Below are 288,358 nucleotides of genomic sequence, written 5' to 3'. Positions count from 1 at the left end.
AAGGCTGTATATAGAGAGTTTTATCTTCGAGTGGGAATTTTCTTTTTTGGCCGCGCATTTGCCAGTAGGTACAGACCCTCTAATTATAAGTCCTACCTTGACAACAAATAAGAATTTTGTTATTTCAGTCGTGAGCACATTTCCGGGCCTGTTGCAGCCTGATACAAAACCACAATGTGTCCATCCCTTGCAAAATTATTATATCCAGTGGGTTGTCGCTGTGAAGCCTCTCTTGGCTGAAGCAAACACTGATAATTTCCTCTCACTTCTTCACTACTCAGAAATTTTGTTGGGATTAGCAAATATATAAGATAACATTGTAAATCCGAGTTTTGGTCTTTTTAGAAGAACTATCCAAAATATAGGACTTGTACTGGGCTCAGTCATTCTGCGTTACCCGCTCTCCAGCCAAACATCCTGAAAATAATATGGTTTGATCCATTGTCACTCTTCTTTGTGCACCCCCTATGCCCACGTGCTCTCGTGAAGCTAGGTTTTATGACTCGGAGAGCTGGTCTGTTTCAGCAGTGCTGTATTCTGGAAGAGAGAAGCCATATGCATCCGGGAACGAACTCATTTTTTTGACTACAGCTCCAATATGTTGAGCGTAGTCTGAGCGTGCTGGCCTGGTGAGAATGAAGACTTAGCCGCATACATCAATTATTAACTGTGTTAGTGTTGGCTAGTCGTTAACTCTTTTCCGCACGAAAATGTCCGAATTAGGGTGTATTAAGAATTTTTTAGATCGTTAGCTCTTGTCACCAGGGTACAACTTCTGAAAACGCCTCATTTTGGTACTTTGACGTTCAAGGTCACGCTAGGCCAAAGCGGGACTTGGTCGATTTCGCTACTGTCTATCTATGTGTCTAAGCGTAGTATACGTCACCTGATCAGCCATGAGTTTGGAGCAAGAGTTTTGAGATTGGTTAATTATGCTGTTATGTCGACTAATTACTAGGCCGAATTACTGCATATTTCATATGTGTAAAGTTCTAGAGCGCCCTTATTAGTGTTCCACGCATATGCCTTTTTCGGCAATCTCTTCTCTCCGGTCCGCCCCTCTAAGAGAGCGGCGCCACCAGTTACCTTTACCTCGGGTAGCATGTTTCGAAGGAGCGGCGGCAGATGGACCGTGTTACATTTCTCCTCTTTTTACGGCGACCATCCTCCGGATGGTGCCCATGGTAGCCACCCTCTGGTTACGCATCCCGATGCTCTCGCATTACCCGCATCCTTTCGAGGTAATCTCGTCTCCTTTCAGGGTAACAACCCTCTCGGTGGTCCCCGTGGCAACCACCCCTCAGGTGCGCCTTTTTACGCATTCGCCATACCCTTCTCCGTCTCCGGTAACCCACCTCCGGACGGCTGCAGTGGTAAGCACTCATCGGTTACGCATTAATCCACTCACTGCATATCTTTCTCCTCCTACGATGAGCAGCCTCCCAGTGGTTCCCATGGCAACGCACCCGCCGGTCCCACCAACTACTGCGACTATTGCTTCTACTACTGCTACAACGACGTGTATTCCAGGAGCAGGCGCCAAACAATGGTCCTGGAAAATTGTTAAATGGACAGGGAACCTTTCTACCACACGGGAGTTCTTCGGAAGATTCGGTTCGATTCCTGCCTCTGTTATTTGATGTCTTCAAGGCCCTGTAGGTGATAGTTTCTATAATGTAGTCTTTATCAAAAATACAGATCCCACTGGTGTTTTCCCTAAGCCGTAAAGGGCTGCTGTTGTAGCGCCTTTGGAACTACTGAGCTCCGCAGAGGTCTACAATACCGTCTCACACAATCGACAGTTTTTAAACGCTTACAACAGAAAGGCGGCTACAGTACACATGATCCAGAAGTGACTCCATGGGCAGCATATTGTTCACAAGGGGAGTACATGAAAACCGCTAGCGACAGGCAAGACATATCGGGTGTGCCCACCGATCGTTGGACTACAGGTTCGCCGCTAGGGCGCGCTGACTGTGCCGAAGGCAACGAACTTCTTTGTTCGCATCTGCTTTTATGACAATGGTATCGGTTTTTTGCCATTTTCCTCTTGTGAATGTACCTTGTGAAAAGCCGGCTTAGTGTTGAGGTTGATAACGAAACTGAAACATTGCACATATCAGCAGAATGGCTGTTAACTTACACACGCCTTAAGTTTTCGCTCGCATGGCAGCGCGGGATTCAAAGATAAACTTGTCCGTAAGTCGGCACAGCATAGCCGTGCTTGCCTGCCACCGTCGAGGCGGCGTATGTAAAGTCCTTCTTTGCACGGGACACATGAAGCTGGGTAAGTGGTAAAGCACATGAACTTGATAAGAACTGAAATTTCAAGGCCTGTCCAAGACATCTTTCAGCCACTAAATGACATGCTCATACGGCACCAGTATCATGCACAAAAAAAGACAACGCACACTCGTCGAAACGCAATGAGTCAAATTTTACAAAGGCAGGCACCAAAAAAATTTCAGATGATCCTGTCTTACCCTTGACATCCAGTTCAAAGATACAGCCTATCTTTCCCAGAAATCGTCCCCTTTCAGCCTATAATAAAGCGATTGTAAGTTTCACGGTGGTGCCAAGAGAGAAGGGATAGCAAATCACGTGGTCCACATTTACGGCCGAGAATTTCGCCCAGCATCGATAGGCAGCGAGCATAGGCCGGTGGACGATGGCGACCGCAAGTCCGCAGTACACACTCGTCGGTTTTTCAACGGATCTGGATTGGAGGCCCCTGCGTTTCGTGCGGCCTATCCCTCCGATCAGAGTGTGCGGCGCTTGCGGACTCGTACGCCCGGTGACCGCCTCTTTTCCCTGCAAGCACATTCTGTGCGAGTCCTGTTACGAGCAGTCCGCCCAGGGCAATGAGCGCGTCTGTCCCCTGGACGGCCGCCGGTGTCGCGAAAGTGACGTGGGCTTGGAAGAGATCACTACCGACGTCCTGTGGGGAACTGAAGTAAGTAAGGAGGAAATTGACCAGTGCTGGCTTCATACGTGTTATTATTAACTGTCAGTATGCACTTTCGAGGCTGTGCACTTGGTACATGGCAACGCTCGCCGAAAGTTAACGGTGCTTTTTTACAGCGACAGCTGTTAGGCGCCCGTCCTTGGCTTTCTCGCCCTCTCCGTCGGCGTAACCGGTGGGTACTAGCGCATCCACCGGTTGCGCCGGTCAACCTGGGTCGCATAAGCCTACGTGTGCTTCTGTTTCGAACAGCTGCCTTCCAGCGCATGGGTGCATCACGTGACCAGTACAGCAGTGCGCCAGGACTATATATCCAAAACTAAACGCCTTAACAGCTATCGCTGATTCTAGCGTAACACAGTCGTAACCGTCCTGTTAGTTTCTTTTTCTCAGGTGTGTTGCCGAAAGGCTGCAGCTTTATGCAGTTTGCGCGGCAGGGATGAAAACAGGAAGGGTTGCAGAGATGGTCTTTTGAGGATGAAAGAGAATTGAATCTAAATTCGTCATTTATATCAGGTTGCCCCTGAGGTTTTTCACCAGAGGTTGGTAAGGACCACCTCTGAGTTTGGTCAGTATAGATGTCATCGCGTAGTGGAAGAGCGGGCGACGAGACGCAAAGCTGTTTGCTTGGTTTGCGTGGTTTTAGAATATGACACATAATTAAGAGCTGGCTCAGGAAGGACTACAGTGCATGTTTAGGCTAAAGCTATGCAGATGAAAGAAATCGGCATCAATTGTAAGCCGTGTAAAAGGAAAATTGTCGAATGCTGAGTACAGAAAATACAATTATGCCACATGGCAAGTTTTCGACCGAAAAAAAAAGGTGCTACAGTTTGGCACAGACGACAAAAAAGCCACAGGAAAGTCTTGCTTTTTCAGCCGACTTTATTCGGCTTTGATCAGAACGTAATATGCAGTAAAAGCGGTAGGCAGCATATTCTTCAGAAGGAGAAGCACAAGAACACAAATTGCTGAATGATCTAACTCACTCGTTTACTCTGAAACGTGTGCACCACCTGCAATGTGTTCCTTTTCTCGTCGAAAGCGTTGCACAAGGAGCAACATTTTCTGTTTTTTTCTGACATCTTAACCCTAGCATTCCCATTATTCAGGTTCTTTACTCACAATTGCTCTATGTCGCTTCACTTCCGCAGAAAATGTTTTTAGGAGAGTCCGTGAGGATATGCACATTTATGGTTGGTTTATGGTTTACGGGGTTGAACGTCCCAAAGCAACTCAGGCTATAAGTCAATGAGGGACGTCGTAGTGAAGGGCTCCAGAAATTTCGTCCACCTAGGGTTCTTTAACGTGCACTGACATTGCAGAGTACACGGGCCCCTAGTATTTTGACTCCTTTGAAATTCGACCGCAGCGGCCGGGATCGAACCCGCGTCTTTTGGGTCAGCAGCCGAGCACCATAGCCGGTGAGCCACCGCGGCAGCGCATAGGCACACTTGGGTGTTGCGAAATGGTATGGTATGGTATATAAGGTTAGACACCCTGAAAGGGGAACATGGGCTAAGAGGGACGCCGTAATGGGACTCCTGTTTAATTTCGAAAGTTTGTCTTTTCTAATGTGCGATGTGGCCGCAGTGTATATCGTCCTATTATTTTCTGGTAATCTCACGCGAGCGACGAGCATTAGTTTGATCAGGGCCCAATGACGGAGCGAATTTTCTGGCTCAGCTAGACTTGCCGAACGCACACGAAGCACAAGCATGTCCAGGCGATTGTCGTCTCCTGGGAGGTCCCTTAGACTGCGCGTAGCCGGTAATTTTTTTTTATTTATTGCAATGCCTTCAGGGCTCGCAAAGCGTTATACATGGGGTGGGTGAAAAAAGAAAAAATACACGTAAAAAGAAACAAGAAAAGGCAAAAAAAGGCAAAAAATCAGGATGCAGATGCTTGTTCGATGACATACTTGGTGATAAGTGGCTTGAAGGATGATGCGTCTTCAATGCATGCGATATGGGGTGGAAGGTGGTTCCACTCAGTCCTAGTCTTCGGTAAGAAAGAATTAAAAAGCACATTCGTTTTAGAGGTTGGGATGGCAACTTCATGCGAATGATCAACACGTGATGATACGTATGATGGTAGAGCAGAAAAAAATATACTGTTTTAGTGTCTCGTTATGAAAGAATATGCTGTGGAAAAGACAGGCGTGATATGTTTCTACGAACTGCGAGATTAGTCAGACTTTGGCTCATTCTTTGGCTTATCGCATTGTTTGGCAACTGCAGGGCAAGCCACGTGTTGTGAAACTCCGAGCAGCACTCTAGGTATCTCTAGCAAATCTGGCAATCCACTTTTTTATATTAGAGAGGCTTAGCATAGATCCACCAGCTAACATAAATAGCTTCCTCGAGGCGCGAGATAAGCATGCACAGATGCCCCTGAGAGGCTCAAACCTGCCACTGCGCAACCGCTTCTGGTTCCGGTGGAAACAGATCGCGGTAGCAGATCGCACAATGCTAACATCTCTTCCTTTATTTTCAGAAGTTTGCTGAGATGGTTGTGACCAACTGTTTTGATAACGAGGGGGGGGGGGGGGGGGGAAATCGAGGAAAAAAATTTAATAGAAAGATGCCTGCGCTCAAACTCCCGTGATATCGGGCATTCGGTGGCGGCGGTCAAACAGTGCGATAAGTGCAAGATGGAGTCGGAGAAGGGGAGGCAGGGTGCTGCGCGTAGGTTCTTTGGAACATCCTAGTAGACGACGCTCGGTGCGGCATCTGCGTTGTGCGCATGCGTCAGATCTCGCCCAGTTGGCAGATCCGCTCCGTCCCAAGAAGTTGATGCGCCGAAGATTCGGCGCATTGATATGACATTACTGAGAAATTGAATAGTGCACATGGTTTTATGTATTTCGCCGCTATTTAAACGCGAATTATAAGCGAAACTTGCGGAACCGGAGCACCCGGGATTGATCCCGGCCGTGCCGGCCGCGTTTCGATGGAGGCGAAACACAAAACGGCCGTGTGCTGCGTGATGTCACTGTAAGTTAAGGATCCCCGGGTGGTCCAAAATTTTTTCGGAGCCTACCGCTACGCCACCTCTTTCCCGGTTTTTTCCTTCACTCCCTCTTTCATCCTTTCCTTTACGGCGTGGTTGAGGTGTGCACCGAAATATGAGACAGTTACTGCGGCAATTCCTCTGCTCAAAAACAGCTACCTTCCGGGTGTTACCCTTGGCAACCACCCACCGATTGAAATTAAAAATTGGTTTTTGAGGAAAAGATATGACGCAGTAACTGTTTCACTTATCTCGGTGGACACCCGGGGTTCTTTTGCTTTCGGCATACCCTCCTCCTACCACCGTAACCGCAACCGGTAGGGGATTCCTCCGCCCACGTCATACCCTCCTCCTTCCATGTAACAACCATCGGAGTGGTTCCCATGTTAACACACTCCGGCTTCTGGTTACGACGACTACCACGACTGCTACTGCTATTACGCGAAACGCATGAACGTGCTCATAACAGGTGTCGCTGTACATCCCTCGCAATAAGAACCCTTACGCTGAAGTTTTCTGCGTCTTACCTGGACGTGTTCGCGTGCTACGATCGAGCTGGCGCTCGCGAATGGTTACATCCTCGCCTCACCTTTAAACCTCCTAGGTCATTTTTAATCATCATCAGCCTGACGACACCCATTGCAGGGCTAAGGCCTCTCCCATGTCTCTCCAAATAACCCATAACCAATCCCTGGTCAATGACTCACGGTTCGTGGGTATGTAGCATATCAATGTGCACAAGGAAAAGCAACACCATGAATTCCTGCGGTAGTTCTAACAATTGGAAAGAAGTGCTCTAACTTTCTCACTGCCACTGTCGCTTCCAGGAGGGGGAGGGGTTGGGGCGATGCAAGCTTCGCTTCACATTCCGAGGGCCCAACGGTTTAACCACAGTGGCGCAGCTGCACCAAAACCATATAAACTATACATGTCAAAACCACATTTCTGCGCACAGCTGCTAACATAGCAGCGCGCATCACTTGATTGTCTGCAATATTTTTCTCAACCTGTATCTTGCTTATATTTGCAAGGGAAGGGAAGCAAAAATGTGACAGTGGCTCAAGCGTTCTATTTCTATTTTCGTTGAATATGTACAAAGTGCATCTGTCGCAAGTCCAACGGCATTGTGCGTGTGCTCCTTCAATGTCCTGCCCTGCGTATCGCTTCCGCCTGTTCCTTCCATGTCAGTTGTGAACGAACCTGAACGCCCACCATAACACGTTGAGTAATAGACGTTTCAACTTATGGCCAAGTTGATCAAGTCGAAAAAAAGGCCCGAAATGCTAGGAAAAAGTGCAAAATGGACATATGCGGTTGTGTGTGTTGTGTCCGTACTATTTAACTGCATGCAATGCCTTTCACTTTCTTTCGCAGGTAAAATGCTGGAACGAACAAGCTGGATGCGAAGCCACGATGGCTGCTTGTGAGCTTAGCGACCATTTCCACAATGACTGTCGCCACCACTCGACATCCTGTCCCAAGTGTTCAGCGTCTGTTCTCTGCATCGACACCCATGCACACCTAATCACCGACTGCAGCGCCGCCGCTTTGTACACATCGCCTTCAAACCAGCGAGGGCCGGACAAAAGCAGCGAAGCCGTGACGTTAGCAACGTGCTTTGAATTGCTGGACCAATGCACGGCTGACATAAAAGCTTGGCTAGCGCAAATTCTCAATTGCCACAGGGTCCACAACCAAACACTGAGCGAAATCCGAAGAGCCGTAGAAACGCTGAACAAAGGAATAAGGGGAGAGCGCGCCGAAACCTCGCGCCGTAGCAACGGCAGTTTCGTGGGAAGTGCAGCTGACATGGCCAGCGGTGTTGAGCCGGAAGTGACGGAGTGCTTCGCCACGCCGAGTATGGCTGAGAGCGGAGTTCCTGATCGGATAAGCACACTCGGAGAAGCACTGAGGCAGGAGTTTAATTCTGCGCTGGCTCCAACTCTAAGCAACGTCCAAGAGAACGCGACGAAAATCGACGTCATGCACTCTGATTTGATCAAACAAAGCCGACTGGTAACTGATCTCCTCGGCCTTGTGATGTCACAAACGTCACTAGAGAGGACAGTTTGCGGATTCACTGTTGAAGGGATCGGCCGTCTTCAGGACACAGCAGCCAGGGACGGAACGGCGGAATATGTGGCTGGCCGCGTCCACCTTCGTGGCTACTGCATGTCTCCCGGCGTGCGCCTGATAGAACACGGAAACACAGAGTCGGTGCATGCTTTTATTCTTATACACAGGGGAGAAATCGACGATTCTCTCGAGTGGCCCTTACGAATGGCTGTCAAGTTCAGTGCCGTACACCCAGACACGGGTGAAGAGCGCGCAGATAACCATGCTCACCCTGCCTGTGAACTTGTTACTTTGCCGGGAGGACTGCAGAACGAGCCCAGACCACGCGCGTCTCCGCCCGCTTTTCTCATGAGCGAGCTTCAGCGTGACGGGTTTGTGAAAGACGACCGCCTTCATTTCAGGTATGAGCTTATTTGTCGAAGGACACTGAGTACCTAAGCGGCCCTTGTGTTTTTTGATGCTTAGTCACGGTGAATAAATTCCAGATAACGCAAAATTTGCTGTCATCTGAAATGAACTGAATGTGTACTTGATGCTACACCTGCCATAGCCTCTCTTTAATTAATGTTTTAATAATTTAACCCGTTATTATGTTTTAGGAAAGATAGTTTTAAAAAAGTGTTGTGTGTTGTCTTGGGTTTAATGGCGCATAAGCAAGTTTTAAAAGTGACAGACGATTATATAAAATGACGTGTGCGTCATCAAAGGGTTTGCCTTCCACTTGGCATCGGTCGCTTTAACAAAGCATGTTTGTATTTGGTTTCGCACACAATCTCTCGCTCCGCTTATGCTGTGCTTTGGAAGGGAGCATGTAGATGGATGCCTTCTGGAGGGTAAATATCGGTGATGAAGGTAGGAGGGTGCGTTGGTGGACTCCTGTCATGGCTTTCCGGTGGGCGGAGTTGAGGTCCAGAACCTAAAGCACTATACCAAATAGAACTATTTAGGAACATTTTAGTCTTGTACACTTCTTTATGAAGAATAGATGTTTTCATCACAAGTTTTTGTTTGTTTCTTAGCGCCCACACATAGCGGTGGTTATGCTGCCGGCCATGTTTGACCTGTGTAGATTTGGTCTTCACGTGACTGCGTTGCATACAGCTGGTTGCCCTTTATCAGCGTCAGTTTCAAGTGTTTGGTTTCTTTTTAATGTGAACGCATTAGAGGGCTCAATTCATGGTCATCTGTCCGCAAAATGCGCCCATCGCAAATGATAATATTATAGAATAAAAAAAAAGAAAAGAAATTCAGGGTTTGCGAGCGAATCGAATCCGCAATGCCGGCGTGCGAGACGATGAGGCTGCCACCCCACTGTGCACTTTTTTTTCAGCATCTACGTCATAAGCGGAATAAAGGCGCGCCTAGGGAATGAACAGTCCTAACTTATCTCCGAAATATTCACTGAAGCCTACATGAGTAATTATGAGCATTTTAATAACATATGTAGCAATCGAGCGAGTGCCAAATTTTCCGTGCTTGGAGTGATTTGCAGAGCCAACATGCGGCACTCACTGAAAACCTTCACCGCAGTGTACGGCGCTGGCCCAGCAGATGGCGCAGGTAACGAACCGCACATAGCCGCACACAGCTTTCGCATTTCCAGACCTAAGGAGACTGAAGTGCACCTCGTAATTTTTGTCCTCGTGCTATGTTCCCGCCGTCTACATATGTGCGCTTATTTTTTGCCTTACGAGCCGCAGTTCCAGTTATAGTTGCTGTCTCCGCTGCCTTTGGAATGACTGGATGCGCTTAGTCAAAGAGCGTACAGAATACTATAGGAAATCATCGAATTGAGGGCCGTGGCGCCAAACTGTTATGGTATAGCCTATTGCAGTCTCTTTGAAACTGCGGTTTGGAGTTTTCACTGGGTGCTTAAAGCAGAAAGATAAGTTCTGCAATGTTTTTGTCGGCGATGTCAGATATGTCTTTCGGAAGAGCGTGTTCCATTGTGAATGTTGTTCAATTCCTTGGACCTGCAATAGGACTGAAGGATTGAGTGCTGCGTTTAGTGTACTAGGAGAAGCAAAGCATGTCAGTTAAGTGCGTTATATATGAAGAAAAAGACGAACGACGTGAACTTGGCAGTGCTTTAATGTATAAATATGTATAAATAATGATCAACAGGTCCTGCGCGGCATTTCGGGAATTAGAACTGCACATGCTTTATATCTACCTAAATGTTGGTGAACGCTTTGAAGAAATGAATAGCCCTTTCTCTTGATAACGGGAAATTAACGTTGCGTTTAATGTGTACGCTGCTTACATCTTAGTGAGCACTGGAAACTGCGAATGAAAATGTTTTTGTACGCACTGAGATTTGTAGATATTTTGTTGCCGTGATATTACTTTTTTATTGCCTTATTGTTGTGTATAAAAGAGAGGTTTGATGGCACGCGTCATGGCCCTCCACCTGTGCAGTCATGATGCTCAGATGCTAGTTCTCTTTGTGCGTTAGGTAGACAGTAGTCTTTCATGACGTCAGCTGTTTCATACCCATCTACCTCTGTAACCTCCTTCAGACAATTTTTGCTTGAACTTTTCGTGCAGGCACAAGCTCACTGTTTTTATTTGCTCACCCACGCACTCTTTCTTTCGCTGTCGAACACTTAATCCTATTATTCTTCCGATGTGCTTAGGTTTTTATTGCAATAGAGAAAATGCCTCTCTTCGATACCTTCTAGAAGGCGTGCCCACTTGCATGACCGGGAAAACCCAGCGATATGCACACCAAGCCGTTTCTTCGTCTTATGTCGTTATGTACAGCTGTGAACTAGTTTATCATACTCTTTGCATGTAGTTTTTAAATCTTATCTCATGTTCTTGTACAGTAACCTTTTGCTGTGTAACTACTTTGAGTTTTGTGTCGTGATTTTCAAACAATAAATGCTGACTGCGGTCTGAAATTCCCACTATTTCTTCTTATTACGTGTGAAGTTGGAGCCGATTGCTCTCGGGGGCACCCACAGAGTGTTTCCTTGAACTATACCAGCTGCTACGATCACCCCTTGAAATCCAGCGCGACAGGTGCGAACAGGACGAATTCAGGGAGACGACCCATCGAGAGCGGGTCACCTAAAAATTTACAGGATGGCACCATCTGTCACTATTTTTTTACTATCTATTTACTAATTCTCTGTGCTATAATTACATATATGTTGCTTATCAACTGTTGCTTAACCAGCTTTTGCATTTCATTTTAATTACCATACAACTTATGAATAACAGTTCGTGCGGACACTTTTGCGGACAACTTCCGTCTGCAAATTCCGTCCACGTCACTCATAGTCAAGAGAGGCTTTCGCCTTAAAAAAGTGTTGCTAAGTCACCAGCTTCTTCTTCTTCTTCTCCTCAAGTAATATGCTGTGCCTTCATTCTTCGTCTTTGTCTTGGGTGTCGCGTTTAACTTCGAGATGTTTAAGCTCTTCTTTTTTTTTCGCCACATGGCACGCATTCTATAACGTACCGTTCAGTTTTTAGTGAGAACACCATTCCGCATGTGGAGGTGAAGCCTCTGAGAGAGTCGCGAAAGGAAAGGAAATACGCATAACTGGCTCCCTGGGTCAATGGACAAAGCAATCGCGTTTTGAGGTACGTGGCGGTACAGTGAGAGATGTGCGCTGTATACATAGGAGTTGGCAACGTTGTGGGAGAGACGCGGGCCTAGACAATACCACCTAGACTAGCTCAAGGCCTCCGCACGCGTCCGTGACGTCACACACAGCAGATGTGCCTGGAAGTCAGCTTCACCCCACGCGGTTTTTCAGGTTGCCCGTCGGGCACCCATTTCTCAAAATACTGCGTGTTTTGTGCCAGCGTAATATTAGTATTTAACGGTTTCTGATTAGAATATGTATTCTTCAGGAACAGGCGAGAACGCGAAATAATCGACGCCTTCGCTATGCATGTTGCTCCAGATAAGCAATGCGTCAGCTCCGCTTCGGTGCTGTTAGGGAGAACTGAATTAAACTACCTAAAGATAAGTAATCTTCGGCTGTTGTAAAGGCACGTGTTGTTCGTTTCTATTCTATTTTATTTCATCCTTCATATCGCTCTTGTCAGTGCGGTGCGGTCTTCCCTCTTCTGCGCATGATTTGACGTTAACATGTGTATATATATTCATGTTTCTTCATAGAATAAACAGTTGCTAGAAAGCGCTTTGTCCTGTTTGTTCGTCCCTTCTCGTATTTTGACAGCGCTTATCATCCCCTTCAAGAATGCATTTCCAACTAGCCCCAGTTGTAGCTCCTTTGACTTTTTTTTAATTCTTCCTAGTCAGTTGTCTTGCATCCATAAAATGATTGCACTATTCACTTCCCACTCATAACCACTTCAGTAAAAATCGAACATTCCCCTATGCTTTCCTTGGTTGCATTGACTGTCAGCTTCCTTCATATGTTATTCTATACTACTTCACGTTGCACGGATGTTTCACAACAAACCAGCAAGATATATAAAAAGATTTGCAACGAATGCAGTGAATAAAGAGTTTATTTAAGCACTTCACACTCACGCACACATACACAAAGAATATAGCTGTCACAAAGTTGTGTGATTTGGTGAGATGCGCACACAAGAATCCAGTACAATTTGTTCAGTGCCATACTGTATGAAACAGGAACAAACATACCCATTTGCATTTACATGTCCATCATACAGAAGGGAAAAAAATTTGGTACACAAGTTACCACTCACTACAGTTCTATCAAATGTTCTATAGCTGCAGTTGCTAAGTATGAAAAGAACATGCACAGATTATAAAATGCCTTAATACAAAGCTATCTTTATAATGTAATCAGGCGTGCAAGAAAGGTCTGCTATCTCAGAAACACTTGCCATTAAACGATAGTCATCAATCCTCAACTCTTTAGAGTTTGCATTTTTCGCTGTCCCTTCGACACTGTTGTGTTGTTTTTCGTTTTGCACAGATTATTTAACAGCGTGTTGGCAGCAGCACTTAAAATATGGTGCATGACTTTTTCTGGCGAATGACCAGAATCACACGTATCAAGGTCTCCAGAATCGTGGGGAATGGTTGACACAAGAGAAACAAGGGCCTCCTTCTGATTTGTAAGAGCCACAAATTTGGATGCATACTGCTCACTCCTCAATTTGTCAAGGACTATTTCTGTATAAAGTACAGCGTTCACTACGACATCTCGTGGAAACTTTAATCCTCCTGTCATGCCTGAAATGAGCAGTGTCATCATGGTCCAAACTGGTGTTACCAGGACGAGATTGTCCTTGCACGACATACACATGAGCTTTTTCAGTGTTGCATGGGCACAGTATCCCGCAACATACGTAACAGCGGGAATCATCGACGATTTTTTTGCTACATCAGCATTGGTCACTGCTATACTGAACTGTGCACAAAATGATTCAACACTTATGACGGAGACCGGTTCTGCAATAATGTCAAGATCAGGCATGTCCAGTACTTTTTGAAGCCTTAGCTTGTTCTCAGATTCACAAATCTGCCTGATCGAGACATGGTATTGGGCTCCGGATAGCTGGCGATACTTCCCGAATCTATCCTCAAGGCAATCTGTTTGAAATTTTCCAAGGAGCACATACCGAAATCCCAGCTGTTCCAGGCAGTATAAAGCGATCTCATACAGAGCGTGGCTCGTGTGGCCAAAAGCCATGTGAGTTTCTTTCGTCAGGTGGCCAGCATCGTGTCTGAGGCTAGCCCAGTAGTCTGGCCACTCTGGTATTTTCCTCAAAAATTCAAGCTGTGGACATGTTGTTGACGCAATCGGAGACTGCATTTCATCACGCAGGCGTTCACCTTTTCTTGGCGTCTTTACATTCACTATTCGCCACCATGTCAAAATGGTGTTTATGAAATCTGCTGTTCCTTTAGCATGTTGTACAGCGGAACATTGCAGTGCAGCTGCTGTCGATTCATTAAAAATTATGAGAGCAAGCTTAACGTTCTGGCGCTCCATAGTTGATGGGTTCAGTGCTTTCAGTGAGTGTGTTGGTGCCAGCTTTAAAAGGTTGTCTTGCTCAGCCTCATGCAGATCACACAAAGATTTAAATGATGCCGTAAGAATAGGTGGCTTTGTGTCATTGCTGCTTGGATCAGGGTAATATATACACTTTCCACTGTCTCTCTGGTTTAGCCAATTGTTCCTAATTCAGTTCAAAAGGTGCACAGGGTCCAAAATGAAAAAGAGTGGACGAGAGGAATCAGCTGGGTGTGTGTAAACTATACTGGCTTTGGGGGGGCTAGCAAAAAATGTCATGGCTTTCCGATTGATAGCATTGTTGTCTGAAACAACAGCTAGTACCTTAAATCCAAGTGACTCAAGGTCAGTAATGAGCTTGTGCAAAAATAGATGCAGTGCTTTTGCATCTATCTGTGCGACTGGCAAAATGTGAACAACATCCTTGTTGCTTGACAAAAGGCTTTGTAGCATGAACGCATATGCTGTTTTAGCCGGATCGAAACTATTGGCTGCGGCACCTGTAACGAAGCCTGCTTTGTACTCAAAATAGGTTTGAAGATGGATCTCATCCATCATTAATGTCACAGTGCGCTCATGCTCGGCCATTGCTTGCAATACAATTTTAGCATAGTTCAAGAAACAAGGATCTTGCTGTTCAAGTGCTGGATTCATGTGATATGACGAACACAGTCGTCGAATAGTGTCTGGGTGCGGCAGCTTAATTTTAAGCGAGCTTCTGATGAACCTGTATGCATGTGGAGAAATGGTATACAGCAGACCTGAAAACACGAGTACATCTGGTGGATATCGAGGCACATTTTTCAAAACAAGCTCGACTTGGCTTCGCACAAATTTCAGTACCTGTAAGTTCCATCCATGATGTTCTTGGAGCTCATAATCCTTGTTCACCTCATCCAGGAGCATTAGCACAGTTGCGAGAAGCTGGTGTTCCTTTTCGCTGCCACTAGCACAACTCTGCAGCTTTTCAACAGACTGCAGCACTTTATCAAGCTCCCTTAAATCCTTCATTTGTGACGGCACACATTCGTCTCCAAGATTGTGGAGACGGGACCCTCCGAGAAACACCTGAACAGACAGGTCGTCTAAAACCACCACTGATGAACGCACTGCGGGAGCTTGGTCGAGGGAGAGCTCCAGGAACAAAACCTTTGCCTGCGTAGTGACCACAGTTCAGAAGTCAGAAGTCTTAAGTTTCGGAAGGGCAGAACACAGCTCCCCAAAACTGCAAATTTTGTTCCTGCGATCTTCTTCCTCTTGAGCAGCAACAGAAAGCTCTATCGCTTTGCGCAGTGACGCTGCCTCGAGTCGGGCCTTCTTTTCTGCAGGAGCTTCTCGCGAAGATGGTGGCTGAGAGAGATATTTCGGGCAGCCGGGAAACACACTCGGGACAGCAGCTGGCTTCAGGCGGACACGCTGCAGCGGAACTTCGATAACGTTTCCAGTGTTCTCGTCCGTGTACGTTGCAAACCTGACGAAGTCACTCGTTTGAAAGTGTTTTTCACACACCTAAAAACAAAGTAAACCACAAGTCCATTAGGTTTAGGCGACAGGCTTACAAAATCCGGCAAGCGAAATAACTGGGAAATAAAATTCCGCAAGCGAAGTAATAAGAAAGTGAAGAAAAAGTCCCCTCTCCGAAGCAAGCCATAAAAAAAATGTCGTGTGAAGCACAAAACCAAGGAAAAGGAGCAGCGCAAAAGCATGCAACCACAAGAGAAGAAAGGAGAAGACACGGCACAAAACGCGAAAACAGCGCTCGTGTCTTGTCCTTTCTTGCGTGGTTGCATGCTTTTGCGCTGCTCCTTTTCCTTGGTTCAAAATGCACTAACTAGGCTAAAAAGAAGTTTTACTGAAGCAAAACGTTTAAGGCAAGCATCCTGAAAAACAGCACCAAAAGCGACGCTTACCACAGTGTGCTTGGTTGGCACAAAATCTTCGCGAGAAATAGCCTTTGTCCATGCTGCCCTTTGCGTCTCGTCGGCAGGAAACTTGTAGACGCGGACACTCGGACCACCCTCATAATTTGATCTGCAGCCTGGGGCGCAGCAGGAGCCAGGCATTTCAGAACTGAGGCTACGCAGGTTCAAACACGCAAACGAAGCCTCTGCAGATGAAAAAGCTTGCACAGTTCTCGAGCTCTTCCGTGAAAACGCGACACATTCACCTCAGCTAGCACCATGACCATGTGCGTACTGGTTGTCTCAGTGTTCCCAACCAACTTAGGATGCGGACTGGCATTAGCTTTCAAGCGCAAGTAGAGTTTGATATTAAACATCTTTAAAGCCGCAGTTGACAGTAAGGATGCAAGGCTTAACACGGCATTTATTTCTGCAATATTTCAAACTATAAACTCGTTAATATAAGCGTGGCAAAAATAAGAAAAGAGCTTTCTTGAGTTTTAATTGAAGCGACCAGAAAATAGCCAAGTTCGAGCCAAGCCAGAATAATTCCAAATCCGATCGAGGGAACAGAATTTTCCCGCTTAGTCAGTTTTCTCCCAGATGGCGCCACATCAACCTGCTGCACGCTGCATCTCTTAGCAGTGACGTAGACGCTTGGCGAAGAGGCCATGCGGGGGCCTTGTAAAGTTATCTAGGTGGTATTGGCCTAGAGCAATAGGTCGCCGGCTTTCATTGGTTTCATTGGCGTTGGCGTTGACAATGTTGTAGACACCGCTCATTTTGATGAAAGAAAAAGCCGCATAACTGGCTTCCTGGGTAACGTTATTAATGCTTCGAGGCACCCCCTTTGCCAAAAGTAACCGAGCCGCAGGGTTTTGCTTCTCAACCGTATAACGGAGCCGTTATGGCACCCCTGAAGACCGAAAAGCGTCGAAAGGTGGGGACAAGAGTTTTCATGACTTTACGCAGATTCAGAGCTTAAGGGCTAACATAAGTGCTTCGCTACGCGGCTAAGAAACAAACCACTGTTGCCCGGTTACTTTTGGAAAAGACTGTACATGGCGGTGGTGTCCACCTGCAAAAAACCGTGCTGTCGTACAATATTCAGTGCTTAGCAATGCTAAACCGCCAGGCATTTTTCTTTTATTTGAATGTGATTCTATAGTTGTCCACTCAATTTGTTGGCGACGTTGGCTCCGCGCCACAGGCCGCCATGTTTTGAATGTATATATGGGTTTCTATACAAGGTACGCAACCAGTGCACATGTGTCTTGTGGTGCGCACAAATAAGCAGTCACTGCATCTACTTCAGCTGATAGGGATGATGAATCCTTGAAAATCAAGAGGGCGGTACCGCATGACGCATCAAACGTTGAACTTCACAACAGTATGAAGGGTGAAGCCAGCGATTTTACAAATTTTGAGATTGGGGTCACCATCGTTTACGTGACTATAATTATGTCGTCTAGACAGGCGGGGAGGCTTACTTTCCGCAAAATCGATGTCTTCAGGCAACTTGTGCCAACGGAGTTAATTAAGATGTCAAAGGCTTGAAATGAAAGGCCCGACATTGAAATCCTTTTGGTAATCTTTTTTTTTTTCAGCAAGCACACGGTTATGAAGAGATCGTCATTTCTTTGTGTTGTACATGCTTTTCGAACACAACGTCTTTGAACCTTTTCCAGTATGACTGCACGTCCGGGCAATTCAAGCTGTGCAGTGCAGCTACGTTGGTACAAAAACAACAAACAGTCCGCACACTTCCTCTTAACTTCCGCTGAAATGCGTATAGCGCAAGTGGGGCGAGAGCTCCACTACGCCATGTTTCGCCAAGCCCTTCGGGTGTTGCAGTTTCACCTTCAACAGGAGGAGCGCCGGAGAAGTGACTGTGACGCCAGACCACGTGACTCGCCGCAGCTTCAGCCGCCACGCCACCGCCCCGACCGCGGTGCACCGACGGCCGCTTCGCCAGATGTGGTCATGTGATAATGCACGTGACTCGTCGTTCGCTTAGGCAAGCGACACCACTCTCGCATGCAGTTTCGCAAGGTGCGGCTGACAGTGCGCCTGAAACGCCTGCGAGGCGTTTCAAGCGTCTAACCAAGCGCAGCTAAGTGCAACGGAGCTTTCGCTATGTCTAACTAGGTTTAGGAGAGTTAGACAGTTGCCAATTTTCCGTAACGTTTCATGGCGGTTTTGTTTTGTTTGTTTCGCTGCAATTTGTAGCTGCTCTCCTTGTCGCAGGCCATGGCGGTCGACGTCACACGTAGTCCCAGCAAGACACGCTCACGATGCCGCTATAAACACTATGCACGCTCATGAAACCCTGGCGGACCTTCTGTGACGACGACGATAGGTTGAGCATGACGACGAGCTTCACAGGCGTCACGCGCGGTTAGGGTTCCTTTTACAGAACGCGGGGCGTCGATGGCCGTCCACACTGATTGCGGCTGTGACAGACAATGCTCCCGAATACCCTATCCTTGCCTTCCGAATGATAGTCCTCTCAGGTATATCTACAGTGGTCAAGTGGAAATTCCATTTCGCAGTGGGATGGGTGGGAGGGGTTCGCTGAAAAGTTACCAAACATAAGCACGGCTTACTCCTCTCGAAACTAAATTTAAAGGGACACTAAAAAGGAATAGTAAGTCAGGCGAGCATGTAAAGACGAACGACATGTACAGGATTGCCTGAAGTGTCAGTGCTCTCCTCGCTGTGTGCATCGTATGGGTGCTTGAAGACGTCAGCCCATTTTTCTTGCCGTTGCTGGGATTTTTTGTGCCACCTGCGAGAACTAACACACACGTCACCGGCTTTGCTAGTAATGGGACTAGTAATGCTCTGGTATTAAAACTAGCCCTGGATCATTCGCCCGCCATTGTGCGAATGAAGGCGGCGTTTGGCCATTGTAAGTTCTATCGGGGAGAAAACTTTGCGGGACGTGGGTTTTTGGAAAAACGTTTATTGTAACTTCACCTCGCTACCAACACTCCAGGTATAGTTACCAGAGGAAGGAACATTAGGCAAATTATACTTAGAGAAAGTAGTGCACTTACATCCGAAAATGTGGTTTTGAGAAAAACGCCAGTAAAGTCTCTAAAATCCTTTTATTCGTCAAAACTTCTCTTGACAGAAGAGCAACCCTAGTGGCTAAAAATTGCACTACGAATGAGACCAAATGTCAAACTCAAACAAGAACTTGTGTTTTGGGGTTAAAAGCATTCAGAGCAATGAATTTTTTCAAGTTTTGCGGTAAACGCGACAACAAAAGTGATCAAAAACGTTCTGCGGTCGACGTGCAGAGTAAAAATGACTAGAAATTATTTTTGAAATTGCGAATGCCCTAGTCTAATACATTCTCTGAATGGTAAAAAAGTTCTCGGGGATGATTGAAAAATTTGAAAGTAAAATTTTTTATTTCCAATCAGCTGTGATATTTAGTTGAAGTTAGAATTGGGTTTCTTTCCGTTGTGTTTATAGTAAGATGCAACTTAAGAAACGGCAGTTGTTGACAACTGGGCCACGGTCCGGCGCGTTCTTTATTACTCCGCTGGACAGTCACAACAGTAAACGGAGTCGGCTTTTTAATGTTCGACTTTATTAAACAAGCCAGGAATCTGAATTCTAGAGCTATCAATTTTTTTCTTGCAACGAGCCTCTTATTTCGGTAATAAGAACAATTTAAAAAACGGACCCCATTTTTGTTCGGGAGGAGTTCTGTGCGACGGTCGTGAATGTGCGCGGAACTTCACTGCAGAATTGAAGGGGCTCTGAAATTCTCCATCTAATGAAGTCACGGTAGGCTTATAGAATGTGAAAGGATGGCGCTTCACGACTATTCTCCACCAAGAAATTTTTGATGCTCTTGTTGCAGTAGCTGAGTTACCTCTAGTCAAAATTTGAATTTAAGCCTCTTCGTGTCTTTCCCTCTTTCCTCACTTTTTTGATGCTGAAAGGTCGGCGCTCCTCCGCCGGCTCCACCGCAGGAGGGGAGCTTACTGACCAGTGGGAACTACGGCGCTCATTGGCCGCGGCCATGGTGGCTCCCTGACATCTGAAAGAATGTAACATATAGCCATCTCTGAACAGAAATACGCCGGAGCTTGTGGTGGAGGAGGGCGCGAGGATGAAAAAGTGGCCGGAAAGGACTCGCCAACTTTCGCGTGCCATTGTGTGCTCTCTGCTGCGCTTAGAAACGCATCAATTACTTGGCCAGGAGTTCACGACAAGGGAATGAAGTGATTAAGTGAGTCTTTGTGCTCTCCTCAGGTGTCTGAGAGCCCCTCCGTCTCTCTGAGGTTTGAATTTACATCCGGCACTGAAAGCTCGGATTACATTACCTAACTGACGTCAGATGTACAAAAGACAAAAAAATATCCTGTGAACAACATGAAAAGGCCGTCGCGGAGCATTCAACGAAGGCACACATGCATTTAGGCATATACGGGGAACGAGGGACTGTGTCACCGCTTGAGGCCCTGTGGTACCAAGAGTAATGCCAAACGGGAATGTATTAAAGGAAATGTCGAAACAATGCATTCTTGTTGACATTCGAAAAAAGCTCCGGAGCCAATCGCATAATTCCAAAATAAAGGTTCTGTACGTGTACGCAGAAGCTGTTGACGGCGGCCCGCATCACTATATAGGCGCGGCCTGATCGGCAGTCGAAATTTGTACGGCATGGAGCAGCTGAAGCAGATGTCCTCCGCGACGCTCCGGCAACACCTTGTCCTGCAACCAGCGGCAGCAAGTTAAAGTCGTACTCGAGCGCTGCAAACCGTGTCTGCCAAACTGGCAGCTGCCTGGTGCTTACCCGCACAAAGCAGTAGTGGCGCACGGCTCCAGGTGGCAGCACACAGCGACCGGCTCAGAGCGGTCTTTTTTCATCAGCAAGCGCTTGCTGCTGCACTCAGGCGGCGCAGCTGCAAACGGTCGCCTGAAGTGTACACACACAAAATTATCTTCAGAGAACAGCATACTTTTGCGACTCGCCTGCTTAATATATCCGGACGGGGGAGTATCTAATTAACAACAAAGAGTAGAGAACGTTAGAAAAGGTGTGGTAAGAGGCAAGGTAAGCGCACGTGCTTTAGCGTACCACATGCATAAATCTAGCAATTTCCTTTAAGGCCGATTCACTGGCCGGAACGTTGGTCCGCGGACTAGGCGTCACGTGACGTCCTGTTTCCGGTCCCTATGGTTCACAATTGGCCAAATATATTAGTAAACTAGCATGACGAACGCCCGCCAGCATGTCTATTGTCGGATGCAACTTGGGAACGCAGCCGCTTTTTCCCGTCGATGGACCCCCTCCATCGAATGGCGTCGGCAGATTCTCATGACCCTGCTAGCATGACAACGCAGGGAGCGGTGCCACAACTCAGAGAGGTGTCTATCCCCGACCATAGAGGGAAGGAATTATCCCCTTTCACCTACAACTCCCTGCTTTGTCACACTAGCAGAGTCATGAGAATCGGCCGACGCCATTGGCTGGAAGGGGGACCTTTGATGGGGAAAAGGTGCATCCTGCAAACACATATGTAGTTCTCCTGGTCTAGCGTAGCTACTTAGTGGCACGGGCCCGGACACTTTATTTTTCGTTCTTTTTATGGTCCCACAATAGTGTTTGTCTAGCGTAGCAAACCAGTTGTGCCTTAGGCTGTGGGGACTGGGCAACATTACTTCTATTTCCTTTTCTCTGCCCACACAATTATGTCTAGCGTTGTAGGGGCTTATTATTTTTCAATCATTTCAGGTTTCCCCAATCTAATATATGTCTAGCGTAAGGACGCTGGACAGTGTTTGCGGAAAGGCGTCGAATCGGACGGATACCTCCCAGACGCCCTCCAGTGTCTCCAGCATTTAAGATACCCAAACAATTGTGTACTTAATCAGGATCTTAACCACACATCACTGACACAAGCAGCAACATTGCGCTAAAGGCTTTCGCCTCACCGCTCTTTAGGTCAATTTCGCTTCCCTTGGCGTAATTGTTTATGGCTGTCCGCGAGTCGCTAACAACGACCCCGCAATCGTGATCAGATATGGCAAGTGCGATGGCTAATTCCACGGCCACTTCGGCCGTGTCGGGACTTTACGCTTGCGGAGTAGATAGGCATTCCGGCAGTGTCGACGGCGTATCTTCGATCGTCTTGATATTCGGCTGCGTCCATGAAGCGCACTTCCCTGGCTTTTCCCTGCACTCTAAGCAGGGCCGCGGCTCTGGCCTGTCTTCTGCCCTCATTATACGTCGGGCGTAAGTTTCGCGGGACTGGAGCGACTTGGATGCGGTCCCTGACGTTGCGCGCGATTATTTCCTTGTAGCTGTGTTGGCGGTGGAAACCGATGCCAAGCCGCTCAAATATGTGTCGTCAAGGTTCGGTGGTCGTCAGTCTTTCTAGTTGCGGTATGTGCTGCGCCTGTGCAGGTTCGTCCAGTTTGTTATGTATTCTCAATTGTAGCAGCAACTCTGTGCTAGTCGGGTCTGGCAGCCCCAGCGCCATCTTGTGTGCCCTACGTATAATCCCGCCCATTTTGTTATTCTCCGCCTTGTACCAATTGTGAAAGGCGGCCGCGTATGTTATGTGACATATGACAGAGGTGTGCACGAGTCGTATCAGGCTCTCCTCCCTCATGCCACTTCTACTGTTGGTGAAACTCTTTAGTAGCCTCATTGCATTGGCAGTCTTGTGTATGAGCTTGTTGACCGTCTCGCCAATTACGCCGTTGGATTTGATTATCACTCCTTCGACATTGATTCTTTTCACGAGATTTAGATGGTTCCACTGTCATTCATGTGTAGCCTGATTTCTTCGTATTCTCTCTTCCGCTTCGCTCCGTTGTGCGGTCGTCCCTTCTGGGTGGCGCGGTACAGCAGGAGCTCCGACTTCTTGGGCGAGCATCGAAGCCCCTTATTTCTCAGGCGTTCTTGCATGACATCTATCGCTTCCTGCAGCGACGATTGGATCTGGCCGTCGCTGCCGCGGTTGACCCAGATCGTGATGTCGTAGCCGTAAATCGTGTGTCGGACTTTTTCGAGTTTTTGGAGTTTGCGCGTGAGGCCCATCCTTACCAGGTTGAAGAGCATTGGCAAAATAACCGATCTCTGCGGGGTGCCGGTGCTTCCCAGTGTTTGCCCCTCGAACCTGGTATACCCCGACATGAAGATCGCCCGTCTGTCGGAGAGAAAGTCTTTCACGTATATAGGCTCTTTCGTCGAGGTTCACCTGCGATATTTGGGCTAGGATCGCCTAATGGGCGACCCTGTCGAATGCGCTCTCGAGGTTGAGTCCGAGGATGGCTTTGGTGAAGCGGATTTTGTCGTCCATGATCTCATGTTTCAGCTGGAGCATGGCGTACTGCATGGAGAGGTCAGGCCGAGACCCGATGACGGTGTGTGGGCAGCCACCCGTCAGTTCGATGTGCGTCCTTACGCGATTGAGAAACGCATAATTCAGTCTTCGCCCACGCATGAGGATAGCGAGACTGGCCTCATGTTCACCAAGCTAGGAGCCTTGCCGGGTTTCGAGATGAGTACCGTCTTCGCGGTCTTCCAATGCTTCGGTACGGAGCCCTCTCTCCATCGTTCGTTGATATTGTCTCTGAGTTTGTCCACAGAGTCGTCGTCCAAATTTCTCAGCGTCTTGTCGGAGACCCCGTCCGGGCCGGGGGCCGACCGACCGTTATTCTCCTCGCTGCAGAAATCTTTAGCTAGCGAAGCGTTGGGCCTCCCTCTGTACGAACCTTGTGTGATGGGGGGCCCCGGTGGAAGATACCTCTGGCACAGTATTTTCGCCACCATTTCTTCGCCCAGTTTCTCGACCTCGGTGTTTAGGAGTGTGGCGAGGCAGTCCCTTTGGTGCGACTTTGTGTTTGTGTTATCTGCGTGAGAACTTAAGCAATTTCTATGTTTGTCCGTTGTGTAACTGTCCGTCGACCGAGCTGCAGAGCTCACCCCACTGCTGTTTGAAGCAGCCGCCGTGCGGGCCCGACGGCTGCGCGCGCGCGGTCACGTGATTGCGGGGGGGGGGGGGGGGGGGGTCACATTTTGCACGATGCTGCCGCAATTTGAACACATGAGCGGCCGCCATCTTGAAATCTCGGACAGACAAGAAAAGTTCGAATGCGACTGGTACGAGCTAACGCTCTTTAAATAAAACTATGGTTTCCAACTCAATTTTACAGATAAGCAGCGTTAATGCTATGCTGTCAACGAGCAAACGGAGCGATGCAGAGCCTGAGAGCTGAGATGTCAGGCTGGCGTATTACTGGGGAGACGTTTCTTTCCTCGCGAATGCGTCATTGCCTTAGCATAACGGTCATTCCAGCTCCTACAGGTGGCGCAGCGGCTGCACGACATGGCGGACGAGGCGGTGATGGCGCCGATGCCATAGCGTGCGTCTCTATAGAAGCAAAGCGGCTTCTTGACGTTGTGGCACCTTTCGTGCGAATTTTAGAGTCTAGAGAAGCAACAATAAATAAATATCGGTTATTAATAAGATGCTATGCTTTAGTTTGGCTGCATTACAGGCTTGAAATAAGTTTTTATCGATATGAGCATGGAATCGCTAGTTCGCAAGAGCCGCAAAAACTCCGTCGGCGTTGAAACTTGAGAACTCAGTATAAGAAAGTGCGACAAACACTTTTAACTGTAACTTTATGCGCGTTCACTTTCTTGTTCTTTTGGCACTCACCCGAAAGCCGGAAAGAAACCAATTTATTGACCCAGACAGTCCGACGCTATATTTCGTGCCTACACGAGTGCGGCCCTTACCTGCATAAATACGGTATGTGTATTGATTCCGTGTTTATCTTATAAGGACACAATTGAAAAGAAAATCAGCAGTTGGAAAAACACTGGCCACGGTGTAATATAACAGCACTTACCAATTTCAGCAGAGATCAAAATCAGCTTTTTAATGTGGGCTGCATCAAAAATGCCAGAAAGATCAAAATCCTTGAACCTACAATTTCGACTCGTGATTGGCTGCTTGTTTAGGTAAACAGAGAAGTTTTACCTGTGTTCTACATTTTCTCACGGAGGAATTCTGTTCGGTGCTCCTGAACGTGGGCGGAGCTTTATTTCAGACTTAATTTATCCGACTTTAGTCCATCTGCAGCGTACGTTGGTCACATATATGCGGTAATAGAAGAGGCAATGTAGCTGTTCTTAGAAGCGGCAGCCTTTGAGCTTCATAATGCAGTTGAAATTAGCGCTCAACATGTGTTTTTGACTAGCGGATGAAAACGCTGTGATGTAGTGAGCAGACGAAAGCTGCCAAGAAGCTTTTGTGGTTATTCATCGACTTTGCTCATTATATCCGAGAAATGAAGGCACAATTGTGAGGCTGTTGCCATTCATATCAATCACGCTGTGGCCAGAAAGCCGTGTTTAGTCTAGACCAGAATGGAGTGCAGCTTGATGAAAAATATTTGTTTGCTGCAAACGTCCGCCTTAAAATATAACCAATATACTTCATATCAGCTCAGAGTATAAGCACTGCACTACTTTCATGCAACTGCAATACGCTACGTTGGTCGCATGAACACAACTCTGAATAGAAATGTATTGACGACACAGTGTCGTGGAAGGGTTAAAATGCGGGCCAGTTGGTTCATAGTAAGTTGAAAAAAATACAGTCATAAAAGACAAGGGGCAAGAGAAGTCGTTGTGGCGTGTACACTCCTTCTCTTATCCATTGTCTTTTGTGACTGGTATTTTTTTCAAGTTACAGTGTCGTGGCTTCAAAAAAGTACGTGGCTGAGAAGTAGACGTGTCATTGGGCTGGAACTCGTTACCAACCGGCAGAATGCACTTAATCACTGCTTTCTGAAATCTTTACGTGTTGGCAGAAGCAACATGTTTGCTGTTTAGAATGTTCGCACATCGTAGCAGAGCAGAATATGGTCATTTTTGACGCGTATCTTACGCTCCAAACCACTGCGATTGCACGCGCCGTGCAGAGCGTTCACCGGCTCGCCGCTTCAGTCAAAGGCCGCGTGGCACAGTCACCGTCTCTGGGAGGAAAGACGCCTTTGGTGCCCTCTAGAAAGCGGATGCTGAGCACCGGTTTCAGAACGGCAGCGATACGCTCGACAAGAGGGTGAGGCGGCAGCCGCGATTATCGCCATGACGATGGACCAAAAAAAAGAAAAAGATAAGAGCGTGCTTCCAAGGGGGGCGTAAAAAGACAGTTCTTCAGGCTGCCTCCGCAGCGAACGTACGAACGTGGGGATCTATGCCTCCTGGAAGTTCACAGTACACTCTGGTCGGGTTCTCCCCGGAGCTCGACTGGAGGCCTTTGAGCTTCGTCAAGCCCATTCCACCCACCAGGTTATGCTCCGCCTGCGGACTGGTGCGCAAGAGGACAGCATGGCTGCCCTGCATGCACGTCTTGTGCGACTCCTGTTACGAACAGAGCGGCCAGGAGGGTCTGCACGTCTGTCCGCTCGACGGCAACGAGTGCCCGGATGAGGACGACGTCGACTGGAAGGACATTCCTGCAGAGCAGCTGCTGAAAAGAGAGGTAGGATTAAATGAAAAAAAAGGAAGTTACTAGGAAATTTGTTGCGGTTGTTTCACCTTTTCTTGTATGCACAGAAGACTGAATAAGTGCACTTGCATCGAGCGGAAACCGTGCATTTACTTAGTGTTTAAACACTTCCCTGGCAGACTGATTTCAGATGTACTGTAACCGTTACGAAGTCTTTACCAGCACAAAATCTGTAAACCAAATGGAATTATGTCACCAGTACTTTCATGCAACTAGAGACATTCCAGACATAATTAATAAAATTGAATTCATCAAAATTTTACCAAGCAAGCTTATTCGTTCTCGGGCCGTGTGGCGGAAGTCGAGTAATTTGCTTCGTACTTCAAAGTATAGGAGGCGTGATACATTTCATCATGACGTCAGTAGTCGCGGAAGGAACAGGGCTATAGAAGTAAACGAATAATAGCAGATTCAGTCTTTCGGATCGTGGCGCCGCCACTGGTCATTCTCCTGCTTCCGTATCAGTCTTACTGGTTCTCGTTGACCCCGCTCTGCACATTCGCGGCAGAGCTTCCGGAGCGCTTTTTACATATATGCTTCTCAAGATTATTCGCTTTCCAACGGGACGAGCGCGGGCGCCTTGTTCTGCGGGCACCTGCGATATGGCGGGCTCTGGTGGGCGCCTGCTGACAACAGTCGCGAGTAAAGATTAGCACTAGTGACGTGCCACAGGAGTGGGAGATAACAACGCTCGGTGCAGCGGTTGCGAACAGGCCGATAACAAAATTGACCGGTGTGTTCGCAAAGTGCGGCGCCCCGCCAGCCGCGCGATGCGATTTTCGCCGCACCGGTGACGTCATTGTGCTAATCTTGTTTACTCGCGACTGTACGTCATAAGACTGCGGCGCTCCAAGGCGCCTTGTATGGACTCCACGACGAGGCGCACTCGGGGCGCTGCCTGCCCGATGAATCGCCTTCTTGTGGTAGCAGCGGGTACACGTCGTTCACCGGCTATCTACGTGGTAAGGAGCTCCGGCTGGAGCCTCGCGTTGCGGCACCCGGGGGTTGGTGGTGCGGAGTGTTTTCTGCAGCTTCCCGTGCAATGCAATGTTTGTGGCTATAAAACTGGGATACGCTCAAAGCGCAGTAAGCACAAATGACAGGAGTAAGGAGTAGGAAAAGGATCCATTCGCTAGGAGCCGCCGTGATTGCTTAGCAGCCAGCGCCACCTAGCGTGCGACAGACTTCTGCAGGTTGGTTCCGCCGTAACAGACTGAGTTGTATAGCGCGAAACTGAAGGCATCGCAAGAGAAAGCGTGCTGATAATAGTTTCCGTAGCACTACTTAGCCCAGAGGGATTAATTCGGTGTTTTTTTCGTGGAAGAAATTCAATATGGGCCTCTAAAGCTATTTTCATTTGCATTAATTATCAGCGCGCTCAAAGTTTACCAGCGATTCATGTAGGCTGTTTTTTACTGGGGGCTGACTGGTATATATGGTTTATGCAGAAATACGTTCCGCAACACAAGCGCATTCCCCGTGTGGCGCTGTTTTATAAAATATTGACTAAATGGTTTTCGGAAGGGGCAGGGGTTCAACAGACCTATAAGGAATTAGTTCCGAATGAAATTTTTCTCCCAGAAACATTCGCACTAATATAGCTATTCCTTAACCTGGAACGTCAGTGTCGCTTTTAAAACAGTGTCGAGCGGTAGTAAGCCAGGTTGATCTCATTTAGTTTCGCATCACCAACAAAAACATTCCTCTTATTCTCAAGTTACGAGTGGGGAATCAATCTGTTATTCATGCATGCAGTCGGCGTTCACAGCTTAATTCCCCGACAAGGGGCAAACGCTAGTGTTTCGTGCAACGTTTGCCGCGGGACGAGTGCGATCGACTAGCGCTGTCAAACCGTCAGTCCAGGTTAAATATCGCATGTGCAATCCTGTGCAGTAGACAATGATGCGGCAGCTCGAATCTTTACGTTTAAAATCGGCAGTCTTAGCAGACTGAGAACGCAGCAGGACCCGCCGCCGCGATCGGATTGCAGCCGTGCGAGCTCGCGCGGCGGCGAGCTTATCCTGCATTAAGTGCGCTGCTTGCCGCGAGTGGCGCTTCCGTCGGTGTCGTGGTTACGCTCGCCCGCTGCCTATTAAAAAAAGCATTGACAGTAGAGAAAGCGTTGGTCAAAGCGTTTCTGTTCTGATGTGGGATAACCACTGATGCGATGGCAGCGATAAATCTGCAGCGATGGCGTAGAGGTAGAACATCCGCCTCGCGTGCAAGAGGACCGGGGTTCAAATCCTGGTGCCGCGCAATTCTCCACCGGGTTTAAAAAAAAAATCCGCGTGTCGATGGAATTGCATAACCAGGCCTGGAGTGCGGCCTTATCTCGGTGACCAGAACCGACAACGCACTCTCTCACCAGAGCAGGATTTGGCCACCATGGTGTAGTACTTGGCCACAACCTTCTATGATCAAACCAATTAACCCTCGGCCCTCAGTCCCCAGCGGCTGCAGAGCAACTGACCACGGCGGCGGTCAGACCTGTGACGCAGCGGAGGGTGCTAAGAATCTCTGGCTCCGGACAGGCCGCCATTGGAATCTGAACCTGGCAACGTTTAACGCTAGAATTTTAGCTAGTGAGGCTAGCCTAGCAGTGCTGTTCGAGGAACTAGCGGGAATTAAATGGGATGTGATAGGGCTTAGCGAAGTTAGGAGGACAGGTGAGGCGTATACAGTACTAAAGGACGGACACATACTGTGCTATGGCGGGTTAAAGGATAGACGAGAACTAGGTGTGGGTTTCCTCATTATTAAGGATATAGCTGGCAACGTAGAGGAGTTCTACAGTATTAACGAGAGGGTAGCAGCAATAGTAATTAGGCTGAATAGGAGGTACAAGCTGAAAGTGGTGCAGGCCTACGCACCCACATCCAGCCATGATGACCAGACCGTTGAAAGCTTCTATGAGGACGTAGAATCAGCAATGAATAGAGTAAAATCGCAGTACACTGTACTGATGGGCGACTTCAATGCGAAAGTGGGCAAGAAGCAGGCTGACGACCACGCGGTAGGTGACTATGGGATAGGCTCTAGAAATAGCAGGGGAGAGTTATTAGTCGAATTCGCGGATAGAAATAATTTACGGATCATGAATACCTTCTTCCGCAAACGAGAAAACAGGAAGTGGACCTGGAAGAGCCCCAATGGTGAGATTAAAAATGAAATCGACTTCATACTATGCGCTAAACCTGGCATCATTCAGGATGTGGCCGTCCTCGAAAGGGTGCGTTGCAGCGACCATAGAATGGTAAGGTCTAGAATTAGCTTAGACTTGAAGAGGGAACGGAAGAAGCTAGCGAAGAAGAAGACCATTAACGAGTTAGCCGTAAGAGGGAAAGCACAGAAGTTTAGAATAGCGCTGCAAAACAGATACTCGGCTTTAACTGAGGAAGATGATCTTGATGTTCATTCAATGCACGATAACCTGACATCAATAATTACGGAGTGCGCAGTGGAAGTAGGCGGTAGGACAGTTCGAAAAGATACCGGGAAGCTATCTCAGGTGACGAAAGATCTGATTAAGAAGCGCCAAAACATGAAGGCATCTAACACTACCGATAGAATAGAACTAACGGAGCTATCAAAGTTAATAACAGGTGACGAAAGATCTGATTAAGAAGCGCCAAAACATGAAGGCATCTAACACTACCGATAGAATAGAACTAACGGAGCTATCAAAGTTAATAAATAAGCGCAAGGTAGCCGACATAAGGAAGTTTAATATGGAGAGAATCGAGCATGCTATAAAGAACGGAGGTAGCCTAAAAACAGTGAAGAGGAAACTAGGCATAGGTAAAAACCAGATGTATGCATTAAGAGACAAACAGGGCAATGTCATTAGCAATATGGATAAGATAGTTAACGTAGCCGAAGAGTTCTACACAGAGCTGTACAGTAGCCAATGTAATCAGAGCGCCAATGAGAAAGACAGCAGTGCACAGCAATGCGTCATCCCGCCAGTAACGAAAGATGAAGTAAAGAAAGCCTTAGAAGCAATGAAAAGGGGAAAAGCAGCTGGGGAGGATCAGGTAACAGCAGATCTGTTGAAGGATGGAGGGGACATCCTGCTAGAAAAACTAGCCACCCTGTATACGCAATGCCTTATGACCTCGACTGTACCAGAAGCTTGGAAGAATGCAAACATTATCTTAATTCATAAGAAGGGAGACGCCAAGGACTTGAAAAATTACAGGCCGATCAGCTTACTATCCGTTGCCTACAAAGTATTTACTAAGGTAATCGCTAATAGAGTCAGGGCAACGTTAGACTTTAATCAACCAAATGATCAGGCAGGCTTTCGTAAAGGATATTCCACAATAGATCATATTCACACTATCAATCAGGTGATAGAGAAATGCGCAGAATATAACCAACCTCTATATATAGCTTTCATTGATTACGAAAAAGCATTCGACTCAGTGGAAACCTCAGCATTCATACAGGCATTGCGTAATCAGGGGGTAGAAGAGCCTTATGTCAAAATACTGGAAGATATATATAGCAACTGCACAGCTACTATAGTCCTACATAAAGTCTGCAATAAAATTCCAATAAGGAACGGCGTCAGGCAAGGAGACACGATATCGCCAATGCTGTTCACCGCATGTTTGCAGGAGGTATTTCGAGGCCTGAATTGGGAACAGTTGGGAATAAGAATAAATGGAGAATACCTAAATAATCTGAGATTTGCTGATGAAATTGCCTTGCTGAGTCACTCAGGAGGTGAACTGCAAATCATGATCAACGAGTTAGACAGGCAGAGCAGATCGATGGGTCTAAAAATTAACATGCAGAAAACCAAGGTAATGTTCAACATTCTAGCAAGGGAACAACAGTTCACAATTGGCAGCGAGAGCCTAGAAATTGTGCCGGAATACGTCTACTTAGGGCAGGTAGTGACAGCTGATCCGGATCATGAGAGGGAGATAACTAGAAGGATAAGAATGGGGTGGAGCGCATATGGCAAATTCTCGCAGATCATGAGTGGCAGTTTACCAATTTCCCTCAAGAGGAAAGTGTACAACAGCATAATCTTACCGGTACTCACCTACGGGGCAGAAACGTGGAGGCTAACGAAAAGAGTTCAGCTTAAGTTAAGGACAACGCAGCGAGCCATGGAAAGAAAAATGATAGGTGTAACGTTAAGAGATCGGAAGCGGGCAGAGTGGGTGAGGGAACAAACACGGGTTAATGACATCCTAGTCGAAATCAAGAGAAAGAAATGGGCTTGGGCAGGGCATGTGATGCGAAGGCAAGATAACCGCTGGTCTTTAAGGGTAACGGAGTGGGTTCCAAGAGAAAGTAAGCGTAGCAGGGGGCGGCAGAAGGTTAGATGGGCGGATGAGATTAAGAAGTTTGCAGGCAAAGGGTGGATGCAGCTGGCAAAGGATAGGGTTAATTGGAGAGACATGGGAGAGGCCTTTGCCCTGCAGTGGGTGTAGTAAGGCTGATGATGATGATGATGATGATGAACCACTGATGAGGATTATCAGGGGTGGGAAACGCACAGTCGTGCTGTGTGGTTCATGGGTCTCTGCGCCGTTTGGCCAGTGCTGCAGCACGCTTGAAGGGAGTGATCTCATGGGCATGTTTCGGCCGCGACCAGCGTGACATATTCTCGCTGCCTACGTAAGCACGAACAGTGACCAATGCCAGCGAAGAAAATGAAGTGGAAACTTGCTGTGCTCTCTTTACGCATTCCGACCACTAGAGTTGCGGACAGAGACTGCCATTTTCGTCCGCATTTGAGCGCAGGTGGTACTTTAAGAAGCGAATTGCAGACTTCACAATCTGATTATGAGGTATAAAACGTTTTGAGCAAAAAAAATGGGGGAAAGGTTTAACCCGGCTAAATCTAAGTTACCGAAGCGAAAGCTTGAAAGGTAAAGCTTGGTTAGACTTGGGTGTTGCCTGCAGTGGTAATGACTGACGTTTAGCCAAGGTTTACGAGGCTTAAGTTTCAAAGCTTTCGCTTTGGTGACTGTCGTTTCCGCAATCTCTGAGACGCAGAAAGTTCACGAGGCGTCTCGCCTGTATCATACATGACGACTGCAGCCGTGAAATTCTCGGGAGCTGTTTCAGACCGTTGGCACCTGCTGAGAGGCATGCGGAGGCTGTCTAGACAGAGCGAGCGCACGGCTCCGGCGTTGCTGCGGTTGAGTCACGTCATTGTTGTCGCGTGGATAGTCCTTGGTTCAAGGTCAAACTCACGCTCACCGCGAGGAGGCTGCGGACGGGAGAAAAAGCTTTCGCTTTTACATGGACAGTGCTTATTGCGACACTTATAGCGGAGTTCTATTTACGGCTCAGCCGGACTCCGAATAATAATAATAAATTAATAAAAAATGAGTTTATTTTCCTCCTTTACAAGGAAAGGAGCAGCCGCGAAAAAGGTGCTCCGGAGAGCAGATTGACGGGGCGACTGCCTCCTTACTCACGGCATTTGGCAGCACAGGATAAATCAACCGATTGAATTATTTGCATCAATAAATAAAAACTGAATGAAATTTAAGCCACTCTTGTCTAAGAGATAGCCTTGTGTTTTAGGAAACGGCCTTAATAATCTAAGTTCGTGCATTGTAAAGATTGTGTTTCCGTATAATATGTGAGCTGTGCTCCAGTAACAGGAACCTCTTATTACAAACTTCCCATTGGAGCAGGCCTAACGGTGTAGTGAATATATTTGCAGTGCGTTGTTATAGTTCGCAACAATTAAGAAGGGGATTACAATGCCCTTATTGTGTCATGCGACTTGAGGCTGTCTGCCAAGCTTCTTCAAAATAAATGTTGTAAAGTACGTTGTGTTTGTCACGTGCACTTGCCAATAGAGAGAAAATCTTCTGCATTTCCGGTTCTGTGCAACGCGAAGAATGACCTGTTTTCATGCTTTGTAACAATGTGAAACCTTGCACGGTGGCGATGAGCGCTGCAGTGGAATGCATTTATAAGGTTTCCAAGCTGCTGCTTGGAAGAGTCACCAGCACTATCAGAGGCAATGCATTCTCTCTGCCCTGAATTATAACCGGTGTTTTCACAACTGCTCTCGGGCTCTTAATCCGAGGTGGAGGCGGCTTTCTTGAGCGGAATTAGTCCAGCAATTATTTCAGTGTGTACTTCAAATTCACATTTGGCTGTCTGTTGGGCAAGCAATTTTCATGCAGCAGTTTTGAGCTCGACATAATTAAATAACACATGCTATGCGACGATACAACTACTGCTCACATATAGGCAGCGGTTTCGACCAGAGGAAATATATCTTTGAAGCGTTTAACTTGGTAATTATAAATTGGTTTGGTTTGGTTTATATGGGTTTAACGTCCCAAAGCGATTCAAGCTATGAGATACGCTGTAGTGAAGGGCTCCGGAAATTTCGGCCACCTGGGGTTCTTTAGCGTGCACTGACATCGCACAGTACACGGGCCTCTAGAATTTCGCCTCCATCGAGATTCGACCGCCGCGTCCGAGTTCGAACCCGCGTCTTTTGGGCCAGCAGCCGAGCGCCATAACCACTCAGCCACCGCGGCGGCTGGTAATTATAAATGATAAAACTCATTACTTCAAACAGAAGTCGCATATCTTCCATGTAAATGTTGTAGAGTGTGCCGAAAAATGGCACCTTCTGCAGTTGATGCGTAAATGTACTTAGCCCGGCTATTTTTCCCCCTAAAGTAGAGCCCACCAGTGTCAAAAATTGTAACGCCACTCACGCTACCTTGTAACACAAGTATGCTAGCGACCTCAAAGAGGTCATGACTGAGCAATCTTGTGTGCACGAAGCCGCAACGGTTAAACGGCAGAGATGCCACGCGGGAAATTAGCAGGCTTAAACGGAATGAGAAAGGCATGCTTAGAATAAACCTGTGCACTTAAAATAAAGAAGCCAGGCAGCGTGAATAACATCGCGTCGCTTTGCTATGGGTGGATACAAATGCCCGGATTCGCCATGTGTGCTCTCTTAAGTGCGTCGAAAAATTAGATTCAAGCAATGAACGTGTTGTTCTTGAAAGCCTCGAACACAGCAGAATAAACACCCGTGATGAACAGTCTGTGTGAACAATCTGCAGCTGTCTAGCGCTATAAAAATACACCAGCGCGGCGAACAAAATAATGATTTGGCTGCGCTGTTGGCTCAATAAGTAGAGCTTTAAAGTCAGATAGCGCTTTCTTGACACCCTAAACTCCGGGATACATGCCAATTTTTTTCGACGAAGTTCGCGTGGCACAAAATACGGAGGCGGACCGATGCCCGTCTGGAGATAGATACAGCGAGGAAGTGGCGTCGCCCCTGCGCGTACCCCTCGACGTGAAAGCAGATAAGATTAGTAAGTGGCCGATAAAAGGGAGTGAGAAGATCTGTCAGAGTAGCAATGATGTCATTTAGATCATTTCGACACCACTTTATTAATCTCAGCAAGTGTGCATAGGTATAAATACTGGGATTTGCGCGCTGGAATGCTTGACGCCGCTTAAGTGCATTGAGAGTCCTGCTCAGCCGCCGATACTAGCGGCGCGGTTCTCTTCGATACCTTTCGCTTGAAGGGCAAAGACGCTGGCATTTAGATCCGAGATCAGGTCGTGTTCTCTCAACCAAGCTACTCTTCATGCTTGATGAAGCGTCTTTTTTCACTACAAAAAAAAAAACATGCCAAAATCACTACGTAGCTTGTCGGCCATGGTGGCCATGTTGCCGGAGGCAATGAAACCGGGAAGTTGGGCTCTCTTCCCTGCTAATGGCCGCGTCAGCCGCCGCCTCCGGTCTCACAGGATGCCGAGGTCGAATATCTGCCGGGTCCGCTCAGGCGGAAGTGGACGTTTTTCTCTGCGTAAAGCGTCGAGAGCATGCCGCCGACCTGCCGCCGTAAAAACTCTATGTATCCCAGGCTTTACAGCCAGTGATATACATGTATCATGGCATTTTTTTTTTGCATCTAAAGATCAATATGTTGATGTTAGATCTTACCTCAGAAACTAGTGATAAGACTCCATCAGCCGCATTGAAAACATATAGTTCAAAGTGACAGTGGGGCTCTGGAGAGGTTGCTGAAGCGTTTGCAGAAATGTCACGACCCGCTTTTGTTGCCCTGTGCTCATTTTGTAATATTTGAATGCACGCTATCCAACACGTCCGTGGAAACACATGGGTGCACAGCTTACAGTGTGCAGTTCTGGGCTTTATGACAGCGAGAAGATGTATTGAGACATGGTATATGGAAAACGTTTTACCCTGAGAATAAAGAGGAAAACCCTTTTCAGGCAGGATGAGTAGGAAAGTGATCAGGTATAGTATTACGTTCCAAACGCTCTCATTGGCCGAAACGCAATCGCCAGAAGGTTTCAAGAGGCGATATTAGGTATTCATGAACTATTCCACATTAATGACTAAGTTGTGATTATAACCGATAAGCAGGCAGCATATATACACGGCACTCAACTCCCCAGAGCACAGCACACTCAACGGCACTATCGCCAAAAATGCCTCGACTGAACTCCCGCGAGCCGCGCTTAGATGACGCGCCATCTTTGTACCCCTATCCTCCGCCTTTTCCATCCCGCAGTCTCCAACCGATCCGCCCAATCTTGCTCGTGGCTGCTAACGTGACTAGACAAAGAATAAACACCTGTCACACCGAGGCCCTTTGACTTAAAAGACTTTGATTTGTAAGATGGACAGAAAAAAGGAAACTATTTCAGGGACATTTTAGACAAAAAAATTAGTTTTAGAGTCGTGAGCACATCAGCGAGAAAGGATAATCGCTGAGGACTCACAGATGCTCTTGTATTTCTCCCATGAATGGTACCTGTTTTTTTTTTCTGCAGGTCAGGTGCTGGAACGAAGAACGTGGGTGCAGTTCTGTGGTGGCCGCCTCTGAGCTCTTCCGGCATTTTCAGCGCGAATGTCGACACCACTCGGTTTCCTGCCCCAAGTGCTCTGCCGGTGTTCTCTGCAGCGACGTGTGCTCTCACCTTAGGTCAGCGTGTGAGACAAAAGGGACGCCTCTTGGAACTGGAACCGAAGTGCCGTCCAACTGCAAGGATGCCACCGCGTTTCTTGCTACTTTCCGGGCAGAACTGGAAAAGCAGGCGGCTGAGAGCAGAAGGCTATTTGAGCGCCTTGTTGCTGATATTGCCATGCATGGCGACACACTAACCGGAGTCTCGCATGCTATAAACACTCTGAAGGAAACTTTAATACAACAACTGGCCGCTGAGACACTGCAGAAACACGACATTCTCACTAAAGGCATGCATGACATCACTGTGTCTACCGAGGAAGTGAAATCGTGTGTCACTACATTAAGTGATGCTATCGTTAACCTTCCAGGGACCATAAACACATTAGAGAGAACAATCAGAAAGGACCTGGATCAGGAGACAAAGGGCATTCGAGATCACCTGTCGCAGATAGCAAATGCCATCAAAGCTGAAGGTAACGAAAATGCACAGATGACAGTGGAGAAAATTAGACAATTCATTGGACATCCTAAACTTCAAGTGGCTCTCACAATTTTCAGTGTAAAAGGAGTCGAACAACTGAAAGAGAAAGCGCTAAAAGAAGGCTGGTCTAGATACGTAAGCGAGAAGGTGTACCTGCGCGGCTACTGCATTTTGCCTGGAGTCTACCTCGAAAAGAAAGGGGAATCTGTGAAACTCTGCGCGAGAATCGTTCTGTGCAAAGGTGACATGGACGACTTTCTCCAGTGGCCTTTCCAGCACAAAGTCTGCCTGAGTGTAGTGCACCCCAAAGATGGCTCCAAACGGGAATATGTGGGAGTGACAGATCATTCTCGCGAACTTTTTCAAAAACCCGCTGAAGCAGAAAACCAGCCTGTGTATTTTGCTAGTCCACTTGACCTCAACGACATAATCACTGGCGGATTCGTGGAAAACGACAACCTTGTGGTCAGGTGGGAGTTGCACCCCTGAGCTGCAATTGTATGAGAATAGGAGACCAAGGGGCGTTCTGAAATGGTGTTTGTGTCTGGAATAAATCGTTCAGAATGTCAGCAAGTTGGTAACCTAAGGACGCTGTCCCACACGTTGCCGGGCGCACGCTTATTTGTGGCAACACGTTGTCAATGCGCAGCTAGCCGAACATGATGCCACCTGGAATGGCTTCACTGGTGCAAGCGAGGACGCCGACATCGGAGAGCCATACACTGACGGAAATAATACGAGGTTGAGACAAATGAAAGGGAGCCAACCCACCCCGCGCAATAATGGTATGGTCCATTATCTGCGAGGCATGCGCGTAGACCACCCTCATTTACTAAACTGAGTCGCAGTTGTGAAGACAAATCCTCTTCAATGATCTCATACACTGGGCTGAACACGGTTGCGTGACATAATGGACGCTACAAGAGTTGAACAACCTGGTGTGTCTTTCTTTGGGGGTAGTGAATTCGACTGTTTCCTCTAAGTTTTGCCGTCGTATTTCAGGCTGGTAGTAGTGCCACCATGATTCGTCCCCGGTCACAATTGCAGACAATAAGCCGTCACCATCATTGTGATACCGTATCAGATGTGTCAAGCCAGCGCCAATCCTCTCGGTCTTCAGGCGGTCAGTCAAACTCTTGAAGCAGAGGCCGTCATTTCTGCCATAAAGGTGCTGCTGTCATTTTTTTTCGATCCTCAGGCGCCGTTACTGATCGAATTTGCTGAACTTGCAGAGACTATCAATCTTTTTAAATTTTGTGAAACGCTGGATCAGCTGCGTGTCGCAGTGAAGAACAAACGACGTGGAAAAATTTACGAATGGGGCCATCACCTTGCTCAACGACAGTGCCCGTCCGCACGTCGCTGATGTGGTTAACACACAAACTGGCAAAGCTCTAGTGGGAACGCTGCGTCATCCGCCATACAGCCCAAACTTTTCGCCTTGCGACCCCCACATTTTCCGCCAATTGAAAAAGCAGCTCACGGGAACCGGATTCGTGCCGGACGATGACGTCAAAGAGTCAGTTACAGACTTTGTGAAGCAGCAACCCAAGGAGTTTTATGAGACAGGAATCCAGGAATCACGCGACTCGTTAGTCAGTGGGACAAATGTCTGAATGCTCATGGAGACTACATTAAAATAATGTTCCTCGTTTTTCATGTATTCGCAATGGCTCACATTCATTTGACTCGCCCTCGTAGTTCGCGAAGTACAAACACTCTCACATTGCCAGGAATTCGCTCACGATGACGAAGAGTCCTACGCATACCATCGGCTGCGATGGGGGCTTCCACCGCGATTAGTTACATAGCAGCGTCCCTAAAGCAGCTTGGGAGAAGCCACGCTGTCGGCGAGGGGTATGTAACTGCTCTGCGGAGCTTTTAAAGAGACGCAGTAGGGTCTACTTGAATAAACACACGAGCATAACAGGTTTGCATTGTGTGAGTTTTCATTTTTGGCTGCAACAAGGGACGTCTACTTAATACGAACCTCGGATACAACAAACGCAATCCGCGCAACAGTCAAGTTCGTTATAAGTGGCCCTAACTTAAATATTTGTCTTTGGGGATATATCGTTTAGAATGTCTGCAAATTCATAATCCATGGTCTTGTTCATGCAGCTCGTCCTTTTTTTGTTTCTACTAGTCGCTGCACGTAGTCACAGTTTTGGCCTTGATTCGCATGAAAAAACAAATTCTCTCTTTGTTTTACGAATTGAAAAAACAGCGCAATCAAAGACGAGACACAAGAGAAGCACAAAACACCAGCGCTGACTAACAACCAAATGGTTTATTGCTACAGGTGAGGCCGCATATAAATGAAATGGCACGAGTAAGAACACAAAATAAGCATGAAAGAAAGATATCGCACTACCACACAACTTGACTAAAAAAAGGGGCACGTCACTGATTAAGATACGCAAGTTCCTTTGATAGTAGATTTATCGATGGGCTGCTGATACAGGTGTTACCAAGCTTTCTCATATGGCAAGCCTCCGAAATGAGCATTGTGGTCTCATCTTTATAACGGGCGATGATAGTGGTCCTATTGAGGTGCGCTCCCTTTGTTGTGCATTTGTGCGTCAACTCGGGCAGTTACTTGTGAAACCAGCAGCGCAGACAAACCGTGCGTGGAGTCAACGCCCCACGTCGGAGCGACCATGCTCAAACAAAAAAACACTGCAGACGGCTTTCTGAAGCTCAAGCAAATAAAATACCCAGTAATTATCAAACATTTCAGTATACACCCCACCGGGATGTGACGTCAACGATGATCGTGCACACCATCATGCTCCCAGATAAAGGCGTCGTGACTCACAGTAGAACGCATCCACCGCCTAACTGCGCATCTTTTTTTTCAGCGGCTTGTAGCTCTAAAGGAAACAAATGACTACAATTCTAAGAAAATGCCACATACTTCAAGCTGCTGCGACGGCTCTTGCCATATTATAAGGCGATTTCAACTTACAATCAAAAAACGTCACTACGTGTAAATTGGTTTCTAGGAAAAGGAAATGGCGTAGTATCTGTCTCACATATCGGCGGACATTTTAACCGTGCCGTAAGGGAATGGATAAAGTAGGGACTAAGAGAAGAAAGGAAGAAAGAAGTGCCGTAGTGGAGGGCTCCGAAATAATTTCGACCACCTGGGGATGTTTAACGTGCACTGACATCGCACAGCACACGGGCGCCTTAGCGTTTCGCCTCCATCGAAACGCAGCCGCCACGGTAATCTCGCATTTCGGTGTTATCACCTTGCCAATAGACCGTGTCACATGAGCACATGGTTGTCCAGCTGGCACCAGAACAATTCGCTTCCGTGTAGATTACCTGAACACATGGTCTGCTCACTTGATAGGTGAACTAAATTAGTGGGCTCGATGGCCGAGCTTGCGCCCCGTGTGCCCTCCGACTATCCAGAGCAGCGCTCATGAATTATTTCCTACGATGTACAAACTTCGCGGCTTTCAGCTGCGTATGACAATGCCTGCTGCTTTGCAGTCTTATATCCACACGTTATTTTTTGCCTGCAAGTACGGGTAGATTGAGGGTCACGCGACGGCCATTGTGGTCGTTTTTTGTATCTCCCTGACCGCATGGTCTTCCTCTACAAGCGCTCTCACGTTGGCGTCATGAGGTGCAAGTTTTCTAGGGTGCAGAGGAATTAGAGTTCTGCATCAGTTCATTGTCCTAATCATCCTCTCGAGCTCACCGTTGGCCTATGTACACACAAAGCCTGACGCGACATTTCGGAAATCATAACCTCAGTGAAAAACACTGAAAATTAGAAGACAAACTGCTGCCTGAAAAAATACCTCTTCACGAACCCCATGCCGTGAAAAGATTCTTTTGAGCTGATTTGCAACGTGGGCAGAGGTGGACGCTTTAAGGCCAGCTACTTCTGGATATCGCGGCAAGTAATCAAAACCAGATAGTCTGCACAAATAATTTCGCGAAGATCAGTGCTGACTTTCTGCCAGCACAGGATCTCCATGCCGGACGCCATTTGCTCCGCAAGGTTTTTTTTGTGCGGTGAACGGCACTCTCAGAAGTGTTTTCTACACAAACTAGAGCTGAGCTTAGTGTTGGCAATAACAGTTACTAGCGGACAAGCCTTCCACGTTTCGTAATGCCTCGGTGACCACCTTGCAAGTGATTCAGGAGTTGGGCCGTTTGGCCCTGCGGTACCACCTTACAGGTGTCTTTCATAGAAGCCACAACCGGGGCGTCTGTAACATGCATGTTGGTGAGTAGCGACTCCACGGGCTCTTGAGCACTTGTGAGCTCGGCGCACCTACGTCAAAGCGTGCGTGCCTTTCGGACTAAGTCCGCGATGAAGAGGAACTTGGTGGTGGAGCCCACGCTGAGTGTTTGAGCCTATAAGGCCCCTCAGCGTAGGGAACAAGCTACGTTGGCTACCGCTTTTTATAGACAGGTACCACTTCCTATTCTCCAGGTCTAACCCCACCGGGGGAATATCAAAGTGTATTTCTGTATGACACTGAGAAAGAGATTCTGGGCAGACTCTGAGAATCCGCCTTTTTCATTTTCCTGTGCTGCCACCTCGCGTACAAGCTGGAAGCTCACTGGTAGGGTACTGCGCGCCCAAACCTGGCGGACTGAGTGCCGCTCCAGAGCACGTTTTGTTGGAATCTGTCGACGATGGCGTGTCCTGGGTAGTACCTGGTACCTGGAGGACTTCTAGGATTGACTGATGGCTGGGTGCGAAGTCCGAGGCAGGCTGCAGTGCCCACCGAATAGCAAATTCTTCAGTATCTCCGATCATCCGGCATGCGGTGCGAACACCAGCTGAGCAAGGGCCACCGCTTCAGAGATGAAGGCTACATTCGGAACATAATGTTCAATGCAATATCCCCGATCAGTGAGGTTGGCGTTTTCCGCTGTATATGCCTGCAATTCATGAAAAATGGATACTACATCGTGCGCGCCGTAGTACAGAAAACGACTGGGGACAACAGTTTCCACAAGCAATCGTTGCGCTCAAGCGCTGAAGAATAGCCACACGAGCTATAAAAGCACAAGCGCACTCGCAACATGGGAGCTCTGCTAGCATTTCACCGTATTTTCCCACAGCACACCGCTGCATAGGTTAAATAAGCATGCGCGTCCATAAAGACGAACGCGAGAGGCGCACATTGATCCTTTCCGGCGATACCACGCAGAGCCCTTCATCATGGATATGACTCGAACACACGCATAACGCACCTTTTTCTTCTGCCTCTTAATACGTGGCACGTACCCACACGGAGGGATTGGCCAGGGTGTAGTGGCACAAACAAGAAAATTTCCATAGGAGATTATGACAAAATTTTAGCACCATGCGTGAATGCTCTCGTAGGTTCTTTTTCGTTGTCCGCTCCATCGCGCGTTGAAAGCGGCTCGCAGCAATTGCCCCTTTGGCCTTCCTGCTTGAGAAAGCAAAAAGCGTCGGAACGAAGTCTGGGTGCCGCGGTGACATTCGAGGTCTTCCTGCCCATTAATAAAACACTTCGTGACAGACTGCACACGCATTTAGCCACAGTACCTCGTCCGTACTTGTCACAAAGTGATTCCCGCACAGTCTTGACGTGCTTGACGGTGCCCAAGGGCTGCCACGATCGTCGAGCCGGCGAACTGCTTTTATCCACGCATCGCGTCGAAGGCTGTACTGGGAAGCGCTCGGAAACCGAAAAAATCCGAGTTTGCTTCCCTTGACATATTGGGCATTGCAGCCGTATGCAACACATTTCGTAGGTATCGCCAAATACGTTGCGCTGAACGCCCGACGGCTGCAGCAACGCACCCCGCGTAGGAAGCCGGTTTGTTTACACTTCCACGGCCGGTCTCGAGTGCAGCGCGCGACACTTCCAATATGTTTCGCGACACCGCCGCCAGGGGATGGGCGCATGCGCAGTCTCGTCGTGAAAAGGCGGATTGGATGTAACAAACGTCCATAAAATTATATTTAAGGGGTAAAAAGGGCAAAAAACACCTAGTTTTAGTCCTGATTTCCAGCACACTCCTTAACTCAATTGAAGAGGAATAAAGGAAGATAAATTTCTGACCCTATATACCGAATCCTAGACAATGTTTAAGTGTGGACGCACTACGTACCTCGATGGAAAGAAACGCGAACAAGCCGGCGCCAACACGCCCGGCTGTTGGAATTTATTTTCATCGCGCTTTTACCTGGATGGTACGAAAAAGTCGTTAGAGTCGTCCTAGAATGTATCATGAACGAGCCTAGGGTCTTTTCGCTATCACCGAAATAAAAGCGCGTTGAAAATAAATTCCAGCAGACATCTTAACTGAATCGAAGAGGAATAAAGGAATATAAATGTCTTACCCTATATACAGAATCTTAGGAAATGTTTAAGTGTGGGCGTAAGGCCAAGGCTCGCAGAGTAGCCGTGGTCTTGAAACGTCTGCAAGTTGTGCCTCGAACGATGCCCCATCGAACGATTGCGACGTTTCACCGTATTGCACAAACTTCGAAGGAGAGCCCCCAGCACACTCCAGGCCATGTCAATCACGAAATAACAAAAAAAAACACGACCCCAAAAACCTAAAGAAACATCGATTTGATACAAGGCAGAAAACGATTGCATCTGACAGTGTTCTCTAAAAAGAAGTTGTAACCTGTGGTAAATTTCGAGAGCCTCTGCGTTCGAGCGACATAAGTCGAGCTTTAAAGAAGTCACGCGCGTGAGGAGGTCGTGCTCTGCAACAAAAATTTGTTTGAGTTCCCGGTCTTGCAATGCGCCAGACATTATTTGTATCCAGCGTTTTCATCGAATATTTGCGACTTTTATTGGAGTATCCAATTTCTTGTCGATGCTATGTGATAATCTTTTCGGGCCTGCTTGTGGAGGGGGATTCGGCTTAGTTCACCTCTATGTGGGACAGTTAGTTCCTACTTATTTTTTCTTGCGCATTTTCCTATCCGATTATTATAATATTCTTGCAGTTTAATTCTATACCCTGTTTCCAAAGTTAGTGGTTTCTTCAAATTTTGCTGAGCGCCCCACTTTACTATGTTTTGTGTAGGAAGTACGTGCATCTGTGAAGTTTTGACAGTTCAGTTTTCTAACGAATACTTGTATTCTGTTTCGCGTAATGGTCTGCACAAAGATTTTATAGCGATGCTCTTTCCGCCCCCATAGTATCGTTCTGTGTACTTTGGCGTCACAGATCACGATGTGTTATAGCGCGTGAGCACACTGCCGCTTCCTATTTGCACGAAAACGTTTTTTTCTATAAATTACTCACCGATGTTCCAGCTCTTCATACGTGGCTCCATAGGAAGAAATGTTTGTACCATCTGTTAACTGTACTCTGTGCAAAATAACCTGAAACCATTGAACACTGTTTTATCGACTGCAAGAATGTGATTTTGTTTCCAGATGTGCTTGTTTTAAATTCGAGCTGTGTACGCTATCTTGTGGCCAATGAATCTGATTACAGACCCTATGACATGTTTTTCTCATTGGATTTCATAGGAAAACGCACATGTTTGACCCCAACGCTAACCTCTTGCTTCATCCAGAAGCCATTTTAGCCGACTTATGTTCCAGCTCAGGGACATTTATGAGCAAAGAGACTTTTTACGTGACTGGTTTACGCTGTTGATACGGTGTCTACTGTTGCCGCCCTTTTAGTCGTGTGTCAGGTTGGTGCAGTGCAGCCACTAGCTGAGTGCTTTGTAAATAATCTGTAAATAGCCGCTTCACTACATACATAACCTTGCATAGTGAATAATGTGTTGGAAGAAAGGGGACATTTTGTGGCATATGCGTTGCGTTTCCGCTTGGCATGCAGAGGGCCTGGATTCAAACCACAATACCGGCGAATTTATTCTTACATTTGAAACTTCTGGAAATATTTCCGTACCGTTTCTGAGGCCTTCCTGTCAATCTTAGGTCAGGGCGCCGTCTTTTCGTTTGAACGAGCTGTGTAGGCTGTCGCGTAAAATAATGCGTCGAAACTCGAGAACGCCAATGCGACAGGCCGCTGACGGGAACCAGACCGCCTTTCCGCCCCGAGCGCGACCAGTACACAGCAAAAAGCCTCAATAGACTAAAGAGTAATGACATCTCCTTTCTCCTTCTCCTATGCTGGCTCTCCTTCTCTCGGATCCTCCCGGGCGCCGACGGAGGCGTCACCTAGGCCGGGGAATGCTAGCAGACGCTCCCAACGCTCGCCTTTTGGCGTGCAGCAGACCGCGCGCCGAATGAATTTTGTGTTGCGTTTTTTGCCTTGACTTCGGTCGAAATGGCATGATTACGTGGAAGATCGAAAAAAAAAAGTTACTGAAATAACTTCCGCAACCAACGCTGCGCTGCTTAATCGAAAATTTTTGTCCTGCGATCGCTTTGTTTGCGGAGCATACGTTTAAAGTGGCGTGCGCGAGCGAGTTCGCGGAGCTATCGCGAATATACTCAGCGCGTTGCGTTCCCAACAGTCGCGCTTTAGCACGCAGTGGACCGCGCGCCCGAATCAATTTTTTGTTGCATTTTCTGCCTCTGATTCGGCCGCATGGCATGGCATGGAGACACAAAAATTACCCAAATAACTGCCCCGACCTACGTTGCACTCCTTTATTGGAAATTTTTGTACTGCGATCGCTTTGATCGCGGTGCACACGGTGGAAGGGGAGTGAGCGAGCGAGGTCGCAGCACTATAGTGAATGTCTCGGAGTCGTGTTTTCCAACCGGCGTCTTTTGCCCAATCTTGTTAAAAATTTCACTCCGCAAAGAGGAAGTGGACCGACATGCGTCTACATGTGCGGCCTAGGCTTTATTTGAACGGATGGCGGTGTAATGCTGCAATAATATATTCTCTCAAAGGTGCGTTCGCTCGTGCATCGGGCTGTGCTATTCAGTGAGTAGGTGATTACTCGTCTTAATTTTAAATATTTTAGTGCAGGAAAGCTTGGAGATTATTTCCGAATATAGCTCGGACACATCCCAGGCTACCGTTAAAAATATCCGACTGACGGTAGCCACATGTTTCTTTGAAAATAGGCTAATACAATGTCCTATAGTTGCGCACTTTAACACGGTTATGACCAGAATATTGATGTAGGGTTAATAGTTTGGGTTGATTAACAGAAACCAAAAAAGGCATTAAAACGCTGTTTCGTGAGCAACTACAGCGCCTCATGAGTCTTTCGAATGCTGCTTGTTTAGGTAATTATCATCTTGGGTCAGCATAGGCAATAATGGCTTCTAAGAGAACATTGCCTTCTCTCTTGCAATCTCGATGCCTAACGCGCCGTAGCCTGGACTGCCGCAGTTAATTAATCTCTTTCGGTCGAAGTAGCGTGCAAAAGAAAAAAAGCTCAATTGATGAAAAATCAAAATTCGAATTTACTCAGTTCTCTCTGAAGCAAACACGTTGGTTTGTTTAGAAAGTTGCTTGAAGTGAAAATTACAAAAAAAAAACAAGGAGAAAATAGAATGGGGTAGGTCCCCCATATTTCTGCTGAAACATTGTCAATGCCTCGACACCAAACTTTGATAAGCTCACCAGCATTAAGCAACTATACCTTTCGGTATAGTTGCTTTGGTTTTGCCAGGGTCGGACGTTGGAAACCGTCAGTATCAGTGCGCGCTCCCCTGCGTTAGTGATTGATTTGACACCACCTATCTCCGTTACAAAGTTACACGCAGCGCGAATTTTGCACGAATACGCGGCAGCGACGACGGCCTTGAACCCAAAATGTCGACAACTATGTTTAACGGAGGTCCTCGCTTGCATTCTCAATTATTATCCACGCAGACATTCAGCATTCAAGCGATAGTTGCGTTTGGTATGAACCCTGCCTGACAAATACGTTCAGCAATGCGCGCAACATGAAACCTAGACCTGAATCGCGAGCAGCATAAACAGCGGGGGCTTCAACAGCGATAACCACCCCTTTGGCGTCGAGTTCGTGAGCGACGGAGTCCAACTGCAACAAAACAAATACGTCCAGCGATGCGCCCAACGTGAAAGATAGACCTACACCGCAAGCAGCATGAACAGCGTAGGCTCAAGCTGCGAGAACCGCCCTTTTACTATCGAATTCATGCGCAAAAGAGTTCATCTGTAACTACACAAATACGGCAAGCAATGCGCGCAATATAAAAGTTAGACCTATACGGCGAGCAGCATGTACAGGTGGTATCAATCAGCGAGAACCGCCTCTTTAGTACGGGGTTCGTAAGTGAGGGAGTCCAACTGCGACAAAAATTCCTGCAGCAGTGCGCAAGATGAAAGCTAGGCCTCCAACGCGAGCAACGTCAACATGGGGCTCAAACAATATGAAGTGTAACTTTCGAGTCGATCCTGCGAACGACTCTTACTGCAACCACGTCGACACGCCACGAAATGCGCGCAGCATCAAAGCTGAACCTGCAGAATCTAACAGAGCTGGCACGGTGGGCATAAGACACCAAGAAGCACAGCTTTCGTAGCCTACGAGCGAACGAGTCCATCTGCAACTATGCCAAACAGCATTTACTGCGAAGAAAGACTGCAGTAAACATGGCTGACAACTGAAGAACGGCTACTCGTCTCACAAAGTCGAAGATCCAGCATATTATCCAAGTTTGCACGGCCCATCCTGTGCAGCCAAACCTTTCGGCGAGCCGCGTTGCTTTTTCCGGACGGAATTACAAAAAATCTTTTCCCACTGCCTCCTCGGTTGTTGCACCTATACGCGCAACAGAAGCTCGGCATCGACGCAACGCGTAGACGCGGTCAAAGATGGAAAAACACTTCCCACCAAAACTGTTGCACAGAAAGCAAACGAAGCGCGATTCCTACCCCCGACAATGGCGCCGGCGTCTGCTATGGAGCAAAAAAGCGCGCGCTAACACGTGACCACGGCGCCTCGGCGAATGGGAGGCTGGATCATTCGGCGGCACGCCAGGAGAGGAGGGAAGCCGGAAAGTTCAAAGCTTTGCGTTACTTTCGTCACACTGAGGAGCTTTAGCTCACAGGTGTTACTTTCGATTTTGCTGCAAGCGCCCACTCCATTGCTTTCGCCACGTCAAATTCGCGGCACTGTCGAACGCCGCAACATTCACGAATTCCGTTTATAGAACAGTGCCGGCCAGGCACCCAAGCGCATGGTCACCTAACATTTTTTTCCCATATCTTGCGTCCTTTCATTTTCATGCGTCAATATCCTATCTATTGCAGCCAACAAAATGCACTTGCGCAGGTGCTAATTTAATGATTATTCCTGTATTACAAAGCTACTCCCTACTGGGGGATTTCCCTTCAACACTAAAGCAACGCGATTTCCACTTGAGTTCTTGATTTAGTGGCTCTTGTGTTGCGAGATAAGGGAAGCTATTTTCCCACGCTGGACAATTTGGCACTGGAATTTTTGCCGGAAACGAAGTAGCTAAAAAGTTCATTTTTTATTATATTGATATTTTTGTCCAAGAAAAACACTCTGACTAACTACACACAGTGGTAAAAACATGGTAGAAATTCCCTGCATCTAATATGCTAAGCTGAAGATTAAACCCTCGGTTATAGTTAACCGAGAAACCCGGTAGTGAACCTTCATAGATTACAGGAAAGCATTTGACTAAGTAAAATTCAAGCAGTCTTGCAGGCACTGCGGAAGAAGTGACTAGAGCCTGGCATATGTTTGTTCGTATGCCTATTTACTGGAAGATATCTACAGCGGCTGCACAGCCACTAGAGACCGACGTACGGAAAATTCTGAAATCCCAGTAAGAAAAGCTGCCAGGTAGGGAAGCACAACCTCTCCAGTTATTAGAGTTAAAAGCTCTACTCTTCCCATGCAAAGCTCAAGGTCAAAACCGTTTGACAATGGCCCTCAACCAGGAGTAGGGGCGGAGGTGTGTGGCTGTGACGTCATATCACGTGCCTCGCTCGCTGCCGTGCCGCAGCTGCGCTCGCTCCTCGCCGCTGCCTCCATCGAGTGTAGTACATCAATCAAAAATCAGATAACTTGGACAACCACGCATTCAGGCTTGGAAGAGAATGAGGTCGCGGATGACTTGGCTCGAAGTGACACAAACCGAGTGGGCCTTAAACCGATCTCCCCAAACCATTCGCCAATTCAACCCCCGTCCACAGTCTACAACACTAGACACCACCACCAAGGATTGATGCGTCTATTTCTACTTCCACCTTACAAACAACTGACTGCGCAAGAAGCAAGGGTCTGGAGGTAGCTCCAGACCAACACCTTTCCTAGTCTACGCGAATACAAAATTATATTATGAGAAGAATACCGCCTCACTGCTCATGGTGCGGCGGTCAGTCCACAGCCTACCCTGTGACATAGGGGGGCATCGGGCACAATCCACCTCACCTCCAAACACATAGACCAAGAGGACAGGGGGAGGCCTCTCTGTCCAGCTCCGATCTGCAAGACCAACGCCAACTGGTTCGACTGGGCCGGCCGGCAGCGACGGCCGCAAAGGCCGTGAACTCGGGACTCCAACCACCTCTGAAGACTCTTGAACGTTTTTTACTATCCATAATAAATGTTAATTAGTACTACAGTTCGCCTTGTGCAACACCTGTGCCATCGCTCACCGAATCACGTGCTCAGAGTGGAGAAGGACAACAAATAATAAGAGGCTGCCTGGCAAAGCCTCGCTAGACGACATGATGGCTGAGCAGCGCGCCGGGTCCTCGCGGCAAACGATTTGAAATCGAAGGCAAGCAGGGTCGGATCATCCGGCTGATACAGCTCGGAGGCAAGCTGCGTTACAGTGAAGACGGGTCGCGTACGGTACAGAGACGGGTGAAGAACGAGGACAGAGCCTGGAAAAAAGTCGTCAAAAACTGCGTGAACCTAAGGGGAGAAACCGCTTAGCCGAGACCGAAGCAGGTGCTTCGCTTACAGCAAAGCCGAGGCAACACCGAGGCAAAACTGTTCCAAAACTTGCGTAGCCAGGCGCAGTAGAGCTTTCACTCGTCTTACTAGCTGAAGCCGAGTTGAGCCGCGGCCATTATTTTTTCAAGGGCGTATTTAGAGGATGTGCTTAAATAACTGGAGTTGTAAGAGTTCGAGAAAGAAATAACTGACGAATAGGTTGAAAATATCCGATTCGTCAAAGATATAGGTTTTTATGCAGTAACTCAGGGAACGAATTGCAACGTATGATCGAGAACGAAGACAGGCACAGTAGAACGGTGGTCCTAAAAATTAATATGAAAACATTTAATGCAATCTCGATTTGTCTCGGAAGGCCAAAGCACTTCGGCTTGTGGAGTAAAGCATTACAACCTGTCAGCGAATTTATCAACGAAAGGCAGGTAGTAATCGCGGACCTGGCTACCTTCAAAGATGTTTCAACATACTATCAAGATAATCATTGCCTTTACCCTCGCCCATGTAAATGCCTCAAGAATACGGATTAGCGGCTCCGTCTCCGCCTAATACATAGATGTGCCCAAGAGCACTAAAACATTTTGACCCCTCCTTTAACGGCAGCTGCCCGCGCAGTGGAGCGTTGTCTTCCGACACCTATCACGTGGTGTGGGCCTGCCCCTCCAACCCGCTTATTCCCCACATCCCAACCCAACCCGGCAGGACTGGAAGGCGACCCTGCTCAGCTGCCACGACTTACAGCTACGCCCAACAAGCCTCAGTCGGGCGCAGCCGGGCGGCGGCCACCGCCACTGGGGTCCCAAACTAGAGACCTCTGCCTAGTGCTTGTAAGGATCTGTCCCTTACGGGCTGATCCAAACATACCTCCGGTCCCTTCCTAATAAATGTTTTCACCACCACCACCATCATCACCACCACGACAGTGAAATAACTAAGCGCAAAAGAATAGGATGGTATGCATTTGGCAGGTACTCTCATGTGATGTACAATACATTATGTATTACTAGTATCTCTCAAGTGGAAAGTACATAAGAGTTGCATCTTGGCAGTACTCACCTACGGGACTCCAATTTTGATGGTGACGAAGAGGATTGAAGTTAAATTGAGAGCACGAAGTGAGCTATCGGAAGTCAAAGGTTTAAAGTGAGGAGAGGGGAAGAGAGCTGAATGAATCGAAGAACAATGTGGAAATAATGATATACTAGATCAAATTAAGAACTTGAAAGGAGCATGGGCATTCCATATAATGTGAAAGGAGGATAACTGAAAATGTTGAGGATGACGAAATGTATTGGAAGAAAAGGCAAGCTGGAAGAGTTGGCCGCATAATATTAGGAAGCTTGCAGTGATAAGTTCGCGGCAGCAGGCAAAATAAAGGTTGGATTGAAGGGCTATGGCGGCGGTTGCTCCGGCGAAACGCAAAATGCACCCGTGTGCTGTGCGATGTCGGCGCACATTAAATATCCCCAGGTGGTCCAAATTATTCCGGAGACCTCCACTACGGCCCATATTTCTTCCTTTCTTCTTTCGCTCTCTCTTTTCTCCCTTCCGTTACGGCGCGGGCTGGGTGTCCTCCCTCTACTTCCCAGTCGGATTCAGCTTCCCCTCAGCATCTTTGGCTGCTCTCACAAAGCAGCTATCAGTTGCACATTTTTGCTAGCTATCGTCTAGAGCTACTGTCACGAAAGTAGATCTCCCACGCGAAGAAGGGCTTGCAGAGTTTGCAGAAGAATTGCCGCTTTAATGTAAGTTCAATAATATTAGGCCACGTTCGTTGATTGATCCGCTCTGCTCTAATTCTCTCCCTTAACGTTACACATACCATTTTCTTGCTTACAGCTAGGCCACTGTGGTGTCTACAATTTAAGCTTCAGCCCCATACACTAGTACTCGGAAGTTAAAACTGTTATACAGTTTCCTCTCGAGAGACACTCGCAAGCTATTATTCATTACCTTAAAGAACCTACCCAATGTACTACACTCCGACTTGATTCTTCTAGTATTTCACTACTGTGGCCTTGATCTGCTGCTGCTACATCACCTTAGTATATACTCTGGCCTGCGTTTTTTACATTGTTAGGAATCCAGACACCCGTAAGAATCCTGTTGTCTAACTACGTCTCTTATGCACGCTGTTAAATAGAACTTTAAAATACAAGGTCGAGGGCAAGCTAATTATATCAACCACAATCGGTGTTTTTCAACCGAAACAGATATCTGAGCATACAACAGCTAGTCTCGCGCATTTATGGCATCAGAAAGCGTCCCGGTGTCCGAGGTCAACCATGCGCACTCACGTGTCGCAGCGGCGTACTACCGTGGGTACGTTTCTCGCAGACCGCATCATCGCCATACCCAGAGGATGACACGCTATCAAAGAAACGCGGCTGCTCTGCCCAACGAGGAAGTGGATTCCCAGCACCGATTTCAAACGTCAGCGGTACGGCCAGGGATACCTTCGACAAGAGGGTGAGGCTGAAGCGGCGATTATCGCCATGATGATCGACCCAAAAAGAGAAAAGGATAAAAGCGTGTTTCAAAGGAAGCGGAAAAAGGCAGTTCTTCAGACGGCCTTGCAGCGAGTGTGAGTGAACACCAATGCCTCCTGGAAGTTCACAGTACACGCTGGTCGGGTTCTCCCCGGAGCTCGACTGGAGGCCCCTGAGCTTCGTCAAGCCCATTCCACCCACCAGGTTATGCTCCGCCTGCGGACTGGTGCGCAAGAGGACAGCATCGCTGCCTGCATGCACGTGCTCTGCGAGTCTTGATACGAACAGAGCGCCGAGGAAGACCAGCACGTCTGTCCGCTCGATGGCTACGGGTGCCAGGACGAGCACGACGTTGACTCGAAGGACATTCCTTCAGAGCAGCTGCTGGAAAGAGAGGTGGGAGGCAGTGTAAAAAAATAGCAGTGTAGTAGAAAATGTGTTGCGGTTATTCCTCTTTTTCTTGTATCCACAGAAAACTGTGAATAAGTGCGCTTGCAACGAGCAGAAACGGCGCCTCTGACTAGTGTTTAAACACTTTCCTGACAGAGTGATTACAGATGTAATGTTATCATTACAAAGTCTTTACCAGCGCAAGAACTGCACATCGAATTCAGTTATTATGCTACCAGTACACTTAATAGGAGGCATTCCAGACATAATTAATAACATTGAATTAATCAAAATTTTACCAGGCAAAGTTGTTATACGAGTAACTTGCCTCGCACTTCAAAGTACAGAAGGCGTATTTTATGATTAATAATAATTTTGCTTTCATTACATTTCATTCTGACGTCTGTAGTCGCGGAAAGAACCGGGCTATGGAAGTAAATGAATAATAGCAGATTCAGGCTTTCGGATCGTGGCGCCGCCACAAGTCATTCTCCAGCTTCCGGGTCGAGTGTGACCGAGTCTCGTTGACCCCGCAGTGCCCATTCGCGGCCGACGCCTTGTTCTGCGGACGCCTTGTTCTGCGGGCACCATGCTATATGACGGGCTCTGGTGGGCGCCTGCTGTACAACAGTCGTAAGAAAAAAATATCTCTAGTGACGTGCCACAGGGGCGGCAGATAGCAACGCTAGGCGCAGCTGTTGCGAACAGGCCGATAACGAAATTGTCCGGTGTGTTCGCAAAGTGCGACGCACCGCCAGCCGCACTATGCGATTTTCACCACACAAGTGTCGTGATTATGCAACTCGTTCTTTTTTTACTAGTCATCGGGTGCGAGATAATGCTCTCTGCAAGTTTACGGAGGCTTACGATAGCTGATGCACAGCTAGCTTTGACTTCTTTTTCAATTGCGCCTGATTGCCGCGTGCACAGTGTGCTCGTCACGGGGGCATTTCTTCGCTGTGTGCTCGCCGGTGCGGCCTCCACGGCCCCGGCAACGCTTTTTCCAGTTTTCTTATGGCAGGAATCACAAATTGCAGCCACCGTAAATATATCGAGAGTATTATCTCGCACCCATGATTATCGCTTCGTGGCGCTGACGGCAGTCCAGGCCATGCGTTCCGTCATTCGTGTTAAGTCTGTGGGCGGCTGTTCGTCATATGACTGCGGCGCTCCAAGGCGCGTTGTATGGACTCCGCGACGAGGCGCACTCCGGGTGGTGCCTTCCCGATTAATCCCGATGAATCGCCTTCCAATGGCAGCAGCGTGTACACTTCGTTCAGCGGTTATCCACGTGGTGGCGAGCTCCTGCTGGAGCCTCGCGTTACGTCACCCAGGCTGAGGTGATGCGGAGTGTTTTCTGCAGCTTCCCGTGCAATGCAATGTTTGTGGCTATAAAATTTGGATACGCTGAAAGCGCAGTAAGCACTACGGACAGGAGTGAGGAGTAGAAAAAGGCTTCATTCGCTAAATTTGTTTTACAGGCCGCAGGCGTTCGCTAGGAGCCGCCGTGATCGCTTAGCAGCCAGCGCCACCTAGCGTGCGACAGACTTCTGCAGGATGGTTCCGCCGTAACAGACTGAGTTGTATAGCGCGAAACTGAAGGCATCGCAAGAGAAAGTGTGCTGATAATTGTTTCGACAGCAATGCTTAGCCTGGTGGGTAGAATTCGGTGTATTTTTTTTTTCGTAGAAGACCCCCCTCACTTGAATAATAACACGTACAGTGGTGAGCAGCCCTGTCTAGAGTACGACGGTACTCTACGGTGCTAGCCAGCGCCACCTAACGTTAGGCTCTGGGGTTGAGCTATGCGTCCCATACGCATGCACGACCAAAATAAAGCGGTCGTCTGCTCGTGGGCTCTCGGCCTCATTTGCGCTCAGTGCTTGTGCTTGATGCCGCCAGGGCAGCGCTGTGTGATATGTACCAGCGGCCGGAAAACGAACGCGCTTCGCGCGAATCACTAGGCGGCTAGGCAAGGAAGTGCAGTGATAGCGGGTGATCGTGCGTTTCAAAAGCAAGTTGAAGAGGTAGCGGGTGACCACGAGTTTCAAACATGCGCCAGGCTAACAGTGTCAGAATTGGGCCTAGGTGTGGTTGTTTAGGTCTGTCTTCGTCTTGTCAGTATGAAGTTAGCCGGTTACCACCATGCACCATTGTTTGTGGGCGTTTCTTTTGCTGTGTTATCAGCTTCAAGAGGCACCGCATTTGGCATGCGTGCAGTTAGGAACTCGGGTGCAGAAACGTGCGATCATTCGCTATCACTCGCGCTGGCTTGCCTGACCGTCTCGTTACAGTCGTGAAACAGGGCGGCATGGCGACGCCCTGCCCACCAACACACCGTCACAAATGCAGGCAGCGCGGCCCTCGGGGCACGAAACAAAACTCGCAAAGTGGAGGCTCGACGAGGAAACATTGAGCAGGCATCCCTCCGTTCTCGCCGCGCCTGCGCATGGGACGCATACCTCAAACGCAGAGCCTAACGTAGGTGGCGCTGACTTGCTCTGCAGAGCTAGAGATGGGCAAAACGGCTCACTCTAGTGAGCGGCGCAGAACGGCTCCGCTCACTGAAGTGAGCCGGATCATTTGAACGGCTCACCCGCTGACTTGGGTCGCTCAGGAAAGAGCCGGGTCTTTTGAGCAACTCCTTTAAAGAACGAGTGAGCCGTGGTTCTTTCCTTTCCACTCCCTCTCTCCACAAGTGCGGCGCAGGGACCATCACTTTTTTTTTTCTTTTCCTTCCGCATGCTACCGGCTCCTTCAAGCGCGTCTCTAGCTCTTTTTTTTTTTTTTCTCTCCCTTGCTACCCCGCCTCATTCTCTCACTCTAACCCCCTCTCCCCCGCGACGTGGCGCGCGGCAAGCACTTCCTTTACCCCACAGTGGAAAGCAGCGGGGATGATTTATCCAAGGCATTGGGGTTTAAGGACAGTGAAAGGAAAGTAGATTTTAAACGGCTGGAGATAACCAAGCGAAGGTTAGCTGATTGGTGGCTAAAATCAAAACAGGAGTAAAATTTGATAAGTCATGGATAGGTGGCTTGAACCACCGCCCGATTCAAAGGGTTCAGCCGTATCCATCCATCCATCCATCCATCCATCCATCCATCCATCCATCCATCCTCTAACTTCCCTTCCTTTCTCTCCCCCCCCCCCCCCCCAAACAGAGCAGCGACCATCCCCTCCCCTAGCAGTCGCAACCACCTCCTCGCCTTGAGATGTCTTTTTGTGCCGCGCTTTCAAAAGAGCGAGTGAGCCGTGGCTCAGTAAAAGTGATCCCCCTCCCCACATCCCCTTTCCCCATCCCCGCTCCAAGCTGTGCCCCCGCGATATGGGTGGCAGAAATCGAGCACATTCCCCCCACATAGCCACAAGAAGAAAAGTGAGCGGCGGCTCTTTTGGAGAGTGGCTGTCTCGTTCAGTGAGCCGCGCTGAACCGTTCAGACAGAGCCGTTCTTTTAGAGAGCCAGTCTCTCTCGTTCAGTGAGCCGTGCCGAACCGTTCAGCCAGAGCCTGATATCCCCGCGGGTGCACGGCCGCTGGCGCCGCGTTTTTGGTTTCCTTTTTTTTTTTGTCCTGAAGTTTTGTAGTTTCGTTTTCTGACCGATGAGTGGTGGTCGGCGTGTGTAGACTCGCGCTACTCGTACTCACCCGCTGTGTACGGTGTGCATGGCCGTCTCTTTGGTTTTGTATGCGTTTTATAGTGTGACACCCGATGCCACTGAAGGGAGAAATAAAGAAGCCTTAATAGGCAAAGGATGGCGCCGTTCTTTGCCTGCGCTGTTCGAACGGCGTCTCACGCCACTCACCGGTCGTGCATCGTGCGCTGGTGCAACAACACTATTCGAAGGCGAAGTCTTCCGTGTGTTTAAATACAATAGGTGAACGTGCGCTGGTGCAACAACACTATTCGAAGACGAAGTCTTCCGTGTGTTTAAATACAATAGGTGACCGCACATTTTACGTCCTGGTCTTCATTTGTCCTCATAATTGTAGTCGTGAAAATGTCGCCCTTGTCATCCGCTTCTGTGCATTTTCTAAGCGTGTATCATTAGCACATCAATAAAACGAGGCCAGACATCGGTTGTGCTGTAATAGGACAGGCGCATGACGGCATGGTGGCCAGTATCGCGCGCAAGCACAAGAAAAAAAAAGTACACGCGGCAGAGAAAAGAAGAAGGGGGGGGGGGGGGGGGGGGATTGAGTCGGCATAAAAAGAAAACGATCGAGACAGGGCGTAGGACCGTAGGCGCCGCGCGGCTGCCGCTCTGACTCACTCCGGCGCTTTTACAGTCATTTTACGTGGTCATCGAGTAAGATGCGTTCATCTTTGCTTGTGCGCGGGTGACACGATGCTTGTTAATTTAGTTCGAGTGCCTATGTTTTAAAACTATTATCCTTACTTTGTATAGGGGTCATTCGACGCCCAACGTCCTAGACGTTTGGCGTGGAATCTCCAATTTGTTCAAAAAAATTCATGGAAACTTATCCCAATGTGCGTAATCAAAGCCGGAAATATTTTTGCCGAAAAAAATTTATTCGTGAGGTGCGGGCAGTTTGAACATTTAGGAAAGGCGAGAAACCAGGCACTGCTCAGTAATAATTAACAAGTTCAAATCCTTAGAAAACACTTCAAAAATTTTTTTCATTGACATTTGCACGGATAATGCCTTTCGATATAATTCGGGGCTTGCAGTTCTATAGGGCATATATATATATTTAAAAAATCGAAAAAAGCTTGAAAATGTACCACTTTTGCTTTTTTGTTTTAAATATAAACTTGCTTTCGGAAATAAGCCGTATTGTTTTTCTAGATGTCCAGTACCTATGTCACAAAATTCAGCGCATATTATAAAAAAAAGCGCAGCGCGGAAACAATCGCGTACGCGCGCTGTAAAAAAAGCAAAAACGCAGAAGGAACCCTGGAAAGCGCGTAGCTTTGCGTGTGCTGCTGCCCTTTCCACTTTGCTCGCCGGCGCGGCGCCAGCGAAGACATGGCCGTGCGCGCCGTCGATTGTTCCAGAAGGCCCCAGTGATTTCTACTCATTCTCCACGGAGAGGGAGTAGCCTCGACCATGCTAAGTGATGCCCTCTCTCTTTTCCCCTCGCGTCGCCTACGGCACAAGACGAGAAAGACCTCGATGCTTCTGGAACCCGGGTCTCCGAGCTTGACCAATGGGATCGCGCGCCCGCCGCGAGAAGGAGAAGGAGCTTGTGCAGTTGATAATGCGTGTATGTGCGCGCCTGCCTTGGCGCGAAGAACGAACACACGCGGACCGCGCCTATAAATGAGGGGCTTTAACCGCTGTCTGTCAGCCCGAGCCGCCTTTTAAGCTTCGGACAAGCGCGCCCTCTCGGCTCCCGCGAGAACACCACTCGACCAGCCACGGACCAGGGAGGCAACGTGCGCCAGTCTGCGGATCGGCCCCGTCGTATCGCTCAGGTCGTCGGACTGTGCCAGGTGAACAAATTGTGTTTTGTTTGTCTTTCTCGGTGTTAGTGCAGTTTAGGTGCAAAGATTTTGTTGTATTGTAATCTCTCTCAAGTGTTACTTTGCCCGAGTTGCATTTGATTTGTAATTCACTTTGTATGTGCTCGTACGAGTGATTGTGAAATCCTCTGTATCGTCTCTTTTGCTGTGTAAACTTTGTTTTGTTGTCCAAGTAAGAATACAAGAACTAACGGAGTACACAGAACAATTTATTGTCTTTGATTTGTGAAATTTTTGTCGAGGTAATTTTTGTTCAAAACGAGAAAAGAGTTTTTGAAGTTGAGCTCTCGCGCAGCAAGTTGCATTGTCTGTTAGCGCCTCTTCACCGCAGAACACGGCACCTGGCATAGCGCAACACTTACGGCCAGATAACCAATGCAGTTTGCCATCGCTCGGTATCGTGCATTTTTAGGGCTGGAGCTAAAGAAGATGTCTACATTTCGTCTGGCCACATTGTCGGCAGTGTCGTGCTCTGCGACAAATAGGCGTTAAAAGACGCCGCAACTTGCGGCGCGAGAGCTCAACGTTATGATGACCCCCCATAATGCGCAGGTCCACACGGGACGGAGAGGTAGTGAGACACCGTATGGCTCAGTTTAAACAAACAGATATATTCAATAATTACACTTGATTATGATTATACATCAGAGGCTGGGGCGTCCGAGCTTACGTGCCGACGACTTCATGGGGACGATGGAGGGGCTCCGGAGTTGAGCTCGAACGGTTGCTGGCAGAAGCTGCACGCCGTCGGGCTTCGGCGCTGAAGGCCCCCTTGGCGAACGATGTCGTCCTGAGCGTTGTTCTTCGGTACTCCTTGTCGATTTTTATATCCTCTTATCCCCACACTCCCTAGGGTGAGGACGCCCACGCCGGAGTGGGGGGGGGCCTAGGGCTTTCACTTGGGCGCACAAACACACCACCGCACTTATGGTCTCGCCCCCCTCACGTGTTGAGTCCGAGGGAAAGAAGGTTGTCGTCGAGGTAGCGCATAACGTCGGCTGTGGTAAGGCGCGCTCTGGCCCGCTGACGGTTCCCGCGGGTCACCGGCCTCCGTTCTCCATCAAATGACACTCGCCCCTCAAGGCCGGAACGCGAGGTCACTAAAAGGCCGGGAAAGTGGTCCCTTGTCCTGGGATGTGCCCGGGAGGGTTGATTGATGATGCCCGCCGTCTTGCCACGGGGCCAGGCCCGCCTAAACGAGGCCCCCTTGGAACGGCCACGGCAATTGGGGAAGATAACGCCCGTCTCCCCGCGGCGGCGTTCGTCTCGTGCCGACACTATGGAAAGGGGGTCCGGTTGTGCTTAAACCCCTTCGTTATGGTCGCCTCCGTGCGGTCCACGGCGGCAGGCCCGAAAGCAATCCCACTCAAGTTGCTTGCAGCCATATACAGTAGAAACATGTAAGGGGGTCCGGTTGTCGCCGTTCTCCTCTCTTCCAGCTGAATTGTTTTCCTTTGAGTGCTTTCGCCGCCACTGGGGGCTCCGTCTACGCCGCGCCGTCGAACGCGGACCCTCGTAGCACACACAAGGAACGTCATACTCGCTCACCCTCCAGAAGAATGTTCTCCGAACATTTGAGTCCATGCAGCTCCCCTTGTCTTTCTGAATCGCCCCGCACAGTGCGTCCGACAAAACACTTTTCGCTGCACTCAACACCACTGCACAACACCATATGCCTCAGCTCACATAACTGGCGTCTCCAGGGGCAGCACTGATCTTCTTTTACAGATAAACATGAAACTCAGCACCCAAGCCTCTCCTTTCTAGTCCAAACTGGACGAAATAAATTTACCACAGTTACAAAGGAGCTCCCACTTCTAGCACGATCACGGCACAGACAAAAATATAGATAACGAAAGGAAGTAGGGCAGGTTCTGCATGCGCTCCGCATGCTCTCCTGTGAAGGTGTTAGTTAATGACAGAGAGATTTAACTACCAACTCCGATAACTTAACACATACGCATACAGCAATGTTATGAGCTGCGGCATTACACAATTCTAACCAGTTCACAACTCCGCTCTGTTTACGCCATTAGTCCGACTTAGCTTTCCAATTTCGCAGCGGATATCGGCCTTCATGAGTCATACTAAGTAAGTCTTTGACCCTTTGTCTGCTTTGGGACTCGCGAGGGCTCGTGGCAGGAGCCTCTCCTGGCGTTATCTGCGCGGCAACCTCGCGCGCTTCTTCTTCTTCTAGCAATGCATGAAGTAAATCCGGTGCCATTCCGGCCGTCACCTCTGGCGCCTGCCGAACAAATGCAGGAGAGGGCGTTCCTTGCGAACTATCTGCGCGCTCCGCTTCACTTCTGTCCCCATCAAAATCCGCGCTTTCCCTTTCCTCATTTCGTGAATACTGAACCGGTGCCGACTTGAGGCGATTTGCGTGTATCCTTATCAAGCGCCGGTTCACGTCTCGGACTCTGAAGTTTACCGGAGAAAGCTTCTCGACAACCTCGCACGGTCCTCTCCATTTCGTCTGGAACTTACGAGCTAGCCTAATCTGCCTTTGGCAGTTTTCAATGTACACGCTGTCCCCCACATCAAACGGCGCGTCTCTAGCACTGCGATCGTGCACCTCCTTCCTGCGCTTCGCCGCTTTCTTTAAGGCCTCCTTTGCGATGTCCCTCGCCACTTGCAAGCGCGATTCTAGCTCAACCTTATAGTCGTCAAGTGAAGCGTATGGGACACGACGGGGGCCCTCTGGCACTTCACTAGGCTGGTCCGGGTCTCGGCCGTAGAGAAGAAAGAATGGCGATTCGCCCGTGCTCTCGTGTGCTGCGGAATTGTAGGCAAACGTTGCATACGGGAGCCACAAGTCCCAGTCCCGCTGGTCGCGCGAAACAAAATGCGACAGGAACCCGGCCACGGTTTGGTTCAGTCGCTCCACCGCGCCGTTGCAAGCCGGATGGTACGGTGTTGTCTGCTTCTTAGCGATCTTAAGCAGCTCGCAAACTCTCCTCATTAGCTGCGACACGAAGTTCGTTCCCCGATCTGTCAAGAGTTGCCTCGGGGGTCCATGTCGGATCACGATCTGTTCGACAAATGCCCTTGCAACCGTGTCTGCCTTCTGATCTGGGAGTGCTACCGCTTCCGCGTATTTTGAAAGGTGATCGACAAATACTAAAATGTACTTGTTTCCGGAAGTGGTCGTGGGATATGGCCCCATTATGTCCATACCTGTCCGCTCGAAGGGAGCCGAAACCTCAGGGAATGGCTGAATTGGAGCTGGTCTTCGTCCCTTTGGTGTTTTTCTTTCGAGACAGGAATGACACTTCGCACAGTAGTCTCTAACATTCTGTCGCATGCCACTCCAAAAGTACAAACGCTCCACACGCCTGCGTGTCTTCGCTACGCCAAAATGACCGGCGCATGGCGCATCGTGAAACGCGCGAAGAACCCTTTCTGTCCACGACCGAGGTATGACGACTCTCTCCCAAGCGGTTTTCTCTGGTCTCCCTTTCCTGGTTGGCCTCGTGCGCCGACACAGGGTGCCGTCTTTGCCAATGAAATAACCTAGCTGTTCGGGGTGAGACGGTGCGCCCTCTAAGCTTTCGATTATTCGCTTCAGGTCAGGATATTTGCACTGCTCTGTGCGTTATTCGGCGGGGTCGACTACGGGGACAAACTCATCTATAGCTGCCACGGCAGCTGTGCGGCTGAGTGCATCAGCATCCAGATGTGTCTTTCCTGACTTGTGCTCAACTTCAAAGCAGTATTCCTGCAGGTGTAGATTCCGTCTAGCGAGTCGCGAGCTAGGGTCCCTGACACTCATCACCCATTTCAGAGGATGGCAGTCTGTGACTAGCTTGAATTTGCGGCCGTAAAGGTAGCATCTGAAGTGCTTTACTGCCCAGACAACGGCGAGGCACTCCCTTTCCGTAGCTCCGTACTTTTGCTCTGTGGGGCTCAGCTGTCGGCTAGCAAAAGCAACGGGATGTTCTTTGCCCTCGATAACCTGAGATAGCACGGCACCAACTGCGAACTTTGACGCATCTGTGGCCATAACGAAGGGCAAATTAAAATCCGGGTGGCGCAACAGCGGTGCACTCATTAGCTTCCTTTTCAGGGCCCCAAAAGCATCCTCCGCGTTTTCGTCCCAGCGAAAGGCGACATTTTTGGCTGTTAAGGCGGTGAGCGGCTTAGCGAGCTTGGCGAACTCCTCTATGTGCCTTCGGTAGTAACCGATCAGGCCGAGAAACTGCCGGACCTGGCGGACGCTAGTCGGGGATGGAAAATCCGAGACACACCTTAGTTTCTCAGGGTCCGGTCGCACGCCGTCAGCTGAAACAACGTGCCCGAGGTATTTCACCTCGTTTTTGAGGAATTGGCACTTAGAGGGCTTCAGCTTGAGACCCGCTGCTCTTAGTCGCACCAAAACCTGCTCAATATCGCGCAAATGGTTATCAAAACTGTCACTGTATATGATAATGTCATCCATATACACGAAGCACAGCCTCCCGAGAAGACCTGCCAGGATAACATCAGCGGTTCTCTGCCAGACAGCAGGGCTGTTGGCCAGACCCATCGGCATTCTTTTCCATTCATAGTGCCCTGAGGGCGTGTTGAATGCCGTTTTCTCGGCATCTGCCGGATCCATTGCTATCTGCCAGAATCCCGCCGCCATGTCCACTACCGTGAAGTACCTGGCAGAGCCCAGCTGAGAAAGCGTCTCCTGTATATTGGGGATGGGGTATGGATCGATGCGAGTTACGGCATTTAGTTTGCGGTAGTCCACTACCAATCGATACGAGCCATCTGGCTTTTCCACCAATAGTGCTGGTGCTCCCCAGGGTGACTTTGAGTGTTCGACAATGCCGCGATCAATCAGGTCCTGCACCTGCCGCTCCATCTCCTCACGTTGGGAGTAAGGAATCCTGTACGCACGCTGGCAAACGGGCGATGAAGTGCCGGTTTCTATCCTGTGCTTTATAACGCCACAGCAGCCCAAATCCAGGTTGGACGCGGCGAATATTTCAAATATTTCAAATATATTTATTCCAACATTACACCATGCAGATATAATGTCGAGGATGGCAGGCAAAAAGCCTCCTGGAGGCTTGACCGGTCCTGCATCCTGGTGTACACTTGGCAGAGCAGCGGTGGCAGTCAGCTCATCAGAACACAAGAAGTGAATAAAGAAAGCCCCAAACAAAACATAGAAACATTCACAAATATGTATGAAGGAGAGACAGAAGTATTAAAGAAATAATAAAGACAAAAATATATTACATTTTATGCAGTATAGAAACGCATGAAGGCTTTAAAGTTTGACGGGTTCATGCTTAAAATGTCGATACCCATTTCAATTAGGGAATTCAACAACCTTGGTAAATCATTCTCAAGCATCTGTTTGCTATAATTAGTTCTGTATCTCGAAACATTCCATATTTCTGTGCGGCGCGTAGTGTAGGCAGGTACATTCTGATGCAGGTTCGCGATTTTCACTAACGTAAAATTGTTTCCTGCTGCTATAGTAAAAATCCCGCAGAAGTCTGTATGTGTAAATGTCGTGAATCTTTCTTATATTATACTTCTCGAAGAGTGGTTCAGTGTGTTCCGTAAAGGATACATTGGCAATAATACGTAGAGCCCTTTTCTGCATGATTAATATATTATTAAGATTTGATTGTGTCGTTGTACCCCATACTAAATGACCATAATTAATGTGCGAGGCAAACAAGGCATTATACAAAAGTATTTTAACAAAAGTAGGCAAAATGTGTCGATTGCGACTTAGCATACCAACCGTACTACTTAGCTTCTTGAGGACTGAATCTGCATGCTCGTCCCATTGTAGGCTGCTGGAGAAGGTTACACCAAGAATTTTAATTGAGTTAACAACCTCAATTTGCATAGACTCGAACATTATATTATGGTACTGTGGGATTTCTTTTCCTTGAGTTCGGAAAATTACTGCTTTTGTTTTACTGCAATTAACCTGTAGGCAATTTTTTTTCGACCAAATCGAAAGTCTCCCGAGTTCATTTGCCATTCTTATTAAGTCTGTGTAATTGCAGGACGATAAAAAAATACTCGTGTCATCTGCGTACATTATAAATTTTGCTTCTTGATAAATCGATACTATATCATTAACATAAATGTTAAAAAGTAGCGGCCCGAGAATACTTCCCTGTGGTACACCTGAGATTATGCCCTTGGTTTGCGATTTGAATTTGCTTAATGAGACACATTGGTGCCTGTTTTTGAGGTAGGAAGATAATAAAGCGAGTGGTGTGCCCCTTACGCTGTACCATTCTAGTTTATTGAGGAGAATATTGTGGTTGATATGGTCAAACGCCTGAGTGTAATCAACAAATATGCCAAGAGTTAAAGCTTGTTTTCAAAGTTTCTTAATATGTGCTCTTTCTGATCTAAAAGCGCTAGTTCTGTGGACTTCTTTTTCTGAAATCCATTCTGTGCTTCGGTTATAAGCTGGTGTTTAGTGCAAAATGAAGACAGCCTATTGAGGATAATTTTTTCAAAACCTTTAGAAAAAATGGGGAGAATCGATATTGGACGGTAATTTTTTATATTCTGTTTGTCGCCTTTTTTAAAAATAGGAATTACTCTTGCGGTTTTCATTCTGTCGGGAAAAACCCCGCAAGAGATACACATGTTATAAATGTACACCAGTGTCGGGGCGAGTTCATGTATGGCATATTTAACAGGCCGTATCTGTAGGTCGTCTATGTCGCAGCTGCGTGAATTTTTAAGGTTGACATAAATGGAGCACACCTCATCACTGTCAGTTGGCGCGAAAAAAATGGAATTATTGTTTCTAGGTGCAGTGAGGTCATTGCTAGGACGAGCATTCTGATCAGTATCTTTTGTTACAAAGTACTGATTAAATGCATCAGCAAGCTCCCGGTCTCTCACTAAGCGTCCATTTAACGAAATCTCTTGTGGTTGTTCTCCCTTCTGTTTCCGTCCTGTAAGAGCATTTACCTTGTTCCACAGTTTATTCGTCTGTCCGGCACAGGTTTATTCGTCTGTCCGGCACAGTTTATTCGTCTGCCCGGCACCTCCGAGTAGTCGTTCAGCAAACCAGCCAGAGCCTCCCTCTCCCTGGATTTTACGTGAGAAAGATCGAACGACACCTTTGGAGCAGCCGAAGGACTAGCATGCTCTACAGTTGCGAGTACCGTATCGGTGGGCTCACGTTTCTCTATCGCAGAGGTGAAGAAAGCCAATGTTTTGTTCTTAAGAAGGCTCAGTGGCTGCTGGCTACAGTTAACCACCCGTAGGGGCACTCTGTGGGCGTCATTAACTGTCACGAGGCACGAGGCTGCCTTCAGGCCATTGCTGAGAGAGTCGACCGGCTCAAGCACTCCCACGGCGCCGCTCTCTACATCTGAAGGCACAAACGCGTACAAAATGTGCTCCGACCAAGGAAGGACGACTGCCTCATCGACCAGGCTGACGGCAACCCGCGAATACACCTTCTCCAATGATCCCACTGTTTGACGGGTGTCAATATCGGTAATGCGAATCTCAGCCCCTCTCCTGTTCAAAAACGGAACTTTTGAGCCGGCCGCATTAACCTCTTCCTCAGAGAATGAGACTACTACCTTCCCTTTTCTCAAAAAATCCTGCCCTAATATACCTGACACTCCGTTTGGCAGAGACACCGTGTCCGGGCATACGTAGCAGGGGTGCTCCAATGCAATTCCGCCGAGAGAGAAGTGTAACCGGTAGAGTCCACTTATGCCAAGAGGATCCCCCGTTATGCCTACAAATTTGGTTGCCATACCACCAGACGCTTCCAACACCTCGCGGTCCCCCTTCCTTCGAAGCGTGTTTAAACTGCTCTCCTTAAGCAATGTCACCTTTGACCCCGTATCTATCAACAATTCCATGCAGCAACCATTTAACTTGCAACGCACAACAGGGCATGCCTCGTCGGCCACGCAAACCACCACCACCTCATCATCCACTGCTCCCTCCCCATGCTCCTCAGGATGGGGAGGACTATCTAGTTTTTTGTCTCGGTATCTGGAGCCCCGCTGTAGGCTTGCTTAGGGCGTGTCTCGCCTGCTTCTCTTTGTGGCTCCCCACGGCGCACGTTTTGGCAAAACCTGGCGATGTGTCCGCGACCCTGGCAAGCGAAGCATACGATTTCTTCAAAATCTCGCATACCGCGCCTGTAGCTTTGTGGCCTTCTCCGGTTTCCAGCGAAAGGGCGCTGTTGAGCGCGCGCTTCCACCTGGCGTTCCACCTGCTGAGATAGCAGCTGTTCTAAGCGATCTAACCGCTCTGTCAAGAGAGCAACCTCAGGGTTGAGCACCGCTCTCTCTATGACGCGTACTCTCGCTGCGGCTGTCGTTAACGCCTCATTTCGTTCCTCATCCAATGCGGCCGCCACGGCTTGGTCGAAATTGCTCGGCTTGCGCGAGAGCACGAACCGGCGCACGGGGTCTTGCAGACCAGCCACGAACAAAGCGGTCATTTCCTCTTTAAGTAGATCCTCCGCGTATTTCTTCCTTAGCTGGTCTCCTTCCTCCTCGCTGCTTAACGTATCGCGTGCTAGGCGCTGAAGCCGCGACGCAAACGTTCGCACGTCCTCCCCTACCATCTGTCCGGCGTCACGGAACCTCTGTACCCGCACGTGACGTGGTTCAGTGTCGAAATGCTCAAACGCGAGCTTCTTAAGTTCCGCAAATGATTTTGTGGATTTTACTTTTTCGTCTCGCCATGCAAAATCATGAGCAGCTCCTGCCATCTTACACCTCGCCATTACCAGCATTTGAGCATCGGACCATCTCCCCCTTTTCCCAATCTCTTCTAGCATGGAAAAGAAATCGCAGATTGGAACCCCTGTCTTATCTCCTGTAAAGGTCGGAATGACGCTTCCTAATGCCAGCATGCTTGCTCCGAGCGACGGCTGTGGAGTGGGAGCTCCCTCAGATACAGACATTTTTTTTTTCAAGCCCTCCGGTGCCTCAAGCCTCTCAAATGAGTAAAAGTCCCACAATCAGTCCCGTGATTCCCTTTTGATTGCAACTTTGAAGTCATGAATGTCGCAGCATTCAGAGGACATTTGCTTTTGAGACCCCACTTCTGACACCAGTGTGATGACCCCCCATAATGCGCAGGTCCACACGGGACGGAGAGGTAGTGAGACACCGTATGGCTCAGTTTAAACAAACAGATATATTCAATAATTACACTTGATTATGATTATACATCAGAGGCTGGGGCGTCCGAGCTTACGTGCCGACGACTTCATGGGGACGATGGAGGGGCTCCGGAGTTGAGCTCGAACGGTTGCTGGCAGAAGCTGCACGCCGTCGGGCTTCGGCGCTGAAGGCCCCCTTGGCGAACGATGTCGTCCTGAGCGTTGTTCTTCGGTACTCCTTGTCGATTTTTATATCCTCTTATCCCCACGCCGGAGTGGGGGGGGGGGGGGGCCTAGGGCTTTCACTTGGGCGCACAAACACACCACGGCACTTATGGTCTCGCCCCCCTCACGTGTTGAGTCCGAGGGAAAGAAGGTTGTCGTCGAGGTAGCGCATAGCGTCGGCTGTGGTAAGGCGCGCTCTGGCCCGCTGACGGTTCCCGCGGGTAACCGGCCTCCGTTCTCCATCAAATGACACTCGCCCCTCAAGGCCGGAACGCGAGGTCACTAAAAGGCCGGGAAAGTTGTCCCTTGTCCTGGGATGTGCTCGGGAGGGTTGATTGATGATTCCCGCCGTCTTGCCACGGGGCCAGGCCCGCCGAAACGAGGCCCTTTGTCCCTGGCACGGCCACGGCAATTGGGGAAGATAACGCCCGTGTCCCCGCGGCGGCGGCGGCGGCGTTCGACACGTGCCGACACTATGGAAAGGGGGTCCGGTTGTGCTTAAACCCCATCGTTCTGGTCGTCTCCGTGCGGTCCACGGCGGCAGGCCCGAAAGCAATCCCACTCAAGTTGCTTGCAGCTATATACAGTAGAAACATGTAAGGGGGTCCGGTTGTCGCCGTTCTCCTCTCTTCCAGCTGAATTGTTTTCCTTTGAGTGCTTTCGCCGCCACTGGGGGCTCCGTCTACGCCGCGCCGTCGAACGCGGACCCTCGTAGCACACACAAGGAGCGTCACAACGTCAAAAAATTTTTTCTCACTTTAAACAGAAGTTTCCTCGACGAAAATTTTAGAAATTGAAGACAATAGACTAGTCTATGTGCCCCGGTATTCCTGGTATTTTTACTTGGGCCACCTCAGGGTGAAATGAACGAGTGTTTCTGGCTAAAAACGCACTTTTTGCAACTTTTGGACCCACGGTTTAAGTCTCAAGGCTTTGGGGATGATGCGAAGTTTGAGGCGACAAAGAAAGCGCTTGTTTTGAGGGTAAGAGCGACTTTCCAAAAGTACACAGCCCGGACCAAGCATTGAGCCCGCAATGCCTGTTCAGACCTCCTCAGTATGGGATGAGTTTGACGCGAGTTTGAGCTCCTTGCAAGGAAACCAAGACCCTAAAGCTCAGGCCGTCGTTGAGGTAGATAAGTACCTCAACGAGCCGTACTGGAACCGCATGAATGATCCGCTGAAGTGGTAGGAAAGTAGAAAATTCACCTACCCGAACTTGTGTGCACTGGCTTTAAAAAGGCTTTGTATTCCCGCGACAAGTGTACCCTGTGAAAGAATATTTTCTAAAGCTGGCCAAATTTGTACAGAAAAGAGGAGTCGCCTCACTTCTGATAAAGTCAGTAAAATATTGTTTATCAACCATAACCTGCATTGGATGTAGAACGTTTTTACTGTGGATAATTAGTTTTGTGGATTATGTATTTTGTGAATGCATTTTGTATAGTACTATACGAAGTTATTTCGACATTATATTTGTATGGGTTTACAGCTCACTCGTATTATAGTGAGCATGCGTATGTGAATAAAGTTTACATAAAATTTAGTCTTTGTTCTTATTTTGACAAAGTGGATTTTAAAGTACCACAAGAACAGAAAGCTCCTGCAATGACGATTAAGTTATTTTTTTTTCTGGAAAAACACATCACATTCTTTCTGTTAGAGTACCATTATCATTCTATCCCCAATATAAGAAAATAAAAGTTAATTACAATTCAAAAATTCGCGCTTTTAAAATAAGTGAATAAGTAATTGATAAATGTTGTCAATACATAGCGAAAGTACCTATAACACGCGCAAGGCCGCGCTTCATCAACGTATTCTTTTTTTCTTTTTTTTTTTTTGGCGCGAGGTCACTGCGTGCTTCCGGTCTACTCAGAGAGTTCCCTGTAAAGCACCGAGCTCCCGAGTCCCCACCCGGTTGTCTCCCCACAAACATTGACAAAGGCGTAGGAGTCACTGTCCGTTTGACAGCATCCCTGTGACGGCCCAAGGCTCCTAGCTTTGTTAAGCGCGCACATTCACCCCCGCACAAAGAATGCAAGCGTGGCGCACACAATGAGTACATGCGCCGCTCGTTTCGATGCTCCACTCTCACGGCAGGGGATCTCCATGCCGCTTATTCTGCGTAAATATGCGCACTGCCACGTGTTCCGCGAAGAGCCCTTTCCTTTGCTGGCATTCTTGATGGCGCCGAGGCGTCGCGGGCCTCCGCTATCCGATATTTCTGGGACGAGCCAGTGGGTTAGTGGCAACGCCAGTTAGCTGAGAAAAAAAAACAAAGAAAACTTCTCATCCTTCGAGAGGCGACGCGCAGGTGGGGCGGGGAAGGAAAAGAGCATCACGCAATAAGGGTAAGGGCTCCCGTAATAATAGGTTTTTCGGAAATTTTCGTTACGTGTTTCTCTTTTATCCAAGCCCTGGGCTCGAGGTTGTGTCAAACTTCAGGGCTGTACGTGGCTACCTTCATTGGTTATCGAAACTTAGGACGGGCCTCGAATTATGGCCGCTCTAACTTCTTTGTTTATAAAAATTACAAAAACGCAAGCAAATGCATTACAAATGACAAGTCAATATTGCCCAGTTTAGCTAGAGGCTCCGTGCAGTGGCTTGTAATTCTGCAAATATACCTAGGCTTTAACACGTGGGTCGATAAGTAAGGTCTTGTAGTGTATGTTCTCTGTGTGAGAATTACATTTTTTTAGTTACAGTTAGTTCGGCCGTCTGTGTCAGATCTGCTTCTGTAACTCAGTTTGCCTTTGTACATTTATGTAGATATATTTCCTCTCTTCATCATCTGCATTCGACAATCGTCCCCATCTTCAAACACTGCCTGGAAAGGCCCTGTTCCTCTCTTAAGAAAAGGAAGAGACCATGACTAAATTTACTACACGGCTATTTTACTGATGCATATATCGTTTTCTTTTCATGAAAGCCAAATAACTAGCAGGTTACACTGTAACCTCTGCTATAGAGTTTAGTTATTTGGATTTAAAAAGAACGATATCTGCATTGGTAGAATAACCGTGTTATTGGTATTTTTACTAACACCTTCGAAATGTTGCACCAGCTCACGATGCACGATCGGTGGGAGTCGTGAGACATCGCTCGAACAACAGCTGTCAACGAACGGCGCCATCCTTTGCCAATGATTTGCCAGAAGACACGATAACGGTTGTCAGAGTGTGACAGCTGCGTCAACAATCTTCCAGCATTTCCAGCGTGAATGTGCGCACCATACAATTTGCTGCCCCAAGTGCGCGGCCAGCGTTCTTTGCAGCGACGTATGCGTGCATCTAAGATTTTGCTCTTGCAACACTTCGACGCCTCACGCAACCGGATGCGACGTGCCAGCAAGAACTGTGGAGGAAGCAGTGTTTCTGACTTCTTTCAAAGCAGTCTTCGAAACGCAAGCCGATGAAATTGCGGCATACCTTAAGCCAATGGCTCTTAATATTTCCACCCTTGGTGACCGACTCAGTGAAATTTCTCACTGCATAAACAGTTTCAAGGAAACGCTGCGACAAGAACTAGAGTCTGGACGAAGAGAAAATGGTGACAGGTTCACAAGACGCGCGCATGAAATCGCCGCCTCAAACGAGCAACTCAAAGAGCGTTGGATCATTTCGAGTGACAGCTTGGAGAAAACAGTGAAAGATGGGTCGAGCGAAACTCGAGACTGGCTGCTGCAGATTTCAGCTGCCGTGGAACAAGTCAGAGCTGAAGCGAAGGAAAACAGTGAAAAGGCCTTGGGCTGCGCTAACAAAGTCTTTCAGCACGTGCAACTGCAATCAGCGAGTTGCCAGTTTTTTTGTGAAAGGTGTGAAAGCCTCGAGTGAAAAAGCGCGGAAGGAAGTGCACGCCGAGTACTACAGCGAGCAGGTGTACCTCCGCGGCTATTGCATATCTCCTGGAATTTTATTTAAAAAAATAAGGAACTTGGAGTTGTACTGCACGCGGGGTACATTCTGCGCAAGGGTCACATGGACGACGTTGTCCAATGGCCGTTTGAGCAAAAAATCAGGCTAACCGTCATGCATCCAAAAGAAAGGGCCGAACATGTTCTAGATTGCACACCATATCGGTCTGTGACAGCTAATCAAAAGCCATCTGTGTCTAATGTCCAATATGGTTATCTCACTTCCTACATTAAACTCGACGATCTGATCAGTGAGGGATACGTGCAAGATGACCAGCTGCGAGTTAAGTGGGACGTGCTACCATGAATTGCACTGAAAGCTTAAAAGGAAGGAACTCTGGCCGAGTCACGTCCTTTGACCAGCTTTGCGCTGAGAAAATGTTTTACTAGGTTGTACAGCTGACATAAAAATTTCGGGTAAATCTTTAGCTGCAGCGTATAGCGAAGTGGAAAAGTGTTCGTCATCACATGTCTCTTCCCTTCTACATTTGTTGTCTTTTGCGCTGCGTGTGCGTTAATGTGATTTGCCGGAAAATGTTTGTTCTACTTACTTTCCTTGTTTGCTGTGGTTTCAAAAAAATATTCGTCTCTTCTGCTTTGGAACATCAATAGCACTTTGAAAGACAAAAAGGAAAATAGAGGTAATAAAGAAATGCCACGGATTTCTAACAGCATGTTTCTACACGATTTTGTTTTCCTTCGGGAAAGTACATCCCCATTGCCTTGAGGCGAAGAGAGCCTCTAGCCACCGGACTAAAGAATAAAACTAACGTTTCCAACTTAATTTTACAGATAAGCAGTGTTTAGGCTATGTTGTCAACGAGCACACGGAGCGTTTCTGAAAAAAACAACTCAAAATGGCTAAAAGCGGCTGGTTCAAATACGACAAAACAACCTCAAGAAATGACTGCCAGTCGCGGGTGGAGTCAGTAAACTCTGCTAATTGGCGAGCTAATTAACCATGGTTAACAAACGACATTTTTGGCGGAGTTTGGTGACTATGGGCCCAATGGCGAATTCACATCCACACACAAGAGGATGCTGTCTCAGTTTCCGGAACGAAGAAAACATTGTTCTCTAAAGCCTAGCAACGGGAGTAAATCTAGTGTTTTCTTCCGCACAAAACCGGAGCACAGCATTTCGGGTGCGCAAGGCGTACCGGACAAAGTCAACGTCCGCTTGTCGAATCACGTGCGGCATTGTGTCATGGCATGTTTTTTTCTTTCATTTCTTTCATTGCGCCAAATACGAGGGACGCATAGTTAGCAGTGACTACCCCCCCCCCCCCCCCTTTTGTTTTTCTACAAGCGCCGTAAGTTTTTCCCAGAAGTCGTCCCACTGCTTCCACGAAGGCTTGGTAGGAGAACGACTGGACAATTTCTTCCGAGGAGGGTGCCACCACAATCGTGGGTGTGTTAGGCAAACGCTTAAATTACTTGTGCTTAACTCTTCGGGTGTGCTGCAGATAACCAACCAGAAAGTAGAACAGAACATGCTACGGGTGGTCATGGAATCAAGAACATTCGCATGCTTGCACTTTGTCTTAAATTGAGGCAAATATTAGTTTCCTCCGCGTTCACGTTTATATTCCCTTAGGCGAATAACAAAAATTACATTCACTCCGACCTCTGTGAATGGTGGCATCGTATATAGGATTTGATGTCCCGAAGGTACACATACGCTATCCGAGACACCATTGTTTACGCCTACAGATTAAATTATTTAACGTTACTTAAGTAACGTCACGTTAACGTAAAGTAAGTAAACTAAGCACGTTAAGTAGCTTCAAGTTACTTGAAGCGGTGTAAGTGCACGTTAAGTGTAAGCGCACTTAACGTGCTAACGTGCACTTACACCGCATGGCACAATGATGTCCTTCCGTCACAATTCAGGCTCTGCGGCCTGGGTTTGCGACGGCCACCTTATGATCAGCAGCCGATTGCCATAGCCACCAGACCACCGGACTCTCAGTAGACAGCCCTTTGACGATTCACACCACAACCGCCTCATCTCGAGACCTTTAATTCGCTGATAGTACCAATTTTCGCCGCACTGACTACTCACCACCCTACAGTTAAATCAGGAAAGTATCCCTTTTCACTTTGCATGCAGTGCGAGTAGCTTGGCGCAAAAAGTGCAAGGTAGACTAGTGAACTAAAAGTTAAGCTAAGTTATGGCATTTGCATCCTGAAGCAACGCCTGGCTTTCGAAGGGCGTTCTAGTAAAGGGCTACTGGTTAATTAAATATGAAAGAAATACAAAGACGCCAGTTTGCTCTGGCGTCTTTGCATTTCGTTTCCATTGAAATAAAGTCGCCGCGGCGGGGTTCGAACCGGAGACCTTGGGATCAGCAGCAGAAAGCCAAAGCCACTGAGCCATCGCGGCGGGTTTAATGAAGCGATAAAAAAATGTGACTCAATAAAAAACGACAAGCACCGCTTGAATAAGATTCAGAGCGGCGAGGACGCACAAAATACAACTGCAGTATTAGTACAGAGTCAGTAGGGTTACGTTTGAAATTCAATAACTACCAAATTTCGGTCACTTTATGTAATTATGGAAAAAAACTGAAGCATCTAAGTAGCTGAAAACATGATGCCGTCTAGTGTTCAGTTGTACGAGAAAGTCACGGAATTTCGATGAGAAAAAAATGATTGGGAATATAAGCAGGAATTGTATTTCGCATTTAATGAACGTTTGAAAGTTCGAACTCACAAACACCTTTGCAGGAAACCGTCGCTTGACTTAGTCGTTATGATAAGGTACTTTCCTGCGTTTTAATGGTGACAGCGGAGAAAAGAGAACTAATTAGGTTCTAGCGCGTAAACTGTATGTTCTAGCGTATAGACCCAGCCGTCGAGTCTTAAAGCCCGGAATGCAAGAGGGCAGGGATCCCCGAAGAATTCGACTGGCGGCCTAGCTCTCAGGTCGTCAAGCTGCATCTGTTAAGCTTCGCTTCGTCGGCGCAAGTTTGCCGTAACAAACAGTCGTCAAAGCGCTCATTTCGCTGTTTCAGTGACGTCACCACAGCGTGACTTTACGTAGCCCCAACGCACCAATACGCAAGAGGATACTGTCTCATGTGTTCAAACGCGTGCAGTGGAAGTCTTGCTATACCCACAGCACTGAGTACGGATTACATGTCTCTGCACCGACAAATACAAGTTCCAAGGCGAGGACGTCGAGAAAAGCTACCCTGGAAAAGAGCTGTTCAGAAGAGAGGTAAGCGAGAATTGGGAAAAAAAGCGGGTACGTTTTCGTCTACACACTAATGTGGTTCTCATCTGGCTGGTGCGAAAATCTTTTCCATGTCGAAACACCTCGGACAACGCAAAAGACTACGTGTCTGTCCGGTCTCGGAAGGCAGGTGAGGTCGGACCAGGGACCTGGCCACATCGAGGCCGGAGTGTGACTCACTACAGCACTACCGTGCTGTGCTATAGCTGAGGCGAAATTCCATAAGAGACACTGAGGGCAAAGTTAAGTTGGTTTGTATCGACGAGGTACAGGGTTCGAATCACGAGATCGCTGTCACCCAAATCAGAGCTTTTACAGGTTAGAATAGAAAAGTGGTAGGTTTTAACGGGCTTAAACCGAGCAGGCGTGCGAAAGCATGTGCTTAGCTTGGTTGGCTGATGTTTTTGCATATTGCCGTGGGTTCAAAACCCAGTGGTGGAAATATTTATCTTGAAGCCGCGTTTCGCGTGACACTAAATTTTACCTTTACCAAGTTAGAGGTCATGCATGGCTATAAGTTGCATCACAGCTAAGCCTTTCAGCCTAACATTGTGGAAGAATGCCCAGCCTAACCTCCGGAATAATGTCGACCTCCTGGGGATCTTTAACGTGCGCTGACACCGCACAGCACACGGGCGCCTTTTGCGTTTGTCATGTCCTTTACTTTATTACTTTATAAATGATTTGCCACAACAGGTAATTCAATCAGCAATAATAATAACAATAATTGGTTTTGGGGGGAAAGGAAATGGCGCAGTATCTGTCTCATATATCGGTGGACACCTGAACCGCGCCGTAAGGGAAGGGATAAAGGAGGGAGTGAAAGAAGAAAGGAAGAAGAGGTGCCGTAGTGGAGAGCTCCGGAATAATTTCGACCACCTGGGGATCTTTAACGTGCACTGACATCGCACAGCACACGGGCGCCTTAGCGTTTTGCCTCCATAAAAACGCAGCCGCCGCGGTCGGGTTCGAACCCGGGAACTCCGGATCAGAAAGCGCAGTAACCGCACAGCAGGCTTTGGTGACGATCAGTATACCTGATGTAATCATTCGCCCGATTGCAAGATCGAACATGGCTAAATCATTTGAAATCCGCCAATAGCTGCGCAGGGGCTGAAAAAAAAAACACTGGCATGACTATACGTCGTGAAGCACCCCCTAGCGAAAGAAAAAAAAAAAGACGCGTAACAAATTACGTGGCGCGTCCTCCCGCGCACGTAGAGAGACACACTAATATACAGTGTATACGCTATAGGACAAAGGTACGGCGAGATATTCTGCCACGTTGCCGAGCGCGATATATTCAGCCTAGGATCAACATCACAAGTAGCGATTGCTTTGAAACTACAGTTGCATCATGGTGCGATGTGATAAGACCAAACAAAATGAGAAATGCTCTGGACAGCAAATGAAAAAAAAGAAAGAAAAGCTGTTCTCGGGAAGAAAATATTATCGAGACATCGACACGAGCACATTACTTCCTGCATAACTATCTTCCTGAAAATTTGTTACATCTTGTTAAAACCCATCATCTACACTCCACAAATTAACGGCATAATTTGTGCGCGTTAAAATTGAGGTAGAAATTGACAAGGTAACAAAATTGTTGCAGCTAACTCTTCGCCGATAAGAAAATCACGAAAAAACCATCAGTCTGGACGGGATCACATTCATACTTTTCCTATATTTGCCCGTTTTCCAATACACGTAGCAAATGCGCGTGCACTGGGCGAGATGCCACTGCCCCGCCTGACCCGATCTCGTACACGCAAACATCGGCTTGTCGCCTACGCGAGATTGTAAAGGAACAGAAATTAATGACAATAGGGCGACACTTCGAGGCTGAACAAGAGCCCAAACGATGCGCACGCTCTATGCATGGGGAGAGTGAATCAGGGTGAGCGGCAGGAGATAACACAGAAATAACCTTTTTCTCTCTTTCATTCCAAGTTTCACGTTCGTCAGTGATTCCACGCGAGATTAGATCCTTCCGTCGCGATCTACCTTTAAGATCGTCTAGGCGAGACTGTAGAACAGCCTGTTGGAAGATCAGATCTTCTTCGGAAGTTTGGATGGTCGAAAGGCTTTGCTCAAAGACATCTGTGGTGCTTATTTTATTATCGAGGGATTGTAGCCGGCCAAATATGTCTAAGAACTTATTTTCAATGTTTTCCTGGCTTGTCTTGATTTGTTTAATGTCAGCCCGAACTTCCTTTTGGTTTTTGCCAAATTCTAGCGTACGCTCATTGATGCCTTTGAGCATCTGATACATAGCGTCAGACTGATCCGCATTGTCAGTCGTTGAGCGAGGCTTGGGGCCAGGATTGGTCTCAATATCGCCAGAACAAATCAACAATCGCGCTACATCAAAGCAATCACTCATTAAATCGCAGAGGGTATGTGAGCATGGGAGCAGGACCAGAAAACGATTGTCGGATTATTAGCGTATAAAGAAGATCGTCTACACACCTGCGGTGAGAACAGAAGAATCGTGTTGGACATGCTGTCGCAGTGGCAGCTCCCATGCTCGCTCACGCTGGCAAAATAATCTTTCGCAAATCTTTCGCTGGCAACATAATCTAACAATGCAGGTGCTGGAGCCGGAAGCATATGAGACGTTGCCGTTGAAAGTTCGTCATTCAAGCTAACTGAGCATACATACAATAACTAACGCCTCGTGCGCGAAGCAAGCGAAAATACTTCGTTCTATTAACGGCGTGAAAAGAAGACTGCACGAGTTCACGAACAAGAAAGCCGGCAGCCATGCAGCAGCAGTCAGCCCAGGCAACTGCAGCGCCACCGCCACCACTCTGCAACCGTCGACGCATGCCGCCTCACCGCAATCTATGGCGTGTGCCGGCTCCTGAACGCTATAGCCGCTTCTAGCACAGTTTACTATATGTCTGTCAGGCGCACATGGTTGTTTTACTTACGGTGAGTGTGCTCCGGCTCTTCGAGTGAGCTTTGGCTAAGCGGCGCTAGATGAAGAATCAGGATGCGACCCGGAGAATCGTGAGTATCACATATCACATCATGCAGTACCATAACAGGTATCTTCGGGAAAATAGATGAGGAACTAATACTTCTGCAAATTGACTCTTTGTAGCGGTAACAGGTAAAAAAAAAACCTTAAATATTTTTACCGAGAAAACTCTATTTTCTTACATTCGCAATATATAGCAAGCCAAGAATGGCCTAGAGCAGGTACATATAGGCTATCGAGAATTCTGACACGAACAACATGGCAGCGTACACACTAGCTGCATCTGTTCGATGGTCTAGCAAAAATATTTTCCTTCCTTTTTACTATTATTTTAATAAAAAAACTAACTACCATCTTGATGGTCTGTTGTCTTGTTTCGCATGTTATTAGGGAAAAAAATATTAAGGGGGTTGCAACTTGTAAATTAAACTTGTGAATGCTTTCGTTATGGATTACATTGTGCGCCTGTGAAATCGCTGCCGGCGAGGCTGCACATAGGGCGGCCGTCTTATATAACCTCTAGCGCCACCTGCGGTTCACGTCGTTAACGTTGCTACAAGTTGCTGCCACTTGTAGCTTTGATAGCAACATTTAAGTCCTTTACAGCCAGTGAGGGCAGAGCGTGGGCCTACACGAATCAGTCAAAGTTCCAAACTTACATCTCTAAAATAAACGTTATATAGTGAACAAAATGTAGGCTTAACCTTTTAATGCCAAGTTTCGAGAATTAACGACATACCATCTGCATGCCAAGTATTTATTATCACGTAGGGCTTGAATACTAAGTGTGTCGTAAACATGTTCGCAGCATCCAGCGCTCTCCAGTCAGAATAATTTTCGTCAGTGTGAGGAAGTTGCATGACGAAAAATGGGGCCCAAATGTGTGATTTCCAGTCAGCGTCTGCCACATCCTGGCTCGAAATATTTTTCCAAATTTTGGAGGGAAAGTAGAAAGATTTGTTTTCTGTTTCACTCTTCCTGGTTCTGTGTAAATACACAACAGCCTATCTTACAAACTCAGTTGCAAGTCCGCGCATCGTCTGTCCCCGTTCTCTGTGTACACGTGTTTTCTGTATCAGCGCGATATCTCCATTATGAAGCACGAGCTAGCTCCCACTCTTTCCTTACGAAAGTTATGCTTCTGGGCGCGGCTGACACACGACAGGGTTAAGGAGGGAAATAGTATAGGCAGCCAGGCTGATAATGATTATATGCACTATATCTGTAGTATTTGACGGAAGCCCATCGCATGCAAGAGAAGAAAAATATCTCGATAACAAAAAGAAGAGCAGAAAAATTTATTGTAACCAACGACATTACTGATTTCGTTCGAGTGGTCGAGTGGGTAGCTTCCTCATTACAGGACTCCACTGGCCATGGCTGCTCGACGAGCTTGCTGGACGAGCGCTTCTTGTCAGGCCAGACTATCGCCGGAGAGCTGAACCCCTCATCGCTAAGTGATGTACTAGGCGTCTTTAAGTGTGAGGATTTTCACCCGCACCCCCAGGAGATGTGGACGAGAGTGGAACGTGTGAAGGCGCATCTGGGGCAGACGCCACGGTATGTTAAAGAGTACATCTTGCTGTGTCTGTGTAGGCTTAGGAATGTGTTTGAATAAGTCTGACAGCCACCGGCTCTTCAGTACTGATTTTTTGTGAGGGGGGAGGATAAATCCTGCGGTTAAGCCGTTGGATCTCGAGGCGTTCGCCGTATTGTATAGCAGGGGCACGAAGGTAAAGGGTGGGGATTGATCGGACGACTGGTTTTGCCCCGCTATGCTTGTTAAGTGTCAACATAGGGTGTTTGCCTTTTCGTTCCTCTCTGGTCCCGCGTGGTCCGGTGTCTACGTGATTTCATGATATTCTTCCAGCTACAGGCCCAGAATCTGAGCCGCCAGCAACGGTGGTCGCCCGTTGGTAAAGTTGAGCCAGGTCTGTTGCGAGTCGGACACAACGTGACCTTCCCTGCCCACCCTGTCGTGTTGCTTGATGACCAGCTCGGCGGTTATGGTTTCAGCCGCAGCTGCGCTCTCTGCCCTGACGGAGGCCGCGAGGGTCAAGGAGTTGTCTCTTCCGTTCATGGCGGCTACCGAAAAGAGACCACCTTCGGGATACGCCGCCACGTCCTCTTACTTAGCGTGCGAGTCGGCCTTGAATTTTCGCCGCTGTCTGTCAACGCGAGCCTTGGTCCAGCCTTCGTGGAGTTCGTGGCTCATATGGTTCGGAATGGGGCTCGCCTTGATTGCACTTCTGACGTCGGGCGAGCGCTCGTTGCGCGTCGAGAGCGCGGAGCTCCGTTACCGTTCCGGTCCGATGAAGGATTGCTGGGGTGGATGTGGGCACCTAAGCAAATCTTATGATATGCAAATTCAGCTGCACTGCTAGTCGCTGAGTTATCGGGGACTTGGGGGGGGGGGGGTGAATGTTGTTTCGCTACAGCAGCAAGCTTCTCACGTTTCGCCACGCTTTGCTGTATCGCCTGATGATGTAGACGCGAAATATTTCAATTGGAGGATCAAGACTATAGTGCCGCAACCTCACTCTCCGAAAGCTGAAGTCCAAGTGATGGCGGTGGCGGAGACTTTCCCTTTTGTGTGTAATCTCTAGCCGCGTTTACATGAATACGACCGTTGCGCATTGTATTTCCTATAGCCTCTCAAGGAAACATTTATTAGAAATTAAAAATAAAGACATAGATTTCTGCTGCGGGTGGTGTCTTCCTTTTCCCTTTTGTGTGTAATCTCTAACCGCGTTTACATGAATACGACAGTGGCGCATTGTATTTTCTATAGCCTCTCAAGGAAACATTTATTAGTAATTAAAAATAAAGACTGAGTCTTCTGCTGCGGGTGGTGTCTTCCCTTTCCCTTTTGTGTGTAATCTCTAGCCGCGTTTACACGAATACGACAGTCGCACATTGTATTTCCTATAGCCTCTCAAGGAAACATTTTAGTAATTCAAAATAAAGACAGAGTCTTCTGCTGCGGGTGGTGTTTTTATTTCAGGACTCCAATGGCCATGGCTGTTTCTATTGCCTGGGACACCAGCTTACACTTGATCGTCAGTCAGGTCAGAGCTGGAAAGAGCGGCCTCCCACTTCTCCTTCGTGTAGTGTGCTTGTATAGGTTGTCTGGTTTTTCGCCCCTGCAGTCACACGGAAGAGGCTGTTTGTCGCCACCCCCCCCCCCTTTTTCGCTGCTGATTCACTTGATACCCGTTATTTCTCCGATTGTAGCTTTACAATGAGATTTCTCTTTCTTTTTTGTCAAGAAGCCCAGCGCCGCCCTAGTTTCGTGTGTGCATGCGATGTTCACACCTATATATTGGTAACTGTTACGGAAATAAAACTAGTTGGAAGTAGCGTTCGTGTTTCTGGTGTCTTCCTTCCGTGCTCGTATCTTTTGCGCTACATTTTATTCAAGTATCTGTCACCAACCAGCCCAGCAACAAGTTTTATTCAGGGAATATTATGCTGTATTTAAGTAATTTTGAAAAGGCGTTCGTTTGGAATTGCCTCCGGTCCCTATCCTCCTGTACTCTCGGCCCCTTGTGTTATCTCGCGTAGGCGACAAGCCAATGTTTGCGTGTACGAGATCGGGTCAGGCGGGGCAGTGGCATCTCGCACAGTGCACGCGGAGGAGGGCATTTGCTACGTGTATTGGAAAACGGGCAAATATAGGAAATGTATGAATGTGATCCCGCCTAGACTGATAGTTTTTTCGTGTTTTTCTTACCGGCGAAGAGTTATCTGCAACAATTTTGTTGCCTTCCGCCGACGTTCACCCAAGTGCGAGCGACCTCTTGATTAGAGTGATAGTGAAGACTGCGTGTCAGTGTTTTCTCTAGCGAAGAATTTCAAACAATGCATCCCCTTGACAACATACGGCACCAGCAAGCTCTCGCGTTCGCTCGCTTATTGTAGACACTGTTCCAGGTATACCGACGTGAGCAAGAGTGGAGTAACCACCGGAACCGTGAGAGAATTCATTGTCAGAGCTATCTCAGGGCCGGCACCTATTATCGAGGTACGCGCAGTGGGGCTTCCCTTATATGCTCGCGGTTCGAACTCCAATTTTCTCGTCCACCGCTTTTTCGAGAGAAAAGTCCGCAATGAACAGCTCATCGTTTTCACAGGGGAAGACGCTGACTTGCAGGTAACCATCCACTCATGAAATATCTGAATGTGTGACCAGATTGAACTAATATAACTGAAATCGATGACAGAACGCAGAGCGTCCCGAAAGTACTCAGCACGGTAGGGCAACAAGCAATATGCGCATGCAGAAACACGGAATTCAAGAAGGGTTTGCCCGCAGGCACACGCGCAAGGACTGTACGGTACGTATTACTGCTGGCTGACGCCGTATCAGTGCCTAGGCGCTGGGCCTATTGATCCTTGTCGGAGAACATCGGAAAAGCTACCGTTCCAACCTTTCTCCAACGCTGCACCCACAAAACCGTGTTGCTTCTGGACGAACAAAGGTGAACCTAGGGAATGAGTTACCTTACGACTGTATGCTAATGAGTAGGTGTGCCAGTAGAAAGGAGAAAAAGAGTAAAAAATAAAGAATACTAAAGAAACAAAGAAACAACCAATGCTTTCGCATTCAAGGCACGCAAGTAAACAAAGTGCCCTCTGTAACTTTTTTTTTATTTTGCTTAGGGGTGCGGGGGTTGTTAGGCCTATCTCTTCATAGAATTTCTTACTGTGCACTAGAGGGAAAGCTGGCGGCTTTTCACTTCATCCACTATGAACGCCCGAGACATCCTGGGAAGACAGCAAACCGGATTGACATCTAGTGGCTTGTTGACTGTGCTACGGATTGGATTTGTTTGGGTGTTCAGCTTCGTTTTCACCACTGTAGGCTTTGTTATGTTTTCTGCGCGTTGTGGTTGTGTTCTGCAGATACGCACGCAGTTCAATTTAGATCTGAAGCATCCGAACGCGTTTGACTCGAAGTGAGCTTAGCAGAGTGTCTGGTGTCTGCTAGGCCTAAAGTCCGCTCGCCCCCTCAGGGAGCCATTTATGCAGCAAGCTGGGTTTTGCTCAGCGGGAACCTGTGCTACCTGTGCACTGAGATATGAAAAAAGGGAACAAGTTTTTTTTTTGTGAACTGAGAATGCAACAGTCCGCTGCTGCGACCACTCTGCACATTTCTCGTAGGAGTCTCAAATACACTTCAAAAGCGTAAAGTTCTTCGACAAGCACAACTTATGTTAGCCGTACTCGCCGATAATTGCGTTTGACTCATTCCGAAAACTGGCGGAGGCCGCGCATTGCATATGCAGGAACGAGTTCCACTTCATGCATTAATTTACGCAAATGCCCGCAAGTCGTGAGCATGAACACGACCGTCACTTACTTCTGGTAGGAGAGGTTCGTGCTTCCTAATTCATGTTTTTCTTGGCAAGAACTGTAAACGCAGCGCCAGGGCATGCCGAGAGCCGGCACTTAGTGCGCACAAACCAGTTTCTGATAGAAAAGCAGAGGATCGGGTACGTTTCTCGTAGCACGAACATATCCTGTGCACGGAATAGGGCGTGTCCTGCAATAGCAGACTACAACAATGAAACGTTTCTGTTTTTCACAATGCGAAAAAAAAAGCTTTTAAAGTATAGTATATTAAGAATTAACAATTATTTTGGCAAGAATATTTCCTCTATAAAGCGTGTCGGTTTAACGTTAAAATTATTTAGAAATGTACAATCTGCAGGGCTGCCTTAGCTATCCTCCCGGAAGCAGTACACTTCAGAAAAACAGCAACCCACAAATTAATCTGGATTCCGGCACACACGGGGATAGAAGGAAACGAAAGGGCAGACAGCTTGGCTCGAGAGATCACGTACCGAGCCGAGCGGCCATACGCCCTGGGACAGCACTTCACCGTGGAGATCGGATTTTCAGAATACCTAAACTGTCAAATAGGCAGGAGAATTAGATACTCCCCGCCACATAAGGGCCTCACACATCAAGAAGCAGCTAGTTGGCGGAGGCTGCAAACGGGAACATTCTTTAACCTAAATATACTTAGCAAGATGTATCCTACACAGTATAGGAACACATGCCCGTGGTGCGGGGCAACCCCCACACTTTACCATATAACCTGGGAGTGTAAGCGAAACTACACGTTCCACCAACACAAAACCCCGAGTGCGGAGCAGTGGGAGAGCCGGCTCACCAGCTGCGAGCTCGCCGCCCAACGGGCAATGGTGCAGCACGCAAGCGAAGCAGCGCGACTCAGTGGAGCCCTGGACTAGGGGCCCAACCCTGCTTTGAAGGTCAAGAGTCTGCAGCGATGCAGACGAAAGCCGAACTCTAAACCCTTAATAGACCAAATAAAGTTTTTTTCTCTCTATCTCCACGAAGAGAAAGCCGTCACTCGCCATAGGCAAATGCGGTGCTTGTCTGCTTTTTTGCTTATTTATTCCGATGTACAGTTACAATATTTTATTACAGGACATACGAATTGCAAAACAACGCTTTCTTGCAACAGATAATTTAAGAAAATATGCATTTCTACAGCCGTAGTCATGTTTCTGGGCCAAGCCAAGTGCGCCTTGCTGTCTTCCCGGCATTCCCACGATGGATGAAGTGCTCTTTCATGACTCTTGCAGAAACTCGCATAGACGGTGGCGCCAGCTTTCCCTCAAGGTAATGTTTAGAAACTGTGTACCTGTTGCCGCAACAATCGCTTGGACGACCATCGTTAGCGACGCGGCTATTTTTTTAGTCTTTGTTTTGTAGCTAGTTCTGTCAACTGCCAGCTGTCTGCCCGCTGCAGTGACAATGGCCGAGTTGGATACCATAGGAAAGGGAGAGGGTTGTCCCCCAATTCCAAGTCGTTGCGTCTACACCGAGGACTGGTTGCCTTGCATTTTGATGTAAATGACAGTGTACCACAGCGTCTGCGATCTGTACGCATCATTACGCTCATCATTTGCGAAAATAGTTGGTGATGGGGACATTTGTATTCTATTTTTAGGTTTTTCTAGGTTACTAAACTCCATTTTTATCCTTAGAATGGAATAGTCTGTCGATACATGCCGGCTTCCAACTCATTCTCAGTGTCCATTTAGGAAGTTAAAATTGAGGGATGCTGGACAGCTTGATAACTAGAACAAGGATTAAAACTTCATTCACCGGAGCAATTCGCATTCAGGGGAAGTTGGGAGAGATTTAGTACTGGAAGGTCACGAATGTTCGCATTCTGCCAAAAACCTTAACACCAAAACGTGAAATGCGCCATTTGTTGGTCTGACTATGCACCCATATAGGTTGAGGAATGCATAAATCGCGCGTCTCGTCGCCCAAAATTATCTTTCATTTTCGTCGCGACCCGGGAGATTCCCAACGGCAGATTTGTTGACATACAACAATGGTACATAAGCTGTTTGGAATGCAAATGCCAAAATACAAGCTTGAGAAATATTGCGCGTTCAGCTTTATGCTCACAGTTTTCTGAACACACACACACACACACAAGCGAAAAAAGAGAAAAATTATGCATTTTTTTATTTATTACCAATTTTTTTCCTTCAGTTCACAACCTAGATTCAGGAGCATGCTCTATGAAGCATTGAAACAATTCGATTGCATGAGAGACCGTCTGGTCTGCTCTTTCTAAACCATTCGTAAGAGTTGGCCTAGAAGTAATGCCTTACTGCCATTTATGCAAAATCAGCATAACTTTCCCTAATTTCACAGCGGTGTGACTGATTTATGCGTCATCTAAGCACGAGTGAGAGCTAGTCGAACACATGAAGCAGTGGTACTGCTGCATGTCTACGCGAAATTTACACTGTATTCAGAGTCAGAGCTCTGTCTTCTGATAAAATGATGTTCTTGATTAGAGGCCCAGCTAAACATGAGCGGTGTAGAGAGCGGTGTTCATTTAAGAATTGGTCGAAATGCAATGCTTCTGTGCTTTTCAGTCCAAAGCATGCCTCAAGGTCAGCCCCTTTCAGTGGATGAAATTAGCATGCGAAGTTGCGAAATATACATGCAAACATGAGCGCAAAAAGAAAACGAAAACGTGGTGTTAACCATAAGAAAACGCGCCCGCCACTAGTGTAGCTCACGGCAGCACCTCCCACTCAATTCGAAGCTGATCTTCACTCGCGTAGCCGTCGAGCAGGAGATCGTCGAGATTAAGCGAAGGACAAAGGAACAAAGCTGGCGGATTGCTTGGGCTGATCGGCTTCACGAAGTGTTCAAATGTACGGTATGGCTTAAGTTCAAGGTGGCGTTCTGGCTTTCGGAGTGGATGTATGATGCTCAGCTTGATTTTGTGCTCGAAAGGCCACAAAAGATCGTCGTCCATGTCACCTTTGTGCAAGCGGAGAAGCGCACATAGGTTCACAACATCGCCAGATTTTTTCAGCCCGATTCCTGGAGACACGCGGTAGCCACACAGGTACATCGGCTCGTTCAACTGCTCGGCGTAGCCGTGTTGCAGTGCTTTATTGCGGAGTGATTTTATTTCTTTTACAAGGAAGACTGTATGATCTGCTCGCAGTGCATCGCTTCGCTGTATTGTATTTATACAGTCCAGTGTCTTCTGGCTGTTTTTCCTGAGTTCTTGCATGACTTCCACGATCCGCGAACAGTTGTCAGAGCTTTTTCTTTTCATGCTGGCCAACTCATCTTTGAGCTTTTCTACCACGTTTAGGCTAGACTGCTCATTCGCAGTGCTGATTTCACGCTCACTCTTTGTCAAACATTCTTTAATTTGTCTCACTTCTCGTGTCAGTTCTTCCGTCAGCACTTCTTTGAAAACGTTCACGTTGTGAGACATTTCGGCGAGTCTGTCACCATGAGTGCCAACGTCAGTAACCAGCCGCTGCAGATGCATTCTGATCTCCCGAGCCTGCTCTTCTAGGGCTTCTCCGAGGGATGGTGAAAATGCCGCGTCTTCCCTGTTGCTGGGCTGACGGCCATGTCCGCATGCTAGGGGCGATGCAGATGCTGCGCAGTTAGATCTCAGGTGCGCGCACACGTCGCTGCATGGAATCGAGGCCGAGCACTTGGGGCAGCGACCAGGGTGGTGTGCGCACTGACGCTGGAAATGCTGCGAGATGCCCGAGGCAGCCATAACAGCACCGCCGCCATGGTCTTCGTTCCAGCAGTGAACCTGAAAAGTAAGAGAATATACAGGTGTAACAAACTGGCACAAATCCGTTCGTAACACCTCGCTGGCTTCAGTACGGAAGGCTTCATTTTGAAAGCCTGTTGGTTTGACACGGTCAATTTTGTGTTGATTCCGTGGAATATAAGCGAAATTTGACAAATGGTATTGAAAACGGCGCTGATTTTATGAGCGGATTAAAACAACCTTTCAAGGCTTTGCCTTGTTGGATGACAGGCATAGCGGGGGCATGCTAAATACAGAAAGAAAAACAGCTCACGGAAACGACAGAGAACAAAAAGGCTGGGGTACAATAGCATCCGCCAGGAATATATTTAACAAATTTAACAGAAATTAACGTATCTTTCACGGCAGTCTTACGATATACATAGGTTGTACTCCCGTCAGTGACAGAAATCATAGGATATGCGTTTGCCATGTGTGTGAACCGCCAACACCTGCAATTTACATGCCGCATATTTTCACTACGCCTGTGAGAGCGTTGTTTAATCACCTCAAGCTCACTGACAGACGCTTAAGGATTATCCCCAGAAACTCAACTTCCTCTCCATAGCAGACCTCAGAGGACCTGCGCAAGCAAAGGAAATTGCGCTGAATACAAAGTGACGAGGCTTGCGTGTGGCGCGCATTAAAAGTGGCGACTTCGACAGCGATAAAGGCAAGCGTAGAGTCTGCGACGCACACTTCAATATCTCAACTGTAGAGACCGTGATGATGGCGAAATAATGGAAACTTCGCTGAGTAAAGCTTCGCTGTATCATACTCTTAGTTAAAACGGAGGCCCCAGCGAAGGATAACGAATGCGCCCCATCGGTTCTTCACGGGAACTGCGACAAACCTTAAGATTCCGTACGCCGCCAGCTTTGAGCGAAAATTGACGAAGTGGTGACAGCGATCTAGCCGTGTGCCGATCAGTTTCTGTTCGCCACAGCCAAATGTAGAAAAAAAAGGTTTCACCTAAAGTGTGAAAGCTATGAACGAGCCAACGAATGCGGAGAGTACTACATTACGCCTGGAGATAATTTCAACCAGGTCGAAGGGCAATCAGTTGAATTAATGCGGAGGAAATACGGAGGAAATTTCTACAGCATTGTACTTTTACTCTGAACACTGAAGCGCTGGCAGACGACAGACGGAGAATGTCAAACCAATTCGCCCAGCGACACACCCTGTTAATTCACTTCCCAGACTATTCCATTACTGATTCTATTCCAATTACGACTATGCATCTACGCAGAGTGCGCCACATTGTGAGATCGCGGCAAGTGCTCGTACTACTCCTGGCGCAGTGGAGCAGCCATTGCCCGGGCCTTTTTCCAGTTATTTTTTCTTGTTATGTGCTTGTAAAAGGACCCCCGTTTTACAATCGTGATTTTGATACGTTCGAGTTAATAGGGTAATCAAATATCCGTCAACGTTTTTTTTTTGTTAGGTCTCGGATGTGAAAAGCACACACGAATATTAAACCATAGAGTGAGATCAGCAGCCTTGTCTACAGCACACAGGCGGTTCGCTATTTGAGCAATTCAGCCCCGTGGAACATTGATATCTAAGCCAGAGATAGCAGTCAACTGCCCACGCGCAGCCAAAATACAGCGCTGTCCAGCTCGTCAGCCCAGTGGTTGGTACCCGCTTCCATTTTGCGCCCTCCGTCGTAAGAGCCACGTAGTCTTCGTTGCCACATCAGCCACTTTGACGCAGTGGCCATCGGCCTGTCGTATTTTCACGGGTTCAAACGGAGCAATCCTCAAAGTGGCCGCGAGTGGTGATGGTTGGGCGGCTGTTGTAGCCGTGCGCCGCGAGGGGCTTTCAAGAATTTAGCTGCTTGGAGTTATACCCCATCCCAGAAGTCGTATGCAGCGCTGTGCGGGTTGTGGCGACCTGAGCCCATCAGAACGACGTGCGCTGAAAAACGTGTTCCTCCGCTCTCCTCATCCCGCGATTGGTGGTTTTATCACTGGGGTTAAAGAAGACTGAAGTTTCAAAAGATAGTCACAACAGTGCTCAAACATTTGAGACACTATCCCTGTTCACATTGGCCTTGGATCGGACGAGAGACTTCTACCTCTAACAGTGCTGCAAACAAGTTGTGAGATGAAGCATAGCGCTAAGCGTAGGCCAACAATATTAGCGCCTAGCAGCTGTATTCCTGTCCCGTACCTTCTCCTCCAACTTTACACGTGTCTGATCCTAGCTTTTCTCTATTAAATCTTCGTATTAAACTTTATTTCATTTTTCTGGACGGCTCTGCCGCCCTTGCTTGAGCTGTTTAAAGTGCCGTTCACTGCCACGCAGCAATGTTTAGCAATTTCAGAATTGACGCACACAGCACTCCACAGTTTGGTGTGGCCGCGTTACGCGATCACCGATACAAGTGGAACAACCACGCATGAGGCATTCATTCCCTTTTGCGCGCACGAAAACTGCGGGCACCAACTTGGTTTTTTTTTTATGTTTGAAACGGAGCGCAAATAGACGCAGGCATGATATGTTAGCACTGCGTGTGGGGAGTATCCTAAAGCGCCTGGTCGCACGCAATCAGTAGCGCTATCTTGCTTAACTCCTTTGTTTCAAGCTCGACATGATATAAGCGGCCGGCCGCGGCAAGAATGCCAACGCGGCCGCAACGGCGGGAAGGGCAGGCACGAAACCAGGGTCGTTTTAGAGACCGACGCCTGCATTCTGTCAGCGCATGCGCAGTAAACGGTTATCCGGAGCTGGGAGCAGCCGGCGGAAGATGGCGCTGGCTCATTCCGTAGCCAGCGCCATATTAAGCAGGAAATTGCCAAGGAAAATATCTATGATAATTGGAGGGGAAGCTCTTTGTTGTTTGAGGCCAGGACGGCAGTTTTGCGGACTAAGACATATAGAGTCAGGTACCTTGAGATAGACACGTTGTGCGTTGCGTGCGGAGAGGAGGAGGAAACTGCTGAACACTTGATACTTTTCTTTAAAGGGCTTCACCCTGCAGTGGAAAGCAGCGGGTCTGATTTATCCAAGGCATTGGGGTTTAAGGACAGTGAAGAGAAAGTAGATTTTAAGAGGGTAGAAGTAACCAAGCGAAGGTTATCTGATTGGTGGCTAAAATCAAGAGAAGAGTAAAATTTCATAAGTCATGGCTAGGTGGCTTGAGCCACCACCTGATTTAAAGGGTTCAGCTGTATCCATCCGTCCGTCCGCCCATCCAACCATCCACATCGACGTGGCGCTCTAGGCCACGGCTGCTCAGCACTACCACAATAAGGCGGAACTGCAAAGAAATGATCCGCTCTTATGAACAGCCCACATGAAACTCCTTCTACTCAGGTTTGCATACACCACGCTTACCTCTCTTTTAAGGAGATCCTCGGTGGCGTACTCCTTCCAGTCGATGTCGTCATCCGGGCACTTCTCGCCGTCCAGAAGACAAACGCGAATGCCTCCCTCTCCGCACTGGTCGCAACACGACTCGCACAGGACGTGCATGCACGGGAGCAAAGCGTTCGACGTTCGTACAAGTCCGCAGGCGCTGCATATTCTGTTCCTGGGAATCGGCCTCACAAAATGCAGGGGCCTCCAGTCGAGTTCCGCCGCAAAGCCCACCAGCCTGTACGGCGTGCTTGTAGGAGGCATGCTGCCTCGCGTCCGCTCGCCACTGATCGCTGCAGGAACTGCTGTGCCGCTCCGATAAAGCAGCCCGCCGTCTCTCTATCTTTGTCTCGTTGTCAAGGTTGCAACCGCTTCCATATCGACTCCACGCTCCTGTCATTGACGAAAGCCGTCGCCTGTGGGGCAATGTACCGGCCGTGAAAAGCGTGCCGTGTGACGCTGTCATGTAGGCTTGGATAACATTGTAGTGTTTTAGAAGCGGGTTGTGTGTTCAGGGAGCGTTCGCTCGCGAGACATCTCATGTCGACTACGTAAGATGGCGCCATCATAGCATGGGCTTTATGAAAGTCTCGATACCCAGTCTATTTGCTGCGCGAAGAAAGCTTCGTGTGCTGCGTGTTGAAAAGAAGGTGGGATGTCTGCCGCAGTACTGCATATGATCTTCGCATAACTACCGGTGAAGCCAAAAAGCGGCAAAAAAAATATCGCGTACAGTCGCGGAAGAAAGTCTATGGGATGCATACGCGGCAAGCGAAGCTGATAGGTCTAATATTATGGGCGCTGGATCGAGACCACACATGAGTAGGTGAAAACCAAACTCACTTTCTTTACTTTTTGAAGTTTAAATGATATGATCGCTAGCAAGCGTGGTGTGTGTGGGCCTCAATCGCTTTCCGAGGGTCATAGAGACGTATGTCCCAGATATTACATACAACAGCTTTCTGTGTTGCCATAAAGAACTGATGCGAGAGAGGCCGCACGACAATGTGACTAATTGCTGAAACGAAAATTGTTTCCGCGCACTGAGTAAAAAAGGAACAAAATTCGAACAATAGATAGTCTAACCAGTTCTTCCATGAAAACTTTGTACGCTAATTTCAGTGCAATCAGTTTCAACTGTTCAATGCCAAAATAATCGTGCCTCTCGTCCAAAATACATAGACTAAATAGAGGGGTTCCTAGACCGGTGTAGCAATATATTAAAAGGTGTGTTTACGCATACCAAACGTCACGTATTCATTTTCAGAGCTAGAGTGAAGTTCTGTTACTGCTATGACGTTAGTGAGTCTTAGATGAGCTCTTTGAATTTCACTTCCTTGTAAATATAAAACGGCGCAAAACATATTTTAGTAAACATAAGCAATACTCCTAAAAAAACAACATTTTGGGACTTCAAACTGTTCACATTGCAAGTAAAGACAGCCAGTCGTAAGACTGACGAAGGAGGCTTGTACTGCAACTTTTGTCCGTAAAGCTTCGAGACTCATTTTATTTCTTCCCTGGAAATAATTCCCGAAAGCAAATGATAGTGCGTATGTGTAGCGCCATCTTTTCGAGCTAACATTAGCTTTTTATGTTAATTGCTGAAGGAGCGGCTAGATGGCACTACATGTAAATAAATACGTTGTCACTAGTCGTCTGTGCATTCTACTATGAGTTAATGTGGAGAGATGGACGTCCACCTCGAACAGTGTGTAAACATACAATTGTGTGAAGGTTGGCAGGACAGCCACACATACATATGAGCTCCTTCGTGATGCTTACGGCAACGAGACATTATCGCGGGGGTGAATTTTCGAGTGGCACAAGATTTTCGTTTCGGAGAGAATGTCGCTGGAAGACGACACAAGGCAGGGGCGCCCTTCAACCTTACGGAAAGAAAACAACGTGGCTCGCATCAGGGAAATCGTACAGCAAGACCGCACCATTAAAGTGCGCATTCTATCAGATGCTCTCGACATTAGTAAGACAACATGTCACCAAATTTTGCGTGAGAAATTGGAGAAACGAAGGCTGAATGCCGGACATGGGCCGCACTCCCTCAGACAAGACCAAAAGAACACGCCGGCATCAGTGAGCGCTCACTTGCTCTCCGAGGCACAGAACCATGCTGCATTCGTCGACAGCATCATTGCTGAAGACGAAACATGGCGTTTTCAACACAATCCTCAAACAAAGAGGCAGAGCGCCGAATGGCGGTCCACAAGCACTCCGGCGTCGAGAAAGGTGCGGCGACAGAAGACAAAACAAAGGCGATGCCAACAGTTTTTCGATGACAGGTGTCATACACTACGAGTTCGTCCCACAAGGGCAGGCAGTGAATCAGGAGTTTTATATCCGCGTGCTTAAACACATGCGTGATGCACTGCGACGCCGTTGCACTGACTTACCGGCATCTGGACAATGGAGCCTTCACCACAATAATACAAGGCCGCACACTGCTCTCAGCGTGACAAAATTTCTCGCCAAGCACCGCATTACTGTATTTCCATTCGCCATACTCGCCTGACCTTTCCCCATGCGATTTTCTCCCTGTTTCCTCGTGTGCAGAGAGCCCTAAAAGGTCGCTGGATGGGTAGCGTGGAGGCCATTCAAGACGCCACGACAAAGGAGCTGACAGCCCTGTCAAAAGAAGCGTTTTCCAACTGTTTCCAAGACCTCAAGAAGCGTTGGAAGGTGTGTATAGACTGCAAGGGAGACTGTTTCGAAGGGGTGCTGCACAAATTATTTCGATGTTAAACGCATTTTTTTGATGGACTTTGTCTCGGCGCTTTACGGACAAAGGCTGTATATAGAGAGTTGTATCTTCGAGTGGGAATTTTCTTTTTTGGCCGCGCATTTGCCAGTAGGTACAGACCCTCTAATTATAAGTTCTACCTTGACAACAAATCAGAATTTTGTTATTTCAGTCGTGAGCACATTTCCGGGCCTGTTGCAGCCTGATACAAAACCACAATGTGTCCATCCCTTGCAAAATTATTATATCCAGTGGGTTGTCGCTGTGAAGCCTCTCTTGGCTTAAGCAAACATTGATAATTTCCTCTCACTTCTTCACTACTCGGAAATTTTGTTGGGATTAGCAAATATATAAGATAACATTGTAAATCCGAGTTTTTGTCTTTTTAGTAGAACTATCCAAAATATAGGACTTGTACTGGGCTCCGTCATTCTGCGTTACCCGCTTTCCAGCCAAACATCCTGAAAATAATATGGTTTGATCCATTGTCACTCTTCTTTGTGCACCCCCTATGCCCACGTGCTCTCGTGAAGCTAGGTTTTATGACTCGGAGAGCTGGTCTGTTTCAGCAGTACTGTCTTCTGGAAGAGAGAAGCCATATGCATCCGGGAACGAACTCATTTTTTGACTACAGCTCCAATATGTTGAGCGTAGTCTGAGCGTGCTGGCCTGGTGAGAATGAAGTCTTAGCCGCATACATCAATTATTAACTGTGTTAGTGTTGGCTCGTCGTTAACTCTTTCCCACACGAAAATGTCCGAATTAGGGTGTATTAAGAATTTTTAGATCGTTAGCTCTTGCCACCAGGGTACAACTTCTGAAAACGCCTCATTTTGGTACTTTGACGTTCAAGGTCACGCTCGGCCAAAGCGGGACTTGGTCGATTTCGCTACTGTCTATCTATGTGTCTAAGCGTAGTATACGTCACCTGATCAGCCATGAGTTTGGAGCAAGAGTTTAGAGATTGGTTAATTATGCTGTTATGTCGACTAATTACTAGGCCGAATTACTGCATATTTCATTTGTGTATAGTTCTAGAGCGTCCTTATTAGTGTTCCACGCATATGCCTTTTTCGGCAATCTCTTCTCTCCAGTCCGCCCCTCTAAGAGAGCGGCGCCACCAGTTACCTTTACCTCGGGTAGCATGTTTCGAAGGAGCGGCGGCAGATGGACCGTGTTACATTTCTCCTCTTTTTACGGCAACCATCCTGCGGATGGTGCCCATGGTAGCCACCCTCCGGTTACGCATCCCGATGCTCTCGCATTACCCGCATCCTTTCGAGGTAATCTCGTCTTCTTTCAGGGTAACAACCCTCTCGGTGGTCCCCGTGGCAACCACCCTTCAGGTGCGCCTTTTTACGCATTCGCCATACCCTTCTCCGTCTACGGTAGCCCACCTGCGTACGGTTGCAGTGGTAAGCACTAATCGGTTATGCATTTATCCACTCACTGCATACCTTTCTCCTTCTACGATGAGCAGCCTCCCAGTGGTTCCCATGGCAACGCACCCACCGGTCACGCCAACTACTGCGACTGTAGCTTCTACTACTGCTACAACGACGTGTATTCCAGGAGCAGGCGCCAAACAATGGTCCTGAAAAATTGACCAATGGACAGCGTATCTTCCTACCACAGAGGAGTACTCCGTATGATTCTGTTTGATTCCTGCCTCTGTCATTCTTTGATGTCTTCAAGGCCCTGGAGGTGAGAGTTTCTGTAATCTAGTCTTTATCAAAAATAGAGATCCCACCGGTGTTGTCCCTAAGCCGTAAAGGGCTGCTGTTGTAGCGCCTTTGGAACTACTGAGCTCCGGAGAGGTCAGCGCGATACCTTCTCACACTATCGACAGTTTTGATACGCTTACAACAGAAACGCGGCTACAGTACACATGGTCCAGAAGTGACTCGATGGGCCGCATATTGTTCACAAGGGCAGTACATGAAAACCGCTACCGACAGGCAAGACATATCGGGTGTGCCCACCGATCGTTGGACTACAGGTTCGCCGCAAGGGCGCTCTGACTGTGCCGAAGGCAACGAACTTCTCCGTTCGCATTTGCTTTTATGCAATGGTATCGGTTTTTTGCCATTTTCCTCTTGTGAATGTACCTTGTGAAAAGCCGGCTTAGTGTTGAGGTTGATAACGAAACTAAACATTGCACATATAAGCAGAATGGCTGTTAACTTACACACGCCTTAAGTTTTCGCTCCCATGGCAGCGCGGGTTTCAAAGATCAACTTGTCCGTAAGTTGGCACAGCATAGCCGTGCTTGCCTGCCACCGTCGAGGCGGCGTATGTAAAGTCCTTCTTTGCACGGGACACGTGAAGCTGGGTAAGGGGTAAAGCACATGAACTTGATAACATCTGTAATTTCAAGGCCTGCCCAAGACATCTTTCAGCCACTAAATGATATGCTCATTCGGCACCAGTATCATGCACAAAAAAGGCAACACACACTCGTCGAAACGCAATGAATCAAGTTTTACGAAGGCAGGCACCAAGCAAATTTCAGATGATCCTGTCTTACCCTTGACATCCAGTTCAAAGATACAGCCTATCTTTCCCAGAAATCGTCCCCTTTCAGCCTATAATAAAGCGATTGTAAGTTTCACGGTGGTGCCAAGAGAGAAGGGATAGCAAATCACGTGGTCCACATTTACGACCGAGAATTTCGCCCAGCATCGATAGGCAGCGAGCATAGGCCGGTGGACGATGGCGACCGCAAGTCCGCAGTACACACTCGTCGGTTTTTCAACGGATCTGGATTGGAGGCCCCTGCGTTTCGTGCGGCCTATTCCTCCGATCAGAGTGTGCGGCGCTTGCGGACTCGTACGCCCGGTGACCGCCTCTTTTCCCTGCAAGCACATTCTGTGCGAGTCCTGTTACGAGCAGTCCGCCCAGGGCAATGCGCGCGTCTGTCCCCTGGACGGCCGCCGGTGTCACGAAAGTGACGTGGGTTTGCAAGAGATCACTACCGACGTCCTATGGGGAACTGAAGTAAGTAAGGAGGAAATTGACAAGTGCTGTCTTCATACGTGTTATTATTAACCATCAGTATGCACTTTCGAGGCTGTACACTTGGTACATGGCAACGCTCGCCGAAAGTTAACGGTGCTTTTTTACAGCGACAGCTGTTAGGCGCCCGTCCTTCGCTTTCTCGCCGTCTCCGTCGGCGTAACCGGTGGGTACTAGCGCATCCACCGGTTGCGCCGGTCAACCTGGGTCGCATAAGCCTACGTGTGCTTCTGTTAGGAACAGCTGCCTTCCAGTGCAGGGGTGCATCACGTGACCACTACACCAGTGCGCCAGGACTATATATCCAAAACTAAACGACTAAACAGCTATCGCTGATCCTGGCGTAACACAGTCGTAACCGTCCTGTTAGTTTCTTTTTCTCAGGTGTGTTGCCGAAAGGCTGCAGCTTTCTGCTGTTTGCGCGGCAGGGATGAAAACAGGAAGGGTTGCAGAGATGGTCTTTTGAGGATGAAAGAGAATTGAATCTAAATTCGTCATTTATATCAGGTCGCCCATGAGGTTATTGACGAGAGGTTGGTAAGGACGGCCTCTGAGCTTGGTCAGTATAGATGTCATCGCGTAGTGGAAGAGCGGGCGACGAGACGCAAAGATGTTTGCTTGTTTTACGTGGTTCCAGAATATGACACATAATTAAGAGCTGGCTCTGGAAGAATTACAGTGCATGTTTAGGCTAAAGCTATGCAGATGAAAGAAATCGGCATCAGTTGTAAGCCGTGCAAAAGGAAAATTGGCGAATGCTGAGCTCAGAAAATACAATTATGCCACATGGCAAGTTTTCGAATTGGAAAAAAAAAAGGTGCTACAGTTTAGCACAGACGACAAAAAAGCCGCAGGAAAGTCTTGCTCTCTCAGCCCACTTTATTAGGCTTTGATCAGAACGTAATATGCAGTAAAAGAGGTAGGCAGCATATTCTTCAGAATGAGAAGCACAAGAACACAAATTGATGAATGATCTCACTCACTCGTTTACTCTGAAATGTGAGCGCCACCTGCAATGTGTTCCTTTTCTCGTCGAAAGGATTGTACAAGGAGCAACATTTTCGGTTTTCCCCTGACATCTTCACCCTAGCATTCCCATTATTCAGGTTCTTTACTGGCAATTGCTCTATGTCACTTCACTTCCACAGAAAATGTTTTTAGGAGAGTCCGTGAGGATATGCACATTTATGGTTGGTTTATGGTTTACGGGGTTTAACGTCCCAAAGCAACTCAGGCTATAAGTCAATGAGGGACGTCGTAGTGAAGGGTTCCGGAAATTTCGACCAACTAGGCTTCTTTCACGTGCACTGACATTACAGAGTACACGGGCCCCTAGAATTCGACCCCTTTGAAATTCGACCGCAGCGGCCGGGATCGAACCCGCGTCTTTTGGGTCAGCAGCCGAGCACCATAGCCGCATAGCCTCCGCGGCAGCGGATAGGCACACTTGGGTGTTGAGAAATGGCATGGTATGGTATATAAGGTTTGACACCCTGAAAGGGGAACATGGGCTATGAGGGACGATGTAGTGGGAATCTTGTTTGATTTCGAAAGTTTTATGCTTTTATAATGTGCGATGAGGCCGCAATGTATATTCTTCTATTATTTTCTAGTAATCTAATGCGAGCGACGACCATTCGTTTGATCAGGACCCAATGACGGAGCGAATTTTCTGGCTCGGCTAGACTTGCCGAACGCGCACGAAGCACATGCATGTCCAGGTGGTCGTCGTCTCCTGGGAGGTCCCTTAGACTGCGCGTAGCTGCTGATTTTTTTTATTTATTGCAATGCCCTCAGGGCTCGCAGTGTTATAGAGGGGGTGGGTGAAAAAAAAATACATATAAAAGTACAGGCAAAAGGCAAAAAAGCAAAAATCATGATGCAGAGGCTTGTTCGATGACATACTTGGTGATAAGTGGCTTGAAGGATGACGCGTCTTCAATGCAGGCGATATGGGGTGGAAGGTGGTTCCACTCAGTGCTTGTCTTCGGTAAGAAAGAATTAAAAAGCACATTCGTTTTACAAGGTTGGGATGGCAACTTTATGCGGATGATCAACACGTGATGATACGTATGATGGTATAGCAGAAAAAAATTCCTGTTATAGTGTCTCGTTATGAAGGAAAATTCTGTGGAAAAGACTGAGGCGTGAAATATTTCTACGAACTGCTTGATTAGTCAGAATTTGGCTTATTCTTTGGCTTATCGCATTGTTTGGCAACTGCAGGGCAAGCCACGTGTTGTGAAAGTCCGAGCAGCACTCTAGGTATCTCTAGCGAATCTGGCAATGCACTTTTTGTTATTATATTAGTGAGGCTTAGCATAGATCGATCACCTAACATGAATAGCTTCCTCGAGGCGCGAGATAAGCATGCGCAGATGCCCCTGAGAGGCTCAAACCTGCCACTGCGCAACCGCTTCTGGTTCCGGTGGAAACAGATCGCGGTAGCAGATCGCACAATGCTAACATCTCTCCCTTTATTTTCAGAAGTTTGCTGAGATGGTTGTGACCAACTGTTTTGATAACGAGGGGGGGGGGGGGGAGGGAAATCGAGGAAAAAAATTTAATAGAAAAATGCCTGCGCTCAAACTCCCGTGATATCGGGCATTCGGTGGCGGCGGTCAAACAGTGCGATAAGTGCAAGATGGAGTCTGAGAAGGGGAGGGCATGGTGCTGCGCGTAGGTTCTTTGGAACATCCTAGTAGACGACGCTCGGTGCGGCATCTGCGTTGTGTGCATGCGTCAGATCTCGCCCAGTTGGCAGGTCCGCTCCGTCCCAAGAAGTTGATGCGCCGAAGATTCGGCGCATTGATATGACATTACTGAGAAATTGAATAGTGCACATGGTTGTTATTATTTCGCCGCTATTTAAACGCGAATTATAAGCGAAACTTGCGGAACCGGAGCACCCGGGTTTGAACCCGGCCGTGGCGGCCGCGTTTCGATGGAGGCGAAACACAATACGGCCGTGTGCTGCGCGATGTCAATGTAAGTTAAGGATCCGCGGGTGGTCGAAATTTTTCCGGAGCCTACCACTACGCCACCTCTTTCCCGGTTTTTTCCTTCACTCCCTCTTTCATCCTTTCCTTTACGGCGTGGTTGAGGTGTGCACCGAAATATGAGACAGTTACTGCGGCAATTCCTCTGCTCAAAAACAGCTACCTTCCGGGTGTTCCCCTTGGTAAGCACCCACCGATTGAAATTGAAAATTAATTTTTGAGGAAAAGATATGACGCAGTAACTGTTTCACTTATCTCGGTGGACACCCGGGGTTCTTTTGCTTTCGGCATACCCTCCTCCTACCACCGTAACCGCAACCGGTAGGGGATTCCTCCGCCCACGTCATACCCTCCTCCTTCCATGTAACAACCATCGGAGTGGTTCCCATGTTAACACACTCCGGCTTCTGGTTACGACGACTACCACGACTGCTACTGCTGTTACGCGAAACGCATGAACGTGCTCATAACAGGTGTCGCTGTAAAACTCTCACAATATGAACGCTTACGCTCAAATATTCTGCGCCTTAACTGGACGTGTTCGCGTGCTACGGTCGAGCTGGCGCTCGCGAATGGTTACATCCTCGCCTCACCTTTAAACCTCCTAGATCATTTTTCATCATCATCAGCCTTACTACACCCCCTGCAGGGCTAAGGCCTCTCCCATGTCTCTCCAAATAACCCATAACCAATCCCTGGTCAATGACTCACGGTTCGTGGGTATGTAGCATATCAGTGTGCACAAGGAAAAGCAACACCATGAATTCCTGCGGTAGTTATAAGAATTCGAAAGAAGTGCTCTAGCTTTCTCACTGCCACTGTCGCTTCCAGGAGGGGGAGGGGGGGGGGCGATGCAAGCTTCGCTTCACATTCCGAGGGCCCAACGGTTTAACCACAGTGGCGCAGCTGCACCAAAACCATATAAACTATACATGTCAAAACCACATTTCTGCGCACAGCTGCTAACATAGCAGCGCGCATCACTTGATTGTCTGCAATATTTTTGTCGACCTGTATCTTGCTTATATTTGCAAGGGAAGGGAAGCAAAAATGTGACAGTGGCTCAAGCGTTCTATTTCTATTTTCGTTGAATATGTACAAAGTGCATCTGTCGCAAGTCCAACGGTATTGTGCGTGTGCTCCTTCAATGTCCTGTCCTGCGTATCGCTTCCGCCTGTTCCTTCCATGTCAGTTGTGAACGAACCTGAACGCCCACCATAACACGTTGAGGAATAGACGTTTCAACTTATGGCCAAGTTGATCAAGTCGAAAAAAGAGGCCCGAAATGCTAGGCAAAAGTGCAAAATGGACATATGCGGCTGTTTGTGTTGTGACCGTACTATTTTACTGCATGTAATGCCTTTCACTTTCTTTCGCAGGTCAAATGCTGGAACGAACAAGCTGGATGCGAAGCCACGATGGCTGCTTGTGAGCTCGGCGACCATTTCCACAATGACTGTCGCCACCACTCGACATCCTGTCCCAAGTGTTCGGCGTCTGTTCTCTGCATCGACACCCATGCACACCTAATCACCGACTGCAGCGCCGCCGCTTTGCACGCATCGCCTTCAAACCAGCGAGGGCCGGACAAAAGCAGCGAAGCCGCGACGTTAGCAACGTGCTTTGAATTGCTGGACCAATGCACGGCTGACATAAAAGCTTGGCTAGCGCAAATTCTCAATTGCCACAGGGTCCACAACCAAACACTGAGCGAAATCCGAAGAGCCGTAGAAACGCTGAACAAAGGAATAAGGGGAGAGCGCGCCGAAACCTCGCGCCGTAGCAACGGCAGTTTCGTGGGAAGTGCAGCTGACCTGGCCAGCGGTGTTGAGCCGGAAGTGACGGAGTGCTTCGCCACGCCGAGTATGGCTGAGAGCGGAGTTCCTGATCGGATAAGCACACTCGGAGAAGCACTGAGGCAGGAGTTTAATTCTGCGCTGGCTCCAACTCTAAGCAACGTCCAAGAGAACGCGACGAAAATCGACGTCATGCATTCTGATTTGATCAAACAGAACCGACTGGTAATTGATCTCATCGGCCTTGTGATGTCACAAACGTCACTAGAGAGGACAGTTTGCGGATTCACTGTTGAAGGGATCGGCCGTCTTCAGGACACAGCAGCCAGGGACGGATCGGCGGAATATGTGGCTGGACGCGTCTACCTTCGTGGCTACTGCATGTCTCCCGGCGTGCGCCTGATAGAACACGGAAACACAGAGTCGGTGCATGCTTTTATTCATATACACAGGGGAGAAATCGACGATTCTCTCGAGTGGCCCTTACGAATGGCTGTCAAGTTCAGTGCCGTACACCCAGACACGGGTGAAGAGCGCGCAGATAACCATGCTCACCCTGCCTGTGAACTTGTTACTTTGCCGGGAGGACTGCAGAACGAGCCCAGACCACGCGGGTCACCGCCCGCTTTTCTCATGAGCGAGCTTCAGCGTGACGGGTTTGTGAAAGACGACCGCCTTCATTTCAGGTATGAGCTTATTTGTCGAAGGACACTGAGTACCTAAGCGGCCCTTGTGTTTTTTGATGCTTAGTCACGGTGAATAAATTCCAGATAACGCAAAATTTGCTGTCATCTGAAATGAACTGAATGTGTACTTGATGCTACACCTGCCATAGCCTCTCTTTAATTAATGGTTTAATAATTTAACCCGTTATTATGTTTTATGAAAGATAGTTTTAAAAAAGTGTTGTGTGTTGTGTTGGGTTTAATGGCGCATAAGCAAGTTTTAAAAGTGACAGACGATTATATAAAATGACGTGTGCGTCATCAAAGGGTTTGCCTTCCACTTTGCATCGGTCGCTTTCCCAATGCATGTTTGTATTTGGTTTCGCACACAATCTCTCGCTCCGCTTATGCTGTGCTTTGGAAGGGAGCATGTAGATGGATGCCTTCTGGAGGGTAAATATCGGTGATGAAGGTAGGAGGGTGCGTTGGTGGACTCCTGTCATGGCTTTCCGGTGGGCGGAGTTGAGATCCACAACCTAGAGCACTATACCAGATAGAACTATTTAGGAACATTTTAGTCTTGTACACTTCTTTATGAAGAATAGATGTTTTCATCACAAGTTTTTGTTTGTTTCTTAGCGCCCACACATAGCGGTGGTTATGCTGCCGGCCATGTTTGACCTGTGTAGATTTGGTCTTCACGTGACTGCGTTGCAGACAGCTGGTTGCCCTTTATCAGCGTCAGTTTCAAGTGTTTGGTTACTTTTTAATGTGAACGCATTAGAGGGCTCAATTCATGGTCATCTGTCCGCAAAATGCGCCCATCGCGCCCATGATAATATTATAGAATAAAAAAAAGAAAAGAAATTCAGGGTTTACGAGCGAATCGAATCCGCAATGCCGGCGTGCGAGACGATGAGGCTGCCACCCCACTGTGCACTTTTTTTTCAGCATCTACGTCATAAGCGGAATAAAGGCGCGCCTAGGGAATGAACAGTCCTAACTTATCTCCGAAATATTCACTGAAGCCTACATGAGTAATTATGAGCATTTTAATAACATATGTAGCAATCCAGCGAGTACCAAATTTTCCGTGCTTGGAGTGATTTGCAGAGCCAACATGCGGCACCCACTGAAAACCTTCATCGCAGTGTACGGCGCTGGCCCAGCAGATGGCGCAGGTAACGAACCGCACATAGCCGCACACAGCTTTCGCATTTCCAGACCTAAGGAGACTGAAGTGCACCTCGTAATTTTTGTCCTCGTGCTATGTTCCCGCCGTCTACATATGTGCGCTTATTTTTTGCCTTACGAGCCGCAGTTCCAGTTATAGTTGCTGTCTCCGCTGCCTTTGGAATGACTGGATGCGCTTAGTCAAAGAGCGTACAGAATACTATAGGAAATTATCGAATTCAGGGCCGTGGCGCCAAACTGTTATGGTATAGCCTATTGCAGCCTCTTTGAAACTGCGGTTTGGGGTTTTCACTGGGTGCTTAAAGCAGAAAGATAAGTTCTGCAATGTTTTTGTCGGCGATGTCAGATATGTCTTTCGGAAGAGCGTGTTCCATTGTGAATGTTGTTCAATTCCTTGGACCTGCAATAGGACTGAAGGATTGTGTGCAGCGTTTCGTGTACTAGGAGAAGCAAAGCATGACAGTTAAGTGCGTTATTTATGCAGAAAAAGACACGAACGACGTGAACTTGGCAGTGCTTTAATGTATAAATAATGATCAACAGGTCCTGCGCGGCATTTCGGGAATTAGAACTGCACATGCTTTATATCTACCTAAATGTCGGCGAACGCTTTGAAGAAATGAATAGCCCTTTCTCTTGATAACGGGAAATTAACGTTGCGTTTAATGTGTACGCTGCTTACATCTTAGTGAGCACTGGAAACTGCGAATGAAAATGTTTTTGTACGCACTGAGATTTGTAGATATTTTGTTGCCGTGATATTACTTTTTTATTGCCTTATTGTTGTGAATATAAAGAGAGGTTTGATGGCACGCGTCATGGCCGTCCACCTGTGCAGTCCTGATGCTCAGATGCTAGTTCTCTTTGTGCGTTAGGTAGACAGTAGTCTTTCATGACGTCAGCTGTTTCATACCCATCTACCTCTGTAACCTCCTTCAGACAATTTTTGCTGGAACTTTTCGCGCAGGCACAAGCTCACTGTTTTTATTTGCTCACCCACGCGCTCTTTCTTTCGCTGTCGAACACTTAATCCTATTATTCTTCCGGTGTGCTTAGGTTTTTATTGCAATAGAGAAAATGCCTCTCTTCGATACCTTCTAGAAGGCGTGCCCACTTGCATGACCGGGAAAACCCAGCGATATGCACACCAAGCCGTTTCTTCGTCTTATGTCGTTATGTACAGCTGTGAACTAGTTTATCATACTCTGTGCGTGTAGTTTTTAAATCTTATCTCATGTTCTTGTACAGTAACCTTTTGCTGTGTAACTACTTTGAGTTTTGTGTCGTGATTTTCAAACAATAAATGCTGACTGCGGTCTGAAATTCCCACTATTTCTTCTTATTACGTGTGAAATTGGAGCCGATTGTTCTTGGGGGCACCCACAGAGTGTTTCCTTGAACTATACCAGCTGCTACGATCACCCCTTGAAATCCAGCGCGACAGGTGCGAACAGGACGAATTCAGGGAGACGACCCATCGAGAGCGGGTCACCTAAAAATTTACAGGATGGCACCATCTGTCACTATTTTCTTACTATCTATTTACTAATTCTCTGTGATATAATTACATATATGTTGCTTATCAACTGTTGCTTAACCAGCTTTTGCATTTCATTTTAATTACCATACAACTTATGAATAACAGTTCGTGCGGACACTTTTGCGGACAACTTCCGTCTGCAAATTCCGTCCACGTCACTCATGAGCCAAGAGAGGCTTTCGCCTTAAAAAAAAGTGTTGGTAAGTCACCAGCTGTGCCTTCATTCTTCGTCTTTGTCTTGGGTGTCGCGTTTAACTTCGAGATGTTTAAGCTTTTCTTTTTTTCGCCACATGGCACGCATTCTATAATGTACCGTTCAGTTTTTAGTGAGAGCACCATTCCGCATGTGGAGGTGAAGCCTCTGAGAGAGTCGCGAAAGGAAAGGAAAGACGCATAACTGGCTCCCTGGGTCAGTAAACAAAGCAATCGCGTTTTCAGGTACGTGGCGGTACAGTGAGAGATGTGCGCTGTATAGATAGGAGTTGGCAACGTTGTGGCAGAGACGCGGGCCTAGAGCAATAGGCCGCCGCCTTTCATTGGTTTCAGTGGCGTTGGCGTTGACAACGTTGTAGACACCGCTCATTTTGATGAAAGAAAAAGCCGCATAACTGGCTTCCTGGGTAACGTTACTCATGCTTCGAGGTACCCTCTTTGCCAAAAGTAACCGAACCGCAGGTTTTTGCTTCTCAACCGTTTAACGGAGCCGTTATGGCACTCCTGAAGACCGAAAAGCATCGAAACGTGAGGACAAGAGTTTTCATTACTTTACGCAGATTCAGAGCTTAAGGGCTGACATAAGTGCTTCGCTACGCGGCTAAGAAACAAACCACTGTTGCCCGGTTACTTTTGGGAAAGACTGTACATGGCGGTGGTGTCCACCTGCAAAAACCGTGCTGCCGTACACTATTCAGTGCTTAGCATTGCTAAACCGCCAGCCATTTTTCTTTTATTTGAATGCGATTTTATAGTTGTCCACTCAATTTGTTGGCGACGCTGGCTCCGCGCCACAGGCCGCCATGTTTTGAACGTATATATGGGCTTCTGTGCAAGGTACGCAATCAGTGCACATGTGTCTTGTGGTGCGCACAAATAAGCAGTCACTGCATCTACTTCAGCTGATAGGGATGACGAATCCTTGAAAATCAAGAGGGCGGTACCGCATGACGCATCAAACGTTGAACTTCACAACAGTATGAAGGGTGAAGCCAGCGATTTTACAAATTTCGAGATTGTGGTCACCATCGTTTACGCCAGCGAAAGGCCGTTCAGCTTGGCGAAGGAGAGCGTCTCTTCAAAGTGGGGCAAATTTTCCGACATCCACATTGAATTTCTTTTGAGACGTAATAAAAAATATGAAATGCTTTAAGGACCTGCGACCAGTGCGCTTATTTCATATGCTTAGAAAAAAGGAATTGGAATACATTTTGTAACTTACTTTTTCTCTTGGTGGGCAGTAATTTACAACGAAAGGAAATTACATTTACGACACATCCATAGAAGTATTAAGTAATCCATTTCATTGTTCTTCAAAAATGATTTCGCCATGTACATGGCTGGTTTCGCGACGTATAAACAGACTTAGGTGACACTTGGGAATTATTTTGAGAGAGATACGTCGCTTAGAAATACGCCAGTAAAGCTAGAATACGTAAACTTGAAGGTATGATTCTGTGTTATAGAGAGAACGGAACTGCGCCGATCACGGCCTTCTACACGTGACTATAATTATGTCGTCTAGACAGGCGGGGAGGCTTACTTTCCGCAAAATCGATGTCTTGAGGCAACTTGTGCCAACAGAGTTAATGAAGATGTCAAAGGCTTGAAATGAAAGGCCCGACATTGAAATCCTTTTGGTAATCTTTTTTTTTTCAGCAAGCACACGGTTATGAGGAGATCGTCATTTCTCTGTGTTGTACATGCTTTTCGAACACAATGTCTTTGAACCATTTCCAGTATGACTGCACTTCCGGGCAATTCAAGCTATGCAGTGCAGTTACGTTGGTACAAAAACAACAGTCCGCACACTTCCTCTTAACTTCCGCTGAAATGCGTATAGCGCAAGTGGGGCGAGAGCTCCACTACGCCATGTTTCGCCAAGGTCATCGGGTGTTGCAGTTTCACCTTCAGCAGGAGGAGCGCCGGAGATGTGACTGTGACGTCAGACCATGTGACTCGCCGCAGCTTCAGCCGCCACGCCGCCGCCCCGACCGCGGTGCACCGGCGGCCGCTTCGCCAGATGTGGTCATGTGATAATGCACGTGACTCGTCGTTCGCTTAGGCAAGCGACACGACTCTCGCATGCAGTTTCGCAAGGTGAGGCTGACAGTGCGCCTGAAACGCCTGCGAGGCGTTTCAAGCGTCTAACCAAGCGCAGCTAAGTGCAACGGAGCTTTCGCTATGTCTAACTAGGTTTAGGAGAGTTAGACTGTTGCCAATTTTTTCATAACGTTTCATGGCGGTTTTGTTTTGTTTGTTTCGCTGCAATTTGTAGCTGCTCTTCTTGACGCAGGCCATGGCTGTCGACGTCACACGTAGTCCCAGCAAGACACGCTCACGATGCCGCTATAAACACTATGCACGCTCATGCAACCCTGGCGGACCTTCTGTGACGACGAGCTTCACAGGCCTCACGCACGGTTACGGTTCCTTTTACAGAACGCGGGGCGTCGATGGCCGTCCACACTGATTGCGGCTGTGACAGACAATGCTCCCGAATCCCGTATTCTTGGCTTCTGAATGATAGTCCTCTCAGGTATATCTGCAGTGGTCAAGTGGAGATTCCATGTCGCAGGGGGATGGGTGGGAGGGGTTCGCTGAAAAGTTACCAAACCATAAGCACGGCTTACTCCTCTCGAAACTAAATTTAAAGGGGCACTGAAAGGAAATATTAAGCCAGGCGAGCATGTATAGACGAACGACATGTACAGGATTGCCTGAAGTGTCAGTGCTCTCCTTGCTGTTTGCTTCATATGGGTGCTTGAAGACGTCACCCCATTTTTCTTGCCGTTGCTGGGATTTTTTTGTGCCACCTGCGAGAATACACACGTCGCCGGCTTTGCTAGTAATGGGACTAGTAATGCTCTCGTATTAGAACTAGCGCTGGATCGTTCGCCCGCCATTGTGCGAATGGAGGCTGCGTTTGGCCATTGTAGTTCTATCGGGGAGAAAGCATTGCGGGACGTGGGTTTTTGGAAAAACGTTTATTGTAACTTCACCTCGCTACCAAGACTCCGGGTATAATTACCAGAGGAAGGAACATCAGGCAAATTATACTTCGAGAAAGTGATGCACTTACATCCGAAACTGTGGTTTTGAGAAAAACGCCAGTGAAGTCCCTAAAATCCTTTTATTCGTCAAAACTTCTCTTGACAGAAGAGCAACCCTAGTGGCTAAAAAATGCACTACGAATGAGACCAAATGTCAAACTCAAACAAAAACTTGTGTTTTGGGGTTAAAAGCTTTCAGAGCAATGAATTTTTTCAAGTTTTTCGGTAAACGCGACAACAAAAGTGATCAAAAATGTTCTGCGGTCGACGTGCAGAGTAACAATGACTAGAAATTATTTTTGAAATTGCGAATGTCCTAGTCTAATACATTCTCTGAATGGTAAAAATGTTCTCTGGGATGATTGAAAAATTTGAAAGTAAAATTTTTTATTTCCAATCAGTAGTGATATTTAGTTGAAGTTAGAATTTGGTTTCTTTCCGTTCTTATTTTATAGTAAGATGCAACTTAAGAAACGGCAGTTGTTAACAACTGCCACGGTCCGGCGCGTACTTTGTTACTCCGCTGGACAGTCACAACAGTAAACGGAGTCGGCTTTTTAATGTTTGAATTTATTAAACAAGCCAGGAATCTGAATTCTAGAGCTGTCAATTTTTTTCTTGCAACGAACTTCTAATTTCGGTAATAAGAACAATTTAAAAAACGGACCCCATTATTGTTCGGGAGGAGTTCTGTGCGACGGACGTGAATGTGCGCGGAGCTTCACTGCAGAATTGAAGTGGTTCTGAAAGTCTACATCTAATAAGTTGTGGTAGGCCTAGAATGTGAAAGGATGGCGCTTCACGACTATTCGCCACCAAGAAATTTTTGATGCTCTTGTTGCAGTAGCTGAGTTACCTCTAGTCAAAATTTGAATTTAAGCCTCTTCGTGTCTTTCCCTCTTTCCTCACTTTTTTGATGCTGAAAGGTCGGCGCTCCTCCGCCGGTTCCACCGCAGGAGGGGAGCTTACTGGCCAGTGGGAACTACGGCCCTCATTGGCCGCGGCCATGGTGGCTCCCTGTCGTCTGAAAGAATCTAACATATAGCCATCTCTGAACAGAAATACGCCGGAGCTTGTGGTGGAGGAGGGCGCGAGGATGAAAAAGTCGCCGGAAAGGACTCGCCAACTTTCGCGTGCGATTGTGTGCTCTCTGCTGCGCTTAGAAACGCATCAATTACTTGGCCAGGAGTTCACGATGAGGGAATGAAGTGATTAAGTGAGTCTTTGTGCTCTCCTCAGGTGTCTGAGAGCCCCTCCGTCTCTCTGAGGTTTGAATTTACATCCTGCACTGAAAGCTCGGATTACATTACCTAACTGACGTCAGATGTACAAAAGACAAAAAAAAAATATCCTGTGAACAACATGAAAAGGCCGTCGCGGGGCATTCAACGAAGGCACCCGTGCATTCAGGCATATACGGGGAACGAGGGACTGTGTCACCGCTTGAGACCCTGTAGTACCAAGAGTAATGCTAAACGGGCATGTATTAAAGGAAATGTCGAAACAATGCATTCTTGTTGACATTCGAAAAAGCTCCAGAGCCAATCGCATAATTCCAAATTAAAGGTTCTGGACGTCTACGCAGAGGCTGTTGACGGCGGTCCGCATCACTATATAGGCGCGGCCTGATCGGCAGTCGAAATTTGTACGGCATGGAGCAGCTAAAGCAGATGTCCTCCGCGACGCTCCGGCAACACCTTGTCCTGCAACCAGCGGCACCAAGTTAAAGTCGTACTCGAGCGCTGCAAACCGTGTCTGCCAAACTGGTGGCTGCCTGGTGCTTACCCGCACAAAGCAGTAGTGGCGCACGGCCCCAGGTGGCAGCGCACAGCGACCAGCTCAGAGCGGTCTTTTTTCATCAGCAAGCGCTTGCTGCTGCACTCAGGCGGTGCAGCTGCAAACGGTCGCCTGAAGTGTACACACGCAAAATTATCTTCAGAGAACAGCATACTTTTGCGACTCGCCTGCTTAATATATCCGGACGGGGGAGTATCACATTAACAACAAAGAGTAGAGAACGTTAGAAAAGGTGTGGTAAGAGGCAAGGTAAGCGCACGTGCTTTAGCGTACCACATGCATAAATCTAGCAATTTCTTTTAAGGCCGATTCACTGGCCGGAACGTTGGTCCGCGGACTAGGCGTCACGTGACGTCCTGTTTTCTGTCCCTATGGTTCACAATTGGCCAAATATATTAGTAAACTAGCATGACGAACGCCCGCCAGCATGTCTATTGTGATGGCCCCCATAATGCGCAGGTCCACACGGGACGGAGAGGCAAAAAGACACCGTATGGCTCAGTTTAAACAAACAGATATATTCAATAATTATACATGATTAAGATTCAGAGGCTGGGGCGTCCGAGCTTACGTGCCGATGACTTCATGGGGACAATGGAGGGGCTCCGGAGTTGAGCTCGAGCGGTTGCTGGCAGAAGCTGCACGCCGTCGGGCTTCGGCGCTGAAGGCCCTCTTGGCGAACGATGTCGTCCTGAGCGTCCTTCTTCCGTACTGCTTGTCGATTTTTATATCCTCTTCTCCCCACACTCTCTAGGGTGAGGACGCCCACGCCGGAGGGGAAGGAGGGGGGCTAGGGCTTTCACTTGAGCGCACAAACATACCACCGGACTTATGGTCTCGCCCCCCTCACGTGTTGAGTCCGAGGGAAAGAAGGTTGTCTTCGAGGTAGCGCATAGCGTCGGCTGTGGTAAGGCGCGCTCTGGCCCGCTGACAGTTCCCGCGGGTCACCGGCCTCCGTTCTCCATCAAATGACACTCGCTCCTCAAGGTAAGGTGCGCTCTGGCCCGCTGACAGTTCCCGCGGGTCACCGGCCTCCGTTCTCCATCAAATGACACTCGCCCCTCAAGGCCGGAACGCGAGGTCACTAAAAGGCCGGGAAAGTGGTCCCTTGTCCTGGGATGTGCTCGGGAGGGGCCAGGCCCGCCGGAACGAGGCCGCCCCTGGAACCGCCACGGCAATTGGGGAGGATAAAGCTCGTTTCCCCGCGGCGGCGGCGGCGGGTCCGGTTGGGTCCGATTGGGCTTAAACCCCTTCGTTCTGGTCGTCACTCTCAATGAGCATGGCTGGGTAATTGATGATGCCGCTGTCATCTGGGTCTCCGTCTACGCCGCGCCGTCGAACGCGGAACCTCGTAGCACACACAAGGAACGTCACACTCACTCACCCTCCAGAAGAATGTTCTCCGAACATTTGAGTCCATGCAGCTCCCCTTGTCTTTCTGAATCGCCTCGCACAGTGCGTCCGACAAACACTTTTCGCTGCACTCAACACCACTGCACAACACCATATGCCTCCGCTGTCATAACTGGCGTCTCCAGGGGCAGCACTGATCTTCTTTTACAGATAAACATGAAACTCAGCACCCAAGCCTCTCCTTTCTAGTCCAAACTGGACGAAATAAATTTACCACAGTTACAAAGGAGCTCCCACTTCTTGCACGATCACGGCACAGACAAAAATATAGATAACGAAAGGAAGTAGGGCAGGTTCTGCATGCGCTCCGCATGCTCTCCTGTGAAGGTGTTACTTAATGACAGAAAGGTTTAACTACCAAATCCGATAACTTAACACATAAGCACATAGCAATGTTATGAGCTGCGGCATTACACAATTCTAACCAGTTCACAACTCCGCTCTGTTTACGCCATTAGTCCGACTTAGCTTTCCGATTTCGCAGCGGATATCGGCCTTCATGAGTCATACTAAGTAAGTCTGTGACCCTTTGTCTGCTTTGGGACTCGCGAGGGCTCGTGGCAGGAGCCTCTCCTGGCGTTATCTGCGCGGCAGCCTCGCGCGCTTCTTCTTCTAGCAATGCATGAAAAATCCGGTGGCATTCCGGCCGTCACCTCTGGCGCCTGCCGAACAAATGCAGGAGAGGGCGTTTCTTGCGAACTATCTGCGCGCTCCCCTTCACTTCTGTCCCCATTAAAATCCGCGCTTTCCCTTTCCTCATTTCGTGAATACTGAACCGGTGCCGACATGAGGCGATTTGCGTGTATCCTTATCAAGCGCCGGTTCACGTCTCGGACTCTGAAGTTTACCGGAGAAAGCTTCTCGACAACCTCGCATGGTCCTCTCCACTTCGTCTGGAACTTACGAGCTAGCCCAATCTGCCTTTGGCAGTTTTCAATGTACACGCTGTCCCCCACATCAAACGGCGCGTCTCTAGCACTGCGATCGTGCACCTCCTTCCTGCGATTCGTCGCTTTCTTTAAGGCCTCCTTTGCGACGTCCCTCGCCAATTGCAAGCGCAATTCTAGCTCAACCTTATAGTCGTCCAGTGAAGCGTATGGGACACGACGGGAGCCCTCTGGCACTTCACTAGGCTGGTCCGGGTCTCGGCCGTAGAGAAGAAAGAATGGCGATTCGCCCGTGCTCTCGTGTGCTGCGGAATTGTAGGCAAACATTGCATACGGGAGCCACAAGTCCCAGTCCCGCTGGTCGCGCGAAGCAAAATGCGACAGGAACCCGGCCACGGTTTGGTTCAGTCGCTCCACCGCGCCGTTGCAAGCCGGATGGTACGGTGTTGTCTGCTTCTTAGCGATCTTAAGCAGCTCGCAAACTCGCCTCATTAGCTGCGACACAAAGTTCGTTCCCCGATCTTTCAAGAGTTGCCTCGGGGGTCCATGTCGGAGCACGATCTGTTCGACAAATGCTCTTGCAACCGTGTCTGCCTTCTGATCTGGGTGTGCTACCGCTTCCGCGTATTTTGAAAGGTGATCGACAAATACTAAAATGTATTTGTTTCCGGAAGTGGTCGTGGGCAATGGGCCCATTATGTCCATACCTGTCCGCTCGAAGGGAGCCGAAACCTCAGAGAACGGTTGAATTGAAGCTGGTCTTCGTCCCTTGGGTGTTTTTCTTTCGAGACAGGAATGACACTTCGCACAGTAGTCTCTAACATCCTGTCGCATGCCACTCCAAAAGTACAAACGCTCCACACGCCTGCGTGTCTTCGCTACGCCAAAATGACCGGCGCATGGCGCATCGTGAAACGCGCGAAGAACCCTTTCTGTCCACGACCGAGGTATGACGACTCTCTCCCAAGCGGTTTTCTCTGGTCTCCCTTTCCTGGTTGGCCTCGTGCGCCGACACAGGGTGCCGTCTTTGCCAATGAAATAACCTAGCTGTTCGGGGTGAGACGGTGCGCCCTCTAAGCTTTCGATTATTCGCTTCAGGTCAGGATCTTTGCACTGCTCTGTGCGTAATTCGGCGGGGTCGACTACGGGGGCAAACTCATCTATAGCTGCCACGGCAGCTGTGCGGCTGAATGCATCAGCATTCAGATGTGTCTTTCCTGACTTGTGCTCAACTTCAAAGCAGTATTCCTGCAGGTATAGATTCCATCTAGCGAGTCGCGAGCTAGGGTCCCTGACACTCATCACCCATTTCTGAGGATGGCAGTCTGTGACTAGCTTGAATTTGCGGCCGTAAAGGTAGCATCTGAAGTGCTTTACTGCCCAGACAACGGCGAGGCACTCCCTTTCCGTAGCTCCGTACTTTTGCTCTGTGGGGCTCAGCTGTCGGCTAGCAAAAGCAACGGGATGTTCTTTGCCCTCGATAACCTGAGATAGCACGGCACCAACTGCGAACTTTGACGCATCTGTGGCCATAACGAAGGGCAAATAAAAATCCGGGTGGCGCAACAGCGGTGCACTCATTAGCTTCCTTTTCAGGGCCCCAAAAGCATCCTCCGCGTTTTCGTCCCAGCGAAAGGCGACATTTTTGGCTGTTAAGGCGGTGAGCGGCTTAGCGAGCTTGGCGAACTCCTCTATGTGCCTTCGGTAGTAACCGATCAGGCCGAGAAACTGCCGGACCTGGCGGACGCTAGTCGGGGATGGAAAATCCGAGACACACCTTAGTTTCTCAGGGTCCGGTCGCACGCCGTCAGCTGAAACAACGTGCCCGAGGTATTTCACCTCGTTTTTGAGGAATTGGCACTTAGAGGGCTTCAGCTTGAGACCCGCTCCTCTTAGTCGCACCAAAACCTGCTCAATATCGCGCAAATGGTTCTCAAAACTGTCACTGTATATGATTATGTCATCCATATACACGAAGCACAGCCTCCCCAGAAGACCTGCCATGATAACATCAGCGGTTCTCTGCCAGACAGCAGGGCTGTTGGCCAGACCCATCGGCATTCTTTTCCATTCATAGTGCCCTGAGGGCGTGTTGAATGCCGTTTTCTCGGCATCTGCCGGATCCATTGCTATCTGCCAGAATCCCGCCGCCATGTCCACTACCGTGAAGTACCTGGCAGAGCCCAGCTGAGAAAGCGTCTCCTGTATACTGGAGATGGGGTATGGATCGATGCGAGGTACGGCATTTAGTTTGCGGTAGTCCACTACCAATCGATGTGAGCCATCTGGCTTTTCCACCAATAGTGCTGGTGCTCCGCAGGGTGACTTTGAGTGTTCGACAATGCCGCGATTAATCAGGTCCTGCACCTGCCGCTCCATCTACTCACGTTGGGAGTAAGGAATCCTGTACGCACGCTGGTAAACGGGCGATGAAGTGCCGGTTTCTATCCTGTGCTTTATAACGCCACAGCAGCCCAAATCCAGGTTGGACGCGGCGAATACCTCCGAGTAGTCGTTCAGCAAACCAGCCAGAGCCTCCCTCTCCATGGATTTTACGTGAGAAAGATCGAACGACACCTTTGGAGCAGCCGAAGGACTAGCATGCTCTACAGTTGCGAGTACCGTATCGGTGGGCTCACGTTTCTCTATCGCAGAGGTGAAGAAAACCAATGTTTTGTTCTTGGGAAGTCTCAGTGGCTGCTGGCTACAGTTAATCACCCGTAGGGGCACTCTGTTACGAGGCACGCGGCTGCCTTCAGGCCATTGCTGAGAGAGTCGACCGGCTCAAGCACTCCCACGGCGCCGCTCTCTACATCTGAAGGCACAAACGCGTACAAAATGTGCTCCGACCAAGGAAGGACGACCGCCTCATCGACCAGCCTGACGGCAACCCGAGAATATACCTTCTCCAATGATCCCACTGTTTGACGGGTTTCAATATCCATAATGCGAATCTCAGCCCCTCTCCTGTTCAAAAACGGAACTTTTGATCCGCCCGCATTAACCTCTTCCTCAGAGAATGAGACTACTACCTTCCCTTTTCTCAAAAATCCTGCCCTAATATACCTGACACTCCGTTTGGCAGAGACACCGTGTCCGGGCATACGTAGCAGGGGTGCTCCAATGCAATTCCGCCGAGAGAGAAGTGTAACCGGTAGAGTCCACTTATGCCAAGAGGATCCCCCGTTATGCCTACAAATTTGGTTGCAATACCACCAGACGCTTCCAACAACTCGCGGTCCCCCTTCCTTCGAAGCGTGTTAAAACTGCTCTCCTTAAGCAATGTCACCTTTGACCCCGTATCTATCAACAATTCCATGAAACAACCATTTAACTTGCAACGCACAACAGGGCATGCCTCGTCGGCCACACAAACTACCACCACCTCATCATCCACTGCTCCCTCCCCACGCTCCTCAGGCTGGGGAGGACTACCTAGTTTTTTGTCTCAGTATCTGGAGCCCCGCTGTAGGCTTGCTTAGGGCGTGTCTCGCCTGCTTCTCTTTGTGGCTCCCCACGGCGCACGTTTTGGCAGAACCTGGCGATGTGTCCGCGACCCTGGCAAGCGAAGCATACGATTTCTTCAAAATCTCGCATACCGCGCCTGTAGCTTTGTGGCGGTCTCCGGTTTCCAGCGAATGGGCGCTGTTGAGCGCGCGCTTCAACCTGGCGTTCTACCTGCTGAGATAGCAGCTGTTCTAAGCGATCTAACCGCTCTGTCAAGAGAGCAACCTCAGGGTTGAGCACCGCTCTCTCTATGACGCGTACTCTCGCTGCGGCTGTCGTTAACGCCTCATTTCGTTTCTCATCCAATGCGGCCTCCACGGCTTGGTCGAAATTGCTCGGCTTGCGCGAGAGCACGAACCGGCGCACGAGGTCTTGCAGACCAGCCACGAACAAAGCGGTCATTTCCTCTTTAAGTATATCCTCCGCGTATTACTTCTTTAGCTGGTCTTCTTCCTCCTCCCTGCTTAACGTATCGCGCGCTAAGCGCTGAAGCCGCGACGCAAACGTTCGCACGTCCTCCCCTACCATCTGTCCGGCGTCACGGAACCTCTGTACCCGCACGTGACGTGGTTCAGTGTCGAAATGCTCAAACGCGAGCTTCTTAAATTCCGCAAATGATTTTGTGGTTTTTACTTTTTCGTCTCGCCATGAAAAATCATGAGCAGCTCCTGCCATCTTACACCTCGCCATTCCCAGCACCTGAGCATCGGACCATCCCCCCATTTTCCCAATCTCTTCTAGCATGGAAAAGAAATCGCAGATTGGAACCCCTGTCTTATCTCCTGTAAACGTCGGAATGACGCTTCCTAATGCCAGCATGCTTGCTCCGAGCGACGGCTGTGGAGTGGGAGCTCCCTCAGATAAAGACATTTTTTTTTCAAGCCCTCCGGTGCCTCAAGCCTCTCAAATGGGGGTAAAAGTCCCACAAGCAGTCCCGTGATTCCCTTTTGATTACAATTTTGAAGTCATGAATGTCGCAGCATTCAAAGGACATTTGCTTTTGATACCCCACTTCTGACACCAGTGTGATGGCCCCCATAATGCGCAGGTCCACACGGGACGGAGAGGCAAAAAGACACCGTATGGCTCAGTTTAAACAAACAGATATATTCAATAATTATACATGATTAAGATTCAGAGGCTGGGGCGTCCGAGCTTACGTGCCGACGACTTCATGGGGACGATGGAGGGGCTCCGGAGTTGAGCTCGAGCGGTTGCTGGCAGAAGCTGCACGCCGTCGGGCTTCGGCGCTGAAGGCCCTCTTGGCGAACGATGTCGTCCTGAGCGTCCTTCTTTCGTACTGCTTGTCGATTTTTATATCCTCTTCTCCCCACACTCCCTAGGGTGAGGACGCCCACGCCGGAGGGGAAGGAGGGGGGCTAGGGCTTTCACTTGGGCGCACAAACATACCACCGCACTTATGGTCTCGCCCCCCTCACGTGTTGAGTCCGAAGGAAAGAAGGTTGTCTTCGAGGTAGCGCATAGCGTCGGCTGTGGTTAAGCGCGCTCTGGCCCGCTGACAGTTCCCGCGGGTCACCGGCCTCCGTTCTCCATCTAATGACACTCGCTCCTCAAGGTAAGGCGCGCTCTGGCCCGCTGACAGTTCCCGCGGGTCACCGGCCTCCGTTCTCCATCAAATGACACTCGCCCCACAAGGCCGGAACGCGAGGTCACTAAAAGGCCGGGGAAGTGGTCCCTTGTCCTGGGATGTGCTCGGGAGGGGCCAGGCCCGCCGAAACGAGGCCGCCCCTGGAACCGCCACGGCAATTGGGGAGGATAAAGCCCGTTTCCCCGCGGCGGCGGCGGCGGGTCCGGTTGGGTCCGGTTGGGCTTAAACCCCTTCTTTCTGGTCGTCACTCTCAAAGAGCATGGCTGGGTAATTGATGATGCCGCTGTCATCTGGGTCTCCGTCTACGCCGCGCCGTCGAACGCGGAACCTCGTAGCACACACAAGGAACGTCACACTATTGTCGGATGCAACTTGGGAACGCAGCCGCTTTTTCCCGTCGATGGATCCCCTCTATCGAATGGCGTCGGCAGATTCTCATGACCCTGCTAGCATGACAGCGCAGGGAGCGATGCCACAACTTAGAGAGGTGTCTATCCCCGACCATAGAGGGAAGGAATTATCCCTTTTCACCTACAACTCCCTGCTTTGTCACACTAGCAGAGTCACGAGAATCGGCCGACGCCATTGGCTGGAAGGGGGACCTTTGATGGGGAAAAGGTGCATCCTGCCAACACATATGTAGTTCTCCTGGTCTAGCGTAGCTACTTAGTGGCACGGGCACGGACACTTTATTTTTCGTTCTTTTTATGGTCCCACAATAGTGTTTGTCTAGCGTAGCAAACCAGTTGTGCCTTAGGCTGTGGGGACTGGGCAACATTACTTCTATTTCTTTTTCTCTGCCCACACAATTATGTCTAGCGTTGTAGGGGCTTATTATTTTTCAATCATTTCAGGTTTCCCCAATCTAATATATGTCTAGCGTAAGGACGCTGGAGAGTGTTTGCGGAAAGGCGTCGAATCGGACGGATGCCTCCCAGACGCCCTCCAGTGTCTCCAGCATTTCAGATACCCAAACAATTGTGCACTTAATCAGGATCTTAACCACACATCACTGACACAAGCAGCAACATTGCGCTAAAGGATTTCGCCTCACCGCTCTTTAGGTCAATTTCGCTTCCCTTGACGTAATTGTTTATGGCTGTCCGCGAGTCGCTAACAACGACCCCGCAATCGTGATCAGATATGGCAAGTGCGATGGCTGATTCCACGGCCACTTCGGCGTGTCGGGACTTTACGCTTGCGGAGTAGATAGGCATTCCGGCAGTGTCGACGGCGTATCTTCGATCGTCTTGATATTCGACAGCGTCCATGAAGCGCACTTCCCTGGCTTTTCCTTGCACTCTAAGCAGGGCCGCGGCTCTGGCCTGTCTTCTGCCCTGATTATACGGCGGGCGTACGTTTCGCGGGACTGGAGCGACTTGGATGCGGTCCCTGACGTTGCGCGCGATTATTTCCTTGTAGCTGTGTTGGCGGTGGAAACCGATGCCAAGCCGCTAAAATATGTGCCGTCAAGGTTCGGTGGTCGTCAGTCTTTCTAGTTGCGGTATGTGCTGCGCCTGTGCAGGTTCGTCCAGTTATGTATTCTCAATTGTAGCAGCAACTCTGTGCTGGTCGGGTCTGGCAGCCCCAGCGCTATCTTGTGTTCCCTGCGTATAATCCCGCCTATTTTGTTATTCTCCGCCTTGTACCAATTGTGAAGGCGGCCGCGTATGTTATGTGACATATGACAGAGGTGTGCACGAGTCGTATCAGGCTCTCCTCCCTCATGTCACTTCTCCTGTTGGTGACCCTCTTTAGTAGCCTCATTGCATTGACAGTCGTGTGTGAGCTTGTTGACCGTCTCGCCAATTACGCCGTTGGATTTGATTATCACGCCTTCGACATTGATTCTTTTCACGAGATTTAGATGGTTCCACTGTCATTCGTGTGTAGCCTGATTTCTTCGTATTCTCTCTTCCGCTTCGCTCCGTTGTGCGGTCGTCCCTTCTGGGTGGCGCGGTACAGCAGGAGCTCCGACTTCTTGGGCGAGCATCGAAGCCCCTTATTTCTCAGGTGCTCTTCCCCGACATCTATCGCTTCCTGCAGCGACGATTGGACCTGGCCGTCGCTGCCGCGGTTGACCCAGATCGTGATGTCGTAGCCGTAGATCGTGTGTCGGACTTTTTCGAGTTTTTGTAGTTTGCGCGTGAGGCCCATCCTTACCAGGTTGAAGAGCATTGGCAAAATAACCGATCTCTGCGGGGTGCCTGTGCTTCCCAGTGTTTGCCCCTCGAACCTGATATACCCCGATATGAAGATCGCCCGTCTGTCGGAGAGAAAGTCTTTCACGTAGTTATAGGCTCTTTCGTCGAGGTTCACCTGAGAGATTTGGGCTAGGATCGCCGAATGGGCGACCCTGTCGAATGCGCTCTCGAGGTCGAGTCCGAGGATGGCTTTGGTGGAGCGGATTTTGTCGTCCAGGATGTGATGTTTCAGCTGGAGCATGGCGTAATGCGTCGAGAGGTGAGGCCGAGACCCGATGACGGTGTGTGGGCAGGCACCCGTCAGTTCGATGTGCGTCCTTACGCGATTGAGAAACGCATAATTCATTCTTCGCCCACTCATGAGGATAGCGAGACTGGCCTCATGTTCACTAAGCTAGGAGCCTTGCCGGGTTTCGAGATGAGTACCGTCTTCGCGGTCTTCCACTGCTTCGGTACGGAGCCCTCTCTCCATCGTTCGTTGATATAGTCTGTGAGTTTGTCCACAGAGTCGTCGTCCAAATTTCTCAGCGTCTTGTCGGAGACCCCGTCCGGGCCGGGGGCCGACCGACCGTTGTGACGTTCCTTGTGTGTGCTACGAGGGTCCCAGTTCGACGGCGCGGCGTGGAGCCCCCAGTGGCGGCGAAAGCACAACCGGACCCCCTTTCGCGTTTCTACTGTATATGGTTGCAAGCAACTTGAGTGAGATTGCTTTTGGGCCTGCCGCCGTGGACCGCACGGAGACGACCCAGATGACCGCGTCATCATCAATTACCGAGCCATACTCGTGGAGAGTGACGACCAGAACGAAGGGGTTTAAGCCCAACCGGACCCCACCCCCTTTCCATAGTGTCGGCACGAGTCGAACGCCGCCGCCGCCGCCGCGGGGAAACGGGCTTTATCCTCCCCAATTGCCGTGGCCGTTCCAGGGCGGCCTCATTTCGGCGGGCCTGGCCCCGTGGCAAGACGGCGGGCCTCATAAATCAACCCTCCCGAGCACATACCAGGACAAGGGACCACTTTCCCCGCCTTTTAGTTACCTCGCGTTCCGGCCTTGAGGGGCGAGTGTCATTTGATGGAGAACGGAGGCCGGTGACCCGCGGGAACCGACAGCGGGCCAGAGCGCGCCTTACCACGGCGGACGCTATGCGCTACCTCGAAGACAACCTTCTTTCCCTCGGACTCAACACGTGAGGGGGGCGAGACCTTAAGTGCGGTGGGGTGTTTGTGCGCCCAAGTGAAAGCCCTAGGCCCTCCCCCCCCACTCCGGCGTGGGCGTCCTCACCCTAGGTAGTGTGGGGATAAGAGGATATAAAAATCGACAAGGAGTACCGAAGAGGGCACGCTCAGCACGACATCGTTCACCAAGGGGGCCTTCAGCGCCGAAGCCCGACGGCGTGCAGCTTCTGCCAGCAACCGAGCTCAACTCCGGAGCCCCTCCATCGTCCCCATGAAGTCGTCGGCACGTAAGCTCGGACGCCCCAGCCTCTGATGTATAATCTTAATCATGTGTAATTATTGAATATATCTTTTTGTTTAAACTGAGCCATACGGTGTCTCTTTGCCTCTCCGTCCCGTGTGGACCTGCGCATTATGGGGGGTCATCACACCGTTAATCTCCTCGCTGCAGAAATCTTTAGCTAGCGAAGCGTTGGGCCTCCCTCTGTACGAACCTTGTGTGATGGGGGGCCCCGGTGGAAGATTCCTCTGGCACAGTATTTTCGCCACCATTTCTTCGCCCAGTTTCTTGGCTTCGGTGTTTAGGAGTGTGGCGAGGCAGTCCCTTTGGTGCGACTTTGTGTTATCTGCGTGAGAACTTAAGCAATTTCTGTTTGTCCGTTGTGTAACTGTCTGTCGACCGAGCTGCAGAGCTCACCCCACTGCTGTTTGAAGCAGCCACCGTGCGGGCCCGACGGCTGCGCGCGTGCGGTCACGTGATAGGGGGGGTCACATTTTACACGATGCTGCCGCAATTTGAACACATGACCAGCCGCCATCTTGAAATCTCGGACAGACAAGAAAAGTTCGAATGCGACTGGTAAAAGCTAACGCTCTTAAAATAAAACTGTGGTTTCCAACTCAATTTTACAGATAAGCAGCGTTAATGCTATGCTGTCAACGAGCAAACGGAGCGATGCAGAGCCTGAGAGCTGAGATGTCAGGCTGGCGTATTACTGGGGAGACGTTTCTTTCCTCGCGAATGCGTCATTGCCTTAGCATAACGGTCATTCCAGCCCCTACAGGTGGCGCAGCGGCTGCACGACATGGCGGACGAGGCGGTGATGGCGCCGATGCCATAGCGTGCGTCTCTATAGAAGCAAAACGGCTTCTTGACGTTGTGGCACCTTTCGTGCGAATTTTAGAGTCTAGAGAAGCAACAATAAATAAATATCGGTTATTAATAAGATGCTATGCTTTAGTATGGCTGCATTACAGGCTTGAAATAAGTTTTTATCGATATGAGCATGGAATCGCTAGTTCGCAAGAGCCGCAAAAACTCCGTCGGCGTTGAAACTTGAGAACTCAGCATAAGAAAGTGCGACAAACACCTTGAACTGTAACTTTTTGCGCGTTCACTTTCTTGTTCTTTTGGCACTCACCCGAAAGCAGAAAGAAACCAATTTATTGACCCAGACCGTCCGACGCTATATTTCGTGCCTACACGAGTGCGGCCCTTACCTGCACAAATACGGTATGTCTATTGATTCCGTGTTTATCTTATAAGGACACAATTGAAAAGAAAATCAGCAGTTGGAAAAACACTGGCCACGGTGTAATATAACAGCACTTACCAAGTACAACAGAGATCAAAATCAGCTTTTTAATGTGGGCGCCATCAAAAATGCCAGAAAGATCAAAATCCTTGAACCTACAATTTCGACTCGTGATTGGCTGCTTGTTTAGGTAAACAGAAGAGTTTTACCTGTGTTCTACATTTTCTCACGGAGGAATTCTGTTCGGTGCTCATGAACGTGGGCGGAGCTTTATTGCAGACTTAATTTATCCGACTATAGTCCATCTGCAGCGTACGTTGGTCACATATATGCGGTAATAGAAGAGACAATGTAGCTGTTCTTTGAAGCGGCAGCCTTGGAGCTTTATAATGTAGTTAAAAATAGCGCTCAACATGTGTTTTTGACTAGCGGGGGAAAACGCTGTGATTTAGTGAGCAGACGACATCTGCCAAGAAGCGTTTGTGGTTATTCATCCACTTCGCTCATTATATCCGAGAAATGAAGGCACAATTGTGAAGCTGTTGTCATTCATATCAATCGCGCTGTGGCCAGAAAGCCGTGTTTAGTCTAGACCAGAACGGACTGCAGCTTGATGAAAAATATTTGCTGCAAACGTCCGCCTTAATATATAACCAATATGCTTCATATCAGCTCAGAGTATAAGCACTACACTACTTTCATGCAACTGCAATACGGTACGTTGGTCGCATGAACAAAACTCTGAATAGAAATGCATTGACGACACAGTGTCGTGAAGGGTTAAAATGCGGGCCAGTTGGTTCATAGTAACTTGAAAAAAATACAGTCACAAAAGACAAGGGGCAAGAGAAGTCGTTGTGGCGTGTACACTCCTTCTCTTATCCATTGTCTTTTGTGACTGGTTTTTGTTTTTTCAAGTTACAGTGTCGTGGCTTCAACAAAGTACGTCGCTGAGAAGTAGACGGGTCATTGGGCTGGAACTCGTTACCAACCGGCAGAATGCACTTTATCACTGCTTTCTGAAATCTTTACGTGTTGGCAGAAACAACATGTTTGCTGTTTAGAATGTTCGCACACCGTAGCAGAGCAGAATATGGTCATTTTTGACGCGTATCTTACGCTCCAAACCACTGCGATTGCACGCGCCGTGCAGAGCGTTCACCGGCTCGCCGCTTCAGTCAAAGGCCGCGTGGCACAGTCACCGTCTCTGGGAGGAAAGACGCCTTTGGTGCCCTGTAGAAAGCGGATGCTCAGCACCGGTTTCAAAACGGCAGCGATACGCTCGACAAGAGGGTGAGGCGGCAGCCGCGATTATCGCCATGACGACGGACCAAAAAAGAGAAAAAGATAAGAGCGTGCTTTCAAGGGGGGCGTAAAAAGACAGTTTTTCAGGCTGCCTCCGCAGCGAACGTACGAACGTGGGGATCTATGCCTCCTGGAAGTTCACAGTACACTCTGGTCGGGTTCTCCCCGGAGCTCGACTGGAGGCCGCTGAGGTTCGTCAAGCCCATTCCACCCAACAGATTATGCTCCGCCTGCGGACTGGTGCGCAAGAGGACAGCATCGCTGCCCTGCATGCACGTCTTGTGCGACTCCTGTTACGAACAGAGCGGCCAGGAGGGTCTGCACGTCTGTCCGCTCGACGGCTACGAGTGCCCGGACGAGGACGACGTCGACTGGAAGGATATTCCTGCAGAGCATCTGCTGAAAAGAGAGGTAAGGGGAAATAAAAAAAAGGAAGTTACTAGGAAATTTGTTGCGGTTGTTTCCCCTTTTTGTTGTGTGCACAGAAGACTGAATAAGTGCACTTGCATCGAGCGGAAACCGTGCATTTACTTAGTGTTTAAGCGCTTCCCTGGTAGAGTGATTTCAGATGTACTGTAATCATTACGAAGCCTTTACCAGCACAAAAACTGTAAACCAAATGGAATTATGTCGCCAGTACTTTCATGCAACTAGAGACATTCCAGACATAGTTTATAAAATTGAATACATCAAAATTTCACCAGGCAAGCTTATTCGTCCAGGGGCCGTGTGGTGGAAGTCGAGTAATTTGCTTCGTACTTCAAAGTATAGGAGGCGTGTTACATCTCATCATGACGTCAGTAGTCGCGGAAGGAACAGGGCTATAGAAGTAAACGAATAATAGCAGATTCAAGTCTTTCGGATCGTGGCGCCGCCACTGGTTATTCTCCTGCTTCCGTATCAGTCTGACTGGTTCTCGTTGACCCCGCTCTGCCCATTCGCGGCAGAGCTGCCGGAGCGCTTGTTACCTATGCTTCTCAATAATTCGCTTTCCAACGGGACCAGCGCGGGCGCCTTGTTCTGCGGGCACCTGCGATATGGCGGCCTCTGGTGGGCGTTTGCTAACAACAGTCGCAAGTAAAGATTAGCACTAGTGACGTGCCACAGGAGCGGCAGATAGCAACGCTCGGTGGAGCGGTTGCGAACAGGCCGATAACAAAATTGACCGGTGTGTTCGCAAAGTGCGGCGCCCCGCCAGCCGCGCGATGCGATTTTCGCCGCACCAGTGACGTCATTGTGCTAATCTTGTTTACTCGCGACTGTACGTCATAAGACTGCGGCGCTCCAAGGCGCCTTGTATGGACTCCACGACGAGGCGCACTCGGGGCACTGCCTTCCCGATGAATCGCCTTCTTGTGGTCGCAGCGGGTACACTTCGTTCACCGGTTATCTACGTGGTAGGGAGCTCCGGCTGGAGCCTCGCGTTGCGGCACCCGGGCTGTGGTGGTGCGGAGTGTTTTCTGCAGCTTCCCGTGCAATGCAATGTTTGTGGCTATAAAACTGGGACACGCTCAAAGCGCAGGAAGCACAAAGGACAGGAGTGAGGAGTAGGAAAAGGCTCCATTCGCTAAATTTGTTTTACAGGCCGCAGGCGTTCGCTAGGAGCCGCCGTGATCGCTTAGCAGCCAGCGCCACCTAGCGTGCGACAGACTTCTGCAGGATGGTTCCGCCGTAACAGACTGAGTTGTATAGCGCGAAACTGAAGGCATCGCAAGAGAAAGCGTGCTGATGATAGTTTCGATAGCACTACTTAGCCCAGAGGGATTAATTCGGTGTTTTTTCGTGGAAGAAATTTAATATGGGCCTCTAAAGCTATTTTCATTTGCATTAATTATCAGCGCGCTCAAAGTTTACCAGCGATTCATGTAGGCAGTTTTTTTTACGGTTCTGGGGGCTGACTGGTATATATGGTTTATGCAGAAATACGTTCCGCAACAAAAGCGCATTCCCCGTGTGGCGCTGTTTTATAATAAAATATTGACTAATTGGTTTTCGGAAGGGGCAGGGGTTCAACAGACCTATGAGGAATTAGTTCCGAATGAAATTTTTCCCCCAGAAACATTCGCACTAATATAGCTATCCCTTAGCCCGGAACCTCAGTGTCGCTTTTACAACAGTGTCGAGCGGTAGTAAGCCAGGTTGATGTCATTTAGTTTCGCATCACCAACAAAAACATGCCTCTTATTCTCAAGTTACGAGTGGGGAACCAATCTGTTATTCTTGCATGCAATCGGCGTTCGCAGTTTAATTCCCCGACAAGGGGCAAACGCTAGTGTTTCATGCAACGTTTGCCGCGGGACGAGTGCGATCGACTAGCGCTGTCAAACCGTCAGTCCAGGTTAAATATCGCATGTGCAAGCCTGTGCAGTAGACAATGATGCGGCAGCTCGAATCTTTACGTTTAAAATCGGCAGTCTTAGCAGACTGAGAACGCAGCAGGACCCGCCGCCGCGATCGGATTGCAGCCGTGCGAGCTCGTGCGCCGGCGAGCTTATCCTGCAGCAAGTGTGCTGCTTGCCGCGAGTGGCGCTTCCGTCGCTGTTGTGGTTACGTTCGCCAGTTGCCTATTAAAAAAGGCATTGACAGTAAAGAAAGCGCTGGTCAAAGCGTTTCTGTTCTAATGTGGGATAACCACTGATGAGGATTATCAGGGGTGGGAAACGCACAGTCGTGCTGTGTGGTTCATGGGTCTCTGCGCCGTTTGGCCAGTGCTGCAGCACGCATGAAGGGAGTGATCTCATGGGCATGCTTCGGCCGCGACCAGCGTGACATATTCTCGCTGCCTACGTCAGCACGAACAGTGACCAATGCCAGCGAAGGAAATGAAATGGAAACTTGCTGTGCTCTCTTCACGCATTCCGACCACTAGAGAGTTGCGGACAGAGGCTACCATTTTCGTCCGGATTTGAGCGCAGGTGGTACTTTAAGAAGCGAATTGCAGACTTCACAATCTGATTATGAGGTATAAAACGTTTTGAGCAAAAAAAAATGGGGGAAAGTTTTAACCCGGCTAAATCTAAGTTACCGAAGCGAAAGCTTGAAAGGTAAAGCTTGGTTAAACTTGGGTGTTGCCTGCAGTGGTAATGACTGACGTTTAGCCAAGGTTTACGAGGCTGAAATTTCAAAGCTTTCGCTTTGGTGACTGTCGTCTTCTCAATCTCTGAGACGCAGACAGTTCACGAGGCGTCTCGCCTGTATCATACATGACAACTGCAGCCGTGAAATTCTCGGGAGCTGTTTCAGACCGTTGGCACCTGCTGTGAGGCAGCGGAGGCTGTCTAGACAGAGCGAGCGCACGGCTTCGGCGTTGCTGCGGTTGAGTGACGTCATTGTTGTCACGTGGATATTCCTTGGTTCAAGGTCAAACTCACGCTCACCGCGAGGAGGCTGCGGACTGGAGAAGAAAAAGCTTTCGCTTTTACATGGACAGTGCTTATTGCGACACTCATAGCGGAGTTCTATTTACGGCTCAGCCGGACTCCGAATAATAATAATAATAAATTAATAAAAAATGAGTTTATTTTCCTCCTTTACAAGGAAAGGAGCAGCCGCGAAAAAGGTGCTCCGGAGAGCAGCTTGACGGGGCGACTGCCTCCTTACTCACGGCATTTGGCAGCACAGGATAAATCAAGCGATTGAATTATTTGCATCAATAAATAAAAACTGAATGTAATTTAAGCCACTCTTGTCTAAGAGATAGCCTTGTGTTTTAGGAAACGGCCTTAATAATCTAAGTTCGTGCATTGTAAAGATTGTGTTTCGGTATAATATGTGAGCTGTGCTCCAGTAACAGGAACCTCTTATCACAAAATTCCCATTGGAGCAGGCCCAACGGTGTAGTGAATATATTTGCAGTGCGTTGTTATACTTCGCAACAATTAAGAAGGGGATTACGATGCCCTTATTGCGTCATGGGGCTTGCTGCTGTGTGCCAAGCTTCTTCAAAATAAATGTTGTAAAGAACGTTGTGTTTGTCACGTCCACTAGCGAATAGAGAGGAAACCTTCTGCAATTCCGGTTCTGTGCAACGCGAAGAATGACCTGTTTTCATGCTTTGTAACAATGTGAAACCTTGCACGGTGGCGATGAGCACTGCAGTGGAATGCATTTATAAGGTTTCCAAGCTGCTGCTTGGAAGCGTCACCAGCACTATCAGAGGCAATGCATTCTCTCTGCCCTGAAATATAGCCGGTGTTTCCACAACTGCTCTCGGGCTCTTAATCCGAGGTGGAGGCGTCTTTCTCGAGCGGAATTAGTCCAGCAATTATTTCAGTGTGTACTTCAAATTCACATTTGCCTGTCTGTTGGGCAAGCAATTTTCATGCAGCAGTTTTGAGCTTGACATATTAATTAGACAGTTTTAGTTGACCGGAGCGACGGTCCCGTTCCGCTCACGGTAGCACGGTAAGCGGTAGCGGAGCGCTGACACCGAAATCGCTTTTAGTTGCGCGTGAAGCGAATTTCCCTTAGCGGAGGAGACTCGTAGCGCCCTCTGTGCAACTCAACTGGAAGCACTACATTTGATAAACTATATAGTGTCATTCATGTTTTGGCGCTTCTTAATCAGATCTTTCGTCACCTGAGATAGCTTCCCGGTATCTTTTCGAACTGTCCTACCGCCTACTTCTACTGCGCACTCCGTAATTATTGATGTCAGGTTATCGTGCATTGAATGAACATCAAGATCATCTTCCTCAGTTAAAGCCGAATATCTGTTTTGCAGCGCTATCCTAAACTCTTGTGCTTTCCCTCTTACGGCTAACTCGTTAATGGTCTTCTTCTTCGCTAGCTTCTTCCGTTCCCTTTTCAAGTCTAAGCTAATTCTAGACCTTACCATTCTATGGTCGCTGCAACGCACCCTTCCGAGGACGGCCACATCCTGAATGATGCCAGGTTTAGCGCATAGTATGAAGTCGATTTCATTTTTAATCTCACCATTGGGGCTCTTCCAGGTCCACTTCCTGTTTTCTCGTTTGCGGAAGAAGGTATTCATGATCCGTAAATTATTTCTATCCGCGAATTCGACCAATAACTCTCCCCTGCTATTTCTAGAGCCTATCCCATAGTCACCTACTGCGTGGTCGTCAGCCTGCTTCTTGCCCACCTTCGCATTGAAGTCGCCCATTAGTACAGTGTACTGCGATTTTACTTTATTCATTGCTGATTCTACGTCCTCATAGAAGCTTTCAACGGTCTGGTCATCATGGCTGGATGTGGGTGCGTAGGCCTGCACCACTTTCAGCTTGTACCTCCTATTCAGCCTAATTACTATAGCTGCTACCCTCTCGTTAATACTGTAGAGCTCCTCTACGTTGCCAGCTATATCCTTATTAATGAGGAAACCCACACCTAGTTCTCGTCTATCCTCTAACCCGCGATAGCACAGTATGTGTCCGTCCTTTAGTACTGTATACGCCTCACCGGGCCTCCTAACTTCGCTAAGCCCTATCACATCCCATTTAATTCCCGCTAGTTCCTCAAACAGCACTGCTAGGCTAGCCTCACTAGCTAAAGTTCTAGCGTTAAACGTTGCCAGGTTCAGATTCCAATGGCGGCCTGTCCGGAGCCAGAGATTCTTAGCACCCTCCGCTGCATCACAGGTCTGACCGCCGCCGTGGTCAGTTGCTCTGCAGCCGCTGGGGACTGAGGGCCGAGGGTTAATTGGTTTGATCATAGAAGGTTGTGGCCAAGTACTACACCAGGGTGGCCAAATCCTGCTCTGGTGAGGGAGTGCGTTGTCGGTTTTCGTCACCGAGATCAGGCCGCACTCCAGGCCTGGTTATGCAATTCCATCGACACGCGGATTTTTTTTTTTAAACCCGGTGGAGAATTGCGCGGCACCAGGATTTGAACCCCGGTCCTCTTGCACGCGAGGCGGATGTTCTACCTCTACGCCATCGCTGCATCTAACACTACCAATAGAATAGAGCTAACGGAGCTATCAAAGTTAATAAATAAGCGCAAGGTAGCCGACATAAGGAAGTTTAATATGGAGAGAATCGAGCATGCTATAAAGAACGGAGGTAGCCTAAAAACAGTGAAGAGGAAACTAGGCATAGGTAAAAACCAGATGTATGCATTAAGAGACAAGCAGGGCAATGTCATTAGCAATATGGATAAGATAGCTAACGTAGCCGAAGAATTCTACACAGACCTGTACAGTAGCCAATGTAATCGGAGCGCTAATGAGAACAGCAGTGCACAGCAATGCGTCATCCCGCCAGTAACGAAAGATGAAGTAAAGAAAGCCTTAGAAGCAATGAAAAGGGGAAAAGCAGCTGGGGAGGATCAGGTAACAGCAGATCTGTTGAAGGATGGAGGGGACATCGTGCTAGAAAAACTAGCCACCCTGTATACGCAATGCCTTATGACCTCGACTGTACCAGAAGCTTGGAAGAATGCAAACATTATCTTAATTCATAAGAAGGGAGACGCCAAGGACTTGAAAAATTACAGGCCGATCTGCTTGCTATCCGTTGCCTACAAAGTATTTACTAAGGTAATCGCTAATAGAGTCAGGGCAACGTTAGACTTTAATCAACCAAATGATCAGGCAGGCTTTCGTAAAGGATATTCCACAATAGATCATATTCACACTATCATTCAGGTGATAGAGAAATGCGCAGAATATAACCAACCTCTCTATATAGCTTTCATTGATTACGAGAAAGCATTCGACTCAGTGGAAACCTCAGCAGTCATACAGGCATTGCGTAATCAGGGGGTAGAAGAGCCTTATGTCAAAATACTGGAAGATATATATATAGCAACTGCACAGCTACTTTAGTCCTTCATAAAATCAGCAATAAAATTCCAATAAGGAAGGGTGTCAGGCAAGGAGACACGATCTCGCCAATGCTGTTCACCGCATGTTTGCAGGAGGTTTTTCGAGGCCTGAATTGGGAACAGTTGGGAATAAGAATAAATGGAGAATACCTAAATAATCTGCGATTAGCTGATGACATTGCCTTGCTGAGTCACTCAGGAGGTGAACTGCAAATCATGATCAACGAGTTAGACAGTCAGAGCAGATCGATGGGTCTAAAAATTAACATGCAGAAAACCAAGGTAATGTTCAACAGCCTAGCAAGGGAACAACAGTTCACAGTTGGCAGGGAGAGCCTAGAAATTGTCCCGGAATACGTCTACTTAGGGCAGGTAGTTACAGCTGATCCGGATCATGAGAGGGAGATAACTAGAAGGATAAGAATGGGGTGGAGCGCATATGGCAAATTCTCGCAGATCATGAGTGGCAGTTTACCAATTTCCCTCAAGAGGAAAGTGTACAACAGCATAATCTTACCGGTACTCACCTACGGGGCAGAAACGTGGAGGCTAACGAAAAGAGTTCAGCTTAAGTTAAGGACAACGCAGCGAGCCATGGAAAGAAAAATGATAGGTGTAACGTTAAGAGATCGGAAGCGGGCAGAGTGGGTGAGGGAACAAACACGGGTTAATGACATCCTAGTCGAAATCAAGAGAAAGAAATGGGCTTGGGCAGGGCATGTAATGCGAAGGCAGGATAACCGCTGGTCTTTAAGGGTAACGGAGTGGGTTCCAAGAGAAAGTAAGCGTAGCAGGGGGCGGCAGAAGGTTAGGTGGGCGGATGAGATTAAGAAGTTTGCAGGCAAAGGGTGGATGAAGCTGGCAAAGGATAGGGTTAATTGGAGAGACATGGGAGAGGCCTTTGCCCTGCAGTGGGTGTAGTAAAGGCTGATGATGATGAGTGTCATTATTTCTTTTTACACTGTAAAACATACTATATATTGTACCATTTTAATGCAGCTGAAAATAATTCAGGCAGCAGAAATATTTTTTAACATACATTGATGCACTTCGACAGGTCGGGTCTTCTCGATATCTAAACCAAGCCAACAGCAGCCCTAGCCAAGATTGTACAAATTTTTCCCGACGTTGATGTTGATTTCACGAGCCACCGTACGCATGCACGTACATCGTCTACATTTGCTACATCTAGAAAGACGATGTCAAAGCCGGATTAGCACCGCTGGCGGAAATAGACTACGACGCTCTGCGTGCTTGCCTAGCTGGGGCAGCCATCTTGCTCCGCTGCCGGGGAACGTCTCGCTAGGCTCGCTACTCTAGGGTCGTCAGCGAGCGGAACGGGATGTGCGCTCTGGTATCCCGCTTAGGGCCAAGCGGACTGCGCATGCGCAGTTGTGTTCCCGCTGGGCTGCCTGAGAGGAGCGGGACGCCGCTCCGGTCAACTAAAACTGTCTAATAACACATGGCTCGGCTGCCGGCCCCAAAGACGCGGGTTCGATCCCGGCCGCGGCGATCGAATTTCGATAGAGGTGAAATTCTAGAGGCCTGTGTACTGTGCGATGTCAGTGCACGTTAAAGGACCCCAGGTGGTCGAAATTTCCAGAGCCCTTCACTACGGCGTCTCTCATAGCCGGAGTTGCTTTCGGACGTTAAACCCCTATAAACCAAACCAAACCAAATAACACATGCTATGCGATGATACAACTACTGCTCACAAATAGGCAGTGGTTTCGACCAGAGGAAATATATCTTTGAAGCGTTTAACTTGGTAATTATAAATTAGCAAACTCATTACTTCAAACAGAAGTCACATATCTTCCATGTGAATGTTGTAGAGTGTGCCGAAAAATGGCACCTTCTGCAGTTGATGCGTAAATGTACTTAGCCCGGCTATTTTTCCCCCTAAAGTAGAGCCCACCAGTCTCAAAAATTGTAACGCCACTCACGCTCCCTTGTAACACAAGTATGCTAGCGACCTCAAAGAGGTCATGACTGAGCAATATTGTGTACACGAAGCCGCAACGGTTAAACGGCAGAGATGCCACGCGGGAAATTAGCAGGCTTAAACGGAATGAGAAAGACATGCTTAGAATAAACCTGTGCACTTAAAATAAAGAAGCCAGGCAGCGTGAATAACATCGCGTCGCTTTGCTATGGGTGGATACAAATGCCCGGATTCGCCATGTGTGCTTTCTTAAGTGCGTCGAAAAATTAGATTCAAGCAATGAACGTGCTTTTTGTTGAAAGCCTCGAACACAGCAGAATAAACACCCGTGATGAACAGTCTGTGTGGACAATCTGCAGCTGTCTAGCACCATAAAAATACACCAGCGCGGCGAACAAAATAATGATTGGGCTGCACTGTTGGCTCAAAAAGTAGAGTTTTAAAAGCCAGTTAGCGCTTTCTTGACACCCTTACTCCGGGATACATGTCAAATTTTTTTCGACGAAGTTCGTGCGGCAGAAAATACCGAGGCGGACCGATGCCCGTCTGGAAATATATACAACGAGGATGTGGCGTCGCCCCTGGGCGTACCCCTCGACGTGAAAGCAGATAAGATTAGAAAGTGGCAGATAAAAGGGAGTGAGAAGATCTGTCAGAGTAGCAACGCTGTCAATCATTTCGACACCAGTTTATTAATTTCAGCACGTGTGCATAGGTATAAATAGTGGGATTTACGCGCTGGAATGCATGACGTCTAGTAAGTACATTGTGAGTCCTGCTCAGCCGCCGATACTAGCGGCGCGGTTTTCTTCGAAACCTTTCGCTTGAGAGAGAAAACACTGGAATTTAGATCCAAGATCAGGTCGTGTTCTCTCAACGAAGCTACTCTTCATGCTTGATGAAGCGTCTATCTTCACAAAAAAAAAAATCCATGCCAAAATTACTACGTAGCTTGTTAGCCATGGTGGCCATGTTGGTGGAGGCAATGAAATCGGGAAGTTGCGCTTTCTGCCCTGCTAATGGCCGCGTCAGCCGCCGCCCCCGGTCTCACAGGATGTCGAGGTAGAGTATCTGCTGGGTCCACTCAGGCGGAAGTGGGCGTTTTTCTCTGCGCAATGCGTCGAGAGCGTGCCGCAGACCTGCCGCCGTAAAAACTCTATGTATCCCAGGCTTTACAGCCAGTGATATACATGTATCATGGCAACTTTTTTTTGCATCTAAAGATCAATATGTTCATGTTAGATCTTACCTCAGACACTAGTGATAAGATACATCAGCCGGATTGAAAACATATAGATCAAAGTGACAGTGGGCCTCCGGAGAGGTTGCTGAAGCGTTCGCAGAAGCGTCACGACCCGCTTTTCTTGCCCTGTGCTCATGTTGTAATATTTGAATGCACGCTAACCAACACGTCCGTGGAAACACATGGGTGCACAGCTTAGAGTGTGCAGTTCTGGGCTTTTTGACAGCGAGAAGATGTACTGAGGCATGTAATATGGAAAACGTTTTACCCTGAGAATAAAGAAGGCCTTTCTAGGCAGGATGAGTAGGAAAGTGATCATGTATAGTATTACGTTCCAAACGCTCTCATTGACCGAAACGCAATCGCCAGAAGGTTTCAAGAGGCGAAATTTGGTATTCATGAACTATTCCACATTAATGACTAAGTTGTGATTATAACCGATAAACAGGCAGTATATATACACGGCACTCAACTCCCCAGAGCACAGCACACTCAACGGCAGTATCGCCAAAAATGCCTCGACTGAACTCCCGCGAGCCGCGCTTAGATGACGCACCATCTTTGTACCCCTATCCTCCGCCTTTTCCATCCCGCAGTCTCTAACCGATGCGCGCAATCTTGCTCGTGGCTGCTTACGTTACTAGACAAAGAATAAACACCTGTCACACCGAGGCCCTTTTACTTAAAAGACCTTGATTTGTACGATGGAAAGAAAAAAAGGAAACTATTTCAGGGACATTTTAGATAAAAAAATTAGTTTTAGAGTCGTGAACACATCAGCGAGAAAGTATAATCGCCGAGGACTCGCAGATGCTCTTGTATTTCTCCCATGAATGGTACCTGTTTTTTTTCTATCTGCAGGTCAGGTGCTGGAATGAAGAACGTGGGTGCAGTTCTGTGGTGGCCGCCTCTGAGCTCCTCCGGCATTTTCAGCGCGAATGTCGACACCACTCGGTTTCCTGCCCCAAGTGCTCTGCCGGTGTTCTCTGCAGTGACGTGTGCTCTCACCTTAGGTCAGCGTGTGACACAAAAGGGACGCCTCTTGGAACTGGAGCCGAAGTGCCGTCCAACTGCAAGGATGCCACCGCGTTTCTTGCTACTTTCCGGGCAGAACTGGAAAAGCAGGCGGCTGAGAGCAGAAGGTTATTTGAGCGCCTTGTTGCTGATATTGCCATGCATGGTGACACGCTAACCGGAGTCTCCCACGCTATAAACACTCTGAAGGAAACTTTAAAACAAGAACTGGCCGCTGAGACACTGCAGAAACACGACATTCTCACTAAAGGCATGCATGACATCACTGTGTCTACCGAGGAAGTGAAATCGTGTGTAACTACATTAGGTGATGCTATTATTAATCTTCCAGGGATCATAAACACATTAGAGAGAACAATCAGAAAGGACCTGGATAAGGAGACAAAGGGCACTCGAGATCACCTGTCTCAGATAGCAGATGCCATCAAAGCTGAAGGTAAACAAAATACACAGATGACCGTGGAGAAAATTAGACAATTCATTGGACATCCTAAACTTCAAGTGGCTCTCACAATTTTCAGTGTAAAAGGAGTCGAAGAACTGAAAGAGAAAGCGCTAAAAGAAGGCTGGTCTAGATACGTAAGCGAGAAGGTGTACCTGCGCGGCTACTGCATTTTGCCTGGAGTCTGCCTCGAAAAGAAAGGGGAATCTGTGAAACTCTGCGCGAGAATCGTTCTGTGCAAAGGTGACATGGACGACTTTCTTCAGTGGCCATTCCAGCACAAAGTAGGGCTGAGCGTTGTGCACCCCAAAGATGGCTCCAAACGGGAATATGTGGGAGTGACAGATCATTCTCGCGTATATTTTCAAAAACCCACTGAAGCGGAAAACCGGCCTGCGTATTTTTCTAGTCCACTTGACCTCAACGACATAATCACTGGCGGATTCGTGGAAAACGACAACCTTGTGGTCAGGTGGGAGTTGCACCCCTGAGCTGCAAGTGTATGAGAATAGGAGACCAAGGGGCGTTCTGAAATGGTGTTTGTCTGGAATAAATCGTTCAGAATGTCAGCAAGTTGGTAACCTAAGGACGTAGTCCCCCGCGTTGTCGGGCGCACGCTTATTTGTGGCAACACGTTGTCAATGCGCAGCTAGCCGAACATGATGTCACCTGGAATGACTTGATGGGTGCACGCGAGGACGCCACATCGGAGCGCCGTACACTAACCAAAATAATGCGAGGGAGAGACAAATGAAAGGAAGCCAGCCCACCCCGCGCAATAATGGTTCGGTCCATTATCCGCGAGGCATGCGCGCAGCACACAGGCGTCCCTCATTTACGAAAGTGACTCGCAGGCGTGAGGATAAATGCTCTTCAATGCTCTCATACATTGGGCTGAACACGGTTGCGTGACATAGTGGACGATCCAAAAGTTGAACAGCCCGGTGTGGCTTTCTTTGGAGTTAGCGAATTCGACTGTTTCCACTGTTAGCTTTGCCGTCGTATTTCAGGCTGGTAGTAGTGTCACCATGATTCGTTCCCGGTCACAATTGTAGACAATAAGCCGTCACCATCATTGTGATACCGGATCAGATGTGTCAAGGCAGCGCCAATCCTCTCGGTCTTCAGGCGGTCGGTCAGACTCTTGAAGCAGAGGCCGTCATTTCTGCCAGAAAGGTGCTGCTGACTTTTTTTCGATCGTCAGGCGCCATTAATGATCGAAATTGCTAAACTTCCAGGGACTATAAATATTTTCAAATTTTGTGAAACGCTGGATCGGCTGCGTGTCGCAGTGAAGAACAAACGACGTGGAAAAATTTACGAATGGGGCCATCACCTTGCTCCACGACAGTGCCCGTCCGCACGTCGCTGATGTGGTTAACACAAAAACTGGAAAAAGTGGGAACGCTGCGTCATCCGTCATACAGCCCAAACTTTTCGCCTTGCGACCCCCACATTTTCCGCCAATTGAAAAAGCAGCTCACGGGAACTGGATTCGTGCCGGACGATGACGTCAAAGAGTCAGTTACAGACTGTGTGAAGCAGCAACCCAAGGAGTTTTATGAGACAGGAATCCAGGAATCACGCGACTCGTTAGTCAGTGGGACAAATGTCTGAATGCTCATGGAGACTACATTAAAACAATGTTCCTCGTTTTTCATGTATTCGCAATGGCTCACTTTCATTTGACTCGCCCTCGTAGTTCGCGAAGTACAAACACTCTCCCATTGCCAGGAATTCGCTGACGATGACGAAGAGTCCTATACGTATGCCATCGGCTGTCATGGGGGCTTCCACCGCGATTAGTTATATAGCAGCGTCCCTAAAGCAGCTTGGGAGCAGCCACACTATCGGCGAGGGGTATGTAACTGCTCTGCGGAGCCTTGAAAGAGACGCAGTAGGGTCTACTTGAATAAACACACGAGCATAAGAGGTTTACATTGTGTGAGTTTTCATTTTTGGCTGCAACAAGGGACGTCTACTTAATACGAACCTCGGATACAACAAACACAATCCGCGCAACCGTCAAGTTCGTTATAAGTGGCCATTACTTATTTGTCTTTGGGGATAAATCGTTTAGAATCTCTGCAAATTCATAACCCATGGTCTTGTTCATGCAGCTCGTCCTTTTTTTGTTTCTACTAGTCGCTGCACGTAGTCACAGTTTTGGCCTTGATTCGCATGAAAAAACAATCTCATTTTGTTGTGCATTTGTGCGTCAACTCGGGCAGTTACTTGTGAAACCAGCAGGGAAGACAAACCGTGCGTGGAGTCAACGGCCCACGTCGGAGCGACGATGCTCAAACAAAAAAACACTGCAGACGGCTTTCTGAAGCTCAAGCAAATAAAATACCCAGTAATTATCAAACATTTCAGTATACACCCCACAGGGCTGTGACGTCAACGATGATCGTGCACACCATCATGCTCCCAGATAAAGGCGTCGTGACTCACAGTAGAACGCACCCACCGCCTAACTGCGCATATTTTTTTTTCAGCGGCTTGTAGCTCTAAAGGTAACAAATGACAGCAATTCTAAGAAGATGCCACATACTTCAAGCTGCTGCGACGGCTCTTGCCATATTATATTTCAACTTACAATCAAAAACGTCACTACGTGTAAATTGGTTTCTAGGAAAAGGAAATGGCGTAGTATCTGTCACATATCGGCGGACATTTTGACCGTGCCGTAAGGAAATGGGTAAAGTAGAGACTAAGAGAAGAAAGGAAGAAAGAGGTGCCGTAGTGGAGGGCTTCGAAATAATTTCGACCACCTGGGGATGTTTAACGTGCACTGACATCGCACAGCACACGGGCGCCTTAGCGTTTCGCCTTCATCGAAACGCAGCCGCCGCGGTAATCTCGCATTTAGTTGTTATCACCTTGCCAATAGACCGTGTCACATGAGCACATGGTTGTCCAGCAGGCACCAGAACAATTCGCTTCTGTCTGGATTACCTGAACACGTGGTCTGCTCACTTGGTAGGTGAACTAAATTAGTGGGCTCGATGGCCGAGCTTGCGCCCCGTGTGCCCTCCGACTATCCAGAGCAGCGCTCATGAATTATTTCTGACGGTGTACAAATTTCGCGGCTTTTAGTTGCGTATGACAATGCCTGCCGCTTTGCAGTCTTATATCCACACGTTATTTTTTGCCTGCAAGTACGGGTAGATTGAGCGTCACGCGACGGCCACTGTGGTCCTTTTTTGTATCTCCCTGACCGCATGGTCTTCCTCTAGAAGCGCTCTCACGTTGGCGTCACGAGGAGCAATTTTTCTAGGGTGCAGAGGGATTGGAGTTCTGCATCAGTTCATTGTCCTAATCATCCTCTCGAGCTCACCGTTGGCCTGTGTACACACAAAGCCTGACGCGACATTTCGGAAATCATAACCTCAGTGAAAAACACTGAAAATTAGAAGACAAACTGCTGCCTGAAAAAATACCTCTTCACGAATCCCATGCCGTGAAACGATTCTTTTGAGCTGATTTGCAACGTGGGCAGAGGTGGACGCTTTAAGGCCAGCTAATTCTGGATATCGCGGCAAGTAATCAAAATCAGATAGCCTGCACACATAATTTCGCAAAGATCAATGCTGACTTTCTGCCAGGACAAGATCTCCATGCCGGACGCCATTTGCTCCGCAAGGTTTTTTTTTGTGCGATGAACGGCACTCTCAGAAGTATTTTCTACACAAACTAGAGCTGAGCTTAGTGTTGGCAATCACAGTTACTAGCGGACAAGCCTTCCACGTTTCGTAGTTCCTCGGTGAGCACCTTGCAAGTGATTCAGGAGTTGTGCCGTTTGGCCCTGTGGCACCTACCACCTTACACGTGTCTTTCATAGAAGCCTCCAAAGGGGCGTCTGTAACATGCATGTTGGTGAGTAGCGACTCCACGGGCTCTTGAGCACTTGTGAGCTCGGCGCACCTACGTCAAAGCGTGCGTGCCTTTCGGGCTAAGTCCGCGAAGAAGAGGAACTTGGTGGTGGAGACCACGCTGAGTGTTTGAGCCTATAAGGCCCCTCAGCGTAGGGAACAAGCTATGTTGGCTACCGGTTTTTATAGACAGGTACCGCTTCCTATTCTCCGGGTCTAACCCCACCGGGGGAATATCAAAGTATATTTCTGTATGACACTGAGAAAGAGATTCTGGGCAGACTCTGAGAATCCGCCTTTTTCATTTTCCTGTGCTGCCACCTCGCGTACAACGCTGGCAGCTAACTGGTAGGGTACTGCGCGCCCAACCCGGCCGGACTGAGTGCCGCTCCAGAGCACGTTTTGTTGGAATCTGTCGACGATGGCATGTCCTGGGCAGCACCTGGTACCTGGAGGACTTCTAGGATTGACTGATGGCTGGGTGCGAAGTCCGAGGCAGGCTGCAGTGCCCACCGAAGAGCAAATTCTTCAGTATCTCCGATCATCCGGCATGCGATGCGAACACCAGCTGAGCAAGGGCCGCCGCTTCAGAGGTTAAGGCTACATTCGGAACATAATGTTCAATAAAATATCCCCGATCAGTGAGGCTGGCGTTTCCCGCTGTATATGCCTGCAATTCATGAAAGGTGGATACTACATCGTGCACGCCGTAGTACAGAAAACGACTGGGGACAACAGTTTTCACAAGCAATCGTTGTGCTCAAGCGCTGCAGAATAGCTACACGAGCTATAAAAGCACAAGCGTACTCGCAACAATGCAGCTCTGCTAGCATTTCGCCGTATTTTCCCACAGCACACCGCTGCATAGGTTAAATAAGCATGCGCGTCCATAAAGACGAACGCGAGAGGCGCACATTGATCCATTCCGGCGATACCACGCAGAGCTCTTCATCATGGATATGATTCAAACACACGCATAACGCACTTTTTCTTCTGCCTCTTAATACGTGGCACGTACCTACACGGAGGGATTGGCCAGGGTGTAGTGGCACAAACAAGAAAATTTCCATAGGAGATTATGACAAAATTTTAGCACCATGCGTGAATGCTCTCGTAGGTTTTTTTTCGCTGTCCGCTCCATCGCGCGTTGAAAGCGGCTCGCAACACTTGCCCATTTGGCCTTCTTGCTTGAGAAAGCAAAAGGCGTCGGAACGAAGTCTGGGTGCCGCGGTGACATTCTAGGCCTTCCTGCCCATGAATAAAACACTTCGTGACAGACTGCACACGCATTTAAACAAAGTACCTCGTCCGTACTTGTCACAAAGTGATTCCCGCACAGTCTTGACGTGCTTGACGGTGCCCAAGGGCGGCCACGATCGTCGAGCCGGCGAACTGCTTTTATCCACGCTTCGCGACGAAGGCTGTCCCGGGAAGCGCTCGGAAACCGAAAAAATCCGAGCTTGCTTCCCTTTACATATTGGGCATTGCAGCCGTATGCAACACATTTCGTAGGTGTCGCCAAATACGTCGCGCTGAACGCCCGACGGCTGCAGCAACGCACCCCGCGTAGGAATCCGGTTTGTTTACACTTCTACGGCCGGTCTCGAGTGGAGCGCGCGACACTTCCAATATGTTTCGCGACACCGCCGCCAGGGGATGGGCGCATGCGCAGTCGCGTCGTGAAAAAGGCGGATTGGATGTAACAAACGTCCATAAAATTATATTTAAGGGGTAAAAAGGGCAAAAAAACACCTTGTTTTAGTCCTGATTTCCAGCACACTCCATAACTCAATTGAAGAGGAATAAAGGAAGATAAACTTCTGACCCTATATACCGAATCCCAGACAATGTTTAAGTGTGGACGCACTACGTACCTCGATGGAAAGAAACGCGAACTAGCCGGCGCCAACACGCCCGGCTGTTGGAATTTATTTTCATCGCGCTTTTACCTGGATGGTACGAAAAAGTCGTTAGAGTCGTCCTAGAATGTATCATGAACGAGCCTAGGGTCTTTTTGCTATCACCGAAATAAAAGCGCTTTGAAAAGAAATTCCAGCAGACATCTTAACTGAATCGAAGAGGAATAAAGGAATATAAATGTCTTACCCTATATACTGAATCTTAGGAAATGTTTAAGTGTGGACGTAAGGCCAAGGCTCGCAGAGTAGCCGTGGTCTTGAAACCTCTGCAAGCTGTGCCTCGAACGATGCCCCATCGAACGATTGCGACGTTTCACCGTATTGCACAAACTTCGAAGGAGAGCCCCTAGCACACTCCAGGCCGTGTCAATCATGAAATAACCAAAAAAAACACACACGACCCCAAAAACCTAAAGAAACATCGACTTGATACAAGGCAGAAAATGATTGCATCTGACAGTGTTCTCTAAAAAGAAGTTGTAACCTGTGGTAAATTTCGAGAGCCTCTTCGTTCGAGCGACATCAGTCGAGCTTTAAAGAAGTCACGCGCGTGAGGAGGTCGTGCTCTGCAACAAAAATTTGTTTGAGTTCCCGGTCTTGCAATGCGCCAGACATTATTTGTATCCAGCGTTTTCATCGAATATTTGCGACTTTTATTCGAGTATCCAATTTCTAGTCGATGCTATGTGATAATCTTTTCGGGCCTGTTTGTAGAGGGGGATTCGGCTTAGTTCACCTCTATGTGGGACAGTTAGTTCCTACTTAATTTTTTTGCGCTTTTTCATATCCGATTATTATAATAATGCCACGCTGCTGACTTTCTGCCGGCGCCACCTGGAGGTCGAACTGTGTTCCCGAGCGCGTGGCCGAACGTCTTCTTTGCCCAGAACGAGCGCGGCGGTGTTGGCAAACCTCGCCCGAGTGAACAGCTTTGTTCTCTGTATTTTCGCCGGTGACATTTTTGGTGGAGGTGCTGGGTATCATCCCATGTACGCTGACCGGGACGATAGCCCTGACGCTTCTCCCCGACGAGCAGACGCCACACCTGTCCACAAAGCGAGCCGTCGCCTGCGAGGCCTGCAACCCTAATTTGAGCCACTCACGATTCCTGCTCGGGCCATGACTTCCGCCACTGGCAGCCAGACAGGTCAGTCCTTCGGCAGTGCCCCGCCGTTCGTCTTTCTTGCACCTCGGTCGCCACCATCCTTCCACGGCGACCGGTTCGAGGATGTAGAAGATTGGTTGGCCGGTTTTGACCGTGTGGCAGCGTTCAAACAATGGGACGACGAGCGAAAGCTGCTGAACGTGTACTTCGCACTGCAAGACTCGGCGAAAACGTGGTTCGAGAACCACGAGGCGTCCTTCTCTAACTGGGCAGCTTTTCGCCGCGAGGTGCTCGCCACGTTCAGTTCGAGCGAGCGAAAGGAGAATGCCGAACTTGCCCTTCGCTCCAGGTCACAGCAGTCCAACGAGAGCGTGGCCATGTTTATTGAGGACATGACCCGCCTCTTCAATCGGGCCGACCCAGCCATGCCCGAAGCTACAAAGGTGAGGCACCTTATGCGTGGGGTAAAGGAGCAGCTGTTCGCTGGCCTCATGCGCGACCCTCCGAGAACTGTCGCCGCCTTTGCCAAGGAAGCGACGACCATAGAACGTTCCTTGCAGGAACGGAGTGCCCAATACGGCCGTCAGGCAAATGTAGCGGCCGCTCAGTACTGCACGTCCTTGCCAGGCCCCGGGGATGAGGCGCTGCGAGCGCTTGTGCGGAGCATTGTCCGCGAAGAACTGCGACACCTCCACTTGAGTGCTCCGTCAGAAAGCGTACCTTCGACAGGCGATGTTCTCCGTGACGAAATCCGGCGAGCGGTGCAGCCACCCCCAGCACCCCTTTCGGAGCCGCACGTAATGTCCTACAGCGATGCCCTGCGCCGACCTGCCTCGGCGCCGCAAGCGTTTCGCCCCGTTGCCGAACAACCACCACCCCATCGTTACGTGCGTCCCATCGAGCAGCAGCAGGACCCGTGCCCTCCATTCCACAAAGCGTACGCGTGGCGAACGTCCAACGATCGTCCGCTCTGCTACCACTGCGGGGAGCCCGGCCATGTTCAGCGGAATTGCCCGTACCGGCGGATGGGTCTGAGAGGATTCCCACCGGACGCGCCTCGACCGCGCTATGGTGAAAGACCGCGGGACATAGAGGAGTACCTGAACTCTCAAGTGCCGCCCCCGACCTCACAGCGGCGACAGTCGCGATCGCCATCCCCGAGGCGCTTTGCTACGCCCAGTCGGCCCTCAACCTCCGGTCAGTTCGGAGGCACGTCCCCTCGGCGGGAAAACTTAAGACGGCGTCCTCCGGGGGTAGGGCCGCCGCCGCTGCACGAAGTCAACAGCCTCCACCCGACGATTGGACGCGACGGCCCGAGCGTCAACGACCCGATCCGACGACCTCACCGACGTGCTGCGAACGATTAGTTTCCGCTGAAATTTTAGTAACCGTCGACAGTTATGAACTGACCGCACTCGTCGATACCGGCGCTGATTTTTCTGTGATGAGCAGGGAGCTAGCCATGACACTCCGTAAGGTTCTGACGCCTTGGTGTGGACCCGTGATCCGCACTGCCGGTGGCCATGTCGTGACACCAATCGGCGTCTGCACTTGCCGCATCCAAATCCGTGGTCTTACTTTCACCGGCTCCTTTGCCGTGTTAGCTGACTGTTCAAAGGACCTCATACTGGGCATGGATTTCCTTCACGAGTATGGTGCGATCATAAACCTTCAGGAACTCATGGTATCTTTTTCCGCCCAGCGAGCCGTTAACACAACCACCGAGCCCTGTAAAGTAATGTTGCGCATATGTGACGACCACATAACAATCCCTCCGCGAGCCAGCAAGTTCGTCACAGTCGAGTGTACTGACAGCACCGGCGCTCTTGGCATTGCTGAAGCGAACATGTCCCTGCTACTCGCTCGGCAAGTTTGTGTCGCCCGGGGCCTAGTAGACCTTGCCAATGGTCGTACCGAAATCTTAGTCACGAACTTTACTCGTGAACCGCAACATTTGACGAAGTCAGAAGTCGTCGCTTATTTTGACGAGCTTGGAGAGTGTACAAGGCAGTGCTCTTTATCCACCACGTCAGACCTCGCCGACGCGACGGCTACAGCCATTCCGACTGACGTGAACCCGCACCTCTCGGCCAGTCAGAAAAACTGCGTGCAAAGCCTAATCTATTCCTTCCGCGACTGTTTTGCGGAAACTTCCAAGGTCCGACAGACGCCGCTTACCAAGCATCGAATTGTCGTTGCTGACGACCCAAGACCAATTTGCCAGCGCCCTTATCGCGTGTCTTCCAAAGAACACGATGCCATCCGCCGCCAAGATACACAGATGCTCCAGGACGACGTCATCCAACCTTCCACGAGCCCCTGGGCATCGCCTGTTGTTCTCGTCACGAAGAAAGATGGCACCCTCAGGCTCTGCGTCGATTACAGGCGCCTGAGTACCCTCGCGAAAAAAAAGATGTGTACCCTCTGCCCCGCATTGATGATTCCCTAGACCGCCTGCGCCATGCCACCTTCTTTTCATCCCTTGACCTCCGCAGTGGGTATTGGCAAATAGAGGTCGACGAACGCGACCGAGAGAAGACCGCCTTTATTACGCCTGACGGTTTATACGAGTTTAAGGTACTCCCTTTTGGCTTGTGCTCGGCCCCTGCCACGTTCCAACGAATGATGGACACCGTGCTGTCCGGTCTGAAGTGGCAGACATGCCTCGTATATCTTGACGATGTCGTGATCTTCTCTGACACGTTTGATGAGCACCTGAAACGCTTGCGTGCTGTTTTCGAGGCCATACGTTCCGCTGGTCTCTGTCTCAAGCCAGAGAAATGTCACTTTGCATTTCAAGAGCTGAAGTTTCTTGGTCACATTGTCAGCGCACGAGGTGTTAGTCCAGATCCCGAAAAGACGGCCGCCGTAGCTGCCTTCCCTAAGCCAACAGACAAACGGAGCCTGCGTCGTTTCTTGGGCCTCTGCGCGTACTATCGCCGGTTTGTTCCCAATTTCTCCCGGCTAGCAGAGCCTTTGACCCGCCTGACGAAGGATTCTGAACCCTTCATCTGGGGCCAAGACCAGGACAGCGCCTTCACAGAACTCGTCTGCAGTGTACGCCTGTGCTTGGCCACTTCGACGAAGAGGCCGACACTGAACTGCACACTGATGCTAGTAACGTTGGCCTCGGCGCGGTCCTTGTTCAGCGGCAGGATGGTCTAGAACGCGTGATTGCTTACGCCAGTCGCACTTTGTCCCGTTCAGAAGTCAATTATTCCACAACGGAAAAGGAATGTCTAGCTGTGCTGTGGGCCGTTACGAAATTTCGTCCGTACTTGTATGGCCGCCCGTTTCGGGTCGTGAGCGACCACCATTCACTCTGTTGGTTGGCGAACCTGAAGGATCCCTCGGGGCGGCTTGCTCGATGGAGTCTTCGGTTACAAGAATTTGATGTCACCATCGTGCACAAGTCTGGCCAGAAACACAGCGATGCTGACTGTCTATCCCGCGCCCCAATCCTGTGCCCCACTGACGAGTCCGACGACGATTCCGCTTTTCTTGGTGCTCTCACCACGTCCACCCTTGCCCAACAACAAAGGGCCGATTCTGACCTGCTGCCCCTCATAGAATACCTTGAAGGAATCGCCCCATCTCCACCTCGGCTCTTCAAGCGCGGACTGTCATCGTTTTGCTTGCGCGATGGGGTACTCTACAAAAAGAACTACGGCCCAACGGACACTGTCTATCTGCTTGCAGTGCCAGCTGCGCTTCGTGACGAAGTTCTGCGCGCGTGCCACGACGACCTTTCTTCGGGCCATCTCGGGTTTTCCCGCACGTTGGCGCGCATACGCACCAAGTACTACTGGCCCAAGCTTGCTGCGGTTGTCCGCCGTTACGTCCGAACCTGCCGAGAATGTCAGCGCCGGAAGACGCCACCGACTAAACCAGCCGGGCTCCTGCAGCCTATCGATCCCCCACGCCTCCCATTTCAACAGGTCGGCATGGACTTACTCGGTCCGTTTCCGGCGTCTTCCATGGGTAACCGGTACATGGCTGTTGCTGTGAGACCAAGGCTCTTCCCCGTGGTACCGCCGCCGAAGTCGCAAGTTTTTTCATTCATAACATTGTGCTTCGTCACGGAGCTCCAACGGTCGTATTAACTGACAGGGGAACCCCGTTTACGTCGGCACTTACGAACGAGGTACTTCGACTCAGTGGCACCAGTCATCGAAAGACAACAGCTTACCATCCGCAAACCAACGGAGTGACTGAGCGGCTTAACAAGACAATTGCCGATATGCTTTCTATGTATGTCGAAGATGACCACGCGAACTGGGACCGGATACTTCCTTACATAACGTTCGCGTACAACACTGCGCTTCACGAAACGACGCGCTTCACTCCTTTCCATTTGGTGCACGGTCGCGAAGCCTTGACCATGCTGGACGCCATGCTTCTTCCGGATCCTACTCCCTCTTCTGTCGTGGATGCCGACCAATTTGTCCGTGACGCCGAAGTTGCTCGCCAAGTTGCTCGACAGCGAATCCGGTGCCAACAACAACGCGACGCCGAGCGTTACAACCTCCCCCGCAGGGAGGTGATTTACACACCCAGTGACCAAGTCTGGGTGTGGAGCCCAATCCGTTTGCGAGGGCGCTCCGAGAAGCCTCTTCGCCGTTACTTTGGTCCGTACCAGGTGTTACGCCGCCTCAGCGCGGTGACCTACGAGGTGTTCCCTCAAGGAACTGTCCGGTCCTCTCGACACCCGACGTCCGAGGTCGTCCACGTGGCGCGAATGAAGCCGTTTTATTCCCGTTAGCCCCGGACCCAACCCCGCCATTACCTTTCGCCTTATTTTTTTTTCTTCCCCTCGCGTGCGGCATCGAGTCGATGCCTCTTAGATGGGAGGGGCAATGCCACGCTGCTGACTTTCTGCCGGCGCCACCTGGAGGTCGAACTGTGTTCCCGAGCGCGTGGCCGAACGTCTTCTTTGTCCAGAACGAGCGCGGCGGTGTTGGCAAACCTCGCCCGAGTGAACAGCTTTGTTCTCTGTATTTTCGCCGGTGACAATATCCTTGCAGTTTATTTCTATACCCTGTTTCCAAAGTTAGTGGTTTTTTCAAATTTTGCTGAGGGCCCCACTTTACTATGCTTTGTGTAGAAAGTACGTGCATCTGTGAAGTTTTGGACAGTTCAGTTTTCTAACGAATACTTATATTCTGTTTCGCGTAATGGTCTGCACAAAGATTTTATAGCGATGCTGTTTCCGCCACCATAGTATCGTTCTGTGTACTTTGGCCTCACAGATCATGATGTGTTATAGCGCGTCAGCAAACTGCCGCTTCCTATTTGCACGAAAACGTTTTTTTTTCTATAAATTACTCACCAATGTTCTACCTCTTAATACGTGGCTCCATAGGAAGAAATGTTTGTACCATCTGTTAACTGTACTCTGTGCAAAATAACCTGAAACCATTGAACACTGTTTTATCGACTGGAAGGATGCGATTTTGTTTCCAGATGTGCTTGTTTTAAATTGGAGCTGTGTACGCTATCTTGTGGCCAATGAACCTGATTACAGACCCTATGACATGTTTTTCTCATTGGATTTCATAGGAAAACGCACATGTTTCACCCCAACGCTAACCTCTTGCTTCATCCAGAAGCCATTTTAGCCGACTTATGTTCCAGCTCAGGGACATTTATGAGCAAAGAGACTTTCTACGCGACTGGTTTACGCTGTTGATACGGTGTCTACTGTTGCCGCCCTTTTAGTCGTGTGTCAGGTTGGTGCAGTGCACCCACTAGCTGAGTGCTTTGTAAATAATCTGTAAATAGCCGCTTCACTACATACATAACCTTGCATAGTGAATAATGTGTTGGAAAAAAGGGACATTTTGTGGCATATGCGTTGCGTTTCCGCTTGGCATGCAGAGGGCCTGGATTCAAACCCCAATACCGGCGAATTTATGCTTACATTTGAAACTTCCGGAAATATTTCCGTGCCGTTTCTCAGGCCTTCCTGTCAATCTTAGGTCACGGCGCCGTCTTTTCGTTTGAACGACTGTGTAGGCTATCGCGTAAAACAATGCGTCGAAATTCGAGAACGCCAATGCGACAGGCCGCTGACAGGAAGGAACCAGACCGCCTTTCCGCCCCGAGCGCGACCAGTTCACAGCAAAACGCCTCACTAGACTAAAGAGTAACGACATCTCCTTTCTCATCCTCCTATGCTGGCGCTCCTTCTCTCGGATCCTCCCGGGCGCCGACGGTGGCGTCACCTAGGCCGGGGGATGCTAGCAGACGCTCCCAACGCTCGCCTTTGGGCGCGCAGCAGACTGCGCGCCGAATGAATTTTGTGTTGCGTTTTTTGCGTTGACTTCGGTCGAAATGACATGATTACGTGGAAGATCGAAAAAAAAAGTTACTGAAATAACTTCCGCAACCAACGCTGCGCTGCTTTATCGAAACTTTTTGTCCACTACATAGTCAGAACCTGCATGGTGGCCGAGGGGGTCAAAAGGAAGATTGGCACGGCACGAATCACGGATTGGGACGCTTTCAGGGTGCAATGCACGCAGATAGAGGGCGAAATCGAATCCGTAGAGGAGTGGAGTCAAAAGCTTCGGCAAATCCAGGAGTGATACACGAATGCTGTGGATAGAACAGAGCAAACACCGGAAGTAGATAAAAGGCTCATCGGGCTATGGGAGGCAAGACGAGGGCTTACCAAGCGCTGGAAAAGGCAGAAGCTAAACCGAAAGCTTAAAAGGAAAATCGCTGAGACAACTGAAAAAGCAGAGCAATATGCAATACAACTGGCAAGGCAGGGCTGGCAGCAGTTCAGTAATTCGCTGAATGGCACGCTAGGCACGGCTAGGACGTGGCAGATTCTCCGAGTCCTCATGGACCCAACCCAAAGCAAACCCGAAGGCAGCAAGTCGCTACAGAGACTGGTACATCAATATGATGGAACCGAGGAACAGCTGCTAGAGGAAGTTAGGATAAAATGCTACGGGAAGGATCAGATAGAAAGCTACAAGGAAGAGTATAAAAGCGAAGAGAATCAAAACATGGACAGGCCTATCACCAAGGAAGAGGTAATCGAGGCGGTAAGAGCGGCCACAAAGAACACGGCAACGGGAGCAGACAAAATCAGCAACTCACTAATCAGGAATCTCAGCGACAACGCCATAGACCAGCTAGTGGCGTACCTCAATAAGCTTTGGCAATCCGGCACGGTTCCGGCAGAGTGGAAGCACGCAATGGTGGTTATGATACCAAAGCCAGGCAAAAAGCTATCGATCGAAAACCTCAGACCCATTTCCTTAACATCATGTCTAGGTAAGCTCTACGAGAGGATAATCCCCAAAAGGATTCAAACACATCTGGAAGGAGGAAGGTTATACCCGGATAGCATGTACGGTTTTAGAGCGAACCTGTCCACCCAAGACATCCTAATACAGCTTAAGGAGGAGGTTCTAGCCACGATGCCAAAAGCAGGGGAAAACGTGGTCATGGCCCTCGATATAAAGGGGGCCTTCGACAACGTCAGCCACAACGCCATCATGGAGGGAATCAATAACACCAACTGCGGAAGAAGAGTCCATAATTATGTCAGGGCCTTCTTAAACGACAGAACTGCGACAGTCGGGCTTGGAGACCTTAGAAGCGACCCTTTCGGCACACCATGCAAGGGCACTCCCCAGGGATCGGTCATCTCACCGATATTATTCAACGTTGCGATGATCAGGCTTGCGCGGCAACTCGAGAGGATACCAGGGATAAAACACACGATGTATGCCGATGATGTCACGGTATGGGTCACCCAGGGCTCTCTGGGGGAGAAGGAGGACAGACTACAGGAAGCAGCCGAGTGCGTGGAGAAGTACACCAGAGAAAGAGGCCTCAGATGCTCAACCGAGAAATCGGAGCTGCTGAGAATCGGAAGACATCCCACTAAAGCGGAGCTGGAAGTCTACCTGGAAGGGCAGAGGATCCCAGAGAAAGACATGATAAGGGTGCTAGGTATGTGGCTGCAAAGAAGCAAGAAATGCAGCCACACCATCAGCCTAATAAGTAAAGCAGCAGAGCAGGTAGGAAGAATGATCAGCAGAGTCTCGCATAGGCGGTACGGCATGAAAGAGGAAGACACGCTCAGACTCGTGAGCAGCCTGATAGTCAGCCGAGTCACCTATTCACTGCCCTACCAGATACCAACCAAAGCCGACATGGAACAGATAGATGTAATATTAAGGAAGGCATATAAGACCGCCCTGCATCTACCGAGGAACACACCGAACGAGAAACTACTCCAGCTAGGGATTAGTAACACCTTCCAAGAGCTGAGGGAGGCCCAAATCAGGGCACAGTATACTAGACTCCGAGGCACGCCAACAGGCCGGGAACCGCTGAAAAGAATAGGGGTGGAAACACAAGAGCGCCTTGACAGGTACAGGGACGTCCCGGATGGAATTAGAAAAGCCATTCGGGTCGCACCCCTGCCCAGGAACATGGATCCGAACCTGCACGAAGGAAGACGGAAAGCAAGAGCCGAGTATATCGAGCGAGGCTTAGCCAATCTGGAAAACACGGTCTTCACGGACGCGGCGCTGTACCTGATGGATAGGAAGCTCATGGCCGCGGCTGTAGTAGTCGACCACCAGGGAGAACTGATCACCTGTGCAGCGGCAGAGGCTGCGGACGCAAGAGAAGCTGAGGAGGTTGCCATAGCTCTAGCGGTCGCTTGCGGCTCCCAGGGAAACAAATCTCTAAACATACTTACAGACTCGAAAGAGGCATGTAGGAACTACACTAGGGGAAGGATAGGTGGCGCAGCCATGAACATACTCAGAAAAGCGCGTGTCTCAGACACAAAACACATACACAGCCTGGTTTTGATACCCGGACATGCAGGTATTAAGGGAAATGAAAGAGCGGACGGCCATGCTCGAGCGATGAGTTTCCGAGCGGGATTACCGGACGACTTTTGCACCCGAGCCTGCGACGGGGGGTACGCAGAGCGCCTGGCCCTATACAGGGGCTTAAGGTATAAATATCCTCCACCACACAAGGCACTAACAAAGGAAGAGGCTACCGGGTGGCGCAGACTGCAGACGGGTATTTTTCCAAATTTACACATACTAAACAAGATGTTTCCGACACACCAAATTGTCTCCTCTGCGTGGGATACATCACACTCTTCACGCAGATGAATTTACAATATGGGCCACGCAAGGTAACCGGAGCCAAATGCAGTCCTGCCTGCAAGCAGCGGCGACCCTCGTCGACATCTACGCCACCTACTGCGGACTCCAGTCCGCCATAGCAAAATCAGAATATGTGCACGTACGTCCCTCCCCTCTGGACACATCTCATCTTCGCCTCAGTCTCCCCTCCGGACAGATCCGGTTTGGTTTATGGTTTATGGGGATGTAACGTCCCAAAGCGACTCAGGCTATGAGGGACGCCGTAGTGAAGGGCTCCAGAAATTTCGACCACCTGGGGTTCTTTAACGTGCACTGACATCGCACAGTACACGGGCCTCTATAATTTAGAATCCATCCAAATTCGACCGCCGCGGCCGGGATCAAACCCGCGTCTTTCGGGCCGGCAGCCGAGCGCTGTAACCACTTAGCCACCGCGGCGGCTCCTCGGGACAGATCCGGCAGGCCAAGAAGATCCGTGTCCTTGGCCTCTTCATCTACCACCAACGCAGGGCCGGCACCACCCTGGGCAAACTTCGCACGGTGTGAGACCAGGTGCGCCTCATGGACCGCCGGGTCTCCAACAAGCGGGGTGGATTACGAAGCAAGGATGCACTGCGGCTTGCCCATGCTTTCGTAACGAGTAGAATCTTCTACTCGACCCCCTACTTGCACTTGCACAAACACGATGATGACAAACTGGAGGTCATCCACCGGAAAGTCATCAAGTGGGCTCTCGACCTTCCCCCGTCCAAACAGAGACTTCTGGCCCTGACCGTGGCGAACACCTTCCGGGAGTTTCGAGAACCCCACTTAGTCAACCAACACACGCCTCTTTCACAGACCACATCCGGTTGCCGCCTCTTGGACCAGATACACACCAAACACGGCTACCACACTGAGGAAAGCAAGAGAGTGCCAGAATGCTGGATACGTGTCCCCTGTGTCCGACCCCTTCCCCGCAACATGTCCAGAAAAGACCGTAGCGGTCGTCGCGAGGCGTGCACGGAAGCGTTGGCGCGATACTAGAGAGCTTTAGTTTCACGTACGTAGAGGCTTCACGTACGTAGAGCTCTTACGGGTGACCAGTGCGCATGCGCAGAACGCAAAGGGTATGCGCGAGTCTCACGTACGTACGTGAGATTCGCATTTTTACGTTGCGGTCTTTGCGTTGCTTGCGTACATAGCGTTTGCAAACATGGCGGCGCCCTGCCTGCCGCTTCACAGCGATAACAGCTTCGTCGCTAATCCCTCGACGCGATATCGCGTTCTAAACTGTTGTATTCGCCTTCGATTTGCCCATTGTTACCCTCGCATAACGTTTCAAGCGACAAATAGCTTTTGTTTTGCAGACAAAAGGACTATTTTTCAGCTGCTAAGCCTGACAAAGTAGCGTTGGTCGTCGTCATAGCAACGGTCTCGCTATGAATGGCTTCGCTTAATGACTTGTCTTGGATGATTTTGGCTACAACCAGTGGCTGTGTTTCTTAGTAGATGGCGCTAGGCGTAACGCGCGGCGTGTTTCGCGTACCTGTAACTATAAGGGTTTCAAACCGCCTGCGTGCAGGCTACGTAGACTTCTCACGTTTGCGTACGTGAACCCTCTACGTACGTGAAACTAAAACTCTCTACTATGGTCACCAACAACGCGTGTATTACGTGGACGTTGCTGGCCCAGATGACGAAGTGTAGTACACGGCCTCAGTCGTACACAACACAAACACAGTTACGGGCTCACTTTCAAAGCCTACAGCGCAACACACGCGGATGAGAGCGCTATCGCTCTGGCTCTCACTAATCCCAAGTCGAAATACAACACCACCGACTCGTGAGGAGCCTGTCGGAACTATGAACGAACACCCGATCAGGCCGCCCGCGCACTCTGTCCCCGGGCTATCTCCTTGTTTTTGGAAGCCTACTTCCAATCAGAGAATCTTGTCCTTTGAAACACATCACCGATTACTACAAGGAGCATCACCGGCGCTACCCGGCCCCATGTAAGGGACTGGGTCCCGCTAACGAGCTCCTCCTCATAAAAATTCTCAGCAACACTGTACTGTGCACCGAGGTGCGTAAATATTTCAACCTATCCTTTTATGGTACATGCCAGTTCTGTGGGGAGGTGGCTGACACCTTCCGTATGGTTTGGGCGTGCCAATCAAACCCATCTGTCCCTCCCACCAACGCCAACTCAACCAGAGAAGATTGGAAGCGGGCCCTGCTCGACAGGCAAGACCTCAAGACCCAAAGGGCCCTGGTTCAACGGACGCCGGCGGCGTTGCTTGCCAATGGTGCCCCGGAATAGGGGCTCCACCCAGTATTGTGAGGGGAAGGGGCCAATAGGGCCCCAGCCCAATCACCTCTCTCCCAACAGTTAAAGGTAAATAAATGTTTTTCACCACCACCGCCGCCCTCTAGATGGCTTATGATGCGCCGCAATTCAACCATGTGCGCTAAAGACCGCCGCACTTCGCCAATTGCAGGTAGGTATGTACATCCCGGTCGGGGTCAAGCACGCAGTTAAAATCCCCGACAAGAAAGAACGGGCGCCTAGGGAACGGTGCTAAAGAACGGAATAAGTCGTTGGTCCGAGAGTTGCCGGCCGGCGCATATACATTGACAACGCGGATTTTGCGTTGACTATAATAACAATCGAACGCGATAACGCGTCCCTCAGTGTCAAGCTGGCAGCGGCTGCCATAAAGCAGGCTGCGCTTACTCAGCATCGCTTCCACACCACGACTGCGAGGCGAACTAGAAGAGAAAAAACCTTTCACAGAAAACCGGTCACCAAAAGCGTTCTCATCCCGGCAAGTACGAAGGGCTTTGCAACACCTTGAGGAATAAATTATCTCGTACAACACAGCAATCCTGCCCTGACATTAAGCAAGCATTGATTTTTTTGCAAAATAAACTGTACAGGCTATTCGGTTTTGGTTTAAAACCTGTCGCGGTATCCGTAATTCACTGGCCTAGCTGCGACCACCAGTGCCCACCTTGTAAATTAGCTCAAAACCGTCTTAGCGCAGAGCAGACGGCAGAGCATTGAGCAGACCACATGTTCAAGTAATCTGCACGAAAGCTATGTTCTTTCGTTGCCTTCCCAAAGTACTAACCCTGCACAGTCTGGACACAAGGTGATTATAATGGAGCGTTAGGAGTACTCTTAGTGACATTTTTGTGTAACGACAGATATGGCCTTGAAGCGTGTCAGATTTAGTGGTATAAATTTCAAGCCTGGGGCATTTTCCGCCTCGGTGCAGTCATTTGGTTCTTTGGCGGCTAAAAGCCCCTACTAAATAAAGGTCTGACGTTAGCAGGGTGGTGCATTCTGTTATTCACAAAACTGTTATTTGATCACCTGGCGGCATTCAGGAGCATCGCTAACATCAAGGCTAGGTGAGGTATGTATTGAAATATTTGATAATTAGCAGTGTATTTTTACCACTTGTACTTGAGACAGTGGATTGCTGTGTTTTAAAGCGAAAACTTCACTACGCTAGGTAAAGCCGACTTAATCGTGTGTTGCTGGTTGACCTCCAACTGAGCCAGAGGTCAGTTGCGGCTATAGGCCTTACCATATGTGGTCCACAAAGACGTCCCACCACTTCACCTATGACCGTCGCCTATGACTTTTGACCTTTCGATTCGCCGGTAAAGGACGGTAGAATAGGTCGCAGCGTTCATTGGCTGCCCAAGTTCTCGCGATCAAATACTAATTCAACTGCCGCCTGTCAGGGTGGGCGTGCTACCTATACAGTGTACGGAACGCACTCAATGTTCCAGCCGTCAAGCCGCGTCTAGTTGCCCTATAGACCATAGCTTTCACTCTCTAACCTGGTTCAGCGGTAGTTAAACCGCAGTTAATTTTTGTTTGAGCATTCCCACCCCGACATGGAACCATTAACTCGACATATGGTTTTCCAATGCTGCTTTCTCAAGCCACTCCCGATTTGGCGCACGTATACACAATAAGAGTTTTTTTAATGCAAAGTAAGCAGAAAATGGTAACTACATACAGCGCCAATTAGGAGCAAACAGCAACCGAGCTACCTTAACGAAGTTATGGGCTTTGAGCCGTAAGACGTCACAAACAACTTCTTCAAAACAAAGGTATTGCTTGACAGCCGCTTGGTCAGCCGTCCTCATTCACGTGAATCTCAGGGGTGCAACTGCCACCTGACCACAAGGCTGTCACTTACCACGAAACCGCTAGTGATTAGGTCGTTGAGGTCACGGTGATTATGGTTAAAATACGCAGACATGTTTTCCGGTTGAGGGGGCTTCTGAAAATGTTCGAGAGAAGGATCTGGTTCCTGAACATATTCCCGTTTGGAGCCGTCTTTGGGGTGCACTACGCTCAGGCAAACATTGTGCTGGAATGGCCACTCAAGAAAGTCGTCCATGTCACCTTTGCACAGGACCATTCTCGAGAAAACTTTCACAAATTCACCTTCCTTTTCGACGTTGACTTCAGGAAAAATGCAGTACCCGCTGTAAGGTTTCTGGCGACAGCCGGTGGTCTGATTCAGCTGCGTATTCGGCCCGGACACCTGCAACAGGGGTCACTGCACGGCGATAGGCATCGTGGTTCCCACGGCCGGTCCTCGCGTGGTTTATTGGATTCGAGACGGAGGATTCCACTGCCGTTTGTAAACAACATTGTTCCCGGAAGATCCACCGTGCGGCACGGAGGCAGTTAGCGACCGCCAGAACCGAGCAGGGGTGACTCACCCCTTCAACTGTGCCTGCTCGCCGGCGCCTAGCCCATTCGGACTTCCCGGAAGACGTGTCCGACTTTGACAGCGTGAGAACTGTCGTTCGGACGCGAAGACAACGCTCTCTCTGGTGGGGGCGATTGTCCAGCGGCACCCTCTCTCTCCGGAGAGGCATGTGACGGGGGCGTGTTCCTATGTGAAGTGGTGTGTGTGTACGACAACGCAAGTTAGGCCACGCCCAACCTGGCGAAGACCTCCTCGAACCTTGGGAATCCTAGGGACCGGACCCTTTTTAAACCGGACGACGAGTGCCGTGAGGAAGGAATCCTCGATCATCCTGAGATCTTCTCAGATCCTCCGACCTTCCCCCATCACCAACCAATGGGTTCCTAAATCTTGTAAATAATGTAAAATAAACCCCCTGTACAGTTTCCTTCATAACCAAGTCCAACAACGTCATTCGGAGAAGGGACCTGCGGCGCTGAAAGTGTCAGCTCACTCAAGGACCCCTCGTCCCCAACAACTGGTTGGCAGCAGCTGGGATGGGCCGTGTGACATCGTGCTTTCTCAACCGGTAAGCGTTTCGGCATTTTGCTATAGGATTCGTCAGGCTTCAGATTTTGAGAGAATAATCTAGAATCACTGGGAAGTGTATGTCAATTGAGAAAGAGTAATCTCACGACATTTTGCAGATAGCATTGCCAAAGCGGAGAAACCGTTGTCATGGGCCTTATGAAATTGTCAATGTCGGACTTGCTGTTGTTATGCGAGGAACTGTCAATAGAAGTACAGAGCAAGATTACAAAACTTGAAATATGCAAGACAATTCAAAAACACGTAGAGGACGATCAGCTGGTAGATACGTGGAACTTGGTACAGGAAGAAAAAAGAAAAAGGGAAGCGGAATGGGAAAAAGAGAAATAACGGCAAAAGTGGGAAGCTGAAAAAGAAGAAAGTAAAGCGATTGGAGCTTGAAAGCGAAAATCGAAAAAAAGGCGACAGTACGAGAGCCGGGTCTCCTGAAAGTGCAAGCGATGTACAATCGTTTAGAATGAACAGATTCATGCAGCCCTATGAAAGTGGAAGGTACATAGGATTGTACCTGGGAAACTTTGAGAGAACTTGCGAAAGGGAGAACTTTGCTCGCAGTACATGGCCGCAACGGCTTCTGACACTCTTGCTATGTGAAGTAGCTGAAGTCATAGCAAGACTTAGCACACAAGACGCAGCAGACTACGAAAAAGTCAACGCCAGCCTGCTAAAAAGGTACCAGCTGTCAGCCGAAGCTTTCCGACAGCGCTTCATGAACGCAATGAAAAACGATAGCGAGGGCTATCCGGATTTCACGTATGGCCTAAAGACGAATCTGTTAGAGTGGCTAAAAGGAGCCGAGGTTTATGAAAGCCGAGACAAAATCATTGAGTGTTTTTGTCTTAAGCAATTTTACCGAAGCATTCCCCAAGTGGTGAAACTGTGGGTTCAAGACAGGGAAAAAGTCGACACAGTTGAAAGGGCCGCTGAGCTAGCAGAGGAGTACGTTTCGCGCAGAAGGTTGAGCACTGAAGAGGGTGCGTCACACGCTCGAAGCGCGATGCGAGATAAAGGGCCTAGCAGAAAGACGCGAAGTGCTAGAAGTTCGGAGCAATCGGAGGCAACGAAGGTAGCGCCAGAAAAGCGTGAAGAACAGGCGAAGACACAGGGAGCAGACAAAGCCGCGAAAAAAGAGTTTGAGGCTAGTAGGCCATTTCGTTGCTACAACTGCAATGGTGTCGGGCACTTTGCAGCCAAGTGTACAAAACAACGTTTGGTGTTCTCGTGCGTCGAGGATAACGTTGAGAATCTAGAGCTCCTTAAGCCATACCTGCACGAGCTGCACGTTAACGGGAAACCGTGCAGGGTGCTTCGTGATAGCGCCGCGACGATGGACGTTGTCCACCCGTCTTACGTGTCAGTGGACGATTTTACGGGAGAAGTCTCGTGGATAAAACACGCAGTAGAAGAACACAGTGTATGCCTTTCCATAGCTAGAGTGATAATTTGTGGGCCGTTTGGAGAGCTAATCACTGAGGCAGCAGTTTCGAAGGCCGTGCCACTTCAATATCCTTACCTCTTCTCGAATCGATCAGACCAATTGCTACGCGAGAGAGGCCAGAAACTCGGAAGCGGGGCGATACAAGCTTTGACAAGATCGAAAACTCGTCAGTTCGCATTTCAACTAAGTCCAATTCCCGAACCTCAGGTAGCCAGAGACGCACCAGCCAGCATATCGTTGCAATAAAATGAGGAGGGAAGGGAACCAACGAGAAATGAAAGCCAGACAGCTGACCGAGCAAATGAGCGACGAGGGTCTTCAACCACTAAGTCGGTAGAGGAATCAGAAAATGCTGAAGGATCCGTTTTATCTCCAACATCGCGTAGTTTTGATCGCCTTCTGCAGGTGAACAGGGAGTCCCTAATAAAAGAACAGAAGCAGGATCCCACTTTGGAAAGACTGCACCTTACAGCTAAAGAGGGCATCGCGAGACGAAACATAACGATGCACGAGAAGGGAGGTTTACTATACCGACACTACCAGGACAGAAAAGACAAAACATTTGATCAGCTGGTCGCGCCCGAAAAATACAGAGCGGACATTCTGAGTCTCTGCCACGGAAATGGCTGGGCAGGACATCTGGGAATCAATAAAACAAAGGAGCGGCTATTAATGGAATATTATTGGCCGGGTTGTTTCAAAGATGCAGAACGCTACGTAAAATCATGCGATGCGTGCCAGCGCGTGGGCAAGCCGGGAGAGACATGGAAGGCTCCACTGAAAATTGTTCCATTGATCTCGGAACCCTTCCGCCGGCTTGTAATAGACACAGTAGGCCCTTCGCCTAAAATGAAATCGGGCTATAAGTACTTGCTTACTATGCTATGTCCCGCCACAAAATTTCCCGAAGCAATTCCGTTGAAGGACTTGAGCTCCACAGAAATAGTTGACGCCCTTTTGTCAGTGTTCGCGAGAATAGGATTTCCTGCCGAAATCCAAGCCGATCAGGTGACGGTCTTTACAAGCGCCTTGACGACCACATTCCTAGAAAGATGCGGAATAAAACTGTTACACAGCTCGGTGTATCATCCGCAGTCCAACAGTGTAGAGAAATGGCATTCGGTGCTGAAGCGGGTGCTACGCGCTCTTTGTTATGAGCATAAAGCAGACTGGGAGGATTGTCTGCCGGCCACACTTTTCGCTTTACGAACAGTCCCCCACGAAGCTACGGGGTTTACGCCAGCAGAACCCGTGTATGGAAGAGCCCTCCGCTCTCCCCTCCGAATGCTGAGAGAAATGTGGGAAGGAACAGGAGAGAACCAGACAGTGGTTGAGTACGTGCTTCAGCTACTGGACCGCCTAAAAAACACGAGGGAATTAGTAAACCGAAATATGAAAGCTGCCCAGGAGGCCGCCAAGGTCTATTATGACAAAAACGCGCGCCTTCGAGGCTTCACCGCGGGTGATGGCGTGATGATCCTCCGGCCATCGAAAAAAAACAAGCTGGAAGTTCACTGGGATGGTCCAGTAGAAGTGTTGCAAAAATTTTCGGAGACGAATTACGCGCTAAGGGTTCCAGGCAGGGGAAAGCAGGTGAGAATCTATCATTGCAATCTGATGAAGCCGTTCGTGGAACGCAGCGGGATCGTCAATCTGACTCTAAATGAACCAGAAGAGCTGGACAGCGAGAGTCAGGGTTGGAAGGGAGGTGCGAACGCTAGTGACAACGTGGAGAACATTCTGGCTCACTCCGTGAATGCAGATTTCCTAAGCGGGACCCTGCTCGACACACTAAAGCAGTTGTTGAGCGCATTCGCTGACCTATTTAGCAGTCGCCCGGGAAAGACACACCTCCTTACACACGAAATCGAGCTCACGTCTGATGAGCCGGTACGTTCGAAACCCTACAGGGTATCACCGCGGCAAAAAGAAATAATGGACGCGGAAATGCAGCGCATGTTGGAGTTAGGGGTTGTAGAGCCAGAGGAAAGTGACTATGCCTCACCGCTAATTCTTGTTGAGGCCCCAGGGAAAGATCCTCGTCCCTGCGTGGATTATAGAAAACTGAATGCAATTACCAGGGATCAGCTATACCCGATTCCCAACATAGAGGAAAGAATAGAAAGGGTGAGCGGCGCGAAATTCATTTCCACCCTCGATCTCGTACGGGGATATTGGCATGTTCCCCTCTCAGAAAGCGCGAGCAGGTATGCCGCTTTCATCTCCCCAGCGGGCACCTTTCGACCCTTAATGCTTAGTTTTGGGTTGAAGAATGCCCCCTGCAGCTTCTCGAAACTTATGGACATCGTACTGAAGGACATGCAGTGCTTTGCACTCCCTTATTTAGACGATGTGGCAATTTTTTCGGAAACCTGGCAAGAGCATCTAGAACACCTAAGGACCGTGTTTTCCAGTTTACGACAGGCTAGACTGACACTGAAGGCAGAAAAGTGTAGATTTGGTTGCGCACAGGTGACGTACTTGGGCCACGTTGTAGGCCAGGTAACTAGGAGCCCATCCAAGTTAAAGATTGCCCCGATCGCAGCATTTCTGCAACCACGGACCAAAACGGACATTCGCTCCTTTTTGGGATTAGTTATGTACTACCAGCGATATATTCCCAACTACTCACAGTGGACTAGTCCCTTAACTGACGCCTTGCGAAAGGGAGCACCTACTAACGTAAGTTGGGATAACCAAAAAGAAAACGCCTTCGAAAGCCTGAAGGAAGCACTCGTGTCCCGACCCTTGCTCAGGACCCCTGACTATGGAAAAGAGTTCATAATCCAGTGTGATGCCAGTGATAGAGGGCTGGGTGCTGTCTTAAGCAAAGTTGGCTACGACCATGAACACCCAGTTCTGTACATCAGCCGCAAACTGACCAATAGAGAGGAAGCGTACAGCGCTTCCGAAAAAGAGTGCGCGTGTTTAGTTTGGGCAGCGCAGAAGTTGTCGTGTTACCTGTACGGAGCAAAGTTTGTATTTGAGACTGACCATTGTCCTTTAACGTGGCTGCGACAGATGTCCCCCAAAAATGGTCGCTTGCTCAGATGGAGTCTGGCTCTCCAACAGTACAATTTCTCGGTGCGTTATAAGAAGGGGAAACTGCACGGAAATGCTGATGTAAGCGGGAGAACTAAGAGGAATCTCCTCCTGTGTGAGTTTTTTTTTACTTTGTTCCGAGTAATCCGGCTGTGGCAGTTTCAAAACCGGATGTTTCGCGCTCAGTCGGCACAAAATTAACCCAAATTTGAACAGAATTTTTTAAAATTGTGTTGTTGTCAATGGAAGAAGCCTGGTGATTCTTTGGCGAAGTCCGAGCGCTTGCGTGTGGGGCAGTGCTTTGCTGTTTGGAACGTCCCACCTGCGCTTTCCTTTGTTGGTGGTGCTTTGGGTTCTGCCTTGGGGGCGATGATATTGCAATCCAGGGGACCAACTCGGACGCCATCTCATCTCTTCCTGCCCAGCGGTCGTCAACGCTGGACATTCGATATTTTTCGGGCCGCGGAGGAGCTGTAAGGTTTTTGGCGACAGCCGGTGGTCTGATTCAGCTCCGTATTCGGCCCGGACACCTGCAACCGGGGTCACTGCACGGCGATAGGCATCTTGGTTCCCACGGCCGGTCCTCGCGTGGTTTATTGGATTCGAGACGGAGGATTCCACTGCCGTTTGTAAACAACATTGTTCCCGGAAGATCGACCGTGCGGCACGGAGGCAGTTAGTGACCGCCAGAACCGAGCAGGGGTGACTCACCCCTTCAACTGTGCCTGCTCGCCGGCGCCTCGCCCATTCGGACTTCCCGGAAGACGTGTCCGACTTGACAGCGTGAGAACTGTCGTTCGGACGCGAAGACAACGCTCTCTCTGGTGGGGGCGATTGTCCAGTGGCACCCTCTCTCTCCGGAGAGGCATGTGACGGGGGCGTGTCCCTATGTGAAGTGGTGTGTGTGTACGACAACGCAAGTTAGGCCACGCCCAACCTGGCGAAGACCTCCTCGAACCTGGGGAATCCTAGGGACCGGACCCTTTTTAAACCGGACGACGAGTGCCGTGAGGAAGGAATCCTCGATCATCCTGAGATCTTCTCAGATCCTCCGACCTTCCCCCATCACCCACCAATGGGTTCCTAAATCTTGTAAATAATGTAAAATAAACCCCCTGTACAGTTTCCTTCATAACCAAGTCCGACAACGTCATTCGGAGAAGGGACATGCGGCGCTGAAAGCGTCAGCTCACTCAAGGACCCCTCGTCCCCAACACCGCGCAGGTACACCTTCTCGCTTACGTATACAGACCCGCCTTGTTTTATGCGCTTTCTCTTGCAGTTTTTCGACTCCTTCTAGAGTGAAAATGGTGAGAGCTACTTGAAGTTTACGATGAGCAATGAACTGCCTATTTTTTTCCAGGGCAATCTGTGCTTTTTCTCTATCTTCAGCTTGTATTGTATATGCAATCTGCGACAGGTGGTCTCGAGTGCCCTTTGTCTCCTTATCCAGGTCCTTTCCGATTGTTCTCTCTAATGTGTTTATGGTCCCTGGAAGATTAATGATAGCATCACTTAATGTAGTTACACACGTTTTCACTTCCTCTGTAGAGACAGTGATGTCATGCATGCCTTTAGTGAGAATGTCGTGTTTCTGCAGTGTCTCAGCGGCCAGTTCTTGTTTTAAAGTTTTCTTCAGAGTGTTTATAGCGGTGGAGACTCCGTTTAGCGTGTCACCATGCATGGCAATATCAGAAACAAGGCGCTCAAATAACCTTCTGCTCTCAGCCGCCTGCTTTTCAAGTTCTGCCCGGAAAGAAGCAAGAAACGCGGTGGCATCCTTGCAGTTGGACGGCACTCCGGTTCCAGTTCCACGAGGCGTCCCTTTTGTCTCACAGCCTGATCTAAGGTGAGAGCACACGTCGCTGCAGAGAACACCGGCAGAGCACTTGGGGCAGGAAACCGAGTGGTGTCGACATTCGTGCTGAAAATGCCGGAGGAGCTGAGAAGCGGCCACCACAGAACTGCACCCACGTTCTTCATTCCAGCACCTCACCTGCAGATTAAAAGAGAAAAGAACAAGGTATCATTCATGAGGCAAATAGAAGCGGATCCCGGTTTGACGCTCAACCATTATCTTTTCTCGCTGATGTGTTACGGCTCCGAAACTAATTTTTGGTCTCATAAATGTCCCCGAAAAAGTTGTGCTTTTTTCTTCACATGTTATAATTTGTAGGGCACATGCCGTCAAGGGCCTCGAAACAGGACGCCCCCACGGCGTGACCGGGGTTTATTCGTTGTCTGGTCACGTGAGCAGCCACGGGCAAAACGGCGGCCCCCGGTCAGAGTCTGCGAGAGGGAAAAGGCGTAAGACAGCGAGACAAAGAAGATGGCGCGTCAACTAAGCGCGGCTCGCGGGCTTTAGTAGACGAATTCTTCAGGGTACCGCCGTGTGCGCGAGTTAGATATTGAACCGAGGAGAAACCACGTGAGAGTTATGACGTCATTCAGCCGCCGCCGCAGAAACCGAGCGCTCGCATCGGCCTAGTCACGTGACAACAATGACCTCACTCAACCGCAGCTACGCCGCAGCCGTGGGCTCGCTCTCTCTAGACAGCCTCCGCTGCCTCAGCAAGCGCCAGCGACTTGCAACAGCTCTCGACCATTTAACGGCAGCAGTCGTCATGAATGCTCCCGGCGAGTCGCCTCGTGAAGTGTCTGCGTCTCAGAGGTTGCGAAGACGACATAACCAAAGCGACACGGTGCCAGCCAGCGCCACCTAACGTTAGGCTCTTGGGTTGAGCTATGCGTCCCATGCGCATGCACGACCAAAACAAAGCGGTCGTCTGCACGTGGGCTCTCGGCCTCATTTGCGCTCAGTGCTTGTGCTTCATGCCGCCAGGGCAGCGCTGTGTGATATGTACCAGCGGCCGGAAAACGAACGCGCTTCGCGCGAATCACTAGGCGGCTAGGCGAGCAAGTGCAAGTGATAGCGGGCGATCGTGCGTTTCAAAAGCAAGTTGAAGAGGTAGCGGGTGACTACAAGTTTCAAACATGCGCCAGGCTAACAGTGTGAGAATTGGTCCTAGGTGTGGTTGTTTAGCTCTGTCTTCGTCTTGTCAGTATGAGGTTAGCGGCTTACCAGCATGCACCATTGTTTGAGGGCGTTTCTTTTGCTGTGTTATCAGCTTCAAGAGGCACCGCATTTGGCATGCGTGCAGTTAGGAACTCGGGTGCAGAAACGTGCGATCATTCGCTATCACTCGCGCTGGCTTGCCTGACCGTCTCGTTACAGTCGTGAAACAGGGCGGCATGGCAACGCCCTGCCCACCAACACACCGTCACAAATGCAGGCAGCGCGGCCCTCGGGGCACGAAACCAACTCGCAAGGTGGAGGCGCGACGAGGAAACATTGAGCAGGCATCCCTCCGTTTTCGCCGCGCATGCGTATGGGACACATACCTCAAACGCAGAACCTAACGTAGGTGGCGCTGACTTGCTCCGCAGAGCACCGTCGGCGCGCTCTAGACAGGGCTGCTCACCACTGTACACATCATGTGAAGGAGCTAGTGCTGACCTGCGCCTCCGAAACCACAGCGAAATGAACGCCACCGCCGATAAACGCGGCGCAGTGGTTCCTCATAATAAACGCTTGTATTTTGCCTGCTTACATTTTAGACTGTTTGCACAGCCGTGCGGCGGCCGCGTTCGGTAAAACTTGGCCGTTGCTACCGTTGCGCCGTGATCTGCCGGCGTTTTCCGTGCAATCAGCTGCGTAGTTAGCGTATTAATTGCTACAACTCTCTGCTGCCTACACCCGAATTATCCCGGTGGCCTGCGGCTGCCGTGCAGCAAGGAAAATAATGCGAGCACGGTGCAGTTGTCGAGCTATGCGCACAAATTTCGCATTTCCGGTCACGAATGAGCCGAGCACATGATTGGGGAGCTTCTAGAGGTCAAGCGGCACTGAAAAAAAAAACGGTGGTTGGTCGACACAAGGAGGAAAGCAGTGAATGAAGGGAGTAATTATTGATTGAGATCTGGCACAGGTGCAAAGATCCCAAGTTGATGCGAACATGTTGATGCGAGCTAAAACCAGTTGACACCTGTTGCAAAAAACTTCCTTACTCGAATATGACCAACTCAGATATTTCCACCTTCGGCAAGATGGGCGACATATCTTTGCAACAAGGTGTACTGATGCAGCAGAAGATTTGTTCTTTAAGGCAAACGAAAAAAATCGTTCCGGCTTCAGGAGAAAATACTCTAAAGCTATTTTTATTTGCATAAATTACCAGGGCGCCCAATGTTTCCCAGTTATTCATGTAGGCAGTTTTTTGTTAGGGTACTGCGGGCTGGCTAGTATGCATGCGTTATGCAGAAACAGGTTACGCAGCACAAGCCCGTTCCACGTGTGCCGCTGTTTTCTGAAAAAAAGACATATTGGTTCCCGAAAGGGGAGAGGGTTCAACAGAGCTATGAAAGTTTGTACTCAAAACAAATTAGTTCCGAAGGAATTTTTTCTGACAAATATTCGCACTAGTAAGTCCATCATTTAGCCTGAGATCACTGTGTCGCTTTTACAATAGTGTAGGGTGGTAGTAAGCCAGGATGGGTCTCATTTGGTGTTACATTGCCAACAACATGCTTGCCTCATATTCTCAAGTGGTGAGCGGGGAGGTAATCTAATATTTGTCATTGCTGCCTGTAATCTGCGTTCGTAGCTTCATTCCCCGGCGACCGGCAAACGATAGTGTTTGTCAAAGCGTTTCTATTCCGATGTGGGATAACCACTGATGGGGATTATCAGGGGTGGGAAACGCATAGTCGTGCTCTGTGGTTCATCGGTCTCTGCGCCGTTCCGCCAGCGCAGCAGTACGCATGAAGGGAGTGATCTCATGGGCATGTTTCGGCCGCGACCAGCGTGACATATTCTCACTGCCTACGTAAGCACGAACAGCGACCAATGCCAGCGAACGAAATGAAATGGCGACGAATTGCGTCGTCACGCATTCCGACCACTAGAGAGTTGCGGACGGGGGCTGCCATTTTCATCCTGATAATTTGTGCAAAGAAGGTACTTTAAAGAGCGAATTGAAGCCTTGACAATCAGATTATCAGGTACAAAACGTTTTGAACAAAAAAAATGGGGAAAGGTTTATCCCGCCGAAACCTAAGTTACCGAAACGAAAGCTTGTAAAGCTTGGTTAGACAAGGTTGTTGCCTGTTTGTAATGACTGACGTTTAGACAAGGTTTGCCAGGCTTAAGTTTTAAAGCTGTCGCTTTGGTTACTGTCGTCTTCGCAACCTCTGAGACGCAGACAGTTCACGAGGCGTCTCGCCGGGAACATCCATGACGACTGCTGCCGTTAAATGGTCGAGAGCTGTTGCAAGTCGCTGGCACTTGCTGAGGCAGCGGAGGCTGTCTAGAGAGAGCGAGCCCACGGCTGCGGCGTAGCTGCGGTTGAGTGAGGTCATTGTTGTCACGTGACTAGGCCGATGCGAGCGCTTGGTTTCTGCGGCGGCGGCTGAATTACGTCATAACTCTCACGTGGTTTCTCCTCGGTTCAATATCTAACTCGCGCACACGGCGGTACCCTGAAGAATTCCTCTACTAAAGCCCGCGAGCCGCGCTTAGTTGACGCGCCATCTTCTTTGTCTCGCTGTCTTACGCCTTTTCCCTCTCGCAGACTCTGACCGGGGGCTGCCGTTTTGCCCGTGGCTGCTCACGTGACCAGACAACGAATAAACCCCGGTCACGCCGTGGGGCCGTCCTTTTTCGAGGCCCTTGACGGCATGTGCCATACAAATTATAACATGTGAAGAAAAAAGCACAACTTTTTCGGGGACATTTATGAGACCAAAAATTAGTTTCGGAGCCGTAACACATCAGCGAGAAAAGATAATGGTTGAGCGTCAAACCGGGATCCGCTTCTATTTACCTCATGAATGATACCTTGTTCTTTTCTCTTTTAATCTGCAGGTGAGGTGCTGGAATGAAGAACGTGGGTGCAATTCTGTGGTGGCCGCTTCGGAGCTCCTCCGGCATTTTCAGCGCGAATGTCGACACCACTCGGTTTCCTGCTCCAAGTGCTCTGCCGGTGTTCTCTGCAGCGACGTGTGCTCTCACCTTAGGTCAGCGTGTGAAACAAAAGGGACGCCTCTTGGAACCGAAGTGCCGTCCGACAGCAAGGATGCCACCGCGTTTCTTGCTACTTTCCGGGCAGAACTGGAAAAGCCGGCGGCTGAGAGCAGAAGGTTGTTTGAGCGCCTTGTTGCTGATATTGCCATGCATGGCGACACACTAACCGGAGTCTCCACCGCTATAAACACTCTGAAGGAAACTTTAAAACAACAACTGGCCGCTGAGACACTGCAGAAACAAGACATTCTCACTAATTCTCACTAAAGGCATGCATGACATCACTGTGTCTACCGAGGAAGTGAAATCGTATGTCACTACATTAAGTGATGCTATCATTAATCTTCCAGGGATCATAAACACATTAGAGAGAACAATCAGAAAGGACATGGATAAGGAGACAAAGAGCACTCGAGACCACCTGTCGCAGATTGCAAATACAATACAAGCTGAATATAGAGAAAAAGCACAGATTGCCCTGGGAAAAAATAGGCAGTTCATTGCTCATCCTAAACTTCAAGTAGCTCTCACCATTCTCACTGTAGAAGGAGTCGAAAAACTGAAAGAAAAAGCGCATAAACCAAGGCCGGTCTGTATACGTAAGCGAGAAGGTGTACCTGCGCGGTGTTGGGGACGAGGGGTCCTTGAGTGAGCTGACGCTTTCAGCGCCGCAGGTCCCTTCTCCGAATGACGTTGTCGGACTTGGTTATGAAGGAAACTGTACAGGGGGTTTATTTTACATTATTTACAAGATTTAGGAACCCATTGGTGGGTGATGGGGGAAGGTCGGAGGATCTGAGAAGATCTCAGGATGATCGAGGATTCCTTCCTCACGGCACTCGTCGTCCGGTTTAAAAAGGGTCCGGTCCCTAGGATTCCCCAGGTTCGAGGAGGTCTTCGCCAGGTTGGGCGTGGCCTAACTTGCGTTGTCGTACACACACACCACTTCACATAAGGACACGCCCCCGTCACATGCCTCGCCGGAGAGAGAGGGTGCCACTGTACAATCGCCCCCACCAGAGAGAGCGTTGTCTTCGCGTCCGAACGACAGTTCTCACGCTGTCAAGTCGGACACGTCTTCCGGGAAGTCCGAATGGGCGAGGCGCCGGCGAGCAGGCACAGTTGAAGGGGTGAGTCACCCCTGCTCGGTTCTGGCGGTCGCTAACTGCCTCCGTGCCGCACGGTGGATCTTCCGGGAACAATGTTGTTTACAAACGGCAGTGGAATCCTCCGTCTCGAATCCAATAGACCACGCGAGGACCGGCCGTGGGAACCAAGATGCCTATCGCCGTGCAGTGACCCCGGTTGCAGGTGTCCGGGCCGAATACGCAGCTGAATCAGACCACCGGCTGTCGCCAGAAACCTTACAGCTCCTCCGCGGCCCGAAAAATCTCGAATGTCCAGCGTTGACGACCGCTGGGCAGGAAGAGATGAGATGGCGTCCGAGTTGGTCCCCTGGATTGCAATATCATCGCCCCCAAGGCAGACCCCAAAGCACCACCAACAAAGGAAAGCGCAGGTGGGTCGTTCCAAACGGCAAAGCACTGCCCCACACGCAAGCGCTCGGACTTCGCCAAAGAATCACCAGGCTTCTTCCATTGACAACAATACACTTTTAAAAAAATTCTGTTCAAATTTGGGTTAATTTTGTGCCGACTGAGCGCGAAACATCCCCTTTTGAAACTGCCACAGCCGGATTACTCGGAACAAAGTAAAAAAAAAAACTCCCACAGGAGGAGATTCCTCTTAGTTCTCCCGCTTACATCAGCATTTCCGTGCAGTTTCCCCTTCTTATAACGCACCGAGAAATTGTACTGTTGGAGAGCCAGACTCTATCTGAGCAAGCGACCATTTTTGGGGGACATCTGTCGCAGCCACGTTAAAGGACAATGGTCAGTCTCAAATACAAACTTTGCTCCGTACAGGTAACATGACAACTTCTGCGCTGCCCAAACTAAACACGCGCACTCTTTTTCGGAAGCGCTGTACGCTTTCTCTCTACTGGTCAGTTTGCGGCTGATGTACAGAACTGGGTGTTCTTCATGGTCGTAGCCAACTTGGCTTAAGACAGCACCCAGCCCTCTATCAATGGCATCACACTGGACTATGAACTCTTTCCCATAGTCAGGGGTCCTGAGCAAGGGTCGGGACACGAGTGCTTCCTTCAGGCTTTCGAAGGCGTTTTCTTTTTGGTTATCCCAACTTACGTTAGTAGGTGCTCCCTTTCGCAAGGCGTCAGTTAAGGGACAAGTCCACTGTGAGTAGTTAGGAATATATCGCTGGTAGTACCCAACTAATCCCAAAAAGGAGCGAATGTCCGTTTTGGTCCGTGGTTGCGGAAATGCTGCGATTGGGGCAATCTTTAACTCGGATGGGCTCCTAGTTACCTGGCCTACAACGTGGCCCAAGTACGTCACCTGTGCGCAACCAAATCTACACTTTTCTGCCTTCAGTGTCATTCAAGCCTGTCGTAAACTGGAAAACACGGTCCTTAGGTGTTCTAGATGCTCTTGCCAAGTTTCCGAAAAAATTGCCACATCGTCTAAATAAGGGAGTGCAAAGCACTGCATGTCCTTCAGTACGATGTCCATGAGTTTCGAGAAGCTGTAGGGGGCATTCTTCAACCCAAAACTAAGCATTAAGGGTCGAAAGGTGCCCGCTGGGGAGATGAAAGCGGCATACCTGCTCGCGCTTTCTGAGAGGGGAACTTGCCAATATCCCCGTACGAGATCGAGGGTGGAAATGAATTTCGCGCCGCTCACCCTTTCTATCCTTTCCTCTATGTTGGGAACCGGGTATAGCTGATCCCTGGTAATTGCATTCAGCTTTCTATAATCCACGCAGGGACGAGGATCTTTCCCTGGGGCCTCAACAAGAATTAGCGGTGAGGCATAGTCACTTTCCGCTGGCTCTACAACCCCTAACTCTCGCAGGTTAGTTTTCCACTGGTGCGAAATTTCCTAGCGCTGTATCATCCATCCTTCATGCTTCCGGAAGTGCAACATGCGCTGCATTTCCGCGTCCATTATTTCTTTTTGCAGCGGTGATACCCTGTAGGGTTTCGACCGTACCGGCTCATCAGACGTGAGCTCGATTTCGTGTGTAAGGAGGTGTGTCTTTCCCGGGCGACTGCTAAATAGGTCAGCGAATGCGCTCAACGACTGCTTTAGCGTGTCGACCTGGGTCCCGCTTAGGAAATCTGCATTCACGGTGTGAGCCAGAATGTTCTCCGCGTTGTCACTAGCGTTCGCACCTCCCTTCCTACCCTGACTCTCGCTGTCCAGCTCTTCTGGTTCATTTAGAGTCAGATTGACGATCCCGCTGCGTTCCACGAACGGCTTCATCAGATTGCAATGATAGATTCTCACCTGCTTTCCCCTGCCTGGAACCCTTAGCGCGTAATTTGTCTCCGAAAATTTTTGCAACACTTCTACTGGACCATCCCAGTGAACTTCCAGCTTGTTTTTCCTCGATGGCCGGAAGATCATCACGCGATCACCCGCGGTGAAGCCTCGAAGGCACGCGTTTTTGTCATAATAGACCTTGGCGGCCTCCTGGGCAGCTTTCATATTTCGGTTTACGAATTCCCTCGTGTTTTTGAGGCGGTCCAGTCGCTGAAGCACGTACTCAACCACTGTCTGGTTCTCTCCTGCCCCTTCCCACATTTCTCTCAGCATTCGGAGGGGAGAGCGGAGGGCTCTTCCATACACGAGTTCTGCTGGCGTAAACCCCGTAGCTTCGTGGGGACTGTTCGTAAAGCGAAAAGTGTGGCCGGCAGACAATCCTCCCAGTCTGCTTTATGCTGATAACAAAGAGCGCGTAGCACTCGCTTCAGCACCGAATGCCATTTCTCTACACTGTTGGACGGCGGATGATACACCGAGCTGTGTAACAGTTTTATTCCGCATCTTTCTAGGAATGTGGTCGTCAAGGCGCTTGTAAAGACCGTCGCCTGATCGGCTTGGATTTCGGCCGGAAATCCTATTCTCGCGAACACTGACAAAAGGGCGTCAACTATTTCTGTGGAGCTCAAGTCCTTCAACGAAATTGCTTCGAGAAATTTTGTGGCGGGACATAGCATAGTAAGCAAGTACTTATAACCTGATTTCGTTTTAGGCAAAGGGCCTACTGTGTCTATTACAAGCCGGCGGAAGGGTTCCGAGATCAATGGAACAATTTTCAGTGGAGCCTTCCATGTCTCTCCCGGCTTGCCCACGCGCTGGCACGCATCGCATGATTTTACGTAGCGTTCTGCATCTTTGAAACAACCCGGCCAATAATATTCCATTAATAGCCGCTCCTTTGTTTTATTGATTCCCAGATGTCCTGCCCAGCCATTTCCGTGGCAGAGACTCAGAATGTCCGCTCTGTATTTTTCGGGCGCGACCAGCTGATCAAATGTTTTGTCTTTTCTGTCCTGGTAGTGTCGGTATAGTAAACCTCCCTTCTCGTGCATCGTTATGTTTCGTCTCGCGATGCCCTCTTTAGCTGTAAGGTGCAGTCTTTCCAAAGTGGGATCCTGCTTCTGTTCTTTTATTAGGGACTCCCTGTTCACCTGCAGAAGGCGATCAAAACTACGCGATGTTGGAGATTAAACGGATCCTTCAGCGTTTTCTGATTCCTCTACCGACTTAGTGGTTGAAGTCCCTCGTCGCTCATTTGCTCGGTCAGCTGTCTGGCTTTCATTTCTCGTTGGTTCCCTTCCCTCCTCATTTTATTGCAACGATATGCTGGCTGGTGCGTCTCTGGCTACCTGAGGTTCGGGAATCGGACTTAGTTGAGATGCGAACTGACGAGTTTTCGATCTTGTCAAAGCTTGTATCACCCCGCTTCCGAGTTTCTGGCCTCTCTCACGTAGCAATTGGTCTGATCGATTCGAGAAGAGGTAAGGATATTGAAGTGGCACGGCCTTCGAAACTGCGGCCTCAGTGATTAGCTCTCCAAACGGCCCACAAATTATCACTCTAGCTATGGGAAGGCATACACTGTGTTCTTCTACTGCGTGTTTTATCCACGAGACTTCTCCCGTAAAATCGTCCACTGACACGTAAGACGGGTGGACAACGTCCATCGTCGCGGCGCTATCACGAAGCACCCTGCACGGTTTCCCGTTAACGTGCAGCTCGTGCAGGTATGGCTTAAGGAGCTCTAGATTCTCAACGTTATCCTCGACGCACGAGAACACCAAACGTTGCTTTGTACACTTGGCTGCAAAGTGCCCGACACCATTGCAGTTGTAGCAACGAAATGGCCTACTAGCCTCAAACTCTTTTTTCGCGGCTTTGTCTGCACCCTGTCTCTTCGCCTGTTCTTCACGCTTTTCTGGCGCTACCTTCGTTGCCTCCGATTGCTCCGAACTTCTAGCACTTCGCGTCTTTCTGCTAGGCCCTTTATCTCGCATCGCGTTTCGAGCGTGTGACGCACCCTCTTCAGTGCTCAACCTTCTGCGCGAAACGTACTCCTCTGCTAGCTCAGCGGCCCTTTCAACTGTGTCGACTTTTTCCCTGTCTTGAACCCACAGTTTCACCACTTGGGGAATGCTTCGGTAAAATTGCTCAAGGCAAAAGCACTCAATGATTTTGTCTCGACTTTCATAAACCTCGGCTCCTTTTAGCCACTCTAACAGATTCGTCTTTAGGCCATACGCGAAATCCGGATAGCCCTCGCTATCGTTTTTCATTGCGTTCCTGAAGCGCTGTCGGAAAGCTTCGGCTGACAGCCGGTACCTTTTTAGCAGGCTGGCGTTGACTTTTTCGTAGTCTGCTGCGTCTTGTGTGCTAAGTCTTGCTATGACTTCAGCTACTTCACATGGCAAGAGTGTCAGAAGCCGTTGCGGCCATGTACTGCGAGCAAAGTTCTCCCTTTCGCAAGTTCTCTCAAAGTTTCCCAGGTACAATCCTATGTCCCTTCCACTTTCATAGGGCTGCATGAATCTGTTCATTCTATACGATTGTACATCGCTTGCACTTTCAGGAGACCCGGCTCTCGTACTGACGCCTTTTTTTCGATTTTCGCTTTCAAGCTGCAATCGCTTTACTTTCTTCTTTTTCAGCTTCCCACTTTTGCCGTTCTTTCTCTTTTTCCCACTCCGCTTCCCTTTTTCTTTTTTCTTCCGGTACCAAATTCCACGTATCTACCAGCTGATCGTCCTCTACGTGTTTTTGAATTGTCTTGCATATTTCAAGTTTGTAATCTTGCCCTGTACTTCTATTGACAGTTCCTCGCATAACAACAGCAAGTCCGACGTTGACAATTTCATGAGGCCCATGACAACGGTTTCTCCGCTTTGGCAATGCTATCTGCAAAATGTCGTGAGATTATTCTTTCTCAATTGACATACACTTCCCAGTGATTCTAGATTATTCTCTCAAAATCTGAAGCCTGGCGAATCCTATAGCAAAATGCCGAAACGCTTACCGGTTGAGAAAGCACGATGTCGCACGGTCCATCCCAGCTGCTGTCAACCAGTTGTTGGGGACGAGGGGTCCTTGAGTGAGCTGACGCTTTCAGCGCCGCAGGTCCCTTCTCCGAATGACGTTGTCGGACTTGGTTATGAAGGAAACTGTACAGGGGGTTTATTTTACATTATTTACAAGATTTAGGAACCCATTGGTGGGTGATAGGGGAAGGTCGGAGGATCTGAGAAGGTCTCAGGATGATCGAGGATTCCTTCCTCACGGCACTGGTCGTCCGGTTTAAAAAGGGTCCGGTCCCTAGGATTCCCAAGGTTCGAGGAGGTCTTCGCCAGGTTGGGCGTGGCCTAACTTGCGTTGTCGTACACACACACACCACTTCACATAGGGACACGCCCCCGTCACATGCCTCGCCGGAGAGAAAGGGTGCCGCTGGACAATCGCCCCACCAGAGAGAGCGTTGTCTTCGCGTCCGAACGACAGTTCTCACGCTGTCAAGTCGGACACGTCTTCCGGGAAGTCCGAATGGGGGAGGCGCCGGCGAGCATGCACAGTTGAAGGGGTGAGTCACTCCAGCTCGGTTCTGGCGGTCGCTAACTGCCTCCGTGCCGCACGGTGGATCTTCCGGGAACAGTGTTGTTTACAAACGGCAGTGGAGTCCTCCGTCTCGAATCCAATAAACCACGCGAGGACCGGCCGTGGGAACCAAGATGCCTATCGCCGTGCAGTGACCCCGGTTGCAGGTGTCCGGGCCGAATACGCAGCTGAATCGGACCACCGGCTGTCGCCAGAAACCTTACAGCGGGTACTGCATTTTGCCTGGAGTCAACCTCGAAAAGGAAGGTGAATTTGTGAAAGTTTTCTCGAGAATGGTCCTGTGCAAAGGTGACATGGACGACTTTCTTGAGTGGCCATTCCAGCACAATGTTTGCCTGAGCGTAGTGCACCCCAAAGACGGCTCCAAACGGGAATATGTTCAGGAACCAGATCCTTCTCTCGAACATTTTCAGAAGCCCCCTCAACCGGAAAACATGTCTGCGTATTTTAACCATAATCCCCTTGGCCTCAACGACCTAATCACTAGCGGTTTCGTGGTAAGTGACAGCCTTGTGGTCAGGTGGGAGTTGCACCCCTGAGATTCACGTGAATGAGGACGGCTGACCAAGCGGCTGTCAAGCAATACCTTTGTTTTGAAGAAGTTGTTTGTGACGTCTTACGGCTCAAAGCCCATAATTTCGTTAAGGTAGCTCGGTTGCTGTTTGCTCCTAATTGGCGCTGTATGTAGTTACCATTTTCTGCTTACTTTGCATTAAAAAAAACTCTTATTGTGTATACGTGCGCCAAATCGGGAGTGGCTTGTGAAAGCAGCATTGGAAAACCATATGTCGAGTTAATGGTCCCATGTCGGGGTGGGAATGCTCAAACAAAAATTAACTGCGGTTTAACTACCGCTGAACCAGGTTAGAGAGTGAAAGCTAAGGTCTATAGGGCAACTAGACGCGGCTTGACGGCTGGAACATTGAGTGCGTTCCGTACACTGGATAGGTAGCGCGCCCACCCTGACAGGCGGCAGTTAAATTAGTATTTGATCGCGAGAACTTGGGCAGCCAATGAACGCTACGACCTATTATACCGTCCTTTACCGGCGAATCTAAAGGTCAAAAGTCATAGGCGAAGGTCATAGGTGAAGTGGTGTGACGTCTTTGTGGACCACATATGGTAAGGCCTATAGCCGCAACTGACCTCTGGCTCAGTTGGAGGTCAACCAGCAACGCACGATTAAGTCGGCTTTACCTAGCGTAGTGAAGTTTTCGCTTTAAAACACTGCAATCCACTCTCTCAAGTACAAGTGGTAAAAATACACTGCTAATTATCAAATATTTCAATACATACCTCACCTAGCCTTGATGTTAGCGATGCTCCTGAATGCCGCCAGGTGATCAAATAACAGTTTTGTGAATAACAGAATGCACCACCCTGCTAACGTCAGACCTTTATTTAGTAGGGGCTTTTAGCCGCCAAAAAACCAAATGACTGCACCGAGGCGGAAAATGCCCCAGGCTTGAAATTTATACCTCTAAATCTGACGCTCTTCAAGGCCATATCTGTCGTTACACAAAAATGTCACTAAGAGTACTCCTAACGCTCCATTATAATCACCTTGTGTCCAGACTGTGCAGGGTTAGTACTTTGGGAAGGCAACGAAAGAACATAGCTTCCGTGCAGATTACTTGAACATGTGGTCTGCTCAATGCTCTGCCGTCTGCTCTGCGCTAAGACGGTTTTGAGCTAATTTACAAGGTGGGCACTGGTGGTCGCTCCTAGGCCAGTGAATTACGGATACCGCGACAGGTTTTAAACCAAAACCGAATAGCCTGTACAGTTTACTTTGCAAAAAAATCAATGCTTGCTTTATGTCAGGGCAGGATTGCTGTGTTGTACGAGATAATTTATTCCACAAGGTGTTGCAAAGCCCTTCGTACTTGCCGGGATGAGAACGCTTTTGGTGACCGGTTTTCTGTGAAAGGTTTTTTCTCTTCTAGTTCGCCTCGCAGTCGTGGTGTGGAACCGATGCTGATTAAGCGCAGCCTGCTTTATGGCAGCCGCTGCCAGCTCGACACTGAGGGACGCGTTATCGCGTTCGATTGTTATTATAGTCAATGCAAAATCCGCGTTGTCAATGTATATGCGCCAGCCGGCATCTCTCAGACCAACGACTTATTCCGTTCTTTAGCACCGTTCCCTAGGCGCCCGTTCTTTCTTGTCGGGAATTTTAACTGCGTGCTTGACCCCGACCGGGATGTACATACCTACCTGCAATTGGCGAAGTGCGGCGGTCTTTAGCGCACATGGTTGAATTGCGGCGCATCATAAGCCATCTAGAGGGCGGCGGTGGTGGTGAAAAACATTTATTTACCTTTAACTGTTGGGAGAGAGGTGATTGGGCTGGGGCCCTATTGGCCCCTTCTCCTCACAATACTGGGTGGAGCCCCTATTCCGGGGCACCATTGGCAAGCAACGCCGCCGGCGTCCGTTGAACCAGGGCCCTTTGGGTCTTGAGGTCTTGCCTGTCGAGCAGGGCCCGCTTCCAATCTTCTCTGGTGGAGTTGACGTTGGTGGGAGGGACAGATGGGTTTGATTGGCACGCCCAAACCATACGGAAGGTGTCAGCCACCTCCCCACAGAACTGGCATGTACCATAAAAGGATGGGTTGAAATATTTACGCACCTCGGTGCACAGTACAGTGTTGCTGAGAATTTTGATGAGGAGGAGCTCGTTAGCGCGACCCAGTCCCTTACATGGGGCCGGGTAGCGCCGGTGATGCTCCTTGTAGTAATCGGTGATGTGTTTCAAAGGACAAGATTCTCTGATTGGAAGTAGGCTTCCAAAAACAAGGAGATAGCCCGGGGACAGAGTGCGCGGGCGGCCTGATCGGGTGTTCGTTCATAGTTCCGACAGGCTCCTCACGAGTCGGTGGTGTTGTGTTTCGATTTGGGATTAGTGAGAGCCAGAGCGATAGTGCTCTCATCCGCGTGTGTTGCGCTGTAGGCTTTGAAAGTGAGCCCGTAACTGTGTTTGTGTTGTGTACGACTGAGGCCGTGTACTACACTTCGTCATCTGGGCCAGCAACGTCCACGTAATACACGCGTTGTTGGTGACCATAGTATCGCGCCAACGCCTCCGTGCACGCCTCGCGACGACCGCTACGGTCTTTTCTGGACATGTTGCGGGGAAGGGGTCGGACACAGAGGACACGTCTCCAGCATTCTGGCACTCTCTTGCTTTCCTCAGTGTGGTAGCCGTGTTTGGTGTGTATCTGGTCCAAGAGGCGGCAACCGGATGTGGTCTGTGAATGAGGCGTGTGTTGGTTGACTAAGTGGGGTTCTCGAAACTCCCGGAGGGTGTTCGCCACGGTCAGGGCCAGAAGTCTCTGTCTGGACGGGGGAAGGTCGAGAGCCCGCTTGATGACTTTCCGGTGGATGACCTCCAGTTTGTCATCATCGTGTTTGCGCAAGTGCAAGTAGGGGGTCGAGTAGAAGATTCTACTCGTTACGAAAGCATGGGCAAGCCGCAGTGCATCCTTGCTTCGTAATCCACCCCGCTTGTTGGAGACCCGGCGGTCCATGAGGCGCACCTGGTCTCACACCGTACGAAGTTTGCCCAGGGTGGTGCCGGCCCTGCGTTGGTGGTAGATGAAGAGGCCAAGGACACGGATCTTCTTGGCCTACCGGATCTGTCCCGAGGAGCCGCCGCGGTGGCTGAGTGGTTACAGCGCTCGGCTGCCGGCCCGAAAGACGCGGGTTTGATCCCGGCCGCGGCGGTCGAATTTGGATGGAGGCGAAATTCTAGAGGCCCGTGTACTGTGCGATGTCAGTGCACGTTAAAAAACCCCAGGTGGTCGAAATTTCTGGAGCCCTTCACTACGGCGTCCCTCATAGCCTGAGTCGCTTTGGGACGTTACATCCCCATAAACCATAAACCAAACCGGATCTGTCCCGAGGGGAGACTGAGGCGAAGATGAGATGTGTCCAGAGGGGAGGGACGCACGTGCACATATTCAGATTTTGCTATGGCGGACTGGAGTCCGCAGTAGGTGGCGTAGATGTCGACGAGGGTCGCCGCTGCTTGCAGGCAGGACTGCATGTGGCTCCGGTTACCTTGCGTGGCCCATATTGTAAATTCATCTGCGTGAAGAGTGTGATGTATCCCACGCAGAGGAGACAATTTGGTGGGAAGATGAAGCATTACCAAATTGAAGAGGAAGGAAGAAAAGACCGCGCCTTGAGGTGTTTGTTGTAGGCAGTAGCCACACGCAGTGGCTAGGCCGGTTCGCTTGGCTGCGCTGCTGTGCGCTCGCGCGAGGCTCGCTGCGGCTGTCACGTGTCTCGTGCTCGTGCCGGTATATGCCTGTGTCGCATAATATAATAAGTCTAAAATAAAATTATGAAGGAAAGAGGTGTGAAGAAGACGACGTGGATTAACCGAAGAATAAAGAAGCATTCGGCGAGGTGGAGAGAGATGATTGGTGGAGGAGAGAAGGAGAAGACGACGACAAGGCTTACGTGGACTAACGCCAAGGCTATAAAAGGACGAGGGAGAGCGAGGCACGGAGGGGGGAGAACAGAGAAGTGGAGGCACCGGCGGGTGAGGGACGCTTCGGCTAGCTGGAAGAGAGCGACGCCGGCTACTGCTCCGGTGAGCTCACGTTCTACGGCTTCGCATCGTGGACTTCCTGTCGTGCCTGAGTCCGTTCCGGGGAGTCAACGGAGGACGCTACCACCTGCTACGACCAGGGGTGTCTCCAGCGCTGTTGCCACCCATCCGGGTGGTGCCCCTAACCCAACAACACCGGCATCACCTCCACGGGCGCTTGGACCGGGAGCTTATACGACGCCGGCTACTGGATTCATACAACGCCGCAGCCGCACCGAACCAGCCGTGAGCACGAACGCCAACCACTAACAGTAGAACGCTAATAGTAGACGCTGGTAGCAGTGTTCCCGGGCCGTGTGGAGTTTTATTCTTTGTGTTTTGTGTTAGTTTTGTGTTTTAGTGCGTGTGTCACGTAGGGTGTATTTAATGTGCGTCTGTGTGGGTACACCTGTCATGTTGCCATCTCAACATGGTGTCAGAAATAACGAAATTCCCACAGTAAGCCCAGCCGGGGCTGCTTCCTGGACTACGCAGCCAGAACATGGCGTCTTTGGTCATTCAACCGCATGAGGCTTTCTGCTGCACGACTCATACCGACTGGCCGAAATGGAGGAAGCAGTTCTAGCGTTGTTACACGGCTTCCGGTCTCTGCGAAAAGTGAGGGTGACGCCAAGTCGAAGCGCTATTTCACTTGATAGGCGAGCAGGTCGAGGACGTCTTCGGAACCTGCAAACTCTCCGCAGAAAACGCCCAGAACTTAACCATTTCGCCCTTAAGCATTTCGACAGCTACTTCATACCGCGGTGCAACGTCATTTTTGAATGGGCACGCTTCAACACGAGGGTCCAAAACAACAGCGAATCCGTGGAAGATTTCGTAACCGCGCTTTCACACGCTTTCCAACTATTGTGAGTACGGCAACCTCCGAGAGGAACTGGTCCGAGACTTACTGGTCGTCGACATTTAAGACCATGAGCTGTCAGCGAAACTGAAACTTTACGCTGATCTTACTATTCAGAAAGCGCTTCAGTTGATCAGGAAGGTCGAAAGCATACGTCAGCAGCAAGCGGAGCTTCACCCCGAAACGTTGACCGTCAACAAAATTGCATCAGGCAGGCAGGAAGTCAGGCACCCCACGAACGCTGCTCACGTCAACGACGGCCGAGAGCACTTTGAATCAAGGCCACATCCGCGTGCAGCTCACAACGTTCCGACTTTGTGTCGTTGGTGTAGAAAAGAGCGACACCCGCGTTTACTATGCCCAGTGCGGACACAGGTATACAAGGGCTTCCACAAGAAGGGCCGCTACACGTCTGCCTGCATGTCACGCCGGGTGGACATCGTTGAAGCATTAGGACCCGATAGCGAAAGTGGATTTCTCGGATCCGTCTCGTCCTTCGGTACGTTGACGTGGGAGACAACCATCCTCGTCAACCTGTCAAATTCAAGATCGACACAGGCGCCGGCGCATCTATCCTCCCACCTACGACTTTCAGCATGCTCCGACATCTGCCTCCATTGTCGTGTGCTCCTTGGCAGCTCTACGGCCTTGATGGGAGATATCTCGCAGTCAAGGGCGTAACGCATCTTCAACTCGCCACTAAACTTCTGAATTTTGAAACGCAATACCGCGAACAGCAACGAGAGATTACGACAGATGACATGGCGTACGGCAACTTCCGACCTTCCTGGAAGGAGATGGTGTCCGGGTTGCAGACTTAAAGCGAAAAGGGAACGTTGCTGCGCCCGCAAGCGAGCCTAGATCATATATAGTTGATATTGGAACGGCACTATACGGAGAAATCGAACCCCTCTTATCCCTTTTCTCAAGCCTGCGGAACAGGAGAAATACAACCAAAATGTCGTATACGAGGAATCTGTGTGGCGACATACATGCAGGCGACAAGGCATTAACACTACCTGGGACTTCAGTTTCTCCGGCAGATTCACAAACAGCCTGCGCTGACGCCTCCCACCTGCACAACAGGTGTGGACGTTGCGTCATTCCTCCCAAGAGTTTGCTTTTTTGTCAGGGGATATGTTGTACGCAGTTGCCACGTGCATTGGCTGGGCATTTAACTTGGCTGCGCTGCTGCGCGCTCGCGCGAGGCTCGCTGTCGCTGGCACGTGTCTCGTGCTCGTGCCGGTATTCGCCATGCTGGAATAAACCAGCCCTGTTGGCATCTCAGCAGTCCTCACCTCGAGTAGATAGTGTGTGGCCCGTGTTCCGCATCTAGTATGTGTATGTAGGCTTGGCTGACTGTAAGAAATTGCCTTATGTAATGGAATGTTTTGTGTGCAGAGTTGGTGTGACTGAGGTGGTTGAGGACTAATTTGTGTTTGACGTTGTCGAATGCGCCTCTAAGATCAAAGGCCAGGACTACCTAGTCGCTGTGCGGACATTCGACAGGAACTATGATGTCACGGTGGAACTGCAGAAATATTTCCCGTATTGATTTGTGACGGCGGAAAACGAACATTGTGCCCTCAAAAATGTGCTGTTTCGAGAAAGTGGGAGAGTCCGTCGCGCACTATCGTCTCCATCAACTTGCCGACACAATACGTAAGGGAGATGGGGCGGAGGTCCTCCACATCAGTAGGTTTGCCGGCCTTGGGGATGAAGGTCATGACAGCCGACTTCCAGTCGAGGAGAGGAGTCTCTCCGCCCCAAATGCTATTGATGTGTTTGAGGAGCGCGACGTAGGCTGCGTCGGGAAGGTTGGCGAAGAGCTTTACCGTAACCTAGTCGCGCCCGGGTACAGTGCCGCGCTTCACCTTCCTTAAGGCTGCCCGGAGGTCGTGCAGCTGGAACAGGGTGTCCAGCTCCGTGTTCTCTTCATCTGCATTCGAGTAAGCGGCCGGCCGGGGGTCCTTGATAATGCACAGGTATTGATCCCTGAGCCCTTCTTGTGGTGGCACCACCTGCAGTTCCACTGCCGTATTAATGCGATAACGTTAAAGACTACGTTACCGAGAAAATCTTGCGTCGGCGTTGTGAGCGAAAAATTACGAGCATGAATCTGGCAGGTGGTGCCCAGAGAGCAACACATGAGGCAGGTGCGCCACCTAGGTCACGTGACCTTGCGGCTTCATCACAACCTGCCCTCCAGTTTGGAATCAAACTGCCCACCGTGGCAGCTGGCAGTTAAATTATTGATTGGCCGCTCGGGAAAAGCAACTTGAGCCGCACAATGACCACCGCTGGGAGCACCTGCCATCACAATGCAGCGACGCATCGCTTAACCGCTGCGTGCACCACTGCACCAGGACAGGTATGAGAACACAGAGGGATCTATGACTGTAGAGTATACCATGACCTAATGCATATATGTGGCAATTAATCAACTGCGCTTCGCGTCATGTCCTTAAGGCATGGCTTAAGTCTGTCCTCTAATTTTAAAGCAAAAGCTTTACCGACGTAGCGACGCCGATTTCGCCGTGTGTAGCTGTTTGACTTTGAACGTCCTTGCTGCGCCGTTGCCATAGCAACGCATCGCGTCACTTCGCCGTCGAGCCGAGTATTCGTCGTCGCTGCGCAGGCTTCTGCCGAACGACGTCATCTAGCCGAGCAGACGCGGCTTGGCGTCTGCAACGCTGAGTGCGTTCCGCACACTGGACAGGCAGCGCGCCCATCCTGCCACTCTGGCAGATGGCAGTTCATGGTCGATCGCGAGAGGCTTGTCAACCGGTGAACGCTGCGGCCTATTGCTGCAGTGTGCATGTCCACCATAACGTTGTCAGCGCTAGTGCATGCAGCCCACATCTCTCTCTCCACCGCCACGTACCTAAAAGAATGATGGAGGCGTCCACTGACACAGGGAGCCAGTTATGTGCCCTTTCTTTCCTCAAAATTATCGGCGTCTAGAACGTTGTCAACGCCAACGGCATAGAACACAATGAACTCCGACAGCTTCCGGTTTGTATATCCTGGATTAGCTGCGCTAATCCACGTTCAATTTTTTTCGAAGTTTTCCTTGTTATTTTTCTTGTGTCTGGTCATGGTTGCTTTCTGTACTCAGAAGCCCAGTCTACTGTACGGCTTCTATGCTCGTTATCTGATTGTGCTTCCTGTGGTTTGTTTGCGAGTCGCCTTAATTATTTTCATCTGGTAAGACAGTGGTTTTCGATCGGTTTCTATGTCTTGCATTTTTAATGCGAAAACATTAGATGGCTATGCCCTGAGTTTCATGTCAGCAAAACTTTCTCCTCATGATTACGTCAATCTGTGAAGATAAATGTGCAAAAGTATGGTTGTGTTAGTGTGTGATGAGATCTTGTTATAGAATACATTTGTTTGATGAATTGTACTTACTGAATTACACTTCGATGACACAACAGCCACGAGCGTCGACATAGCACCTGGACTTGAAAAGGAAAATAAACAAAGTGGAATGAAGAAGATGATCCAGCACGGACGCCAACGAGGACGAAGCGCTTGCGCCACCCGTCGGATGCTCGTGCTGGAGAGCTGCCGCTTGTGGTGGTGGTGGTAGAAAACACTTATTGTCAAGCAATACAGAGAGGGGCAAACCCCCTAACAGGGCACGAGGCAACCCTTAGGGGGGGGGGGGGGTGCCCTTACAGAGCAAAGGACAGCCCTTGGAAGGCTATATGCCTCAGGGCGTCGGTAATTATCCGGCGCTGGTCAGCAGCTGCGGAGCTGGCCAGGTGAGTCTCCCAGTATGTCTCCGCCGTAGTTGGACATGTGAGGTGGACGTGAAGAAAGTCTCCCGGTTTCCCGCAGAGCTTACAGGACGAGATGAATTGATCGGGGTAGCGGGCATGAAGGAGAATAGGGTAGGGATCAGTTCTGGTCTGGAGTCGGCGCCACGGAGAGGCATGGGTTAAGGTTATGGAACAAGCTGGCGATGCGTAAACACGCCGGGTATCTCGGTAGTAGGTAAAAATATCTCTGAACGTAAGTAGAGGCTCCCTGGATGGCGGAAGTGGTCGAACTTCGGCCCGGAAAATGAGATCTTGGGCGAGGGAGTGGACCTCCCGTTACCCGGGAGGCCAGCGTGTGCGGGGGTCCAGATAAAGGTTACGGGGTAAGTAGGATGCCAGAAGCGTAGAAGCGGAGCCACTGTGTGGGATATCAGGTCTTTGGCGAAATTGAATAGGGCGGAGTTTGAGTCGAAGAGAACTCTGGTGGCAGAGGCGGAGATGAGAGCGAGCGCAATGGCTGCTTCCTCTGCAATTTCCGAAGAGTCTATGGTGACACATCCTGATGTGATTAAACGGGCCTGATTGTTAGCGGCAACGAGGACCATGCGAAAGCCCGACGAGTACGCTGCCGCGTCCACGTAGGCTACCTCGGAACTGTCGCCGTAGAGCTTGTGCAGGTCTTTGGCGCAGGCTGCTCTGCGTTCTCCGTCGTGCTCGTGGTGCATGTTCCTAGGAATGGGAAGGATGATGAGATGGGAGAGTAGGTCTGGAGGTAGGGGAACCTTGTCGGTATGACGAGTGATCGGGACGATGCCTAGCTGACAGAGTAGAGTGCGGTCTGCCGCGGTACCTGACAGGCGAGTCAGCTGTGCTGTTAGGGTGGCTTCTGCCAGCTCTCCAAACGTGTAGTGGGCACCAAGGTTGGTGGGTCGGGCATTAGAGGTACTAGGGGGGTAGGCGGAAAGCGACCTTCGTGCAGCTCCTGGGGAGTGCGTTGATGCGATCTCGCTCCTTCTGCTTTAGGGAGGGGGGAGGGGAATGAGTACGCCGTGCGGCTCGTGATGTAGGCTTTGGTGAGGCGGAGAGTGTTCCACTCTCGCAGACCCGCGCGCGGGTTCGCCCCGCGCTGAATGAAACGGGTGGCTTGCTGAGCTTGGGTCTGGAGAGTTTGGATGGCATTGTCATGCTCGCCGTGGGAGTCAGGGACGAGGCCCCGGCTGCGGATCTTGGAGACCAGGGGAATGGGGTGGTTCCCTAGAGTGAGTGAGATGGAAGCAATGACGGGTTCGTGCGGCATAGGGCGGTAGAGTGTTTTATTTGAAAGGGCAGCAGGCTAGGCCGCGCGCACGAGCTTATGAGTCGATGATGTTGAGGTGCGACTGTAGGTTGTGTTTCATGTCGGCATCACTGCCTCGATTAACCCTGACAGTGATGCCATCACCATAGAGGCTGAAATATATGTCGGGTATTTGGGCGAGGTGATGGAGGAGTTGGAGAAGGGCTATGTTAAAGAGGGAGAGAGAACAGCGCCCTGACGAGTTCCCCGTGCTCCCAGTGAGACAACGGACAGCCGGTGATTGCCCAGAGGGAGTGTGGCTGTGCGTTCGGAGAGGACATCGCGGACGTAATTGTACATCCGCGGGCCTATGCCTAGGGCGTGGAGTCCTTCTAGCATGCGATACAGCGCGGATAAAGACGGGGACGAAGCGAGACAAGACACCACAGCGCTGTGGTGTCTTGTCTCGCTTCGTCCCCGTCTTTATTCGCGCTGTATCGCATTATGGAAAAATACCAACTAGCCCGATCTGCCACTCTTGCAAGTTATATTTCTAGTTCCTCGGGCCCTTTCATGTGTTTCTCTGCTGAACCTTCCTGCCTCATTGCCCTCTTCAGCACTGTGGTGTCTTGTCTCACTTCGTCCCCGTCTTTATCCGCGCTGTATCGCATTATGGAAAAATACCAACTAGCCCGATCTGCCACTCTTGCGAGTCCTTCTAGGATAGCTGCGTGGATAACGTTGTCTAAACGTTTTGTTTGGTCGAAACCGAGGATAGTCTTGGTGACGCTCGCGGAGGAGTCAAGGATGTGGCACTTGAGTTGTAGAAAGACGTCCTGGGAGGATAAGCACGGGCGGAAACCTAACATGCACGAAGGCATAAGGTTGTTGTTCTTCAAATACCGGCTGAGCCGGGTCTGGAGAACGTGCTCCATGAGCTTGCCCACACACGACGTAAGAGAGATGGGACGGAGGTGACCGGAAAGAAGTGGTTTTCCGGACGTGGGAATAAAGACTACTTTGGCGTCTTTCCACTGAGGTGGGAGGGCGCCGCGCAGGCAACATCTGTTAAAATAGTCGGTTAGGGCTTTGACGGAAGGGGAATCGAGGTTGCGGAGTGCCTTGTTGTGCACTCCGTAGGGGCCAGGAGCTGAGGACGCGTTGAGGCGCTGACGTTCTCACCTCACTTTCGCCTCGGTGATTCTGGTGCTTGCTGCGGACGCTTTCCGCTTGTATCCCGGTCTCTCGCCTCGCTGGTTCTTAGATTATTTGCGCTAGGGTCTTCGTCGCCGGCGCTTTCAACGTGCCAATAAACCGCCCTACATTTGGTGGAGGTTGCTGCGTCCGCCTTTCCACCTTCACCGTGGACCTTCGCAGCCGCCCCACCCAGATGTCCACGACCAAGGCCAGTCAGCAGCCCACCGCCCCGTCGCAGCCAGCCACCTGCTCCGATGCCGTCCGCCAGCGGGACCCCGCTGTTTTCAGCGGCCACAGCGACCAGTACGTGGAAGATTGGTGGAATAGTACGAACGGGTGAGCCGTCATAACAACTGGGAGGACCGCGGCAAGCTCACCAATGTTATATTCTACCTGAGTGGTGCCGCGAACCTGTGGTTCTGAAATCACGAGGCCGACATTCCCACCTTGACCAATATAGTGAGCACACTTGTGGAGGTCTTCAGCCGTCCCACGGTGCAGAAACTGCGCGCTGAGCAAAGCCTGCGGGTCTGAGTTCAGCACATGGACGAGACCTTCACTAGCTACATTGGAGATGTAGTTGACCTCTGCAAGCGTGTTGATCCGGATGTCTGAGGCTGACAAGATAAAACACATCATGAAAGGTATCGACGATGACGCTTTTCAAATATTGTTGGCGAAGGTTCCCACAACCGTTGCCTCAGTGTATAACCTGTGCCAAAGCTTCGAAGAGTTGTGCAAGTAACATCTTTCTCTCGTCGCCCTCCCCCACCTGCCGACTCCAACTCCGGCCTGGCCATCAACCACGACTTACTCGCTACCTTCAATGACATCGTGCGGGACGAGGTCGCCTGGCAGCTCTCGCTCATATCTCGCCAACACGTCACCGCCCGCCCTCAGTCCTGAGATCCGGCACGCCATCGCGCAGGAGGTCGCCGATGCACTTCCTAGCCTTCGGAACCGGCTCCCTTGGCTCCCCAGGTCGGTCTTCTTCCGATCCCGCCCACCGCTGTTGGCGCCCCGTTGAGCTACGGTCCTTCAGTTAACATGCCGCCTGCACCCACAACCGTGCCTCTCACGTATGCCGAAGCTGTCACACGGCCATCATGGCCGCAGGCCTAGGCATGAGTTCCTAAAGCTGTGCCTGCGCTTGTTGCTTCCCGACACCGCTTCAAGCCTGCTATATACAACCCTTGGCGCACAGTTGACAACAGACCGATTTGCTACGCCTGCGATATTCCAGGCCACAGCGCGCGCTTCTGTCGCCGTACGCTGCATGCGCCTGTGCACCATCTGCCGGACTACCCCGATACAGACCGCAACTTTCACTCCCCTTCCGGACCACAACCTCCGCGGACCTCTCTTGACCGCACCCTCGGTCTCCAGCCCTTCGTTTCCCACCACTCGCCTTCTTCTCGCCGCCGCTCCTTGTCGCCCATGAGGCGTCGTTACGTTCCCACTGATTCAGAAAACTAGCAGCCGCAGTTCCTGGGGCACGAACTGCGCACTCATAGCTCCTATTAAAGGGACCGTGACAGCCTATTTTCACTCATACCCTGCTTATCGCCTTTAATTCCCACAAGGTTAAATTACAATTCCCCCAATTTTCAGTTGAATCTGTGCTGTAAATATTTTTATAACCAATTTTTTTTTCGTTTCTTTTGCGAACTGCTTGCTGGTCTGGCAACCTCTGATTGCTGACGTCACGAGCGCATACGCGCCACGCGTCGTCTGCTGCGAGCTGTTGAGGTGCTTGCATGCACGCCGTAGACAGCGGTCACTCGAAAAGTTTTTCTTTTAGCGTAGCGGAATAAAATGCTTTTTTTCGTGTTCTCTATTGAGAAGCCTTCAACTTAGTACGCGAGCTGAGTGATTTTTGGGAAAGCGGACTTGCTCGTGGCGTCCACTTTCCGATTGTTGAGGAAACAGAAATCGATGGACCCCTGCTTTATTATTTACGCTTAGAAGCATGCTGTTCGTATGTTGTGAGTGTGGTCTCTTTTGAGCAGTCAAGTGCTTCGTATGTGAAAAGCGGCCCGTGCCATGCATGCCTTCGCCGATGTGCGCCGTGAAAGCCGCGGCGTTTTGTAGCTGGCTACCAAGTTCTTGTCCGCTATTCATCGCTCGATAATTAAACTCAGATTATCAAAAGGCGCGCTACAGTAACCTTGAGGCACGAAAGGAGCAGAAAAAAGTGCCGAGTGCGACGACTTCCGCGCTGCATGCACGCGTTTGTAAGTCGAACATACATTTCCTTAGACTCATAGAACCTTTTTGCAGCAACCAAGCCACTTGCAAAACCCTACGTGACTCGAATGTTTTCACTGTCCGGACAAATGAATAGTCGCCGCCGTCTAAATGAGTGCTTCGAAATAATAGTACAGCAATTTGCTGTGTGTGCGAATTGTGCCCCAGGAGTGCGACGATTACGACAACTGCAGCCCCGCGCTTAGGTTGTTTACATGGGTGTGTGCAAACAGTACTGCTAGTTTGCCTGGCATAAAACGCCAGGTGGGTTATCCTTATCTTAACTATTACGTACTCTTGCTCACAAATTGCACTTTTATTCATTCACACAGCATGATAACACTGCAATAAGCGCCGATTATGCTCTATCGCCTGCTTGGGAAACGATTCGCGTAGGATATTGGCGCTTTCCGCTAATTGTATCTGCTTTCTCTTATGTCACCAAAATTTAATTTTACTTCGGTTTTGTTAAAAATACGTTCGGACATTACTTGAATTAATTAAAACAACCACATTTGTTGTCCACAGTGCCCTGGAAATTCGCATGCCGAGCTGGAGTCAACAAGTAGTCCAGGACTGAAAATCAAATGCGGCCAGTGGCTCGTGCGATAGATTGTAACAGAGAGTGGATCGATTGACATTAACTAAATATCGAACTTCTTTCGGCAACTTTCACAGCAGGCAGGACGTGAACCACATGCTTCGAAGCGCAACCTCCTCTGAACTCGTAAGACCGCAGGGGAGGATTAAAACACATGGAAGGACGAGAGCGCATGTAACAGAGGCAATGACGTGGTTGGTGTCGCTTGGCATGTCGCAGAGTCTGCATGGCTTTAGGAGCCAAGGAAGTCACGTGGTATCCACTCGATACGAATTTTCTGCAGAATACGTGCTGCCAGATGACTGGATCCTACTCAGTATTGCCGCACATTTCAGAAGACAGAAACCACCTTCCTTGTCTTTAGCTCTAGTCACCTTGTGGCTTGAATCCCCATCTAGCCCAGCTGTCAATGCACTAGATAGATATCTCTCACTAAGGTATGGGTCTGAGCTAGTTACAAAAACCACGTTTGACGTTAAGCGTGCAGACGACACGGACGAGTGAACACGACGGGCAACTGTCATCCTCGCTGCTGTCATCAAGAGGCAAAAAAAGAAATAAGCTTTAGGACATATCTTCCGAGAATCATGCGTGGCGAATTTCCCTAATGTTGCTGCATGACGCCAATGAAACGAGCCTGTTTTCCTCAATGAGTTATTTACAAAAAAATACAAAAAGCAAGAGAGATAAAACACTACTAAGGAGAAAAGGCCCCTTTTGCTGCCCCCTCGCAACAACTTCTTTGGCTACTGATGCGCTGAAAGAAGGTATTCCAGGATATTAGTAATGAGTGGGTACAAAAAATTAGATGGGGGAAGGATTCTGGAAAAAAATACTTTTGTTTGAAATGTACTTTAGTGCTGTCATCTTAATAGGTTTGTATAACTGAACCGAATAAACTTTTAGTTATGGCTTGCTTATGCCCTGTCATCCGACCATCCAATAAAAAAGAAATGATGCAGTGGTCATCTGTCCATACAGACACATGGATTTGAAGCACACGATTATCGAACTTTTCGAATATGACTTGAATACGAACAAGACGAGAAATGGGCTTCGATTATCGCATCGAAGATTGCATATCTGTTCAGTATAAAATTGGTCAGAAAAAGATCAATGGGCAAACACCTTAATTATTTTGAAAACAATGTACAGTAAGACCTCGATATTTTGAACTCTGTTAATTCAAAACCCTGGATAATTTGAATTTATGCGGTCCATTAATTTCTAATGCAAACTTGACTGGATATTTCAAAGTGGCGGCTGCACCAGCCCGGTAAATTCGAAAAATTGGGGCGCTACGCGAGGATCCCCGATACCTATTTCGCCGAAAACCGGTGAAGCGACGGTGTCTAGTAGTAGTAGTAAAAACTTTATTCATAGAGTCTCCCTGCGTTTCCTTTTCATTCTCTCTCTCTCTTTATTCGTAGAAATATATAGATGGGTCTCGGTGTTCAGGCACTCTTCACATTTTTTGATGTGGTCTGTGGCTCTCGTGGCAGGGTTGGAGCCCCTAGTCCATGGCCCCACTGAGTCTTGCCGCCAGGTAGGCTCTCCGGACCAGTCTTGCCTGGACCGCCGGATCCTCGCTGGAAAGCATCCTCTCCCACTGCTCCGCACTAGGAGCCGCAAGGCAGTGCCATAGAGCGATACCGATTGGAGTTACAGCACAACTAGAGTTGCGCGTTTGCTTTCCCTGCACTGCTCGCATCTGTTTAAACGCAATCACCTGGTTTAAAAAGCATCCTACCATTGCGGAGAAGACAACTCCTTTGTATCTTTTATAGCACTACACCGCTCCTCAGAGACCATTCGTACACTTACTGTTCTCGTGCTTTGTGGCATTTTATTTTGTGCAGCCGATGTTAGGTGCAGCTGATGCATAACTAGAAAGCTGAATCATTAAATGCAACTGTAACTTACCTAGAATAAAGCAACTTCGGCAGCCACAAACAAGCGGATAGAGCCTGCAATTGTTGTAACCACTCCATCAAATCCGCCTCCTACATGCAAGATTTGTGGCTTTCATAATTTCGATGCTAGGGAGAGCAATATGGCGGACCTACACGCAACTGTAGTACCGATGCTTGATATGCAAAGCACCCCAGCCCTGATAAACTTACAGCACAAGAAAGGAGCGTCTGCACATATCCCGCAATGCGACACTTCGTTTCCCGCCCGTGAAGTGTTGACTGCGCCAGACGCCGACCTACGCAGTTTCTTTGAGTGGTGTGTCGGGTTTAGAGGGTCAGGTTACTGGCATATCGGACTACTTTACTACCGTAGTGTGCAAGTCAACCGTTCTTCGGAATATAAGCTGCCGGGATGGCTCAGTAGTTATGGCGCTCGACTGCTGACCTGAAAAACGCGGGTTCGATCCTGGCCGTGGCGGTGGAATTTCGATGGAGACGAAATTCGAGAGGCCTGTGTACTGTGCAATATCAGTGCAAGTTAAAAAATGCCAGGTGGTCCACATTTCCGGAGGCCTTCTCTACGGTGTCCCTCATTGCCTGAGTCGCTTTGGAACAGTAAACCCTAGAAACCAGAAAGGTTTCTTTGGGAAATAGCTATGAGGCATTGTTGGGGTCTGCCTGAGGTAGTTTCGGAGGAATGGTGGGCAGTGCGCGCCCCGTGCCGGCATCAGTTTTACAGAAGGATCCACGGCGCTCCAAGCATTAAAAAAAATTGACGTGGCTCAACTCAGCTGAGCCAAATCATATGGAAGGAAATGTAGCCACTGCGGCTTCATGCCGCTCTCTGTCGCAGGGATCGGTAGGAGTCCGGCGCCTAAATGCTCCGTCAAAGAACTCATGTCGGTGAACGGTTCTGGCTCCATTTATTTGCGTTGCCTAGACTAGTTGCTGTCGCACGGGCCTGCCAATTGTCTCTATGTTGAGACAGGATGGAGAAGTTAGACGATGGGGGAGTGAGCAGAAAGAGAGGACAGAGAAAGGAGATGCGCCTCGCAACAGCCTCGTCTAGCCGTCAAAGCAGCAACAGCGACGATGGCAAGCAAAACAGACAACCCGGCTGCAAGAGGACCCCAGCCGCAAGCGGTGAGGGCCCTTTGAGTTCAGGAGGGCATGTTGGCGGGCTAGTTGATGCATGAGCTACAAACGGAAGAGTGCAAACAACAATGACTTGATCAGAAAATGAGACAACAGGAGTGCCAACTATGAACTGAGGTTTAGTTTCAGAGGGAACTTATAGTCACATACAAGAAACAAAGAACACGATACGGGCTGCTGACAATTTGCACACAAGAATGAAAGGTGTCACTTTAATCCAGAAGATTACATGTTAGAGCGGAGCTCATCTATGAAGAGAACTGAATAAAAGGAAAACTACTGTGCATTAGATTTGGGAATGACGGCAATAAAAAGACATGCAAAGACAGATAAAATGCGGATGAATATGGTTGCCAAGGAAGGCAAGGTCCTTTCGGTGCAGTGCGATAGATGGGGTGCTGACACAGGCCTGCTCAATCATGTGAATGCACAACGCCTCGTGAATCTCATGTGTGCAATTTTCTTTGTAGCACTGTAATATACTGCGCCGGTCAAAGTACTGGTGGTAGCCTTCGCATGACGCACAGTGCATGCACAGGCATATTACTTCCAATTCCAGTTCTGAGGTCATTCTTGTGTTTGAGCAACCGGCAATTTATGCAACGGCCAGTCAGGCCCACATAACACCAGCCACACAAGATGGGGACCTTGTAGATGACTCCGGTCCTGCACACACTGAAGGGGTCCTTGAGCTCTTTAGGGGCCTCTACTTTCCTCTTCACCCTGCGGCAAAGCTGAGAAGCCTGATTCGGGGCCAAGAATAGAATTATCAACTCTTGCTTTGCCTGCAATCTTCTTTAGCCTATGCAAGAAGTTATGTACAGTACTCACGGATTGAAATAGGACATTCGGAGCGCGTGGCCGTCGCTTCATGGAGCGCCGCCCGTAGACGCTCATGGAACCAAGGTGGTGCATTGTGGTATGGCGTGAGAGGGAGAACATCTACAAAGCAGAATTGTTCCTTCCAGTAGCCAATCAGCCGGCCTGTGGTTTACCACATGCCTGCGTGGCACTGCAAGGCTAGCGCTCCGAATGTCCTATTTCAATCCGTGAGTACTGTACATACCGTATTACCGCAGTCTTCACCTCAGTACCGCCTCTCGCCTTGATAGAACAATTGCCCGGAAGTTCTCCGAGCAAAACGTCCGCAATGTTTCATAACAGATGGGTCGGGTACGCTGCCGATTCCAGCCTGTGCAACCGGGTGCAAAGTCTCGAGCAGATTTTATGCTCACAGTACCTGTCGGCTGTACTCTTCATAACAGCCCTGACAATACCACGTTTCACCAGCTTGGAATGTGACGATGTGAATGGAAGTAGCTATTTAGCGTGGTTCATACCACCAGCATAGGTGCGCTGGGAGAAATTGTCGGAGGTCAAGGAAACGAATTTGCCCTCCAATTGGTGCTTCCTTGGTTACCTTGAGAGATTTTAGGGTGTCAAAAATAGGTTAAAAATCGCCCGAGGCCATGCTCTGACTCAGAACATTGCCCTTGTAAAGTATTATTAACGTAGTAATCTAATCAGAACTTTGATGACACTTCTGAGCAGAACATCAGCTAGCTGAAGACCAGGCCAAACATGACCCAATGCAGATTGATTCTTTTCGGATAAAAAGCTGCTCTTCAAAATCTACGAAGGTGGGCTGCTGATAGAACGACATGTTGGAATTCGGCAGTCATTCTAGAACCTAACAGTCCCATATACATCTCGACGGCTTCGTTCCCTGCGTCGCTAACAAGGCATGAGGCCAAAGAAAAGATTGATATCGATGAACATGGTGCCAATCCCCTTGAGTTGACTCTCAAGAACCTTGAAACATCGTGAGGGTTGCAAATAAGGAAAGGATCCTGAATAGGCAATAAGGGCGCCAGAGAACGTTGGAGGTACTTGCCCACTTGGTGTTGCGATGTGTCCCTCTTGGAAACAGCGACAAGAAAAGGTTCCCCTTTCTTAATTTCATTTCGTAATACATGCTCTCCTGGCCCAGACGGCATTACTGCACTCGCAATAAAAGCTGCTGCTAAGATTATTGCCCTTCCTCTTGCGCATATTTGTAATCAAATGCTTCTTACAGGAGAGTTCCCGGATAAAATGAAGTCTGCCCGTGTTACAGTAATTTTCAAAGGAGGCAACAAAAATGATCCCAATAACTACCGTCCGATATCTATACTGCCTTTGTTCTCCAAAGTTGCTGAGCGAGTGATCTTCACGAGGTTATACAAATTCCTGCATTCCAACAATATCATCTGCAAGGAGCAATACGGTTTTCAGCCCGGAAAATCCACGCAGGCAGCTCTGCTCGAGATAAAAAACAGTCTGATCCATAATATCGAACATAAGCTCTACACTGTCGGTGTCTTCCTTGACTTCTCCAAAGCCTTCGATTCCATCAAGCACGACATACTACTTCATAAGTTATACACGTATGGTATCCGCGGAACACCTCACAGGTTACTACAAAGCTATTTGTCAAATCGCACTCAGTTCACGCGACTAAATGATGCCATATCCGACGCAGAATTAATCAAATTTGGCGTTCCTCAAGGATCCATACTGGGGCCCCTTCTTTTTACACTATACATCAATGATATTGCAAACATTTTATCTTATTCTAGCATTGCTCTGTACGCACATGACTCTAACGTTTTCTTTTCCGGTTCAGATCTTCGTGAACTCGAGCGTCGTTCAAATTCCTGGCTACATGAACTTATGTTGTGGCTTGCAGTGAACAGATTGGAATTGAATGTTAAGAAAACAAAGTTTATCATTTTCCGTCCCAAAAATAAGCCTATAGACTACCCCATCGAACTCCACTTCAACAATACATTGATTGAATCCGTAAATTCTTGGGCGTATTCTTTCGTAGTGACCTAGGCTGGGGTGACCATGTAAATCACGTCCGTTTGCGTGTAGCTCGATCTATTGGTGTGATAAATCGCATCAGGTACTTGTTGCCCATACAGGCTAAAAAGCAGTTGTATTTTGCCCTCATCCATTCACAACTGGTGTATTGCAATTTAATTTGGGGCACTTGCAACAAAACTGACACAGCCAGATTATTATCATTACAAAAAAAAGCTCTGCGCGCATGTTCTCCTAATCCCTCCTCAGGTGACTGCTTATTACAGTCCTTCATGTTCTTCCATTCCCACTGTGCTATAAGCTTTCAGTTGCTGTTCATATTTATCATAAAATAAAGCAGGACATCACATCTTTCAGAAACAAGTACGTGAACAGAAACATACGCTATAGTCTGCGAGTCACTTCTTTTATTTCCAGTCGTGTCCGGACAAACTACGGCACCGAACACATTGATAACCAAATTTCTGCAGTTTGCAATGTGTATCCTTCCATAATTGACGAAGCTGTAACTTGTAAAACCACTTGTTATTTCAAAAAGAAAATGAAGATGCTTTTTATGCGTACGACTGACCCATCAAATACTTGTGCTATGTAGTGTTTACAGTGATAGCCTCACTCCTGTCATATTTTCTTTTGTGTTGCGAACTGTAGCGTTACTGGTCTTTTTCTTTTCTCTTTGTTATCCTATGTGCCTTCATTAACTTTCAACTACTGTGAAAATTGAACTAAAGAGCTTGTTGAGTTTTAATGAATGTAACCACCCTTCTGCCTTTGATGTGTGACCCGGGGTGAGGCCTCGTCAGGAAGAATGCCAGCAGCTTCTTCCTTTTATCTCATCTCGTGGGCATGTACTGTGCATACAAGTTCATGTCTGAATAAAATGATTGATTGATTGATAATTGCGAGTCATGGATAAAAAGAAAACGGCTAGGCTCAGACATCACTTTTTCTTATGGAGGTAGCCAGCTTGGTCATTCACACGTTGGCACAGTCTTGTTGCCGCAGTTCACACTTTTTGCACATTCACATTGAAATGGGAAAAGCTGCTGTTGATGCCCTCACTGGCGTGACACTGGCACTCAGCCTTGGAAAGGAGAACAACGTCGCCTTGTCAGACTCGAGGCTGGCATAATGAAGGCTGGCCGGTACGGAACCGATTGCTACGTCTTTATCACAGACCTTTCTTCGTAAGGCGCCATACAGAAGCAAGAAGCATAACTGAGCACGAGCAGCAAAGAATAAAGATGCAAGGCATATGGAGGAATGCACCATGTGCGACATAAAACAGTGGGGGCAATTTTTCTTTAATTTCCAAAGTTATCACTGATCTTTATTAGAATCAATCTAAGCAAGGGATTTCATCATTGCTGAAAGAATGACAGATTTAAAATTTCCTCCAAAGCAACCACTAACACTAATGCAAGTTGGTCAAATCATTTAGGGAAATCTGCCAAGCTGGAGTAGATTTGTAATGAGGGTGTAATTACTAAGAAGTGATTAGGATTAAGCCAATCGCAGCCTTACAGCTACAAATAAAAGCTATGCAGCTTCCATAGAAGCCTCTTGATTAAATAAAATTTGTTGACAGAGCGACCCCTCCAGTAAAACAGTGGTCCCGGGTTTGAATCCCGAACCATGACTAATTATTCTTTAACTACGAGGTTTTTGTGGAAGCTGCATAGCTTTCCTTTGTAGCTGTAATGCTCCACTTGGGTGGATGTCAAGGAGTAATTACTCCTTTATTACCATAAGTTGGTGTGCGACTGTTACAGCAATTTCATCAGATAGAAAAGCCTTGCTATGAAAAACACCACTGAGTGCGGAAGAGAGCAAAAGAAATTCCGTTGTCGATGCAAGGCACAATGATGTCTGTGCATGCTTGAAGTATAATAGTGAAAAAAAATGAACTGCAGCTTTGTGAAGAAGCAGGCTAACCAAAGAACTGCACTGCTTTTCAGTTTTAATGCACAGTATGTCAAGTGAATTGTACAAACAACCAGAATGTATTCAACATCTTGTAATGGCAAATGCAGTAAATGCTCATGTGCCCTAAGCAATTTCACACAATTAACCTAAATTGGAGCTTGACAATACACAAAATATTAAAATGATGTTTTTTGTCTCCAGTATGTAGATTACTTTCTATTTCAATAAGCACAGATCATTGCAGCTTATGTGAATAGATAGCCTTTTTAAATAACAATAAAACAAAGATAGCCTGCTCAAATTGAAATGTTCACAAGCATTTGATTTTCTGACAACCAAAAGAGATTGAAAATAGAATGGTGTGGACCTAATAGTCGACGCATATAATGCCATTATATCCAGCAGAGAAAGTGCTCTCAGAAATCGTGAGGCAGATGCTGGCGACCTTTTTTCATTAGTTTTCATTCCAAACAACACTGAGCTCTTGATGCCTGCAAACTAATACAAAACATATCATTCTGAAGCTGAACACCTATTTGTCCCCAGTCATTCCTGCCACTAACACTGCTTGAATAAACACAAAAATTTTCACAGCAGCAGATGTTCCTGTACTGTCAATTATAGGGGCAGTGATAGTAATGAGCGAATTTAAAATGAGCATCACTTAATATAGCCCACTCAGACCGCAAGATTAAAAAGAAGTGTTGTGCACACTTTGACTCCCCCAAATTTCTTCACTGAGCCAGGCTGACCACTGGCACGAGCCATAAACATTGGGTGTAAAGTTTTTCAAGGTCTCTCCTCAAAAAGTAGCCATGTCATCCCTGTATGCCATGATTTTATATACGCTCATGCAAGTTTACGAGCTTAGCAGGCTCGCAATCCTTGCTCAGGAGACTTAGCCCGACTTTCTGTGTATTCGCTAAAAGCACAACAAATGTTATCTGACAAGTCAGTCAAAATGAACACAAAAATAGAAATGTAGACAACACAGAGGTTAGCTACCAATGGCTTTCATAGGGCTTCCAGCTAAATCTCATTAGCTTGAACACAAAACAGGAGCTAGCAAAACATATTAATAAGGGGAATCATGGGCCACTGCTATTCTTTGTGCATTGCATCCTTGTGGTGTTTCAAAATATCCCTCCTAAAGAATGTCTTTGGCACAAGTCACATTGGAAGCGCTATTCACCCTTATGGGATCTCACATGCCTCACAAGGCTTGACCTATTTGGAAAGACCATGGGGCACAGATGGCACTGATATGGCTTTTCACTCGTATGGGTACGGATGTGTATCACTAAGTTACCCCTCTTTGAAAAGCTGCTACCACAATGCTCACATCGATAAGGACGTTCGCCAGTGTGAATGCGCAGGTGTGCTACCAGGATACCTTTTTGTGTAAAGGTGCTATCGCAGTGGTCACAATGATAAGGACGTTCACCAGTGTGAGTGCGCAGGTGTTCTGTCAGTGTTTTCTTGACTGCAAAGCTGCTACCACATTGGTCACAATGATAAGGACGTTCACCGGTGTGAGTGCGCCGATGTGCTACCAGGCTGTGCTTTCGTGTAAAGCTGCTATGACACTGGTCACAATGAAAAGGACTTTCACCGATATGCACTCTGAGATGCTTCACTAGATCGGAGTTCTGTTTGAATCCCCTGTTGCAGTGGCTGCATTCGTGCAGGTTCTTTCCTGCCGGTTTGCCCTGGTGGTTACTCATGCCAGGAGTAGATTCCATGCAATGGCTGAGATGGGAAGAATCTTGGCCTGGAGATGCACTGTGTCTGGTCTGCATGACCACAGAACCTGCATTTTAAAGGTAGCATACATTCAGTAAAATAAAACAGCCAACACTTCACAGTTCATTTGGAGCTAGAAATACGAGATGTCGAGGACGCACTCATCAAAAGCTGTGGGTGTTTACCAAATGTTTTATTCGATAGTTTAACCTTAAGGAGAATTCAGATAAGTTGCGAGACGTCCCTACATTGAATTCTGCACGCAGTTGAAGAGAAAATTCAGGCTGCTTTAAATATCATTGCCAAAATATAGGCCAGCCATTGTAATGCACGCAAAGTCACTGCCTTTCACCCTTGAAATTGCATTACTGGCAACATGACAGTGTCTTAAGCCCACCCAGGTGAGCTTGAAGAGCTAAGTTCTTTGTTTCTTGTAATGATACATAACCCATTATACATTAATTACCACCTGGTATTCTCTGACGACCACTAAACAATTTATAATGAAATTTCAGTTATTGGCTTAAATAGCTGTAAAAAGCACTCTGACGTCAAAGCATGGTTATATGTCACGTGAGGTATGAAAAAACTGCAATATAATCGCTGCTTCCATATTCGTTGCCATTCTGGCTCTTGAGGAAAGTTGGCGTCAGCCCTATGATTTAAAATGATGAAGCAGTGAATATATCGGCATTTTTCCATGCCTCCCATGACAGAAAACCACACTTTGACCATCACAGCCATCGTTCGGCTATTGAAACTTAAACATCACGACAGAAAAATATTGTTTATAGGGGTTTACAGTCCCAAAGTGACTCAGGCTATGAGACGCCGTAGTGAAGGTCTCCGGAAATTTCGACCACCTGGGGTTCTTTAACATGCACCGACATCACACAGTACATGGGCCTCTAGAATTTCGCCTCCATCGAAATTCGACCGCCGCGACCGGGACCGAACCCGCGTCTTTCGGGCCAGCAGCCGAGAGCCGTAACCACTTAGCTACCACGGCAGCCCCGACAGAAAAATATGATCATAAATGATTTAGTGGCCACAGGTGAATAACACATGGCGATTCATGCGTAGTAGTGCCTTCCACATCATTGTAGAGAAGAAAACATGCCATCAAAGTTAGGTGTCTATACTCCTTACAATCAGCTATGCTTAGCATATCGCAATTTTTTTCCCTTATTTGCTCCTCAGACAGTGTCTATGAGGAGGCCAAGGCTAAAATTCAGACGAGATCATGGCCCTTGTACAAGTCTTCGCTTCAGTGAACAGAATTCACAAGAGTGACAGCTCAATCAGTAGTTCACATATCACACAAAATACCTTCGAGAATAGAGAATGCAAATAATTACCGTCATTAACCATCGTTCAGTGAAATAATTATTCAGTATCCTTCACAGTGATCTTTGAATGTCAACCTTAAAAACTTAAGGAGAAAAACCACACAATTTTATCTGGCAAGTTCTTGCACATAAGGTACACTTGTGTGCAGTCCAATGAAAGCCTGAATGTGAGTCAGATTATACACACTAAGATACAAGTCTACACAGGCCACAGCTCATTTTGTGATGCATACATAGGACGGCAAATACAAAATACAATCTCTTACAATAGCTGTGTCAGGCTGTGCAAATTCAGTAGGGTGAGCTTATAAAAAAAAGTGAGTACAAAGCAAAGATTCCTGATTTCTAATTCTATGTGCACAGGAGAACTATAGTAATGCTCATAAAAACTAATGCTTGCCTAAATATTCAGGCATATTGGATTCAAGTCAACAGCCATTTTACTGACCTGTCTACTTGAACAATTACTGCCTTCATGAGGACAGTACAAGTGTGCCTTATCAGGCTATGAACTCATGAGTATCAGTAATGCAATTAATGACAAAACACACTGGCACAGTAAAATCAGGATGTGAAATCGATACATAATGGATTACAGATGTTCAGAACAGCAATCAGTATCTTGAGAAAACTAAAAGATTCTACACAGTATGCCTCATACAGCCAAGTATCGTCGGTTATTAAAACGCTGCAAAATAGCATGAAATATGTCGAGTGAGGATAAATGCACACAGCAACAAATACTGTTTTCACAGTGCAGAAATGCTATGTGCATGAGGAAAGGTCAGTCATTTGTGATCAACCACAAGCCATTTCAGTGTTCTCCTCAGCACTGCCAAAACAATTCTTTGAAACCAGTGACGAGTTACAAATAAAATAACACGTAGAATTCAGCACACAATACTGAAAGCACAGGTTTTGCATAGCTGCCGTCTTTACAAAGCCCCAGCCAGCAGACAAAGCAGGAGTGAAAAGTGGTGGAGTCACATAAAATGATGTAAGCAAGAATTGCAAAGATTCATGGCTGTACAGCACAATCATCAAGACAATAATTGATGTTATGTCAAACATAGATGCACCAAAAGGGTCATTATTTCAACACATGCAATTTTTACCTTTGATAATTCTGCTTTGAGTGAAAAAAACAAAAGGAAACACAACATGGCACAAACGTGGTATAAATGAAATAATCAAATTGCAGGCTTAAGAGAGCGACCATACATTCTTCATCATAACTGCATTTTGAACCTCCTGATATATGATGTGACACACGTTGTTTCACAATGGCGATCAAGTGATCTTGCTTTGAAACACCAAATGGGGTCTGATTCACCAAATTTAGCACCTAAAATAATGCCGCCATATTCTCTCATTTGTAACATTAATTCAACATAAAGATTTGGAACAAATGAGCTTCCTTTGCTAAATGGTGAGCTCCAGCTGCTTAGGTTTTTCTATTCTCCAATCACAAAGTCAACTGACAGTGACATGGAACGTCCTACTGACACCTGCACAAACTTTCTAGCAACAATGGGCAGCATTTCCCGAAAGTTATGACTGCCCTGAAACACACGCCAAATTGACCCATTCTCCTCTGGAATGCCCTCCCAAACCAATCAGATCACTCGCCTCCTGTTCCTCCTTATTCTCGTGGAGTGCTTGGCTTGCATCGATCACTGCAAGACCAGCTGGCCCTCATGCGCCAGGCCTACTCCCTTCTTGGCGCTTGATACTGAGTGACCAAATAATGTGATTCTAATACTAGTACTACTACTAAGTGCACATCAAAGGAGTGCACAGGTCGGAAGGTCTCCTTGACTGCTGTGCATGTCAGGTGTTCAGTATCTCCCACGACTGACGTGGGAACCTGACTGAGAGCTTAATGAAAACTGTTCAACCAATGTGCACCAATGGCTTCTATTCCACGACTCTCGAGCCAAAAATATAGAACATACCCCCCAGCCCCACAAACAGCTGAAGAGACCCCTGTGCAGCCATCTATTACTTCTGTTATTCCCTCTCATTTCCAAAACCCGTTGTCATTCCTGTGGAAACTATAATGCTTACGAAACAAGTTCAATAAAAAAGATTTCTGCTTTCAGTGTGATGCCCATTTCCTTGCAGGATTTAGATCCCTGTGATTCAGACAATTACACGAAAACCATTTTGATTTCACTCTGACCGTAGACACAATGCACTGAGATCACTGCACATGCAATCTTCAAGGCTATGAGCATGAAGCAATGGAGTCATGGAAAGCCCGCAGGTGCGGAATTGAAGGTTTCTTCCTCTGGAACCATGTATGCATTGGCTTTTCCATATTGGCCTGCAAAATATTGAAGAACAAATGAGAGTCACTACAAAAAGAAAAATTCCCACCAGCAGCGGTGCCAGTCTGCTTTCGTATAAATGACAATGCACAAAGCAGCAGTGAGAATTCACAAAAACCACATCTGACTGCACATTCTGTCATTTTATTACTTCTGCAAATACCAAATGTGAAAGGATCTCAACAAGAAAAAGAAGTGCACCTGGCATCGTGCAGTAAAATATGAGAACGAGCTTTGAAACTGATGTTTTCTATCATGCTAAAATGCAATGTCAACTGTGGTATTTTTAGCACAGCTGGTCAGGATAGTTCTCTTGGCACAGACAGATGGATTCTCATGCACCTGAATTCACACATGCAAATAAATGAAGGTAAGTTTCTGCACAAGTTCGCAGCACTCGGTTGCTTTCGAAGGTTCTTCCTCAGGCATACACTCTTTGTCTTTGTAACACTGGTTCCCATGCCTGCAAATTGAAACTAAGCACAATAGCCAAAGCAGGAGACTCCGAAGGAACAACATTGTTTATGTGCTGTGTGTATTGAGCACGTATATTGCTTAAAAGGCACCACATACTGTTTATGGCCTAATGAGTGAGCAATAACCGATACTACTACTGGGTATGTGAATTTACAGCCTTTCAACCGTAAGGCACCCAGAAAGTAAGGGCAGGAAGCAGCTTGAAAGGTTCATTCTTGGTAGATTCTATTCCCTGGCATACGTTGGCCAAGAAAGTCAAGTAGAGCAAAGACAGAAAAAGGAAAGAAAAAACCCAACTGCAACTAGCGGAAGTGCGTATGTGTTCTTTACATTTAACGACCATAATTGCCATCTCGGAGTTGATTTCAAGGGCAGATTAGTTAACTTCAAACCATGAGTAATGATGGTTATCTGTGGAGCAGCAGGGCTTATAAAGAGATATGCATTGGGTACAATGGAATGATTTTTTTTTACTGGAGGAGGGACAATTTATCTTAGTGTGAAAAGGATCGCAGGTGACAGGGAGGACTTCTATGCCTCAAAAACCTGTTAAAATGCCGCTACCAAGCTCTACAAACCTCCAGAGTGGACATAGAATTGCGTGGCACATAACATAGCATTGCCCTTTCGTGACTGTCATAGTAAAGCTGCCCGACTGTATTGAACACCGCAGCAAACTCACTCCACGATTAGCTATGTGATCAAGATGCTATGAAAATGCATTCATGCGAGAATAAATGAACGCAGTCTGTTTTGCCAGCACCCGAGAAGATCATTGGGCCGAAATTCTCCCAGGACACGTATCTGATTAAGTATGAGAACAATTTTCTGTTCTTAGCCTTGTATTTTTGCAACACCTGTGCATTGCAGGATCAGCAGATTATCTCGGCTGAAAAAAAGAACTCGCAATAAATGCAACCTAACACAGCCAAAAGTACAAGCAATGAACTGAGCTCAAATGCAACCAAAGACCGGAAACTCCGTAGTGGTCCGCAGCATTATATAGGCACTGCCAAATCTAGACCTCTCATTGTCACGAATTACCCAGAAGGGTTCTGCTGTGCCTAACTGAGCACAGAGTCCGAAATTCAGAGCATAACAACGCATAGTGAGAGGATATAAGCCTGAGGATATTATCTGCGCAGATTGGAAACAGTTGTCCATGCAGGTTTTTCCTCTATGATCTAGCAAACCGTCTCCGGCGAACCTCTTTGATTTGCCTGCAAGATAACACACGGAAAAGCAGAATGTGCACAAGAAAAAGTGTCAGTTACACAAACCAGGGTTTAAAAAGCAGCCACTTGTGCATGGTTAAGGCAGAGAATATTTAGTGTGATCAATAGGCACCATGGGCCCTTAATGTCTCAGCAGCAGCCATCAAAATCCAATACATTTAATCTTGCGATAAACCCACGTCAGCAGAAAGACTACTCCCATACATACGAGGCCCGTGCTGTGATGCATCTAGGAAACGGTGATGTGATTTTAGATGCAGACACCTGGCTAAGGTAAAACTCAGATCCACCACATCAAGGAAGTGCCACGACCCAGCAGAGTCAAACCTAAATTGCAAATCATACGGGTTGCAGCTGTTGTCTATTTTATCAGCACAACACGCACTATGCATTTCAAAGCAAAGCTATCCTTGTGGATGTCACCTCCGAGACAAATTTGGAAGGACAGTCGATAATATGCAGTCATAACACAATATGCAGCTCGTACCCCAGCGGCAAAGTGCCGTTGCCTGCACATGTTATGTACAAAAGCGCTCCCATAACTAAGCCTACAAGCTGAAAGAAAATTTTCATTGCATTCCTACTGAAAAAGAAACTGGAGGGAACACTTTAGCCCGACATTAAAGCTAGGAGGCAATAGGGTTACCGAGTCAATATGTGGAATTGGTCGTTCTCTACTTTACGTTAAGCACAGTAAGGCAAATGCAATTGAAATGCTCTACCAGTTCAATTTTCACTTTTCCGGTGTTCATTGGAGGCAGCTGTTCGGATAGCTATAAAAGGTTAATGCTCATATATGAGGAATTGCTCATTCTCAAGTTTATGTTCACAGATCCCTAGAAGTCCTCATACTACTGCTCGTGCAGTGGCAGAGCTGTTAAACGAGGCGCCACTGCCTTAATATGGCAGGTGCTACCATCAGCGCGACTTGTTTTGCTTGGGCCTCTTCCCATGCAACCTCTTGCGAACCTGTCACTGTCGGCAGGTTGTTAGGTGTATGTGCGTGCATGTATGTGCACACACACACAAACTAGGCAGGTTCCCCACAACCCAGTGGGCAGGTGGCACCAACCATTGAGCAGTCTGGCAAAAAGCAGGCTTCAGACAAGCATACAGATAACATGCAACAGCTAAATGCGGGGAATGCCTATTATAGGTGCTATCTTATAACAGACATCAGCATTGTTTAATATGGCAGGTAGCCCTGCATTATGAACTAGACCATTTAGTGCAATCAAAGGGTAGCACGCATTTTTCATTCCTGGCTCGTGGCCTTAGGACACGGAAAAAGAGGTTCTAGAGTTGTATGTCATGCGAGCATGCACAGGGGGACGACCTCCATACACAAAAAATGTTTAGTGCTATACAGTAACTAGTGGCTTTTTGTACCAGTTTTTGACGCAAGCTGCTAGCTACAGTAATCGGGATATGGCTCACCAGCTTCCACATGTCACCATAGTGCACCGTGAACTGTTTTCAGGCATGCCGATGCAGAATTCATAAAGAATTACACTTTCCAAGGCAACTCGAGAAAGAACTGTTTCTTTTGTTATGCAATTAAGGACACAGAAGATCATGTACATCTCAGAAGAACTGCAAACGGCGCAATCTCCACGAACCTGCCGTCTTTTGCTAAAGCACGTGACAAGAGAAATAAAGTGTGGAAAGCTCAGTGGAGATCGAGTCAGTGATATTGTCACGGCTGAAGACACACACACAATAAATTTAGATAGGTTAATGTCAGTCCCACCCTTCCAGCCTGTAAAGTGTTTACTTGGAACACAGATGCACATGTTGAAATAGCCGGCTTTAAAGATAATTCCGGCAAGTTTCACCTAAGGAAATTAGTCTCCCATTGCGGCTATACATTTTTCCAGCTTTAGAGGTTAACGCGTGAACAAGGCCGAATCTGTCCTGACCGGGCGGTGGGGAAACAGACGAACCACATTTTTGCTGGCACGCAATGCAATAGTGATATTCTCCAAGTCAATCACAATTCCCCATTCTCTGTGGACACATGAATTTCTTCCTCCGGAGCGTTGCCTTCTTCGCACAGACTAATAACACACAAAAAGGAATACGTAAAGCACCACACAGTGCAACTGGAACAACCGGTGATGCAAGGATTTTGTGCTAATGTAGATGAAGCTTGTGTCATCATACAGTTTACCAGCATGGTTAGCATGGGCATGTTTAAATAAACATAAACACTTTGAAGACCTCATGGAAAACCTAGATTAACTATATCTTGTCAAGCAGAAAGTTTTATCTGTGCATAAGGTATTGTTGATTGGAAACTGTGAGCTTCAAAGAATAACATTGCAAAACATTGGGAGGACTGCACAATGAGCAAAAAATATAAAAATGGGGTCATACTTTTTTAATTTAACGAGAAGGTTATGATAGTTTGTTAGTGACGTACGCAAGGGGTTGTCTATGTAAAAGAGCGGCTGCTGGGAGAACAAAAAATTAAAAAATTTTCTACAAAGCAACAAGCAAAACTGCAGTACGGCCAAATGATTGATGGGAATCCCGAAATGTGGAGTACATTGTAATAAGGAAGTAATCAGTCATTGGCATCGACACCAGCGCAGCCTTATGGCTACAGAGGAATGCTGTACAGCTCCTACAGATGCTTCGTAGTTAAGCTTCGTTTAAGGTGGTTTAACGTCCCAAAGTGATTCAGGCTATGAGGGATGCCGTAGTGAAAGGCTTCAGAAATTTCGATCACCTGGGGTTCTTTAACGTGGACTGACAAAGCACAGAACATGGGCCTATAGAATTTCACTTGCATCAAAACTCGATCGACGCAGCAGGGGATCGAACCAACGTCTTTCAGTTCAGCAGCCGAGCACCGTAACCACAAAGCCACCGCGGTGCCCACTCGTAGTTAAGGAAAAATTTGTTGGTCGAGCAACTGCTCTGGAGAAGTGGCGGTCCCAGGTTCGAACCCTGGCCCAGGGCGAATTTTTCTTTAAGAGCAAGGTTTCTGCGGAGGCTGTATAAATTTCCTTCGCAGCTGAAGGCTCCGCTTGGGTAGATGCCAAGGAGTAACTGCCCCTTTATTACTACAAGATGGCGTGCCACTATAAACCAATGCCATCAGACAGAACAGCCTTGTTGCGAGGAACAGCACCGAGTGCTGACGAGAGCAATAGAAATTTTGTCCTAGATACAAGGCACAATGATGTCTGTGTCTTTTAGACGTATAATAGTAAAAAAAAAAGAACATCACCTTTTTGAAGAAGCAGGCTAACCGAAGAACTGAACTTTTTTGAATTGTAACTGACAATATGCCAAGTAAGGAAGTTTTACAAACAGCCAGAACACATTCAAAATTTTGTAATGGCAAACATAGTAAATGCTCATGTGCACTAGGCAATTTCACACAACTGACCTAGATTAGAATCTTTACAATACACTACAAGATTACAATATTTTTCACCTGCAGTATGTAGAGTATCTCATTTTTCAGTAGCCATAGACCATGGCAGCTTATTATCATGAACACCTTGCATGAATAGATTAGCCTTTTTCAAGGGGCACCAACACATCAAATATAGCTGAATCAAAGTGAAATGATCTTAAACAGCTGATATTCTGGCAACCAAACAGATTTAAAATGGAGTGGACCTAATATTCCACAAGCATTATGTAATCTATATCCAGCAGACACAATGCTCTGACAAAGATGCAGATGTTGATTTTTTTTAGTTTTTGTTCCAGACAACACAAAACTCTTTAAACCTGGCAACTAAAACAAGACGTATCAATTTTATGCTGAACACCTACATGTCCCCACATGTTGCTGCTACTAACACTGCTTGAGTAAACACAGATTTTCACAGACTTTCCTGTGTGCCAGCTATAGGGGCAGTGATATTAATGAGCAAATTTAAAATAAACTTGCACACAAAACTGCAGCCAGCTAAACATATTGATGAAAAACATCATGGACCACTGCTATTCTTTGTGCATTGCATCCTTGTGGTGTTTCAAATTTTCCCTCCTACAGTATGTCTTTCGGCTCAAGTCACATTGGAAGGGCTTTTCACTCATGGAATTTAGATGCCTCAAGGCCTGAACTATCTGGAAAGGAAATGGGGCACAGATGGCACTGAAACGGCTTTGCACCCATGTGGGTACGGATGTGCAACACCAGGCTGTTTTTCAGTGGAAAGCTGCTACCACAATGGTTGCAATGATAAAGACGTTCACCAGTGTGAGTGCACAGATGTGCTACCAGGTTGCCTTTTTGTATAAAGCTGCTACAACACTAGTCACAATGAAAAGAACTTTCACCGGTATGCACTCTGAGATGCTTCACTAGATCGGCCATCTGTTTAAATCCCCTGTTGCAGTGGGTGCATTCGTGCAGGTTCTTTCCTGCCGGTTTGCCCTGGTGGTTACCCATGCCAGGAGGAGCAGATTCCATGCAATGGCTGAGATGGGAAGAATCTTGGCCAGGAGATGCACTGTGTCTGGTCTGCATGACCACAGAACCTGCATTTTAAAGGTAGAATACTTTCAGTAAAATAAAACAACCAACACTCCACAGTTCACTTGGAGCTACGGCAAGATGAATGTGGAGGACACACTCATCAAAAGCTGTGGATGTTTACCAAAAGTTTTAATCAGTAGATAAGCCTCAAGGAGAATTCAGATCAGTAGCAAGACGTCTCTACAGTGAATTCTGCATGCAGTTGAAGATAAAATTTAGGCTGCTATAAATATCATCATTGCCAACAACATAGGTCAGCCATTGTAATGCACGCAAAGTCACTGCCTTTCACCCTTGCAATTGCATTACTGGCGTCATGTTACTGTCTCAAGTCCATCCAAGTGAGCTTATTAACTAAACGAGTGGCAGTCAACTATATTTAGCATGTTTTTTTTTGCTTTATTTTCTCAGAGAAAACTAGGTTTAGCATGCTTTTTGCTTTATTTTCTCAGAGGGCATAAGAGGAGAAAAACGCTAAAAGTCTGACGAGGCCTTGACGCCTATGCAAGTTATCGCATCAATGAAGAGAACTCATATGGGTGGCAGTTCGATCAGTAGTTCACATATGACACAAAATAATTTAAAGGCAACTATCACAGTCATTCACCACGATTCATTGAACTGCATCTTCTGTGCCCTTCACACTATTTATTGAAAAACAACCTTCAGGAAAGCAGGAATGGAGAAAAACTGCAGATTCTAGCCGGCTGAGTTCTGCCCAGGAAGTTCGCCATGTTTGCAGTCCCTGGAGCTCAAGCATGCACATGAAAGCCAGATCATATCCACTGAGACAAGTCTACACAAGCCACCGCTCATTTCATGTTACGTGCATGAAACGGTGGGTATACAATACAATCTCATCTAACAGCTGTGGCAGGCCATGTCAATTCAGGAAAAGATTAAAGAAAGTGAATTCCAAATCAAACATTCCAGACTTCTTGTTCTACTTGCAGAGAACTACACTTACGCTCACAAAAACTGACGATTGGCTACAAATTAAGACATTAGATTCAAGTCAATGGCCACTTTACTGACCTGTTCACAAGCACAATTACTGGCATCATGGGTAAGACAGCACAAGTCTACCTGTGCAGGCTCATCAACTCATGAGAGTAAGTTATGCATAAAGACACAACACATTCCTACAGCGCTCCTTTTCTTTACTGAACTTATACTATTTGCACTGTACATGGAAAAAACTTTCAGACAATTGCTACTGGTAGAAAAGCACTGATTACAGCTGCCCAGGAATGTTGCCAATTTTCCTTAACATGATGTTTCCCCTGCAGTGTCTCCAAAAGTGACATTAACCAAGTAAGAAGCACCACATCTGACAATCCACACTACTGTGTCTCAAGTGCAGTTATAGCATACTATATTTACTCACGTAAGACCTCCGCCCATAATTCTGGAATGAGAAATTGGGGAAATGAAAAGAAGAAACTGTCATGACCAAGTTTCTCAATGTGCTACTTGATGGTAATCAGTAAATCAGTGCGCTGCCTAGAGGGGCTTGACAGGCTTTTTCAAAACCACGGACGGCACAGAGAAGGTCAATGCCAGGCAACATACTGATGAGGGGAGCTCATCGGACAGCAACGAGAGTGGAAGTTGATGATGACAATGAATTCTAAACGTGCAAGGGCAGCTTTAGCCAAAGAGCACCATGGCATGAGGCACTTTTGTCTATATAAGGTGGGGTGAAAGACCCATTTCCAAGCATTGCATCCAGTATAAGCCAGGGGAAAAGCGCCTGTGCAGTATGAAACGCTGTTAAAGGGAACATGCGGTCGCGTGAAGTTGACTTCCCGCAAGGCGCTACTGCGGAAACCCGGAAAGAATGTCAAGCTGAATATGGTCCGGAGTTTTTTTCGGCATTCTGTCCCCGTGCATGGATCTCATTTTTCACACCCATAACGCATCATTACTTCTTTTCGCTGCTGAATTGGCTTTTTCCATTCTGTGGTCGCGTTTCGTGCCAAATAAGCAACATTTTCTCCGGGCTAGATAATCCACGTGAGTGACTTGGTTCCCATGCCACTCAACACGTACAGTACATGTACATACAACAAACTCCACACCATTATCAGCTCTTCATTCTTTCCGGCTTTCTGCAGCACCGCCTAGTGGAAAGTCAACTTCATGCGAACGCCTGTTCCCTTTAACAGTGTACCATACTGTACATTATCACTGGTGGGTGCTCAGTGGCACTTGGATTTGAACCCGCACACCCTGCAGAGGATCCAGAAGCTCATATGACAAGGCCTCGACTGCAGAGAGAGTGAATGTGGCAAATATAGTGAATAAAACTGCAATTTGTCACCTCCTAGCTGCTGCATTATTCTCAGTAGAATCGCAGCAGCAACACATTGCTTTTACAGGCTTTTTACAATTCATGAAGACTTCACTTGTGTCAGAGCCCCAGTCGGGCAAAACTAAAAAAGAACACTGCAGGCAAGTGAGTCTTGCAAAACTGGAGCTGCCTTGTGCAACAGTGTGTAACATCAATAAAGTAAAGAGTTACACAGAAACAGTTGCCAAGCAATTCTTTACAAACAGCTTTTGCATAGTAAGTAAAAAATTCCAACAAGAAGTTGATTGAATGTCCATCCCAATGGGCAATAAAACAGCCTTAGACGCCCTGCAGACATTTAGGACGTCCAAAGGATGTCCATGGGACAGCCAGCAGAGTTTCAATGCCCAGTGGGATACCACCTCCATGAACTGAAATTCGTACATAATGAAATACAGAGGCGCAGAAGAGCATTCACTATCGCGAGAAACCAAAAAACTGTCACAGTGCATTCCATACAGATAAATATTGCCGCCTATTAAAAACGGCTCAAAACAAAATGCAAGGTGTCAGAGTGTGGACTGAATGCAAAAAGGAATGAATACTGTTCTGACACAGTCAGTAATGCTATGCGCCTCAAGAAAGAAGGTCAGTCGTTTATGAGCAACCAAGAGCAATAACAGAGTACTCTTTAGCAATGGAAAGAGAATTCCCAGGCCAGTGAACAGCAGCAAATAGCATATCATGTAGAATTCACCACACAATACCTAGAGCACAAAATTGGCAGAGCTACTCTCTTCACAAAGCCCCAACCAGCAGATAAAGCAAGAGTGCAAAGTGATGGAGTCACACTGAATAACGTAGGCAACAATTTGGCCATTCAAGGCTGTACAGCTCAAGAATCAAGATAAAAAGTGATGCACCAAACACTGATGGACCAAAAATGCCATTTTTTCAGCGCATTCAAATTTCACCCTTGATATTTGATCTTCCAATGAAAAACAGAAAATAATATAGTATAACTGAAAGAATCAATCTGTATACTACTGAGGCACAAGTGTGATCTCCAGATGCCTATTTTTTATCTATTCTACAAGTAACAAAGTCAATTGACAATCGACTCTGACACCAGCACAGACTTTCTTCCAACAGTATGCAACATCTTTTGACTGTTATAACTGCCCTGAAACACATCCCAATTTCACCCATTGCCACCTGTAGTGCCCCATGGCTAGAGGCCCATGTACTGTGTGATGTCAGTGCACGTTAAAGAACCCCAGGTGGTTGAAATTTCCGCAGCCCTTCACTACGGCGTCCCCTCATAACCTGAGTTGCTTTGGGACGTTAAAACCTGTAAATCCCAACCAAACCATTAAACCTCTTCCCCTCCCCTCTCGACCTTTTCTTCATGGAGTGCCTGATATGCCTTGGATAGCTGGAAGACCACCTGACCTTTGTGCCCCAGGCCGACTCCGTTCCTGGCACTTGATTTTTAGTGATGAAATAATGCGTTTCTAATACTACTACTACTAAGTGCACATCACAAGAATACACAGGTCGGAAGCTCTGCTTGACGGCTGTGCATGTCAGGTGTTCTGTATGTACCACAACTGAAATGGGAACCTGCCTGAGAACTCAATGAAAACTGCTCTCCCAAAGTACAACTATGATTTCTGCTCCAAGACTCTTGAGCCAAAAAGAAAAAAACAACTTCGTGCCCCCTTATCATCAGCAACCCCTGAAACCACAACTATGCAGTGATCCATTATTCCCTCTTTTCCAAAACCTGTTGTCATTCCTGTGGACTTATATTGTTTACGAAACAAGTAAATTAAAAAAATTTTCTGCTTTGAGGACAGTGCCCATTTTCCTTTAAATTTAGATCAAGCAACTACATAAAACCATTTCGATCCCACTTTGTACGTAGACACAATGCACTGGGATCACTGCACATGCAATTTTCTAGGTTGTGAGCATGAAGCAATAGAGCCAGGTGTGGTATTCAAGGTTTTTTCCTGTGGAAGCTTGTATGCATTGTCTTTTCAATAATGGCCTGCAAAACAACGAAGAAAAAAAGTCACTACAAAAAAAAATTTCACGAGCAGCAGTGCCCGAGTGATTTTGTATAAACAATTCACAAAGCATAAGTGAGAATTCCCAAAAACCACATCTGACAGCACACTCTGTTATTTTATTAGTACTTCTGCAGGGACAAATTATGAGAATGAGCTTTTGAAACTGACGTTCTCTAACAACTAAAATGCAATGTCAATTGTGATACTTTTAGCCACAGCTGTCTTCAATAGTTCTCCTGAAAGAGCCAGATGGATTCTTATGCACCTAACTTTGCACAGGCAAATAAACGAAGGTAAGCTCCTGCATAATTTTGGAGCAGTAAGTTGCTTTCCGAGCAGTAAGCGGAGCAGAACTACACGATCACTGAACAAGAGTGTCTTGCAGTTGTCTGGGCCGTTCAGAAATTGCGCCCCTATTTGTACGGTCGCCAGTTCACCATTGTAACTGACCATCATGGGTTGTGCTGGTTGTCGTCACAGAAGAACTTGTCTGGGCGCCTCGGCCGCTGGATTCTCCGCCTCCAGGAGTATGATTTCACAGTCACCTACAAATCGGGAAAAAAACACAAAGACGCCGATGCGCTCTCTCGTTGCCCCTCGCCTCCGCAGAACCTCTGTGCTCTCCTCCTGTTGCTTCATAGCTCCCAACTACTAATTCCATCGCTACCTACGCCTCGACGGCCGCAGCCATTGATCTGGTGCCTGCTCCCGCTCTCGGCGATCTCGCTTCAGCACAGCGGGCCGACCGTTACTGCCGGACTCTCATAGAACGCCTGAGTGGTGCTATGCGGCCTCCAAATGCCCGCCTCCGACGCCAACTCAACTGTTTCAAGCTGGTTGACGGCGCCCTTCTTTGGCACAATCATAGCCCCCTGGGTCACGCCTGGGTGCCTGCCATTCCCCATTCTCTTCACCGTGAGGTTTTGCAGGCGCTTCATGATACCCCGTGGCCGGCCACTTAGGATTCCAGAAAACATATGACCGTATAAAGCGCCGTTTCTTTTGGCCTGGTCTCTCCACCTCTGTCGCCAAATATATTGCATCTTGCATCCCTTGCCAACGCCGCAAACGCTCCACGTCTCCTCCTGCTGGCCTTCTACAACCTCTTCCCTCTCCTTTCTCACCCTTCGAAGTCGTTGGTATCGACCTGTACGGTCCCTTGCCACTAACCTCATCGGGCAACCGATGGATCGTCACAGCCGTCGACCACTTAACACAGTACGCTGAAACAGCCCCCGTTCCGTCTGGCTCTGCCTCCGAAATCGCCCATTTCTTCCTCAACGCCATTCTTCTGTGCCATGAAGACCTATGTGTCCTTATCAGTGACTGCGGCAAGTCATTCCTCTCCAGCATCCTTGACGAAGTTCTTCATGCTTCCCGGACCACCCATAAAACAACTTCAGCCTATCACCCCCAGACCAATGGGCTCACCGAACGGTTTCACCGCACCCTGTCAGATATGCTGTTTATGTACATTCACCCCGCCCACACCAACTGGGACGCCATGCTCCCCTTTGTAACCTTTGCCTACAATACTGCCGTGCAACGAACAACCACTTTTCCCCCGTTTTTTCTTGTGTTCGGTCGCCCCCCTACCTTCACTCTCGAAGAATCTTTCTTATCTGCCCCCACAACCTCTTCCGTTCTTTCCTATGACGAATTTACTTCCCGTCTTGCCTACTGTCGCACCATTGCTCGCCTGAACACTGACGCCTGCCAAGCCTCCTGGAAAACAACCTATGACTTCAAACACCGTGGAGTGCGTTTCTTCCCTGGTGATGAAGTGTTGCTGTGGACTCCTGTGCGTACCCCCGGATTGTGCGAAAAATTTCTCAGCCGCTTTATTGGTCCGTACACTGTACTCGAACAAACGTCCCCCATGAACTATCGCGTTGCTCCTGTCCATCCTGCCCATGACCGGCGTTGTAGCGGTGAAGAGATTGTTCATGTGTCGCGCTTAAAGCCCTTCACCTGTCGCCCTACTTCCCTCTAACGTGTGCCCGGGATGGTCGCTTTCGCCCATAACGGGGAGAAAGTGTGAGCACAGTGCGTGACCCTCGTCTTCATCTGTGAATATTCATCATCATCTCGCATCTTCGTCTTTTGAGGAGTGGCCGCCATATTTGCCAGCGGGCATAAAGAGCTCGCTTGGTCCAGTCTCACAGTATACTTTGTTCTCATAATACTGGTCCTCATACCTGCAAATTGAAACAGATCGTCGCAGCATGAGCAGATTCCTCCACACAACAGCATTGTATATTTGCTTTGTGCACTAAGCACGTATAATGGAGCAGGCACTTGAGTGTCTGAAAGGCACCTCTTAATGTTTATAGCTTAAAGGGGTTGGGACATCAAATATTGAGGCTATAGTAAGCTTTTATAGCCTTCCTCTGTATATAAGGTCACCTATAGCAAAGTGTTGGATGCAACAAGCGCATAAAATATATTTTAATTGAGCTCCAAAGAGTCCCTAAGCGCTTTTTCTCTCGATGGATGCCCATCGCTAGTGCTATAGGTGGTGACATAGAGCCCTGGGAACGATATCAGTAAATAGCCGTGACATCACAACATAGTAACGTGACGTATTATGAACGGCGACGCGCGACATCGGCGAGGCGCTGCTTCGGTGACTGAGCGGTCGGTGTGCTGATCAGCATATATGTCGTTGCTGACACACCAGCCAGTACCTTATATCGGCGGCCAAGCGGACCCTTCACGTCGATGAGACGATGACTCTCTTGTTTGCACCTTTTCCATAATATGAATGAGCGAAACGAGCAACTACATTTGATACGTTCACACTTCGGCTCGGCTGCAGAACGAATAGGCCTGGCGAGTCCGCCGGGTTCATATGTGCGATGTCGGCGATTGTGGAGAGCAAGTTCACAAGTTTCAGCGGATACATATGATCACCGAGCGTGGTTTTGACAACAGTGACCTTAAATCGAGGATTGGTTATATCTTAGGACGCAAATATATCAAACGGGAAGTGCCGCTGCTAGGCGGTGTAGCGCAGTCTGTCGGTCAATGCTGCAGGTGCCCACCGTGGCAGCTACGTCATCGTCACTTGAAGGCAACAAATTAAGCCATTTTGTTTATCTCAAATGAGTGCCGAACATAGCTCCAGATAAACCAATTTAAATTCAAGTACTGGACATCGGAAAAAGCAATAACGCAACTTCAGCGAGTCGGAAACGCCGGTGCTACACGTTGTGCATAACCTGGCTATGATCGAAGCATTCCCCAGGCTGGCGCATCACATTCTTCGGCGATTCTAGCAAAGTTATCGCACTGCGCAAACAAGTAAACCCGCAGCCGGCGCAAAAGAGATGAGCTTGCTTAACCTAAGTGAAACGCAGCTTGCAATTCCTGCCGAAATAACGCACAATTGCTGCCTGTACACAGATGCAGATATCTAAACAAAAGTAGCGCAGAGATGCAGTCGTCGTTATGGGTGCATTCCTGGAGGAGTTACGTACCCGTGTGGTAACTGCTGAATCCTGTACAATTGTCTGGAAGCATTCATTTAGCCAATACATGGACTGTCTGCTAAACAAGCAGCAGATACATTGATCAGCAGCCACGGGACCCAGAGCAGTCTCGCAGCGCAGCTGCGCAGGCGGTGCGAAGTGAAGCCAGAGACGGGTATATTGGTCGGTAGGAAAACTGAGGCATCGTATCGCTGTAATGTGACCAGGGTCAGCTATGGGCCACTGACACAGATGTCCGCCGAGCATCGGCATCGGCATGGCAAAGCGAAATAGAACGCTGAAACCGCATTGGCATATGTGCTATGGCAACTGAGATCGGCTGAAGTGAGCCGCTTGGTTTCAGGACTTCATTCCTCGCTCACTTGGTTTTTCTTAACATATCGTAGATTCGCAGTCCCGAACAAGTTTGTCGGCTTATGATTTCGAAAGGCGCTGCTATGCACAGCATGCGTACGAGAGCAGACGACACAGCAATACGTGCGTCACAATTTTTGGGGCCAATGTGACCAGGGTTGCTGCTTTTCCCTGATCGTGATGTCGCAGCACACCCCGGTGCTCAGAAACCGAAACCGAATCGCTCAGTATAAATAATGCAATAAAAAATTATTTACAGTGCATATATGAATCGGGCAGTGTGTGTCATGCGTCCTGGGGCAATACGACACGTTTGAAACAACACGCCAAATAAAAATTTGGTGTCTCCCCCCTTTAATGCGTATGCATTACCAGATGCTACAACAGAGTATGTGAATTTACAGCCTCTCAACAGTAAGACACCTAGAAAGTAAAGGCTGGAAGCAGTTTGAAAAGGTCCAATGTTGGGAGCTTGTACTTTGTGGCCGACACTGATCTGCAAAGTCAAGTAGAGGAAAGACAGAAAAAGTAAGGAAAAAACCCAACTACCGCAAGCGGAAGTGCATAAGTGTTCTGTAGATTAAACAAACATTAATTGGCACCCCAGTGTTGATTTCAAGAGGCACTTAGTAAACTTCAACAGCCATGGGTAATAGTGGCTATTCCACTCCTTCATTGGGTATGTGATTAGGATCCCAAGAAAATGTATATACGTGAGAATAAAGAGCAGTCTGTTTTGGCAGCACCCGAGAAAATCATTGGGCTGCGATTCTCCCAGGAAACGCAACTGATTGGGTATTCAGCGGAATATGGGAACAATTTCCTTTTCTCAGCCCTATATGTTTGAGACCCCTATATATTGTGGCACAGCGGATGATCTTTGCTGCAAAAAAGAACTGTCAATCCATGCAGCTCAACAAAGCCAAAAACGAAATCAATGAACAGGACTGTAATGGCACAAAAAGTCGTAAACGTGGCAACAAAACAGTCTGCAGCCCATATACAGGTGTTGCCAAATAAAGATCCCTTGAGTTCTTATCACAAATTACCCAGGAGGGTTGTGATGTTCCCGATTTAGGATGCGGTCATAAGAAATTAAGAGCACGAGATACAAAGTTCAAAAGGATATGAGCACGAGGATATTGCCGCAAATATTAGCAGTGTTTGTTCATTCTTCAAATCTGCCGCCAAACAACTTTATTGCTTTGTTTGCGACGCAAGGCGCGACTAGATTTATCTCGATTGATCGCAGCCAGACAGAGCCGATTCTACGTTCCGGAATGTTCTAGTAACTTTGCACGCATTATCTTGAAAGTTCGCTATCAGCTTTAAATTGAGCATGGCTGACAGCGGCGGGCATCCTATTCGACGACCGCCGAGCACACTTGTCGCTTCGCTGCTGCCGAGTGATTCAGTCCATTTTGGGTGCAAGTCAGCCCAATAAACAGTTTTCTTTTAGAAGACCTTTTGTCCTATTTCGCCGCGCCTACCCCGAGATGACCGAGGAAAAGGAAGTTCAGTTTTTAATGCGCGGCGTAAAAGAACAACTCTTTGGCAGCCTCGTCCGCCAGCCGCCAAAAACAGTCGTGGAATCCACGCAAGGGACCTGCACGATTGAGAAGACACTCGACGTCCGAGCTCAGCAGTACAATCGCCCTTCCTCTGCCTGTGCAATCCATTCGGAAACGACGGCCACCGCCAGCGACAGCTTGCGGGAAGTTATCCGCGAAATCGTCCGAGAGGGGCTACGCCGATTACTGCCATCCTCCCCACAGATACAAGCGGCGACTCTGATGGATGTGGTACGGGAAGAAGTGCAACAGGCACTTGGTACCCCGACGGCCACAGAACCCCAGGCTATGACCTACACCGCTGCTGTAAGGACTTCTTAGCCCCAACGACAACCCCTGCATCTTGTCCGACATGAACAACTTGTTCCCGAATGCCACCTCCCTGCCCCCGCCCGCCAAGCCTACGATCGACGCTCAAGCCCCACGAAATGTGACGCCTGGAGCACTTCCGACAACCGGCAGCAAACAGCAACCTCTGGAGGTGAGGTTGCTCACGTGCGAAGCGCCGAAGATCCTCCACCGACCACGCCCCATGAAGACTCACCCGCGACCCCGCTTGAAGAACCGACACTCGCTGCACCGACGCCACACAAAATGACAACCCCGACCACGACGCAAACTGCCTTCAAAATGACGCCGCCACCCAGAAAAGCTTTGACCACACGGCCCACCCGCGACTCTCATGCACGACGAAGCCGTGACCCGACGCCGAGAGCGACATGCAATGAAAGAGCCAGGACCTCCGACTTAGAAGTGACTATCGACGGCCGGAAAGTTACCGCTCTAGCCGACACAGTAGCCGATTACTCGGTGATGAATGGAACATTCGCTGCGTATCCGAGAAAAGTCACAACGGCTTGGGACGGCCCGCACATTCGCACCGCAGGGGGCCACCTCATTACGCCATCAGGACGATGCACAGCGCGAGTGACCGTCAAAGGACATACCCATCTTGCGACCTTTGTTGTGCTACCGCAATGCTCCCGCGAAGTGATTTTGGGTATGAATTTCCTTAATGAGGATCAGGCGATTATCGACCTGCGATCCAAGGTGATCACGCTTTCGACATACGAAGCCACTGCTTCGATGAACACTCGGGAAAATCACGTTGCCCTAAGTGTCCTGGAGGAAGAAGTGAGCGTCCCACCCCGTTCAAGCGTTATCGTGACCGTAGGCGCAACGAAAGCCATTCACGGACCATTATAACGGACCAACACGTCCGACCTCTCCGTCAAAGCCCGTACCGTGTGTCACCGCGAGAACGACAAGCCATCCGGGACCAAGTCGAAGAAATGCTTCACGACGACGTCATCCAGCCTTCAAACAGCACGTGGGCGGCACCGGTTGTTCAAGTGAGAAAGACAGCGCACTTCGATTCTGCGTTGATTAGCGCCGCTTGAACAACATAATAAAGAAGTGCGTCTACCCCTTCCCCGCATCGACGACACACTGGATCGCCTCTGCAATGCCAAATATTTCTCGTCGATGGACCACAAGAGCGGCTACTGCAAAATTGAGGTGGACAAAAGAGATCGCGAGAAGACAGCATTCATCATTCCGGATGGGCGGTTTAAATTCAAGGTGATGCCATTTGGTCTCTGTTCTGCACCAGCTACGTTTCAGCGAGTAATGGATACAGTGCTGGCAGGCCTGAAGTGGCAAATTTGTCTGGTATATTTAGACGACGTCGTTGTCTTCGCCTCGAACTTTGAAGAGCACCTCAAAAGACTTCGAACAGGACTAGACGCCATCAAGTCGTCTGGCCTAACCTTGAAAGCAGAGAAGTGCCACTTTGCCTACGAAGAGCTGCTGTTTCTAGGCCACATCGTTAGCCAGGAGGGAGTACACCCGGACCCGCAGAAAACAGCTGCTATTGAACAGTTTCCTCCGCAGGCTGATGAGAAAACAGTGCGCAGATTTCTCGGACTGTGCGCATATTACCGACAATTTGTGAAAAACTTCTCGCGCATCGCCGAGCCCCTGACCCAACTGACGAAAGCAGACGTGCTGTTTAAATGGGAAGCACCACAAGCAGACGCCTTCATGGCACTTCAGCATCGTTTACAGTTCCTACCATTCCTCGCACATTTTGATGAAAACGCCGATACTGATGTTCATACCGACGCAAGCAGCGTGGGCCTAGGGGCCGTTCTCGTTCAAGAAAGCGACGGGCTGGAGAAAGTCATCGCATAAGCTAGCTGTTCCCTTTCCAAGGCTGAGGCTACCTATTGGACAACTGAGAAGGAGTGCCTTGCCATCATCTGGTGTACGTCAAAATTCCACCCCTACCTGTACGGACGACCGTTCAAGGTGGTCAGCAATCACCATGCGCTGTGCTGGCTTGCCAGTCTGAAGGACCCTTCTGGCCGACTCGCTCGATGGAGCCTGCGTCTCCAGGAGTTTGACATCACCGTCGTTTACAAGCCCGGCCGCAAGCACTCTGAAGCCGATTGCCTCTCACGAGCCCCTGTAGATACACCGCCGCCGGACGACGATGAAGATGCCTTCCTGGGACCCATCAGCCCCAGCTCTTCTGCTCAGCAGCAACGCTCGGATCCCGATCTAAAACGCCTCATTGAGTACCTGGAAGGAAAGGTTTCTTCATCCCTCGCTTCATTCAAGCGAGGACTGTCTTCCTTCTGTGTGCAGAATGAGGTCCTTGTGAAGAACTTTGCAGCGAACAAAACAGCCTACCTCATTGTTGTACCTGCTTGTCTTTGCGAAGAAGTTCTACACACTTCACACGACGAGCCGACTGATGGACATCTCGGGATTACTCGCACCCTCCGACGCATTCAAGACAAATATTAATGGCCCTGACTGTCTGCCGATGTCGCACATTATGTGAAAACCTGCCGAGACTGTCAGCGACGAAAGACCCCTCCCACACGACCAGCAGGATTTCTGAACCCCATTGAACCTCCCTCAAGGCACTTTCAGCAGATCGGCATGGACTTGCTTGGCACTTTTCCAACGTCAACATCTGGAAATAAGTGGATCATCATAGCGACCGACCACCTGACCCGCTACACCGAGGCGAAAGCCCTACCGAGCGGAACAGCAGCAGAAGTCGTCAAATTTTTCATGGAGTGCATTCTTCGACAAAGCCCCCTTGATGTGTTCATCACGGACAGAGGAACAGCATTCACGGCGGAACTAACGCAAGCTATCGTGCGTTACGGCCAAACCAGCCACCGGAGGACAACTGCATACCATCCGCAGACCAACGGATTGACCGAGCACCTGAACAAAACCATCGCCAATATGCTCGCCATGTATGTCGATGCCGAACACAAAACCTGGGATGTCATCCTGCCTTACGTCGTCTTCGCCTACAACACCGCAGTGCAGGAGACCACTCAGATGACGCCTTTTAGGCTCATCCATGGCAGGGAGGCCACGACAACGCTAGACGCCATGCAGCCCAACGTTACAGAAGAAGAGAACATCGACGTTGCCTCCTACTTTCAACGCGCAGAAGCAGCTCGAAGGCTTGCCCGATTACAGATCAAAGATCAGCAGCGCTCCGACGCCAGACGCTACAACCTACGAAGACGCAATGCGGAATACAAGCCAGGAAACCAAGTCTGGGTTTCGACGCCCATTCGCCGCTGTGGGTTGAGTGAAAAGTTTTTGCGCCGCTGTTTCGGCCCGTACAAAGTTCTTCGTCGGCTAGGTGAACTAGATTATGAAGTCATCCCTGACGCAATGACTGTATCCCAGCGACGCCTCATACGACCAGAAGTTGTCCATCCAGTCCGTCTGAAGCCGTATTATGTGCGCTAAAGGATGCTGCATTTCCATACTCTATTTTCGCAAGATCCGTTTTATCTCTTACTAGTCGCATCATTTGTTTTAATGCATCGGGTCCGAGAGGGGAGTAATGCCGCCAAAATTTGCAGTGTTTGTTCATTCTTCAAATCTGCTGCCAAACAACTTTATCGCTTTGTTTGCGACGCAAGACATGACTAGATTTATCTCGATTGATCGCAGCCAGGCAGAGTTGATTCTACATTGTTCCGGAATGTTCTAGTAACTTTGCACGCTTTATCTCGAAAGTTCGCTATCAACTTTAAATTGAGCACAGCTGACAGCGGCGGGCATTCTGCTCGACGGCCGCCGAGCACACTTGTCGCTTCGCTGCCGCCGAGTGATTCAGTCCATTTTGGGTGCAAGTCAGCCCAATAAACAGTTTTCTTTTAGAAGACCTTTTGTACGTCTTCATCGCTGCTTTGACTGCCGTCACCACTACGTGACAATATTATCTGTATAGTTTGGCAGAAGTTGTCCATACAGGTTGTTCCTCTAGCAACAAGCAGACCTTATCTTGATTTGCCTGCAAAATAACACACAGAAAAGCAGAATATGCATAAGGGAAAGCCTTAAGGGAAGGGATAGAGGAGGGAGTGAAAGAAGAAAGGAAGAAGAGGTGCCGTAGTGGAGGGCTCCGGAATAATTTCGACCACCTGGGGATCTTTAACGTGCTGTGCGATGTCAGTGCATATTAAAGACCCCAGGTGGTCGAAATTATTCTGGAGCCCTCCACTACGGCACCTCTTCTTCCTTTCTTCTTTCACTCCCTCCTCTATCCCTTCCCTTACAGCCTGGTTCAGGTGTCCAACGATATATGAGACAGATACTGCGCCATTTCCTTTCCCCAAAAACCAATTATTATTATTATTATTAAGCCTCAATTACACAAAGCATAGTTTAATGCAGTTGCTGACATTATCAGTGTAGCCCACCACATGAACACATCTCAGTAGAATATCACTCATCTGTTTTTATTCTTTTTTTTTTAGTGTTCATGTTTTACTGTAGTTAACACACTCTCCAGTGTGCCCTTCAACAAAAAGCAATGCTCCCATCGCATTGTCGAGCATGTGCTTTTTAGCTTTGTAACTAGATGGCAACAATGCTTTCAATTTCGACCATCAAAGTTTGTGATTCAGCTGGGGAGGCGCCATGGAATATGGAATCGATGTCCAACTTGGCGAACCAAGAATCGAGCTGACGTGGGAAGCAAATAGCGGTTCAAAGCCCATCGCGGCGTTGTGCACCACCGGAATAGCAGACAGCAGCGCTAAAAGACGACTCTTTTTTCTTCGATGAAGCGGCAACCACGGTCTACTACAACTTTTGTCGACAAGGGGTACATCACTGTGCGAAACAGCTTTGGGTGTGGAAAATAAAATCGACACTACTTAAAATATCTTATTAGTGGCTGGCAGCAGAGATTTGTGTTAGTGTTAGTCACAGCACTATTGCCAACGTGCAATCGCCATAGTGCTTCGCTAACCATGGTTTCCAGGATCAGGATACATAAAAACCGGCCCATGCTCAGACCTGACAATTTTTGGGAAAAATGTTTCTACACAGTATCCAACAAAACCATTGCTGAGTCCAGCACCTTATAGAGTAAACTTTACATTCTGCCAAAAAAACTGGGTCCTTAAAAACCAGTGCTGGTCTCTTTAATGCATGCTAGCGCTCATTGCTAACCTTTCTGACGTACGTGGTGTCTGTCTTTCTCGTCCCTTGTCTTTCATGAGCGGAAGAAAAAAACGCAATTCAAGACAGTTGACAAATATCGAGACAATGGTTAAATATCACGCAGGGCAGCCAAGTTAACCTCATTTGTACCTACAATTGCAACCTTGGCCTTAAAACAAGTAACTACAGATTGCATTAACCAATTTTAGTTCATTAGGGCCCATTCAATGTTCATCAAGCCAAAGAGATTACAGTGAACATCCTGATCTTCAGAGCAGCCTTTTTTTTGAAGGCCGAGCTCTTTATTTCTTTCTCCAGCAAAATATGGTATATGGTTAAAAAAATCAGCTTGGCAGTGCATACATGTGTACTTGATAGATTTGCTATCATGTAGCGGCAGGCAGTGAGATAAAAGTAGATGACGAGCATGCAGGCTGACATAGAACTCAAATTCTTTAGTGGAGAAGACTGTCCACAAAGAATTGAAAACAGCTGCCTTCTAAAGCAGCTGTCAGGACTGAAATTACCGAGTGTCAATCATAGTTTATTTAAGCACAACTGAGAATATTTCTCATGACAGGCACACATCTTCACGAGAAGGCCTAAATGGTGAAGAATTGGTCACACATGATCGCAAATCTTTGCCAACATCGGGTATTGTTCAACAGCCATTGCGAGACAACTCGCTCCATGTGAAGAGAACAGTGAGATAGGGCTATCTGCTGGTGGCGATAAACAATACAGTAGAGACGATAAACATAACAGAGCTCATAGCAATACCCCGATCATGATAAAATAGAATACATTAGCTGAAAACAGACACACACATAACCATTGTTCACAACGCAAGTCCTATGAACCTTGGATACGAGCTCTTTACCACATGTAATAGTAACAATACTAGCACAGCCCGATAATTAAATTGCACCTCACTTAAAACCAAAGATCAACTATAATGCTGATGAAAGCTTTTCAAAGCAGGAACTTGTGTGAGCCACCATAACTTATTTTATTTATTCACAATCAGGGCCTAAGGAGACAAAAGGAGGAAGTATCATATCATACTGTGAATATGATACAGTGCAGCAAAAATATATCTATTACCAGGATAGAGGCAACAAAAAAGTAAAAGAAAACAGCAAGAACAAATGTAGCAAAGACACAACTGTGGTGGGAAATCAGATGATGAAAACAAATCCAAACAAAACAAAATTTTCTGTTTTGGATTTGTTTTCGCTGCCTGGAATCAAATAAATAAAAAAATGTTCCCAATGACTTAAAGGAACACCTACTTTATGGAGATACTTGATGCGGACTGAAACGTTTAGGGGTGGTTAGCAATGTAGGTGTAGGTAGATCTTGTGAAACGACAAAACCAAAAAATTTTTCTGCGGTGTGAAAAATTTGTTGGTGACAATTATAAGGAAGCCTTCATAGTGGTAATACTAGAGCTACAGCGATAACTGGAAAGCATGAATAAGAACACTTGGTTATGTGCAGATTCAAATACAGATTCTACTGATCTGTCAAAAACTGATGCTGCATATTCCAATTCAGATCGAACGAGAGTTCTATAATGCAGTAACATTACTGAATTAGAGAAGAGGTTGAAGTTTTGAGGCAGTTACCCTAACATACGGTTAGCATTGTTAGCAATAAATTTAAAATGCAGATTCTAAGAGAGGCGAGAAGTTATATGCACACTGAGATATGTGTGCTACAGTGACAGTTTCCAGCGGGTATTTAATTCTTAAGTGGATGTTATGGTGCGATGTTGAGAAACAGGCATATGTTCACTATTATTATTGTCCAAACACTCACACATCACAGCCGAGCAAAAATCTTGCTTTCTTGTCTTTCTTGTTCATCATTCGTTGCCATAGCAACTACCATGCCAAGCACCAAGAATTTGGGCTGGGCCGCCGCCAAAATTTGACCTTGGCCAGTCTGGACCAAAACTGATGTCCAATCATAACTGAGTATGTCCAGTACAATGGCGACCTGCAAATTTCCCCCAACATTTCTAAAATTTTGCTCAGGCCACCCCAGAAATTTAACCTTGGCTGACCTGACCAAACATATTTGGGTGTGCCTGACACAATGACGACATCCAAATTTTGCCCTGGCCATTGCCAAAACTTTGCCTGGGACACTCTCAAAATTTGACCATTTGGACCAAAATAGACGTCCAACCAAAAATGAATGTGCCCAGCAGGATGGCAACCTACAAATCTGGCCCCGACTATTGCCAAGATTTGGCCAAGTGACCCGCAAAATTTGACCTACATTGGACGATTCACACCAAAATGGAGGTCCAATCATAATTGAGCGTGCCAAACATGATGGTGACCCCCAAATTTGCCGTGGGTCATTTTCAAAATTTGGACTGGGCCATCCTCGAAGACGGACCATGGCTGATCTGACCAACCAGATTGGGCGTGCCTGAGAGGATGGCAACTTCCAAATTTGGCCCAGGCCATTGTAAACATTTTGCCCTGCCAATGCTAGCCACAGGTCAAGAGCTTCAGGTTGCAATAGCAGATGCCGTGGCTAGCAACATCTTTTAGTTCCTTTGTATAAAAGTCGCTAATAAAAGAGCCACTCCTGAAATTTGACCTTGGCCGATTTGGACCAAAAGCGATGTCCAACCATAATTGGGTGTACCTGACATGATGGCAACCTCCAAATTTGACCCTGGTCATTGCCAAAAATTCTTTGCTATGGCATCGATTGTGGCAGAACTTACGTCAACGTGCTTTAGTACATCACACATTGCATTATGCAGAGTTAAACCTTAGCTAAATTTAAAATATTAGATTCCAAGTGGCATGCGTTACAACATTCCAAACATGGTTAATATCAGACTGAAGAGAAGCGTAAGAGTAACTCTTAATTTCACGGTAAGTAACACTGTCACGAGCAAGAATACATACAGGAAAAGCAACGTTAATGGGCAAATCATTTAAATAACCATAAAAAAGTAAGAGACAAATTACCGAACCCTGGGAAATGCCTGAGCCCGCTGGCGAGAAATGAGAGGTAGTTTGATTTGCAGTCACAAATTGAGAACGATTAGTAAGGAAAGACTATACTCCGTTTCATACATAGCTGTCTACGCAGCCAAAGGTACGGAAGTAGTCCGTCAAAAAAAAACTAACAAAATGTGTCACTCCGCCTCGCGTCGTGGCTGAGTGGTACGAAGCGCGGGCATGTTTGTTCATTTTGTGAGGGGGCCCAGGTTCGATCGTCAGCGTAGGTCTGTTCTTTTTTTATCTTTTTTTCGGCGAATCTCTAGATAGAAAGTCTAAATGCGAGCCATATATAAGTGGCCTTTTTTGTTATCAAAATGAAATGACTTCTTTAATAAGAAGCGTGCTGTTAACTTTTTCCGCAGGGAAACGAAAGTGAAGTGAGAGTTGGCAACGGACGTGCTGAGAGGCGCTGTTTTTCGGTGTTCACGGATTTTTTCGCATGCTGCACACAATGAATCATTAATTTTGGGGTGATAGAATTCAGTGTGGCTTCAATTATTTTACTCCGCCAGAAAGACCTTCTTTCTTAAACCTCACAACTGTCCGAGGGCTCACTCCGGTCATCTCGCCCACAATTGCGAGAACGTCACGCACAGTCTTCTCGGGGTGGAGCTTCCTTATGCTTGCGTAGACATTAACTATCACCGCCTTGCAGTCTTTAGAAAACTTTGGAGACTTCACCTTGGAAAAGAGGCGAACAGGAGATGTTTTCGAAATCGAAGCGGGGGAAGAAAACAAGCGAGCAGGTGACAGCGACGCCATTTTCACAAACAGACCTGCCGGCTCAGCTGCGAAAACCTGATACAGCCGGCGCCTGAGAAAACGAAAAATCTGCGTCACTCGGTTCTGGAAAACATAAAAGAAAAATCAATCTATTTGCAAAATAAAACACTTCCATCGGTCTACTATAATATCAACTACTGTTCACTTTGCTTGTCAATTCATTTCTATTTTTATTTTTGACGCACTATATTATGATGCGGACGAGGATCGCAAACAGGCACCGTAGCCTTGGCTGCGTAGACAGCTAAGTATGAAACGGAGCATAGAGCCACAAAATAACATTACGGTCAAAATTGAGATTACTGAATTTGAAAACAATTAATTGTTGCAAAGATTTTTGAGAAATTGAAGAATGTGCAGTCTGCCAAGTAGCCTGGTCCAGAATAAAATACAGATCATCTGTATTACAAAGAAGTTGTGCCTTGCATCAAAATGTTTTATGATACCCTTGCTGGCAATGATTGAAAAAGATTTGAACTTGAAATTTGAAGGAACTTGCAAGGTGAGAGCAGACTTCATGATCTTAAAGGGGATGCCAATAAATGAAATGGGTCGGTAGTTATTAGAAATGTTCTCCTCCAGACTTGTTTAGAAGAACCGCCTTGCCCACCCTCCAATAATTGGGGACAAATCTAAATTCAAGAGATTGCTCAAATAGCTTAGAAAAAATTAGCACCATAAACTTGCATTTTCTAGAAGTCTGGACTTGAAGTTGTCATAACCACATTAAGATGACATCTTGAGCTGTTCAATTATTTCTTCAATCCAGGCAGGATCTATATTAGAGTTTATATGAAATTACAGTGCATAATGAGGATATGTCATATCTAAATTGTTTGCAAAATCACCCTCAAACATTAAGAATGTCTATGCATATTTTACTGGGGATCACCTGGCCACCTAATGTTTTTAGGTTATTTGTAGAGTTATCCGGTTTGTTAATGTTCCAAAATTGTCCAGTGTTATACCCCTGTCACACGGACACTGTAAAGGTACTTTGAACTAATGCTCCATTACTTCAAGGGCGAAAGCGCGCTGCCACACGGACGCGCCTAAGGGCACCTAGCTCAAAGGAGCTTCGAAACAAGGCAGCTCGAGTTCGTCCTTTGAGGCTTCAAGGGAGTACTCTGTCTCCCAGCGAGTTAGCAGAAAAAATAAATTGAGAAAAGAAACGTTCATAAATTCACTTCGTAAGATTAGTCATGTTATAAAATATAAAATAATTTGTTTTGCGGCGGTCTCACCACGCTATGCTCTCGTTCCGAATATACGAGCACCACGGTAACTACGACGCAATGTCGGCCATGTTTGTTGTTTGTAGCGAGTAGTGACGGACAGTTAAAATTACGTTGCTTCAGCATAATATGGTTATAAAAATAGTTTACTAAGAAAAAATGTGACACTGTTGTATTTTCATGTGCACCGAAGATTGCAATTTTAATAAAGCTTTTCATTGATGAGGGCGCTGAACACTTCTTCCTAAGCTCATTCCGCGACTGTGTAGAGCGGACGAACTCCCTTGAAGTAGTGCTCCTTTGGAAGTGTAATGGAACATTAGTTAAAAGTACCTTTACAGCGTCCGTGTGACAGGGGTATTAGTAAGTAGCATCCATGGCAGAGTGCTATTGGAAAATGATTCCTTAGTTTGTTTTAGTGCAGTTTTATATTAAGAGTCAGAGGACTTATATGTCTGACACAAGTGCACAGAATTACAATTTGGCAGAGCGAAGCACACGTTTTTTTGTTGTTAGACAGCTTTTTAGCGATAAGTAAAGTACAGGTGCTTTCGTGTTTTGCACACAGGACTGCAATGTTTAGCATGGTAGACAGTAATAACCGGACACATCAAACTGCAAAAACGCATTAAAAATTTATGGGGACACTTAGTACGCTTAAGGGTATGACACAAAAGGGTTAATGGGTCAATCCCCCTACATGTGGAATTGGTCATTCTTGACTTTACATTTATAATTTACAGATCAATGGGACTCTGATACCTTTCCTGGCATAGAGATGCAGCGGTTAAGAGTTGCGCCACTGCCCTACGATGGCAGGCACTGCCTCCGGTGGGGCTTGTGCGACACAAGTTGCTCTTCGCGATCTTTCATTTAATTGCCGCGTGCCACGGTGGTCAGTTTGCTCTCAATGCAAAGGTCATGTGACCTCCAGGAATTTTTTGCTCATGACCCCGCTAACCCTGCCGAATTTCCTGCACAACAGGAGCTTTAACGCTATTCCTTTAAAAACCTCTGCTAAATTGCAGCCTTTCCTAACCGCAAGTCATATGTTCTGAACAGTAAAAATCAACACACAAAAGAGAGAACTTTAATTTGCACACACAAAAAACAACAGTACTTTTACTGACTGCATGCACATGCTGCATCCAAGGTTGGATGCTCTGGGTGAATCCTGAAGGTCCTTCAGAGTTTTTCAAAGTTTATCATTTGACCAATGCAAAAATGCATGAGTGAACTCCACAAAAGATGTCAGAACAGAATGAATACTGCCCTTTCTGACAAACATGAAAGAGAATTGCATCGAAGTGCACAAAGCTGGACTGTATAGAAGCCACATGATGCAGCTATGATCTACAAGATGACTCATACACAACATCACAGAGCCCATCATGCTGAACCATGAAAAGATTCCACAGGGCAGGCAGCTATCAGCGGATTAGATGGACCAACAGGCTTTCTCCATGTTCTAGTCTATCAACATTTCAATCTTAACAGGCAGAAGGATCAGCACTGGAAAGCCAAATGGCTACTCACAATATTCTGAAGCAAGTGAATTATACATAAATCCAGCTGAATATCAAATGAAATCTACTGCATTACATTTAAGCAAGAACAAGGGAAACCCCTATGCAGTCTCCTTCAGTAAGCCTGTTTCAGTGCTTTCCCTAAAACCGTGGAAAATAGTAGGCACCACATTTTTATGTGGCTCTGCTCAGTTCATCAGTGAAAAAAAAATACAAAACGAAAAGCCAACAGCTAATACATCTACATCAGTGCATGCTGAGTTACAAAGATGATGCTAAAAATTACATGATGCCTTCAGGTAACGAATCATCACGCTTTCTTTTTCTTCTACAGCGCACCATTTAAGCAAAGCTTCCCATTTGTGCTCAGCAACAAAGCTTCCTTTCTAGTGAATTAGCATTCCACTCCACCATGAAAAGAAGCGACCAGCACATTTCAAACATACATTTTCAATTAATCGGCAAGCTGCTACCGTAGGCTGATCAAGCATAAAGATTAGGATGCCGAGACGCACACTTGAAATAGGAGCTCAAAATGTTGCGTCCAAAGTCGGGTGGTAGTGTAAAGCCGACGTTCGTTTCAATGATCTGGTAACTGTCAAGTCAAAGCTGCGTGCATCGTGGTAATGGTAAATGCAAGTGAAAAAAAATGCTGGTGGTTTAGCTCCGGTTAACACTGGTAGAAAGCGAAAAGCTGCATCTCCGTGGCTACATTTGTGGTCGAGCGGCTGGCGGTCTCCACGGCAGGCATCGCATTGAACACACCTAGCGTTAGGCTGAACACATCAAAGCGCACAGGCGTCTTATGCAGAACCCAGTCTGATTCCCTGCACATGCAATTCCAGCAGACGCTTCCTGCTCCACTCTTTCAAGGTGTGTGACGTCACGGAATGAGTAGGCGGCACACCTGGGATGCCTCCTTTCCACCTGTCCGCAATACGGCGATGGTGTGCACATCTGCCGCTCTCCACGGCAGGTGTCGGATCGATCACACCTAGTGTTTCACTGAACACATCAAAGTGCACCAGCGTTCTATACAGAACCCACTTTCATGACCTGCGCATGCGGTGCTCGCAGACGCTTTCCCGCTTGACCGAAGGTCGAAGTCAAGGTCGAAATAGTTTGTGTAACAGCCGCTTGTGCCACTGCTGCAGCTGACGTCATGTGTCAAGCCTGACTACCATCAGTTCTGCTTATGGTCGGACCTCTAGCTACATTCAATGTCAAACTTGTGGCCCCGCTGACCTGTAGCTACATTCAAGGTCAAACTTGCGACCCCACTGATGGCTCGAAAAGCTGGCATAGTGAAGCTTTTCACTTCAAAAATTTTTGGCATAAATTCTGCGCAGGCAAGCTCATATGCGGGCCGCTAAGTTGCGTGCAACTGAACCTCCTTAAGTAAATTGTTCCCACCTATTTCACAAAGCGATTTGCGGAGAAAACGCAAATGGCAAGTACTGTCGACAGCACACTGAAAACAAACGCTCGATTGCGCGTCCTGCACTGTTATTACAGCCCCTGAGCGATGGGCACCGAGTCCGAGACTATTCTGCACGGTGCGCTTGCGGAGGTTGGAGACAGCTCGCACTCTGCCTCCGTTTCAAACATCATGTGCAACGCTGCCAAAGCTAGCGCTCTTCTTTTTGCTGCCTGCTTTTGAGGCACAAAACAGTGCGTTGCTTGTGGTGAGCGAAAAATAACAAATGCTTTGCCGGCAGGCTTCGTAGATAATTCATTTGTCATCAGTGTGACAGAAAACGCTCTTATTGCAAGCGAATCGATAGAGATCTGTGATTTCGTATTTTACATTTGTCATCTTTTTCCATTTCACGTTTTCGCTGTTCCCGCGGCCCTGGACGACGTGTTTACTTTTCCGGCTTCCTTTCATTTTTGAGAAAATTGCATCCAGCACAGCAGCCGCAGCCACCTCTCCTGCACGCATTATGTCGAAGGTTCGTACACCCAAGTTATCAAGGTACGCCATGCAAGAAATTGCAAATGGGTATTCCCGTACTAGGACCCATTTTCAGGAGAAGTCTGTTCGGAAAGCACGGAGTTCTGCGAGCAAGGATACCGGAGTATCTCCCCGTACCATTGCCAAAATCAAGGCAGAGCGTCTGTGTGGGCCTTTGGAATCTCCAAAGAAAAGATCTCGCAACGTGAAGATTTCAAGCTTGCGAACAGTCAAGAATGACGGCTTCACAGACCATGCCATCCATCTGAAAGTGCACAGTATGTACGTGAAGAGGGAAGTCCCAACACTGGACAGTGTGCTAAATGCTGTCAATAAGGACGGCATACTACTGAACTCCAAGAAAACGACGTTGTGGAGGTCTATGAAGGACGTCGGACTGACATTTGAAAAAAAAAAAAAGAACAGAACCTTGCACTGATCGAGCAAAGTGAAATCATTGCCTGGCATCGTAGGTACAGGGTTGTCCACTCTTAGAATGTCGCACCATGCTACCAGCACTCTGCGGGCACTTCTGGTGGGGGCCATAGAAACTATTGCGCAGGTGCAGTGAGAGTCGCAGGCGGGGCTTCGCGCGTTGTCTGCTACAGTGCACTCTGTATTGCGGTGAAGTGGGCTTCAATTTTGCACTGCGTGCGCGTAACGCCGATCGGAGAAATGTTTTTGACTAAACAACAGACTGCTAAGAAGCCCATCAGCTGCTTTTATTTCGTTGGAGAAACAGTACCAATGTGGTATGCTTGCATGGTTAATTTGAAACCTACAAATAATGACACTGGGGAGAATGCACGTCAAGTAATAGTTAAAGCTTTGCTACTGTGGCTGCAACGGGATAGAAGGGCTGATAGGCTTTTCAGCAGTGTTTTGTTTCTCATGTTTCTCCAACCTGCATTATGCGGACGCAGTTCAAAATTGAAGCCCACTTCACCGCAATACAGAGCACACTGTAGCAGACGACGCGCAAAGCCCTGCCTACGGCTCTCACTGCTCCTAGCAATGGGTAGCACCATCTCGTCATCACCGTAGGAACGAACGAACACCCACTGTACGCTGCGCAAAGCTCTAGTGGTGCGAGTTACTGGCACTACTGCTGCGAATGTTCGCAAATTTTTATTCACAGACGCCGCAAGTGGAGATTTCAAATGTTGCCGAGTTAGTCAAGTACCCCATGCAAACATACAGTGAATATAAACTGGCTACCAAATGCCGCCTGGGCGCCAAATATAAGCCCAAACAAGAGACCAATAAAGCCGAGGTAATTCTTTTTCTCGATTGTCTTTGAGCGGCTGTTTGTGAGACAGTAGTCAGCAGTGTGTTTGTTTCAGTGCATTGCCTACTTACATGCTGCAGTGTGTTTGTTTACTTAGAAGCATTAACTCGTGCGCTCGGTTGCTTCACATTTACAGGTGCATCATATCTACCTAGATGAAACCTGGGCCAACGCAGGGCACACAAAAGAATACGCCTGGCAGGACAAGACTGTGAAGTCATCTCGGGATGCCTTCTTGAAACGTTTAACAATGGGATTGGCTTTGCCTTTGGGCAAACGGGCCCGTTTGATCCTTGTACATGCTGGGAGCAGTGCAACAGGATTCTTGCAAGACGCTGCTGACTTCTTCAGAGCAAAAAAGGGAAACCACACAGACTACCACCCTGAGATGGATGGCAGCTACTTTGGGAAGTGGTTCACTGGCAAGCTTTTGCCAAATATTCCGACCAATAGCATTGTCGTCATGGACAATGCTCCATATCAGAGCGTGGCTCTTGAAAAAGCACCTACTAAGTTTATGCACAAAGCTGATATTCAGCTTTGGCTCACAAAGAAAGGTGTTCTGTGGTCACAGGACATGGTGAGGGCAGAACTGCTGGAGCTTCCTCAAAAGGTAAACAAAGCCAGCGTTGTGTACAGAATAGACACCCTCTCAGCTACCAATGGCCACAAAGTCCTTCGTTTACCACCGTACCACTGCAAGTTCAATCCCACTGAACTCGTCTGGAGCCAGGTGAAGGGATACATTGCAAGTCGCAACAAATGTTTCACTTTGGCTGAAGTGGAAAAGCTCCTGCCAGAAGCACTCGCGTCTGTAAGCCAGGAAAAATGGAAAAACTGTTGTGTTCAAGTGGAGTAAGTTGTGCCTGAAGCATCGCAATGCGATGGTTGTTGACGCTGAAATCGAACCGGTTGTCTTCAGCCTTTGTGACTCGTGCAACACCTCTTCAGATGAGTCGAGCACTCATTTCAGTGATGAAGATTTAAGTGGCATCGAGCAACTTGATTGACTTCGAATGGATGTGTAATACACATGCTACTGAGAAGAAAGAGAATGACTCAACAGCATGCTGTCATCACCTTTTTATGTGTGTGGGTGGAAAGGAGAAAATGTGTGTGCATGTGGGTGTCTGTGTCGATAAGTCTACCGAGGAAAGAGAGATGACTCATCGGCATGCTGTGATCACTCTTGCATGTGCATGTGTGTAAAAGCACACGCTCCTTAGCATCAAATTGTATCAGGCAGTAACTTGTAGTGTAGGTGTTGAGGTGGATGTGAAGGACGTGGAGTTGGGAGTGGAGGAGGAGGTGGTGGTGTTCGTGGCCATGCGTGGTCGTGTTAATAGTGTCTGTATAGAAGTAAAATTTGTAAGGGAGTGCAAATAGTACTTTTTTCAATTACATTATGAATAGTGTTACACGTCGTCAATGTGTGCAGTTTTTGGGAGATTCATAGCAGGAAAATACAGTGCAGCTTAATCAAGCATTGTCAATTATTTGAAAAGTATCTGAAAATCTGAGAGCAAATTCGATTCGTTTAAATTAATTTTGAAATATACTGTTTGATTCATTCAACTAATTGAACAGGAATTTATTCCATTTGCAAAAATTTCGAACATTCAACACCCTTAAGAATGGGCCTGATTTTGTGTGTAAGGGTTGGGAATGGTATGTATGGGTGTCTGATCTTCATGTCCTGAAAAGGGAGGCCTGGTTTGGTGTTGCCTTGCGTTACTGTCAATCCCTGGTCGTTTTGACATGTTATGCAATGCTGCGGTACCAGTGTTGGGGTAGCCAGTACTGTATGTTTTGCCCTTAATTTTGGGGGCTGTAAATGATTTCAAGCTGGCTCTTACTCGGTTCAGTGTGAATTTGTGTTTCGAGTCATGTCTTTGTTAGTACATGTTCCAGGAATTTGATTTTGTTGACTGAAAACGCACTGCTTTTTGAACCCTGTCCAGACATTGGTCAGGTTCTCGTTGCATGAAATTATGTTGTTCGATGGCCTGTAGATTTTTTTTTTCAACTTTGGAGCACTTGACTGATCCAGTGCTGGTGTACCTCCACTGCACGTGTCCTTTAATTTGTATGCACTGGAATCCATGCCACTAGCTGTTTACAGAAAAAACATTTCTTGCAAACACTGCGGGGTCAACATTATTTATTGTCCTGTCTCATTTATTGTTTGATCTTTCGAAATATTTCTTCACAGTGTTGCACAACTTTTACTGCATTCTTACTTGGCGCTCCCACCGCTCGAAACTCTTTTTGCCTGGCTGCATGAAAATCCTGCCTGAGCAGCTTCTGCTCTTCTAGGAGAGCAAGGAAATCGAGACAAGCTGACTTGCCTCTGTAATGCATTCTTATACATTAGTGCATGACAACAAATCTTAACAACTCTTGAAGCAGTACTATTTTCTGTCAGTGTGTGAATCAAGACTATGTTCTAAATTTAACACTTAACACGGGAAAACAGGCCATATTTGGGTGGCGCTTGTAAAATAATTTGACCCATCAGTTTAAATATACTGCTCTTCTACCACATATCATAGCCCAGTTATAGAGCTCTCTTTTCAATGACAAAGAAAAACGTGCTTTGCTTAAGAACGAAAAATATTTTAACAAAAACAAAAGAATTACAGATATGCACAAGAATGTTGCATATAGAAAGTCAGAAAATAGGCGATTAAGAGCTCTAGAATATGTTTTCTGAGCTCGTGTATGCTACACCAGCTTTCTAAATTAACACACATCTTCCTTCCGAACTTTACGATCAGTAAAAAATAATTGCTCTCGCCAAGTCGTTTGGGCTACTCTACAGCAGAGTGCCAAAGTCTGTCCCAGACGCTTCTGGCGAAAACTGGATCCGCCGCTAACATGTTGCACGGAACAATTCACTACTTATCAGGTACCTTAAGAGAGGCCCACAAATGAGTGGGTTCCTTGGCAACAGCGAAATAGAAAGTTGCAGACGCCCACTTGTTAATCGGGGCACGGCGGAGCACTCAACATTGCACTAATTAAGCCCGACGAATGAACGTCATCTTTTCACACAAATCTCGCAAAGTATAGTCACAATGCTGCAGAATCGGGAGGAAAACCGCCACTGCTGACCAAAAGCCGGTGCGAACTCAGTGACAATGGATTTCGGACAGCTCACATTAACGCGGTATATGCATCAAATGAACAGATGCATGCAGCTCATTTTAGAACGCGGCATAATATTCAAGCGATTCTGAACAAAACGAGATTTCCCATTCAAGTCATGCGAAATGTAACTTGCCATGGAAAAAAAATGTGTGAAAAAAAAAGTTTCACCATGCGGGATTTGAACCAACGCACCACCAGTTGCATGTCGATTTTCCGGACCGACGCGTTAGCGCACGGCCACAGAACAGCGCGGAGTGATACACCTTTTTTTTTTTTTCGGAATATTTCCGTAGCCTTCACCGCATTGCACTACTGTTTGAAAGTGAATTAGCATTCTACTTAATAATGAAAAGAGGTGGCCGGCAGATTTAAAGTATACATTTTTCAATTGGTCGGCAGGCTGCTACCGTACGCTGATCAAGCACTGAGACGCGCACTTAAAATAGGGGCTCAAAATGTTGCGTCCGATGTCGGCTGCGAGTGTAAAGCCGACGTTGGTTTCGATGATGCGAGAACTGTCAAAGCCGCGTGCATCACGCTCATGTCGAATTCAAGTAAAAGAATTTCTGGCATAAGTCCTGCACAGACAAGCTCATATGCAATCCACTAAGTTGCGTGCAATTTAACCTCACGAAGCAAAACGTTCCCGCCTATTTCACAAAACGATTTGCGGAGGAAACGCGAACGCCAAGTACCGTCGGCAGCACGCTGAACACGAACGTTCGATTGCGCGCCCTGCACTGTTATTACAGCCCCTGAGCGATGGGGACCGAGTCCGAGACTATGCTGCACGGTGTGTTTGTGTAGGTTGGAGACAGCTCGTGCCTTGCCAACGGCCTAGTATTTTCTCGGACCCAGCCGCGCTAATGTCAGTCGAAGACACGCGCTCGAGCGTTCGTGTTTATGCGTGCTGCTGTATGGTACTACCTTCTAGCCCAGGTACCGAACTTGCCGCCATGACATTCAAGTATGCTGAAATTCGAGAAATCAATCATTTTAAACACCCACCACCTTTTTTTTTTTCGCAAAACTACCAGTCGTCTTGCTGGACTTACCAAAATGATGCTCATTGCGTGGAAGGTTCGTCGGCACTGCAGCGATATGTCGAACAAAGCCATTTTATGGTTCGGTAGCATCGAAAGCAACTAAGGAAAGCATACGACAGGCGCAGCGAAGCACGAAAAGGACAGTAATCAGGAACAATAGCAAGTCAAACATCGCGTAGAACACATTTCATTCAGCGCACCGCAGCTTTGCTGGGCTCGCGACAGTGCAAAAAAAAAAAAAACAAAGCCTACGCAGCGCTACCAGTAAATTTTGGTAAAAACAAAACTTCAATTTTTTTTTAATTAATGCCAAAACTACAAGCATAAAGTTTTTAATGTTATGGCTTCTAATCATTTGAAAAAAAATTACAGTTGAGTTTCGGCAGTGTCATGCTAGTCGTGCTGTCATTCCATGTGTTATTCAAACAAGCCTCTGCAACGCCGCGCTATTTAAACTCACCGGTTTCCAAGTGCGTGAGTCTCGTATTTGGTCCTTCGTCGATCACGCAGTTAAGACAGCGTTGCTTCATCGAGGTCAATTATATATGTATGAAGGATAACAGTAGTCACAGACATCTGCAAATTTCTTGTATGCAATACATCAAGATTTCATTGCATGCTTCCATTTCTGCGAGCATTAAAATTTCAATAAGGAAGGATGTCAGGCAGGGTGACACGATCTTGTTCACCACCTATTTACCGGAGTTCACTCTAACAGGCAGTATTCAGAGACCTATGTTGGGAATTGTGGATAAGAGTCATTGGAGAAAATCGCACTAATATGCACTCGATGATGACATTGCCTTGCTAAGTCACTAAGGGGATATGTATACTGCAAAACATAATTAATAATTATTACTTAACAGGCAGAGCAGAACGGTGGGTCTAAAAATCAATATGCAGAAAACACAAGAAATGTTCAGCAGTCCCGGAAGTGAACTGCGTGTTTACGATTGGCTGAAAGCGCTGGCAGGGGTAAAGAAATAACTTTGCCAGTGAAAAAAAAAGGTAAATTTCAATTGGAACCAACTGATATTTCAATTGGTTCGAAATGGATTTTCCGATTGGTTCTAGCTGTTTTTTTTTTTTTAGCCGCCCGACTAATTGGACCCAAATGGATGAGTATATTGCAGTAGCACTGTACTATAGTGCACTATGCCGGTCAATAATCAGGGTCTCTAGAGAGGCCAGAGCCTCATCTGTGCTGTTTCGTGCCTGCATGTTTACTGTAGGATAGGTTAATAAACTTAAGACTTCTCTTCGCTAGGGGTAACCGAGATTTTATCTCTGTTTCGGCTACCTCATTAAGTTCGGGTTATTAGGAATACAGCGACTAGTCTGCTGCGCAGCGGGTCGATGGAGAGGAGACGCTTGCAACTGGAGTCGTCGTCTGGTCAGTGTTATGTGAGAGTGAGGAGGAAGGCGTTTGCCAAGGGCCCGTGCACCTGGCGCCTTGCTTGCGGGTTTCACCCCCCTGCTTACGGCTGCCCTGGAAATTCGTATGCCGAGCTGGAGTCAATAATTAAGTAGTCCAGGACTGAAAATCAAATGCGGCCAGTGGCTCGTGCGATAGAGGATTGTAACAGAGAGTGGATCGATTGACATTAACTAAATATCGAACTTCTTTCGGCAACTTTCACAGCAGGCAGGACGTGAACCACATGCTTCGAAGTGCAACCTCCTCAGCACTGGTAAGACCGCAGGGGAGGGTTACCACACATGGAAGGATGAGAGCACATGTAACCGAGGCAATGACGTGGTTGGTGTTGCTTGGCATGACTTGCATGTCGCAGAGTCTGCATCGCTTTAGGAGCCAAGGAGATCACGTGGTATCCCTCGATACGAATTTTCTGCAGAATACGTGCTGCCAGATGGCTGGATCCTACTGCCGCACATTTCAGAAGACAGAAACCACCTTTCTTGTCTTTAGCTCTAGTTACCATGTGGCTTGAATCTAAAGATCCCCATCTAGCCCAGCTTTCGCTTTAAATGCACTAGATATCGCTCACTAAGGTATGGGTCTGGGTTAGTTACAAAAACCACGTTCGACGTATATAAGCGTGCAGACGACACGGACGAGTGAACACGACGAGCAACTGTCATCCCCGCTGCTGTCATCAAGAGGCAAAAAGAAGTAAGCTTTAGGGCATATCTGCCTAGAATCATGCCTGACGAATTTCCCTAATGTTGCTGCATGATGCCAATGAAATGAGCCTGTTTTCCTCAATGATGAGTTATTTACAAAAAAATACGAAAAGCAAGAGATAAACCACTACTAAGGAGAAAAGGCCCCTTTCGTTGCCCCCTCGCAACAACTTCTTTGGCTACTGATGCGCTGAAAGAAGGTATTCCAGGATATTAGTAATGAGTGGGCACAAAGAATTAGATGGGGGGGGGGAAGGATTCTGGAAAAAAATACTTGTGTTTGAAATGTACTTTAGTGCTGTACTCTTAATAGGTTTGTATAACTGAACCGAATAAACTTTTAGTTTTGGCTTGCTTATGCACTGTCATCCGACCATCAAATACAAAAGAAATGATGCAGTGGTCACCTGTCCATACAGACATATGGATTTGAACCACACGATTATCGAACTTTTCGAATATAACTGGAATACGAACATGACGAGAAATGGGCTTCGAATATCGCGAAGATTGCATATCTGTTCAGTATAAAATTGGTCAGAAAAAGATCAATGGACAAACACCTTTATTATATTGAAAACAATGTACAGTAAGACCTCGATATTTTGAACTCTGTTAATTCAAAACCCTGGATAATTTCAATTTATGCAGTTCATTAATTTCTAATGCAAACTTGACTGGATATTTCGAAGTGGCGTTCTGCACCAGCCCAGTAAATTCGAAAAATTGGGGCGCTACGCGAGTATCCCCGATCCCTATTTCGCCGAAAACCGGTGAAGCGACGGTGTCTAGTAGTAGTAGTAAAAACTTTATTCATAGAAATATATGGATGGGTCTCGGTGTTGAGACACTCTTCACATCTTTTGATGCGGTCTGTGGCTCTCGTGGCAGGGTTGGAGCCCCTAGTCCAGGGCCCCACCGAGTCTTGCCGCCAGGTAGGCTCTCCGGACCAGTCCTGCCTGGACCGCCGGATCCTCGCTGGAAAGCATCCTCTGCCACTGCTCCGCACTAGGAGCCGCAAGGCAGTGCCACAGAGCGAGTTACAGCACAAGTAACTAGAGTTGCACGTTTGCTTTCCCTGCACTGCTCGCACCTCTGTTTAAACGCAATCACCTGGTTTAAAAAGCATCCTACCATTGCGAAGAAGACAACTCCTTTGCATCTTTTACAGTACTACACCGCTCCTCAGAGACCATTCATACACTTACTGTTCTCGTGCTTTTGGCATTTTATTTTGTGCAGCAGATGTTAGGTGCAGCAGATGCATAACTAGCAAGCTGAATCATTAAATGCAACTGTAACTTACCTAGAATAAAGCAACTTCGGCAGCCACAAACAGGCGGAATGAGCCTGCAATTTTTGTAACCACTCCATCAAATCCGCCTCCTACATGCAAGATTTGTGGCTTTCATAATTTCGATGCTAGGGAGAGCAATATGGCGGACCTACGCGCAACTGTAGTATCGATGCTCGATATGCAAAGCACCCCAGCCCTGATAAACTTACAGCACAAGAAAGGAGCGTCTGCACATATCCCGCAATGCGACACTTCGTTTCCCGCCCGTGAAGTGTTGACTGCGCCAGACGCCGACCTGCGCAGTTTCTTTGAGTGGTGTGTCGGGTTTATAGGGTCAGGTTACTGGCATATCGGACTACTTTACTACTGTCGTGTGTAAGTCGACCATTCTTCGGAAAATAAGCTGCTGGGATGGCTCAGTAGTTATGGCGCTCGACTGCTGACCTGAAAAACGCGGGTTCGACCCTGGCCGTGGCTGTGGAATTTCGATGGAGACGAAATTCGAGAGGCCCGTGTACTGTGCAATATTAGTGCAAGTTAAAGAATGCCAGGTGGTCCACATTTCCAGAGGCCTTCTCTACGGTGTCCCTCATTGCCTGAGTCGCTTTGGAACAGTAAACCCTAGAAACCAGAAAGGTTTCTTTGGGAAATAACTATGAGGCATTGTTGGGGTCTGCCTGAGGTAGTTTCAGAGGAATGATGGGCAGTGCGCGCCCCGTGCCGGCATCAGTTTTACAGAAGGATCCACGGCGCTCCAAGCATTAAAAAAAATTGATGTGGCTCAACTCAGCTGAGCCAGGTCATATGGAAGGAAATGTAGCCACTGCGGCTTTATGCCGCTCTCTGTCACAGGGATCGGTAGGAGTCCGGCGCCTAAATGCTCCGTCAAAGAACTCGTGTCGGTGAGCGGTTCTTGCTCCATTTATCTGCATTGCCTAGACTAGTTGTTGTCGCACGGGCCTGCCAATTGTCTCTATGTTGAGACAGGATGGAGAAGTTAGACGATGGGGGAGTGAGCAGAAAGAGAGGACAGAGAAAGGAGATGCGCCTCGCAACAGCCTCGTCTAGCCATCAAAGCAGCAACAGCGATGATGGCAAGCACAACAGATAACCCGGCTGCAAGAGGACCCCAGCCGCAAGCGGTGAGGGCCCTTTGAGTTCAGGAGGGCGTTGGCGGGCTAGTTGATGCATGAGCTACAAACGGAAAAGAGTGCAAACAACAATGACTTGATCAGAAAATGAGACAACAGGAGTGCCAACTATGAACTGAGGTTTAGTTTCAGACAGAGGGAACTTATAGTCGCATACAAGAAACAAAGAACACGATACGGGCTGCTGACAATTTGCACACAAGAATGAAAGGTGTCACTTTAATCCAGAAGATTACATGTTAGAGCGGAGCTCATCTATGAAGAGAACTGAATAAAAGGAAAATTACTGTGCATTAGATTTGGGAATGATGGCAATAAAAAGACATGCAAAGACAGATAAAATGCGGATGAATATGGTTGCCAAGGAAGGCAAGGTCCTTTCGGTGCAGTGCGATAGATGGGGTGCTGACACAGACCTGCTCAATCATGTGAATGCACAACGCCTCGTGAATCTCATGTGTGCAATTTTCTTTGTAGCACTGTAATATACTGCGCCGGTCAAAGTACTGGTGGTAGCCTTCGCATGACGCACAGTGCATGCACAGCCATATTACTTCCAATTCCAGTTTCGAGGTCATTCTTGTGTTCGAGCAACTGGTCATTTATGCAACGGCCAGTCAGGCCCACGTAACACCAGCCACACAAGGTGGGAACCTTGTAGATGACTCCGGTCCTGCACGCACTGAAGGGGTCCTTGTGCTCTTTAGGGCACTCTACTTTCCTCTTCACCCTGCGGCAAAGCTGAGAAGCCTGATTCGGGGCCGAGAATAGAACTATGAACTCTTGCTTTGCCTGCAATCTTCTTTAGCCCATGCAAGAAGTTATGTACATACCGGATTACCGCAGTCTTCACCTCAGTACCGCCTCTCGCCTTAATAGAACAGTTGTCAGGAAGTTCTCCGAACAAAACATCCGCAATGTTTCATAATAGATGGGTCGCGTACCCTGCCGATTCCAGCCTATGCAACCGGGTGCAAAGTCTCGAGCAGATTTTATGCTCACAGGACCTGTCGACTCTACTTTTCATAACAGCCCTGACAATGCCACGTTTCACCAGCTTGGAATGTGACGATGTGAATGGAAGTAGCTGTTTAGCGTCGTTCATACCACCAGCATACGTGCTCTGGGAGAAATTGTCACGAGGTCAAGGAAACGAATTTGCCCTCCAATTGGTGCTTCTTTGGTCACCTTGAGAGGTTTTAGGGTGTCAAAAAATAGGTTAAAATCGTCCAAAGTCATGGTCTGACCCAGAACATTGCCCTTGTAAAGTATTATTAAAGCAGTCAACTAATCAGAACTTTGATGGCACCTCTGAGCAGAACATCAGCTAGCTGAAGACCAGGCCAAACATGACGCAATGCAGATTGCTTCTCTTCGGACGAAAAGCTGCTCTTCATAATCTACGAAGTTGGGCTGCAGATAGAACGAAATGTTGGAAATCCGCAGTCATTCTAGAACCTAACAGTCCCATATACATCTCGACGGCTTCGTTCCCTGCGTCGCTAAGGCATGTGGCCAAAGAATAGATTGATATCGATGGACATGGTGCCAATCCCCTTGAGCTGACTCTCTTTCAAGAACCTTGAAACATCGTGAGGGTTGCAAATAAGGAAAGGATCCTGAATAGTCAATAAGGGCGCCAGAGAACGTTGGAGGTACTTGCCCACTTGGTGTTGCAATGTGTCCCTCTTGGAAACAGTGACGAGAAAAGGTTTCCCTTTCTTAATTGCGAGTCATGGATGAAAAGAAAACGGCTAGGCTTAGACATCACTTTTTCTTATGGAGATAGCCAGCTTGGTCATCCCCACGTTGGCGCAAAGTCTCGCTGCCGCAGTTCACACTTTTTGCACATTCACATTGAAATGGGCAAAGCTGCTGTTGATGGCCTCACTGGCGTGACACTGGCACTCAGCCTTGGAAGGGAGGACAAAGTCACGTTGTCAGACTCGAGGCTGGCATCATGAAGGCTGGCCGCTACGGAACCGATTGCTACGTCCGTCTTGATCACAGACCTCTCTTCGTAAGGCGCCATACAGAAGCAAGCACAAGAAGCATAACTGAGCACGAGCAGCAAAGAATAAGGATGCAAGGCTTGTGGAGGACTGCACCATGTGCGACATAAAACAGCGGGGGCAATTTTTCTTTAATTTCCAAAGTTATCTTTGTTCTTTATTAGAATCGATCTAAGCAAGGGCTTTCATGGTTGCTGAAAGAATGACATTTAAAATTTCCTCCAAAGCAACCACTAACACTAATGCAAGTTGGTCAAATCATTTAGGGAAATTTGCCTAGCTGGAGTAGATTTGTAATGAGGGTGTAATTACTAATAAGTGATTAGGATTAAGCCAATCGCAGCCTTACAGGTAAATAAAAGCTATGCAGCTTCCACAGAAGCCTCTTGGTTAAATAAAATTTGTTGACAGAGCGACCGCTCCAGTAAAACAGTGGTCCCGGGTTTGAATCCCGAACCATGACTAATTATTCTTTAACTAAGAGTTTTTTGTAGAAGCTGCATAGCTTCCCTTTGTAGCTGTAACACTCTGCTTGGGTGGATGTCAAGGAGTAATTACTCCTTTATTACCACAAGTTGGTGTGCGACTGTTAAAGCAATTCCATCAGATAGAATAGCCTTGCTATGAAGAACACCACTGAGTGCGGAAGAGAGCAAAAGAAATTCCGTTGTCGATGCAAGGCGCAATGATGTCTGCATGCTTGAAGTATAATAGTGAAAAAAAATGAACCGCAGCTTTGTGAAGAAGCAGGCTAACCAAAGAACTGCACTGCTTTTGAGTTTTAATGCACAGTATGTCAAGTGAATTGTACAAACAGCCAGAATGTATTAACATCTTGTAACGGCAAATGCCGTAAATGCTCATGTGCACTAAGCAATTTCACACAATTGACCTAAATTGGAGCTTAACAATACACAAAAGGTTAAAATTGTTTTTTGTCTCCAGTATGTAGATTATTTTCTATTTCAATAAGCACAGATCATTGCAGCTTATGTGAATAGATAGCCTTTCTAAATAACAACAATAAATCAAAGATAGCCTGCTCAAATTGAAATGTTCACAAGCATTGGATTTTCTGACAACCAAAAGAGATTGAAAATAGAATAGTGTGGACCGAATAGTCGACGCATATAATGCCATTATATCCAGCAGAGACAGTGCTCTCAGAAATTGTTAAGCAGATGCTGGCGACCTTTTTTCGTTAGCTTTCGTTCCAAACAACACTGAGCTCTTGATGCCTACAAACTAATACAAAACATATCATTCTGAGGCTGAACACCTACTTGTCCCCAGTCCTTCCTGCCACTAACACTGCTTGAATAAACACAAAAATTTTCACAGCAGCAGATGTTCCTGCACTGTCAATTATAGGGGCAGTGATAGTAATGAGCTAATTTAAAATGAACGTCACTTAATATAGCCCACTCAGACCGCAAGATTAAAAATTGTTGTGCACACTTTGACTCCCCCAAATTTCTTCACTGAGCCAGGCTGACCACTGGCACGAGCCATAAATATTGGGTGCAAAGTTTTTCAAGGTCTCTCTTCAAAAAGTAGTCATGCCATCCCTGTATGCCATGATTTTATATACGCTCATACAAGTTTACGAGCTTAGCAGGCTCGCAATCCTTGTTCAGGAAAGACTTAGCCTGACTTTTTGTGTATTCGCTAAAAGCACAACAAATGTTATCTGACAAGTCTGTCGAAATGAACACAATAGAAATGTAGACAACAAACACATAGGTTAGCTACCAATGGCTTTCATAGGGCTTCCAGCTAAATCTCGTTAGCTTTAACACAAAACAGGAACTAGCAAAACATATTAATAAGGGGATTCATGGGCCATTGTTATTCTTTGTGCATTGCATCCTTGTGGCGTTTCAAAATATCCCTTCTAGAGAATGTCTGTTGGCACAAGTCACATTGGAAGCGCTTTTCACCCTTATGGGATCTCACATGCCTCACAAGGCTTGACCTATTTGGAAAGACCATGGGGCACAGATGGCATTGATATGGCTTTTCACCCGTATGGGTACGGATGTGTGCCACTAAGTTACTCCTCTTTGAAAAGCTGCCACCACAATGGTCACATCGATAAGGACGTTCGCCAGTGTGAGTGCGCAGGTGTGCTACCAGGATACCACTTTTTGTAAAGCTGCTATCGCAGTGGTCACAATGATAAGGACGTTCACCAGTGTGAGTGCGCAAGTGTTCTGTCAGGGTTTTCTTGACTGCAAAGCTGCTACCACACTGGTCACAATGATAAGGACGTTCACCGGTGTGAGTGCGCAGATGTGCTACAAGGTTGCACTTTCGTGTAAAGCTGCTATGACACTGGTCACAATGAAAAGAACTTTCATTGGTATGCACTCCGAGATGCTTCACAAGATCGGACTTCTGTTTGAATCCCCTGTTGCAGTGGGTGCATTCGTGCAGGTTCTTTCCTGCCGGTTTTCCCAGGTGGCTACTCATGCCAGGAGTAGATTCCATGCAATGGCCGAGATGGGAAGAATCTTGGCGAGGAGATGCACTGTGTCTGGTCTGCATGACCACAGAACCTGCATTTTAAAGGTAGAATACTTTCAGTAAAATAAAACAACCAACACTTCACCGTTCACTTGGAGCTAGAAATGCGAGATGTCGAGGACGCACTCATCAAAAGCTGTGGGTGTTTACCAAAAGTTCAATAGGTTAACCTTAAGGAGAATTCAGATCAGTTGCGAGACGTCCCTACAGTGAATTCTGCACGCAGTGGAAGAGAGAATTCAGGCTGCTTTAAATATCACCATCGCCAAAATATAGGTCGGTCATTGTAATCCACGCAAAATCACTGCCTTTCACCCTTATAATTGCATTTTTGGCAACATGACAGTGTCTCAAGTCCACCCATGTGAGCTTGAAGTGCTTTGTTGCTTGTAATGGTACATAACCCATTATTATACATTAATTACCACCTGGTATTCTCTGACGACCACTAAACAATTTATAATGAAATTTCAGTTATTGGCTTAAAAAGCTGTAAAAAGCACTCTGACGTCAAAGCATGGTTCTATGTCACGTGAGGTATGAAAAAACTGCAATATAATCGCTCCTTCCATGTTCGTTGCCATTCTGGCTGTTGAGGAAAGTTGGCTTGAGCCCTATAATGATTTAAAATGATGAAGCGGTGAATACATCGGCATTTTTCCATGCCTCCCACGACAGAAAACCACACTTTGACCATCACAGTCATCGTTCGGCTATTGAAACTGAAACATCACGACAGAAAAATGTGGTCTATGGGGGTTTAGTCCCAAAGTGACTCAGGCTATGAGAGACGCCGTAGTGAAGGTCTCCGGAAATTTCGACCACCTGGGGTTCTTTAACATGCACTGACATCACACAGTACATGGGCCTCTAGAATTTCGCCTCCATCGAAATTCGACCGCCGCGACCGGGACCGAACCCGCGTCTTTCGGGCCAGCAGCCGAGAGCCGTAACCACTTAGCTACCACGGCAGCCCCGACAGAAAAATATGATCATAAATGATTTAGTGACCACAGGTGAATAACACATGGCGATTCATGCGTAGTAGTGCCTTCCACATCATTGTAGAGAAGAAAACATGCCACCAAAGTTAGGTGTCTATACTCCTTACAATCAGCTAGCTATGCTTAGCATATCGCAATTTTTTTCCCTTATTTGCTCCTCAGACAGTGTCTATGAGGAGGCCAAGGCTAAAATTCAGACGAGATCATGGCCCTTGTACAAGTCTTCGCTTCAGTGAACAGAATTCACAAGAGTGACAGCTCAATCAGTAGTTCACATATCACACAAAATACCTTCGAGAATAGAGAATGCAAATAATTACCGTCATTAACCATCGTTCAGTGAAATAATTATTCAGTATCCTTCATAGTGATCTTTGAATGTCAACCTTCAAGAACTTAAGGAGAAAAAGCACACAATTTTATCTGGCAAGTTCTTGCACATAAGGTACACTTGTGTGCAGTCCAATGAAAGCCTGAATGTGAAAGTCAGATTATATACACTAAGATACAAGTCTACACAGGCCACAGCTCATTTTGTGATACATACATAGGACGGCGAATACAAAATACAATATCTTACAATAGCTGTGTCAGGCTGTGCAAATTCAGTAGGGTGAGCTTATAAAAAGTGAGTCCCAAAGCAAAGATTCATGATTTCTAATTCTATGTGCACAGGAGAACTATAGTAATGCTCATAAAAACTAATGATTGCCTAAGTATTTAGGCATATTAGATTCAAGTCAACAGCCATTTTACTGACCTGTCTACTTGCACAATTACTGCCTTCATGAGGACAGTACAAGTGTGCCTTATCAGGCTATAAACTCATGAGTATCAGTAATGCAATTAATGACAAAACACACTGGCACAGTAAAATCAGGATATGAAATCGATACATAATGAATTACAGATGTTCAGAATAGCAATCAGTATTTTGAGAAAACTAAGATTCTACACAGTATGCCTCATACAGCCAAGTATCGTCTGTTATTAAAAACGCTGCAAAATAGCATGAAATATGTCGAGTGAGGATAAATGCACACAGCAACGAATACTGTTTTCACAGTGCAGTAATGCTATGTGCATAAGGAAAGGTGAGTCATTTGTGATCAACCACAAGCCATTTGAGTGTTCTCTTCAGCACTGCCAAAACAATTCTTTGAAACCAGTGACGAGTTACAAATAAAATGACACGTAGAATTCAGCACTCAATACTGAAAGCACAGGTTTTGCATAGCTGCAGTCTTTACAAAGCCCCAGCCAGCAGACAAAGCAGGTGTGAAAAGTGGTGGAGTCACATAAAATGATGTAAGCAAGAATTGCAGATTCATGGCTGTACAGCACAATCATCAAGACAATAATTGATGTTATGTCAAACATAGATGCACCAAAAGGGTCATTATTCCAACACATGCAATTTTTACCTTTGATAATTCAGCTTTGACTGAAAACAAAAGGAAACATAACATGGCAGAAACGTGGTATAAATGAAATAATCAAATTGCAGGCTTAAGAGAACGACCATACATTCATCATAACTGCATTTTGAACCTCCTGATATATGATGTGACACGTTGTTTCACAATGGCGATCAAGTGATCTTGCTTTGAAACACCAAATGGGGTCTGATTCACCAAATTTAGCACCTAAAATAAAGCCGCCATATTCTCTCATTTGTAACTTTATTTCAACATAAAGATTTGGAACAAATGAGCTTCCTTTGCTAAATGGTGAGCTCCAGCTGCTTAGGTTTTTCTATTCTCCAATCACAAAGTCAACTGACAGTGACATGGAACGTCCTACTGACACCGGCACAAACTTTCTAGCAGCAATGGGCAGCATTTCCCGAAAGTTATGACTGCCCTGAAACACACGCCAAATTGGCCCATTCTCCTCTGGAATGCCCTCCCAAACCAATCAGATCACTCGCCTCCTGTTCCTCCTTATTCTCGTGGAGTGCTTGGCTTGCCATCGATCACTGCAAGACCAGCTGGCCCTCATGCGCCAGGCCTACTCCCTTCTTGGCGCTTGATACTGAGTGACCAAATAATGTGATTCTAATACTAGTACTACTACTAAGTGCACATCAAAGGAGTGCACAGGTCGGAAGGTCTCCTTGACTGCTGTGCATGTCAGGTGTTCAGTATCTCCCACGACTGACGTGGGAACCTGACTGAGAGCTCAATGAAAACTGTTCAACCAATGTGCACCAATGGCTTCTATTCCACGACTCTCGAGCCAAAAATATAGAACATACCCCCCAGCCCCACAAACAGCTGAAGAGACCCCTGTGCAGCCATCTATTACTTCTGTTACTCCCTCTCATTTCCAAAACCCGTTGTCATTCCTGTGGAAACTATAATGCTTACGAAACAAGTTCAATAAAAAAGATTTCTGCTTTCAGTGTGATGCCCATTTCCTTGCAGGATTTAGATCCCTGCGATTCAGACAATTACACGAAAACCATTTTGATTCCACTCTGACCGTAGACACAATGCACTGAGATCACTGCACATGCAATCTTCAAGGCTATGAGCATGAAGCAATGGAGTCATGGAAAGCCCGCAGGTGCGGAATTGAAGGTTTCTTCCTCTGGAACCATGTATGCATTGGCTTTTCCATATTGGCCTGCAAAATATTGAAGAACAAATGAGAGTCACTACAAAAGGAAAAAATCCCGCCAGCAGCGGTGCCAGTCTGCTTTCGTATAAATGACAATGCACAAAGCAGCAGTGAGAATTCACAAAAACTACATCTGACTGCACATTCTGTCATTTTATTACTTCTGCAAATACCAAATGTGAAAGGATCTGAACAAGAAAAAGAAGTGCACCTGGCATCGTGCAGTAAAATATGAGAACGAGCTTTGAAACTGATGTTTTCTATCATGCTAAAATGCAATGTCAACTGTGGTATTTTTAGCACAGCTGGTCAGGATAGTTCTCTTGGCACAGACAGATGGATTCTCATGCACCTGAATTCACACATGCAAATAAATGAAGGTAAGTTTCTGCACAAGTTCGCAGCACTCGGTTGCTTTCGAAGGTTCTTCCTCAGGCATACACTCTGTCTTTGTAACACTGGTTCCCATGCCTGCAAATTGAAACAAAGCACAATAGCCAAAGCAGGAGACTCCGAAGGAACAACATTTTTTATATGCTGTGTGTATTGAGCACGTATATTGCTTAAAAGGCACCACATACTGTTTATGGCCTAATGAGTGAGCAATAACCGATACTACTACTGGGTATGTGAATTTACAGCCTTTCAACCGTAAGGCACCCAGAAAGTAAGGGCAGGAAGCAGCTTGAAAGGTTCATTCTTGGTAGATTCTATTCCCTGGCATACGTTGGCCAAGAAAGTCAAGTAGAGCAAAGACAGAAAAAGGAAAGAAAAAACCCAACAGCAACAAGCGGAAGTGCGTATGTGTTCTTTACATATAATGATCATAATTGCCATCTCGGTGTTGATTTCAAGGGCAGATTAGTTAACTTCAAACCATGAGTAATGATGGTTATCTGTGGAGCAGCAGGGCTTATAAAGAGATATGCATTGGGTACAATGGAATGATTTTTTTTACTGGAGGAGGGACAATTTATCATAGTGTGAAAAGGATCGCAGGTGACAGGGAGGACTTCTATGCCTCAAAAACCTGTTAAAATGCCGCTACCAAGCTCTACAAACCTCCAGAGTGGACATAGAATTGCGTGGCACATAACATAGCATTGCCCTTTCCTGCCTGTCATAGTAAAGCTGCCCGACTGTATTGAACACCGCAGCAAACTCACTCCATGATTAGCTGTGTGATCAAGATGCCATGAAAATGCATTCATGCGTAAATAAATGAACGCAGTCTGTTTTGCCAGCACCCGAGAAGATCATTGGGCCGAAATTCTCCCAGGACACGTATCTGATTAAGTATGAGAACAATTTTTTGTTCTTAGCCTTGTATTTTTGCAACACCTCTGTATTGCAGGATCAGCAGATTATCTCGGCTGAAAAAAAGAACTCGCAATAAATACAACCTAACACAGCCAAAAGTACAAGCAATGAACTGAGCTCAAATCTAACCAATGACCGTAACCGTAAACTCCGTAGTGGTCCGCAGCATTATATAGGCACTGCCAAATCTAGACCTCTCATTGTCCTGAATTACCCAGAAGGGTTCTGCTGTGCCTAACTGAGCACAGAGTCCGAAATTCAGAGCATAACAACGCATAGTGAGAGGATATAAGCCTGAGGATATTATCTGCGCAGATTGGAAACAGTTGTCCATGCAGGTTTTTCCTCTATGATCTAGCAGACCGTCTCCGGCGAACCTCTTTGATTTGCCTGCAAGATAACACACGGAAAAGCAGAATGTGCACAAGAAAAAGTGTCAGTTACACAAACCAGGGTTTAAAAAGCAGCCACTTGTGCATGGTTAAGGCAGAGAATATTTAGTGTGATCAATAGGCACCATGGGCCCTTAATGTCTCAGCAGCAGCCATCAAAATCCAAGAATACATTTAATCTTGCGATAAACCCACGTCAGCAGAAAGACTACTCCTATACACACGAGGCCCGTGCTGTGATGCATCTAGGAAACGGTGATGTGATTTTAGATGCAGACACCTGGCTAAGGTAAAACTCAGATCCACCACATCAAGGAAGTGCCACGACCCAGCAGAGTCAAACCTAAATTGCAAATCATACGGATTGCAGCTGTTGTCTATTTTATCAGCACAACACGCACTATGCATTTCAAAGCAAATCTATCTTTGTGGATGTCATCTCCGAGACAAATTTGGAAGGACAGTCGATAATATGCAGTGATAACATAATATGCAGCTCGTACCCCAGCGGCAAAGTGCCGTTGCCTGCACATGTTATGTACAAAAGCGCTCCCATAACTAAGCCTACAAGCTGAAAGAAAATTTTCATTGCATTCCTACTGAAAAAGAAACTGGAGGGAACACTTTAGCTCGACATTAAAGCTAGGAGGCAATAGGGTTACCGAGTCAATATGTGGAATTGGTCGTTCTCTACTTTACGTTAAGCACAGTAAGGCAAATGCGATTGAAATGCTCTACCAGTTCAATTTTCACTTTTCCGGTGTTCATTGGAGGCAGCTGTTCGGATAGCTATAAAAGGTTAATGCTCATATATGAGGAATTGCTCATTCTCAAGTTTACGTTCACAGATCCCTAGAAGTCCTCATACTACTGCTCGTGCAGTGGCAGAGCTGTTAAACGAGGCGCCACTGCCTTAATATGGCAGGTGCTACCATCAGCGCGACTTGTTTTGCTTGGGCCTCTTCCCATGCAACCTCTTGCGAACCTGTCACTGTCGGCAGGTTGTTAGGTGTTTGTGCGTGCATGTATGTGCATACACACACAAACTAGGCAGGTTCCCCACAACCCAGTGGGCAGGTGGCACCAACCATTGAGCAGTCTGGCACAATGCAGGCTTCAGACAAGCATACAGATAACACGCAACAGCTAAATGCTGGGAATGCCCATTATAGGTGCTAGCTTATAACAGACATCAGCATTGTTTAATATGGCATGTAGCCCTGCATTATGAACTAGACCATTTAGAGCAATCAAAGGGTAGCACGCATTTTTCATTCCTGGCTCGTGGCCTTAGGACACGGAAAAAGAGGTTCTAGAGTTGTATGTCATGCGAGCATGCACAGGGGGATGACCTCCATATACAAAAAATGTTTAGTGCTATACAGTAACTAGTGGCTTTTTGTACCAGTTTTTGACGCAAGCTGCTAGCTACAGTAATCGGGATATGGCTCACCAGCTTCCACATGTCACCATAGTGTGCCGTGAACTGTTTTCAGGCATGCCGATGCAGAATTCATAAAGAATAACACTTTCCAAGGCAACTCGAGAAAGAACTGTTTCTTTTGTTATGCAATTAAGGACACAGAAGATCATGTACATCTCAGAAGAACTGCAAACGGCGCAATCTCCACGAACCTGCCGTCTTTTGCTAAAGCACGTGACAAGAGAAATAAAGTGTGGAAAGCTCAGTGGAGACCGAGTCAGTGATATTGTCACGGCTGAAGACACACACACAATAAATTTAGATAGGTTAAGGTCAGTCCCACCCTTCCAGCCTGTAAAGTGTTTACTTGGAACACAGATGCACATGTTGAAATAGCCGGCTTAAAAGATAATTCCGGCAAGTTTCACCTAAGGAAATTAGTCTCCAATTGCGGCTATACATTTTTCCAGCTTTAGAGGTTAACGCGTGAACAAGGCCGAATCTGTCCTGACCGGGGCGGTGGGGAAACAGACGAACCACATTTTTACTGGCACGCAATGCAATAGTGATATTCTCCAAGTCACTCACAATTCCCCATTCTCTGTGGACACATGAATTTCTTCCTCCGGAGTGTTGCCTTCTTCGCACAGACTAATAACACACAAAAAGGAATACGTAAAGCACCACACAGTGCAACTGGAACAACCGGTGATGCAAGGATTTTGTGCTAATGTAGATGAAGCTTGTGTCATCATACGGTTTACGAGCATGGTTAGCATGGGCATGTTTAAATAAACATAAACACTTTGAAGACCTCATGGAAAACCTATATTAACTATATCTTGTCAAGCAGAAAGTTTTATCTGAGCATAAGGTATTGTTGATTGGAAACTGTGAGCTTCAAAGAATAACATTGCAAAGCATTGGGAGGACTGCACAATGAGCAAAAAATATAAAAATGGGGTCATACTTTTTTAATTTACCGAGAAGGTTATGATAGTTTGTTAGTGACGTACGCAAGGGGTTGTCTATGTAAAAGAGCGGCTGCTGGAGTACAAAAAATTAAAAAATTTTCTACAAAGCAACAGCAAAACTGCAGTACGGCCAAATGATTGATGGGAATCCCGAAATGTGGAGTACATTGTAATAAGGAAGTAATCAGTCATTGGCATCGACACCAGCGCAGCCTTATGGCTACAGAGGAATGCTGTACAGCTCCTACAGATGCTTCGTAGTTAAGCTTGGTTTAAGGTGGTTAACGTCCCGAAGTGATTCAGGCTATGAGGGATGCCGTAGTGAAAGGCTTCAGAAATTTCGATCACCTGGGGTTCTTTAACGTGGACTGACAAAGCACAGAACATGGGCCTATAGAATTTCACTTGCATCAAAATTCGATCGACGCAGCAGGGGATCGAACTAACGTCTTTCAGTTCAGCAGCCGAGCACCGTAACCACAGAGCCACCGCGGTGCCCACGGTCGTAGTTAAGGAAAAATTTGTTGGTCGAGCAACTGCTCTGGAGAAGTGGCGGTCCCAGGTTCGAACCCTGGCCCAGGGCAAATTTTTCTTTAAGAGCAAGGTTTCTGCAGAGGCTGTATAAATTTCCTTCGCAGCTGAAGGCTCCGCTTGGGTAGATGCCAAGGAGTAACTGCCCCTTTATTACTACAAGATGGCGTGCCACTATAAACCAATGCCATCAGACAGAACAGCCTTGTTGCGAGGAACAGCACTGAGTGCTGACGAGAGCAATAGAAATTTTGTCCTAGATACAAGGCACAATGATGTCTGTGCATTTTAGACGTATAATAGTAAAAAAAAGAACATCACCTTTTTGAAGAAGCAGGCTAACCAAAGAACTGAACTTTTTTTGAATTGTAACTGGCAATATGCCAAGTAAGGAAGTTTTACAAAGAGCCAGAACACATTCATAATTTTGTAATGGCAAACACAGTAAATGCTCATGTGCACTAGGCAATTTCACACAACTGACCTAGATTAGAATCTTACAGTACACTACAAGATTACAATATTTTTCACCCTGCAGTATGTAGAGTATCTCATTTTTCAATAGCCATAGACCATGGCAGCTTATTATCATGAACACCTTGCATGAAGAGATTAGCCTTTTTCAAGGGGCACGAAGACATCAAATATAGCTGAATCAAAGTGAAATGATCTTAAACAGTTGATATTCTGGCAACCAAACAGATTTAAAATGGAGTGGACCTAATATTCCACAAGCATTATGTAATCTATATCCAGCAGACACAATGCTCTGACAAAGATGCAGATGTTGATTTTTTTTAGTTTTTGTTCCAGACAACACAAAACTCTTTAAACCTGGCAACTAAAAACAAGACGTATCAATTTTATGCTGAACACCTACATGTCCCCACATGTTGCTGCTACTAACACTGCTTGAGTAAACACAGATTTTTCACAGACTTTCCTGTGTGCCAGCTATAGGGGCAGTGATATTAATGAGCAAATTTAAAATAAACTTGCACACACAAAACTGCAGGCCAGCTAAACATATTGATGAAAAACATCATGGACCACTGCTATTCTTTGTGCATTGCATCCTTGTGGTGTTTCAAATTTTCCCTCCTACAGTATGTCTTTCGGCTCAAGTCACATTGGAAGGGCTTTTCACTCATGGAATTTAGATGCCTCAAGGCTGAACTATCTGGAAAGGAAATGGGGCACAGATGGCACTGAAACGGCTTTGCACCCATGTGGGTACGGATGTGCAACACCAGGCTGTTTTTTCAGTGGAAAGCTGCTACCACAATGGTTGCAATGATAAAGACGTTCACCAGTGTGAGTGCACAGATGTGCTACCAGGTTGCCTTTTTGTATAAAGCTGCTACAACACTAGTCACAATGAAAAGGACTTTCACCGGTATGCACTCTGAGATGCTTCACTAGATCGGCCATCTGTTTAAATCCCCTGTTGCAGTGGGTGCATTCGTGCAGGTTCTTTCCTGCCGGTTTGCCCTGGTGGTTACCCATGCCAGGAGGAGCAGATTCCATGCAATGGCTGAGATGGGAAGAATCTTGGCCAGGAGATGCACTGTGTCTGGTCTGCATGACCACAGAACCTGCATTTTAAAGGTAGAATACTTTCAGTAAAATAAAAACAACCAACACTCCACAGTTCACTTGGAGCTACGGCAAGATGAATGTGGAGGACACCACTCATCAAAAGCTGTGGATGTTTACCAAAAGTTTTAATCAGTAGATAAGCCTCAAGGAGAATTCAGATCAGTAGCAAGACGTCTCTACAGTGAATTCTGCATGCAGTTGAAGATAAAATTTAGGCTGCTATAAATATCATCATTGCCAACAACATAGGTCAGCCATTGTAATGCACGCAAAGTCACTGCCTTTCACCCTTGCAATTGCATTACTGGCGTCATGTTACTGTCTCAAGTCATCCATCCAAGTGAGCTTATTAACTAAACGAGTGGCAGTCAACTATATTTAGCATTGTTTTTTTTTTTGCTTTATTTTCTCAGAGAGGAACTAGGTTTAGCATGCTTTTTGCTTTATTTTCTCAGAGGGCATAAGAGGAGAAAAACGCTAAAAGTCTGACGAGGCCTTGACGCCTATGCAAGTTATCGCATCAATGAAGAGAACTCATATGGGTGGCAGTTCGATCAGTAGTTCACATATGACACAAAATAATTTAAAGGCAACTATCACAGTCATTCACCCACGATTCATTGAACTGCATCTTCTGTGCCCTTCACACTATTTATTGAAAAACAACCTTCAGGAAAGCAGGAATGGAGAAAAACTGCAGATTCTAGCCGGCTGAGTTCTGCCCAGGAAGTTCGCCATGTTTGCAGTCCCTGGAGCTCAAGCATGCACATGAAAGCCAGATCATATCCACTGAGACAAGTCTACACAAGCCACAGCTCATTTCATGTTACGTGCATGAAACGGTGGGTATACAACACAATCTCATCTAACAGCTGTGGCAGGCCATGTCAATTCAGGACAAGATTAAAAAAAAGTGAATTCCAAATCAAACATTCCAGACTTCCTAGTTCTACTTGCAGAGGAGAACTACACTTACTTTCACAAAAAACTGAAGATTGGCTACAAATTAAGACATATTAGATTCAAGTCAATGGCCACTTTACTGACCTGTTCACAAGCACAATTACTGGCATCATGGGTAAGACAGCACAAGTCTACCTGTGCAGGCTCATCAACTCATGAGAGTAAGTTATGCATAATGACACAACACATTCCTACAGCACTCCTTTTCTTTACTGAACTTCTTATACTATTTGCACTGTACATGGAAAAACTTTCAGACAATTGCTACTGGTAGAAAAGCCCTGATTACAGCTGCCCAGGAATGTTGCCAATTTTCCCTAACATGATGTTTCCCCTGTAGTGTCTCCAAAAGTGATATTAACCAAGTAAGAAACGTCACATCTGAGAATCCACACTACTGTGTCTCAAGTGCAGTTATAGCATACCATATTTACTCACGTAAGACCTCCGCCCATAATCCTGGGATGAGAAATTGGGGAAATGAAAAGAAACTGTCATGACCAAGTTTCACAATGTGCTACTTAATGGTAATCAGTAAATCAGTGCGCTGCCTGGAGGGGTTTAAGTTTACAGGCTTTTTCAAAACCACGGATGGCACAGAGAAGGTCAATGCCTGGCAACATGCTGATGAGGGGAGCTCATCCGACAGCAACGAGAGTGGAAGTTGATGATGACAATGAATTCTAAAGGTGCAAGGGCAGCTTTAGCAAAAGAACACCATGGCATGAGGCATTTTCCTCTATATAAGGTAGGGTGAAAGACTCATTTCCAAGCATTACATCCAGTATAAGCCAGGGGGAAAGCGCCTGTACAGTATGGAACACTGTTAAAGGGAACATGCGGTCGCGTGAAGTTGACTTCCCGCGAGGCGCTGCTGCGGATACCCGGAAAGAATGCCAAGCTAATTATGGTCCGGAGTTTTTTTCCGCATTCTGTCCCCGTACATGGATCTCATTTTTCACACCCATAACGCATCGATTACTTCTTCTCGCTGCTGAATTGGCTTTTTCCATTCTGTGGTCACGTTTCGTGCGAAATAAGCAACATTTTCTCCGGGCTAGATAATCGACGTGTGAGTGACTTGGTTCACATGCCACTCAACGCATACAGTACATGTACGTACAAAAAACTCCGGACCATTATCAGCTCGGCACTCTTTCCGGCATTCTGCAGCACCGCCTCGCGGAAAGTCAACTTCACGCGAACGCCTGTTCCCTTTAACAGTGTACCATACTGTACATTATCACTCGTAGGTGCTCAGTGGCACTGGGATTTGAACCCGCACACCCTGCAGAGGATCCAGAAGCTCATATGACAAGGCCTCGACTGCAGAGAGAGTGAATGTGGAAAATATAGTGAATAAAACTGCAATTTGTCACCTCTTAGCTGCTGCATTATTCTCAGTAGAACCACAGCAGCAACACATTGCTTTCACAGGCATTTCACAATTCCTGAAGGCTTGACTTGTGTCAGAGCCCCAGTCGAGCAAAACTAAAAATGAACACTGCAGGCTAGTGAGTCTTGGAAAACTGGAGCTGCCTTGTGCAACAGTGTGTAGCATCAATAAAGTAAAGAGTTACACAGAAATATTTGGCAAGCAATTCTTTACAAACAGCTTCGTATAGTAAGTAAAAAATTCCACCAAGAAGTTGATTGAATGTCCATCCCATGGGCAATAAAACAGCCTTGGACGTACTGCAGACATTTATGACGTCCAAAGGATGTCCATGGGACAGCCAGCAGAGTTTCAATGCCCAATGGGATAACACCTCCATGAACTGAAATTCGCACATAATGAAATACAGAGGCGCAGAAGAGCATTCACTATCGCGAGAAAACAAAAAACTGTCACAGTGCATTCCATACATATAAATATTGCCGCCTATTAAAAACGGCTCAAAACAAAATGCAAGATGTCAGAGTGTGGACTGAATGCAAAAAGGAATGAATACTGTTCTGACTGACACAGTCAGTAATGCTATGCGCCTCAAGAAAGAAGGTCGGTCGTTTGTGAGCAACCAAGAGCAATAACAGAGCACTCTTTAGCAATGGAAAGAGAATTCCCAGGCCAGTGAACAGCAGCAAATAACCTACCATGTAGAATTCACCACACCTAGAGCACAATATTGGCAGAGCTACTCCCTTCACAAAGCCCCAACCAGCAGATAAAGCAAGAGTGCAAAGTGATGGAGTTGCACTGAATAACGTAGGCAACAATTTGCCCATTCAAGGCTGTACAGCTCAAGAATCATGATAAAAATTGATGCACCAAACACTGATGCACCAAAAATGCCATTATTTCAGCGCACTCAATTTGCACCCTTGATATTTGACCTTCCAATGAAAAACAGAAAATAATATAGTATAACTGAAAGAATCAATCCGTATACTACTGAGGCACAAGTGTGATCTCCAGCTGCCTATTTTTATCTATTCTACAAGTAACAAAGTCAATTGACAATCGACTCTGACACCAGCACAGACTTTCTTCCAACAGTATGCAACATCTTTTGACAGTTATAACTGCCCTGAAACACATCCCAATTTCACCCATTGCCACCTGTAATGCCCCATTGCTAGAGGCCCATGTACTGTGCGATGTCAGTGCACGTTAAAGAACCCCAGGTGGTTGAAATTTCTGCAGCCCTTCACTACGGCGTCCCCTCATAACCCGAGTTGCTTTGGGACGTTAAAACCTGTAAATCCCAACCAAACCATTAAACCTCTTCGCCTCCCCTCTCGACCTTTTTCTTCATGGCGTGCCTGATATGCCTTGGATAGCTGGAAGACCACCTGACCTTTGTGCACCAGGCCGACTCCGTTCCTGGCGCTTGATTTTTAGTGATCAAATAATGTGTTTCTAATACTACTACTACTAAGTGCACATCACAAGAATACACAGGTCGGAAGCTCTGCTTGACGGCTGTCCATGTCAGGTCTTCTGTATGTACCACAACTCAAATAGGAACCTCACTGAGAGCTCAATGAAAACTGTTCTCCCAAAGTACAACAACGATTTCTGCTCCAAGACTCTTGAGCTAAAAAGAAAGAAAGAACTTCATGCCCCCTTATCAGCAACCCCTGAAGCCACAACTATGCAGTGATCCATTATTCCCTCTTTTCCAAAACCTGTTGTCATTCCTGTGGACTTATATTGTTTAAGAAACAAGTTCAATAAACAAATTTTCTGCTTTGAGGACAATGCCCATTTTTCTTTAAATTTAGATCAAGCAACTACATCAAAACCATTTCGATCCGACTTTGTAAGTAGACACAATGCACTGGGATCACTGAACATGCAATTTTCTAGGTTGTGAGCATGAAGCAATAGAACCAGGTGTGGTATTCAAGGTTTTTTTCCTGTGGAAGCTTGTATGCATTGTCTTTTCAATAATGGCCTGCAAAATAATGAAGAAAAAAGAGTCACTACAAAAAATAATCCCCACGAGCAGCGGTGCCCGAGAGATTTTGTATAAACAATTCACAAAGCATAAGTGAGAATTCCCAAAAACCACATCTGACTGCACAGTCATTTTATTACTTCTGCAGGGACAAATTATGAGAACGAGCTTTTGAAACTGACGTTCTCTATCAGCTAAAAGGCGATGTCAATTGTGATACTTTAAGCTACAGCTTTCTTCAATAGTTCTCATGACAGAGCCAGATGGATTCTTATGCACCTAACTTTGCACAGGCAAATAAACGAAGGTAAGCTCCTGCATAATTTTGGTGCAGTAAGTTGCTTTCAAAGGTTCTTCTTCAGACATGTAGGTATGTTTTGTTCTCATAATACTGGTTCTCATGTCTGCAACTTGAAACAGAGTGTCGCAGCATGAGCAGATTTCTCCACAGAACAGCATTGTATATTTGCTTTGTGCACTCAGCACGTATAATGGAGCGAGCACTTAAGTGTCTGAAAGGCATCTCTTTATGTTCATAGCTTAAAGGGGTTGGGACATCAAATATTGAGGCTATATTAAGCTTGTTATAGGCTTCCTCTGTATGTAACGTCACCTATAGCGAAGTGTTGAATGCAACAAGCGCTTAAAATATATTTTAATTGAGCTCCAAAAAAGTCCCGAAGTGCTCTTTCTCTCGATGGATGCCCATCGCTAGTGCTATAGATGGTGACGTAGAGCCCTGGGAACGATATCAGTAAATAGCCGTGACATCACAACACAGTAACGCGACGTACTCTGAATGGCGACACGCGACATCGGCGAGGTTCTGCTTCGGTGACTGAGCGGTCGGTGTGCTGATCAGCATATATGTCGTTGCTAACACACCAGCCCGTACCTTATATCGGCGGCCAAGCGGACCATTCACGTCGATGAGACGATGACTCTCTTGTTTGCACCTTCTCCATAGTACAAAAGAGCGAAACGAGCAACTACATTTCATATGTTCACCCTTCGGCTCGGCTGCAGTACGAATAGGCCTAGCAAGTCTGCCGGGTTCATATGTGCGATGTCGGCGATTGTGGAGAGCAAGTTCACAAGTTTTAGCGGATACATATGGTGATCAAGTGTGCTTTTGACAACAGTGACCTTAAATCGAGGATTGGTTACATCTTAGGACGCAAATACATCAAACGGGAAGTGCCGCTGCTAGGCGGTGTGGCCCAGTCTGTCGGTCAATGCTTCAGGTGCCCACCGCGACAGCTACATCATCCTCACTTGAAGGCAACAAATTATGCCATTTTGTTTATCTCGAATGAGTGCCGAACATACCTCTAGATAAACCAATTTAAATTCAAGTACTGGACATCGGAAAAAGCAGAAACGCTACAGCGAGTCCGAAAAACCGGTGCTACGCGTTGTGCACAGCCTGGCTATGAAGCATTCTCTAGGCTGGCGCTTCACATTCTTCGGCGATTCTAGCAGTTTTCGCACTGCGCAAACAAGTAAACCCGCAGCCGGCACAGGAGATGAGCTTGCTTAACCTAAGTGAAATGCAGCTTGCAATTCCTGCCGAAATAACGCGCAATTGCTGCCTGTACACAGATGCAGATATGTAAACACAAGTAGCGCTGAGATGCAGTCGTCGTTATGGGCGCATTCCTGGAGGAGTTATGTACCCGTGTGGTAACTGCTGAATCCTGTACAATTGTCTGGAAGCATTCATTTAGCCAATACATGGACTGTCTGCTAAACAAGCAGCAGATACATTGATCAGCAGCCACGGGACCCTGAGCAGTCTCGCAGTGCAGCTGCGCAGGCGGTGCGAAGTGAAGACAGAGACGGGTATATTGGTCGGTAGGAAAAGTGAGGCATCGTATCACTGTAATGTGACCAGGGTCAGCTATGGGCCACTGACACAGATGTCCGCCGAGCATCGGCATCGGCGTGGCAAAGCGAAATAGAATGCTGAAACCGCGTTGGCATACGTGCTATGGCAACTGAGATCGGCCGAAGTGAGCCGCTTGGTTTCAGGACTTCGTTCCTCACTCATTGGTTTTTCTTAACATATCGCAGATTCGCAGTCCCGACCACGTTCGTCGGCTTATGATTTCGAAAGGCGCTGCTATGCACAGCCTGTGTATGAGAGCAGACGACACAGCAATATGTGCGTCACAATTTTTGGGGCCAATGTGACCCGGGTTGCTGCTTTTCCCTGATCGTGACGTCGCAGCACACCCCGGTGCTCAGAAACCGAAACCAAAATCCCTCAGTATAAATAATTCAATAAAAAATTATTTACAGCGCATATATGAATCGGGCAGCGTGTGTCACGCGTCCTTGGGCAATACGCAACGTTTGAAACAAATAACACGCCAACCAAAAATTTGGTGTCTCCCCCCTTTAATGCGTATGCATTACCAGATGCTAAAACAGAGTATGGGAATTTACAGTCTCTCAACAGTAAGACACCTAGAAAGTAAGGGCTGGAAGCAGTTTGAAAGGTCCAATGTTGGGAGCTTGTACTTTGTGGCCGACACTGATCTGCAAAGTCAAGTAGAGGAAAGACATAAAAAGTAAGGAAAAAACCCAACTACCGCAATCAAAAGTGCATAAGTGTTCGTAGATTCAACAAACATTAATTGGCACTCCAGTGTTGATTTCAAGAGGCACTTAGTTAACTTCAACAGCTTGTACTTTGTGGCCGACACTGATCTGCAAAGTCAAGTAGAGGAAAGACAGAAAAAGTAAGGAAAAAACCTAACTACCGCAGGCGGAAGTGCATAAGTGTCCTGTAGATTCAACAAACATTAACTGGCACCCCTGTGTTGATTTCAAGAGGCACTTAGTTAACTTCAACAGCCATGGGTAATAGTGGCTATTCCACTCCTTCATTGGGTATGTGAACAGGATCCCAAGAAAATGTATATACGTGAGAATAAAGAGTAGTCTGTTTTGGCAGCACCCAAGAAGATCATTGGGCTGCAATTCTCCCAGGAAACGCAACTGATTGAGTATTCAGGGGAATATGGGAACAATTTGCTTTTCTCAGCCCTGTATGTTTGAGACCCCTATATATTGTGGCACAGCGGATGATCTTTGCTGCAAAAAAAAAAAAAAAACTCTCAATCCATGCAGCTCAACAAAGCCAAAAACGAAATCAATGAACAGGACTGAAATGGCACAAAAAGTCATAAACGTAAGCATCAAAACAGTCTGCAGCCCGTATACAGGTGCTGCCAAATAAAGACCCCTTGAGTTCTTATCACAAATTACCCAGGAGGGTTGTGATGTGCCCGATTTAGGATGCGGTCATCAGAAATTAAGAGCACGATATACACAGTTCAAAAGGATATGAGCACGAAGATATTGCCGCGAATATTTGCAGTGTTTGTTCATTCTTCAAATCTGCCGCCAAACAACTTTATTGCTTTGTTTGCGACGCAAGACGCGACTAGATTTATCTAGATTGATCGCAGCCAGGCAGAGCCGATTCTCCGTTGTTCCTGAATGTTCTAGTAACTTTGCACGCATTATCTCGAAAGTTCGCTATCAGCTTTAAATTGAGCACGGCCAACAGCGGCGGGTATCCTCTTCGACGACCGCCGAGCACGCTTGTCGCTTCGCTGCCGCCAAGTGATTCAGTCCGTTTTGGGTGCAAGTCAGCCCAATAAACAGTTTACCTTTAGAAGACCTTTTGTTCGTCTTCATCGCTGCTCCGACTGCCGTCACCACTACTTGACATCTGGTGGAGGTGCTGGGTAGCCTTCCATGTTCCGGACGCCCCCTTCAAGTCGTGAAGCCAGCCCTCAGCGCTCCGCCCCCGAGGACGAGCCAGCAGCTCAGCGAGCCAGCCGACGTCTCCAGAAAGAGGAGCCTGAGTTCGGGACCCTGCCGGACAACACCAGAGAGCGAAAAGACGCTGCTACAAGCACCGCAACCTCGCCAAAGATGTCAACACCGATCATACTGCAGCAACTGCGGGTGCCGCCAACTTTCAATGGATCCCTAGGCAAAGACCCTGAAGAATGGTTGGACCAATTTGAGCGCATGGCGTCATTCAACAAGTGGAATGATGCGGCGAAAATTGGACACGTTTTTCTCATTGGAGGGCTCCGCACGCACGTGGTACAAAAACTACGAGTCGTCCCTTACGACAAGAGAGCTATTCAAGAGAGAACTATTGAAGGCATTCACCAGTGTCGGGAGAAAAGAAAGAGCCGAATGACTCCTCGAGTCCAGGATCCAGCTTCTGAATGAGCCCGTCTGCGGTTACGTCGAGGAGATGAAGTGCGCATTTCACTGTGCCGACCCCGAGATGACCGAGGAAAAGAAAGTTCAGTTTTTAATGTGCGGCGTAAAAGAACAACTCTTTGGCAGCCTCGTCCGCCAGCCGCCAAAAACAGTTGAGGAATTCATGCAAGGAGCCTGCACGATTGAGAAGACCCTCGACGTCCAAGCTCGGCAGTACAATTGCCCTTTCTCTGCCTGTGCAATCCGACCGGACTCGACGGCCACCACCAGCGACAGCTTGCGGGACGTTATCTGCGAAATCGTCTGAGAGGGGCTGCACCGATTACTGCCATCCTCCCCGTAGACACAAGCAGCGACTCTGATGGATGTGGTACGGGAAGAAGTGCAACAGGCACTTGACACCGCTGCTGTAAGGACTTCTCAGCCCCAACGACAACCCCTGCATCCTGTCCGACATGAACAACTTGTTACCGAATGCCACCTCCCTGCCCCCGCCCGCTCAGCCTACGATCGACGCTCAAGCCCCATGAAATGCGACGCCTGGAGGACTTCCGACAACCGGCCGTTGTGCTTCCATTGCGGTGAGGCCGACCATATTATTCGTCACTGCCTATACCGACGTATCAGTCTTCGAGGATTTGCCGTTAACACCCCGTGACCACGCTTCGGCCACCGTCTGCAGGAAATCGACGAGTATCTGCGTCGCGAGGAGCACACACCAAACCGCTTTTCGCGCTCACCGTCACCGTCAACCTCGCGCTTTGCGTTACCACGCCGCAACTATGCAGCCGCGGTACGAGGAATGTCTCCCAGCCCCCGCAGGAAAAACTAAGGACAGCAACCTCTGCAGGTGAGGTTGCTCACGAGCAAAACGCCGAAGATTCTCCATCATATAGGGGAACACGCAGTTGCTTCTAGACCGAGGAATCAGCATCGCAAGAGGCATCGCACTTTTCCGCAATCGCCAGGCCGAAGTACTGCTGACTAACTTCTGCGATGAATACCGGCACATTAGCAGAGGAACGACGATTGCTTTCTCTTGATATCTGATGTACGAGACTCCTTTGCCCTCTCCGATCCTTCTGCAGGAGATTCGCCTGACCAAGAGAACTCGCCCACTTTCGACATCAACACAGCCCTGCCCCCGAACAGACAAGACCTGATCTGCAATCTGCTTTGAAGCTACAGTGAGTGTTTTTCGACATCTCCAAAAGTCCGACAAACGCCAATTGCCAAGCATCGCATCATAACGGACCAACACGTCCGACCTCTCCGTCAAAGCCCGTACCATGTGTCACCCCGAGAACGACAAGCCATCCGGGACCAAGTCGAAGAAATGCTTCGCGACGACGTCATCCAGTCTTCAAACAACCCATGGGCGGCACCAGTTGTTCTAAGATAGACGGCGCACTTCGATTCTGCATTGATTACCGCCGCTTGAACAACATAACAAAGAAGGACGTCTACCCCTCCCCCGCATCGACGACACACTCGACTGCCTCTGCAACGCCAAATATTTCTCGTCGATGGACCTCAAGAGCGGCTACTGGAAAATTGAGGTGGACGAGAGAGATTTATTTATTTATTTATTTATATACAATACTGCCAGTCTCAGTAAGAGACCGTAGCAGGTGGGCAACCAGTACAATATAATGTTCAAAACACAAAAGAGAAATTACAAGCAGATGAACAAAAAGAACTCGCAAGACAGCATTCATCATTCCGGATGGGCTGTTTGAATTCAAGGTGATGCCATTTGGTCTCTGTTCCGCACCAGCGACGTTTCAGCGAGTAATGGATACAGTGATGGCAGGCCTGAAGTGGAAAATTTGTCTGGTATATTTAGACGACGCCGTTGTCTTCGCCTCGAACTTTGAAGAGCACCTCAAAAGACTTCGAACAGGACTAGACGCCATCAAGTCGTCTGGCCTAACCTTGAAAGCAGAGAAGTGCCACTTTGCCTACGAAGAGCTGCTGTTTCTAGGCCACATCGTTAGCCAGGAGGGAGTACACCCGGACCCGCAGAAAACAGCTGCTATTGAACAGTTTCCACCGCCGGCTGATGAGAAAACAGCGCACAGATTTCTCAGACTGTGCGCATATTACCGACGATTTGTGAAAAACTTCTCGCGCATCGCCGAGCCCCTGATCCAACTGACGAAAGCAGACGTGCCGTTTAAATGGGAAGCGCCGCAAGCAGAAGCCTTCAAGGAACTTCAGCATTGTTTACAGTCCCTACCGATCCTCGCACATTCTGATGAAAACGCCAATACTGAAGTTCATTCCGACGCAAGCAGCGTGGGCCTAGGGGCCGTTCTCGTTCAAGAAAGCGACAAGCTGGAGAAAGTCATCGCATAAGCTAGCTGTTCCCTTTCCAAGGCTGAGGCTACCTATTGGACAACTGAGAAGGAGTGCCTTGCCATCATCTGGTCTACGTCAAAATTCCGCCCCTATCTTTACGGACGACCGTTCAAGGTGGTCAACGATCACCATGCGCTGTGCTGGCTTGCCAATTTGAAGGACCCTTCTGGCCGACTCGCTCGATGGAGTCTGCATCTCCAGGAGTTTGACATGACCGTCGTTTACAAGCCCGGACGCAAGCACTCTGACATCAATTGCCTCTCACGAGCCCCTGTAGATACACCGCCGCCGGACGACGATGAAGACGCCTTCCTGGGACCCATCAGCCCCAGCTCTTTTGCTCAGCAGCAATGCTCGCATCCCGACCTAAAACGCCTCATCGAGTACCTGGAAGGCAAGGTTTCTTCACCCCCCGCTTCATTCAAGCGAGGACTGTCTTCCTTCTGAGTGCAGAATGAGGTCCTTGTGAAGAATTATTTTACAGCGAACAAAACAGCCTACCTCATTGTTGTACCTGCTTGTCTACGCGAATATTTTCTACACACTTCACACGACGAGCCGACCGCTGGACATCTCGGGATTACTCGCACCCTCCGACGCATTCAAGACAAGTATTACTGGCCCCGACTGTCTGCCGATGTCACACATGTGAAAACCTGCCGAGATTGTCAGCGACAAAAGACCCCTCCCACACGACCAGCCGAATTTCTGAACCCCATTGAACCTCCCTCAAGGCACTTTCAGCAGATCGGCATGGACTTGCTTGGCACTTTTCCAACGTCAACATCTGGGAATAAGTGGATAATCATAGCCACCGACTACCTGACCCGCCACAACGAGGCGAAAGCCCTACCGAACAAAAAAGCAGCAGAAGTCGCCAAATTTTTCGTGGAGTGCATTGTTCTTCGACACGGCACCCCCGATGTGACATCACGGACAGAGGAACAGCATTCACGGCAGAAGTAACGAAAGCTATCCTGCGTTACAGCCAAACCAGCCACCGGAGGACAACTGCATACCATCCGCAGACCAACGGATTGACCGAGCACCCGAACAAAACCTTCGCCGATATGCACGCCATGTATGTCGATGCCGAACACAAAACCTGGGATGTCATCCTGCCTTACGTCCTCTTCGCCTACAACACCGCAGTGCAGGAGACCACTCAGATGACACCTTTTAGGCTCGTCCATGGCAGGGAGGCCACGACAACGCTAGACGCCATGCTGCCCAACGTTACAGAAGAAGAGAATGTCGACGTTGCCGCCTACTTTCAACGTGCAGAAAAAGCTCGAAGGCTTGCCCGATTACAGATCAAAGATAAGCAGCGCTACGACACTAGACGCTACAACCTACGAAGACGCAATGCGGAATACAAGCCAGGAGACCAAGTCTGGGTTTGGACGCCCATTCGCCGCCGTAGGTTGAGCGAAAAGTTTTTGCGCCACTGTTTCGGCCCGTACAAGTTTCCTCGTCGGCTAGGTGAACTAGATTATGAAGTTATCCCTGACGCAATGACTGCATCCCAGCGACGCCTCATACGACCAGAAGTTGTCCATGTAGTCCGTCTGAAGCCGTATTATATGCGCTAAAGGACGCTGCATTTCTATACTCTACTTTCGCAAGATCCGTTTTATCGCTTACTAGTCCCATCATTTGTTTTAATGCACCGGGTCGATGCTTTTTTGAGAGGGGAGTAATGCCGCGAACGTTTGCAGTGTTTGTTCATTCTTCAAATCTGCTGCCAAACAACTTAATCGCTTTGTTTACGACGCAAGACGCGACTAGATTTACCTCGATTGATCGCAGCCAGGCAGAGCTGATTCTACGTTATTCCGGAATGTTCTAGTAACTTTGCATGCTTTATCTCGAAAGTTCGCTATCAACTTTAAATTGAGCACAGCTGACAGCGGCGGGCATTCTGTTCGACGACCGCCGAGCACGCTTGTCGCTTCGCTGCCACCGAGTGACTCAGTCCATTTGGGGCGCAAGTCAGCCCAATAAACAGTTTTCTTTTAGAAGACCTTTTGTCCGTCTTCATCGCTGGTTCGACTGCTGTCACCACTACGTTACAATATTATCTGTATAGTTTGGCAGCAGTTGTCCATACAGGTTGTTCCTCCAGCAACAAGCAGACCTTATCTTGATTTGCCTGCAAAATAACACACAGAAAAGCAGAATATGCATAAGGCAAAGCCTCAATTACACAAAGCATAGTTTAATGCAGTAGCTGACATTATCAGTGTAGCCCACCACGTGAACACATCTCAGTAGAATATCACTCATCTCTTTTTATTCTACAGCATTTTTTTTTTCAAGTGTTCATGTTTTACTGTAGTTAACACACTCTCCAGTGTGCCCTTCAACAAAAAGCAATGCTCCCTTCGCATTGTCGAGCATGTGCTTTTTAGCTTTGTAACAAGATGGCAAAAATGTTTTCAATTTCGTGGATGAAGCGGCAACCATGGTCTACTACAACTTTTGTCGACAAGGGGTACATCACTGTGCGAAACAGCTTTGGGTGTGGAAACTACAATCGACACTACTTAAAATATCTTATTACTGCCTGGCAGCAGAGATTTGTGTTAGTGTTAGTCACAGCACTATTGCCGACGTGCAATCGGCATAGTGCTTCGCTAACCATGGTTTCCAGGATCAGGATACATAAAAACCGGCCCATGCTTAGACATGACAATTCTTGAAGAAAAATTTTCTACACCGTTTCCAACAAAACCATTGCTGAATCCAGCACCTTATAAAGTAAACTTTCCATTCTGCCAAAAAAACTTGGTCCATAAAAATCAGTGCTGGTCTCTTTAATGCATGCTAGCGCTAATTGCCAACCTGTCTGACGTACGTGGTGTCTATCCTTCTTTTCTCTTGTCTTTCATGAGTGGGAGAAAAAAATTATATTCAAGACAGCTGACAAATATCGAGACAATGGTTAAATATCACGCAGGGCAGCCAAGTTAACCTCATTTGTACCTACAATTGCAACCTTGGCCTTAAAACAAGTAACTACAGAGTGCATTAACCAATGTTAGTTCATTAGGGCCCATTCAATGTTTATCAAGCCAAAGAGATTACCGTGAACATCGTAATCTTCAGAGCAGCCTATTTTTTTTTCTGAAGGCCGAGCTCTTTATTTCTTTCTCCAGCAAAATATGGTATATGGTTAAAGAAACCAGCTTGACAGTGCATACATGTGTGCTTGGGAGATTTGCCATCATGTAGCGGCAGGCAGTGAGACCAAAGTAGATGACGTGCATGCAGGCTGGCATAGAACTCAAATTCTTAAGTGGGGAAGACTGTCCACAAAGAATTGAAAACAGCTGCCTTCTAAAGCAGCTGTCAGGACTGAAATTACTGAGTCTGTCAATCGTAGTTTATTTAAGCACAACTGAGAATATTTCTCATGAGAGGCACACATCTTCACGAGGCCTAAATGGTGAAGAATTGGCCACACATGATCGCAAATCTTCGCCAACATCGGGTATTGTTCAACAGCCATACGCGAGACAACTCGCCCATGTGAAGAGAACAGTGAAATAGGGCTATCTGCTGGTGGCGATAAACAATACTGTAGAGACGATAAACATAACAGTGCTCATAGCAATACCATGATCATGATAAAATAGAATACATTAGCTGAAAACAGACACACACATAACCATTGTTCACAACCCAAGTCCTATGAACCTTGGATACGAGCTCTTTACAACATGTAATAGTAACAATACTAGCACAGCCCGATAATTAGATTTCACCTCACCTAAAACCAAAGATCAAGTATAATGCTGATGAAAGCTTATCAAAGCAGGAACTTGTGTGAGCCACCGTAATTTATTTAATTTATTTATTCACCCTTAGGGCCTAAAGAGACAAAAGGAGGAAGTATCATATCATACTGTGAATATGATACAGTGCAGCAAAAAATATATCTATTACCAGGATAGAGGCGACAAAAAATAAAAGGAAAACAGCAAGAACAAATGTGGCAAAGAGACAACTGTGGTGGGAAATCAGATGACGAGAACAAATCCAAGCAAAACAGACGAAATTTTCTGTTTTGGATTTGTTTTCACTGCCTGGAATCAAATAAATAAAAAAATGTTCCCAATGACTTGAAGAAACACCTACTTTATAGAGATACTCGATGCGGACTGAAACGTGTAGGGGTGGTTAGCAATGTAGGTGTAGGTAGATCTTGTGAAACGACAAAACCAAGAAATTTTTCTGCGGTGTGAAAAATTTGTTGGTGGCCATGATAAGGAAGCCTTCATAGTGGTAATACTAGAGCTACAGCGATAACTGGAAAGCATGAATAAGAACACTTGGTTATGTGCAGATTCAAATTCCGATTCTACTTTATCTGTCACAAACTGATGCTGCATATTCCAATTCAGGTCGAACGAGAGTTCCATAATGCAGTAACATTACTGAATTAGAGAAGTTGAAATTTTGAGGCAGGTACCCTAACATACGGTTAGCATTGTTAGCAATAAATTTAAAATGCAGATTCTAAGAGAGGCGAGAAGTTATATGCACACTGACATATGTGCGCTACAGTGACAGTTTCCAGCGGGTATTAAATTCTTAAGTGGCTGTTATGATGCGATGTTGAGAAACATGCATATGTTCACTATTATTATTGTCCAAACACTCACACATCAGAGCCGAGCAAAAATCTTGCTTGCTCGTCTTTCTTGTACATCATTCGTTGCCATAGCAACTACGATGCCAAGCACCAAGAATTTGGGCCGGCCCACCGCCAAAATTTGACCTTGGCCAATCTGGACCAAAACTGATGTCCAATCATAACTGAGCATGCCCAGTACAATGGCGACCTGCATATTTCCCCCGGGCCATTTCTAAAATTTTGCTCAGGCCACCCCAGAAATTTAACCTTGGCTGATCTGACCAACCATATTTGGGTGTGCCTGACACGATGACAACCAAATTTTGCCCTGGCCATTGCCAAAACTTTGCCTGGGACACTCTCAAAATTTGACCATTTGGACCAAATAGACGTCCAACCAAAAATGATTGTGCCCAGCATGATGGCAACCTACAAATCTGGCCCGGACAGTTGCCAAGATTCGGCCAAGTGACCCTCAAAATTTGACCTACATTGGACGATTCACACCAAAATGGAGGTCCAATCATAATTGAGCGTGTCAAACATGATGGTGACACGCAAATTTGCCCTGGCTTATTTTCAAAATTTGGACTGGGCCATCCTCGAAGACGGACCATGGCTGATCTGACCAACCAGATTGGGCGTGCCTGAAAGGATGGCAACTTCCAAATTTGGCCCAGGCCATTGTGAACATTTTGCCCTGCCAATGCTAGCCACAGCTCAAGAGCTTCAGGCTGCAATAGCAGATGCCGTGGCTAGCAACATCTTTTACTTCCTTTGTATAAAAGAGTCGCTTATAAAAGAGCCACTCCTGAAATTTGACCTTGCCCGATTTGGACCAAAAGCGATGTCCAACCATAATTGAGTGTGCCTGACATGATGGCAACCTCCAAACTTGACCCGGGTCATTGCCAAAAATTCCTTGCTATGGCATCGATTGTGGCAGAACTTACGTCATCGTGCTTTAGTACATCACACATTGCTTTATGCAGAGTTATACCTTAGCTAAATTTAAAATATTAGATTCCAAGTGGCATGCGTTACAGCATTCCAAACATGGTTAATATCAGACTGAAGAGAAGCGTAAGAGGAACTCTTAATTTCACGGTAAGTAAAACTGTCACGAGCAAGAATACATACAGGGAAAGCAACGTTAATAGGCAAATCATTTAAATAACCATAAAAAAGTAAGAGCCAAATTACCAAACCCTGGGAAATGCCTGAGCCAGCTGGCGAGGAATGAGAGGTAGTTTTAATTGCAATCACAAATTGAGAACGATTAGTAAGGAAAGACTAGAGCCACAAAATAACATTACGGTCAAGATTGAGATTACTGAATTTGAAAACAATTGCTGCAGATTTTTGAGAAATTGAAGAATGTGCAGTCTGCCAAGTACCCTGGTCAAGAATGAAATGCAGATCGTCTGTATTACAAAGAAGCTGTGCCTTGCATCAAAATGTTTTATGAAACCCTTGCTGGCAATGATTGAAAAAGATTTGAACTTGAAATTTGAAGGAACTTGCAAGTAGAGAGTAGATTTCATGTTCCATAATCTTAAAGGGGATGCCAATAAATGAAATGGGTTGGTAGCTATTAGAAATGTTTCACTCCAGAGTTGTTTAATAGAACCGCCTTGCCCACCCTCCAATCATTGGGGACAAAACCAAATTCCAGAGATTGCTCAAATAGCTTAGAAAAAATTAGCACCATAAACTTTTGCATTTTTTAGATGTCTAGACTTGAAGTTGTCATAACAAGATTAAGATGACACCTTGAGTTGTACAATTATTTCTTCAATCCCGGCAGGATCTATAATAATAGGGTTTATAAGAAATTACAGTGCATAACGAGGATATGTCATATCTAAATTGTTTGTAAAAGCACCTTTAAACATTAAGAACGTCTATGCATATTTCACTGGGGATTACCTGGCCTCCTAATGTTTTTAGGTTATTTGTATAGTTATCCGGTTTGTTAATGTTCCAAAATTGTCCAGTGTTAGTAAGTAGCATCAATGGCAGAATGCTATTGGAAAATGATTCCTTAGTTTGTTTTAGTGCAGTTTTATATTAAGAGTCAGAGGACTTATATGTCTAACACAAGTGCACAGAATTACAATTTGGCAGAGCGAAGCACACGTTTTTTTTGTTGTTAGACAGCTTTTTAGCGATAAGTAAAATACAGGTGCTTTCGTGTTTTGCACACAGGACTGCAATGTTTAGCATGGTAGACAGTAATAACCGGACACATCAATCTGCAAAAACGCATTAAAAAATTGATGGGGACACTTTTTATGCTTAAGGGTATGACACAAAAGGGTTAATGGGTCAACCCCCCTACATGTGGAATTGGTCATTCTTGACTTTACACTTATAATTTACAGATCAATGGGACTCTGATACCTTTCCGGGCATAGAGATGCAGCGGTTAAGAGTTGCGCCACTGCCCTACGATGGCAGGCACAGCCTCCGGTGGGGCTTGTGTGACACAAGTTGCTCTTCGCGATCGCTCATTTAATTGCCGCGTGCCACGGTGGTCAGTTTGCCCTCAATGCAAAGGTCATGTGACCTCCAGGAATTTTTTGCTCATGACGCCGCTGACCCTGCCAAATTTCCTGCACAACAGGAGCTTTAACGCTATTCCATTAAAAACCTCTGCTAAATTGCAGCCTTTCCTAACCGCAAGTCTTATGTTCTGAACAGTAAAAATCAACACACAAAAGAGAGAACTTTATTTTGCACACACAAAAAACAACGGTACTTTTACTGACTGCATACACATGCTCCATCCAAGGTTGGACGCTCTGGGTGAATCCTGAAAGTCCTTCAGAGTTTTTCAACGTTTATCATTTGAGCAATGCAAAAATACATGAGTGAACTCCATAAAAGATGCCAGAACAGAATGAATACTGCCCTTTCTGACAAACATGAAAGAGAATTGCATCGAAGTGCAAAAAGCTGGACTGTATAAAAGCCACATGATGCAGCTATGATCTACAAGATGACTCATACACAACATCACAGAGCCCATCATGTTGAATCATGAAAAGATTCCACAGGGCAGGCAGCTATCTGCGGATTAGATGGACCAACAGGCTTTTTCCATGCTCTAGTCTATCAACATGGCAATCTTAACAGGCAGAAGGATCAGCACTGGAAAGCCAAATGGCTACTCAGAATATTCTGAAGAAAGTGAATTATACATAAATCCAGTTGAATATCAAATGAAATCTACTGCACTACATTTAAGCAAGAACAAGGGGAACCCCTATGCAGTCTCCTTCAGTAAGCCTGTTTCAGTGCTTTCCCTAAAAACTTGGAAAATAGGAGGCACCACATTCTTATGCGGCTCTGCTCAGTTCATCAGTGAAAAAAAAAATACAAAACAAAAAGCCAACAGCTAACACATCTACATCAGTGCATGCTGAGTTACAAAGATGCTAAAAAGTACATGATGCCTTCAGCTAACGAATCATCACGCTTTCTTTTTCTTCTACAGTGCACCATTTAAGCAAAGCTTCCCATTTGTGCTCAGCAACAAAGCTTCCTTTCTAGTGAATTAGAATTCCACTCCACCATGAAAAGAAGCGGCCAGCACATTTCAAACATACATTTTCAATTAATCGGTAAGCTGCTACCGTAGGCTGATCAGGCATAAAGATTAGGATACCGAGACGCACACTTGAAATAGGAGCTCAAAATGTTGCGTCCGATGTCGGCTGGTAGTGTAAGGCCGACGTTGGTTTCAATGATCTGGGAACTGTCAAGTCAAAGCTGCGTGCATCATGGTAATGGTAAATGCAAGTGAAAAAAATGCTGGTGGTTTAGCTCCGGTTAACACTGGTAGAAAGCGAAAAGCTGCATCTCCGTGGCTACATTTTTGGTCGAGCGGCTGGCGGTCTCCACGGCAGGCATCGCATTGAACACACCTAGCGTTAGGCTGAACACATCAAAGCACACCGGCGTGTTATGCAGAACCCAGTCTGATTCCCTGCACATGCAATTCCAGCAGACGCTTTCTGCTCCACTCTTTCAAGGTGTGCGACGTCACGGAGGGAGTAGGCGGCACACCTGGGATGCCTCCTTTCCACCTGTCCGCAATACGGTGATGGTGTGCACATCTGCCGCTCTCCACGGCAGGTGTCGGATCGATCACACCTAGTGTTTCACTGAACACTTCAAAGTGCACCAGCGTTTTATGCGGAACCCACTTTCATGACCTGCGCATGCGATGCTGGCAGACGCTTCCCCGCTTGACCGAAGGTCGAAGTCAAGGTCGAAATAGTTTGTAGTTTGTGTAACAGCCGCTGGTGCCACTGCTGTAGCTGACGTCATGTGTCAAACCTGACTACCATCAGCTCTGCTGATGGTTTGACCTCTAGCTACATTCAATGTCAAACTTGTGGCCCCGCTGACCTGTAGCTACATTCGAGGTCAAACTTGAAACCCCGCTGATGGCTCGAAAAGCTGGCGTAGTGAAGCTTTTCGCTTCAACAATTTCTGGCATAAGTTCTGCGCAGACAAGCTCATATGCAGGCCGCTAAGTTGCGTGCAACTGAACCTCCTGAAGTAAATTGTTACCGCCTATTTCACAAAGCGATTTGCGGAGAAAACGCAAATGGCAAGTACTGTCGACAGCACACTGAAAACAAACGCTCGATTGCGCGTCCTGCACTGTTATTACAGCCCCTGAGCGATGGGCACCGAGTCCGAGACTATTCTGCACGGTGCGCTTGCGGAGGTTGGAGACAGCTCGCGCTCTGCCTCCGTTTCAAACATCATGTGCAACGCTGCCAAAGCTAGCGCTCTTCTTTTTGCTGCCTGCTTTTGAGGCACAAAACAGTGCGTTGCTTGTGGTGAGCGAAAAATAACAAATGCTTTGCCGGCAGGCTTCGTAGATAATTCATTTGTCATCAGTGTGACAGAAAACGCTCTTATTGCAAGCGAATCGATAGAGATCTGTGATTTCGTATTTTACATTTGTCATCTTTTTCCATTTCACGTTTTCGCTGTTCCCGCGGCCCTGGACGACGTGTTTACTTTTCCAGCTTCCTTTCATTTTTGAGAAAATTGCATCCAGCACAGCAGCCGCAGCCACCTCTCCTGCACGCATTTTGTCGAAGGTTCGTACACCCAAGTTATCAAGGTACGCCATGCAAGAAATTGCAAAAGGGTATTCCCGTACTAGGACCCATTTTCAGGAGAAGTCTGTTCGGAAAGCACGGAGTTCTGCGAGCAAGGATACCGGAGTATCTCCCCGTACCATTGCCAAAATCAAGGCAGAGCGTCTGTGTGGGCCTTTGGAATCTCCAAAGAAAAGATCTCGCAACGTGAAGATTTCAAGCTTGCGAACAGTCAAGAATGACGGCTTCACAGACCATGCCATCCATCTGAAGGTGCACAGTATGTACGTGAAGAGGGAAGTCCCAACACTGGACAGTGTGCTAAATGCTGTCAATAAGGACGGCATACTACTGAACTCCAAGAAAACGACGTTGTGGAGGTCTATGAAGGACGTCGGACTGACATTTGAAAAAAAAAAAGAACAGAACCTTGCACTGATCGAGCAAAGTGAAATCATTGCCTGGCATCGTAGGTACAGGGTTGTCCACTCTTAGAATGTCGCACCATGCTACCGGCACTCTGCGGGCACTTCTGGTGGGGGCCATAGAAACTATTGCGCAGGTGCAGTGAGAGTCGCAGGCGGGGCTTCGCGCGTTGTCTGCTACAGTGCACTCTGTATTGCGGTGAAGTGGGCTTCAATTTTGCACTGCGTGCGCGTAACGCCGATCGGAGAAATGTTTTTGACTAAACAACAGACTGCTAAGAAGCCCATCAGTTGCTTTTATTTCGTTGGAGAAACAGTACCAATGTGATATGCTTGCATGGTTAATTTGAAACCTACAAATAATGACACTGGGGAGAATGCACGTCACGTAATAGTTAAAGCTTTGCTACTGTGGCTGCAACGGGATAGAAGAGCTGATAGGCTTTTCAGCAGTGTTTTGTTTCTCATGTTTCTCCAACCTGCATTATGCGGACGCAGTTCAAAATTGAAGCCCACTTCACCGCAATACAGAGCACACTGTAGCAGACGACGCGCAAAGCCCTGCCTACGGCTCTCACTGCTCCTAGCAATGGGTAGCACCATCTCGTCATCACCGTAGGAACGAACGAACACCCACTGTACGCTGCGCAAAGCTCTAGTGGTGCGAGTTACTGGCACTACTGCTGCGAATGTTCGCAAATTTTTATTCGCAGACGCCGCAAGTGGAGATTTCAAATGTTGCCGAGTTAGTAAAGTACCCCATGCAAACATACAGTGAATATAAACTGGCTACCAAATGCCGCCTGGGCGCCAAATATAAGCCCAAACAAGAGACCAATAAAGCCGAGGTAGTTCTTTTTCTCGATTGTCTTTGAGCGGTTGTTTGTGAGACAGTAGTCAGCAGTGTGTTTGTTTCAGTGCATTGCCTACTTACATGCTGCAGTGTGTTTGTTTACTTAGAAGCATTAACTCGTGCGCTCGGTTGCTTCACATTTACAGGTGCATCATATCTACCTAGATGAAACCTGGGCCAACGCAGGGCACACAAAAGAATACGCCTGGCAGGACAAGACTGTGAAGTCATCTCGGGATGCCTTCTTGAAACGTTTAACAATGGGATTGGCTGTGCCTTTAGGCAAACGGGCCCGTTTGATCCTTGTACATGCTGGGAGCAGTGCAACAGGATTCTTGCAAGACGCTGCTGACTTCTTCAGAGCAAAAAAGGGAAACCACACAGACTACCACCCTGAGATGGATGGCAGCTACTTTGGGAAGTGGTTCACTGGCAAGCTTTTGCCAAATATTCCGACCAATAGCATTGTCGTCATGGACAATGCTCCATATCAGAGCGTGGCTCTTGAAAAAGCACCTACTAAGTTTATGCACAAAGCTGATATTCAGCTTTGGCTCACAAAGAAAGGTGTTCTGTGGTCACAGGACATGGTGAGGGCAGAACTGCTGGAGCTTCCTCAAAAGGTAAACACAGCCAGCGTTGTGTACAGAATAGACACCCTCTCAGCTACCAATGGCCACAAAGTCCTTCGTTTACCACCGTACCACTGCAAGTTCAATCCCACTGAACTCGTCTGGAGCCAGGTGAAGGGATACATTGCAAGTCGCAACAAATGTTTCACTTTGGCTGAAGTGGAAAAGCTCCTACCAGAAGCACTCGCGTCTGTAAGCCAGGAAAAATGGAAAAACTGTTGTGTTCATGTGAAGTTGTGCCTGAAGCATCGCAATGCGATGGTTGTTGACGCTGAAATCGAACCGGTTGTCTTCAGCCTTTGTGACTCGTGCAACACCTCTTCAGATGAGTCGAGCACTCATTTCAGTGATGAAGATTTAAGTGGCATCGAGCAACTTGATTGACTTCGAATGGATGTGTAATACACATGCTACTGAGAAGAAAGAGAACGACTCAACAGCATGCTGTCATCACCTTTTTATGTGTGTGGGTGGAAAGGAGAAAATGTGTGTGCATGTGGGTGTCTGTGTCGATAAGTCTACCGAGGAAAGAGAGATGACTCATCGGCATGCTGTGATCACTCTTGCATGTGCATGTGTGTAAAAGCACACGCTCCTTAGCATCAAATTGTATCAGGCAGTAACTTGTAGTGTAGGTGTTGAGGTGGATGTGAAGGACGTGGAGTTGGGAGTGGAGGAGGAGGTGGTGTTCGTGGCCATGCATGGTCGTGTTAATAGTGTCTGTATAGAAGCAAAATTTGTAAGGGAGTGCAAATAGTACTTTTTTCAATTACATTATGAATAGTGTTACACGTCGTCAATGTGTGCAGTTTTTGGGAGATTCATTGCAGGAAAATACAGTGCAGCTTAATCAAGCATTGTCAATTATTTGAAAAGTATCTGAAAATCTGAGAGCAAATTCGATTCGTTTAAATTAATTTTGAAAAATACTGTTTGATTCATTCCACTAATTGAACAGGAATTTATTCCATTTGCAAAAATTTCAAACATTCACACACCCTTAAGAATGGGCCTGATTTTGTGTGTAAGGGTTGGGAATGGTATGTATGGGTGTCTGATCTTCATGTCCTGAAAAGGGAGGCCTGGTTTGGTGTTGCCTCGCGTTACTGTCAATCCCTGGTCGTTTTGACATGTTATGCAATGCTGCGGTACCAGTGTTGGGGTAGCCAGTACTGTATGTTTTGTCCTTAATTTTGGGGGCTGTAAATGATTTCAAGCTGGCTCTTACTCGGTTCAGTGTGAATTTGTGTTTCGAGTCATGTCTTTGTTAGTACATGTTCCAGGAATTTGATTTTGTTGACTGAAAACGCACTGCTTTTTGAACCCTGTCCAGACATTGGTCAGGTTCTCGTTGCATGAAATTATGTTGTTCGATGGCCTGTAGATTTTTTTTTTCAACTTTGGAGCACTTGACTGATCGAGTGCTGGTGTACCTCCACTGCACGTGTCCTTTAATTTGTATGCACTGGAATCCATGCCACTAGCTGTTTACAGAAAAAACATTTCTTGCAAACACTGCGGGGTCAACATTATTTATTGTCCTGTCTCATTTATTGTTTGATCTTTCGAAATATTTCTTCACAGTGTTGTACAACTTTTACTGCATTCTTACTTGGCGCTCCCACCGCTCGAAACTCTTTTTGCCTGGCTGCATGAAAATCCTGCCTGAGCAGCTTCTGCTCTTCTAGGAGAGCAAGGAAATCGAGACAAGCTGACTTGCCTCTGTAATGCATTCTTATACATTGGTGCATGACAACAAATCTTAACAACTCTTGAAGCAGTACTATTTTCTGTCAGTGTGTGAATCAAGACTATGTTCTAAATTTAACACTTAACACGGGAAAACAGGCCATATTTGGGTGGCGCTTGTAAAATAATTTGACCCATCAGTTTAAATATACTGCTCTTCTACCACATATCATAGCCCAGTTATAGAGCTCTCTTTTCAATGACAAAGAAAAACGTGCTTTGCTTAAGAACGAAAAATATTTTAACAAAAACAAAAGAATTACAGATATGCACAAGAATGTTGCATATAGAAAGTCAGAAAATAGGCGATTAAGAGCTCTAGAATATGTTTTCTGAGCTCGTGTATGCTACACCAGCTTTCTAAATTAACACACATCTTCCTTCCGAACTTTACGATCAGTAAAAAATAATTGCTCTCGCCAAGTCGTTTGGGCTACTCTACAGCAGAGTGCCAAAGTCTGTCCCAGACGCTTCTGGCGAAAACTGGATCCGCCGCTAACATGTTGCACGGAACAATTCACTACTTATCAGGTACCTTAAGAGAGGCCCACAAATGAGTGGGTTCCTCGGCAACAGCGAAATAGAAAGTTGCAGACGCCCACTTGTTAATCGGGGCACGGCGGAGCACTCAACATTGCACTAATTAAGCCCGACGAATGAACGTCATCTTTTCACACAAATCTCGCAAAGTATAGTCACAATGCTGCAGAATCGGGAGGAAAACCGCCACCGCTGACCAAAAGCCGGTGCGAACTCAGTGACAATGGATTTCGGACAGCTCACATTAACGCGGTATATGCATCAAATGAACAGATGCATGCAGCTCATTTTAGAACGCGGCATAATATTCAAGCGATTCTGAACAAAACGAGATTTCCCGTTCCAGTCATGCGAAATGTAACTTGCCATGGAAAAAAAGTGTGCGAAAAAAAAAGTTTCACCATGCGGGATTTGAACCAACGCACCACCAGTTGCATGTCGATTTTCCGGACCGACGCGTTAGAGCGCACGGCCACAGAACAGCGCGGAGTGATACACCTTTTTTTTTTTTTTTTCGGAATATTTCCGTAGCCTTCACCGCATTGCACTACTGTTTGAAAGTGAATTAGCATTCTACTTAATAATGAAAAGAGGTGGCCGGCAGATTTAAAGTATACATTTTTCAATTGGTCGGCAGGCTGCTACCGTACGCTGATCAAGCACTGAGACGCGCACTTAAAATAGGGGCTCAAAATGTTGCGTCCGATGTCGGCTGCGAGTGTAAAGCCGACGTTGGTTTCGATGATGCGAGAACTGTCAAAGCCGCGTGCATCACGCTCATGTCGAATTCAAGTAAAAGAATTTCTGGCATAAGTCCTGCACAGACAAGCTCATATGCAATCCACTAAGTTGCGTGCAATTTAACCTCACGAAGCAAAACGTTCCCGCCTATTTCACAAAACGATTTGCGGAGGAAACGCGAACGCCAAGTACCGTCGGCAGCACGCTGAACACGAACGTTCGATTGCGCGCCCTGCACTGTTATTACAGCCCCTGAGCGATGGGGACCGAGTCCGAGACTATGCTGCACGGTGTGTTTGTGTAGGTTGGAGACAGCTCGTGCCTTGCCAACGGCCTAGTATTTTCTCGGACCCAGCCGCGCTAATGTCAGTCGAAGACACGCGCTCGAGCGTTCGTGTTTATGCGTGCTGCTGTATGGTACTACCTTCTAGCCCAGGTACCGAACTTGCCGCCATGACATTCAAGTATGCTGGAATTCGAGAAATCAATCATTTTAAACACCCACCACCTTTTTTTTTTTCGCAAAACTACCAGTCGTCTTGCTGGACTTACCAAAATGATGCTCATTGCGTGGAAGGTTCGTCGGCACTGCAGCGATATGTCGAACAAAGCCATTTTATGGTTCGGTAGCATCGAAAGCAACTAAGGAAAGCATACGACAGGCGCAGCGAAGCACGAAAAGGACAGTAATCAGGAACAATAGCAAGTCAAACATCGCGTAGAACACATTTCATTCAGCGCACCGCAGCTTTGCTGGGCTCGCGACAGTGCAAAAAAAAAAAAAACCAAAGCCTACGCAGCGCTACCAGTAAATTTTGGTAGAAACAAAACTTCAATTTTTTTTAATTAATGCCAAAACTACAAGCATAAAGTTTTTAATGTTATTGCTTCTAATCATTTGAAAAAAAATTACAGTTGAGTTTCGGCAGTGTCATGCTAGTCGTGCTGTCATTCCACGTGTTATTCAAACAAGCCTCTGCAACGCCGCGCTATTTAAACTCACCGGTTTCCAAGTGCGTGAGTCTCGTATTTGGTCCTTCGTCGATCACGCAGTTAAGACAGCGTTGCTTCATCGAGGTCAATTATATATGTATGAAGGATAACAGTAGTCACAGACATCTGCAAATTTCTTGTATGCAATACATCAAGATTTCATTGCATGCTTCCATTTCTGCGAGCATTAAAATTTCAATTAGGAAGGATGTCAGTCAGGGTGACACGATCTTGTTCACCACCTATTTACCGGAGTTCACTCTAACAGGCAGTATTCAGAGACCTATGTTGGGAATTGTGGATAAGAGTCATTGGAGAAAATCGCACTAATATGCACTCGATGATGGCATTGCCTTGCTAAGTCACTAAGGGGATATGTACTGCAAAACATAATTAATAATTATTACTTAACAGGCAGAGCAGAACGGTGGGTCTAAAAATCAATATGCAGAAAACACAAGAAATGTTCAGCAGTCCCGGAAGTGAACTGCGTGTTTACGATTGGCTGAAAGCGCTGGCAGGGGTAAAGAAATAACTTTGCCAGTGAAAAAAAAAAGGTAAATTTCAATTGGAACCAACTGATATTTCAATTGGTTCGAAATGGATTTTCCGATTGCTTCTAGGTGTGTTTTTTTAGCCGCCCAACTAAGTGCACCCAACTGGACCCAACTGGATGAGTATATTGCAGTATGTGTGTAGTTTAGAGCACTGTACTATAGTGCACTATGCCGGTCAATAATCAGGGTCTCTAGAGAGGCCAGAGCCTCATCTGTGCTGTTTCGTGCCTGCATGTTTACTGTAGGATAGGTTAATAAACTTAAGACTTCTCTTCGCTAGGGGTAACCGAGATTTTATCTCTGTTTCGGCTACCTCATTAAGTTCGGGTTATTAGGAATACAGCGACTAGTCTGCTGCGCAGCGGGTCGATGAAGAGGAGACGCTTGCAACTGGAGTCGTCGTCTGGTCAGTGTTATGTGAGAGTGAGGAGGAAGGCGTTTGCCAAGGGCCCGTGCACCTGGCGCCTTGCTTGCGGGTTTCACCCCCCTGCTTACGGCTGCCCTGGAAATTCGTATGCCGAGCTGGAGTCAATAATTAAGTAGTCCAGGACTGAAAATCAAATGCGGCCAGTGGCTCGTGCGATAGAGGATTGTAACAGAGAGTGGATCGATTGACATTAACTAAATATCGAACTTCTTTCGGCAACTTTCACAGCAGGCAGGACGTGAACCACATGCTTCGAAGTGCAACCTCCTCTGCACTGGTAAGACCGCAGGGGAGGGTTACCACACATGGAAGGATGAGAGCACATGTAACCGAGGCAATGACGTGGTTGGTGTTGCTTGGCATGTCGCAGAGTCTGCATGGCTTTAGGAGCCAAGGAGGTCACGTGGTATCCCTCGATACGAATTTTCTGCAGAATACGTGCTGCCAGATGGCTGGATCCTACTGCCGCACATTTCAGAAGACAGAAACCACCTTTCTTGTCTTTAGCTCTAGTTCCCATGTGGCTTGAATCTAAAGATCCCCATCTAGCCCAGCTTTCGCTTTAAATGCACTAGATATCGCTCACTAAGGTATGGGTCCGGGTTAGTTACAAAAACCACGTTCGACGTATATAAGCGTGCAGACGACACGGACGAGTGAACACGACGGGCAACTGTCATCCCCGCTGCTGTCATCAAGAGGCAAAAAAAGAAGTAAGCTTTAGGGCATACCTGCCTAGAATCATGCCTGACGAATTTCCCTAATGTTGCTGCATGATGCCAATGAAATGAGCCTGTTTTCCTCAATGATGAGTTATTTACAAAAAATACGAAAAGCAAGAGATAAACCACTACTAAGGAGAAAAGGCCCCTTTCGTTGCCCCCTCGCAACAACTTCTTTGGCTACTGATGCGCTGAAAGAAGGTATTCCAGGATATTAGTAATGAGTGGGCACAAAGAATTAGATGGGGGGGGGGGGGGGGGGAAGGATTCTGGAAAAAAAATAGTTGTGTTTGAAATGTACTTTAGTGCTGTACTCTTAATAGGTTTGTATAACTGAACCGAATAAACTTTTAGTTTTGGCTTGCTTATGCACTGTCATCCGACCATCAAATACAAAAGAAATGATGCAGTGGTCATCTGTCCATACAGACATATGGATTTGAACCACACGATTATCGAACTTTTCGAATATAACTGGAATACGAACATGACGAGAAATGGGCTTCGAATATCGCGAAGATTGCATATCTGTTCAGTATAAAATTGGTCAGAAAAAGATCAATGGACAAACACCTTTATTATATTGAAAACAATCTACAGTAAGACCTCGATATTTTGAACTCTGTTAATTCAAAACCCTGGATAATTTCAATTTATGCAGTCCATTAATTTCTAATGCAAACTTGACTGGATATTTCGAAGTGGCGTTCTGCACCAGCCCAGTAAATTCGAAAAATTGGGGCGCTACGCGAGTATCCCCGATCCCTATTTCGCCGAAAACCGGTGAAGCGACGGTGTCTGGTAGTAGTAGTAAAAACTTTATTCATAGAAATATATGGATGGGTCTCGGTGTTGAGACACTCTTCACATCTTTTGATGTGGTCTGTGGCTCTCGTGGCAGGGTTGGAGCCCCTAGTCCAGGGCCCCACCGAGTCTTGCCGCCAGGTAGGCTCTCCGGACCAGTCCTGCCTGGACCGCCGGATCCTCGCTGGAAAGCATCCTCTACCACTGCTCCGCACTAGGAGCCGCAAGGCAGTGCCACAGAGCGATACCGATTGGAGTTACAGCACAAGTAACTAGAGTTGCGCGTTTGCTTTCCCTGCACTGCTCGCACCTCTGTTTAAACGCAATCACCTGGTTTAAAAAGCATCCTACCATTGCGAAGAAGACAACTCCTTTGCATCTTTTACAGTACTACACCGCTCCTCAGAGACCATTCATACACTTACTGTTCTCGTGCTTTTGGCATTTTATTTTGTGCAGCAGATGTAGGTGCAGCAGATGCATAACTAGCAAGCTGAATCATTAAATGCAACTGTAACTTACCTAGAATAAAGCAACTTCGGCAGCCACAAACAAGCGGATTGAGCCTGCAATTTTTGTAACCACTCCATCAAATCCGCCTCCTACATGCAAGATTTGTGGCTTTCATAATTTCGATGCTAGGGAGAGCAATATGGCGGACCTACGCGCAACTGTAGTATCGATGCTCGATATGCAAAGCACCCCAGCCCTGATAAACTTACAGCACAAGAAAGGAGCGTCTGCACATATCCCGCAATGCGACACTTCGTTTCCCGCCCGTGAAGTGTTGACTGCGCCAGACGCCGACCTGCGCAGTTTCTTTGAGTGGTGTGTCGGGTTTAGAGGGTCAGGTTACTGGCATATCGGACTACTTTACTACCGTCGTGTGCAAGTCAACCGTTCTTCGGAAAATAAGCTGCTGGGATGGCTCAGTAGTTATGGCGCTCGACTGCTGACCTGAAAAACGCGGGTTCGACCCTGGCCGTGGCTGTGGAATTTCGATGGAGACGAAATTCGAGAGGCCCGTGTACTGTGCAATGTTAGTGCAAGTTAAAGAATGCCAGGTGGTCCACATTTCCAGAGGCCTTCTCTACGGTGTCCCTCATTGCCTGAGTCGCTTTGGAACAGTAAACCCTAGAAACCAGAAAGGTTTCTTTGGGAAATAACTATGAGGCATTGTTGGGGTCTGCCTGAGGTAGTTTCGGAGGAATGATGGGCAGTGCGCGCCCCGTGCCGGCATCAGTTTTAAAGAAGGATCCACGGCGCTCCAAGCATTAAAAAAAAATTGATGTGGCTCAACTCAGCTGAGCCAGGTCATATGGAAGGAAATGTAGCCACTGCGGCTTTATGCCGCTCTCTGTCACAGGGATCGGTAGGAGTCCGGCGCCTAAATGCTCCGTCAAGCAACTCGTGTCGGTGAGCGGTTCTTGCTCCATTTATCTGCATTGCCTAGACTAGTTGTTGTCGCACGGGCCTGCCAATTGTCTCTATGTTGAGACAGGATGGAGAAGTTAGACGATGGGGGAGTGAGCAGAAAGAGAGGACAGAGAAAGGAGATGCGCCTCGCAACAGCCATCGTCTAGCCATCAAAGCAGCAACAGCGACGATGGCAAGCACAACAGATAACCCGGCTGCAAGAGGACCCCAGCCGCAAGCGGTGAGGGCCCTTTGAGTTCAGGAGGGCGTTGGCGGGCTAGTTGATGCATGAGCTACAAACGGAAAAAAGTGCAAACAACAATGACTTGATCAGAAAATGAGACAACAGGAGTGCCAATTATGAACTGAGGTTTAGTTTCAGACAGAGGGAACTTATAGTCGCATACAAGAAACAAAGAACACGTTACGGGCTGCTGACAATTTGCACACAAGAATGAAAAGTGTCACTTTAATCCAGAAGATTGCATGTTAGAGCGGAGCTCATCCATGAAGAAAACAGAATAAAAGGAAAACTACTGTGCATTAGATTTGGGAATGAGGGCAATAAAAAGACATGCAAAGACAGATAAAATGCAGATGAATATGGTTGCCAAGGAAGGCAAGGTCCTTTTGGTGCAGTGCGATAGATGGGGTGCTGACACAGGCCTGCTCAATCATGTGAATGCACAATGCCTCGTAAATCTCATGTGTGCAATTTTCTTTGTAGCACTATATACTGCACCGGTCAAAGTACTGGTGGTAGCCTTCGCATGACGCACAGTGCATGCACAGCCATATTACTTCCAATTCCAGTTTCGAGGTCATTCTTGTGTTCGAGCAACTGGTCATTTATGCAACGGCCAGTCAGGCCCACGTAACACCAGCCACACAAGGTGGGAACCTCGTAGATGACTCCGGTCCTGCACGCACTGAAGGGGTCCTTGTGCTCTTTAGGGCACTCTACTTTCCTCTTCACCCTGCGGCAAAGCTGAGAAGGCTGATTCGGGGCCGAGAATAGAACTATGAACTCTTGCTTTGCCTGCAATCTTCTTTAGCCCATGCAAGAAGTTATGTACATACCGGATTACCGCAGTCTTACCTCAGTACCGCCTCTCGCCTTAATAGAACAGTTGTCAGGAAGTTCTCCGAACAAAACATCCGCAATGTTTCATAATAGATGGGTCGCGTACCCTGCCGATTCCAGCCTTTGCAACCGGGTGCAAAGTCTCGAGCAGATTTTATGCTCACAGGACCTGTCGACTCTACTTTTCATAACAGCCCTGACAATACCACGTTTCACCAGCTTGGAATGTGACGATGTGAATGGAAGTAGCTGTTTAGCGTGGTTCATACCACCAGCATACGTGCTCTGGGAGAAATTGTCAGAGGTCAAGGAAACGAATTTGCCCTCCAATTGGTGCTTCTTTGGTCACCTTGAGAGGTTTTAGGGTGTCAAAAAATAGGTTAAAATCGTCCGAGGTCATGGTCTGACCCAGAACATTGCCCTTGTAAAGTAATTATTAAAGCAGTCAACTAATCAGAACTTTGATGACACCTCTGAGCAGAACATCAGCTAGCTGAAGACCAGGCCAAACATGACGCAATGCAGATTGCTTCTCTTCGGACGAAAAGCTGCTCTTCATAATCTACGAAGGTGGGCTGCAGATAGAACGAAATGTTGGAAATCCGCAGTCATTCTAGAACCTAACAGTCCCATATACATCTCGACGGCTTCGTTCCCTGCGTCGCTAAGGCATGTGGCCAAAGAATAGATTGATATCGATGGACATGGTGCCAATCCCCTTGAGCTGACTCTCTTTCAAGAACCTTGAAACATCGTGAGGGTTGCAAATAAGGAAAGGATCCTGAATAGTCAATAAGGGCGCCAGAGAACGTTGGAGGTACTTGCCCACTTGGTGTTGCGATGTGTCCCTCTTGGAAACAGTGACGAGAAAAGGTTTCCCTTTCTTAATTGCGAGTCATGGATGAAAAGAAAACGGCTAGGCTTAGGCATCACTTTTTCTTATGGAGATAGCCAGCTTGGTCATCCCCACGTTGGCGCAAAGTCTCGCTGCCGCAGTTCACACTTTTTGCACATTCACATTGAAATGGGCAAAGCTGCTGTTGATGGCCTCACTGGCGTGACACTGGCACTCAGCCTTGGAAGGGAGGACAAAGTCACCTTGTCAGACTCGAGGCTGGCATCATGAAGGCTGGCCGCTACGGAACCGATTGCTACGTCCGTCTTGATCACAGACCTCTCTTCG

The 288,358-nt window shown here is 47.8% G+C and overlaps 3 protein-coding genes and 2 long non-coding RNA genes across 11 annotated transcripts; 2 read left to right on the top strand and 3 right to left on the bottom strand.

Moving 5' to 3' along the window:
- The first annotated feature begins 26,111 nt into the window (after nucleotides 1-26,111).
- On the top strand, nucleotides 26,112-37,489 carry LOC144103880 (TNF receptor-associated factor 3-like). The gene is made up of 2 exons (XM_077636589.1): nucleotides 26,112-26,449; nucleotides 36,299-37,489. Exons 1-2 carry the CDS (start codon nucleotides 26,162-26,164, stop codon nucleotides 37,403-37,405), a joined length of 1,395 nt encoding a protein of 464 aa, XP_077492715.1. The 5' UTR covers nucleotides 26,112-26,161; the 3' UTR covers nucleotides 37,406-37,489.
- Nucleotides 37,490-85,052: 47,563 nt separating this feature from the next.
- On the bottom strand, nucleotides 85,053-90,472 carry LOC144103878 (uncharacterized). Of its 2 annotated transcripts, none has more exons than XM_077636586.1 (2): nucleotides 90,100-90,436; nucleotides 85,053-86,757 (listed from the first exon to the last, which is right to left on the bottom strand). In XM_077636586.1, exons 1-2 carry the CDS (start codon nucleotides 90,382-90,384, stop codon nucleotides 85,702-85,704), a joined length of 1,341 nt encoding a protein of 446 aa, XP_077492712.1. In that variant the 5' UTR covers nucleotides 90,385-90,436; the 3' UTR covers nucleotides 85,053-85,701. The 2 variants fall into 2 exon arrangements, with proteins under 2 accessions (XP_077492712.1, XP_077492713.1); XM_077636587.1 differs by lacking the exon at nucleotides 85,053-86,757 and adding an exon at nucleotides 88,340-90,022 and having other exon boundaries at nucleotides 90,100-90,472.
- A 32,273-nt stretch (nucleotides 90,473-122,745) lies between these two features.
- LOC144103877 (TNF receptor-associated factor 2-like) lies at nucleotides 122,746-190,309 on the top strand. Of its 3 annotated transcripts, XM_077636585.1 has the most exons (3): nucleotides 122,766-123,197; nucleotides 166,001-166,275; nucleotides 189,216-190,309. In XM_077636585.1, exons 1-3 carry the CDS (start codon nucleotides 122,910-122,912, stop codon nucleotides 189,244-189,246), a joined length of 594 nt encoding a protein of 197 aa, XP_077492711.1. In that variant the 5' UTR covers nucleotides 122,766-122,909; the 3' UTR covers nucleotides 189,247-190,309. The 3 variants fall into 3 exon arrangements, with proteins under 3 accessions (XP_077492710.1, XP_077492711.1, XP_077492709.1); XM_077636584.1 differs by lacking the exon at nucleotides 189,216-190,309 and having other exon boundaries at nucleotides 122,746-123,197; nucleotides 166,001-166,441; XM_077636583.1 differs by lacking the exons at nucleotides 166,001-166,275; nucleotides 189,216-190,309 and adding an exon at nucleotides 133,622-136,355 and having other exon boundaries at nucleotides 122,853-123,197.
- Nucleotides 190,310-193,965: 3,656 nt separating this feature from the next.
- LOC144103875 (uncharacterized) lies at nucleotides 193,966-236,740 on the bottom strand. 4 transcript variants are annotated; one of them, XR_013308349.1, is made up of 4 exons: nucleotides 236,508-236,713; nucleotides 212,026-212,120; nucleotides 207,009-207,209; nucleotides 197,244-200,990 (listed from the first exon to the last, which is right to left on the bottom strand). It is a non-coding gene; the product is annotated as an uncharacterized LOC144103875 (long non-coding RNA). The 4 variants fall into 4 exon arrangements; XR_013308348.1 differs by having other exon boundaries at nucleotides 207,117-207,209; XR_013308347.1 differs by lacking the exon at nucleotides 212,026-212,120 and having other exon boundaries at nucleotides 193,966-200,990; nucleotides 207,117-207,209; nucleotides 236,508-236,740.
- Nucleotides 236,741-245,660: 8,920 nt separating this feature from the next.
- On the bottom strand, nucleotides 245,661-281,930 carry LOC144103874 (uncharacterized). Its single transcript, XR_013308346.1, has 3 exons — nucleotides 281,725-281,930; nucleotides 255,290-255,490; nucleotides 245,661-249,261 (listed from the first exon to the last, which is right to left on the bottom strand). It is a non-coding gene; the product is annotated as an uncharacterized LOC144103874 (long non-coding RNA).
- Nucleotides 281,931-288,358: the final 6,428 nt, after the last annotated feature.

This window comes from Amblyomma americanum, chromosome 9, assembly GCF_052857255.1.
Source record: "Amblyomma americanum isolate KBUSLIRL-KWMA chromosome 9, ASM5285725v1, whole genome shotgun sequence".
Taxonomy (NCBI): Eukaryota; Metazoa; Arthropoda; class Arachnida; order Ixodida; family Ixodidae; genus Amblyomma; species Amblyomma americanum.
Note: the sequence above shows the minus strand (reverse complement) of the source record. Positions and strands in the feature narration are given on the sequence as shown.

Excerpts from the sequence above, each read along its gene's own strand:
- LOC144103878 (XM_077636586.1), bottom strand. The coding sequence starts at position 90,384 with ATGCCTCCTACAAGCACGCCGTACAGGCTGGTGGGCTTTGCGGCGGAA. Across the intron at positions 86,758-90,099 it reads AGGATCTCCTTAAAAGAGAG|GTTCACTGCTGGAACGAAGA; the intron begins GTAAGCGTGGTG and ends CTTACTTTTCAG.
- LOC144103877 (XM_077636583.1), top strand. The coding sequence starts at position 122,910 with ATGCCTCCTGGAAGTTCACAGTACACTCTGGTCGGGTTCTCCCCGGAG. Across the intron at positions 123,198-133,621 it reads AGCATCTGCTGAAAAGAGAG|GTCAGGTGCTGGAATGAAGA; the intron begins GTAAGGGGAAAT and ends TTCTATCTGCAG.
- LOC144103880 (XM_077636589.1), top strand. The coding sequence starts at position 26,162 with ATGCCTCCTGGAAGTTCACAGTACACTCTGGTCGGGTTCTCCCCGGAG. Across the intron at positions 26,450-36,298 it reads AGCAGCTGCTGAAAAGAGAG|GTCAGGTGCTGGAACGAAGA; the intron begins GTAGGATTAAAT and ends TTTTTTCTGCAG.